Source organism: Hyaena hyaena, unplaced genomic scaffold (assembly GCF_003009895.1).
Source record: "Hyaena hyaena isolate Hyena2069 unplaced genomic scaffold, ASM300989v1 scaffold_405, whole genome shotgun sequence".
Lineage (NCBI taxonomy): Eukaryota > Metazoa > Chordata > Mammalia > Carnivora > Hyaenidae > Hyaena > Hyaena hyaena.
The window spans coordinates 1-244,034 of NW_024081039.1; the positions used below are offsets into that span (position 1 = coordinate 1).

At 45.8% G+C, this 244,034-nt stretch overlaps 1 protein-coding gene across 1 annotated transcript; it reads left to right on the forward strand.

Moving 5' to 3' along the window:
• Positions 1–10,972: 10,972 nt before the first annotated feature.
• ZDHHC14 (zinc finger DHHC-type palmitoyltransferase 14) lies at positions 10,973–233,980 on the forward strand. Its single transcript, XM_039252072.1, has 10 exons — positions 10,973–11,010; positions 12,337–12,426; positions 114,726–114,886; positions 158,434–158,592; positions 195,026–195,163; positions 198,666–198,714; positions 213,116–213,218; positions 214,332–214,441; positions 217,698–217,800; positions 232,730–233,980. The coding sequence occupies exons 1-10, from the start codon at positions 10,973–10,975 to the stop codon at positions 233,126–233,128; spliced, it is 1,350 nt and encodes a 449-aa protein (XP_039108003.1). The 3' UTR covers positions 233,129–233,980.
• Positions 233,981–244,034: the final 10,054 nt, after the last annotated feature.

Sequence of the window (244,034 nt, forward strand, 5' to 3'; positions counted from 1 at the left end):
GAAGGAAGGAAGGAAGGAAGGAAGGAAGGAAGGAAGGTCTGTCTGTCTTTGAAGGGCTGCAATAAGGCAGGTCTGGACATTATACTTCATTCCTCAACATCATCCCAGGATCCCAATAACCGTATCTCCTCCCTTTTCAAAAGAATAGTCAGTGAAGAAAGCCGTAAGATAAATAGAAGTAACCAGCTTTAAACCAAAACCCAAAGATCAGAAGGATCGAGAATCATCACGGGTAAAGGAGAATGTCTGCAAAGATGCTCTCCCTAAGGGTTTATGTCATCTCTGCTCAAGAGATCTTGATTGAATAATATGGTGCATTAGTTTCCCATTGATGCTGCACCAAATTACCACAAACTGAGTGGGTTAAAACAGTGTAAATTATTATCTTACAGTTCTAGAGGTCAGAAGTCCAAAACGTGTCTCGCTGTGCTAAAATGAAGATGTTGGCAGGCTGCATTCCTCCTGGAACTCCTAAGGGAGAATGTTTCCTTGACCTTCCCAGTGTTTAGAGGCTGTCCTTGGCTTGCGGCCCCTTCCTGTATTTTCAGTGCTAGCAGTATCGGACTGAATCCTTCTCTCTGCGGCCTTCTCTCTGGTTCTCTCTTCTGATTTTCTCTTCCACTTTTAAGGACCCTGAGTTTACATTGGGCCCACTGGGATGATCCAGGATAATCTCCCTGTGCTTTTTAAAAAATGTTTATTTATTTTTGAGAGCGAGAGCGAGCGAGAGAGAGCGAGAGCGAGAGAGAATTCCAAGCAGTCTCTGCGTTATCAGTGCAGAGCCCCACCGCAGGGCTCTATGTCATGAACCATGAGATCATGACCTGAGCCAAAATCAAGAGTTGGACGCTTAACCAACTGAACCACCCAGGCGCCCCTAATCTCCCTATTCTCAGGTCAGCTGATTAGCAACCTTAATGCTATCTGCAACCTCCATTCCCCTTTGCCTTGTAACCTAACAGATTTATTGGTTCTGGGGATTAGGACACGGACACCTTATGGGGGCCATCATCCTGTCTGCCACATATGGTTTATTCTAGGATTGCCAATCATCGGTAGCCTGTGCGAGTGCTTTGGTATTTGTATAGAATATGGTTGGGCAGGGTGTGGGTGCTGTGACTATCTCATGGATGTGCTAAATAGTTCCATTCATACAGAGCTGGGTCTCCAGTCCCAGGAGAAGGACTGATCTGACAGCTGGTTTGGCAGGGTTAATTGGACAGCCAGGTTGTGATACGCTCTTGTGTGGTACTTTTGCAGAACTGTTGTCACGTTGCTGATCTACTTGATGAAGTTGTCTGTAAATAGCAGCTGTCTTCAGCTTGCTCACCTACTCCCATCTCCCAGATGATATATGGAACACAGGGTGACGGGAATATGAGCCAGGGTAGTAGTGACTGAGTGCCTGCATCAGGCTCTGTGTAGAATTGTTTGGATTTAATCTTCAGAATGGCTGTCCAAAGTAGGTGCCATTACTATTCCTATTTAGAGAAGAAGCAAGTAAGGCTCAGGGGGGCAGGTAATTCATCCAGTTGATGGTCTAAGTGGCTGAGCCTGGATTCAGCCCTGACATCCTCTCCTTAGGAAGCACACAGAGAGGGGAGGTCAGTGCCAGCCCCCTAGCACCGGACGGAATCTCTGGTGAGTCAACTATGTACCTAGGTTTCCTGTCTCCGCGACAAGGACGATAGTGCCGGAGTCTACATTCCAATGTAAGGGAATGTGTCAGTGACTGGAGAGAGTGAAGGGGCTGCACTGTGGATGAGAATTCTGTTTTCATGACTGGGGATTAATGACCTTAGTGTATCTGATGGGATTAGGGAGCAAATTTCCACATTATTACTAGTGTGAGTTATGTTGAAATCTCTTAACTGTTGAGAGTATTCTGTGTTACTTCAACTCCTTAGGAAATGTAGTCTAAACTGCTGGTCACGATAAACCTGTTACCTGATGCATTCCCTTTAGCTTTTTAAAGAACTGTTGCTTTAATTTTTTTCCCCCTTGGACCCTTGGAAATGCTTAGCCAATAGCAATCTACTGAAGTAGAGGGGGGCTTATGAATTCATCTCATAAAAAGCCATGGGAAGGAGCAGAGTTCACTTGCACCTACTTGATTTATTATTATTTTTTTTGGTGAAATTTGTAAGATGCACTCTGAGGCCTGTTCTGCATATATTTAATTTTTTAAAAAAGTGGAACTATGTGAGGCAAACCAGAGAACCTCGTCTTGCTCACTTGGTATCTCCAGTACTTGACAGAGTAGATGCTCGACAATTGTGCTTAAAGAATAATCACATTATTAATTTCTTTAAACAATTTTTTAAATGTTTGTTTATGTTTGAGAGAGGGAGAGAGAAAGACATTGTGTGAGTGGGGGAGGGTCAGAGAGCGAGGGAGACACAGAATCTGAAGCAGGTTCCAGGCTCTGGGCTGTCAGCACAGAATCCGACATGGAGCTTGAACCCACGAACTGTGACCTGAAGTCTGGTGCTTAACCAACTGAGCCACCCAGGTGCCCCACATTATTTATTTCTTTACTAATAAAATGCCACTTGAGTAAGAGACTGTGTGGGGCCAAAGAGAATAGGATGGAGTCCTTATTCAAGGAGCTTCCTGGCTAGCAAATGTATTTGCCCAATGCTTTTTTTCCCTAAGGATGTTAGTAGTTGCATAGCAGATGTAAAGCTTATGGAAGAGCTCCTAAGTCAGCTGAGATTTGCCTGCACTGCTGCTTTCCTGAGCAATTTACTTTCTTTGTCTGAGAGCCTTCCAATAGGAGGTGGTTTCCTGGATAACTCCCATTAAAATTTAATTTAAAACTTGACTTCCTGTGAGATAGAATAAAAGGTGTTGAGACTGCATAGAAGCACACCTGTTTTGTACTAGAAATCTAATTAGAGCTCTTTCCACATGATTTTATGAACGGAAAAATGGCTTTCATGCCACTTAAGCCACTGACATGAGCCAACTGTTCCAACCCACGGTAACTACTCAAGTGATATAGAGAAATGTAGGGGGAAGAGCAGCTTTTCTGTGCCTCTGGGCATTGCCGTATATTCTCACCATGTAAGCATGTGCAATTTTGGGGAGCCGTTTTTACGTTTTGGGGTCCAGATGGTTGTTGCAAAAGGAGCATTGTCCCTGCTGATCGAGTGGGAAGTCAAGACAAAAAGTGTCCTTCTGTGTCACAATCCACTTTGGAGGGCAGCCCTGCTGTTGCCGTCATGGGGCCGTAGCATCCCCTCTCCCAAGATGCAGTGTGCCTGTTCCTAATGAAGACTGTAAATGGCCTGTGGTCACTTTTCTTTGAAAACCTCGTCATGTTCCTTGGCAGCCAGCGGGTTTGTGTGTGAGCATGAAAGCTGGCACACTGCTGGCAAGTTCACTCCATTTCCTGAGACTTATTTGGGTAATAAGAACGTGTAAGTGAATTATGTTGGCCCTCGTAACGAGTCGTTTTATGTGGACACGTGGTTGCAAGCTAAATACCAAATACCATTGCTAAATACCAAATACCATTGTGTATCTTTCCTGATACTTGAAAGGAGGTTACTTTTCTCTGAATAATTACAGCCTCTCTTGGATCATGCTTTTCATTTGTCTAAACACGGAAACTCATAGATGTTCTCTGAATAAAGGAAGAAAAGGTTAAAAAGTAGGGACTGAGGCAAAACCAGAAACCTTGGGATCTGAGAGGCTGGCCTGGCTGGGATGTTCAGGAACTGCTGTCTGACTGCAGATGCCCAGGCAGACCGCTGAACCTCCGTGGGTCTGTTGTGTTTAGGTTGGGGGGGGGGTGGGGCACGGGGGAGGGGGGTGAGGTGGACCAGGTGAGCTCCAGCTCCAAAGATTCTCTATTGCGTGACTGGGCCATGTGGAAGGCCAGGCTTGGTAATGGCAGCCGGACAGAGCAGCTGGCGTGTGCAGACACGTGTGTAAATGCACAGCTGGTGGCCCTCTGTGACCTTGACAAGTGTCCTTCTCCAGTGGAGATGCTAACAAACTGTGACATGACATGTGCCATGGAGATGGAGGGTGCTTTGATGTCTTCCAGTTGGCTGGCTTACATCTTTCCTGAGGGGGCCCTGGACTTTTGGGCAGAGGAAATAGCAGTGGCTAGGAAAAACCGGATCCGCTCCTCTGCACACACGCACTCTGTTCCTGGTAATTATATCAGTGTGTGGCTGAGCCAAGGGTACCCATGAGAAATAGCTGTAAGCCCAGGTGATGCCAGGGTCAGTGCCACAGGATGTGGGTTTTGACACTTCCAAGAGATGCGCCAAAGGAATGTAGAAAAATCCAGCTCTGAGACTTCACGGCCTCCAACAACAAAAGGAAAATAGGAAAGAAAAACAGTATTGTAACTACTAGGTAATTAATTGCTGATAATCTGAAAGTAAAAGAAGCTCGCTTATAAATTTTATGTTTGTATGCAATAGTTCTATTACATTTTGAGTTCAGGGTCAGGGGCTCTTCTCCTGTTCTGAACAGACTGAGGCCTGGGAGTGTGGAGTCTGGGCGTGGCCAGTCCCTCCTGCGGGCCCCCCACCCCCAGCTGGTGAGAACCCCCTTGGGAGCTGAAGTGTGTTTACACAGGGCTGGCGTGTATCAGATCAGCCCAAACCATGGCTGGAGTGGCTGGGCGTGCTCTATTCTTCCGCTCTGTGAGTCCCCGGCTAGGACTTCATGTGATCAGAGGATTTCAACTTGGTGGTGACCTCCCACTAGTTTCTCTTGTAATGCTTCTAGGTGCCCTCAAACATTGTATTTGGGTCACTGAGGACACAGTTCTATGAATCATTTAGGCCACAGGTGTAGCTGCAATAGCGCTTTCTTTTACTGTCCTCTGGGTGCTTTCAAAATGGATCTCTCACCCAGTTTTACCTGGCTTATCACGTTTTTGTCAGTGTGGATTGGGCCTCGTGAAGACCAGCACTCACTCACCTCTTTACATTATAAGGAGGAGCCAGGGTAGAGAAGAAGGGCAACTCTGGTCTCCCCCCCTCACTGGTAGTGCCCGTGGAGCAAGCTCTTTGCCTAATGAAACTGGACCTGCTCCACGATGGAGAGAACCCTTGTGTGACGTGTTGCGTAATAGCCTTGTCTGGGTTGGCCGTACTCTCTCGGGAGAGGGGCCCTGCTCCGGGCTTCCATTCCTGGACTGCAGGCAAAGCCCTTAGAGAATGACTTCCTGGGTTTCCCCCACGGCTGATTTGTTCTGACCTTTGCAGGGAGATGCAAGGCAGGCTCTGCAGCTGTCACAGCACGGAGTGCCTCTGCCGCCTGGCTGGTAGAAACTGGTGTTCACACAGGAAGGAACTGCCTTATCAGGTCCTGGGGGATTGCAAACGATTATCCCACTTAACCTTCATAATGACCTCAGGAACTTTACGGAGGGGGAAACTGAGGCTCTGTGAAGTCACCAGGTGGTAAGGGGTGGGCCCAGGGTTTGCCTGCCTAAGGCCTGCCCTCGGGGAGCCTGCCTCCCAGCCCAGGGAGATTAGGTAAGCATCTGCATTGGGAAGAAGGCAAGTAAAAGGGGGGACCGGGGGGGGGGGGGGGGGGGGGGGGAATCGCTAGCACCTGTGGAGGTGTGAATGCGAGAGGGGAGGGAAGGAGTGTTCCAGAAGTGTTCATGGAGTAGATGATACTGGGGTGAACACTGAAGAAAGGCTGAGGTGTAGACAAATCTGTGCTTTCTTGACCAATGTCTGTCTCTGGCATTGGATTATAAGCTGAGTAGGGCAGGGGCCTTCCCTTTCCTCTCGGTCTATTCCTTTTTCCTTTCTGCACGGCACCCCGAAGTTCTGGCAGAATGGCAGAGAGCTGGGCACACAGCAGTATGGGCTTGGCGTGTACTGTCTGAATGGGTAGTTGGGCCTGATGTAGATATGGAGGCACCCAAGGCGGCAAGAAGAGTGTGGGTGTGGAGAATCGGGCCAGGGTCTTGGGCAGGGCGACAGCAAGGAGTCATAGCCAGTGGCGCAGGACAGGCACGCTGACGGGGCGTCATGCGAGGTCTCGGGATGCCAGGCAAAGGGCCCGTAGGGGCCTGGTGTTAGCTCTGGGGCCTTGGCTAACTCACTCAAGGTTTCTGCTCCTCCAGCTCTTGCTTATTTCTGAAGTGGAGATAATGAAGGCACAACCTTCTGAAATCGTTTGGAAAAGTAAGTAACGTAAGACCTGTCAAGTGTTTAGCGCTGCGTTGACACACAGTAATGTAAGTGCTTGATGCCACTTAGCTGTTTACGTTTTTCTTAATTCACGAGGCTTCGGGACAGCGTGGCTTTCTGGTGGGGTAGGATGAGATGGGACTGAGCTTTTAGGTAAATTAATCTGGCGTCTGTGGACGGGTTGGAGTGGAGGGGGGAGCCCGCGGGAGAGGTGGGGGTGAGTTACTGGGATCTGGAGCCCCCGGTGAGCAGGGGTGAGGATCTGGGAAGAACGTAGTGTGGGCCCAGGTGCCAGGTACCTCATCCAGGTCGAGTCTGCGGGGCTCCGTGACTCACCAAAGGGGAGGGTGAAGGTTTGCAGCTGAGTCCCTAGTTCAGGGAAGAGAGGAGCCAGAAGGTTTGCTCTGGAAAGATGATGAGTTCAGTTTGAGCTATGTTCACTCCCTGGTGCCTGTGGAGTCTGCAGATGCAAAAGCTCTAGTGAGTTAGGAGACCCCATTCTAGAAGCCTGGAGGGGGGCAGGGCAGGCGAGCCCACAGGGAAGTCACTGACACAGAGCCTTCTGCAGGGAGGGAGGAGAGGAGGGCCGAGGACGGGCCTAAGTTCACCGGGAGGGGCTGGAGCGGCTGGTGGTGGGGATGGAGGCCTTCCTCTGCAGAGCGTGCTAATGAGACTCGGCCGCTGGTGAGAGAGAGCAGGGGGCCGTGGTCATGCTTGGGACACGGTGACCATGACCATCCATCGCTGCTGACGGCCCCGCCTCATAACCACAGGTCTTCCCAGTGTGCCCCAGCCTTTCCCAGAATCGCTATGGCCTAAGAGAGGGCTGGTGAGCCTGGGGCGCTGCATCAGGAATCCCACTAAGTGCCTTTTGCCAAAAGGTCGTTGTTTTCCGGTCACATGAAGCTTTACACCGGACGGCACAATTTCCTTTTCAGATGGCACCGACCGAGGCAACGCTGGAATAACAAATTAGGTTAATGGATGTGTTCTTCCTTAAGGAGGCCATGTCCCCTCCAGAGAATACCTAGCTTCTCTTTATAGTGGTGGCGTGAGAATGAACGGTGTGCACTGTGCCCTGCTAGTGAGCATCCTGGATGGGCTCCTTCTGTTCTTGCCCAGTCCTGAGTGGGTTGTCTCTGCAGAGAGATTTAGGTTCTTCATCCTTTTAAAAGGAAGGTAGTCAGCCCTCTTCCCAGAAGAGTTGCTGTGTGTGTCTGTATACGGGCCTTGGGTCAATTCAGTGGTTTCAAGTCCCCTGAAGCCCTCAGGTTAAGAATCCTTCCCTTAAAGTCTCAGCCTCAGAACTTCCCTATTATTAATAAGATGACCTTCTGTGTCAAGGTAGGATAGATTCAAATATGTATTATTGAAGAAGGCTACTGGCTCTTCTCAGTAGCTATATTGGTGATTGCTGTAGGATAATAAATTTGTGTATTTAAAACTAGGAAAAAGAGTCCTGTGGATGCTATGATTCATTCTTTCCTGTATGAAATTATGGGGTCATGTAGGTTGGAGTTTTGCAGAAGAAGAGAAGGCAAAAGTTGATTAAATTTACAGATATTCATGTTTCTGTGGGATGGTAGAGCAAAATAAAAAATACATACAGGTCTATTTTCTCTTTATTTTATAATTCATTTACTTTCCTAAATAGAGATTAAGCTAGTTAAAAGTTATATGCACTGAACTGTCATGTAAATTTTTAATTGACTTAAAATATACTACCAAAAGCTATCCTCTTAACCACTTTTAAGTGTATAGTTCTGGATCTCATGACGTTAAGGATCGCATGTAGTTTTAATTAATCTCATTGTGAAAAATTTCTAAATCTTCAAAAAGAAATTAGGAAGAAATTATTGTAAGAAAATATTTACCCAGAAAAATATAATTCTTGAACTGATCTCTAAGGTGTCACAAATTTGGCCTTTCCTAGGCAAGAAAACCGCAAGCATTTAAGAATGCTTTGTGGAAAGTTCTCATAGATTTTAGAAATAGAATTGTGTTTTAAATGGGGTGATTATTTTTATTTTGCTAGAGGCCTAAGGAAATCTCCAAGGTAGCTACATTAAGAAAATGTTAGAGATTGTACGATTAAAATCTGGACTTTGAGTTTCATCTGGAAGTACAGAAAATCGGTGAGATTCTTGAAAGCAAGTGTCAGGGGTAGACAGATCTCTGTATTTTTCATTAGCCGAAGTTAGCATATTTTCACAGGTATCCACCACACGGCTCGATGCTGAAATCTCATGTGAATTTGCAAACGTGAGGATCACCATAGTAACATCTATATTAACCTTTACATCTAACCTTGTTAGTAAAAGATGCTTGTACCTTTGTAAAAACACTCTCTCAGGGGGGGAAAAAGATATTTTTCCTTCTCGTAGACTACAGGATGTTCCTCCCTTATCCCAGGCATTGTTTTTGAAATTCAAAAGTCTGGATGTCATATTAGAAGCAGCCAAAATATTAGTGTTGGTGTCAGGAAGTTAGAATACTATTTCCAAAAGCAGTGTGAGCCAAAGCTATGGAATTTATGGATGTACTTGGCTACAGGGGATAGTAGGGAAAGCTTTGGACAAATATATCTTATAAGTAATAAATTCAGGGTATTGTCCAGACTGTGGTAAGTTCCAAGGGCTGAATTCATCTAGAATTGAGCATTTCTGCTGAGTTAGCTGCTTCACTGCCTAAAGAATCATATCACTAAACAAAGAGTCTTTGTGGCAGTGAATGCGAGGGGCATCGAGCGACTTTTCTTTAACACTGTCACTTAGGATTGGTACAGGCACTGTCATTTCCCCCATCTTGTGTAGCCATTTACATCTCTTATTTCAGTTTTTGTCTTTAAGTGTATTTATTTAGTTTGCGAGAGAGTGGGAGTGGGGGAGGCGCAGAGAGAGAGGGAGAAAGAGAGAACCCAAGCAGGCTCCGCACTGTCGGCACAGAGCCCGATGTAGGGCTTGAACTCACAACCCTGAGATCATGACCTGAGCTGAAATCAAGAAGCTGAGCCGACTGAGCCACCCAGATGCCCTGCAGCTTTTATTTCCTAACAAAATATGTCCTTTCTTCATTCTCAGAATGTCTTAGGGCCCTTAAGAAACTGACATGTACAATTTCAAAGGGCTTGACAATATTTTTGAGAACTTGTAGAAGATATGGGAGATTTCTAATGATTGCAAGAGGGCCGATTTAAATGTTTTTTTTTTTAAATGTTCTTATTTATTTTTGACAGAGAGAGAGAGAGCACGAGCAGGGGAGGGGCAGAGAGAGAGGGAGACACAGAATCCCAAGCAGGCTTCAGGCTCCGAGCTGTCAGCACAGAGCCTGACGCAGGGCTCGAACTCACAAACCACGAGATCACTCCCTGAGCCAAAGTCTGACACTTACCTGACTGAGCCACCCAGGCGCCCCCAGAGGACCCATTTTAAGATCTCTCTTCCTCAAAAGAAAAGAAGTCTTGCTGGGTATTGATTTATGGCCCCAGATTAGAGCAATAAGCCATTTATACACAGGCAGTAAGAAGTGCCCAGGATCCCGAGGCGTGACCCCTGGGGCTGCAGGAGAAGCTGAAGGTGCTGACCTAAGCAGGCATGTCCTAGGGGTGTCTCGCAGGGTTTCACCGCTCAGAAGATGCCCCTCACCAGACTAAGCCTTGTGGACGCAACAGGAAAAACGAAAGCAAGGAGCCTCTCCTCGCCCTCCCAAGGAGCCATTTTAGAAGACAGGGTACGCACGCACGAGCAGTAATGACGGCTAACCAGTATGGGACCAAACAGGGCCACGTGGGAGGGAGAAGCAGGAGTCCGCTCAGGCTCCATTAGGTCTGTTTAGTGTCCAGAGAGACAAAAGGAGGTGTGGCTAGGGGCACGAGCTCTGCAGCCGGGCTGCTTGGGTTCAAATCCCAGCTCTGCCACTTACCACCTGTGTGACCTCAGGGTGAACTACTTAGCCTCTCTGTGCCTCAGTTTCCCCATATTTAAAATGGAGATGATAATGGGACCTACCTAAGAGGGATGTTGAGGGATTAGGTAATACATGTAATGCACCTGGCTCACAGGGTGGGGTAGATAAATGTTTGTTACAATTATAATTATTCTGCAACCTTATCATGTTTATCGGGAAATCTGGACCACCTACCTAAGAGCTCCTGTTGCTAGGAGCGTGTTTAGCTCAGGGTTCAGGGGCTTCTTCCGGGGAGCGTCTGCACAGCATGGTGCCAAGTGGATTGAGGGGCCCGGAGAGACCTGTCACTGAGGGTTCACTCCCCAAGCACTGCATTTGCCAAATACGAGTTTGTTTGTTTCTTGAGCAATAGTTTCTTGCACCTGACCTTTGCCCAAAGGAAGAACTGTCTAATCAGGCAGTCTGTACGTCTCCACTGACATGTACAAAGGGGCTGATATAGATATTTACCTCATAAAATGTGACAATTAAAAAAAGACAAAGCTTTAAAAGATGTTACCATTGGGGGAAACAGGGTGAAGTGTACCCAGAAACTCTGTACTATTTTTGCAACTTCCTGGGAGTCTCTATATTTTTTTTAAAAAAGTGAAAATAAAAGCATGCAAAGAGTTTAGCATTGTTCTTGGCCCACAAATGCTGACATTTGTGAGTATGTGTGCAAATTTATTGAAGACGGATGCACTCTACTAAATATTTTATGTGCACGAATTGACTTCATCCTCAGAACACCCCTATGAGGTAGGCTGTCCCCATTTTTCAGATTGGGAATCTGAGTCACAAAGAGAGTAAACCACTTATCCAAGCTGGGGGTCTGCAGAGCCCATGCCTTGACCATGGCGCTGTGCACCTCTCCTAGTGAGAGCTCAGAACGGTGAGCTCTTGTGCTGATGGCTGATGATAGAGCCCTCCATTTTGGAGACTGCCGGTGCTTCTGTAGTGATTCATAAAGGGGAACAGAATCTTTTTACATGTCCTGGCACCTTGTACACTAAATGTCTAGCATAGTTTGCTAACCTGCCTGAATTAAAGATGAGCATCTTTGTAACATTTACATATAACAGCAAATTTGGTAGATTTGTTAATACCTTGAAAGATGGGAACAGAGTTCACAGTAGCCTTGAAAACAGTGTACTAGAAACTTCCATCAGAGCAGCAGCGGCTTAACAGGCTGCAGACACACGTCCTGCATGGGAAGACTGCCACGGGCATAGACAGATACGCTCAGGAAGATCTGGACATCTTTCTGGATGCAGAATGAAGTACTGTGGTGTTTCCTTGAAACAGGCGGGCTTGAGGGTATTAATAGCAGCATGACATGGCCAGATCGGGAAGTTATCATCTCTCTGGACATTTGTCAGACCTTTATCGGAATCCTGTGTTCACTTTTGCTGTTCAGTTTCTGAGGTAATATGAATTTTTCTGGAGAAGAGCTGTGAAAGCAACAGAGGCCGCCATTCTGGCCCTTGCAGCCGGGCGACCAGTGGGCCTGCTCTTACTCGGGCTGTGAGGGTTTCTTTACAGTTAATGGATCAAGCTTTTCTTTAAAAGAAACAAAAAAGCTATTCTTTAAAGACCATCTTAGTGTTGGAAGCGCTGTCTCTTGAGTGACAGTCATCTTTGTTTTTTAATTTTTTTAATGTTTATTTATTTTTGAGAGAGAGAGAGAGAGAGACAGAGACAGAGACAGAGACAGAGACAGAGTGTATATAGGGAAGGAACAGAGAGAAAGGGAGACACAGAATCCAAAGCAGGCTCCAGGCTCTGAGCTGTCAGCACAGTCCTGTGCGGGGCTCGAACCAGCACAAGCCGTGGGATCATGACCTGAGCCGAAGTCAGATGCTTAACCGACTGAGCCACCCTGGTGCCCCTTGAGTGACAGTCATCTGGAAGTTTAGACTCAGAAAGAGCCTCCCTGTTTCTCAGGGCTGTTCTTCAGTCTGCTCTGTCTGTGAACGTGGGCTGTGATAAGAAGTCAAATCTAGTAGCCTCCCTGGCGTTCATGGCTGCCCAGGTCCCAGCACAATTACTGTCCCTGCCCCTGAAAGGAGGAAGTGGATTCGCAGGTGCCCTGCAGGGCTCTCGCCGCAGCCCCATATGGCCTCTCCAGTGATTAAACTCTAGACACACTCTGTTCCCAGCTTCGCAGAGTGATGGCCCTTGGCGATTCCCCTGATGCACTCACTCCACTTTGCCCTAGGTTAGAGAATGTGCACCTGACTGTGATTGGACCTTCTTCACCACTGTCACCGCTGCCTCACCCCAAAGCTTGCATCATCATTACCTCCTGGTGGGTCTCTCCACTCCCCCACCCTGCCTGCCTCTTACCCTGTACTCCACACAGCAGTGAATGATCTTTTCAGACAGAAGTCGGGTCATGCCATCGATGGCTGGGAAGTCTCGCAGGAGCTTACCTGTCGGACCTGTCCCCGTCGGCCTAAGCTCCCATCCCCCTCCTCTTGCTCATTTATTCCAGCCACCCTAACTTCCTAGATGCTCCTCCAGTACCTGGCCCCTCTCCCCATGGTCTGGGCACGTGCTGTTCCCTTTGTGGGGAATTCTTTTTCCCCAGATGTACACGCAGCTGGCTTATTTCCTCTCTTCTTTCAGGTGTTCCATCAAATGCCACCTTCTGGTGATACCACCTCCCAGAGCTGCCCTGTCTAACGCGGAAATCCCCACACACTTCGTATCCCCGTTCCTTCCTTTATCTTCAGTCCTGTCTTCCGAATACCACCTAACATATGTTATGCTTTTTAGTCTTGGCTTATACCCTCTTTCTTTCCATGACAGTGTTTGCTTCTTGAGGGCAGACTTACAAAATTTGTTTTGTTTTCTACTAAATCTTCAGCGTCGAGAAGGGGGCTTAGGTATAGGAGGTGCTCAGTAAGCATTTGCTGAATGCATGCCTGATTAGTAATACAGTTCGTAATCAGTGTAAGTTCCCCAAAGGCAGGACACACAGTCTGTCCTTAATAAAATATTCAGTGCCATCTACCTGCAAATAGGATAGAGAATCTCCTATTCTGGAAGTTGGACTGTTTGCAGGGAGAGAAGTGGATGTGCAGCTTGTTGAGGTCTTCTGCCTGTAGAGTCTCCAACCCTTTCAGTGCTAACCCAGAGTGAACCTGACAGTTCCCCAGATTCCTATCTCTGCCCCTGTTTTTGTATCTGTAATAGTTTTGTGTCTGCGGGGAAGACACAAACTTCTGCTAGCAGAAGTTGAGAAGAGGGGCCTAGGACACTTTTAGGAGGTAGAGGTCAAGGCAGAGACGGAAAGTGGACGTAGCTTTTGTGTAAAAGAATCCCCTGTGGCTTTGATCATTCTAGACTTTGCAAATCCTGCATCCCGTGCCAGCAGGTTTCTGATCTTTGAGAAGAGAGCTCTTTAGCTGCAAGTTGTTTCCAAGCAGACACAAAATACTTGTTCTTATTTCCAAAGTTCTGTTAATTTGGTTATTTGTTCTCTGAGGCTGTAGCCTCCCCGTTGCTCACTGGGTCTGTGTTAGATTGGCAGATGTGTTGTGTGGGAGTAAGGAAGGAAAATTTCCTATGTTAATTTCTCTCTGACAAGCACATGTGCAAATCTAGACACAGCCTCTTGTATAAAAAAGTAGAAGAGAAAAGAAGAAAAAAGAAGCCTCCATCCTCGTGTGTGTGCGTGCGTGTGTGTGTGTGTGTGTATTTCCATATAGAAAACATCCTGTGTTTCATGGAAATATGTATTCAAAATGTGTATGGGCTTCATTTACTTCTTCCTCATATGTAGGATTTAATTAGGAAAGAAAGTCCTGTAATATCTCAATGACAGTGGTTTATTAATGGAGAACCCTGGGAGAAGTAAAATTATTAAATCAAAAATAAGATGAAATAACTCTGCCTGATGGCCTTGGATACAGAACTACTGAGACTCAGCAAAACATACTAAATTTTTGTTCAATGCCTGGGTCTATGTCTGAAGCTTTATGTGTATTTCCCATTTATTCCTCAGGACAAACCAGTAAGATAGATACTCTTACAGATGTAGAAACTGAGGCTTGGAGAAAGGTAAAATAGTCACTGAGTGGTAGAACCATATGCTTAGAGTTGGTAGTCTGATTCAGAGCCTGTGTTCTTACTTACTGCACTAAACTGCCTCTCTAGGAAATAGAGGAAAGACCCCTGCTGATATAAGAAGATACTCTGTATTTATATCTCTCACTCTGCCTCCTCAGCCTGCACTCCCACTCAGCACCCCTAAGTGCATATAGTGATAGTACCCATTTCTTTACATAAAAATGAAGGTAACTTTTTATGATAGTGAAATTTACATAGTTTACAGCGAGTGGCCTGGCATAAATAAGTACTAAGTAGTATGGAATGAATTTTTATGTGAACAACGTTTGATATTGGACAAATAGCAGAATGTCCAATTAAACTAGAGAGGAACTTAGGTAATCAGTTCAAGTTAGTCTAGGTTGGTGCAGACAAACCAGCAGTGCACCCATTTAAAGAATATTTTAGACCCAAATGTGCATCGGTTATCGACAATCCTAAGTCTTGATGACCATCCAGTTTTCTGTGCAACTGAACACAGCTCAGGCATGTTGAGTGTCCGTGTTGGTTCCCCAGGCCCTTCCAGCGAGCCCAGTAGAACCACATCTGTGCATGTGCGTGTGCAAGGCAGTTGAAGATCAAACCCATTAGTCATGCGGTTCCGATGACTAAGGGCAGGGTATTAGTCAGCTTTGCTACTGTAACACACAGGTCCAAAAGTTGAATGGCTTTCAACAGGGAATGGCTTGCTCATGTAACACAGACGTGCTCTGTAGGCGGCGGGGCCTCGCACGGGTTTTCTCGTCCTTGGAGCAACGATTATCTGGGCACGCTGTTCTCATGGTGGAAGGCAGAGGCAAGATGCCATGCTGAACCACGTGTTGAATCCGAAGCTTCTCCAATGTGGCTGGCATCACATGTGTTCACATTCCTTGGGCAAAGCAAGTTCCATGGCCAGTCTGGACAGTGGGGCCGGAGGTCTCTTTGGGCCACCAGGACATTGCAGGTCACATGACAAAGGGCAAGGGCGTGTGGTCTTTTGGGGGATGGGCACAGTGGGAGGTGTGAGTCTAGCCATTTGAGAAGCTGGAAGTCTGCACTCTCCTGGCCCGTGTCAGGAGGTCTGCGTCGACGGGGTAGGTATTTGATCTTTGTTTGCAAGTATGCTGTGTGCAGCTAAGTTTGCAGTCCCTCGCTCTCACTCTCAGTATCTGAACCATCTTTGGGAGATGTTTTAGGAACCATAGGAAACAGCAAAGTGGTGGATTCTTCACCTTCTTGTGTAAGAAGCTCTGAGAATTGTCTTGACTTGAGAAGCGTGACCATGACTTTCAGAGTACTTGGGCCTGGTTTGTTGGGACAAGTGTGCGCTCACACCAGACTGAGGTATCACAGGGCCCTGAACTAACAGAGAGGCCAGAGCCTGGGAAAAGGGTAAAGAGGCCAGCAGTGGGTTGACAGGAAACTCAGTGGGTGCTTGCCCGGAGGGAGGTGGAGGGGGGGGCTACGGAGCAGAGCCCCTGGCTGTGATGTGGAATCTCTGTGTCATGGTCGTGGTACTGGGGCTCATCAAGTCACTGGTGGCCATAGGGCTAAACAAGAAGGATGAGAGGGGCGCCTGGGGTGGCTCAGGCAGTTAAGCGTCCAACTTCAGCTCAGGTCACGATCTCATGGGTTCGAGCCCTGTGTCAGGCTCTGTGCTGACAGCTAGCTCAGAGCCTGGAGCCTGCTTCGGATTCTGTGTCTCCCTCTCTCTCTGACCCTCCCCTGCTCGCTTGGTCTCCCTCTGTCTCTCAAAAATAAATAAAAAACAGAAAAAAATTAAAACAACAACAAAAACAAGGAGGGTGACAAGTGAATGCATCCTGGAAGTCACAGCTCTGGTATTTGGATCTCGGATGTAAATTTGGGGTGGGGTGGGGGGGAATAAAGCCATGAGGCACGTTTCTATTTAACCTCATAAATTTTTTAGAGATATTTGGAGACAACTTCTTATTTTTTTTTAAAGTGTTAATAGCATCATTTGTTCAATAGGCTCTGGATTCACAATGTTCAAAATCCAAAAGGAACAAAAGAGCTTTCAGCAAAATCTCCTGTCTAACCCTGTCTCCCAACTTCCTTCAGTTCTGCTCACGAGGCCGTTACTAGTTTCCTGTGTGTCTGCCCTTCTATAGACCCTTCCTGCATGTTCATAAGACATATCCTTTGTTGAAAACTTTCTTGGGAACAAGAATTACATTAGAAATTCATTGTGCAGAAAAAAGAAAAAGAAATTCATTGTGCAGCAAACTTTATTTGGAGTCTTCCAACACGTGTTACATTTGAGCCTGTTTGTTTCTCAGTACAAAGATTTTATTACTCAGTATACTATAGGAAAAGCATTTTGTGTCAATATAAATGTCTTTTCTCTCAAATTAAATAATGTAAGAAGACAAAGTTTATAAAAACAGTACAGGTCTAAGTACTATTTTGTTGTTGTTGTTTTCTGAGATAGAGAGAGAGTGAGAGAGAGAAAGAGAGGGAGGGAGAGAATCTTAAGCAGGCCTCATGCTTAGCATAGAGCCTGATGCAGGGCTTGATTCCAAAACCCTGGTACCATGACCTGAGCTAAAATCAAAAGTTGGACACTCAACGAACTGAGCCACCCAGGCGCCCTGTATAGGGTATTTTAAAGTTTAACATTAGCATTACAGTTAACTCACGATACAAATTTTTATTTTAGTTTTTTCAGTGTTGAACTTCTTAAAATTTATTTTTTTATTTTTTTTAACATTTTAAATGCTTTTTAATTTATTTCTGAGAGAGAGAGAAACAGCATGAGCAGGGAGGGTCAGAGAGAGAGGGAGACACAGAATCCGAAGCAGGCTCCAGGCTCTGAGCTAGCTGTCAGCACAGAGCCCGACGTGGGGCTCGAACCCATGAACCGTGAGGTCATGACCTGAGCTGAAGTCAGACGCTTAACTGACAGAGCCACCCAGGCACCCCTAAAATTTATTGTTTTAATCATTTTTTTTTTTTTCATCATGGTAAATGTACTCTTTAATCCCCATCCCCTATTTTCCCCATTGCCTTCCCCGTTCCCACCCTCTGGTAACCATCAATGTATTCTCTGTAGTTAAGAGTCTGTTTCTTGGTTTGTCTCTCTCTCTTCCTTTATCCTTTGTTTTGTTTCTTAAATTCCACATGTTAATGAGATCATATGGCGTTTGTCTTTCTCTGACTTATTAGGATTATACTCTCTATCTATGTTGTTGGAAATGGCAAGATTTCATTCTATTTTGTGGCCGATTAGTATTTCACTGTGTATATATACCACATCTTCTTTATCCATTCACCAATCGATGGACACGGGGTTCTTCCATATCTTGGCTATTATAAATAATGCTATAGTAAATATAGGGGTGCATGTATCCCTTTGAATTAGTGTTTTTGTATTTTGGGGGTAAATTCCAGTAGTGTGATTACTGGAGAGTTCTGTTTTTAACTTTTTGAGGAACCTCCATACTGTTCTCCACAGTGGCTGCACCAGTTTGCATTCCTACCAACATTGGACGAGAGTTCCCCCTTCTCTGCGTCCTCACCAACACCTGTTGCTTCCTCGTGATACAAATCTTTTATCCTCATGGTGCTTCAGCTTTATTAACTGTAAGATCAATATAATGATGCTTATTATCCAGCCTCACAATATCAGAAGCCGTGCTCTGCTTAGTACATAATATTCGGAAAGTTCTCTGGAAACTTCCGCATGACGTTCACCACTGAGCTCAGAGCTGTGACTGCTATTAAAGAACGAGGTGCTCGAAGAGAGGGGGGGATCAGTCGTGGAAAACAGGAGCCCCCTTTCCCCTGGCTTTCAGAACTCCTCACAGACTTCCAGCCCTCGTTCTCGGAGTGCGCCTGTTTGTTGATGGCAGAGTAAATATTGTTTCCATTAACCAAAGAGAAGAAAAAATGTTTGCCATGCATCATTTCCCTGGCGTCTTGCCCAGGACTCTCTTTTCCTGAAGCAGAAAGTGTCCCTGTGGGCACCAAACAGTATGCCTGTGCTGTCCTGCGGGGCAGCTGGTCACCCAACCTGAAGCCCTGGCCAGATGCCTTCTGAAGACTCACCTCCTTCCTGTTTCTGCCTTCACCTGTGGGCACCCTCCTGGTGGGCTGGGTTTTTTTTTGTTTTTTGTTTTCCCATAGAAGACCAAGGGGCCTCTTTTTTGTTTTTTTAAATTTAATTTTTATTTACTTTTGACAGACACACACACACACACACACACACACACACACACACACACACACACACAGAGCATGAGCGGGGGAGGAGCAGAGAGAGAAGGAGACACGGAATCTGAAGCAGCTCCAGGCTCCGAGTCATCAGCACAGAGCCCGACGCAGGGCTCAAACTCATGAACCTCGAGATCATGACCTGAGCCCAGTGGGACGCTTCACCGACTGAGCCACCTAGGTGCTCTCCCCCATTTTTTTAAAGCAGCAATTCTAAGACTTTTTCAAGGACAGTTTATCCAGAACTTAATCAAAGAACATCGTTGGGCAAAAGCAAGGTAGTCATTTCCTCTGTTACTCTGTTGAAGCCAACTTAGGTAGATTTGTCCACAGGACACTTAGGGGAGGGGCCCCTCCCAGAGTGAAGGGGGAGCATGGTGGCAGCGCCCAGGGTATCCTGTACCTAGCCCGGCTGCCTCCACTCTGCTCCCGTCCTGGGAGTTCATGTGAGGGAGAGGAAGGACATCAGACTGTGGACTTTCAGTAAGATCAGAACAGCAGCCAGAGAACCACGGGACTGTGGCCTCACAGTGGCTGCTGCCCGTGATGGTGAAGCCCATCAACATGTAGGGGGTTAGCGCCCCCTTTAACATGAGTGTGAGAGACTTTTCCAGCACGACAAGCTAAGGTGAATTAGTTGTATGTGGATATTTATGGCCTCTATTGATCTGATAACACTCTGGCCAGACTGTTAGCATTCAAATTCCAGTCCTGTCTACAGGCTGTGTGAATTTGGGTAGTGCTCTGACCTCTCTGGGCCTCAGTTTTCCCTCCTCTATACACTGGAGATAACTGCCTTTTGGAGTTATATATGAGATTAGATGTCTTAATACAGGGAAAGCTTTTAGAACAGTGCCTGATGTGTTAGAAGTACTGGATGAATGAATGGATATTATTATTATGTAATTATTTTCCACAGTCAGCCAACATTTATAAATAAAAGGTCTTCTTTTGTGTCAAGCTTTGTGCAAAGTCTTTATATGCTATTTCATTTATTCTTCCCAATGATCTCATGAGCTTTATCTTTCAGAAGTAAGGAAACTGAGGACCAGGAGGTCAAAGCACTTGTCCAAAGTCAAATGGTTAATAAGCGGCAGAGTAAAAGTTTTAATTTTAGTCTGTCTGGCTCCAAATTCCACGCTTCTAAAATATTATTATGGGCAGTCCACACATCCACAGTGAAACCTACCACTGGTGAGCATAACACAGCTAATGGCAGAATCCCAGGGTGTGATGTTTCAGGGTCTGCCTTTTGTAAACAGCTTTCCGTATTTGCTTGTGGGCACCTGGAAACAGCTGTTGGTCAAGGTGTTCTAGGAATGGAAGAAGCCCTGAGACCAGCCTTCAGCAAGACGACCTATTTTTTTCCTTTCTAATAATCTAGGAAAGTCAGGGAGGAGTTTTCCACCTCCGTTGCAGACAGCATCTTGTAGGTGGCCTTTGGTAAAAAGTCCTTCTCAGACCATCACTTCCCCATCGAGAGGCTGGGCAGAGGGTTCTTCCAGGGTCTGGTCAGCCGATGAAGGAGAAGACCAAAGGAGGTGGCGGAGAGGCCGTGGTCAGAAAAGGGTCAGGTGGGAGGATCAATGACCAAGGCAAAGTCTGAAGTGAACACGTGGCCAGAAGTTGGGTTCACCCCAAGGAAACAAGGACCACAGTGGGAAAGTCCCGGTAGAAGCCAGAGTTGGGGGAAGCAACTCTGAGCCTGCTAACAGGGGAGGGGGCTGGGAGAGGGGCTCAAGGGGACATTCCTAGTGACTCCTAGTGAGAGGTTTTAGGATTGCCCCCCCCCCGCCTCCCCCCCCCCCCCCCGGTTTTACGCATAGTTCTTATATATGTAAAACCATTGAAAATAGTAGCTCTGAATTACTGGAGATAAATCAATATTACCCAAAGGGATAGAAGGATTCTAGGAGTTAATTTTGCCTCTGTCTTCTGCCAGCATCTTGCAGCATTTTTGATGAGACCAGGGCCATCCTAGTTTATTAAAAATAAACAAAACCAAGTTGGGCTAGGAATAGATGAAGTCTGGTTCATTTGCTCTACCCCTGGCTTCTTCCTGTTCCATCTCCATTTCATGTGGTTGTCCGGCCAAAACGGTGTCTATTTTTAAGACAACGGAGGATGCTTTCAGGCTTGGGTTAGAGAGGCCGGTGCCAGGAGGCTGGAGGCGTAGTGCCTCCCGTTGGCCCAGCGTCTCCCCAGCGTCTCCCCATCGTGAGTCACAAGCCTCCTCCGCCATCTTGGCTGGTAGGTGGGCCACCAAAGTGCAGGACCAGAGAGAAGTTCTTTTAAGCCTGATGTTCTACAGAAGTTATTTGGGAAATCTGTTGGTCTGGTCTGAAACTGAAACATCCCCCTTCTACTTTTTTCATTCCAGGCTTTCAATACTGTTGTTGTTGTTGTTTAAAAAAAAAACGACTATGTTTAAATGCAGAAAAAAAAAAAACACAAAACACCCAAGACAAAACAAAACAACTGAGGCAAGATGGTTTTAGTTTGGAAAAAGCCTGAGAGAGAGAAGGGTGGTGTGGAGGTGGGGGGTTAGGGTGTAAAACTAAATGTTTCCAAATGCCAAGAGTTGAATAGTTGTAAGACCAGGACGTCAAAGTTAATATTCTTTGCACCCCACTTGCTCCAGCACAAAGCCATCTCTGGGGCCAGCACCCTTTCACCGGCTCCAGCTCTGTACACAGTGTTGACCCAAAAGAGTGAGTCCCTTAGTGGTGTGGAGTGCATTGGGGAAATTGCAGGTTTTAGCAATTCCATGTTATTTTCTTTGCTCATACTTCTCTGTTTATAACCTTTTTTCCAAGCAGAATTTGAGGTGTGCATACTTCGCTTTTACTTCCTGCAGTCATATTTATATTTGGTGATATTTATTATGTTAGGGACACTTGGCGTCTAGCTCAGTCCTTCCCTGTATCTAGATATTCTCTCATCTAGATAGCATCTCCTGAAAGTCATCTTTTATTACCTTGTGCACATGTTATTACCCTTAGCCCCCTGCAAGCCTTCTCCATTCAGCCATATTCCCCATTCCTACAAACCCAGCTCGGTTCCTACCCCATCCCAAAAGTTTTCCTTGACCCTTCAGTTGGTCTATATCTCTTCCTTTTCTAACTATCACATAATTAGTAACTTGCTACATAAGAATTATATGCCGATGTATTTGTATATGCATGTATTTATATACACACATGGTACACATGATATGTGCATTTGCAAATATATGTTGTCTGAATGTAATACCACTTTATCTCCTGGAGGTCTTATTTGTCTGTTTAGTTTCTAGTGTGGACCAGAGAGTCCCCTGTTCTGGGTTTTATGGGGCCTTGCTCAGGCCCTTACAGACCATTCTGCTGCTGTGTCTTCCCATGGGGCCAAGTGGACACTCCTCCTCCTTCTCGTAGAGCTTGCTCTGGGTACCTGGGACCCGGAATCCCTTGTCCAAATGACCTTAAGCCCACTTGGGCTGCATAGGCTCATCCCTGTGTTTGTGGGGCTGGGCACCCCAGGACTGAGGGGTGGATAGGGAACTGAGGCAGGCTGCAGAGGAAGGCGAGGAAGGCCAGGGCTGAGGTCTGGGTGCAAAATGCTGGGGAGTCTAAGAATTCTAAACAGAACTTGGTTTTCTGGTCTTAATGGAGTAAGGAAGGGGGATGGGGCGCCTGGCTGGCTCTCAGTGGGTAGAGCAGGCAACTCTTGATCGTGGGGTTGTGAGTTCAAGCCCCACATTGGGTGTACAGGTTACTTAGAAATGAAATGAATTTTTAAAAAAATTTTTAATGCTTATTCATTTTTGAGAGCAAGAGAGCACGAGCTGGGTGGGGGAGGGGCAGAGAGAGGGAGACACAGAATCTGAAGCAGCCTCCAGGCTCCAAGCTGTCAACACAGCCCAGCATGGGGCTCTAACTCACTTACTGCAAGACCATGACCTGAGCTGAAATTGGCGCTTAGACAACTGAGCCACTCAGGCACCCCAAAAAATTATTTTATTTCTTTGTAATTGTGATGTGTAAGTCCAGCTTTGAGTAACCGATGGGATATATTTGGGGTAATTGCTGAGTGAAATTTTGCTCTACCACGAAGCTTATCCCTGTACCAAATGAGTATTTTTTCGGCCTCTACTGTGTGTGATAGTGGGTAAAAGTCACTATAGCTATTAAATGACTAAGTTTGAATATACAACTTCACAAATATTCATAAAAAATAATTTTGCTCAATAATTTTGTTCAGTTTATGTCAACAAATACTATTTTTTTCATCTATTCTTCCCTTCTGTTGTTAATTACCCCAAAATCATTATTTTTTTTTAATGTTTATTTATTTTTGAGAGACAGAGAGACAGAGTGTGAGCAGGGGAAGGGCAGAGAGAGAAGGAGACAGAGAATCTGAAGCAGGTCCAGGCTCAACGCAGGGCTTGAACTCACGAACCGTGAGATGATGATCTGAGCTGAAGTCGGATGCTCAACCAACTGAACCCCTCAGGTGTCCCTACCCAAAAATCGTTACTAAGTGCGCTGACTGTGTGGCCAGGGACAGTGAAAAATACATGTGGTCCTTACCCAAATGCTCTGCTTGGAACAAAGAGAGGACAAATAAGAAACTTCAATAAAACTTCAGATTTTGTGGCTTTTAACCCTAAGTGCTGTAGTAGACTAGATAGTCGTTTCTTGAAAATAGTAGTTTCCCTATTTTTAAAAATGAGAACTTTTGGGCACTTTTAAAAATAATTTTTAAGATTTATTTATTTTTGAGAGAGAGAGTGAGACAGAGAGGGAACAGAGGATCTGAAGGAGGCTCCATGCTGTGAGGGCAGAGCCCGATGCTGGTTTCAGACCCATGAACCATGAGATCGTGACCTGAGCTGAAATCAAGAGTTGGCCCCTTCACTGACTGAGCCACCCAGGCCCCCCCTCTTTTTGGAATTTTAAAATAATAAAAATTAAAAGTGCTTTCCTTTATAAGTAGCCCTTTTAATTCTCACAAACCGTTCAAGGCAGATACTGTTATTCCCATTTTAGGAAAGAGAAAATCAGGCTCAGAGAAGTTTACTGACTTCTCCAAGGCCACACAGCTGTGATTCAGTAGTGGCCAGGCCTTCAGTGTAGGCCTCTATTCACACCTGGCACCCCCAGCACCCCCCCCCCCCCGCACCGAGGATCTTGTCATATATCATCACACACATTTGTCAGTTAGAGTGAGATAAATTTCCTGTGGGGTGAGATTAGGTCTGTAGAGAAATGGGAAGCATAGGAGATTTTAGTTTTTCAAATGCAAATTTCCCACCAAATACAGGTTGTTCGGAAAGTTAGGTAAAAAAGGCATAGAGAGTGTACATTGTATATTATACAAGTGTTATTCAACTTCCTTCCTTTATTTATTTATTTATTTATTTATTTATTTATTTATTTATTTTTAAAGGTGATTTTTTTCAAAGTGTATTTATTTATTTTGAGAGAGGGAGCACAAATGGGGCAGGAGCAGAGAGACGGGGAGACAGAATCCCGAGCAGGCTCCGCACTGCCAGCGCAGAGCCCGGTGTGGGGCTTGAAACCACAAACCCGAGATCATGACCTGAGCCAAAGTCAGACAGACACCTAACCGACTGAACCGCCCGGGTGTCCCTATTCAATTTCCTTTAAAGTCCACTTCAAAATAATCAGATTTTTTAAAGGTATAATTTACGTAAAAGAAAATTCGCCTGTTTTAAGCACACAGTTGGATGAGTTACACAAATGTGTTCAGTTAGGAAAACAGCTCCCTGGTCCTAATAAGGAATTTCTAAGATCCTCTGCGCCCCCTTTGATGTCGGGGCCTTCTCCTGGCTCCTGGCAGCCACAGATCTGCCGTCCAGATAGTGGGGCCTTTTCTAGTATTTCATATAAATGGAATCCTACCATTTGTAGTTTTTTGTGTCTAGCTTGTTTTGCTCACTTTGGGTCCACTTTTAATAGTTTCTGCTTTTACTCTTTTAGTCCTCAGGGCACATGACTTAGGCTTTACTCTCCAAGTGGAATCAGACGATGCCACAATTCCTTCTGACTTATTATCAACGGGAAAATTCACCCAGAGACTTAGGAACCTCAGGCAAACCACCGCTTTGAAATTTCCTGCCTGTCCAGTGATGGGCTTTGATGTCAGACATGGATGGTTTGAGTTTCAGCTTTCCTACTTTCTAACTTTGAATTTCAGCTTTTCCACTTTCTAACTATGTGATCTTGAGCAGAATTACTTTCTTTGGGCCCTCATTTTCTTAACCTCTGAAATGGGGGTAATAATTGGATAACCTTGTAACATTTTTTGGGCCAAATGTGATTTTACATGGAAAACACGTAGCAATATCTGGTGTAGCATAAGAATTAATGAGGATGATGATTCCTTAGCACAGCCTTTACCTCTGCTTTCTGTCTGATCAGAGGCCGTGCTAGGGACTGGCGAGGTAGGAGTAAGGAAATTACCCATTTATGGTATTTCTCAAGCCAAACCAACCTGCACATTTTTCCATAATAGATCGTGAGCCTTATCTGATGGTGCCTCTAAGGCACATGGTAACAACTTTGGTAAATATTTACAAACGTTAGCAAATAAAGGTATTTGAAGAGGAATAGTTCCAAGCCCATGAAATACACTGAATTCAGAACTGAAGAAAATGACATCACCAGATCGTTTTATGAACTTAGGAATTCCTGAATGCCTATATTCATCTTTCACTTTGGTGTAGAATATTTTCTTTGCAAACTGAAGAACTTGGAACTAACCAGCCCTCGAATGGATCAGTTTTATTACTTTGAGAAACAAAAAGCCAGACTCATTTCTGAAAAAGTCGTATCTTTACTGCAAATCTACTTATGCTTTTGACAATTGGATTTTAACATCCCTCCTCGAATCTGTAAACTGGACCCTAGTCAGCTAACGCAGGCGTGCAAATGGTAATAAAGTAGAAGGCAGTTTGTGTGTCCCACAAATATTAACGAGTTGATTCCCAAGTCAGATTTTCTCCAGGTGTGTGTCCATGTTCAGCATTTCACCCTGATTTTAACTTCTTAACAGTATTAGGATCTCTACAAGCAGAAACACGTGAGTGTTTTAAAGTAATAATTATCGTTCACTGTGGGAGAGGTTTTGATGTCAAAACTCTAGTCTTGTGTTTGTGCACGTTTGCAGAGGCAGGTGTGTCCTTCCTGATGGGTGAGATCTGACCCCTGTCAGGGGTGGGAAGGTGGAGATGGAAGAGTGGAATGCCTCCACCATGCTGATGATTTCCAAACAAACCAATTAACCTATGCTGTGATCTTGACCTTCATCAGAGCTTACAAATGCTAATCCTTGCTGCATCTTCCTTTGATAAATTTAGCACAAATCGATATCAGAAACAATAACAAGTTTTGAGGTATTTTGGAGAAGTCGCAAACAGAAGAACAATGACCCTGTGCATTTTCTGTGTCACGCGTTGTTGTCTGGGACAGAGAAAGGTGAAATCTACACCTGCCCACTAGCAATCACAGCAGAGTCGTTCTGCGACTTGACTATGAGGACATTGTGTCCTCAGTTCGTGGCACGGTGCCTGGCACATAGTCGGTCCTCTATTCAACAAACACTTATTTAATAAATATGTATTCATTCAATCAATAAGCATTTGCTAATCAGTGAATACATGGGATAATGAAACAATAGGTTAGTCTACTGCTGGACTATAGTAAAAAGAATAATTTAAGAGAACATTTGGTTCAGATAAACCAAACTCCGATTTTTAGGGTAAAAGCACTTCATAGAAATTAAAACACAAACCTCATACTCAGATTATTTTTCAGAAGCCTTGTTTTCCTGAACATTAATTATTCAAGATGGCATATACTTTTGAGGGGAAACAAAAAAGCAAGCCAGAAAATAGAAAGTGCCTACAGGGGTTTCAAGGGATGAACGGGGCGCCCAGGACCGTGGAGGCTGACAATCCTGTGGCACCGTGAGCTCTGGGGGGCGCTCCAGAAAGGTACTGACGCTGGGCAGCCATTTCCGAGGCTGAGGTCTCAGTGCCCTGCCAGCCCCTCCTTCCGCCCCAGCCTGACCTTGGACTAGACAAATTTCCAGCCTCTGACTTATGTTTTACTGGCATTTCCAGACGGCCTATCACCTGCGCCACTAATTTCCTAATGTGCTTAGTATTTTGCTACAAATGGACTCACTCGAAAGGACTGAAGTTTGTCCATGAAGCACTTAAAACACTTGTTTTCTGAGTCACCCTTTGGAAGACCGTGGCTTGCCCATCACAGCCTGAAATACATCACCTTTGCTTATACCCCTCTCCCTCCAAGCAGTAAATCACTCAGGTAGAATTTTTTTTGGTGGGGGTTGGAGAGCAGTGTGTCTGGTGTGTGTGTGTGTGTGTGTGTGTGTGTGTGTGTGTGCTGTGTATGCTTGGTATGGAAATTGTCTAACGCAATTATGAATGTTTATTTTTTTATTTTTTATTTATTTTTGAGAGAGAGAGAGAGACAGACCATGAGCAGAGGAGGGGCAAAGAGAGGGAGACACAGAATCCAAAGCAGGCTCCAGGCTCTGAGCTGTCAGTACAGAGCCCAACACGAGACTCTGGAACTCAAGAACCACTACATGAGCCAAAGTCAGATGCTTAACCAACTGAGTCACAATTAAGGCTTTTTAAAAAATATTGAGGGCCTTATTCTGATTTTAAAATATGGTAGGCCCCATGTTCTGGTCAAATCTATAATTTTAGCCTTTGCCTTTGATAGCCCTTATGATACCTTAATTTTCTGTATTGTCCAGGAAATCTGGACTTAGATTTTATAACCTAAATTAAAAAGAAAGATGTTTGGCAAATCTAATAAAGGTCACTAAGACATGGGAAGTGTTATTTTTACTTATTTTTTGAGAGAGAGAGAGTGTGTGAGCAGGGGAGGGGCAGAGAGAAAGGCAAGACACGGAATCTGAAGCAGGTTCCAGGCTCTGAGCTGTCAGCACAGAGCCCGATGTGAACCGCGAGCTCATGACCTGAGCTGAAGTTGGACACTTAACTGACAGCTACCCAGGTGCCCCAGATATGTTCTTTTTAATAAACTGTGGTTTATCCTCTGGGGGAGGGAAATAAATATAGTACTCTTGTTTTCCCATCCCTCCCCCGCTACCTGTTGTATTTGGTTTTTTTTAACATGGTAGAAATCTCCTGTCCTACAAAACATCTCTTCTGAGCTGGACTTATGTAGGATGACACTGTGTGCTTATGGATCTTGATTCCTCCAGGTTCTTAGGGGCATTTTCTTCAGACAGGAATTCCAAAGGGAGCTCTACTTTCACCTCTGTTCTTTAGATTCAAGAGACATTCTGGGTATTGATCTTTTATTTTGAAGCTTTATGAAATCTCAATGAGAGGGTATCAATACATAGAAACCCTGACAATCTTAAACTCACCCTTCTCAGATCCCACAGACTAAAGCTTTAAATTCCCATGAACTGGGGCGCCTGGGTGGCTTAGTCGCTTAAGCGTCTGACTTCGGCTCAGGTCATGATCTCACAGTTTGTGGGTTCGAGCCCCGTGTGAGGCTCTGTGCTGACAGCTCAGAGCCTGGAGCCTGCTTCAGATTCTGTGACTCCCTCTCTCTCTGACCCTCCCCTGCTCACGCTGTCTCTCTCTCTCCCTCTCATAAATAAATAAAAACATTAAAAATATATTTTTAAAAATTCCCATGAACTGTTAGCTTTTTTCTGTTCTTCCATGCCACTCTACAGTGAAACTGGAACTGTCACAGGGACTTCGTTCTTAGGCACATTTTTACACAACTTGAGAGTTTCATATTTCGTTATTTTGTTCTGTCCTAAAAAGGATCCTCTAATAATTGGACCTTGAGCTTAGATTGACCAGCTATCCTGGATGTTAAATTAATTTATTCATAGGTGTTTATTGAACTTTCTTGCCTTCAACTTTATTCATTGAAGAGGTATTTAATGAGTGTCCACTGTGTCCAGACGCAGTGTGAGCCACTTAACGTGTAGCATCTTTCTTTCAAAGCTCAGCCGGGTGACTGACCGGTCCACCTACACTTGTATTATATTTCGTTCATTCATAGGCAATTGCTTTTTTGTGTGTTTTGTTTTGTTTTAGACCAGGGGTGACTCCACGTATATACTTACTGCTGGTGGCAAATGCATTCCTTTTGAATCTGGCTCTGAAAATAGCCCTGCTTATTAAATGGCAGCTGTTGTTCCAGACCTTACACTTATTTCAAGGATATGGGGTGTATAACTTAGCTTGAGGTTTCTTTGGGAGCAATAGGAAAAATATCCTTTGCTTATACAAAACCTGTTTATCAAAGGACTGGTGTGGCACCACCCCTCACTGTCCTCAAGGCCACAGACTTTTTGGTGCTAGCTGTAACTGGTCGACATTTCCAAGATTATCTCCTAGTCCAAGGTGGCTGCTCCAGCTCCAGCCATCATCTCTGCATCTCAGCCACCCAAAAGGTGAAAGGACAAAGAAATAAGGTTAAAAGATATGCAACAGACATTCTTTATGCTTGGTGTACCTATGTTTCCAGCTGTGTCCTCAATCTTTGCTACTTGTGAGTGCACTTTTCTTCTGATATCAAAGAGTAATTCTCTGTCATCTCTCTAAATAATTTACGGTAATGGATCGCGCTCTTTAATTCTAGAAGATCCCTGGCTGTGAAGCGTGTTTATCTGTAAAAGGAAGAGGAAAAGCGCAACACAACATTACTGACTTTGAAAATGCTTCTAATGCATCTTTAAAAATGAACTCACAAAATTAAAAGCAAATAGACATAAATGCTCCCATTTTCCTTCCAGCACGTTAAAAAGCCTCTGAAAGTGTTGATGGTCTTCTCTCTATTCACGGAGAAGTACTTAATTGCACCTTCAGGCCAAGCCAGAGCTCTCTTTGGTTAATGCTGTATTTGACATCGTGTCTAAACACCCCCTAGGACACCGTGTAAGCACCAGAGTGCTTTCAGTGGGACCAGAAGCATCCCTGTGTGAGTGCCTTTGACAGCCCTCGGCTCGATGCTGCTGGGGACCTTGGGCTGAGAACAGGCCTCAGAGCAGGTGGCATGCGTTTTAACAATCTTACTTGTTGCAGATGAAGCACTCTGGCCACGCTGCATGCCTGTGGCCTAACGTTTCCTTGGAGGTGCTGCCGGACCACTTTGCAAGGCAGCAGCGAGCCATTAGAAGTCAGCCGAGCTAGGCATTTGCTGCAGTATCATTTCCTTCCCAAGTTCTGGAAGCGTTTCCCAGTCTGCGGGGCAGGATGCAGGAGGACCGCAGGGTTTGAAAGGGCCTCTTGACAGAGACAGTCTGGATCCTCCCGAAGCTGCGCGGTCTACCGGGGCGGTGGGAGGGACGGTGGGCGGCATCCTGGGGAAGAAGAGCTCTGGGACGAAGCAAGACGGAAGCCAGGGAGGAAAGCCCGCTGCCCTCCAAGGGCCAGGGCCCTGCTGGGGAGGAAGGTTCCCGCGGAGCGTGCTTCTTGGTCCCGCGCTCATCACAAGTGCAGCAGGTAAATTGCATGTGATCCCCGCCAGGCTTTGGGGAGGCCCCGCTGATGCTGGCCCTGGTTTGGTTCGGTTTTGTCCCCCAGCTCCCGGAGGAGCCGCGGGGCTGGAAAGAGCTCCCGGCTTCCCGGGTCCGTGGGCCGCCCCTTTCTGCAGGACTTGGGCCACGCAGGGACCATTGTCATTTTCTTCGTGAGGAACAGAATGGAATCTTTCTTGCAGTCAGCTGGGGAGACAAGCGGCTCTTGTTAGGAAGAAAATGACAGTGGAACACAGCGTTTCCCCTCAGATAAAGCAGTTAGTTTTAGACGGGGAGTCAGAGAGCCGTGCTGGCCCATTGTGCGCCGGGAGCCTAGCTCCCTGGGCATTTATCTCAGAGTCAAGTGACATTCTTTGATAGCTGCCACGGACTGCCACGCCCTCTTAATCTGACTTGTGGGGGGACAGAGGAGAACTGACTGCCAGCAGGAGAGAGGGAACAGAGGAAATGGGAGTTTTGCTTTTTTGGCACTGGCTTAGTTTCATTAGACTTCTTGATGTTTGCAGAGCCCTGCCGCTGTTGTGCAAACACTTCCCCCCTGCGTGCAGGGGAGGCCAGCCGCTGTCTTCTGCTCCCTGAGGAGGCTGCACAGGCTCCTGGCCCCCAATTCCCAACAGCGGGCCCAGGTCAGGGCTCAGCAAAGACCCTTCTAAAAGCATATCTGGCCCAGGAGCCTTTTGATGTTGTAATCAGTCTCGAGGACCTCAAAATATTCTTGATGTTTTCAGCTGGGTTGCTTTAAGGCAGACGCCAATTTTGCAGTTAGTGGCCCAGGTGATCCTTTTTTTTTTTTTTGCTTGTCCCACGGCTGAAAGAGGGCCAGGTGGGGTAGCGGCCGAGTCGGGGCCCTGTAACCACACGTCGGTTCCCCCACGCCATGGAAACTTGGAGTTCACAAGGTGGGAAGGTCCGCGGCTGCCCAGTGGAGTGCCCAGCCCTTCTGGGCATGCCATGCACGATGTGATGATTTGAGAGCACTTTTAAAACTGTCAAGAGTTAAAGGCAAAGGGCTGTCATCCCTCCCATTGGCAAGTCATGCTTCCCCAGAGCACAGGTGTGGGCAGACGAAGGCATTGACCCACATCAGGCTGGCTACTCTTTCAATCACTTTTCTTTTTAAGTTGGGAGATTTGCCAAGGGAGGAAGAGGTTTCAGATGAGTTGTACAATTACTCGGAAAGTTCACCTAACCATTCTGGTTCTGTTCACCTGTACTTTAAATTACTGTGAGGCCTCTCGGGGCTCAGGCGGTTAAGCGTCTGGCTCTTGGTTTCGGCTCAGGTCATGATCTCAGTGAGTTCGAGCCCCGAATCCGGCTCTGAGTTGACACTGAGGAGCCTGCTTGGGATTTTCTCTCTCTCCCTCTCTCTGCCCCTCTCCTGCTCTGTCTCTCAAAATAAATAAACTTCAAAAAAAATTTTTTAAATAAATTACTGTGAAACAAGGTTACCGTTAGTCATTTGTTGTACATGCTGGTAAAAAGCCTGAGCTGTTACACACACTTCTCTGGCGCCTGAGTTGCCACAGGTCGAGACTCAGTGGCAAGGTGCTTATCATGACTTGGTGTCGGGCCCCAGAGGCTTCCTCTGTTTGCCCACAGCAAACAGATTCCTGGAGCTCAGGAATACTCGTTGGTATCATAAAATCTGTTTTGTGGATTGGGTTGCTTGAGGTCATTTGGGAAGGGTATTTTCTGTAGCCGGAGTATGAACTTGGCAGTTTGCTCAAAGAATTCTAGAGGGGAATTCTATCATATTTTAAAACAGGCAAGAATTCTATCATGTTTTAAAATGGACAATAATGCCTGCCCTATTCTCCTTCTTCCCTTTGCCTTGAGTAAGAATACATGGAAGTTAAGTGAAGATATCACAGTATTCTCTGGAATCTTTACCAAGCCTTTAAATGCTATATTCTTGGGGCGCCTGGGTGGCTCAGTCGGGTAAGTGTCCGACTTCCGCTCAGGTCATGATCTCATGGTTCATGGGTTCGAGCCCTGTGTCGGGCTCTGTGCTGACAGCCAGCTCAGAGCCTGGAACCTTCAGATTCTGTGTCTCCCTCTCCCTCTGACCCTCCCCTGTTCACACTGTCTCTCTCTCTCTCAGAAATAAATAAAACATTAAAAAATTTTAAATGCTATATTCTTGGGGCGCTTGGTGGCTCAGTCGGTTGAGCGTCTGACTTTGGCTCAGTCATGATCTCATGGTCCGTGTGTTTGAGCCCCGCTTTGGGCTCTGTGCTGACAGCTCACAGCCTGGAGCCTGCTTTGGATTCTGTGTCTCCCTCTCTCTCTCTCTCTGCCCCTCCCCCACTCTCTCTGTCTCTCTCTCAAAAATAAATAAGAACATTAAAGAAAATTTCTTAATAAATAAATAAATAAATGCTATATTCTTTGCTTTCTTCGGAAACCTGAAATTATAGAATCGTGAGTTTTCTGTCAACTGCTACTAGGTGATATTCATGTCAGAGGTTATGCCGGAAGTGAATTGCCCTTGACCACGGATCTCTGAAATCTGACTGCAAATTCCACATAGACTCTGTGTCTTCCGTCCTAGTTCTGAGAGGTGTCTCATCCAGTGGTCACTGCGTGGCCCCTCCTGCTCCCTCCCAACCAAATGCAACATTAAGAGAGAGCCCCCCAGCGAAGAAGTCTCGACCGCCATGCTGAGTGTCTAGTTGTGGGCCTGGGATTGTCTCTGTTCCAAACTTAAAGACCACAGAAACCAACTCATAAAACAGTCGTGAGTACATATGCTTCCACTGGCTTTGCAGAGAGGACACATAAACAGCAGTGTTTCCCCACCCCCAATTCATGCACTTGGGCTGTTTCTTTTTGTGCAGTCAGTATATATGAGACTCAGGTTATGGACGTTTAGTTGTGTTTAAGCGTAGAGGAGTGTTTCTGTGGGGGGCAGGAGGGAGGATTATTCTGGGTAGTTTTATGTGATTGCTAACAAAAGTCTTTTTTCCTCTTCATAGTTCCCATGGTGATTTTTTTTTTTCATTCGATGTAGCATCGATCTTGTGGGTTTTAATTAGACTCTAATAGTCCCTAGGAGCAGAGAGTGTTGAGATTCGTTAGTATCTTCTCTTATTTAATGTTTGTTGATGGTTAGATGGCATAAAATGGTACAAAATCTATTCTGTTGATAACTGTTACGTTGCTTGATACCATAACAGGAATATAAGCGTGTCATGAAAGGAAAAACAATTAATAGTAAATGATTTTGTCTTTTTCCCTCTTGCCAATGTCAATTCAAAATTTCCTCGGGATCACCTAGTAAAATTTTGGTTTTCAGAATTCACAAAGGTGTGTAGACCACAGAGGTTCCCAGTCTATGGGCCTTAGCCTAAGGGAGGTTGAGGGCAGCGAGGTTACAGAGAGGTGTCAAGAATCCAGTATTGTCTGTAACTAGTAAACCTTATGTATATGGTTGTGTAAATGTATATATTACATTTTTTCAAGTGCATGTAGATCCTGTTGTGAGTAATCAAACAAATTCAACTTAAAAGCATAAATGAATTTGAGCCACCTGGGTGGCTCAGTTGGTTAAGGATCCGACTCTTGATTTCAGCTCAGGTCATGATCTCAAGATTCATGAGATGGAGCCCTGCATTGGGCTGTACACTGACAGCAGGGAGCCTGCTTGGGATTCTCTCTCTCCCTCTCTCTTTGCCCCTCTCCCACTCCCACTGTCTCTCTCAAAATAAATAAAAACATTTAAAAAAGCATAACTGAATTAATGATTGCCTTCTATAGTTAGTATTTTCTCAATAATCAAAAGGTATAAAATATAACTACTACCATATGGGAATGCACATAGTTTTTTAACATTAAAAAATAGTTTCTATCTTTGAAAAGGATAGGGACCACTATTCTGAACTATTTATCAGAGTAGTGTTGATCCATATATAAACCTAGAGATACGTAGGATAAAGGGATTTTTCCAAAGGTGTCTATGAAAGAACTTTCTGGAAAAACAGATTGTGGACATTCGTTATGATGTATAAAATGTGTCCTATAGCTTCTGCTGTTTCTAAATGATGGCATTCCAGATCACTGTCTGATGGTGGCACCAGCCTTACCAACGAATCAGTTAGTCTCTCCTTGGCTTCTCCCCATGTCCCCTTCCCTGTTAGCCTTTCCCATTTCCCCAGATGTTAGGAGAGGGGGTGAGTTCCTTGCTTCTGTGCTGGGGGCTGGAAGATTGGAAACATTGCTGGAGAGGCTGTAGGAGTTGCGGAAGAACAAGACACCTTCTGTGTCTGTGATAGTGAAGTGTGATCGAGCTTCTCCTATGTCTTGGTGCCTCTCGCTAATGAACGCTGCCCATCAGCTGCCATGGGAAGGGTTGGGGTTTCCGGGGGAGCTGAACAGAGGCACCTGGAGGGATCCTCAGGACAGGAGTCTCCTGAATGAGGAAGCCTGGAGAACCTGGTGGCGGGTGGCTTGTGTTCCTTAACGGGCTGCAGGGGTGGCTAGGGAAGGGGCACAGTGAACGGATGAAGCCTCCACTTTCTTCCTATGAATTGAGGGGTCCCCATGAAACTGGGATGCTTCCTGTGTCTACTTTCCCAAAGATCACTGTTGATACCAGCATAGCAATTCTTGAGTTCCTTTGGTGAGGCATTTTGAAGAAGCTTTTTTTTTTATGTGTTTATTTTGAGAGAGAGAGACAGAGAGTGAGCGGGGGAGGGGCAGAGAGAGAGGGAGACACAGGATCTGAAGCAGGCTCCAGGCTCTGAGCTGTCAGCACAGAGCCCGACGCGGGGCTTGAACCCACGGACTGTGAGATCGTGACCTGAGCCGAAGTCGGACGCTTAACCGACTGAGCCACCCCGGCGCCCCTGAAGAAGCTTTCTGCTGAGGAAGAAAAAATTAAACTCTCCAAACTGGAAAGGAATTACTTAGACATCTCTGATCGCAGTTCCCCACTCCGTGCAGGAGTCCTTCTATAGAAAAGCTTCCTGGAAGTCTAAAATCAAAGAGTTCTGGATCGATTGGTATCAAGAATGCCAAGTTCTTCCTTGTACACTTGAGTTATATGGAGGCAGAAAATAGCGTGGCTCACCTGGGCCTGTGTGTAGACCACCCATTGGCCTGTGAGTGGAGATGGGTTAGGGGAAATGAGTGAGGGCAGGGCTGCAAAGGGGAATGGGAGATGTGCACAGAGAGGCGTGGGGTGCTTGCCAGGTGCCTGGTGACCACAGTCTCCTGGTCAGTTACGTTTCTCCCTAGCAGAGGTCGGCAACAACAGGAGGTAAGCAAATAATTCCTGTATCTATTTTTTCCTGTTTGGACAGTGCATGCAGTGTGCATGTGTTCCAGAAGGCTTCTTTTCCTGGCTGCCGGCCACAGGGATCGCTTAGGAAGCAGCAAAGTAAGAGCTGGTGCAAATGCACGTGCATTTTGTAGCGGAGAATCTGATATCGCTGTGTACTTTCATTTTTGGAGTCTGGAATAACACACACATTCCAGGAGCCCGGGAAATTCCCAGGTGGCCACCACCATAAATGTTATCTCATTGAATCTCATTAAACTGTGACAGGAGTTCCAGACTTCTGACCTTGAATGGTTCAAGGGGAAAAGGAGTGCCTATGGGGAGAGATGCCTTTGAAAGGCCGTCCCCCCGTGGACAGAGTCTCCTGTGCCCCTGTGAATACGTTTGATGTTCTCTTCCTCCTTACTGAATAATGACTAGTAATAAAAATAGCTTTCAAAGGGACATTAGGATACAGCTGTGTAGCAAGACCTGGAGATCAGGCAGATCACTGTAGATTTTGGAACTTTGATTTCCCAAACTTGTATGAGCGGGTCATTACCAGCCTAAGCCCCGTTGCCCATGCAATTCCCAAAGGCAAAGGCATTTGGATTGATAAAAGCCATGCTTCCTACTCATGCCTCCTAGTTCCTAGATATTTCTATCACAGCAGCTATATTTTGGGTTAGGGTCTTCAAATTAGAAGCCCCCATCCCCACCCTTACAGACACATCCTCCTTCTGGATATGAAAGAAAAATGTGAGTACCAATGGCAGTGCTTATCCAAGGTCTAAGGGCAGGGCAGTGAGACACTGGCCACAGCTACACACCTCCCTGCTGCTAAAGATGGATAAGAGGAGCGGATGCAGAGGAACAGAAAGGGACAGTGGTGGGTGGGGCGAGCAGATACTCTGCCAGGCACTTAGTGACACTCTCTTCCTCCCTGTAAAGAGGATACCAGGCAGTATGGTTCCGGCACTTTCTAGCCAGCTTTTGTATGTGTTGCCATTGTCGCAGCTTCCAGAATTAGAAGTTGACCACTCTTGGAAGCCACCCATTGGACACCCTGTGAGAGGTGGAACGGTGTGAGTCTTGAGGTCCTCATACATGAAGAATCTGCCACTAACTTAGGACAATTTTCATGCTTTAGAAAAAAAAAACCTTAAAAGCCCTGTTGTGTCTGATCCTGGTCCAGCACGTGGTGGGGCACCAAGGAGGCTTGTTAGGTGGGTGTTGGGCGGCCACATTGCCCTTGATACAACTCCCACATCCCCTGCAGCGCTGTTCACAATAGCCAAGATGTAGAAACAACCTAAGTGTCCATCGGTGGATAAATGAATAAAAAAGAAAACGTGGTAAATACCCACAATTAGAGCAAACTCAGAAAGAAAAAAAAAAAAAAGATACAAGTCACTACAGAGCCATGACTTTAAACCTTCTCTGAGCTTCCTTAGAGTTTCTGCCTGTTCATTCCTCTCTTTGAGGAGAGTCATAGTTTTTCTGCTACCACGTAAAGTTAGCTCTTCCTTCCACTTCTCTAAATGTACCTCCTTCAGCTTAAAGCGGTGTCCTGAGTTCTGGGATTTCAGAGGCGGGGGACGTACCTTTGGTCCTGTGTGTGCTTTAAACTAAGCTGTTTTCTAGTGGTGGTCACTGAACATATCCATACGGTGGTCTCTGAGGTTACGTGCACAGGAGTGGATCCTTTGAGAGCTTCAACAGCAAAATTACCTCAAAGCCATGAGCCAAAGCCATAAGTTATATCCTGACTTACAAAAAAGACTTTGTTTTCCTTTGTCTTTGTGGCGGTTGCGCTCTGTTCTACCACAGCCTGGGAAGAAAGCAGCGCATCCCTTTGTTCTCAGAGTTTTTACTGACAAGGTGCAGGTTCCCAGGACTTTCTATAAATGGCTGGCTCTTTTTGGTTAGGGAAAGAAGTGTCCTATTCTCTGGCTTCTGAAGATCTCTTCGAGAACCCCTCTGGAGGATCAAGCATATCTTTGTGTTGCTGTACGTCATAAATCTCAGCAACAGAAATGATTGGGTTTATAAATCACCCCTGGATGTCTGCTTTCTAGATCTGCCTGTCACAAAGTGGGGAAAGAAGATGAGGCACCAAGTGTCGAGTGCCTGGCACGGTGCCCACCAGCCCTGACCTGCTTTTGGGGTCCGGGGGCGGGTGTCCTCCTCCATGCCTTTGTGCACATTTGAGCTGGGGTCACCCACGGTGAAGTGCTAGATGTGTGTCGTACGGAACAGATTAGGTTGGTGCTGTTTTACTTGTTTAACCATGACCCTCACACAATTTTTAAGAGGAAAATGGTCTCATTTCGTTACTAATGAAATTTCCTGAAAGCCCACAAAGATGATTGATTCTGGGTGGCAGAGTCCAGATTCCATGTGAGCTGAATTGCGATGGGCAGAGGATGGAACATTTGTGATATTAGTCGTTAGATATGCAGACATGCACAAGAGCAGGTGAGATGGCTGGGAAACTAGATTCTTCAATGGGAAGCGCTTACTTTGGGAAGTAGACGCCTGAGAAAATAAGAAAACAGAAAACGTCACAGCCTGCTGCTTCTGTTGTCTCTTTGGTGCTGGGAATGTGGCAGAAGAGGGGATGTTAACTACTGAAAATTGTTTCTCGAGCTCATAGCCTTGCTCTTCCACGTCTGTGTGCCAAGAGGGATTTTTTTTTTTTAATGTTTATTTTTGAGAGAGAGCACATGAGCAGGGGAGGGGCAGAGAGAGAGAGAGACAGAGGCTCTGAAGCAGGCCCTCTGCTGTCAGCGCAGAGCCTGATACGGTTCTCGAATACAACAAATCTCAAGGTCAAGACCTGAGCCAAGGTCAGTCGCTTAACCGACTGAGCCATGCAGGTGCCCCAAGAGTGATGTTTTATTAAACACCTCCCACCCCTCCCCAACACCTTACCAAAAGAAACAGCTATTGAGCCTAGAGGGAGAATCATTCCAAAAGAAAATAATCCAGTGGGTCCATACAGCACCCCTACTCGAGAAGGCCCTTCCAGGTGAAGATGGCCATTGGCTGATATGCTCTTTGATATAAAATAATTTTCTTTTTTTAAAATGTCTATTTATTTTTGAGAAAGAGAGAGAGAGAGAGAGAGAGAGAGAGAATGCACACAACCAAGTGGGGAAAGGGCAGAGGAAGAGAGAAAGACACAGAATCTGAAGCAGGCTTCAGGCTCTGAGCTGTCAGCAGGAAACCCAATATGGGGCTGGAACCCACAAACAGTGAGATCATGACCTGAGCCAAAACCAAGAGTCAGAAGCTTAGCTGACTGAGCCACCCAGGTGCCCCATAATTTTCAAAGCAAGCAGACGTCACTGAGTTTTGTCCCATCCCCAACCCCAGAGCTTTTATTGATCAGATTTTAAAATAACACTAATGATAGCACTAAAAATCATAGTAAGCAAAGATTTATTTGAAAAAAGCAGTGATAGAAATTCAGTCCACCCATAACTATTCCACTGTAATAGCCATAGATATATGTTGAAAATCCTTCCTTAACCTGGAAGTTTGTAAGTCCTAAAAATTGATTAGCATCGTTCCCTGCTCTTGAGGAGATTGGGTCCTGGAATATTCTGTGTGTGTATATATATTTTAATACATTTACTTTTGTAACATCGTTCTTAATTATATATGCTTAATATATATCGTAATTAATTATATATAATTAATATCTTAATTATTATGTATACCTATTATATATATATATATACACGTTCTTAATTATATATATAATTCCTTTCACTGTAGGACTTTGAAATAAATCAGTTCTGTACCCTGTTCTACTCCTCCAACCCCAGATAGTTCATTCAGACCAGGAATTGTTAAATTGTACTTCTGATTAGATATTTCACTTCTGAGTTTTATCCTGTTGAGTAAATACTTGACTGATTGAATGGTGACTTCTACTCTTCAAATTACATCTATAATATATGAAGTAGATTCGGGGGTGAATGTGTGAAAGTATCATTTGTCCAAATTCACTTTTTTCCTTTTATTGTAAATTAAGTAATTATGAAGTTACTGTAAATAAATGATTATGAAAAATAATCAAATTCTCTTTCCCCGCCTATTCCAATCATCTGTTCTCATTTAAGAAACCACCCCAAAACTTAGTGAATCAAATGAAACAAATTTTGTCGTACCATCCCATGGCTCTTTGGGTTGACTTGGTTCAGCTGAGAAGTTTTGGGTTAGAATAATAGGGTAGCGTGACAGTGACTGGACAGGAAGTGTTGGCTTCTTCGCGCTTGTGTGTGGCTCCTGCGTGAGGGTGACTGGAATCGAGGAGGCTGGCTGAGTGTCTCATCTTTCCGTGTGGCTAACTCTGGCGTCCTCACAGCGTGGTGGTCCTGGGTGGTCAGGCTGCGTGGGCAGTGCTCCAGGAAGACAGGCTGAAGCTGTAAGATCTCTCTGAGCTAGGCTTGCAAACCCTGGGAGAGCCTTCTATCACGTTGTCTTGGTCAAGCTAGTCTCTAAGACCGGCCCAGGTTCAAGGGGAGGATTCTTAAATTTCATCTCTCAGTGGCAGAAGCAGCAAAGAATCCATAGCCATCTTTAACCTGTCACCTGATGTATTAGAAAGTAGCTTTTTTTTTTCCATTTTAAAGATTGTGTATTGAGGGGCGCCTGGGTGGCTTAGTCGGTTAAGCGTCCGACTTTCGCTTAGGTCATGATCTCGCGGTTTGTGGGTTCGAGCCCCGCATCGGGCTCTGTGCTGACTGCCAGCTCAGAGCCTGGAGCCTGTTTCAGTCTGTGACTCCCTCTCTCTCTGACCCTCCCCTGCTCACGCTGTCTCTCTCTCTCTCTCTCTCCTAGAAATAAATAAAAAATATTTTAAAAAAATAAATAAATAAATAAAGATTGTGTATTGAGTTAGACCAATTAATAAAGAGAGACTTACGTTTGTTTTAGAAAAGCACAAATACCGTCAGTTCTCCCACAGTGCCATTACATTTTAGGTGGTAATTTTTGATTTGTTGTCATAAGCCATGTAGAGTACTTTAAGGTGCCCGCTTTGAAACTAATATGGCCGTATCAGTTCTGAGGTCCTGACTTCTGTTTGTGAAAGTCTTTCTGAGAATTTTCTCCTTGAGAACAGAACTTCCGGGGGGCAGAAGTCACAATGACCGCAGTACAGATACTGAAGCCCATTGAAACAATAACTTCCCCTTATAACAAAACATTTCCCCCCTCGAGCCGTGAACATGGTGAAATTAGAGAACAGGCTAGTGAGAGCCCTTTCCAGGAGGAACTGCTTTGAACCACGACATCTGGATAGTTCAGTGTCATTCTGTTTAGCAAGAGAAACAGGAATTTCCCAAGGTTGGTCCTCCATGAGGTGCCACGAGGCTCCTGTCAAAATGTGATGAACTAAGATCCTTTCCCTGACGGCAGGTTGGCCTCTGTGCGTCAGTCTTTCTCCAGAAGTCTGAGCTTGGGCGTTGAGGCTTTTCCTGCCCTGCCCCACAGCCACCCTCGAGCACACTCGGGCCTCTCTCCGGAAGAACTGAGGGGCCTGGGGGTGGCCCGGTGAGGGCATCTGTGCTGCCAGCCCCACGCACCTGCGTGAATGTGTCTGCCAGCAGTGCTGGTTCCCATGGCAACTCAGGGCCTCAGTTTACCATGCTCTTGGGACTGCTCAGTGTCCTCTGTGTGGTGCCATCTGTCCGTAACAGCACCGTCCATACGGAGAGCTGTGTCCCTGGGCTGGGACTGTGCCCGGCCTACTGGAGGCTCTCAGGCCATATTTGTTGACTCAGCAGTAAACGGAAGAAGTCACATCTGTGCTTTTTCAAAATATGAATTGGTTGCAGACATTGAAATAGGGACATTTAAACTAAATTGTGGCTTCTCCTGAAAAAATGTGGAATCTAGGCAACACTGGGCAGGAGGGGCAATGGGGGGGAGCAGTGTGGCTGTCCTCTCTGGATCAGCTGGCTCGTCAGGGGTCAAAGGCCGTCTGTCCCAGCTGCCACTCTCACCAGCCTCTTCCTTTTCTGAGTCCGCAAGCCCCAGAAGGCGCATTCCATGAGGCGTCTTATCTCTGGGTTGGAAACACCCTCAGGGTGCTTCAGAAATTCCTGTACCTGAAGGTTGGTAGATTTGTTTTTTTAATAATTGTCTCAGTGAGACATAATTGACATACCAGGAGAATTACCTGTTTAAAGCATACAGTCCACAGGCGCCCGGGTGGCTTGGTTAGTTAAGCGTCCAGCTTCAGCTCAGGTCATGATCTCACACTTTGTGAGTTCGAGGCCTGAGTGGGGCTCTGTGCTCACAGTTCAGAGCCTGGAGCCTGCTTCAGATTCTGGGTCTCCCCCTCTCTCTGACCCTTCCCCACTCATGTTCTGCTTCTCAAAAAGTGATTAAATGTAAATAAATAAATAAATAAAGCACACAGTCCAGTGGCTTTCAGTCTATTCAGAGCTCTGCAGTCATTATTACTATCTAATTTTAGAACATTTGCCTCACTCCCAGAAGGACCCCAGGTCCCACCTACTCCAGTCCTAGGGAGCCACTAATCTGCTTTCTGTCCCTATAGATTTGCCTGTTCTGGACATTTTGTATAAATGGAATAATATGTAATTTGTGACCTTTTGTGTCCAGCTTCTCTCATTGAGCACAGCATTTTATTTTTTAATTTTTAAAAGTTTTTAAAATTTTTATTTAATTTTGGAGAGAACGTACAAGCAGGAGAGAGGCACAGAGGGCACTTGCAAGAGAGAGAGAGGGAGAGGGAGGGAGGGAGAGAGAATCCCAAGCAGGCTCCACACTCAGTGCAGAGCCGGATGCCAGGCTTGATCCCACGATGCTGGGATCATGACCTGAGCCCAAATCAAGAGTTGGATGCTTAACCAGCTGAGCCATCCAGGTGCCCTGAGCATAGCATTTTAAGGGTTCATCTGTGTTGTAGAATGTATTGGTATTTCTTTTTTCTATTTTTTAAGTTTGTTTATGTTTTTTGAAGGGGAAGGAGCAGAGTGTGTGTGTGTGTGTGTGTGAGAGAGAGAGAGAGAGAGAGAGAAAGAATCCCAAGTAGGCTCCACATTGCTAGCATGGAGCCCAACACAGGGCTCAAACTCATAAACCGTGAGATTATGACCTGAGCCAAAATCAAGAGTTAGACACTTACCCAACTGAGCCACCCAGGCACCTCTGGTATGTCTTCCTTTTTGTGGCTGAATAATACTCTGTCATCTGGATAGACCACATTGTGTCTGTTCATCAGCTGATGGACATTTGGGGTGTTTTCATTTTTTGGCAGTTACGAATACCACTGTCAGAAGATCAGTCTCCCTAAATAACTGTGTGCTGTGTAGCACATCAGGGATGAGAGGGAGAAACTTCACATCAGAAAAACAAGGTCAGGTTATCAACGTACCAGAAAGTTTGGAAAACCACTGCCGGAAGAAGGAAAATATAACACGGCAGCTCCTGAGTTCTAGATTGATCTCAGAGGGCATACATACATACAGTATGTTCAAATAAGTGCAGATGAAAAAGGACTGGAGATGAAAATACCAGAAATGACAGTATTAGAGTTGTAGAATTAATGAACGGAATTAAACGACAGTAGTAGAGTTGTAGAATTATGAATATTTTTCTGTTACTTATGTAGGTTAAAAAACTATCTATTTTACAGATAGAAAAAACTTAAAAAAAACATCCTAAATGCATTTGTTGATACACTGAGAAACTCTTAAGAAAATTTAAAGGTATGTACATTCAGGGGCACTTGGGTGGCTCAGTCAGTTAAGCATCTAACTTTGGCTTAGGTCATGATCTTCTGGTTTGGGAGTTCAAGCCCCATATCGGGCTCTCTGTTGTCAGCACAGAGCCTACTTCAGATCCTCTATCCCCCTCTCTCTCTTTGTGCCCTTCCCCCTCTGGTTCTCTCTCTCTCTCTCTCTCTTTCTCTCAAAATAAATAAACTTAAAAACAAAAGTCAGATACATTCATACCCTAGTGGACAGAGATGAAAATACTACATAGATTACGTCTGGTTCACAAGCCCCAGTGGAAGAAATTGGGCCCAAGGTAAAAGCAAATGGTTTTAGAAAACAAAACTAATAGAACATCACAGTGAAGTGTGTGCACACACGTATCATGATGCCTTCCAGATGTGAGTAGAGCGGGTAAAGTGCGCAACCTGCACAATTCTTTAGGAGTAGAAAACTCGTCAGACCGTGCCCGGAGAGCTGGTTTAGTAGCTGATCACTTGCCTTTGGTCGTTAGTGTTGCGTGGCCATGTCAGTCTCCCCTGGGTATGTGAAGGCCTTGTGTGTCCGAAGGGTGTCCTTTCTCTTTCTGTAATTCTTGGGTCTGGTCCAGCCCCTGACCCAGGGAAGCTCCATGGTCTTCGGAATCTCCAGACCCTGTTGAAAGCTCAGGTTCCTGTATCCCTACCCCCAGGACTCTGATCTTGAAGGTCTGGAGTGAGGTCCAGGCATCTGCTTGTAAGCCCTCCTGGGGTTTGCACGTAGGCGCGCGAGGACCGTACTCTGTGCCTGACAGTGAGGCCTCTAGGACATGTTTGCGAGATGAACAAACTAACGAGACTCGTGAAGAATTTGGCTTTTAATGCAGTCTGCTGGTCTCTAAGTCTCGCATTTTCCTGGTGACTCCTGTGTCAATGGACTCCTATCCTAGCCTCTACGCCTCTCCTGCCTGGGAATACCGCCCACCTCCACCCCACTCTCCGACACACCTGCTTCTCCCCTGGGGCTCCCTGAGGAAATGGGTTTATATTGCACAACTGGCCTCCAGAAAGGATTCCAACATATGTTCAGAAGTGGTTTGTGTTGGTTAATGCCATAGGCTATGAGAAGGAAGAGATTATCACAGGAGGGAGCTCGCTAAAATTAAGACTTTGTGGGCTTGAAATAGCTGGGAAAATGGCTGCTTTTGTGTAGAAAACTGAGCTTGTTTTGCTGAGCACAGTGGTTATTAAGCACCCGGGGAGAGAAGATGGTCTTGGAAGCCGGAAAGGAAGGAATGAAACAAAAGTTTAATTGTTTCAGCTTTGAGAATGCCCTCTCCGAGCCAGTGCTGCTGACGTTTTGTGGCCAGATGCAGAGGAACTGTGTTGAAGATACTCAAGGGAGCCTCCGTGTCTATTCCCCTCACCTGTAAAATGGGCTTTATGGTGGCGTCTCCTTCACTGGTTTGGCATAAGGGCCAAATAAAATGCTGTAGATAAAGCACTGAGGGCAGTGCTATTTTTTTCTTTCTCCTTTTCAATTTTCATTTTATTTATTTGTTTATTTTTGAGAGAGAGATAGCACAAGTGGGAGAGAGGGGCAGAGGGAAAGAGAGAGAAAATCTCAAGCAAGCTCCATGCTCAGCACAGAGCCCTATGCGGGGCTTGATCCCAGACCCTGGGATCACGACCTGAGCCAAAATCGAGAGTCGGAGGCTCAACCGGCTGAGCCACCCAGGTGCCCCTGGACTGTTTTTCTTTTCTGATTAGAGAACACACGTGGCACCCCTGGAGGCGGGGGTGGTCTCCCTCTGCGCAGAGGGACGAGCACTCTGCCACCAGCAAAGGGAGCCCCTGGGCAGGACAGCTCTTGTCTGCAGCCAGGGTGGAGAGGTGCTAGGGGGTGGAGAGTGGGTCCTGAGGAGGCTGGACAGACTGAGTGTGGGCCCCCCACCGTCAGCCTGGGAGGAGGCGTGCGGAAGTTAATGCAGGCCTTGAAATCAGCTTGTCTTCAACTGGGCACGTAGAGCATGGTTAGGGGGCTGAGCTGGGCCTTACACAGAGAGCTAAGTGTTTATTCAGTCAGTGCACATTGGGGGCGTCTGGGTGGCTCAGTCCACTTTGAGTGTCCGGCTTCAGCTCAATTTGTGATCTCACAGTTTGTGGGTTTCAGTCTCGTGTCGGGCTCTGTGCTGACAGCTCAGAGCCTAGAGCCTGCTTTGGATTCTGTGTCTCCCTCTCTCTCTGCCCCTCCCCTGTTTGTGCTCACTCTCACGCTCTCTCTCTCTCAAATATAAATAAACTGAAAAAGAAAATCAGTGCATGTGTTTCCAGGACCAACAGCTGTGATTCTGGTTTTGACCTCAGATTATATTCCCTGACCCATCAAACAGGTGGTGTGGAGGCTTGCTCCTGGGAATGGAAAACACAGCTTTAATGCCTGATTAATGCACATTTTCTGTGTGAATTAAGAAAAAATCAATCTAGATATGATTTTTCTCCTTTTGTCATTCCTGGTACTTATTCCTGGTACTTTTCTGTGAAAGACGATTGTAAGCAAATGTTCGGGCAGGAGCCCATTTCACAGACTTCTTACGGGAAAGTGATGCAGGCTGTCACCGGACATGCGCTTACCTGGCTCTTAGAGGTGTATAGAGAGGGCAGCGTGGCTCTTAGGAATTTGGCAAGTTTTCCAGCACTTATGGAACCAGGTGCAGGTAAAACGGTGCCACGTTTGTGCCTGACAACATTGATTGGGGGTTCTGTGCTGGACCATGCCACACTGTGTGCCGCTTTTCCAAATAAAATTAAAATTTGGGGGCCGCTGTGCTTTGAAAAGTAAAGATAACAAGATAATTGGTGCTTTTGAAAATCTGGGGCTCATTTTAAGTATCGGATTCACTTTTGATTTTTGAATATATTCCCCTGAATCCATCAATGCAAAAGTACCCCCAAACACATGAGTGTTTTGTTTTCCTTGGCCTCTATTGGGAAAGTTTCTTCTCTTTTTTTCAACACATATATGTCTGTTTTAAATTTGTCCTGATCAAAAGAAAAATTGATTTGGCTATGGTCCTTGTGAGGCAAAGATAGGTTACAATAAAGATAACATTCCAAATAATTATTTGACATTTTTCTCTGTTTCAGGCTTGTGTGGAACCACACCATCGCCCTGGTAATGTTTATTTACATGTAGGAAGTCATAACATTGTCTTTTATCTCTAGGATTTTTGTCATTTATTTATGTTGCAGGAACTGAAAAATAAGAAAGGCTTTTTCCACTGTTTTCATTAATATGTTAGGGATTTTATCATATCGTTGAATGAATGAGGTTACTTTTCTTTAGACACATGCAAAATGATTAGCAATTTCCTGTTATGTTTTAGTGCTGGGATTTTTATCCAGGTAGGCTTTAATTAAATGCCCTTCGCCGTTCAGTTAATATGTCCGTCTATTTAAATCAATTTGACTTTAACACAGAGCTACTAGGTAATTAAACAGTTCAATGGCACATCCTGGATTAACGAGAAGGCCCCAAGTTAGGAGCACAGTGTTGGAGAATTTTGCATTCGAGTGCGTTCAAGTGTGCCCAGGGGTTTGCAGTGTAGCAAGTTTTCAGTAACATCCACGAAGCAATCATGATTAAGAAAAGTTGGGCAATTATAGAGTCTTGTGTTATTTGATAGCGTCTGTGTAAGTTATGAAGCAGGATAATACAGTGAACCCTCATAATCCACCAGGCAAATTTAAGCACTTAGAACATGACTCACTCTTCTGTGCCTCTCTTACGGCATCTCACAAACTTATACTCCTTCCTGTCCCCAGACTAACTGCAATACTAATTTTATGGTTTTTTAAAAATTTTTATTATTTTAAAAAAATTGCGGTGTTTAACATTTTCTTCGTTTTTTAAGTTTATTTACTTTGAGAAAGGGAGAACAAGCAGGGGGAGGGGCAGAGAGAGAGGGGAAACAGAAAATTCGAAGCGGGCCCTGTGCTGACAGCAGAGCCCAATGTGGGGCTTGAACTCACGAACTGTGAGATCATGACCCGAGCCAAAGTGGGATGCTTAACGGACTGAGCCACCCAGGCGCCCCTGATGCTTTTGTTTTGGGTTTTTTTGTTTTGTTTTGTTTTGTTTCTTAAAGAAGAAAGTAATTAAAGATTCAGGTTGAGTCTTCTGTTTTCAAATTTCATTCTCCTTACTTTGGAATCATTTTGCTGACAGTGACTTTCCGTGAAGTCAGTGATATACACGTTGATCGGACTGGCTTTTCTTTGCCTCGCACACACTCAAGATGGCCAGAAGGGGCCCTTAACTGTGTCTAGAGAGGCTCCATGAAGGACACAATCAGTGTAGCAACATTCCAATTTACTGACGTCTGCTGTTAGTAACTCCTGGGTATCAGAACCACTAGAAAATGTTATCTCTTATCCTGAACCCTTAGAACTCAGTAAATGCTCAGCAACTGTCCATTATGTTTAATAATTTAGTAAATGCCTATAGGACAAAATTAGGAAGATCATTTCAATACCATTTCATTTAAGATAAGTTTTGACATGTGAAATCAAATATATATTTATTTTATACTATATGTTTATATACTATATGTTATTTATATACATCAAGACATATATGTGTGTGTGTGGAGATATATATATCTCCTTGCCCTTTCTGAGTTTCCCTCAGGCTCTTTCACAGAAGGATCTCTCAGATTTTACACTGATTTTTAGCCACTGCTTTCGCCTAAGGCTCCTTGAGCTCATAGGAGATCGGTTTTCTTTCTTGAAGGAGTAAATAGAAGTGCAACGAGATGTTTACCTTTGAACCTGAGCACCTCATTCTGAGGGCAGATATGCCAGAGAGAGACTTCCCTCAGTCCCACATGTATGTTAGGGAGGTTGCACCGGGCACCTTGGGGTTCCCCTCCCAGGCTGGAGGAGACTGGAAGGCAGCGGTGGGGTGCTGATGGAGAAATTTCTATGATTTCAACATGAATCTGATAAGCAGGGCTAAGCACGTCCGCGAGCCAGAGCAGGCAGGCCCTTATCAAGTTCAGCTGTGCTCGTGAGAGGAGAGGAAAGGAGAAGCAGCCCATCTCTTGGGGTGGGGGGGGCGGTGGAGACAAGGGACTTGGGTTTGCTGACAGCTGCGGGGGCCCACCAGAGAGGAGCAGCCAGGCTCCTGGGCGCCGGAAGTGACGAGACGTGGCAGCGGGAAGGTTTCCGTGCCCTGCCCTGCCCCACTAGGGCCGCACCCCCCAGAGTCCCAGGAGCACCCTGAACCACCTGTCAGTAGACCGGCGGCAGGTGCCGTGGGAAAAGCCAGGGGCTGCCTGTCGCTCCCAGCTCTCCCGGGTGCTGGCCCGGGCCTGCAGAGGAGGCATCTCCTAGCTTGTGCTTCAGAAAAATGGGGTTCGTTCTGAAACTGCCTCCTCTGTCTCTGACACAGTTGCTGGGAAGAGCAAATGAACTCTTAAGCGTGATGGGCTCTTGGGTTCCCTGATGTACCAAGGTTGGGTGTTGGGCGAGGTCTTAAAGAAGGGGAAATGTTGTCACTGACACTTTGTCAAATTGCCCGCACACGGTGCTGCGAGCCAGCAGATAGACTTTCAGGTGGGTTTAGGGTTGAGGTTAGATTTCTCTCAGCGGGTGAACCTGCTTGTGGCCTCATTACCCTGGGGCCTGAGAGATTTGTGAACTGGGACTCAGCACTGTTATACTCAGCTGTTCTGGAAGGGCCTTCTAAAGATTTTTTTAAGTGTCATTTTCATTTTTGAGAGAGAGCGCATGTGTGCACAAGCAGGGGAGGGGTAGACGAGAGGGAGGGAGAGAATCCTAAGCAGGCTCCACACTGTCAGTGCAGAGCCCTACGATGGGCTTGATCTCCTGAATCATGAGATTTGATTTTCTGAACTGAGATCCAGAATTGGGCCTTTACCAACTGAGCCACCCAGGCACGCCGGATGATTTTTTTTTTTTAAGTTTATTTATTTTTGACAGAGAGAACATGAGCTGGGGAGGGGCAGAGAAAGAGGGAGACACAGAATCTGAAACAGGCTCCAGGCTCCGAGCTGTCAGCACAGAGCCTGATGCAGGACTGGAACTCACGAACTGTGAGATCATGACCTGAGCTGAAGTCGGACGCCTAACTGACTGAGCCACCCAGGTGCCCCAGGACGATGGTTTTAAGGAAGGCCCTCTCTGAGGGTAGCTGTATGGTCATTGGGCACATCAGCCCCTTTCCTAATGTAAACAGCACTCAGAGTTCCTGATTCTGTGGTAGGTACTCAGATAAAGATGTTTCATGTTTGAGCAGGCTTCCCCATCACTTTCATGAGATAAAATAGACAATTTTAATATTGCAAGAAAAAAGATGCAAATACTACATATTTCTTATTCTCAATCCTTTTTTTTTTTAGTTTTTTAATGTTTTTGTCTATTTCTGAGAGAGAGAGAGACAGCATGAGCAGAGGAGGGTCAGAGAGAGAGGGAGATACAGAATCTGAAGCAGGCTCCAGGCTCTGAGCTAGCTGCCAGCACAGAGCCTGACGCGGGGCTCGAACCCACGAACCGTGAGATCATGACCTGAGCTGAAGTCAGACGCTTAACAGGCTGAGCCCCTCAGGCACCTCTCTTATTCTCAATCTTGAAAATAAAAATTTTCTAGGAGTTTTAAAAAAATTTTTGTATTGTTTATTTTTATCAGTTATGTTGTTAGGAGAGAAGATTGTGAAATTAGCTCTGTAGGTTGCAACAGGCTGGGGAAGGCAGTGTGCACCCCAAAGCATTATTTTCTGTCTCAGCCTGCAGCTCACCCCTGCCCTCTCCAAACCCGCCTCCTCTCTGAAATGGCGTGTGGACACACGTCTCCCAACTCCCACTAACTGTTCCCATGTAAATCGTGAGGAGAGGGTTGGTATTTTTATTGTGTTTTTGGAAATGTGGGGCAATACTGTCTGTAGACGAGCAGCTCGTGGCTCTTAAGGTAGTGGGTTTTTTTTCTTACTCTTTTTCTCCCTTTTATGGAAAATCTGCTTAGAAAATAGACGGTCAGCTAGAGAGAGGGTGAATGGTTACAGGCGAATTGTTTCCACGTGTGGGGTAACTGCTTGCACAGTGAAGTGCTGGTCGGGACAGGGCCCTCCCTGCCTCCCGACCTTCTCTCCTGCACCCCCGCAGTCCCCACGGGCTGTTCTGTCACTCCACTGTGAACACTCGCATCTTCCCACCTTGGCTCACGCTGTTCCTGCACTTCGAATCATTTCTTCTTTCCTTTTCACATTCCTGCCCCAACCCTAAATTACCTCCACCTGCAGAAATTTGCCTCTAGTAATTATACCTAACACAAATGTTACTTCTTCCAGAAAGTCCTCACTGCTGACTCCAATTGGGAGTGATTGAACTGGACCCAGTCTTGATACTCCTTTATTACCTATTGTTTTTAATGTTTATTTATTTTTGAGAGAGAGAGAGGGAGAAACAGAGCACAAGTGGAGCTGACACGGGGCTTGAACTCACACACTGTGAGATCATGACCTGAGCCAAAGTCAGATGATTAACCAACTGAGCCATCCAGGCTTCCCTTTTATTACCGATTTTTTTTTTTTTGCACCATTCCTAAAATGTTGGGAGTACCCAATGCCTGGAATTATTATTATCAATCCACCTATCATCGATATCTGTTTCCTCTATGTCTGTCTATCTGTCTCTCTTATTAGATCATAAGCACCTAGAGGGGAATAGCATGGTCCTGAAAAGAGGTAGTGGCAGGTGCCCAGGCAGAGGGACCCTGAGGGAGGTGCTGCTGGCTTATGCTCTAAGATACTGTGTCCTACAGAGACCCTGGCGGACAGGCAGGCAGATCCCAAATTCCACAGAGCATGGGATGAACTGGGCTGTGGTTGGTAGCCACACTCGGGTGGGGGAAAAGGAGTCGTGCCAGGGGTCTGACACGTCCCTGACAGTCCCTTGAGCAAACAGCTTTACACTCTTTTGGGGTTCGTCTCTGGGCCTCTGGTTCATCTCTTGTACCATCCTGCTGGGAGGCTCTCACTGTGAACCTCTTCTCTGAGGACAAGGCAGTCCCCGCAAGCCGGATGACAGATTGTGGGGATGTGTCTAGTGCCGCCCCCAGTTTAAAGCCACTGGGCTGGAGAACCTCTAGAGTGTTCTCTCTCCCCACTGGAGCCATCTGTGGCTCTTGATAGGCTGTGGGTGAACCCTTTCTGCTCTTTTTGTACGAAATGAAATGCATTTTGAAGGCTGATGGTGGCTTTTTGGGTAATGACAGTGGCCACCAGCACAGGTGGTGACTGTCTCTTCAGGATAGGCGGTGGGACTTTAAGACTCAGTTGGTTTCCTGACCTTGGGTTCCAGTAGAACTATCTGCTCTTCCGATGCTGACTGAGGGCACGTGTTCCTGTACTGCTGCGGTTCTCTGCCCTTGAACTTGGTGCCATGGTTCCTTTTGGTACCACACATTTCGGCACATCCTTGATGCTCTTTGTTATGTTGATGTATCTTTCCACACAGTGTTATTTTGACTGTGCGATTCACGTTGCTTTTAATTAATATCATTGTTTGGAAATAGCAGTGGCAAAAAGGATCACGTTCATAAGTTCGGCATGAGGTTTAAGTGGCTTGTATAAGTTAGGACTGACCATCTCTTGGTATTCCCCTGCCTTCTTAATTTCACCTCGCATGCGTTGGTTATTCCCAGTAATTTCCATCATTATAATTGAACTAGTCCACTAGGTCATTTATTGGAACTAGTCCTGTGAGGGCAAGGACTTACCTTATTCATTGTTTCATTGCCAGTCCTTAGAATTGTGTCTAGTGCATGGTGGGGGCTCACTGAATATTAAGTGACTACATGTATAAACGAGTTGGCCATGAAGCAGGATGCACTTTCATTCACAAGGGGATTGATGCTGTATTTTCTGTAATGCTCATGTCTGTATCACAGACTCTGGTGAAGCTTTCTTTATGCAGAGGGTGCTGGCCAGCAGCGTAAAGAGATATCATGGAAACTGCATTTAATGACTATGACTTTTCCACTGTCCACCAGCATCCCAGGATCAGGCATCAGCAAGTGTATGTGCAGAGAAGATTGGAGTTCTGAGAATGAATCACAATGAATGAAGGCAAACTTTTTCTCATAACCTGACCAGCTCCCGCCACATGACATTCCCACTGATACTGCTTCCCATAGAGAACGCTCCCCCCAAAAGTGATTTCATGATCTTCTTCAGGTTCCGGGAGTTAAGCTTTTCTGGGAAATTATGGCAACATATAAACTTGGCCTTTGATGCTGGCCATGTGGAAATGTCTGGTTCGAATACCTGAACTAGAGTGAGGACACGTAACCAATGGAAAACATTCAGCTGTCTGGATTCCATTTGCTGTTTCTCCCTTAAAATAATCTACCTTACGTTCAAGCTAATCAACACGCTCTTCACAGCTCTTCAGCACCCCGGCTTAATTGGCCTGAATTGTTGCTCGCAGTGTGAACAGTTTGCTCTATTCTCAAGGCTGGATTTGATGACATCTAATTATCCTCAAAGCGCAGCCAGGCAAGACGAGTCGGAGTGAGTGAACGGCCGCAGCCGGCTGCCATAAATGCACTGATTGCGTGTGCAATCATCCCATGCTCTCTGGGCAGCACTTCCGGTGGGTTGCGCTTGCAGAACTCACCAGACTGTCCTGAGATGCAGTGTGTTGTTGCAGAGACGCAAGGCAAACCCTGCCATCTCAGCCCTTCTTTAATCAACTCAGTTTTAGAAATACTGGCTTTCCACCTGCCGACGCTCTGTAAGCATGTCAGTGCGAGCCTCGTTCTTTGCAGGGGGGTTTGCCTAACAAAACACCAGTTCTTATACACAGCGTCTGACTGGGAGCTGTGGGGGGTGGTGTTTTATCTTCATAGGGGAATGGCCCTTAAAACCGGATGAAATGTGATCTTCAAACTTTTTTTTTTCCTTTTGAAGTGACAGCTTGCTTTTATATAAAATCGCAGTGGGAAAATGTCAGAGAACGGAGCTCACTGTAATCATAATGACGCTGGACCTTGACTGAGATGTCGTACAACCCTTTAGACCATTTCATGAGTGTTAACTGGCTAATTCCTGGAATTCCTTCTGCTGTCAGGTGCTTACTGTTGCTCCTGCCAGAGTGACCCGTAAGAAGACTGGGTACGGGGTCAGCCTCTCGTTCCACCTGCATGTTGTGTGTGTGTGACGCCCCAGCTGCACTAGGAGGCTGGGATTCTTTATGCGGGAAGATTTTAAGATGCATGACTCAGTGTTCTCTTTATTTATTTCTGTTTATAATCTTTCTGTGGAATGACAACTATGAAGGCAGCCAAGGACTTTGGTGGGGGGGCCGTACAAACACAACTGAACAAAACTGTGACCAGAAACCCTCCCTTTGAAAATTTCCCACGACATGATTAGGGACAGTGAGGCCGATAGTACGGGAGGATTTGGTTCACTTTAAAGTAATACAAAGGTTGGAATTGTAGACTCTCAGACCTTGCAATGAACCTGAGGCCCTGACGCCTGACCGATTATGAACTTGTTCTTTGGCATCTGGAGGTTTGGACTAGGACAGACCCGTGGTGCAGCATGACCTGCTTCGTGATCCACTTTCTGTGGGGGCTTCCCTTCCTGCAAGACTCCCCAGACCCACCCCCGGGAGGCAGTTTTGTTTGTACAAGGGTTTCCATGAGGAAGGATGGGAGCAAGAAAGTTTGGAATATAATTTCCCTTGTCCTGCTAGTATCTTTCCTTTTATTTAAAATTTTCCTTCCTGAGCCTTGGCCAAAAATGTTATTTCTTTATGTTTTTCTCATTTGTTTGTGTGGCCAGTTGTTTTTGTTTTTGCTCTGCTTTTCTGGCTCTCCCTGGCCTGTCCTGAACTGCAAAGCATGCTTTTCCCACATTGATTTTGTGTCTCTGGCTGTGATGTGCAGAACTCCGGTGACTGAATATTAAAAAGCGAAACCTTTTTAAAAATGATGGTTTAACATTCACACCTGTGTCTCTCCCCGATTTCTGATTATTTTCCCCGTTTGGGCAGTTAGGAAATGGGGTGGCTATATTTGTATTTCTAGCCAGTGGTATTTATTACTTGATTCTGTCAGTTACGCGAGTGCCCCGAACCTCTGTGTGACTAATTCCTTCCGTGTTCTTGGTGCTCCTGAAAGGAAACAAAGTTCTGGTGTGTAAGAGAGTCATTACATCATCATATCCATATCATTTCAACTGTTATCAAGTGTTCCATGTCCTGGTTGAACTTGCAGGGCTGGGCGTCTCCCACGTGTTACCCTGGGTAGCCGACAAACCGTGGTGACACATCTTCACATCAAATGAAGGCAAAGGACAAGATGAATATGCATATTCCTTGCCGCTCTGAAATCCTGTAATTTTGATGGTTGCTCCTGTGTTTTCAGTTCTCCAAGTGAGATCTTGAGCCCTCTCTATAAATTTCCATTCTTGCTTCAACAAGCATGTAGAGCTTGCGTACGAAGTGCCGGGGACTGGTGCCCAGGGATGGAAGGTGCCCACTGTGCTCTCAAGGAACAGTCTGGCAGAGGAGATAGGAACAAAAATCCCTCTGGAATCGGGTCATACGGTGTTCAGATAGCGGTAGGTGATGGACCTTCTGCGACTCACAGGAGTTAGAGGGAAACCCATCACAGAGAGGGTCACGCTAGAGGGGAATCTGGAGAGAGAAATACGATTTAATCCCATAGAGGGTGGTGCAGGGATGGAACGGATGGGTGAGGCTCAAGGGTCAGGATAGATAGATGGGAGAAAACAGGAAGCGTGGTGTGCTGGGGAGTTGTTCCGCAAGCCAGAGTGAGGTGACCACGGGACGATGGCAGCAGATGAGGCTGAGAGGTTGTTACACAGCGGCTGCTATTTACTGCACTCCTTGGCTGAATTAAATTGGTGTTAACATCATTTTGCAAGTGAAGACATTGAGGTTGACTAACTTCTAGAAGGGCATGTGAGTAAAACAGCAAAATTTGGACTTGAGTCATTGTGAGACCAAACCTGAAGCTCTTTCCTCCATGCACACTTCTCTGTTGCTCTCTTTGATGGGGGACACCAAAGCACCCTTTGCTCCCCAGCCCTGCTGCCTTGCTAAAGAGTGTGGGTTTCATCCTAGAGGTGATGGCTTTGAGCTCAGAATGATTTCAGGCAGGAGCACAACAAATTAGGTGGGGGGGTTGACAGGAGAATGACCGCTGGGGGCACTTGGGTGGCTCAGTCGGCTAAGTGTCTGATTTCAGCTCAGGTTATCATCTCAACGGTCAGTGAATTCGAGCCTTGCGTCGGGCTCTGTGCTGACAGCTCAGAGCCTGGAGCCTGCTTTGGATTCTGTGTCTCCCTTTCTCTCTGCTCCCCTCCCCCCACTCAAGCTTTGTCTCTGTCTTTCAAAAATGATTTAAAAAAAGTTTTTTTAGAAGATGGCAGCTGATCTGGATCAACTGTCCATTGTGCTGGTTGGACTGGTTCCAGCACCACCCTGGGATGGTGTGGGTGGCGTTTGGACTCTCACGGACCTGGTCTTCTGTCTTGCGTCTGTTATTAGCCTTTCTTGTGACTCTGGATCTAAGTTTCTTTGCAAACCTGTGAGGATTAAGGAAAATCCAAAGTGAAAACAAAAGTAATATCAACTTGTAGTTACTGGGCCTTTCATGCCTTTGCTGAGCATCACGCCATTTAATCCTTATAACACCCCTGTGAAGCAGAAATGATTAGCATCCGCGGTGCACAGACAGACATGGACTCACCTAAGGCCACACGGTTTGTAAGTGGTGGAGCTGGGGACACACCCCAATCAGAGTATTTAACCTTTACACCTCCAGCTTTTTACGAGCATAGTGCCTAGTGCATGGCTGGGAGGCAGAGCTTTTCCTTGGGAGCTGAAGGAAGATGGTGGAACCCAGGCGGGCAGCCTCGGGACTCCCAGCCACGTCGTTTTCTCTTTGCTGGGCCCTCTCGCACCCAGGCTGGTTCCCGGGAACTGCTTTCCCCACCGCATGCCAGCTCTCAGAGGCTCTCACAGGCATGTGGAGCAAATCTGGGAGGTGCCTGTGTTGTACCACCTCGCTGGAGTCATTTCCGTTGTCAGTGGGGTTCCCTGGGTCTCAGCCACACCCCATGCCTTCCCAGGGGGAACGCAGCTAGCCCCCACTGCACACCCCCTCCCACTTCTGGGGGCCCTCAGCACCCAATTCTGTCCTTCTGGCCAGACCCCGCCTGGCATTTGCAGCTGACTTGCATCATAATTTCTGGGGAGAGGAGTGTGGAAGAGGGTTTGCTTTGGGAGAAAGTGTTCCCTGATCTCCACTTTAGTGGGACTGGCCTTCAGGTCTGGGAATCTCCTACCGCAGAGCCCATGGCCCCAGGCTCCTCCTTGACTGGAACTCCAGGATTTCAGGACATTTGCTTCTGAAATCCACATCCCCTGTGGTCCAAACAAACAGACAAACAACCCCCCCCCCCCAACAATCCTGACTTGGTGTTGATTCTAGGAGAGAATATGGAACTCGCAGAATTTAATAGGTTCTGCCCTCTCGTAGACAAAGCCAGAAAGTTTTCGCTGAAACTGAAAAGGAATAGCATATCCTTTTTGGGGCTTTTTAAGAGCTTTGCTTTCAAATCCCAGGTAGTCACAGGATTCTTTCCTTGCAGTGTGTCGCTTGGCTTGGCAGAGAACCACATTTCCACTGGTCATCTTCTGTCAGGGCCCGGGGCCATTACATGTCATTTCTGTATTCACCGTGGCTGGTAATTACCTGTCTCTAGGTAGGTAGACCACAGCTGTCTACAAGGCTCACTGCATGTGGTACACGGTCTCGGGGGTTCTTTCATTATATGGGTTGTGCTTTAAAAATAGCACACAGGTGTGTCTGGACAGGCTGATCTGCCGGGCTCCAGGCTGTCCCTCCTCTGGGAGCTTGCATTCGGAGCATCCGCGTGGCTGGTGCCTCCGTGTGGCTGGTGCATCCGAGTGGAGGTGCGTCCGCGTAGCTGGTGCATCTGCAATCATGCCACATATTTAATTTCCATAAACTGAGGATGTGTGTTTTGTGAGCATGAAGAGAGTTGCTGCTTGTTTCTTACAGGTTTACAGGAGAACTGGCCGCTATGTTGTGTTTCCTGTAATAGCTCTGTGGTGGTTTGTACATGAGAATGGACTTGCCGTGTGCAGAAGTGTGTCTGAATGGTAAAGATGTTTACAAACGCAGGCTGCCTCATGCGATTACCAACTATTTCTGCAAACTCAGAGGGAATCTCGGATTGCTCGTTTTAGTTTTATTTTTGCTCTTCTCAACGAAGAATATTTAAAGTTGAAATTTTTAGAAAATGTTGCCGGAGACTTAAATCGTAACGTTAACCTGCCACATATAACAAGCTCATGTGTGAATGCTCTTTCTTCATAAAAGTTGTCATAGCGTAAAGCTGCACCAAAGAAAATCCCCTGGTAAGAAGTGCTGGTTTTTAAAATTTGCCAGGAAAAAGGGGAGAGTTTTTGTTTTGTTTTGTTTTTTTTAATGTCTTTATTTTATTTTGAGAGAGAGAGACAGAGAGTGAACGGGGGAGGGGCAGAGAGAGAGAGAGGGAGAACAGAGTCTGAAACAGGCTCCAGACTCTGAGCTATCAGCACAGAACCCGATGCGGGGCTCGAAACCATGAACTGTGAGATCATGACCTGAGCTGAAGCTGGATGCTTAACCGACTGAGCCACCCAGGCGCCCTGGGAGAGTTTTTTTAAAACACCTTTTCTCCCCTTTTTAATTGCTCTCATCGAACGGTTAAGATTGTACCACTATTCTTGTTTGTTAGATGTTTTACATTTAATTTAATTTTTATTTTTCTGAAATGTTTATTTTTGAGTGTGGGGGGGAGGGGTAGAGAGGGAGAGAGAGAGAGGAAGAGAGAGAACCTGAAGCAGGCTCCACGCTTCGGCACAGAGCCCGACGTGGGGGTCTATCCCATGAACTGTGAGATCATGACTGTAGCTGAAATCAAGAGTCAGTTTAACTGACTGAGCCACCCAGGTGCCCTAGGCTTTTTAAGTTTTAAAAGTGTTCTCACGGTCAATCCTCTTGAGGCATTTGGATTTGAAATGGGGCATAGTGATTTTTCATTTGGAGGGGGCTACGTTTGGCAAGACTGGAACCCATAGTGCTGCCTGACTGAGCCAGACCCCGCCGGGCACACGAGAATACTTTGCTGTGTTGAGGCAGTGCGTATTTCGAAGCATTGTCACAGACAGCTTTTCTTCAGTCCTTACAGCATCCTTGTGAGGCAGAGAGAGCAGATGTTTCTGATTCTGTATGTATTGAATCTCTGGCTCAAAGAGGCCACATTACTTGCTTAAACGTTCCAGCCTAGAAAGTCACAGAGCTCAGGTGCCCTGGTGCCCTTTCCACGTTCATTCAACAAACATTTATGCGGCATTTTGCGTGCCGGAAACTATGCCTGTAAACAAAGTGGGCCTGTCTTATAAAATAAGTATAAATCAGGTACCTGGGTGACTCCATCGGTTTAGCACCCAACATTATGATTCAGGAGTTCAAGCCCCACATTGGGCTCACTGCTATCAGCACACAGATCCCGCTTCTGATCGGCTTTCCCTCTCTCTGCCCTGCCCTCACTTGCACTTTCTCTCTCTCATAAGTAAACATTTAAAAAAATGTATAAATAAATAAGTCACAGGGATGAAAAGTCCAGCACAGAAAACATGGTCAGTGGTACCGTAATAATGTACGGTGCCAGATGATGACTGCACACATTGTGGCGGGCATCATGTAGCATACAGAACTGTCGAATCATTTTATTGTACACTTGAAACTGATAGAGCGTTGTAAGTCAACTATACTTCAATAATTAAAAAGGAAAAACAAAGGAAAGGGATCTGCCTAAAATCGGGCCTGGAGCTTACAGTCTGGTGAGACATGTAGACCATGTGCATGTAAGCCAACACAAAGCCAGATTTTGAGAAAGGAAGCTCCCTGGGCGTTGAGGTAGAGAAAAACGTGTGGATGAGGGGTGGAGAACCCACCTCAGGTAGTCAACGGGAAGGGCCTGAGGCCAGCAGGGGGAGGAGGGGCCGGGCGGGGTGTGGCTGAGGTGGCCAGAGGTAGGGGCCAGCAAGTGTTGCTGGTGCTCTGACGGTAGAGAGATGACGCGCACCTGACCTGACATGAACGGAGTGGACAGATCTGGGACGTGGGTCTCTACCAATGTCAGTGGGAGGGGACGTCAGCAGGAGTGAAGGAAAGGGAGGCATCGAGGATGCTCTTGGGCCTGTGGACGGGGAAACAGTGGGAGGGTATGCTGTATACTGAGATGCGGGAGTGAGTGAGGAGACAGCAGGTATCTTTTTTGGCCATTGAGTGGGGGGAGGGGGCGGGGGGGGGGGGGGAGATGAAAATTTAGGAGAGTCTCAAAAATTACTCTCAGAGTTTCTGTCGTCATTATTTATTCAGTTTTCTAATTCTGTTTTAAATACTTGAATTTGAATTAGGAAAATCACTTGGGTAATTTTATCCACTTAGAAGTAACTAAGCGAGCATGTATTCTGTCCCTGGGAGTGTGTCACCATTCAGGGGACTTCTGTGGGTAATAAAGAAGCAGCAGATAGAAACATGGAAAGAGCCTAAGTGTCCATCAACAGATGAATGGATCAAGAAGATGTGGTTTATCTATACCATGGAATACTACATGGCAATGAGAAACAATGAAATCTGGCCATGTGTAGCAACATGGATGGACCTTGAGGGTGTTATACTGAGTGAAATAAGTCAGGCAGAGAAGGACAAATATCATATGTTTGCACGTATAGGAGGATTAGGAGGAACTTGATGGAGGAATGAGGGGGAGAAGAAGGGGGGAAATGGTGGGGGAAAGGGAGAGAGGCAAACCATGAGAGACTCTTGAATGCTGACAAAAACTGAGGACTGATGGATGTGGGGGGGAGGGGGGATGGTCATAGAGGAGGACACTTATGGGGATGAGCACTGAGTGTTATGTGGAAACTAATTTGACAATAAACTATTTGTAAAAAAAAAAAAAAAAAAAAAAAAGAAGCAGCAGATAGAGTCCTTGGCCTTAAAATGCTTTCAACCCAATTAGGAAGGCAAGGTGTAGCTACATGAGACCAACAAGTAATTACTGCTTGTAATTATCTAGAAAATTCTAAAAGCAGCATATAATCAAGTGCATAATGTAATATGAGTTATTCACTGTTGCCTTGTACAGAGAATAAGAGAGATAAGACCCCTGTGTGGATGGGATCGAAAGTGCACAGATAAAGCCACAGAGGAGAGAAACAACCAGAAGGGAGGGTAGAATGATAAAAAATAATAGTAATAACTACCAGTTATTGAATGCCTAGAAATACCAAGCACTTTGGTTGGAGCTTTGTAAAAATTATCTTTTAAAAAAAATTATTAAATGTTTATTTATTTTGTGAGACAGAAAAAGCATGAGTGCGGGAGGGGCAGAGAGAGAGAGAATCCCAAGCAGGCTGCGAGCTGTCAGTGCAGAGCCTGATGAAGGGCTCTGTCTCAGGAACCGTGAGATCATGACCCGAGCCAAAATCAAGAGGCAGATGCTTCACCAACTGAGCCACCCAGGTGTCCCCCAGATTATCTTATTTAAATCTTAATACTGCAAGAGAGGTGTCCCTATTTTACATACAAGAAAAACAAGCCTTAGAGAAATAAATTATTCAGGGTCATACAGCTAATGATCTGTATAACAAAGATTGCAGCCTTACTCCGCTGTGATCTCACCCCTTCCTGATGTGATGAGTCATGGAGGAACGAGCAGGGGAGATGAACATGGGTACCCTGTACGAGGAAAGGGTAGCTCTCTTGGGAGAGCTAGTTTGAGATTTGAGTTTGGAGTTGACTCAGTGAGTAATTTGAAAACTTCTGGTTTCTTTCTTTCTTTCTTTCTTTCTTTCTTTCTTTCTTTCTTTCTTTCTTTCTTTCTTTCTCTCTCTCTCTCTCTCTCTCTCTCTCTCTCTTTCTCTCTCTTTCTCTCTTTCTCTCTTTCCCTCTCTCTTTCTCTCTTTCTCTCTTTCTATATAATTTATTCTCAAATTGGTTTCCACACAACACCCAGTGCTCATCCCAACAAGTGCCCTCCTCAGTGCCGATCACCCACTTTCCCCTCTCCCCCACTCCCATCAGCCCTCAGTTTGTGCTCAGTATTTAAGAGTCTCTTATGGTTTGTCTCCCTCCCTCTATTAGAAAACTTCTGGTTTCTTAAGCAGGACGATAAAACGAAGGGTCTGTGACCAGTGATGCCCACAGAGATCGAGTGGTAGAAATACAGGCTAGGAGACCACACAGGTAGATTCAAAAGGTGTCGAACACAACCATTCTCCTTCTGAATGTCAACACATTCTCAGTAAATTTAAGGATAAGACACAGATGTTCCCTTGAGCAGTGTCACTTGAAATTCTTCTGGAAGTGATAGCCAGTTCACTTGGATAAGGAAACAAAAAGTATGATGTAGTAGAAAGAAAGAGGCAAAATTATTATTTGCCAACCTGTGATTATCCACTTTTTTCCAGGAAGAGAATGAAAACTCAGGACAACCAGAAGTATTAGAAATGATGTAAGAGATATCTCAGATGGTGTGTTCCAGATTTTTAAAAAGTGCTTCCTCAGTTCAATGACCAATTAAAAATATAATGAAAATCATTGAAAATGTTAACCCAATACCTATGTAGTTTACACGTAGGAGTAAACTTTAAGGAAATGTGCAGCACCCACAGTGGGAAAAAAAAGTATAAGACTGAGAGATACACAAGTATATTTGAATAAATGGAGAGTTATATTAAATATCTAGAGAGAAAATTTAATACAGTAAAGATGTCTGTCCTCCCCAAAATTAGATTATAAATTTAACACAATTCCAGCTGAATGATAACGTGGTTTTGGGGGGAGAAATTTTTTTAAAAATTTTTTTAATGTTTTATTTATTTCTAGGAGAGAGAGAGAGAGAGAGAGAGAGAGAGACAGGGTGAGCAGGGGAGGGTCAGAGAGAGAGGGAGTCACAGACTCTGAAACAGGCTCCAGGCTCTGAGCTGGCAGTCAGCACAGAGCCTGACATGGGGCCTGAACCCACGAACCGCGAGATCATGACCTAAGTGAAAGTCGGACGCTTAACCGACTAAGCCACCCAGGCGCCCCTTGGGGGAGAAATTTTTGAAATAATTCTTGAGTTCATCTGAAGGAAAAAGTATGTGTATATTTGGATAAACCCAGAAAAGTAAGTAATGAGGGATCAGAGGATGGGGCATTCTTGTTTATAAATACTTAAATTATTAATTTAATAATAATTAAAGTTGTGTGTGGTTCTGATCCCAGGATAGAGAAGTTAATGACACAGAATAAGACCTAAGGCTGTGTAAGACTTTAATGTATTAAAAACTCATATGGATTTATGAGAAACTTTACATCAAACCTAGATAGATTAATATTTTAATTTCAATAAGTGAGACTGTAAAGGCAGTAGGAAAAATGTCAGTGATCATATAAAAGCAAGTGAAGAAGGCACTCATGGGCATCACATGAAAACCAGAGAAGTTTCGTAGATTCCACTACGTAAATTTAAAATTGGGGTCAAAACAAACTGTCTTCAATTTAAAGACCACAAAGGAAAAGTATTTGCATGGTACTTGTTAGACAGGAGATTAATACAGAGTAAAAGATAAAAACATTGACTCAGTAGAAAGACAAGTTTGAGAATATGTATGGATGATTCACAAAAAGAGAAATAGAAATGATAAACATAGCAGAAACTGGTTTATCTCATTAACATTCAAAAATGGAAAAAGAGGGCTCAGTTTTCACCTGTTGGATTAGCAGGTAACCATTTAATCATCACCATTGCTGAGAGTATGAGAAATGGGCCCTGCTTATCTGTATATAAGCAGTTCAGCAATGGAAATTTTAAAAAAGTCCTAAAACAAAAAAGCCAGCATATCCTTCACCATAATGCCCTATTCTAGGAATTTATCCTTAGAAAATACTGTAATTCAACAAGTGAGCAAAGGGATACAGACAAGGCTTCTCCACGTAGTATTGTTTATAAGAGTAAAAATGCCCAAATAGTTCAGATGTTTGTCTGGCATTTAAATTACAAGTTCCAGAGCAAAATAGATAGTGTGATCCCCTTTGGGTTCATCCACATTTCCAGATGTCTTTGCCTGGTGCCCACCTCTATTCCTCAGCCCCTAGCAAAGTACCTGCATGGGACAGTCCTCTGCAAATGTCATTTGAGCAAACCCTGCTTTGGCCAGGCAGGCCCTTCTGTGCTGGGCACTGAGTGTAGCCTGCTGCTTGAAATTGTATTTATGCTGGTGGCATTCTTGAAGCATCCTGCCTCCCTTCTCCGGCCTGAATTTTCCTGGAACCTTCCCTGCTTTATCATCCCACAACAATGGCCGGCTCCCCCAAAGTCTTTGAGTACTGTGTCTGAATCTGCCTTGCTCAGTGTGAGAGAGATGGATGGGTGAGGCAGAAATCAGGTGCTTGTGAGGTCAGTAGATTCAGAGTGGTCGGGACTGGAGAAAGTGGTGAGGGGGTGGGCTAGAGGAGGCAGGGGTTGGGAGAGAGACAGGGCATCCCATGACAGTGTGTCCGGAGGGTCAGAGCCATTGCTGGCCATGGTCATGGTCATACAGGATTAAGGGTGCCGCCTTCCCCACTGGGAGCACTTTGTATTACTCTTTTGGATGGTATCCCCATGGGCACCCCAGTCCTGCACTGTTCAGAGCTGTGTGCCCACCCTGCTGGGGGGGATGTGTGAATGAAAGGAGAGGCACACGGAAGGTTCTGTCACCTCTTCTTGGTGAGGTTTTATCTTGTGGTGCAGCTAGAGCCCACGTTTGCAGCTTTTTCTGTGTTCTTAGAGTCCAGGATGGGAAACACATTTATTCTCTGCTCCCCCACAGCACCTGGCCCACTGCTTTGCATATAGTAGGTTTTCAATGAATATTTATGCAGTGGCTGGTTAGACTAGGTTAATGTCCCTGGAAATGGAAAGAAAGAAGATGAATTGAGAGGCTTTGTGAATGGAAGAGATCATATAGGTTTCCTCTTTTACTTTTTCTAATCAGCTTCTGTGAAGGAGCTGAATGTGAATTTCTGCATTAAAATTTAATTTGTTAAACTGAGAAATCATAAGGCTCAAAGCAGCCATTTTGGTTGGGAGCCCCCAGGCCTCAGGCCCCGTGCTTTGGCTCAAGCCTGGTAACAGGGCGCTTTATAGACATGTGGCCTTGGCTGTCACCCCATTAACAGCCCTGGCTCCATAAACTGGCAGCTAAAAGGGAGTTGGATGGATGGGGGATAGGCTGAGAGTGATTGTAATGATAGAGTCTGTAAGTGGCCAGCATTTCAATTGTAATCCGGAGGACTAATTATTTTGATTATCGAATTATCTCTTGTGCTGATTTGCCATTTTCAGAAATGCTCAGAGCTCACTCACTGGAGCAAGTGCAGAGCTGTTTGGTTTCACCACAGGGGCTGGCTCAGGGAAACCGGGCGCTCCTCCCTGCCGGGGCGCTCCTCCTGTAGGAGTGCTCCTCCTGCAGGTGTGCTCCTCCTTGCCAGAACCATCTTTCCCTTAATCGCGACATCAGCCCCCACCAGCGACTGCTCGCCAGGCTGGATGCACCGCCCTTTGGGCTGTCCCGCTTCAGCCGTCACTGATGCCCTCGCCCACCGCCGACGTCTAAACCTCCAGCACCTCCTTCCAGGTGCAGGTGCCTGCACATCCCCTATGGGGCCAGGCAGGTCCTTTCCACTTCAAGCCCCATCCGTCTCCTCCCTGCTCAGAACTGCTCCTCTTCTAAGTTCCCTCCCCTCCTCCCTCCTCTTCCTTCCCTCCCACCTTCCCTTCTCCTTTCTCTGCCTCCTCTTCCTCGCCTGCTTTCTCCTCCCCCTCCCCCTTCATGGCCTGGCATTATCTCTAGTGCCCAGCAGTGTTAGGCACACGGTAGGAATGCAGCATGTGCATGCATGCATGAGTAAGTGAAGCCAAAAGAGGTTAAGAATGTCACTCAAGTCACATAGCTGATAAGTGGTTTTTGACCCCACTCTTCACCCAGGGAGCTCCCCACTCGGCCCCCTCCTGGCCAGGGGCAGCACAGCAGTGGGACCTTTACATTGCACACAGACTCTCCTCTCTGGCCCCTGTTCCCTCATCCCCTCCCCCTCCTCTCTCCTCCTCTGCACCTCCCCTCCTCCCTCCCCACCCCCCATGTTATTTTCTGGAACTCTGAAGACCTTCTGATGGCAGTGTTTGTTTTTGTGTGTCCCCTCGTGACGTGGGATTGCTCTCCGCTTTCAGGAAATCTGCCATATGTGTTCTGTGCCCCATCAGGGCTGTAGCCTGAATGAGAGCTTCCAGCTGTGTTTGGGTTTCAGGCGCATTTGCGGCTCCTTCTATTCCCTTTGCTCCATGAGAGAGAGAGGAATTGGCCTTCCTGAGCCCTCCGTGCAGCGGGCCTCTGCCTGTTTGCCCTCCTCCTCCGAGGGCATGGTGGCCCACGTGGGACAGCAGCTCACTGACGGGGGCGGGTTACGGAGCCCACAGCCCAGAGCTCGCAGTGGGAGGTAGTGGGAGGCGGGCGCCACAGCCTGCGGTGAGGGCCCGTGAGCAGCCAGAGCCCTCGACCACCGCTGAATGGAGAGGACAGTCTGGGTCGTCTTGCTGGGACCTGCTCAGGGTCAAGAGAGAACGGGATTGGGCCTGCGAGCCCCGGGGGGTGAGGGGCTCCGTGGCGGCCAGGAGCTCTGCTCCGCGGCCACAGTGACACCGTTCTCTGCTGGCACCTCAGTGCCTCAAAATCCCTGAAGCCAAAAGCATGCCAAGCAGGCATGTTTACCGGGGAAGACAGTCAGCAGTATGAGGCCCTCCGAAGCCTTGGTCCGCAGCTGTGAGACACGGCCCAGGAGAGCTTTGGCCGTGAACATGACTTGGAGCCAGAGGACGCCATCAGGAGTGCCTGCGCCTCCGGGAGTTCACGGCGTTCTGTTAGGGAACTTTGCTCCCAGCTCAGTGACATTGTCCTGTGGGTCTTGGGCGTTTGGGGTGGAGACCCTCTCCCCAGGGGCGGCCACCACCGTCCCAGCTGTGCACTAAAGCAGCACACGCAAGTGATAGTCCCCGTCCTTGAGCTGGTGGCTTTTTGCAAGCTGTCCTTGTCCATGGTCACTGTGTCTCTCTGTGATTTCAATGGCTTCTCTTAGCCAACTGTAGCAACCCGCTTAGGTATCAAAGCTTTAAGGCCCCAAAAGAGTAGAATTGAGGGTTTTTTTTAAGGAGGTTTTGCATGTCCTGTTGTAAAGAAGTGTGGTCCCCCCCGAGGAGCCCTGCAGGGTCCTGGCCCCGCCACTGACTCCTGGGCATTTCCTTAGTTGCTTCAGCTTCACAACGAGTGGTTTGGACATCGTCTCTAAGGTACTGTAAAGTCCCTAAAATTTTGAATGCCCGAGGCCAGAGGGAGGTCATTGTCAGGCCATTTGGCTGTGGAGTGCTGGGCCCTGCCTTCGAGCCATTGATGTGAGGTGGCGGGGGGTGCGGGGGTGCTGTCCTTGGATGCCACCTACCCCCCACCCCCACCGTGGCCTCTCCTGCACCCTCTGAGGGGACTTCAGTCCAGACACCTTGACGGCAGTGACAACAGTGACAGAGATGCACTCTCATCTGAACCTCTCAATCCGGAGGGGTGGGCAGGGCATTTGTTCCTATTTGTGTTGTTAGGATGGTGACCCGAGGTTTAGAGAGGACAGCCAGCAAGCATGTGGACCGGTCTCCAGGGCTCCTGCGGCGCCTTCCAAATCCATGCAAGAGACACAGGCCTGTAGGCAGGTTTGTATGAAGAGGAACATGACTTCCTTTCCTCGTAGACTGTGGCCCTTTTGAGGACACCCATTCTCGTAAAATCTTCCATTCCGGTGCCGTTCACTTTGTTTCATTAAAGCAGTTTAAAAGGAAATAACTCTGTAAAAATCTAATAAATTCAAAGAGAGAAAATGTTAACTTGCATTTTGTAGGCTCTAAGGTCTCAAATCCATTTCATTTCCTGAATGCATAATCTCAAATCCATTTCATATCCAGAATACATATTCTACATTTAAGCAATAGCAGGGACAGCCCAAGCCAATAGGCAAGTGATCAAATACTCATTGACAACTTGGAAGTTTCTTCTTGTCTTCTTGGTTATAAGCAGACTGTAGTTTTCTATCTCGTGTTTCCTTAGACATGATGCAACTTGGAACTGGGGTCTCAGCTCTTTGTTACAGCTGCGTCACGCTATTAAATGCGGCTAGGGCCTCTGAAAGTGCATCTTTGGGTTTGTTTTTTTGTCCTTTTAACACAGCTAGAGAAAAGCATACCCTGAGAAACCTGAGAGTTTTTGCAAACCCCTCTCCTCAAAGCTTCCATTTGTACGTTCCTTGCCAAGCACCGAAGACACGCAGACTTCCACATTTTGGAGGATTTAAATAAGCTCTAATTCTGTTGTCCTATGTAGCTATGAGATTTCTTTTTAAAGCAGTCCAAAATTGGAATGGAATACAAAGCCTTCTGCACTTCCTGTTTCATTCACTTAACCAACAGTGTATGATGTCCATGCAATCACGTGTTTGGGGAAAGAGGCAGAGTGGATGCATGTGCTGAGGGGACACCAGATTTTATCAGGAGGAGGAAGCAGAAACGAGCGTTGGTGATAAAGGTATAGAAGGAGACTGTGCAGAGCAATTTGGGAAAACGTTGGGAGGTCCGTATTAATGATTATGCATTAATTATGTGGGCCGTACTGGAAAGCAAGTGGGGCACAAGAAAAGCCAGGGAATCCGTGTCTTACGGGCAGGTGGGGAGCAGTGAGAGGTTTTTGAGCAGGGGAATAACAACCAGCGTGGACAGTAGAGAAATATGGTTCCAATCCTGAACTTTGCCCAGGCCATGAGTTTTCTGCTGCCAGTACCAGACCCAAGGGAGAGGGAGAGGGGTCCAGGGTGACCGCAGGGTGCAGGGCTCAGCTGAGCCAGCTGTAAGAGGGTTGCTGAGGTCAAAGAACCAGGAATGTGGTGAGACGAGACCAGATAATGGAGCAGAGATGGTGACAAATGCAGGATCCGAAGGACCAGGAGAGAATGGGTAGGGAGGGTGGGCGGCGAGGCTCTGGCAGGGCTGAGGAGGTAGGGTGAGGCGGTGGAAGGCACTGCAGCAGCAGGTCAGGTCAAGGTGCAGATACGAGGCTGCAGAACGCTGTGCCTCCTAGGACGGGGACCGAATGTGTGTGGCCTTTGAATGGCCAGCCCCCGCGTCCATGCTTGCCGGTGGCAGGTGCTCAGGACGTGGTGCTGCATGGAGCTCTCCTCCAATTCCATGCTTGTTGTGTCCGTGGTGGCACAGGCAGCATAAGGGCCGGACGGGGAGCACCCCCCTGGGTGCCGTCCTTTAGCAAAGTCCTCCTTAATGTTGCATCTTAGTCCTTGTGGGCCGTGATGTCAAAAGAACCATAGCCTGCGTGGCTTACAAACAACAGGTATTTATCTCTCACTGTTTAGAGGCAGGACGTTCAAGATCAAGGCCATAACAGATCAGTGTCTGGCCAGAGTCCCCCTCCTGTTTCATAGACAGCTGTCTGTCCACTGTCTCCTAATGCGGCAGAAGTGGCAGGAAAGTCATGGTCTTTTATGAGGGTGCTAATCTCATCCCTGAGGCTCTGTCCTCATAACCTAATCGCCTCCCAAAGACACCACCCTCAAATACCATCACACTGAAGGTTGAGTTTCAACACCTGAACGTTGAGGGCAGAAAGACATGCATTCTGTAGCATATTAGGGGGTGGAGGAGCTTATAGATTGTTGAATGAGGTACGCTTTTCTGAAAAATAGCACTCTGTAACTTTAACACGGTGTTTTTACTAGGGAAAAACAAAAGAGCTTTCAACATAAAATATTGACAAAAGAGAAGCCTGAATTCTTGCTATTCATGATGACCCATGCATTAAAAAATAGAACTAATTATTAAAAGCTAAAATTCTATGTTTTCTTATTCTACACATCAAAACATATCTTGAATTAAATTTAAAATGCTCAGATTCTCAACAGTCATTTTTGTAGACATGCTGTAGTGGGTCACCATTTTGTGCATAGCTGCTGGACGTAGAACTCTAGAATGGCCTTAGACAGGTATATGCTAATGTTTCAGTTGTTTTAAAGGAAGGATCAGAGAGCCTTTAAAAATGTTTTGTTTAGGGGCACCTGGATGGCTTGGTTGGTTGGGCAGCCGACTTCGGCTCAGGTCATGATCTCACGGTCCATGGGTTTTGAGCCCCACGTCGGGCTGTGCTGACAGCTTGGAGTCTGCTTCAGATTCTGTGTCTACTTCTCTCTCTGCCCCTCCCCCCACTTGCATTCTGTCTCTCTCAAAAAAAAATAAACATTAAAAAAATTAAAAGTAAATGTTTTGTTTAAAGCGAGCTCTAAGTTCACATTATCGGTACATACTTTCTGTCATGAATCCACAAAGCAGTTTTTAAATGGCTTTATCTTCCTTTAAGTATGGTGGGTGGATATGCAATAGATGTTTGTTGACTGTTTTGATATGAGATATTTTCAGAACAAATTACATTTATCGGCATTTTTTTCAAGAAGCTTGAATGAACTCAGCAAATAAAATAATGAACATTCTTCTTCTTAACATCTATAATATTCTTATGCTGGTAAAGGCTGCACTTTGAGAAGACCAAACAAGTTTGGGGCTTTCTTCTTGCCTCTTTTCTCCCTCTCTGTCAGTAAAGGATAAAAGAACGAAATGCCATTTTGACGATTCCCTGCCAGTCAGGCAGTGTGTGGGCGGAGGATGTTTTAAACATTCCTACTCACAGCAGTGTCTGCGAGGGGAAGAAATGCACAGATCGCCATGGTGCCTCGCTGTCCCCGAAGTGGTACAGTCAGGCACAGGGTAGGACAGCTTCACTAAGAAGACAGGAGCAAACAGTTGGACCAGGCCAAAGATAAGGATACAGGAAAAGCATTTGCAGTCCTTTTGTGCATAAAGCACATATCTTTACGTACACTGTCCCCATTTCATGACTGACAGTGCCTTTTCTCCTGATGAAGCCGACTCCTCCTCCTGCATACAATATAAGAATATTCTTTCTTAGCGCCAAGAATCACAGACCCTCTGGGACTTCCAGGACTCCAGCTCTATCTCCTCGGTGTACTTCAGAAGGAAGTAAGGTCGAATCAAGCACAGTGGCCATGTTGGCTCACCCAGGACTATATGTGTGAGGCCCTGTGTGGGCTGGCTTTGTATGGCTCATATGGTATGCGGGTATGAGGCTTCCATCAAGGAGGGCTGGTCCACTCCCATAATGGAAAGTAAGTCACCCCTTCTCATGCTCTTGAGGTTGCGTTGTGTCCCCTACTCCACAAACATATATTGAAGTTCTAATTCTCAGAATGTGATCTATTTGGAAATAGAGTTTTTATGGAGATAATCAAGTTAATTTTTTTAATGTTTTTTATTTATTTCTGAGAGAGAGACAGCGTGAGCAGGGGAGGGTCAGAGAGAGAGGAAGACACAGAATCCGAAGGAGGCTTCAGGCCCTGAGCTAGCTGTCAGCACAGAGCCTGACGCGGGGCTTGAACCCACGAACCCATGAGATCATGACCTGAGCCGAAGTCGGATGCTTAACCAACTGAGCCACCCAGGCGCCCCGAGATAATCAAGTTAAAATGAGGACATTAGCATGGGCCCTAATCCATTGTGATTGGTGTCATATAAAGGGGACATTTGGATGCAGACACAAACACACAGAGGGTAGACCAGGTGAAGTCATTCAAGGTACCAGTTCCTGTGTTAAAATCCTAATGTCCAATGTGATGGTAACAGAAGGGGGGGCATTTGGGAGGTATGTGGCACATGAAGGTGGAACCTTCATGGACAGGATTAGAACCCTTATAAAAGAGGCTCCAGAGAGCTCCCGAGTCCCTTCCACCATGTGAAGACACAGGAGAAGGTGCCAGCCATGAACTAGGAAGTGGGTCCTCACTAGAATGTGCCCATGCTGGCATTTTGATCTTGGACTTCCCAGCCTCCAGAGCTGTGAGAAAGAAATTTATGTTGTTTATAAGCTACTTTTTCTTATAGCATCCCAAAGGGACTGTAAGACATGGGTAGAAGATGCCATCGGACTGTAGTGACATGTATACAAGCCAAGCAAAGCCAAGCATTGCTGGTGAACACCAGAGGCTAAACGTGACAGGAGGAGATTCTGCCCCCCTAACCTTCAGAGAGAGCCTGGCCCTGCTAGCACTTTAATTTCAGACTTCTGGTCTCCAGAACTGTCAGACCAGACATTTCTGTTTTTTGTGTCACCTGGTTTGCCGTACTTTGTTGTGGCAGTCCAGGAAACGAATACACACGCCAACTTGCATAATAAGCCTTCAAAGGGGTTCTTTTTACACTGCTCACGGAAAGCATACTCATTATTTCCTTCCTCCGTCACCTCCTTTTTATCTTTTTTTCTTATCTGCCCTTCTTGGGAACACAGTGACAAAACATTTTGTGGGTATCGAGGGAGGGTGGGGTAGCAAAGCTGAGAACTCAAAGTTATTCTGTCTGCTCTGAGTAGGATGGATTAGGGAAAAGGGAGCAGGTTGCTGGAAACCAGTGCCTAAGGGAGACCAGGCATCAGGGGCCTTGGAGAGTGGAGGCCAGGTGGAGGGGGGATGAGAGGAAGCCAAGAGCCTGCCTGCAGTAGGACAAGGAAGGAGACTGAGGTGAAGTACAAAATGACTTCAAGATTTTGAACTTCACGGCTCTCAGATTTTGAGAATTATTCTATGCTTTTGGAGAGAGATGGTGGGAACAGTAATGAGACAAGTAGGAAGGAATTTCCATTTTAGGAACAATTGTGGGTCCCATCGCCAACATGATTAACTTCAGTACTTGGAAAAAGTGGAGTTTTTTGCTTTAAAAATTTTTTGATTTACTTGAAGGAGAAAGAGTGCATAGGAATTAGGGAAGAATGGAGGGAGAAAGTAAGAGAATCCCAAGAAGGCTCCATGCCCAGCACGAGCCTGATGGGAGGCTCGATCTCACTACTGTGAGGTCAAGACCTGAGCTGAAATCAACAGACACTTAACTGACAGAGCCACCCAGGTGCCCTAGAAAAGGCGGAGCTTCTCGGGAGTCTCTGGAAGTTCAGTAGTTATAGAGAGCTTGAAAAGTATGTGTTTGAATAGATGGCAGAATTTTGGCATTCATGGATTCAGACTAAGTTTGTGCCATCCTACAAGTATTCCCCAAGGGCTGGGGTCTAAATGAAGTGATAGTCTAATGACACTACCTCATGCTGAGTTTGAGCAGCGTTAGGTGTGTAATGTGTGCACCACAATGTGAATCCCATAAGGATTTGGTTCCAGTGGACACACAGCAACCAGAACCTCTATCACATTTCCGAGAGTACTTGAATTTGGGGATTTGACAACTTAGGATTTGTGAAGATAGCATGATGGTAATGCCAGAAGGAGTCAGCCAAGGAGAAGCAATGCCTGTGAGCATACGGTTCACGGATTCTAGAATCAGAGTTAGTGCCAGCTTTCAACCCAACCCCCTCACTTCAGCAGTAGAGGAATCGGGATCTCAGTGACTTGCCACCAATCAGACAACTGAAGACAGTGAGTCAGAGCCAGAATCCCGTTCTTCAGGGCTCTTTCTACCATCCCAGTCAGCAAGCATTTCAAAGTAATTACCATATGGCCAGCCTTGTGAGATCCTCTTTCTCTCTCTCGTAGCCTACAACCTAATCACAGAGGCGAAGCCAATATAACAGCATTGTTAGGTGAAACAGTAAGGGACAGTGGGAGGCAGCAGGGCCTCCCGTGGATCCTTTAATTCCGAATACTCCCCTTTTCTTCATCATGTCCTGGAATAATAATAATAACAATATTTGTCTTCTGAACTAGTTATGTGAAAATATTTTCAAAACTGCAAAATGCACTGCGAATGGAGTGTTGCTAGCAATGAGGAGTTCGGAGATGTAAGAGGCTGATGTAGACTTGCAGAGGGGAAGACTGAAGCCCCCATTGTGGGTGGAATGTTGACAGAAGGTGCTGGTGGCCGAAGAGCGTGTCCAAGAAGAAGGAGTGTGAGCAGGGGTTGGGAAGTGTGCATTGGAAGGCAGATTGATCACACTGGCTGGGATGGGGACTTACTGTGCCTCTTCCAGCCAATTTTGGGGGTCAAGTCCAAATCAGGGTGACTTAAGGGATTTGGTGCAGAAAAGTATCAATATAGATATCATCATGGTGCAGGCACTGTTATTTTTATTTTTGGAAGATCTTTGAGGCACATTGTCTCTGGAATCTTTTAGCAAATGTCCATTCCATTGAGCAGGGAGGGAAAGAATCTTAACTGAAACAGACGTTAACACGTTATTCATTCTCCTTGTCCTATTTGGTTTATGCCTTTTGCATGTATAAAAGTTAAAATAAAAAATAGCAGATTCAGATGAAGGTGGTAGTAGGACTTTAGTCTTGGGACTTTAGTAATAGATGAAAGCTACCCATCACTTCTATCTGTATTTACTTTACATTGACTTTCACGGCTGTTACGCAGGGAGAGCAGAGCAGATTTTTACCCCATATGCTTAACATTAATTCTATTCATACGGGTTCCTAATGGCTTTGGTAAAGTAGAACTGTGTTTGACACTGCTTTCGTTTGGGGTTAGAGGATATAGTCAGTTCTGAACTTGAAAAATAACCAACAACAACAGAAAATGCTGACAGCCTGCCTGGTTTTAATCCCACTCGTTTTCTGCAGCTCATAAACTCTTATAGCTAAGCTTATGCAGGGGATCAGAGAACATTTTTGGTGTGTGGGCACTGCTATGGTGTCCTTTGCCATAGAGCGGCATTTGGTCCTAATCTCTCAGTCCAGACCTATTTCACTAGGAGGAGTAAGCTACTGCCATTTCCAAGGACGTCTTTGAGGCAGACTCGTGGGATAAGAGCGACAGGAAGGTTGTGTGCCATGTCATATGATGTACTGCTTTTGCTACTTGGATAATCCTAAGCATACACATGACCACCTGCTTATAATTATGGTATAATATTTAAGAAGCAGGGATTTGTTTGGATTTTGTACCTCTCAGGTCTTCCGCTTTTAGGAGACCAGCGCATTCATTCATTTATTCATTCAACAAATATTTAGTGATGACTGGGCATTGTTCTAACAATGAACAAGAAAAAGTCCCCACCTTCAATGAACCTACATTCTAGTAGGGGTAATAGACCCCAAACAAATCCACAAATACATGGGTAATGTAATTACATGATATTACATGATATCACATGATAATCCTGACTGTTGGGGGAAAATTGTGAAGGCTATAGATTTAGGGCGATTATGCTAGTTTTGTTTTATTTTTTTAATTTGAGTATAATTAACACACAATGTTAGGTTGGTTTCAGGTGTACAGCTTAGTGATTTGACAGTCTACACTGTGTGACATTCACCACAAGTATAGTTTCCATCTGTCCCATTACATCGCTATTACCATACCACTGTATTCCTTATGCTCTGCTTTCAGTCCTGTGACTTACTCGTTCCATAACTGGAGACCTGTGTCTCCCCCTCCCCTCCACCCATATGGCTCAGCCTCTTCTCCCCTCCATCCTGGCAACCAGTAGTTTGTCCTTTGTATTTATAGTTCTGACCCTGCTATTTGTTTACTTATGCAGATTGTCTTTTTGCTGTTGAGTTGTAGAAGTTCTTTATATATTTTGGATATTAACCCCTTATTGGTTATGTCATTTGCAAATATCGCCTCTCATTCAGTAGGTTGTCTTTTGGTTTTCTTGATGGTTTCCTTTGCTGCGCAAAAGCCTTTTATTTTTGATGTGGTCTCAATAGTTTGTTTTTTCCTTTTGTTTCCCTTGAGGTCTATCTAGAAAAATGTTGCTACAGCCAATATCAGAGAAATTACTGCTTGTTCTCTCTTCTGTGATTTTAATGGTTTCAGGTCTTACGTTTAGGTCTTTAATCCATTTTGAGTTTATTTCCATGTATGGTATTAGAAAGTGGTCCAGTTTCTTTTGCATATAGCTATCTGGTTTTCCTAGAATTATTTATTGAAAGGACTGTCTTTTCCCCATTTTAAATTCTTGCCTCCTTTATCATAGATTAATAGACCATATAATATGAGTTAATTTTTGGGCTCTCTATTCTGTTGATCTGTGTGTCTCTTTTTGTGCCAGTACCATACCATTTTGATTACTACAGCTTTGTAGTAGATTTTGAAATCTGGGATTGTGGTACCTCTAGTTTTGTTCTTTCTCAGTATGGCTTTGGCTATTTAGAGCCTTCTGTGTTCCTATACAGATTTTAGTATTGATTTTTCTAGTTTGTTGGTATTTTGATAAGGATTTCATTGAATCTGTAGATTTCTTTGGGTGATATAGACATTTTGACAATGTTAATTCTTCCCATCTATGAGCATGGAATATCTTTCCATTTGTGTCCTCCTCAAATTCTTTCATCAGTGTTTCATAGTTTTCGAGTACAGGGCTTTCACTTCTTTGGTTAAGTTTTTTCCTAGGTATTGAGGTTGGGCTATTTTAGATGGAATGTTCAGGAAAGGCATCTTTGAAGAGGTGATATTTCTTTCTGCTTTGAAGAGCAGAAATATGAACAGACTGTGGAATTAAGACTTCTGAGTATCTGGTAAAGGGCATTCAAGGGAGAGGGAACATCTATCTAGTGCAAAGGCTCTGCGGTAGGGTGAAATTGGTATATTTGAGGGATGTTAAGAAGTTTGGTGTGACTGGACTGTAATGAACAAGGGGGAAAGTGGTAGCAGATGAAACCAGAGAGATGGCCAGGCACCAGATCAGGCAGGGCCTCATAGACTGTAGTGAGGATATTAGATTGTGTTCTAAGAAGAATAGGAATTCACTTTTATGTGATCACTTTTGCAGCAGTATTGAGAGAGGAGTATAGGAGCATGGGAGCAAAGGAAGAAATGCAGAAGTCATTGCCAGATACAGATGACAGACTAAGTGACGTAGGAAGCAACTGGGATGAAGAGTATCTTGACCGTTGATGTGATTTGCTAATGGGTGAATTTGGGGTGTGGTTATCAGGGGAACATCCCTGTTCTAGTTTTCCAGTTAGAGATGCCCACGGATCACAGTTGGTAACCCCAACCCCAACCCCATTGCCCCAGAAGGACTATGACCCATGGCAGCTAAGTCTATAGCCCCTTCATGAAGGTAAAGAATGACCAAAACCTTAAATGGCTTTCATAATTTAAAATACAAGTTAAATTTTAAGTGTGATGCATTTTGGGTGAAGAATAAAGATGTTGCTTGCTTTGTATCACCTTTTTTAAAACCTTTCCTTAGCAACCTTTCAAAACCACAGCAGATGTTCCTTTGAAAAATAAACCAAATTGCAATTTCCAGGAAAAAGAGACCCATTATCATGGGCTCATTATGAGCTTCATTATTTAGGGTATTGGAAGGATTGGGCTTAATTTACAGTTTCTTTTGCAGGAGAGGAATCCTAGACAGAATCAGTATGGTTCATAAGGAGGCAAATAATAAAAATTCAGATTTTCCTCTCTTCAGTGTTGGTATTTGAAAGTTTGACTAATTTTCTTATAGAAATAATATTCAGTGCTGGGTAGACTCATTTTGAATTTTGTATTTGCTTTCCTTTTGTTCTGTTATTTCTTCCTTCATTTAAGGCTGTTTATCAGATTTTTCCCCCGCAAAAAAATAGTTTGAAATACTCTATATGGCTTCTAATTTTTCCTGAGACAACTGTGTTATTGCAACTAGGATATTATTGTAAAATAAATTGTGCACAATAAAAATAATGTGTTTTTGGGGGGTGTGTCACCCATTTCTTGATCTTTTCCTGAATGAATAATTATTCAGGAATCTGTTGTACTCTAAATTAGCTGTATCACTGAATATTTACTTGTTCTTTAAGATTACACTTATAGCCTGGGATTAGATATATTTCATTTCACTGAGATTTAAACTTTGATATTAAAACTGTGTCAACTCTTGTTTTGTATCTATGAACACGTGAAGTTATTAAAAAGTGCATTCATGTTCAGAGTGTTTCTACATTTCTGAAGTCAATATTGTTTTAATTTTGGACTAGAAAAACAAGACTGATTTCCTCATATGAAGATTTAACATTTCACTGGTTCATGGAGCTGGTAGCTTTGCCAATAGCTACGTATCAGTGGTTGGATTTATGATTTGAGAATAAGATTGTCATTCTTCAGTTGACATAATTTGCTCAGATTCTTCTTATTGACAAGGATATAATAAAAGTTTTATTTCTCCCAAAGAGGAATTTCCTAGATTCTTTAGGATATACGACTCAATGTCCTGGAAGAGATTCTGAGGCTAAAATTCACCTTTTCTTTTTAAAGTTTATTTATTTATTTTGAGAGAGAGACAGAACAAGTGGGGATGGGGCAGAGAAAGAGGGAGGGAGAGAATCCCAAGCAGGCTCCACACTGTCAGTACAGACAGAGCACGACAGGGCTTGAACTTACAAAACCACAAGATCATGAAGAGCCAAAACCAGGAGTTGAGTGCTTAACTGACTGAGCCACCAGGCACCCCTGAAATTTACTTTTTGACCACACCTAACCACCCTGAACGTTGGGCATTCATACACTTCCTCAGCAGCATTCAATGGTAATGGCAGCCATCCATTAACCAAGTGGTGTGCATTATAAGCCACTCAGCAGTCTTGCAATGTTGCTCTTATAACAAAGAAATAAACTGAGATCATAGATGGCTGTCTCACGGCCCATAGGAGTTGCCAGCAGGACCGATGTTCACACTGGTGGCAGGGAGGCTACAAAGTAGAAGACAGTATAACGCTTTCCTTCAGGGTGTGTGCATGCTAGAAGGGAAGACCAAGAAGGTAATTATGTGAAAGAGTAAGAAGAAGATTCTACAGGAGGAGCACTCTGACTCTGATCTGACTGCTTCACATGAGTGTGAGACAGTGGGGCAGAGAGACCATCAGACTTTGAGGGCATGAGTCAGCTTGTTGAGGAGATACCTTGAGGGGAATTTAATTAACAGCAACTATTCTGAATGATCCTATTCATGGGTGCCAAAGCCTGTCTTGGCAATAAAGCTTGTGCTCCCAAACCCAGATTTCTGCATACTGTCCCTGCTGCGTGATTCCCTACCCCTCACCACTCACCTATCCTCCAGCACGGAAGATTCGTCTACAAGCTTCGCTTCTTGCTGTTGGCCAGCCCCTCTACAAGTGTCATGAATGCTATTCATGGCATATAGTTTTTTGTTGCTTTACTTGGTTTTTAAGCCACATACCCACGTACATAACCTAGAGCGGGACGCTTTTGGTTGAAGTAACAGAAAGCCAGGTGCAAATTGGTTTAAACAATAAGGAAATTTATTGTTAACATAAATTGGCGCCCTGAGTGGATCAGTGTTGGTTCATCTAGCAGGTGAGCGGTGTGATCAAGGACCTGGGTTGTTTCCATCTGTCTGCTCTGCCTTCAGCAGTGACAACTTCATTCCATGATTGTTCTCCTTGTAGGCTTCGGATAGCTGCCGCAGGGGGACCACCTGCTTCCTCTTTAAGATCATCTAGGGTCAGACATGTCCTGGCTTCCTGTTGCTGCCTGTAAGAATAAGGAAGGACTTTCCCAGAAGCCTCCAGTGGTCCTCTCTTGCATCTCTTTAGACAGATGTGGTTCACACTTCCATTCCTGGACCATTTACTGGCAGGAGACGATTCCCTTAGATCATGCATGCCTACCTTTTTTTTTTTTTCAATATATTTTTTAACTTATTTATTTTGAGAAAGACCCAGTGCAAGTGAGGGAGGGGCAGAGAGGGAGGGAAAGAGAGAATCCCAAGCAGGCTTTGCACTACCAACGCAGAGTCCTTATATGGGGCTTGAACTTACAAACCATGAGGTCATGACGTGAGCCAAAACCAAGAGTCAATACTTAACCCACTGAGCCACCCAGGCACCCCTGCATGCCTACCTTTTAAGCTGAGCTCAAGTCTTCAAGCCACAGGCTGTTATTTAGTATGGATGGAGTTTAGTAATTGCTGAGTCAAGGGTAGTATCCATTACACAAGTCTCAGAGCCACCAGTGTTCTGTAGGACATATGTTGTCTTATTTTCCATCCTCTTAAGCAGGATTTGGGGGTGATGAATAGTTTGATAAATGGTGCTACAAAATGAATTGCGTAAAATTATTAGAAGCCAGGTGGTAGACAATCTGAAAACATGCTCAACCTCATTAGTAATGAGGGAAATGTAAATTAGAATCACAGTGACATACTATTCTACTCCCACTAAATTGGCAAGGATCACAAACTCTGACAATACAAAGTGTCAGTGGTGATGTGCATGTGGAAACAGGACATCACAGGTACTGCAAGTGGCAGTGTAATTTGGTATCACCACTTTGGAAAAAAAAAATTATTATCTTCTAAAGCAGAACATGCATAATACACTTCGACTTAACAAAAACATGTACTTTATAATTTCTTCAAGAGACATGGTTGAGAATGTTCTGGACGATAATGTTCATAATAGCAAAAAACCGGAAACAATCTAAGGACCCCAGAACAAGAGAACAAATAAATGCACTGTGGTGCATTCACACAATGGACTGTCATACAGCAGTGGAAATTAAGAAAATACAGCCACATGCAATCACATGGCTGCATCTTAAAAATTTTAATATTCAATTTAAAAAAGTGAGTTCCCAAAGGCTATTCTATACAGACAATACCATGTTTATAAAACTCAGCAGCAACTATATGTAAGCAATATATTGTTAGGATACATCCATATGTGGTAAAACTATGTTTAAAAAGCAAGGGTGGTTATCTAGGGAGGGGTAGTTTGGAAGGCAGGATCCAGGAAAAGCACCAAGTTGACTCCAATGCTAATTGGTAATGAGAGCCAATCTTTGTTGGGTGGTGGGATTGGGGGTGTTTGTTTTCTTTGGAGCTTCATAACCTCCTATCTATCCATCCATCATTCATATCAAAGACCACATAATAATTTTTAAAGTATAGGCTCACTGAGCTCTTAGTAAATGTGACTCATTGGTGGTGGGTGATAAAGTAAGAGGATTCTTATAAGAGGAAGCCATTTCTGATGGATTAATTAATATCCCATCGAGGAACAAATTATGGTTGGGGGAGCCAGTGGCTGGAATCTATTTAGATCTTGAAAAAGTCTCTGATCGACTGTTTCTGGCTGGAGAAAATATTTACTCATGTATAGGGAGACAGCCATTGGAAATAATAGATAAGGAAGTAGGAGTTGAATGAGCCTTCATGTATGTGTAGAGGTGTAAGCTTTTCATTTCTGTAGTGATCAGTCAACGTTTGCCTCATAGTGTATTTTTTTTCTTTTTTTTTTTTTTTTAAATATTTATTTCTAGCAGAGAGAGAGAGCGAGTGAGCAGGGGAGGGTCAGAAAGATAGGGAGACACAGACTCTGAAACAGGCTCCTGGCTCTGAGCTGGCAGTTAGCACAGAGCCCGATGCGGGGCTCGAACCCATGAACTGCGAGATCATGACCTAAGCAAAAGTCGGATGCTTAACCGACTAAGCCACCCAGGCACCCCTCATAGTGTATTTTTAATGAATGATTTGGAAGAGGAACACACAACCAAGAGAACTGATAGAGGGAACTCAGTGCAGCCACGTGGTGAAACACTGAGCAAATGAGATTGAAGCTCAAGATGTGGGCTTGTTTCACTTAGAAGTAAGGCAGATAAGCTTTAGCGTAGACAGCACACCTGTTTGGTGGTTTCCACTTCTGGTTAAATTCCCCCCTGAGCCTTGACACATGGTTGGAGGACACTTGAAGCTCCTGTGGTTAAGGGCTTTTGCTAACTGAGCCTGTAATAGAATTTCTCAATGGTTAAATAACAAGTTCCATTTCTGGTGAAGGTGGAACTTCTGGTGTCATTCACTTGATTCAGCACAACCTTTTAATCTTCTCACTAGAAACTTTCCATGTCTCACTCAAAACGTAAAGACAGACTGAGCCTAGTATTAAGTCACTCCTAACCTTCCAGTGACTACATTGGACAATTGTGATTTTGTCAACCTCTTTCTGTCTCCCCTTTAGTAACAGGAAAAGGATTGAATTAAATCATGTCTGATGCCTCTTTCAGATCCAATGTTCTTTATAAAGAGCCTCATCTCCTCCCCACCTCTCCTGGAGTCAGCAGAGGCCAATGGCGGCCTGCCCTCTTGCTCACACTGTTATTTGTGCTTCAGATATTCTCTACATCATTTCTCGGTTGTATTAACTATGTTCCAGGCACCTCTCCCCAAACCGTGCAAATGATAGTAAACTTAACAATGACGACTAGAACTTTCTGGAGTCTTTCCAGAGCATATTAGATACAGAAGTTAGATGGTGTGTGAAAAAGCCCATTGACTTTAGAGAGCCTTCATAGGCTCCCTTATGCGAAACTGGTCCATAGATTAGTTTTATATGGGTCTAGGGGAAATGTGAGTATGAGCTATTGTCTACAGATGAAGGAGAACCATATCTCTGAATGTTGGGTAGTAGATACCACTGTGCTTACCCAAAGCTTCCCAAACATCTGGATCCTTAGACCCAGAGTGAATGAGGCTGTTGATAAGTGGCACCTGGGACAGTGAAGGTCTGGTTTGTCCTGGTCTTCCTACTGTTAAAGGGTCCCCTTTCCTCAGTGTCCAAAGTCCCTCAGGTACAGGCATGAATACACACACACAGGAACATATCTGTTGCATTAGTTTTCTGTTGAGCTCTGTTCACCCACCTCAGGATACCACTCAGCCACATATAATTTAATCCCTTGGCACTCGACAGTATGGACACTACGGTCCTCCAGAACTTTCTCCTCCTTGAGTTTCTGCTCCCTTGGAGTCTCTTCCTACTTTCTGACTATTGTTTTGTAGTACCGTTTCTGGTTTTTCATTCTGCACCTGCCTCCCAAAATTTGCTGTTCCCAGGCTTCTGCCATTGGCCCTCTTTGCAGTCTGCAAGAAGAGAAGCAAATGGAGTTGTTCGCGTGGGCCTCACGGGAAGCCCGGGTGAGCGAGGTGGCGGGGTTTCCAGGGATGCTGGGCCTGCGCAGACGGGACTGGCCCAAGTGCATGTTTCTCATCCGCCATTGAGGCCGCGGTTCGCCAGGAAGCCCCGCACATCCGTGGGCCAGACGTGGTCCCCAGACCCTGACACTTTACTGGCTTCAGCCATCACTCCTAGGCTGCTGCTTGCTGCCCATGTTTTGCCATTTCCTTTAAAACCTACTCTCTTTTTTGTATTTTAAAAAATGATACGAATAATATAAATTTTTTCATCAAACTTTAGCTTTGTGCTTTAGAAGGAGAATCATGGAAAGTCGTTGTCCGTGCTCCCACCTTCGCCAACCCAGCTCTCCCTCAGCACCAAGGCCTCTTAGCCTTTCAATGCAGCGTTGTCTAAATCTGCTTCTTTCTTTTTTTTTTTTTTAATTTATTTATTTTGAGAGAGAGCAAGAACCTAAGTATGAGTGGGGGAGAGGCAGAGAGAGAGAGAGAGAGAGAGAGAGAGAATCCCAAGCAGGCTACGTGCTGACAGTGAAGAGCCTGACCTGGGGCTTGAACTCACAAACCATGGGATCATGACTTGAGCTAAAGTCAAGAGTCAGATGCTTAACTGACTGATTCACCCAGGCGCCCCTGAATCTGTTTCTGAAGTTCAGATGTTTGTTGTGTGAGTTCCAGAGCACACTGTGGGGGCAAAAAACACCTGGATTACTTACCTCATGTTCCCATCCGGATGTTGGTTCCCAGCATTGCTGGATCAGAAGGAATTTCCAGGTGTGAAGCAGGAAGAAGAATCACCCTGTGTCAGATACTTGTCTCAGTATATTTGCTTCCTGGTGTCATCATCAGTGAAATACAGCTAACCGTCGTGTGCGGGGGGGAGTGGCTGTGCAGAGTGCAGCAGAGGAGGTGAGACACCCGAGAAGAGAATTTTTATGTAAGGTATGTCCACTTGCAGACATTGTCACTGCTCGGAATGTTTCATTTCCATGTTGGCTTCATGCATGTTCTGAGTGTTACCATTTCTTTCAAAAAAATTTTTTTTGTGTTTATTTTTGAGAGAGACACAGAGTGTGAGTGGGGGAGGGGCAGAGAGCTAGGAGACACAGAATCTGAAGCAGGCTCCAGGTTCTGAGCTGTCAGCACAGAGCCTATTGTGGTGCTCGAACTCACAAACCATGAGATCATAACCTGAGCTGAAGTTGGACACTTTACCAACTGAGCCACCCAGGCAGCCCTGAGTGTTAAAATTTCTTTACATACTGTGAATTTCTAGAGGACTCGTGTGTGTGTGTGTGTGTGTGTGTGTGTGTGTGTGTGTGTTTAGTGTAGTACCTAGCACAGTGGCATAAGCAAGCGATATTTACCAACACTTGTGCCATTGACTGGATCACAATAGCTCTTAGCGAAGGTGTCGGTTGTGCCTTTCAGTCTTCATTTACTAGAAACAGATGTATAGACCACATGCTCTAGATTGTGAAGTAATGAACTGGAGCATTTCAGAAGGTAATAATAACCTACCTTGAGTAAGAGAGTGACGGGCACTATCTCAAGGGCATCATATATGTGAAATAATTCACATACGCTACTACGCAGTAGGTCCAGTTATTATCTGAGTTGAGGAGACTCAAACAGAGGGAGGTTAAGTAACTTGAAGTCGCATAGCAAGTAAGCATGGAGCAAGGTTTTCATGCAGTCCTCCTGACGCAGGGCCCATGCCCCTGGCCGCCAGCTGTCTTAGGTGGGCTCCCTGCCAGCCCACCTTGCCCACCCCACAGCCCTCACCATAGCTCACAGCCGCATATGCCTCTTGAATGTCAGCATCTCTGCTCCTGATCTGGTCATGTCCTCCCTGAGGATTTTGGGGATCCGTCTTTCAAGGACAGTCCAATATGCCTGCACTCCATAGACCCCAGCCTGCTCTTCCTAACACGCCCAAGCATGTATGCACTGTAGGATTCTTTTGGGAAAGAGAGCAATACCAAATAAATTGCTTACTTAGAAGTGGGAGAGCTTTTTGGAACAGATCAAAACACATCTGTTTTTCAGTATTTGTATTTTTCTAATTTCTGCACTCATCAGAATTTAGGATTTGGCTACATTAAACATTATTAAAGTGTTTTTCTCATCCTTAGTGAGGAATGAAATATTTTGCATAGTCCAGGTAAATATTTTTCCTATAACCTCAGGAAAAGCTTGTGTTGTTGCCTTTATATGCAGTTGGTTATTTCATGATCAGTGACAGGAAATTCAAAAGACTCCAGAAAAGAAACAAGATCCTAGTATCGGGGAACCCTGAACAAGACACGTGTGTACCTGTCGTATCAATGTCCTAAAATTGTTTCTGCAGTACTTCATTAAGTAAAGCATCCACTTCTAGATAAAGTGGAGTTGGTGCTGTTATTCTTAAAGACATTCTTTAGCTGAAGATGCCAGGAGAGATGGCCCCAGCTGGCTGCTTACATCTTGCTCTTAAGCACAGATTGCCCTTAATAGCTCACTGTTCTCTGTAAGATGTAAACAAAATTGACTATTCAGCACCATTCTCCTCTCTTACTGTCATTAGCTTCCATAAATGTGCACTAAAACCTCAGGAGTTGTCATTGATGTGCCTATAGACAAGATGTTTCCCAGCTGTGAATGTGGGGGTAAGCCTCCCATATCTGAGAGTGAAGCCAGCGCTGGTCATTTCAAGAGTCAGGGTCAGCTCTGATGGTAACTCAGTCGTTTCTGAACATTTCACACCCTTACCTAGCTTGTTACTGCTGCTCATTGTGGTCTGTGTCTCATTGGGGATTCCGTCCGCGGAAACACAGACGTGTGCCTCTTTTTACCTTTTGCTGATTACTAGTCACACTGTTAGGGGCACCTGACTAAATGCCGCATATACATTTACTTCTTTTACATTACTGTTGTTATTGTTGTTGTTGTCGTTGTATATTATATACCATATTGTCATTATTTATGATTGTTGTTATTATGTGATGATTATTACTTTTGTTTTACAAATTAAGATACAGAAGTTTGGAGAGGTGGGGTAACTTACCTGAGTCACACAGCTAGTGATGGAATTTGCCATCAGAATCCAGGCCTTTTCTGATCTGAAGATGAGGCTCCTTACCCACTCATCGTGATCTTGAAGGGAACTTAGCAAACATTGATTTCCAGACCCTCATTTTATGGTTGAGCAAAAAAGGAGGAGTAACATGCCCAGGGTCTCAACTCTGTCACTGGTCTCAGACCGCCATGCTCCTCCCGGCACCCCGGTCCTCACCCTTTCTCCCAGACAGTGGCCCATCGCTCCCGCGGGTCAGCCTGAATGAGCTGACTTCCCCGCAATTGGTTCTGTTATAGAAACAAAATGAATGGGGTTTTCATTAGCACGTGTGAAAAACGTAGTTTCCGAGATTAAAATAAAAAGACATGTTGAAGGCAAACGGGTATAAATTCTGGGCTCACCAGTTCCTTCTGGAACAAGCAAACCAGCAAGATTACGGCCAAGCACTGCCTGCCACTGTCCCCCCAACCCCAGCCCCTGTTCTCGAGGTGCAATGTGGGATCACTGCCCGTGTGAAAGGGGGTGCCTCCCGCTGTGTCCTGGAGGGATTTCCATTTCCACGGCCAGGAGTCTGGGAAGACGTGAGTTTTCCTCTCCCCACACCTGTTGTCATTCTAACTCGTGCTCAGTCGGCTGTGCCCAGGCCCCGATGTTGCCCTTGTGACCTCCAGACTCTGGGCTTCCGACGAAGGAGCAGAGATGGAAGCCTCTGCTGGAGAGGACCAAATATCCTCCGATGAGGATAGCAAAATATATCCTCCAATGAGATCGTGGTTGTTTAGTATTAGGGTCTCACCAAGAAGTCAGATTGGATCCCCAGTGTATACAGTAGTCCCTCTATTATCTGTGGTTTCAGTTAACTTGCGGTCAACCGGGGTCCAGAAGCAGATGGTCCTCCTTCTAACGTGTCGTCAGCAGGTCAGCATAGCCTAACGCTACATCACGATGCCTGCATCAGTCACCCCCCTTCACCTCATCGTGCGGGCACGTGGACATCTCCCGTCATCCTCGTGAGGAGAGAACAGGACAGTAAGATATTTTGAGAGACCACATTCCCACAACCTCTATTACAGTATTTGTTATAATTGTTCTATTTTATTACTGTTGTTAGTCTCTTACAGTGCCTATTTATACGTTAAACTTTGTCATAGGTGTGTATAGGGAAGAACATAGTATATGCAGGGTTGAGGACTGTCCACAGTTTCAGGCATCCCCTGGGGGGTCCTGGAAGGTGTCCCCTTGCAGGTGAGGGAGCACTACTATACTTTAGTTTCAGTGTTTATTAGTGGGCAGTGGGACAGAGAGGAGCGAGTTATGACAACTGTCACACAACTCCAAGGAACCCCTGAGGTCAGGGACAGACCCCTGACTCCGACTGAGCCCTGAAGCCTCTTGACCACTGGAAAGTCTTGCTGGTCATGACCTCAGGGAGGCCGGCCAGCCTCTCTTCCTGCATGTGGGTGGGAAGTGGCCGCCTATGATATAGGCACTGAAAACACACCTGAGTAGCCCATTCCAAGAACACGAGAGGCTGGGGCTGTGGTTCCGGGGAGCTGTGCTTTGGGAATAACTCCACAGTTCAAGTTCTGGTTTTTGACTTGGTGGGTGCTGGGGCTCAATGTTGTCCTGGCGTTTTTAGAAGTGTCTATAGCAGAGGCCTTGCAGATGTCTGTAGTACCAAAAGGATGCAGTTGATTTAGTGCAGCTATTTTATAGTGATCAGAATATTCTTTTTGCCTCTCCAGCGTGTCCTGGTCTAGAGAAATTGAATTTGTGGTTGGAAGGTTGTTGGTGAGTGGGGAACAAGGGGATGAAGGGAGAAATGGCCTTAAATGACATGTCGTTTGAGAGTGGCAAGGCCTGATGAGTCACCCACAATTGAGTGTATTCCTGCCTTCCTGACAGAGCACCTGTCTAAGGACAGTCGGGACAGCCACTACGAACTTCTCCCTCACCAAATCTTTTTCACTATCTTTTGAGGGGAGCACAGGGTAAGACTGCATTGTGGCTTACGTGATTATAATCGCATTCAGACCTTCTTTCCTGACCTTATGCCAGATCATGTACATGAACTGGGAGCATCCCAAGTTTCTTTAGCTGCACATTTTCAGACATCTCTTGTGCTACTTCCAGAGCTGCCTACTAGCACCAACTGCACACGCACACGCGCACGCCCACACACACGCACACACACACACACACACACGTATACATGTAAATATTTTATTGATCTATACATACAGGAAAAGGGAATACATTTTCACAAAGTTGATGAATTTTCACAAAGTTATTCGAGTCACGGAGCCCGCACTCAGAGCAAGTAATAGAGCACAGCGCATACCCTGCGAGGTGTCTGTAATTCACTACCCCGTCTAGAGGAACGGCTGTCTTCTAACATCATGGGTTTAACTTTGCCTGTTTTTGAGCTTTCTATAAATGAAAGTCACCATGCACTTTTCACTCAACCTTATATTTGTAAGCAATGTCTGTGTTGTGTGCAGCAAATAGTATGTTGATATCATTGCTGTATAATATTCCATTATAACAATATATAATTTATTAGTACATTCTACTCGTGATGGACATTTGAGTTGTTTGCAGTTTGGTGCTATTATCAATAGTGTTGCTATGAACATCTCATATGCGTCATTAGAGTGAATTGGCTCTGTCTTGAATCTCCCTAGGTTTGCTCCCTTCAGATAGTTTTCTCTCAGAGTTCTGGGAGTATGCTGTTGTCACTCCTTGGACTGGTTATAGGGCCCCGCGTGCCCTTTCTGCCATACCATGGTGCCACTGGTGGAGCTGGCCGATCTTCCCCAGCCAGATTATAAACCCATATCCTAAGTAATCCATATTTATTTGTTGAGTGAATGTTTTGACGAGGGGCTGGAACCTAAAATACTGGGTTTCAGTGAAATATGAAATTGTGCAAGGAGTGACAAATCAAGGAGAAAGAAGGTCAAGTCTGAGGTGCAATCAAACAAGAGAACTGAAGGGCTAGTAAATGGGGACCCTCCATAGTCCTTTGTGGGGGTGCATTTGTCACGAGAACCAATGAGATGCATTAAGTTAGTAATATGTAACCACTCCCATCTGTCACTTTCCAGAAGATACCTGTGCCCACTGTACCCAGCCCATCTACAGCACAGGCGCTCCGCAACACGGCAGTGCCAGGTGCGCCAGGGAGGGCAGCAGCACAGTGTATGTATATTTCCTTTCAGAAAGTTCTGGCAATGTAGTGAGAGTGAGTACTGAGAGTTCCGAGGGCAGGGTCAAGGGATTGTTGGCACCCAGGAGGCAGGCATCCTGGGCCCTTCACAGTAGCACCAAAGTGAACTTCATGCCCTTAGAGATCTTTGTCGCCTTGAGCACTGCTTCACTGAAACCTTCCTCAGGAATTGTGAGCCATGGACTGTTTCCAAAGGTGGGGAGCTGGCTTTCCCAGTGGGATTGGCTGCTTTTTGTACAGTGTGTTAGGGGAGGGGTGTGTCCCAGAGATCCATCCACCCTCCTGAGCAGTCAGCCACCATCTCCTGAGCAGTCAGCCACATGGTGCATGTGAAATCGGGTGTAGATGCACCTGAATTCATGGTTTCTGATCCTGAGCTGAGACATCAGGGTTCAGACCTGAACAAGGGCCCATCAGAAGGCATCTGCCCTACCTCCTACCGAGTCCTTTGTCCACATGGCTGCTTATAGTCTTGGCACTTAATACATTTCAGAAGCAGTGCTGGAATTTGCTGCTTCTTTTTTATTTTTCAAAAAGATAATGTTGTCACTTAAACGCTTTTTAAAGTGTTGCTATAGGCAATGTCTGTCTTCTTTATCAAAGCCCCACAGTGGCCACAGCCTGAGCTGGTAACTAAGAAAGGGTCTGTTGGGAAAGTCATCACAGGATTGCCTGTGGACAACTTAAAAGGCTATGTGCACGTGTGCATATGTAGGTGTGCGAACATATGTATATAGTGTGTGTATGCACTTCCGTCCAAGTGTGTGACCACGCATGTGTGACGTGTTTGCGTGCACACGTGTCTGTGCACATTCCCAAGCACTCGTGGCTGGGGACACAGTCTGGCAGGAGGACCGAAGGGCAATGACACTGTTGGTTTCTTTACACACAGCAGGCTGCCTGCCGCTCTGTTTATTTTCCTGGAGCTGAGGCTGCCTTCCCTGCATGGAAGGCCTGCGGGGCCAGGACCGCCCACCTGCCATTGCTTTTCTTTCCTTTTGCTTTTGGTGGGTTTTTTTTTTTTTTTTTTTAAAATCTCCATCAGCCCTGAGTCTAGTCGTGCTTCAGTGTTAAGGGATTGGCACTTGTTAGCACTTGCAAGATCTTCCTCAAGCCACTGATGTTCGCCACTAGCTACATTTGGGACTCAAGACTCAAGCAAGTGGTTCCTAATGGCAGTCACTTATGGGCATCAAAGGGCCACGTATGTGGCCATTGAGCTTCTCAGGGTGGCAGGGAAATGACGGGGGGGGGGAGGTTGACAGACACCCTGAAAAGAATGGTTGCTGGACTCGGTGCCTGTGGATAAAGGCTGGCAAAGCTCTAAAGACAAATGAGTTACAACTCACAGAAGACGTAAAAGGAATTAGAACCATCTTAGTTGCTGAGAGCCTGTTTCCATATGTGACGTTGGCTGGCCCAACAGCTGCCACAGCTCTGCAGACCTGTACCCCGCCTCTCCTGATGTCCCTTCCAACCCCAGGGCCAATCCCAAAACTTTTGCCTGTTCTCACACTTCTCACATGGCTCTGTTTCAGTTTTTAGAATCTACCTCAACATTTATCTCCTGGAACCTTGGACATAAGCCAGAGAAGCCTTGCCTTTGTGGCCCCCCGACGCTATTCTGGTCATTCTGGTGGTTTCCATAGAGAATTCTAGACCCGTGCTCTGTGATCAGTGCTGTCTTTCCACCCTGATGGCCTGGGCCCTTCCCTCCACGTGGGGGACATAGAATGGGAGAAATACTACAAGCTACACCGCAGCCGGTGTAAGCAGGTCTGGACGGGTGACAGACGTGACCTTGGAGCCACGTGGAAACCGCCCTGTTGCTGGGTTGGGGCTCCAGCACCCAGCACTGCCTCCTGTGCTCACACGCCATTCTGAGGGCTGACGCACGGTGAACGTATTCTGGTAACAGTGGGCGCATCAGCCATCCCAGAATCCTAGGCAAACGTGGAGTTGTTTTTTGTTTTCCTTCCTCAAGTATGGGGAGCCACACTCAGCAAAGTAGCAAGTGAGTTTCAGTCCTGTTTTTTATATTTCATTTACCCAATCCTGATGTTAAAAATATGGTAAGGTCTTCAAGTTAGAAGCCAAGAGACCAAGTTTGATATTTAGTTTTTTAGGTCTGTATGTATGCATGCATGCATGCTTTCGAAGCACTTATAGGGAATAATACCCGATTTTAATAAGCCCGAAGGTAAGTAGGGCATTGCATGGAAAAATCAAGGTACTTGTCTTATTTGAATCCTTATCTTAAGATGCTCGGTAAGTGTGTGCTGAACAGCTGCATCTGCAAGTAGTCCAGAGAGATGAGCTCATGGGAAGAGAGGGCTTCAATGAGATCATTTTCTAAAAGGCACAGGCTTGGTTGGTCTAGGAGCATAACTGCCTTTACACAGATTTTAGAAGTAATGCAAACTGCCCGCTGATGGTTCAGAACCACCCATGTCCCAGGTGACCAGCGGGTAAAGGCCTTGGAGCCAGAAGACTTGAGTCCCAGTCTCAGCTCTGGCCCTCAGGAGCTGGTGGCCCTGGGCACGTCCCTTCCCCCTTGGCTCTTCCCCTGTGAAAGGAAAGGATTCAGCTTGTTTGCTTCACCAGACAGACAGCTACAGATTGCCTGCTGGAGACTGTCGCTTTGCTAGGTTCTGGGAATAAAAAGTTGACCAACTGGTCACTGCCCCCAAGGAACATGAAGTCCTGTTGAGAAAGAAGAATAACAAAACCAGCAATTAGAGCGCAGCGGAGAGTGAATGGTTGTCTGAGATGCTTTGGTGGCGCAGAGGTGGGCGCTGAAGAAATGGGAGTATCGTTCAGAAAAGCTTCTCTTGCAGCGGCCCAGTGGTACTTGGGCCACGTTGAGGGGAAGGACAGGGCATTTGCAGGACAAGAGATGATTTCCAAGGTCACTTCCAGGTCTAAAGTGTTGAGTCTAATTGAAGTGTGTGATCTTTGCAGAACTCTGGCTGGGTGGGTTTCCCTTTCCATCCAGCTGTGTCCTGGCCCGGAGCGGTGGCCCATGAGAGTCCCTTCCCCATCCTGACTGGATGGAGGAACCTGCGGGAAGTCTCAGCTGTCATTCCCCGTGGATTCCTGCCGTGTGCACTTTGGCTGTCCATGCTTCTAGGTCTTTCTTCCCCAGCTGTCATGGCATAAAGGTTCTTCTGGATCATATCAAGTTAGAGATTACCTGGTAGTCTTAGTTTATGCAAGGAACGAGTTCCAGAAGATTTCATATGACTTAAAACACATAGTTTGAGACTAGTTTTTCCATGGAAATAAGCATATAGAAAGGGGGATGTGATCTTCAAAGACATAAATATACAACCCTTAAAGGATATTTTTGCTGGTTTTGAGCAAAATGTTTGAAAAGCATAGTAATACACACATAATAAAAGTGTTTTACAATAGCGAACTTGCTTGCCAAAGTGATTAAATTTCTAGTGTTTTCCAACATCAACCTCTTAATGATTGCGTAAATGACATTTCTATAGGATGTTTTTCAAAGGTTTTAAATTATAATAACAGTAGATATTTAAATGACAACACAATAGTCACTAAAATCACTTCTCTGTGTTCTGAGACATGAAAGTAAAGCGTTGGTCATTAGGAAGCTGGTACAAAGGACAGCTGGTGTTTCCATTTATCTGGGGCAGTAGCTCTGAATATTAGTACTTAAGAGAATTGGGACAATAGTGTAGCATTGTTGACCATTCACTTCCTGCCAACTTTGAAAGATCTGGTTCTTTAATTTTTTTAATGTTTATTTATTTTTGAGAGAAAGAGAGAGAGAGAGACAGAGCACGAGCAGGGAAGGGGTAGAGAGAGAGGGAGACACAGGATCCAAAGCAGGCTCCAGGCTCTGAGCTGTCAGCACAGTGCCCGACGCAGAGCTCGAAACCACGACCTGTGAGATCAAGACCTGAGCCCAAGTCGGACGCCTAGCTGACTGAGCCACCCAGGCGCCCTATGAAATGATCTCGTTCTTGATTATTTTTTAAATTTAGATGTTTGCGCCTAAAATGAAGCTTTATTAATACTCCTATAACCTTACTATTTCAAATTCACATAAATTCAAGTCTATGTAAAATATACTTGCATTCTGTTTGCCAATGTGTCTGTGAATCAGTGGAGGAGAGTAAGACAAAATGGGACGCCTGGTGGCTCAGTCAGTGAAGCGTCCGACTTGGGCTCAGGTCATGATCTTGCGGATTGTGGGTTTGAGCCCTGCTTTGGGCTCTATGCTGACAGCTCAGAACCTGGAGCCTGCTTCAGATTCCGTGTCTCCCTTTCTCTCTGACTGTCCCCCACTCACACACACACACTCTCTCTCTTTCTTTCTCTCTCAACAATAAATATGCATTAAAAAAGACAAAATGTACATGCAGATATGTATTTCAAACCATGGAATGTTGAACTGAAAGTCTCATCTGGGGAGGACAGCCAGTCTAACTTCTTCTATAGATGGAGAAGTGGGGACGCAGGTATGTAGAGTCAGGAGGTCAGATAGTGAGTCAGATCTTTTTTGTTTGGGATTATGAATTGGAGTCAGGCATTTTAGCTAACTCTGAAGTTGCAGTAGTGTAGCTCAGTGCCCGTGTAGTGTGGCTCAGAAAATTCTGGAGATCAGCCTTGAGTAAGGCATTGCTGTGTCTTCCTCTCTGAACCTTAGCTTTAGAGCAAGAGACTTCTTAGGGATAAGGAGAAGCTAGTCTGTTTCCTGGAAAGATGGAAATCAGGAGCAGTAGGGGAGGGAAGGTGCAGACCCTGAAATCTTCAGCCACACCTCTCCCCTACCCCTAGCACTTGAGCAGCTTTGACTCATTGAAGGTTGACCACATCAGGATTCCCAGTCCGTAGTGAGGAATGCTTGTTTCAGAAACCCCTAGCCCCAGAATAGAGGGCAGCCTTTGAGATGGTTGTCTTAATTAACCTAATTAAGCTGTAAATTGCCAGAATATGTAACAAATTGCATTTGAAAAGCCACAAAGCTGGCTGTACAAAGATACTGAGCTTTGGCATGAATTAGTCCTAGGTTTGCCCTTTGAACTCACTGCTTAGATGACCTTTGACAAGTTGCTTATTGGCTCCATCTCCGTATCTAGTGCAAAACCCACCACAGAATTGTTGGGAAAAGTCAATGCTGCCTTTGTTTCAGGTACCTGGACCTACCCATTCAGTACATTCCTTCCAGCCTTTATAAACGCAAATATTATGTCAAAAGCCAAACAGATAAAAATGGCTTTCACAACTAAAAATGAGAAATTCCACCATCAGATAGAGTCTAGACTTAATCCCTAATCTCACGTTGAATTCAAACATTATCGAGAAACTGGTAAATGTGTGTTCACCAACAGGAATGGATCTGACAACGTGACACTGGTTTTCACACCAGATCTTTCATAAATGTGTGAGGGGAAGTGAGATCTGGCCCCTCCACCCCTCATTTTCTCTGATCTTAGGGAAATAACTGGTGTAGGAAATCCAGGAGTGTACTTCCTGGTGCTATGGATTTTAAGGAAATTATTTCTTTTCTGGTCTCAAAAAAAAGTTACCAAAACCATTTTTAATGAGCTTATTTTTATTATTTATTGTTACTTTTTAAAGTAATTTTTAAATGATTTTTAGAAGTATGCTCAATATAAATTGCATTTTTCTTTTCTTCCCTTCCATTTCCTTTCCTTTCCTCCACCCACCTACTTCCTTGTCTCCATACAGAACAGGTTAAAAAAAGAAGAGGCCTTCGCCCATTGGGCTCTGAGCACTAGTGTCCAGACTGCCTCCTGGGGGGAGGTGCTGCTGTCTGTCCCTCCAAGAGCAGGCTGGAGAATGGTTCCGCCTCTCTCTCCCAGTCTCTCTTGCTCTCTCTCACTCTCTCTCTCTTACTCTCTCTCTCTCTCTCTTTCTCTCTCTCTCTCTCTCTCTCGCCTTGGGGGCATTTGTCGATGTGACTCTACATATGGTATTTTCAAGTTGCCTTTCTTTGATTGCTAGTGGGGTTGATGCCATTTTAATTTCTGTGTTAAGGTCCTTCCCTGCCCCTTGGGGGGCCATCTGCTTTGTTTTGTTTTATGGTTTATGTAATCAGTGATGTGTGATTTAAAATGCCTTTCTCAGTTCATCTGTATCCACAGTGTATTAATGGAAGCCCTTGGTCTTCAGCCTGTGGTGTCCTTTTCGGTCTTCATTGCCACTGACATTCTTTCTTCTTTTGGTGTCATTGTGAGGGTTCTGACAGGGGTCCTAGGAGGAGGGAAATCACACGTGTCTGGTCAGCAGCTGTGCCGACCCCACCAAAAACACTTCTGACTTTTATTTTTATGCCTCTCACAGAAATATCAAACCACGGGCACATACAAGTTGGCATAGCCTGATTGCAGAGAGAATGTTCTTTAAACTCATTAAAAAACAAAGACTCACTGGTAAATGTTTATCTCTTACAATTTTATCTAAAAGGTGGAAATATTTCCTTAGGAAACAAAAAGGAGGTAAATGAGATGTTTGGTAGCGCGTAGCACACCATTAACGAAATGCAGGGGGTAAATACGCAGACTTACGAGGACCGTTAGGAAAGCCGACCGGTTTATTTGTGCTCACTTCACAAACCTCACTTCTGTTCATTTGGAATCTCTTACTAGGTACCAGTTTTCTAGCTCCTTGGCTGAATTTTTAAGGTCTCTTCTGTGACATATGGTCGTACATAAACATATGTCTTCCCTTTCCATAGTTATTCCTTATATCTTTTTCTACATATTGAAAAGTCAGATTTGGGGGGCCACTGGTTTTGTAAAATTTTCACATCCCCTTGAACACAGTCATTTAGATCATGAAGCACTAACTCAAGCTTTAGTTAGTGATAGAATCCAACTAATGAATTTGTAAGTTCTCCCTGCCCTCCAGAGCGATCCCTGTAGACCACTCGGCTAGTCAGACAACATCACAAGTAGAAAGGATGTTCAGGATTTATTCCACTAAGTGATCCTGTTCTATTCACTGTAGGAAGAAGGATATTCCATTTTATTTGGCAGATGTAATTTCTGAATGTACTGTGTGCCTGATGAAGCCATGCGTGGCTGTTGCTCTATAACAATTAACCCAGAATTTAGTAGCTTAGAGCAACAAGCATTTATTCTTTTGTAGTGTTTGGGGCAGTAATCCAGTGCAGCTTAGCCATGTCCTTTGGTTCAGGGTGTCCCATGGGGCTGCAGTCATCTCCCAGTTTAACTGGGGGAGGATCTGTATCTAAGCTCATGCACATGCCCATTGGCCAGGGGCCACCTTCGCGAGCCTTGTCCCAGGAGCCTGTCCATAGACAGTTCAGCACGGCCTCCTAGCAAGAGTGCAAGAGAAAGTGAGCGAGAACTCACTTGTAACCTAATCTTGGAAGTGATAACCCATCACTTTTGTCATTTTCTAGAAGGGTCTGAATACCTGGGGGCAGGGATCAGTGGATCCATCCACTATGGCTACCTCCCATACTGTGAAAGGACTTGTTTCCATGGTGTTTCAATTAAAAGGACTCGGGGCGTCAGAAGGCATGAACATAGTGCCTCCTCTAGTCCCAGTGCTGCTGAGTGGCTGTGGGGAGAGTGGTGTTTACTGTCAGCTAAACCCACAGGGCCGGTTACTGGTTTCATGCTGCTGCCCCTTTCTCCACCACACTCCTTTCTTTCACAGATGGCTCACTCACCCTCTCTTCCGGTGGCTTCCAATCACTTTTCTTCTTGAGTTCCTCTCTGAGCTTTGAAGCCAAACTTCTTCCCAACTCACTGGCCTCTGAAACAAACACATAACTTTCGTGGGCTTTTCCTTTAAGCTGCAGGGAAGCCACGGAACTCACCTGAAACAAGGTATAACAAGGAAGGGTGGAAAAGTACCAGAAATCCACACAAGTGCAGGACTAGCTCTTGTAAGAGGAAAGAAATAATATTTAGGGAGTACCGAATGTATACCCAGAGGCTTTGCTAAAGGTCTTCCGAATGTTAACTCGTCAGTTCTCAAACCAACACTAAGTGGGGCTGTCATTACCTATAATTGACCATTGTTCCAACTGAGAACACAGGGAAACTAAAACTCAGCAAGAATAGGTAACTTCTTCAAGTTCATAGAGTCAGTGCCAGGTTTAAGATTTGAAGCCAGTTGGTTTGAGTCCAGTGCCTATGGCCTTCCCACACACCATGGAACTTGTCAGGTGGCCCTCTGGACCCACTGCCCAGATTCTGGTGTGAAAGTGAGTCAGGTTCTTGTCTTCACTGTCAGTCTACTTGGTCTTGTCAGGGGGAAGTTCTCAGACTCCAGACAAGGCTAGGGATAAGGTGGTACCCTCCACAGTCTCTTCCAGTACTTTCTTCATACTCTTGGATTTGCCCTGGGCTATTTTTCTTCTTCACAGAGGTGGTATTTTATCATTTAGAAGTCTGGCCCACCCTCAGCCTCATGAATGAGGAAGGAGCTTCACTACCTGCTCCCACATTGGCACCAGTCTTGGTGGCCTTCTTTCCTCCCCACTTCAGAATGGGTGAACCTGGGGAGCCTGGGTGACTCGGTTGAGCATCGGACTCTTGATTTCAGAATGGGTGAACCCGTCTTCCACTGGACTTATGCATATGCAAGAAGTGTTTGTTGGGAAGGCTGTTTCCACTCTCCAGACCTAGAGGCAGAGCAGAATTATTGAGCAACTGCTGGAGCACGGACTTGGTGGCCTCGAACGTGGGCAGACATTAGCTTAACTGCCGCATCATGGAGAGGTCCAAGCGCATGGGGAGGGAATGGTGGCTGGGGAGCGCTGCGGCACTTGGACACATGTTTGACACCACGGAAATGTACTTCTGTGTAGTTACATGGCTCTGTATTTCTCTTCCTAAAAGTAGTAGTTTGTAATACTTTTGGGGCACAAACCATTTAAAGAATCTGTGCATCTTCTCCCAGCAGACTGGGAAACCCATAGGCTCCAGATTAAGATGTGGCCTAAAGTAAGGCGTGGCCTCTTCTCTCATTGCTGGGAGCCTGCTGGAGTCTCAGCCCAGTCCTCTCCTAGAAGGTGACCTGAAGGCAGGTTCCCATGGACAGGGCTGGCTGCCTCAGAGCCCCGATCCCCTCCCAGACCTGCAACTCCTCTTGTCTACTTTTTTTTTTTTTAAGTTTATTTATTTTAAGAGAGAGAGAGAGCACACTCATGCAAGTGGGGGAGGGTTCGAGAGACAGGGAGAGAGAGAATCCCAAGCAGATGCTGCCCTGTCAGCTCAGAGCCTGACTTGGGGCTCTATCTCACAACCCACAAGAGCATGACCTTAGCCAAAATCAAGAGTTGAGACATTTAGCTGAATGAGCCACCCAGGTACCCCTCATGTGTACTCATAAGGAGAGGCTGACTTCTCAGCTCATTTGTAAAACAGCAGCGATTGATACTCTTTGGTTCAGTTTACCCATTTTCCTAGGTTCTGACCCACATGCCCGATTCAATAACTCTTCCCTTTAACAAAGCATTTTTGCAAAGCTTGCCGCTATATTTAGCCAATGTCAAAATCTTGTCCTCTTGCTCAGGGCAAACACATTCCTCCGAGGGAAGAAAGGAGGGGCAAAGCCCTAACTGATGGAAACTACTGCTGGAAAAAGTCTTCAAGAACTGTCCAGAATGAGCATTATAGCCACAAAATTTTGCCCCTGAGGACTTAGGCACAGCTAGAGCATTAAGGGCCAGCTCGGTGGACCTCCGCGGCTTGACATCTCAGGGGTTCACAAGGGCTGAAGACATGAAGTGGGTTTCCTTGGGAATCACATGGCCCCTCTCTCAGGCAGTTGTCTCTGGAAATGTAAAAGATCCTGCACAGAGCTTGGCGGTTCTTTGGACTCCGCTCATTCTGCTGACTGTTTAAACCAGCTGGATGATGCCTGGCAGGAGCCCCAGTTGAATGACAACTTAGCCCTGTGGGAGGCGCCATCTGATCTTTCCCCCTGTCTGTCCGTTGTACCGTTCTCCAGCCTTCCCGCTGGATTCCCCGGCTTTGCCATCTGCTTGGCAAAATTCAGGGAATGCGCAGCAGTTATTTGATTTATTGTGCTTTTCATGACAGTAACATCTTCCAAACATTCCATGCGGATAGCCAGGCTGACTTCCTTTGCCTAACCCCCGGCTGCTGGGCTCTCATCAAACACACTTTTCCCAGATGCTGTTCCACCATTATCCCGTAAGGTGATTGTCCTGATTTTCCCTAGAACTAATAAACACTATTTGCCTTTTGACCTCCTCCTTTAGGAAATTAATAGTCACGTTTGCCACTGGGCAGTGCTCAGGAACTTGTTTATGTAAAAATGAGCTGAAAAGACCTTTATCTCAGAAGTGTGTGGCTTAGGGGCGCCTGGGTGGCTTAGTCGGTTGGGCGTCCGACTTTCGCTTGGGTCATGATCTCGTGGTTCGTGGGTTCGAGCCCCGCGTCGGGCTCTGTGCTGACTGCCGGCTCAGAGCCTGGAGCCTGTTTCAGTCTGTGACTCCCTCTCACTCTGACCCTCCCCTGCTCACGCTCTCTCTCTCTCTCTTCTAGAAATAAATAAAAATATTAAAAAAAAAAAAAAAAAAAGAAGTGTGTGGCTTAAAAGAAAACTCCAGTAGAGAGACAGTCTGAACGTTTAGACGCAGAAGAATGGACGGGGGGCTGGCCAAGGCATTGATTGCTCAGAGTGATAATTTTCAGGTTTTTTCCAATGGGTTCAAAGAGTTTCCTAAAAAGTATATCACTATACCCAGTAGTATCTAGTAAAGATACCCCCTCCAGGCTTCTAGATGTTACCTGGCACCTTCCACCTATTCTCACATGAAGTTCCTTGTCTCTCCTGCTTGGCAGGAATGTAATCAGAGCAATATTTTCTGTTACTATGGCTTCTATTGAAGTGGGGGCTTTGGACTCTCTGCATCCCACCCTCTTCTCATAAGAAGCAAGTTACTCCTTGAGCATAGCCTGGGAATTTTTGGAAGCGTCTCTTTTTTTTCATAAATGAGAGTTTTGCTTAACATTGCACTCATCAGGTCCCCAGAAGCAAGACTAACCAATGCCATGTTTGTATGACCTAACTTTAGAAATAGCAAGAGTGGTCTTCACTGTTCAGCGTCAAACTTTATTTAAGAGGGACTCTGGGGATACGAGCTCTGCTCTGTGTAGAACGGAATTGAGAAGCAGAGCCTGAGGGCAGCCTTCTTGACCTTGGAGCCCAAAGGTGTTCTTCCTCATTAGTCTTCACTGAAGCTCAGGGTGTGGCCTAAGCTGTTAAACATCTGTATGTCCCTGGAGGCACAGAAACCAAAATGTGGCCTGCACCCCTTCCCTGTGCTCCACGTGTTAGGGGCTCTGACTCTCCATCTCTCACAGCCACCCCCCGCCCTTCCTTGGATGCATCTTCCCAGGATTTCACCCCGCAGGTCGGGGCTCCAGCCCGCGCTCATAGCAGTTGGGATCCTGTGGTTGGGTGTCTTTCTGGCAGATCTCTGACTCGTTCCCTTTCCTGCCCATCTGCTGGTGATCCATCATTGAAGGTGCTGTCTCTCATGACACCTGGGCCCTGTCTTTTCCCCAGACTGGGCAAGGCACCCTCAGGCGAAATCAAGTTTCAGGTTTTCTAGGGATTCTTAATTACATAGAATGAGGGTAATTGAGATCATTATAAAAAGGTGAAAACAGGTACAACTGTTACTATATTTTACTAAGAAAATGTAGAGGGTGCAGATCAGAGCTGATGATTGCCGGGGGTTTCTGAGGGAGGGGAGATGGGCGAATTAGGTGAAGGGGATTAAGAAGTGCAGCCTTCCAGTTATACAATAAATAAGACGTGGACATGTACAGAATATGGAATATAGTCAATATTTCAACGACTTTGGTGACACATGGTAACTAGGCTTGTGGAGATCATTTTGTAATATATATAAATATCAAATCGCTATGTTTTATACCTGAAATGAATATAATATTGAATGTCAATAATGATTTAATTAAAAAAAAAGAAATGCAGACCTTATTGTGGTATAATTGAGAGAACGTGCTGTGAGCACAAGGGCTTTGAAGACAGCCACATATGATTTGAATTCTCATTCTGGATTCCATCATAGCTGGATGTCTGCAGTCAAATTAGTGACCCTTGTATGACTTAGTTTCCTAGTTTATAAAGTGGTCTCAATAATAATGCCAAGGTCATCAACTTTTTGTAGAGTTCATGAAATATACTGTGTGAAACTGCTTGAAGTGTAGATTATCGATCAACAACTGGGAATTTCTGTCCTTTTCCTAAAGTCCCCCTGTCTGCTGCCTGTTACTTTAAAAAGTTTTTTTTAATGTTTATTTTATTTTTGAGAGAGAGAGAGAGCAAGCATGAGCAGAGGAGGGGCGGAGAGAGAGGGAGACAGGATCAGAAGCAGGCTTTCAGCACAGAGCCCAGTGTGGGGCTTGAAATCACAAATCATGAGATCATGACCTGAGCTGAAGTTGGCACTTAACCGACCGAGCCACCCAGGCACCTTACTGCCTATTATTTTAAAAACTGTGTGACCACATCTACGTACCTTGGAAGGGCGGTCTTTCTCTCTGTATCTCTCTGATTTGACCTTGCCTTCTAATGGACTGGATAATTACATGGTAGGAATCCGCCTACCATCAGGGAAGAGAAATGCCTTTATTTTATTTTATTTTATTTTTTTAGTGCAAAAGCACTATGAAAATAGAACAGTCAATAGCATGGGCAGTGTTTAAGGGGGCAAAAGGAATCATTTGTTAATGAATATTATGCCCCTTTAGACATTTAATTTTGTTCATTTTTTATTTCATTTTGTTTTTATTTCTACCAAATATGTGCTTCTGAAGTTTTTACCCAAAGGCCACCAACCTGATGTCAGAGGGTTCATGTGCCTGTTAATTTGCTCACCTTATTTTGTTTTTATTCCTTTCCTTTCGGGAATATAATTTTTTTTTCCCTTAAATACATGTGTAGCTTTTTTCTTCTCTATTCAAAAACACCATGTTTCCATTTTGTGTAAGTTATCGTCTACTTTTTCAAATAATGGTGTCTCTGCCATTGCAAATGATATTGTCCTGTGAGTTTATGAGTGAAGTAGCATGGACATCCGAACTCACATGCATCTCTGTCCGAATGATCGGCTGCTATCATCCACGTCTAAGACGTTTATGATGAGTATATGAAAAATCAAATCCTCAACTCCTCTTCAATCTTAGAGAAATATTATAAAGGAAGTTTATGTGGTAATTCCTCCTCTGCAAAAGGAAGTAGGTGGGACTCCTTCTCCCCCAGGAAGAGGGGAAAAGCAGCCATGATGTCTAGGTGAGGAGAGCTTTATTTAGCAGGGCAGGAGAGAGCTGTCAGCTGAAGTCCGGAATACACTGAGATGGGGGTCTGCTCACATTCATGCCCGGTTTCTTTAACTTTTCAACTGCCTGATGGTCTTTGCTATAAATCGCCTTGCAACTCACCACCCACAGTGTGGACCCACATCTCTCACGTCTGCTCTGAGGATTCTATTTCATGCAATTCAGTAAATATTTGTGGAGTAGCAGCCCGGCAGCAGGAAGTGTCTGGGGTGCTGGGGATACAGCAGTGACTCAGCGACCTGCAAAGACCGCTTCTTGTTGTCCTTGCCCTTGCAGTGGAGTCCAGTCTAGGTAGGTCTAGGAAGGCCCCACCTTATCACTTGGCAGTCAACCAAGGAAGGCCTGGACACAGTAAGTACAGTGAAGGGTTTTGTGACCCTGTGTTCTTGCTGATGCCATTCCTCTTTGCCGATCTAACTTTGGTTTAGCCATCAATACCCTTTCCAGAAAGCCTTCTCTGATCCCATCCAGGCTAACAACGCCGGTCCCCTTCAGCGTTTGCTCAGTACACTCTTTGTACCCCTGTCACCAAACTTGCTGTTGTGTTTGTAGTCAACTGCTTTGGAGTCTGTCTCTCCTATTAGAATGTGAGCCCCCTGAGGGGTGTGTAGGTAGCTCAGTAGGTTAGGCATCTGACTTCGGCTCAGGTCATGATCTCGTGGTTCGTGAGTTCAAGTCCCGCGTCGGGCTCTGTGATGACAGTTCAGATCCTGGAGCCTGCTTGTGTGTGTCTCTCTCCCAAAAAAGGAATAAATATTTTAAAAAAATGTGAGCCCTTGAGAGCAAATATCTTGTCTTGATCTTCTTGTATCCCTGGCATTCTGCCTAGTGTGTTGGCATGTAGTATGTGCTCAGTAAAAAGTGTGAGGAGCAATTGGATGAAGGAAGGAATGATGCTTGGTGACATCAGACATCCACAGTATCCACAGTACCTTCTCTCCATCTGTAATAACTTTCCAAAACTCACATTAAGGCCAAACGTTTCTGAGGTAATCTTCTGCATAACACCCAAGACCACTTCTTCATAGCACTAGCTTTTGGACACTGAAAGGAAAGGACTTTGCTCAGTGTGATGGGTGGGGGCAGGGGGCACAGTCTGCAAGAGACACCTCAGTTATTGTGTGTGAAACTATGTTCACTGCTTGAACAAACCTAGGAGGGCAGACAGAGGCCCTGGGGGTGGGGTCGCTGAAAACCAAAGCGCTGGGAACAACAGCTAGCGGGAGGGAGGAGAGAACAGACCATGTAAACAACAATTACATGCTGAGTGGTACCAGCAGCACCATGCCCACACAGGACCACGTCCCAGCAGAGAGCATGATGTCCGCCAGTGTCTCGGGACAGAGGAGAAGGCTCATTGATATTAAGTGTGCAGTCTAAAACAGGGCAGAGAATTCTCATCCCCAAAATGTTTTCCTGAACATATATAATGATTAAACTAATTTGTACTTAGTTGAAAGTGTCTCTGCATTGAATAGTCCATTCGGCCATGATGCTCATCCCGGAGCTGTCCAGTACTCAGGGTCAACGCGATGAACATGGCCACTGTTTGAGAAGTTTAATTTGTGCAGCTTTTCATCCTGAAGTCCTCCTTCCCCATCCCGCCGTCCTTGGACCCAGCCCCAACCCAAGGAAAGGAAAAGAGACCCTACAATGAGTCCGAGACCCAGACCTCCATAAAGGTGTCCACGTCTCGGCATGTGTGGCCATGCACCTTGGGCCTCCTTCTCAGCTGTCTCCTTGGGCTTGGCGTTGCTTTTAATTGTGACATAAGAGCACCAGGGTGTAGTTGTCTGTGCTGTTAATATCTAAATGTCCAGTTTAAGATGGAAACCCACAAGGGTAGCTAAATGAAAACTTTCTCCTGTCACATGCCTGTGAGAAAATGTGCAGACCAGAGATAGAAGATAACTCGAGTTTTGTGTCTTTAAATATATGATACTCTGCACCTCGCCACATGCTAGGTGGCGAGATCTAATTACAGACACCTGCACAAATCTGGGGCTTCAGCCCTCTGAGGTGTTGAGCTAATCCGGCATATGCATTGCTGCCAAGCGTCTTCTTTATTGATACTTGATTTTTTTGAAAGCAGAGACAGATTTTAATATTTGGCAATCCGTTCCCCCTTTGTTTTTGGTTCAATGAGAATTTATACGTTTATTTTTAATCATATATTTTCCACTGCAAAAATAAGCCCTGTTTAATTAAGAAAATTTAGAAACTACCACAAAGGACATATGCTCCACAAAATCACCCTCATATCTTTCACCGTGGATAATGAGGTAATGTTTTAGGGCATAGTCTTTCCTTTGTGAATATAAATGTGCGTTTGAATCAAAAATGGAATCATCTCGCGTCTACCTTATATCCCGTGTGTTTTAGATGCCTATTCAGTTCATGCAACAAATATTTATTCCAGGCCCGCTATGTGCTAGACTCAATTGTAGGCGCTGTGGCTTGTGTCTGGGAACCAGGCAGGCAGAATTCCTCATGGCTTTGAGTCTTTCTCTAGTGGGAGAGTCAGACAGTGAAGAAGTGAGTATGTACAGTATGTGGGCCAAGCAGGGTTAAGTGACAGAAGGGAAAATAAAGCCTGGAAAGGGCCAGGAGTGCGGGCGTGTTGGTGGTAGGAGGGCTGGGAGTTTACCCAGTGCGGTCATAGAAGGATCTGCTGAGAAAGTGATGTTTGAGCAAAGACTTAGAGGAGGTGGGACAGCTCTGTGGCTCTCTGTGGGATGGCTTCTAGGTGGAGGGCACTGCACAGGCGAGAACCCAGGCAGCCAGGACTGGAGGGTCGCAGGAACCACACATGATTGTGAGGAGGGAGCAGAGTGTGAAACAGGCAGGGAGGAGATGAGGTGGAAGGTAACAAGCCAGTGCAGTAGATGCCAGAGGGGCAAAAGGACCCAACAGCTTTCACAGCATGGCTCTTACTGATGGGATAGACGGTGGGGGATGGGCCTAGAAGTGGGGGAGGGGGGAGGGAGGTACGCCTGGAAAATGTTACTTTGGTAGGTGTCAAGGTGATACTGGGCCACAAACCTCAGACCCCTCTGAGTAAAAAAGCAATTCAGAAAAGTGTGAAGATGTGTTAGGATTCCTTCACCAGTTTATTCTGTTCACATTAAAAAAAATAGATGCACAATAGTGATACATGATTTTAAAACTGCTGTCTAGGGGTGCCCAGGGGGCTCAGTCGGTTAAGCATCCGACTTTGGCTCAAGTCATGATCTCGTGGTTTGTGGGTTTGAGCCCCCAATGGGCTCTGTGCTGACAGTTCAGAGCTCAGAGCCTGCTTCAGATTCTGTGTCTCCCTCTCTCTGCCCCAACCCCACTCACACTCTATTTCTCTCTCTCTGAAAAATAAATAAACATTTTTTTAAAAACATGCTATCTAAATAAGTCTAAAATAGCTTTGTCAATCCGTGTACAATACAGGTTCCAAGTGATTAGAGAGTATTGCCTTATTTGGCACATTCTTCCCTCAATGAGTCATCTTAAAATGTTGGCACCTTAGGTTTGATGAAGTACAGAATTATGAATAGAGCCTTAGTCCTGCTGAGACTTCTGTACAGAATTGCCAAAATGGAGTTGGAGCAGACACCCCTTCATGTGTGACACATGGTCTGAGCAACCACACTTAGCATTCTATTTAGGGCTGGGGCAAACGTGGTCTTTCCTCTGCCCACTCTTTCGAAGCCCCCAGTCCCAATCTCAGCAAGTCCCAGGGCGGGAGCCTTTCTGTATGGGCATCCCTGGTCCTGCCACTTCTCATGGGTCCGGGATGCACTGAAAGCAAGGTGATGGCCTTACCATGGCCAAATAGCTCAACGGCTACACTCCATCCGAGGTGTTGGCCCTACTGTGACCAAATAGCTCAACGGCTACACTCCATCCGAGGTGTTGGCCCTACTGTGACCAAATAGCTCAACGGCTACACTCCACTACCGTGGCCAAATAGCTCAATGGTCACACTCCATCTGAAAATGGACACAGTCATCTGAGTTAGGACTCTAATGGAAAATCTGGGATGTATGGTCGCCATGCCTAAGTAATCACATTAGGTATTAAAGAGTCAGTCTTGGGGCAGAGAAATACTGGCTTTCCTCCCTGCAGTTCACACACTAGCCTGAACCCTTTGGCTTCCTGGAATTTTCAGTCAAATTCAAAAATCACTTGGCAAAAACTTTGAAATGCCGCCATCCTCCTAAACAGCTCTCGCACTTTCTCGGCAGTGGATGGGTATGTTGGGCTGTTTACGTGCTGTGAGTTGAAAGCTGTATTTTTGACTCCGGATTCCCAGGTTCCGTGGCTATCATTGGACCTACCTGGGTGGTCTGGGAGGCCCTGAGTTTAGAATAATGACACTTGATTTTGTCACACAGGAGCTATATAGGCTTCAGGCAAGACTGTGCTGTTTGGGGACATGCCTGCATTGACCACGCCCAGCTGGGAGAAACAGATTCCTAAGCAACTGTCCTCTCCTGAGTCCTTGAGCTTCGCCTGCCCCCTGAACGGTTTACAAATGTCTGTGGAGTTCTGCTCTCACCCAGCAGGACTTTCTCTCTGGGTTTGAAAGTTCCTCCCAGTTTTCTTTTGATCTGTTTCCCCTTCTTTCCCTGGATCCATTTATTTAAATTCCTTCCTTCCAGGGGCACCTGGGTGGCTCAGTGTGTTAAGCAGCCCACTCTTGATCTCGGTTCAGGTCATGACCTTAAGATTCGTGAGTTCCGGCCCCACATCAGGATGTGTGCTGACAGTGCAGAGCCTGCTTGGGATTCTCCCCAACTCTGCCCCTCCCCTACTCTTCTCTTTCTCTCTCTCTCTCTCTCTCTCTCTCAAAATAAATAAACTACAAGTTAAAAAAAATTCCTTCATTCCAGATCGTATTCATAGATTCATCATTATGGTCAATTAGTAAGAAGGGGGCACTTTTCAAACACTGGAGGTGTCTTACAGGGAAATGGTACTCTCGGGGGCTTTATGAAATCATCACTGTTTCCCCCATTCTAGAGTTGTGAGTGGACGTTATTTCTGAATCCACTTTTTCTCTCTTTGTCTCTAGATAATGTGCTTATCTTTGGCCTATAGTGGTACATTTATTTCTAAGTGTGTGATTAAAGGACACATCATACAATTAATGGTGTTTATGTCCCTGCCTATAAATGAAAAATACATTTATTTTACAATGACTCATGTGAAAAGGAGAAAGATCATTTTTATTATAACCCTCCCAACCTCTACTCCTCACAAGGCTACTCTGTTATTATTTCAGACATGTGAGTCATTGGCTTAGATTATTTCATTTTATGATCATTTGCCTTAACTATCTATTACCGAAAGGCATTGCAACCAAGATTCTGGAATTTAAAATAATAGGTTAACTTTGTGATTTCTGAAACATAGAAACATCTTTTGTTAGAGTACGGCATTACGGATGTGAGGCCACCTCCCCCTCCTGTATAAACTTCAAGTGCATGCCTCATTTCTGTGTGTAAAGCATCATGAACCTGGTGTTTATATTTCCATGTATACAGGACAGAACACGAAGATCAGATGTGGGCCATGTTGTGGTCAGGGGTCATGAGCCTCAATTAACAGGATTTTTTTCTGTATGTGTATCCATTTGCAGGCAAAAAAATTTAAAAGATGACACAAATTGTTTTGAGATGGGAAAAGATTCTCTACTTTTTGTTCCAAAGCCCACTTGGTTTTAATGTCTCTGCTACATCATGTTAATGTTTTGTTTTGTTTTTCGTTTTAAGTAAAGCTAATCTTCCCCCTAAGAATGTCCTGTGGAAAAACAGAGACCTGGCTACCCAATAATGAAATCCAGATTTCCTATCTGAAATGTTTCAGAAATTAATTTAGTCCAAGGAGTCTCATCCAAGGAATCAGTTTTATCTCAAATTCTAACCTATGAGCCAGTCTCCAAATATGAATGCAGAGTTAATGATGGTATTGATTCTGGGATGTCGGTATCTGTTTTTTGGTTAAAAAAAAGAAAAAAAAATCATAATTAATGACAAAACACACTGATTACATAGTCTCAGATAACCTAGCATCCAGACAATAGTTCCACATTTCACGGATAAACATCAAAACAGAATTAATTATTTTTTGTAAAGTTTTGGGAAGATTGCTAGTAGAAGGTAAAATATTCCTCCTAATCTTTTTGGCGATGCTACATTTTCTTACCTTTACCCGGAAGGCAGCGACACTTCCTGCTAGGTATTCGGTCATCACACCCAGAGTCTAACAGCCCCCACTGATGTGCACTGTAGGGAGGGGGGCACCTTAATGACTTTTTATCATGTTAGCATTTCCTTTGTCTGGTGCTAAATTAGCTCATTTCTTTCATGTTATGAAAATGCATGCTTTCTGATTATTTTTTCCCCCTCCTGCCACTTTCCCATTGAGCTTTATGAAGATTAAGATGCTCGTAGCCTGTTTTCCACAGGCCCTGGGTTGTATGTAGGTCACAAGTCTTCAGACGGAAAAAGGACTCCATTTGGTGTTTATATCTTTGACAGCTGCATCATCGTCTTGTATCACATCCAGGCCCTCAGGGGAAGGAGTCTTCCTCCTCACAGATGGCGTTTAGAATTGGAGATCCCAGCCGCAGTTGCTCAGAAATGTGAAGGAGCCATTTTCAAGTTGTCTGAGCTCAGGCTAAGAATCTGCTTGGCCGCTTGCAGTGCTTGGGCTATGAAGCCATGCCGGGGCATGGCTGGGGTTTCCCATTAGTCTTGCCTTCTTCCGGATGTCAAGTGATCACTGTCGTGGGCAGGGCCTTTACCTGAAGGACTACAGGTGTTCTCTGCTTTTTCTGAACAGCTGTTTGAAGGTGCCTGGGTAGCACTGATCTCATCGTTTGCTTAGGGGCGTGAATTCTGCTGCTTTGTATAAAGAGCATTGTCCAAAATTTCAAAGACAAACTAGACATTGTTCTTTGTCACACAGAGGCTGGTTGGACAGGGGGACTGTCACGAGCACCTAGTATTGTACAAAGTTGTACCAACATAAGGCGCTTTGTCTGCTAGGACTTTAGAGCATGGCCGGGGAGAGGTTAGAGGTTCTAGTTAATGCTCACAGGATGCATACATATTGCACACTCAACTCGGTGAACCAGGGAGAATCTACTCCTTCTCTTGGCCAGAGAAACCTCCTGGACAGGGCTTAGCACCTGTTTGAAGCAAGTTTCCTACAGCATTCTTAAGCTTGTACCTAGCAGGCTTAAAAGATAGAAAAATGAGTTCTAAACACAAGATGCATTGTTGATGTTGAGAGTGTTGCTGATTTGACTTTCCTCCTCTTTTATAAAATTCACTTGAATGGGGCTCACTCATTCAGCCACTTAGCAAGTATTTTCCGGTCACCTGCCCTATGGGAAGCATTGTGCTGGGTGTTGTGAAGGACACAGCAAGGAGCAGGGCCAAGTGTTGCCTTCCAGGACCTCCAGTCCAGTCAGGTGCGTGGGACACATCCACCAACACCCCAAGCACCACAGAGAGGAACAAACAAAATATTACAGAGGCTCAGGAAAAGAAGCCATCACTTCTGCTTGGGGTTGAGCCAAGAAAAATTTTCACAAAGTCTTTATAGGAACTTGAACGTTGGGTGTCAGGGCATTCAAGCCACAAGGGCTGTGTGAGCAGATGCCTGGGAAGGTTGAGAGGTCATGGATGCCTGAGAAGGAACATGAACTGAACTTGCAGGAAAAGAGGAGTCATTGCAGGCTTTGGAGCAGAGATGCGTGGTCTAGAGCTGACAGGTGGTTAGGGCAGATTCAAGTGGGGGCCTGACAGGCAGAGGGCTGAGATGGCATTCCAGCTGTCCCCCAGGCCGGAGAAGCTGAGGAATACAGTGCGTGGGAGTTACTCCCACGGTGCCTGCAAGAATGGAGAGGGGCAAAGTGAGGCAGAAGAGTGGGCCTTGGGCAGGAAGAAGGCCGCCTTTTTCCTAGGAAGAGGGAGGGATGACACAGTGCCCATGGGGCAGTACGCTGAGGTTCCCACGGGGGCTTCTGAGAAACTCACAGACTCAAGAGAGAGTCCCCCACCTCCCACATCTGAGGCGGGGGGGGCAAAAGTGCAAAGCCGCCTTGCAACGGGGCTTTTCAAACCAACACTCCCCGGTCCCTCTTCCTGCTCCGCATCCTTTCTTCTCCAGCCACCAGTGGCTAGAAATGACCCTTGGCCCAGTTAGAGGTCTCCATCATTAACTGGGATTGCCACATTTTTAATTACTTAAACAAGACATTTGCTACTTACAGTGACCAAAGGACTTCCTGTCACCTTCATCTCATGACCAGAAAAGTCAGGGGACCAGCCTGAGTTTTTACCCAGGGTTAGGAGCAGTAGCAGGTTTCAAAGGAAGACCAGAAAAGTTGTATTTCAGATTCGTGAGTGACCCCTCACAGTTAGCCTTGGCAGTAGGGGCCACTCACTTGCCAACAAGACTCTTCTTGTTCCTCCTCTCCTGGGCAGGTCATAACTAATCTACACCCAAGTGCAAATAACTCAGACCACAAGGTACTGTCTCTGGGATGAGAATGTGCCAAGGGACAGAATACTCAGGTTGAAGACCGTGATCTCTAATTGTCACACATTAGCAAACTAGGGCAGCAGATGTCCTCGGTGAGAGATGGGGAGAAGCAGGCGGAGGCTATGGGAAACTCCAGAGCTGTCAGCCTGGAGAAGTGGGCGGCCCTTAAAGTTAACAGTCCCCCATGCAGTGGACTTGGGACAACATGAAGCCGTTTAGGATGTGGGGTACTCACTGACTACATCTCGTTCTATGGAGGCAACCTCTGGAACTTAGAGCAGGCATCCTTTGAGGTCAACTAAGTAGCATTTCAGACCTAAAAGGGAAAGACAGATATGCCATAACCTAAGATCTACTAAACTACCTCCACAGGGGCTTTCTGACAGCACTGAAGTATCCTTCATCCTTGGAGAAGACAAATGGAACTAAATAAACCATAGCCCGCAATACCCATGGTGGGTCACATCCTCCTGAGCAGTCTGCCCCATCATATTGTCCTGCTGTGCCCTGGGTGCTGCTGTGTAACAACTCTTCCAACTGTTTCTTATTCAAGCTCTTTAGTAAGAAAGAGGAGAAATGGTGACCTGTTTTATTCTCTGCCATTATTCAAATAGGCATCCTTCTGTTGAATTTGGAACTTAAATTATGGAAAATCATATTCTACACAATTAATCATTTCCCTAACCATTTTGTAACAAGAATATATACGGATGCCTGAGTGGCTCAGTTGGTTAAGCATCTGATGCTTGATTTCGGCTCAGATCATGATCTCATAGTTTGTGGGTCTGAGCCCCATGTCCGGCTCTGTGCTGATAGCATGCAGCTTGCTTGAAATTCTCTCTCTCTCTCTGCCCCTCCCCTGCTTGCTCTCTCTCTCTGTCTCTCCAAAATAAATAAACATTAAACAAAGAATATGCACACGCGTGCACACACACACACAGTCCACCTAGAGTAGATTCTTTTATACTAAAGTAAGTATTTTAGAGCTACAGATTCAGAGGGGCACATGCACCCCAGTGTTTACAGAAGCATTATCAACAATAGCCAAATTATAGAAAGAGCGCAAGTGTTGTGATAAATGGACAAAGAAGAAGTGGTGTGTGTGTGTGTAATATTACTCAACCATCAAAAAGAATGAAATCTTGCCATTTGCAATGATGTGGATGGAGCTAGACTGTATTATGCTAAGTTAAATAAGTCAGCCAGAGAAAGACAAATACCATATGATTTCACTCATGTGTGGACTTTAAGAAACAAAACAGATGAATATAGGGGAAGGAGGGGAAAAGAGAGAGGGAAGCAAACAATAAGAGACTCTTAACTCTAGAGAACAAACTGAGGGTTGCTGGACGGGAGGTGGGTGGGGAGATGGACTCAGTGGAAGATGGGCATTAAGGAGGGCACTTGTTATGATGAGCATCGGTTGTTATATGTAAGTGATGAATCACTAAATTCTACTCCTGAAACCAATATGATTATATATGTTAACTAACTAGAATTGAAATAAAAATTTGAAAAGAAAAAAATAAATATTGTAGGGCAAATGTAAATAAATTGAATCTATTAGTACCAGGGCCAGTTTTATGCCTTTGATATGGACTGTGTTTGTTTCTGATTGTGCTACATCAGCACATTTTCAAGGCTTAATACAATGGTAAGGTTGTTTTTTATAAGACAATAAGTATAACCAAGATAATGTCATACTTTATGACACAGATACCTTTTAATGACCCTCTAGAGTTTGAGTTCCTTGCTTTTAACTCCAGTATAATATCACAGCCAGAGATTTAATCAATAGACTTGCAGTAATCGATCTTTATTACCAGCCTTTCATAGAAGTTCCATGTCATCATCAAACACGGACTTAGTCTAAACAATGCAATAGGCACACCCTGGGGGGCACCTATCCCCGAAGCCCACCACACCCCACCATATCGTAGAGCTGGGATTCAGCCCCATACGAACATTTGGATTCCAAATTTGATTCGGTAGTAAATGTGTTTTTGATTGAGTGGGGCCATCTTTTAAAATTGTCTAATTGTCTGATTCCGATTGCAAGAAAATGTTCCCTTTACGAATCCAGGAGTATATAGTAAGTTCTATTTACCAGATTATGGTATCCCCAGTCTCTTAAATGTTTGTTAATCAACTTGAAACTTTTCACATTTTTTTAGAAAACTGGAAGCCCATTAAAGGGTATTAATTATGTTAGTATTTGCCAGAAAACGCTCGAGGAAAGCAATGATTTTTTAAAATGTAGAGCAAAATCAGTTGAATTTAAAAAGTCCTTTCCCGGGGCGCCTGGGTGGCTCAGTCGGTTAAGTGTCCGACTTTGGCTCAGGTCATGATCTCGCGGTCGGTGGGTTCAAGCCCCGCATCGGGCTCTATGCTGACAGCTCAGAGCCTGGATGGGGCCTGCTTCAGATCCTGTGTGTCTCTCTGCCCTTTCCATGCTCATGCTCTGTCTCTCAAAAATGAGTAAACGTTTAAAAATTTTTTTTTAAAAAAAGCATTAAAAAAAAAGTCCTTTCCATAATATAACTGAATGCTTTCATGAAGTGCTTATCTTTAGGTTAGAGTCTTGTGTTCCTTTTATCCACATTCTTTGTATCTTCTGGCTCTCTTTGCTGAATTCACTGTCCTACAAGAATCTCTGAGGTTGTTCAAAAAGGCTCTTAAGCATCTGGAAGTTTGGGCAGGTCACACTGATGCAGGAATGACATTGAACAATTTTTTATGGTTTCCCGTGAGCCTATGAAGAGAAGTCACAACTGACAATCCAGCAAGTGAAATGTGATGCCAGAGACTGGTGATGGTTGTTTCGTTCTGTTTCTGCAAGGCACTTGGTATGGGAAGGATGAAAGAAATGTTAGAAATGTCATATATTGTTGTGTCTCTAAGTCAGGTGTTTCTTTTGGAGGCCACAGTCTGCCTGCCTGCAGGCCACGCCTCCCAGTCATGTTGGGGGTCACTCATCCACCTTCTTAAAGTTGTTGGAAAGCCAGCTTTACTATGACCTAGTCTTCAGGTCTCTGTCTCATTCACCATGTGTCTTCAAGACCAGACGGCCTAACATGCCTGATGCTGACCTCAGCAAAGGGGATCGTGCCCCGGGGTCCTTGAGGCCTGGACTCTTGCTGGGATGCCTTTGCCATCCCACCAGAGACCTCACTGGTCCCAAACAGTCCCAGGATAGAGCCCCCCGTCCACCTCCTTGTCTTGAACAAAGCTTTGCTCTCCAGCTCCCTCTATTTCAGCTTGAATATTTGCAAGAGTATCCCCCTGATGGGTGGACCACCTAGGAGTTGCTTTCCATCCCAGATACTATGATTCCATGATTCTCTGTTGTGTTCTTTGATGATGCCCATGATGTTACTGAACGTGGTGACAACACCCTACCATGGTCATTGCAGATCTTACCCTCACTCAGCTCCCGGCATTAAGCTAGTTCCCACTCTGCCACTCGCTGCCTCCATGGGGTCAAGGGACAGTGATAGTGGGCCAGGAGGGCAGTGCTTAAAGCTGCCCTGGTGCCTGGATCCCCAGAGCCCAGCTGGCATAGACTTGATTCTCCCTGACTCCTCACCATCCTCACTGCATTTCAGTCCTAGCATTGAAAGGCAGTGAAGAGGTTTTGTAGAATTGAGTTGGGCCATGTTCTTCAATTGGTAGCTCAAATGGCTTCTAAAAGCAGGAGTTTATTATATTCCAGCTGCGTAAGTGCCTTTAATCCTCTTCAGAAACTGGCTTGCAAGTTCATTTCCATAGCTCATTAGCGTCTTTTGGATAGATTAGCTCCAAAATATTGAAAAATGGTTTCTTGCCTCTTAAGGGTGCATTCGCGCTTCTCAGCTTTGGTGCGATGAAGGTGTTCAACTCAGGAAGGAAAGCCTGGGTCTGGGGAAGACGGTCCTAAGGCAGCGTCTTCCTTTCTTGTGCAGTTGCAGGGAAGGCTGGGAAGATCGCACAGATTCCTGAGCTGTATTGACAGCACACAGGGTACAAGCTCTGTACATTTCACATTGATTATGCAAGTGGTATGATTTTCTCTCATCTGCCAGTGTCTTTCCCGAGCAGCACTGTGGGAGCAGAGGGCCTGGGTTTCTGTGGCTCGAAGGGGAGGGTTAAGCTGTCCACAAGAGAAAATTGCAGACCTCCCCAAATGCAAATGCTTAACATAGATGAAATTTTAATGGAAATCAATTTTGCCTCTCCAAAGAAGCTTTTGGCTTCTTGGAAAATATAGACTGCTCACTGTTGATTACTGACATTATATTTCCTTTCTTTTTCCCCTCCCCTCCTGCCTTCCCAACCTGTTGGCAGCTGCCCGTATCTAGCAGTGAAAATCACCCCCGCCATCCCCGTGGTTGGTGGCATTCTGTTCTTCTTTGTGATGGGGACCCTGCTTCGCACCAGCTTCAGTGACCCGGGAGTCCTTCCGCGAGCCACGCCCGATGAAGCCGCCGACCTGGAAAGGCAAATAGGTAACCCTGAAGGTCTGCCCTTAGCCTCGGGTCCCTTCCCACCTGGGCTCGGCCACAGTGTGGGAGGACAGGCCCAGGTTCCCGTGCAGGAGGGGACGGGCAGGGTGCTGGACAGTGACGCGTGGCCGGGGAGGAGTCCCAGAAGCCTTCGTTCCGGCCGCAGCAGGATGACCTGAGTAGAGGTGGGATAAAGTGGTTGGAGGTAAGGCCCAGCGGCTGGCGTGCTGGAGGCGGGCTGGCAATGCCATCAAGTGAGGGCCGCCACCAACTTCTGTTTGCCGATGCTTCTTCGAAACCCAAGCTCCTCTGAGAAGGAGTCTCTATTATGAAAGACCCGTAGTTTTAAGTGGCTGCCCTCTGCTCCGTTTATAATCATCACACTTCATGCTAGTTTCTGTAACAGAAGCCTGGAGAGATTACATCTGACCCCATGGTCTAGGTTACCCAGCCTAGGACTCAGAACTTCCTTTATGAAGGCATGGCCAAGATATGTATTTGTGATATATATTGACATGAACAGCTTTGGTTGTCCTTAGCTATTGAAATCCTAGGATAGAAAGTTTACAGCAACGTACTTTGAAACATATATTGAAACAAACCTTAATCCCTCCCAGAACAAACTTTTAAAGCTGTATTTTTGGCTAAAAAAAGAGAGTTGCTTCTTGCTCTTAAAAGTTTGCATTCGTGCACCTGTGGCTCGGTGCTGGTGCGGTGATAATCTGAAGCAAGTAGCAGAGGGGCTGTGATCGCTCCGTGTGAACATAGGATGATCGCTTCGTGGTTTTTTAACATGAAAACCCACCTGGCTTTTCCCTCCTGCTGCTCCCCCCTGCACCGTGAGCTTCCTTCCCTTCCCAGGGTCCCTCAGCCAAAAGACCCCCTGCTTTGCAGTGTAAAGAAATACAAGTGTGGATTTTGAGAGGCAGTGCCTGCTGTGGCCAGCCATCCCCAAGTACCAAAGCATGACTGCGTCATCGGAGCATCTGCCTATGTCCCCGTTGTCCAGGAGGGGGCCAGTGCATGATTTCAGTGTTAATGGTGGGGATGTTTGGTGGTGGTCTGCTGGGCCACAGCCTTCTTGTGTCCTGACATAGGGAAGCCAGAAAGAAGGGTCAGCAGTGGTGAGACCGTCTCTCTCTTAGTCACCCCATCTTGGGATTTCAAGACATTAATTATAAATTAATTCATAATTTAAAGCCTTAAATTTATAGCATGTGAATCATTTATAAAAGCTACCCATGGCTATTGCTGAATTTGATCATATCCAAGCAAGTTTGGGAGGCAGACTTTATTATTACCTCCATCTTGCAAATAAGGAAACAGAGCCTCAAAGAGGCTAAATGGGAGAAAGTGGTGGAGCCAGAGCCTTGAACCCAAGTCTCCTGGGTCTCAGCCCTTATTCTTTCCAGGGCATCACGTCACAGGGGAGAGACAGGCCCAGTTTCCTTCAGGAGCAGAACTGGGCCTATGGAAACTGCATAGGCTGTACCCATGTCACATTAACACGCAGCTTGAAAATCCTCGACTCAAGCAGTGTGCAAAGAGCCCGGCTCTTCACGCTGGCCTTGAAGCATTTTCCTGCTGTGATCCTATTTCCTATCTCTCCTCTTGGTTAGTGCAAGGAGCATCTGCAAAATCAACAAGATTAGGAACCAGGGGTGATAAAGCGTGCCCTTGGAAGCCCCTACTACAAGTGCAGATTCTAAGAAGCACAGAGTTTCCGTTCTTCCCTGTTAATATTGAGGAGGTTGAGTGATTCACTGAAGTGCTTTTTTTTTTTTTTTATAACCTAAGAGCAGTATTTCAACAAGAGCATTTTTAAAGCCAACTCTGCCCCATGCTGTCAGAGACACAGAATCTGTGAGAGAACTAGATGAGGTAAAGGATGAAACCTTTACCCGTGAGGGAGAGCAGAGGGGCTTTAGAGACAGGCGAGCATGGCAGACATGAGTTGGCTCTGCACATCCCTTCCCCCAAGAAGCAAAAAAAAAATTGGAAAAAATAGTCACAATCATTTCATGGCTCTAGAATTCAACTGTATTGAGGAGCCATTATTCATGCAAAACTACTTGACTTTGGTAAGGAGAGTGGGTGTCTATGATATTCTAACCTAGAGCTGCTCCAATCCCCACCTGAATTCTAAAGGTGATGAAGTTCTACTTGGACAGGGCAAGCTCTGAAAACCAGCAGCATCTCTGTCTGAGGGGCCAGTGTGCTCTGGAGTAAAGTATGGAAAAAATCAGCAACTGAAACTTTCACCTTAAGAAACTAGAAAAAATGCAAACTAAACTCAAAGCAATCTATAGTAAGGCAGTATTAAAGATGACAGTGGAAATCAAAGAAATAGAATATAGAAAACAACAGGGTAAATCAATGAGACTGAAAGTTAGTTTTTTGAGAAGACTAACAAAATTGATACACTCTTAACTATACTACCCCCCACCCCTTCCAAAAAAAGACAAAGAGAAGATACAGATTACTAAAATCAGGAATGAAAGCAGAAGTCTTACCATTGACCCTACAGATATTAAAAAGATTTTAAATTTATGCCATAAAATTAAACAACTTAGATGAATGGACAAAGTCTTAGAAACCCACAATTACCAAAAGAATGACTCAAAAAGAAATAGAAAAGCTGAAGAAACCCATAACAGGTAATCCTTACTTCATACCATGCACAGTTTAATTCAAAATGGATCATAGACCTAAATTTAAGAGCTAAGTCTCTAAACTTTTGAAAGAAACAGAGAAAATTTTCACGACATTAGGTTAGGCAAACGCTTCTTACATAAACACCAAAAGCATGATCTGTAAAGAAAGTAAAAGATAACAAATTGGAGTTCATCAAATTAGAAGTTTTTGTACTTCAAAAGATACCTTCAAGGGGCACCTGAGTGGCTCATTTGGTTGAGTGCCTGGCTCTTGATTTTGGCTCAGGTCATGATCTCATGGTTTATGGGATCCAGCCCCACGTTGGGCTCTGTGCTGACTGTGAAGATCCTGCTTGGGATTCTCTCTCCCTCTCTCTCTTCCCCTCCCCTGCTTGATCTCTCTCTCTTTATCTCAAAATAAATAAATAAACATTTTAAAAAGTTACCATTAGGAGGACCTGGGTGTCTCAGTCAGTTAAGTGTCGCCTTCTGCTCAGGTTATGATCTCATGGTTCACAAGTTTGAACCCTGTGTTAGGCTCTATGCTGCCAGCTCAGAGCCTGGAGCCTGCTTCAGGTTCTGTGTCTCCCTCTCTCTCTGCCCCTCCCTTGCCCATGCTCTGTCTCTCTCTCTCAAAAAATAAATATTAAAAAAATTTTATAAGGTATCATTAAGAAAGCAGAAAGACAAGCCAGAGACTGGGAGAAAATATTTGCAAATCATATATCCTGTACTTGTATCCAGAATATATTAAGATCTCTTACAACTCAATAATAAGACAAACAACCCAAATAAAAATGAGTAAAGGATTTGAACATTTTTCCAAAGAAGATGTATGAATGGCCAAAGAATACATGACAAGATTATCAATATCACTAGTTAAAACGGAAATGCAAATCAAAACCACAGTGAGATACCACTTCACACCCACTGGAAAGGCTCTCATCCAAAAGACATGATGGTGAAGATACGGAGAAATTGGAACCCTCATGCATTACTGGTGGGGATGTAAAATGGTGCAGCCACTTTGGAAAACATTTCCTTAAGATTCCTCAAGAAGTTAGGCATAGATTATCATACAACCCATATTATCATACAACTCTATTTGTAGGTTTATATCCAAGAGGAGTGACAACATATGTCTCTGGTGTGCATTGTACCTAAAACCCTCAAACTGGAAACAGCACAAATGTCCATCAGTGGGCAAACCGATGAATAACGTGTGGTATGTCCACACAGTAGAATACTATGAAGCAATAAAAACGAGCCCAGTGTTGATGCATGCTACAACACAGATAAACCTTAAAAACACACTAAGCGAGGGGCGCCTGAATGGCTCAGTCAGTTGAGCATCTGACTCTTGATTTTGGCTCAGGTCCATGATCTCATGGTTCATGGGATCGAGCCCTGCATTGGGCTCTGCACTGACAGTGAGGAGCCTGGTTAGGATTCTCTCTGACTCTCTCTCTGCCCCTCCTCCTACTCACATGCTCTGTCTCTCTCAAAGTAAAAAAACATAAAAAAACAAAAGCCACTCTAAGTGAAAGAAGTCAGATCAGAAGGCTACCCATTGTGTAGTTCCATGTGTATGAAGTGTCCAGAAAGGGCAAATCTTTAGAGACAGAAAGCAGATGAGTGATTGCCTGGGGTTGGGGGAGGAGTGAAGGTCGCCACACTGGGACTTGAGAAATCTTGCTGGAAATGGCCTAAACTTGGGCTGTGGTGCTGGTTGTACAATCCAGCCCATTTATTAAAGGTCATGACATTACATACTTCCAAAGGCTAGCGGTTAGGTTTGTGGGGTACAGCACAATAAAGCTGTCAGAAAAAGAGGAAGAGAGGAAGGGGAGAGGAAGACGATGAGAGCAGAAGAGGAAGGAGGGCCAACTCACCTCTAGTTGTGTGACGTTAGGCTAGTTGTAAAATGGGAATAATGATGCATATCCTATAAGGTTCTTCTCAGGATCAGCTTAGAAAATGTTTTTTTGGGGTTGAGTGTTTGTTTTTGTTTTTTTTAGAAAAATCCTTCTCTTCTTCCACCCAGTTCTCTCCTTACCCTCCACATACGTAGGTTCTCATAAAAGAATTCTTGACCCAAAATGTGGTAGGAATAAATAGCATAGTTAGGCTGATTCTTTATAAGGAGTCCTCCTTCCTCTCTATTACTTGGGTGTGGAGAATAAGATTCTGTTTCCGTGAAATCTTATCGCATTTATTTTGTGCTATCTAATGAAAGAAGAAAAAATGAAAATTAGATTTGGAAGCATCTTATTATTAGTTATTAATCCTAATTATCTGTAGTTGACGTCTCCTTATAGAAGACCAGATAGCCGTTCGAAACCAGCCTGTGAGTAATTGATGGAAGCTGTGAGTGGAGGATGGGGGCAGCTCCTCTGCCTTCAGATTTCTGCAGGGGAGTAGGTAGAGATTTCTGCAGGGGTGTGGGTGGAGAGGAGGAGGAGGCTGTGTGTCTGAGTCTGTTACAAGTCTCCCGGAATGCCTTATACTTCTTTTTTTGAAACATCTTTCCTGATGAGTTACACTGCAGCTAAAAATACACCGTAGGCAACAGGGGTGCAGGGAGATCTTTCCGGGGTCCCTGGAGTCCTGCTTGGAAATGTGACTCTTTGGAGACTTGGCTTTTTCGGTTCACTTGAGGATGATAAGATACTAAGCAATTTATGTGGAGTTAGGGGGAAAAAAAATGGTGAGAGGGGCACCTGGGTGGCTCAGTCAATTGAGTATCTGACTCTCGATTTCAGCTCAGGTCCAGGGCCATGGAATCAAGCCCTGCATCCACACTTAGTGTGGAGCCTGCTTGGGATTCTCTCTCACTTTCCTGCTGCTCCTCTCTCCCGCTCGTACTCTCTCTCTTTCTTTCCCTCTCTCTAAACTAAAAAAAAAAAATCTTTAAAAAGGAAAAAAAATTATGAGATACTGCATTATAAATTACAGAATCAAAGAATTTCATTTCAAGTAGGGATAGACCTTTACAGGGATCAAAATGGGGGAAAGTGGTGGGTCTCCCTCTCTGCTTTTCATTATGCCTGGGGTCACTTCCACCCCACTGGTCCTGAGGATGCCAAGAGAGAGAGCCCAGGAGGAGCTGAAATGTGAACTCAGCTTACTGGACTCCAAAAGCCAGTCTAGTTTTTTAGGAAACTCTCTCCCTGTGTCACGGTAACCCTGACACCACAGAGTTCTAGCAGGATCCATAAAAGAAAAAGATGATAAATTGATCAATGATCAAATGGTTGCTTGGTGAGGGCGGAATTATAGCAAAGGAAGTAGGGTGGTCTTTAAAAGCCTCACCTATGCTGTGGCAATGGCAGAATCTGAAGAATTAATTGCCTCCACTCTGCAGCTTTTACTGGGTAGCTAGAACACCTCTGTGCTAGACACCGTGCGTCTCCCTTCTCTGTCTCCTTCTCTCTCCTTCCCTCTCTCTTTTCCTCTCTACCTCCTCCCTTTCTTCCTCCCTGTCCCTCTCCTCCTTCCCTCCTCCCCCTCCTCTGCCCTCCTCCTCCTCCCCCTCCTCTGCCCTCCTCCTCCTCCCCCTCCTCCCTCTCCTCATTCCCTCCTCCTCCTCTCCCTCCCCCTCCTCCCTCTTTTCTCTCGCTTTCTTCCCTTCTTCCTTCCCCTCCTCCTCCCCCTCCTTCTCACCTTCCTCCTCTTTCTCATTCTCCCCCTCCTCCCCTCTTCCTCCTCCTCCCCTTCTAACTTCCCCTTCCTCCTCTCCCTCCTCCTTTCCCCATTTCTCTTTCTCCCCCTTCTCCTCCCCCTACTTCCCCTCCTCTTCCTCTTTCTCTTCTTCTCTTTCATCCTCTACCCCCGACTCTTTTCGTCAGATTCTCTCATCAACCTCTTTTCTTGAAGTACACAAAACCAATCACCATTTCTAAGACAAAAGTTTATCTTTCCTTATTTCCTAAATTAGTCCCGTGTACTGGACATCGTCTAGAAGAGATGTTTAGGAAGCCCGGCTGCTTCCTGATCCTGGCGAAACACGGGCCAACCAGCCACGGTTCCGCAGCGTCCTACATAGCGCAGTTGCCGGGAAGAGTTCCATGAGAACAGGATGTTTTCACCCGCCAATTTGACTTGCTCGAGGTTTTTTCCCCAGAGACATCTTAGTGCTGTGTTTAAGAGTAGAAACATTTTAAATTTTGGGTGGGGGGTATTTATTTTTGAGACAGAGAGAGACAGAGCACAAGTGTGGAGGGGCAGAGAGACAGGGAGACACGGAATCTGAAACAGGCTCCAGGCTCTGAGCTGTCAGCACAGAGCCCGATGCAGGGGCTCAAATCCACAAACCATGAGATCATGACCTGAGCCGAAGTCGGACGCTCAACCGACTGAGCCACCCAGGCGCCCCTAAGAGTGGAAACATTTCTTTTTTTTTTTTAATTTTTTTATTTATTTCTAGGAGAGAGAGAGACAGCGTGAGCAGGGGAGGGTCAGAGAGAGAGGGAGTGACAGATTCTGAAACAGGCTCCAGGCTCTGAGCTGGCAGTCAGCACAGAGGCCGACGCGGGGCTCGAACCCACGAACCGCGGGATCGTGACCTAAGTGAAAGTCGGACGCTTAACTGACTAAGCCACCCAGGCGCCCCGAGTGGAAACATTTCAATTGGAATTTTAACAACACTGATGGATTCTTGTTGAAGAAAACACTTTCTGAGAATACTCTAAGCCATCTTAAGACCTTAATCAATTTTCTCTATTGTAAAGCTACACTATTTCCAGTTTTTCCCATTCTTGTTTTTATTTTACTAAAATTATTTTGATTGGGGTAATTTCTGCATAAAATTCAAAACTAAGGGTTTTTTATTAATCAGGTTTTTTTTGTGTCATGCAAGTTGTCATTATGAATTTTCTTATGGAACTATTATTTCTACTAAGACAGATTTTCCTGGCAACTTAACTTTTTAAGTCAATTCTGGTTTCTTTTTGTGTTGGCTATTTCTGCTGATAATAGTCACCATAAAATTGCTTTAAAATGTGATAGTTTCATTTATTTCTGGCCTCATGGTTAGTCTGTTGTCTGTGATTGATCTGTGATTAACCCTCCCTTACACTTTGAGTCACTCCATGAACTACACACTAGATGCCACAGTGCAGAACATACGAAAAGAAAAAGGGCAGGATCATTGGTGGCTAATTTGATTGGATTTTGCCAGTTATCTTTTCAGAAGGTGCTATTTTCCAGTCCTTTCCCCCAATTCTTGGTTGCATTTCCCTGCTCACCTCCAAAATGATCCCAGTTTATCCTTTGTGTAGTTGTTGCTTGCAGTGGATATTTTGGAATTTCATGAACAGTTGGCCAGGCCCGGGAACTCTGTTTGAACTTGACTATAACTGCCTGTGTGGCATTCCTTCCATCTCTGACCCTTTTCTTGCTTCCTGCCCCCTTCCTTACAGTGTAACAATGATGCCCCTTCATCAGTACATGCACCATCAGCACTTACCTGTGTCCATTGACATAAAATAAATATTCTGTGTACTTTTCCTGTAAAGCATTGGTATGTTGGTCCACAATGAAAGGTCTAATAACATTAATGGCTATTTTTCATTGAGTGCTTCTCTTATGCCAGGTATCATGCTCAGTTCTGTCTATGTATGACTTCCTTTATACCCACAGCATCCACTCCATGGTGTTTAGACACTATTGTCCCTATTTTAGTAATAAGAAAGCCAGTGCTCAGAAAGGAAAGTGATTGGCCAAAGGTCATTTGGCCAGAGCTGGGAACATAGGCCAATCCTCCATTGCCCTTGGTGCTCCAAGCCACTGCCCATGGTCTAGCTGCTCTGGGGAGGTCGGCTCTGAGCAAGAAGCTTCTGGTCTTACTGGAGCAAGTAGCACTTCCTATTTTCCCTAAGCTGTTTTCTCTCCCCCAGACTGTGGGCATCATCCAACTTTCCCATCCTGTTGGCTGACTCCCCCGTCGTATCCATGGCTCAGAAATAGAGAACCATTCCCAGCGCATCATGGTTACAGGGCCTGGTTCTCAAATCCTGGGCCCCATTGGGTGGAGAAAGTGGAACTGCCAGGAAAGTCCAAACAATCTGATGCCTCTCTTGAAACTGACTGCCTTTTGTCCTTTGGGACTTTCGTCCTTTGAGACTCTCACTGATGTCCAGATGCCCTGTGATACTTGTGAAAGAGTTAAGGGAAGCGGGGAGCTGGGTGTCCTGCCATGTCTAAAATACCTTCTGGAAGAAACAAGGCCTTTGAAGAAAATGGCACCATAGCAATAAAAAAAAAAAAAAGAAGAAGAAGAAGAAGATGATGAGGAAGAAGATTCCTCGTTTAAGGGAAAATGCTGGAAACATCTAGTGTGCACTAATGCCAAGGAAGGGTGGGCAGTGATTCTCCCATACCAACACAGGGTGGCAACTCAGAATGTCAGAATTCCTCATCGCCTCTTAAAAAAAAAATCCAGCCTGGGAGAGCTGAGAACCAGATGTCACAATTCGAAATTGTGGTATTTGGGGAAATACCACAAGATTTTGAAAACTCTCATTCTGAGGGAGGGAAGAAGCCAGAGATTTTGTTTTTCCAAAGGATTTAGGAAGATGGGTGTTTCTCATCCAGGATGTTCATTAAAGTCTATATTATTTCTTCCTGTAGAAATCCAAACTTGCAGGAATGCACCATGTGTTGGAACTGAGGCCAGTTTCTGATGTAAATGTAATCACTGGTTTGTGAGGTTAGGACATTTCACTGTGATGGTTGGGGTGGAGAATGATAAGGACAGAGAAGAGCACCCTGCAGCTCCCACCCCTGTATGCCCTTTACAGAGCAGTTCTCCAGAGAGCCTTGTGGGTGGCGAGTGGGACTTTCCTCCTTTTTATGAGAAGAGAAACTGAGACGAGGGAACTGTTTTACTTACTGAGATCACGCTTTCTTTCCCCTCTGCACTGAGCCTATGAATCTGAATTCCTAAATCCACTGTGGTATTTTGGTGACCACTGTACTTCCCATCCTGAATCCACTGGTTGTCTCTTTTAACACAATAAATCTTAATAAGTTGAAGGTTGGACTTACAGAAGTGTACCAATGTACACATTTGGAATCTCTTCTGGAGAATTAACGAACCCACCCTGGAAACAAAGGGATCGCTTAATTTTGGATGGCTCTCTTACCGCACCAATGTTGCATTCTTTAGAGTCTGTTAAATCAGCAAAAAGAGTAATGTTAACATGCTTTGCCAAAAGAAAGAAAGGAATAAAGGAAGGAAGTGAGGGAGAAAAGAGGGAGGGAGGAGAGAGAGAGAGAGAGAGAGAGAGAGAGAGAGAGAGAGAGAGAAGAAATGTACTGTAATTATAATCAGTTCTCATATACAAGGCCAGGGAAGGGGGAAATTGGATACACTAACCAGGGTGAGGAACGGTCAGCTGTGAGCAAGCAGAGGAAGCCAGAAGCTTCAAGGAGGGGAAGGACAGGCTCAGGTTGCATGAAAGGGATGAAAAAACTGGGACTGCATGGCTCAAGAATATAGCCAAAGGAAAGAGCAACGGTCTGGTGTCAGTTCATGGAAAATAGAGGCCCACCCTTCCCCAGTCAGGGACACTGAGATGCACAGATCCCATCGATGAATGAGCTTGGGATCTCCAGGTGGGCTGGTTGCCAGCAAATGCTCTGAGTCATAAAACATTCTAGCTTAAAGAGACCTCAGTGACTCTGGAGATCACCCTGGACAACACCTTCAGTTTGCAGACAAGTAAGCTGAGGCTCAGAGAGAGACAGGTGCAAACACCTGTCCCTTGACTTTTTTCGTGTGTCTAAAATCGAATCCCCAAATCCTTGGGGTCCATGGAGCCGCAATATCAACATCTCCTGGGGGCTTATTAGAAATGCAGAACTTCATCTTAGCCTCAGGAATCAGACAACACAAAGAAATAAAAGGCATCCAAATTGGACAGGAGGAGGTCAAACTTTCACTCTTCACAGATGACATGATATTCTATATGGAAAACCCAAAAGACTCCACCAAAAAACTGCTAGAACTGATCCATGAATTCAGAAAAGTAGCAGGATATAAAATCAATGCACAGAAATCAGTTGCATGTCTATACACCAATAATGAAGCAGCAGAAAGAGAAATCAAGGGATCTATCCTATTTATAATAGCATCAAAAGCCCTAAAATACCTAGGAATAAACCTAACCAAAGAAGTGAAAAATTTACACTGAAAACTATAGGACGTTTATGAAAGAAATTGAAGAAGACACACACACAAAGGAAAAACATCCCATGTTCATGGATAGGAAGAAGAAATATTGTTAAAATGTCAATACTACCCAAAGCAACCTACATATTCAATGCAATACCTATCAGAATAACACCAGCATTCTTCACAGAGCTAGAACAAACAATCCAAAAATTTTATGGAACCAGAAAAGACCCTGAATAGTCAAAGCAATCTTGAAAAAGAAAACCAAAGTTGGAGGCATCACAATCCCAGACTTCAAAATGTATTACAAAGCTGTAATCATCAACACAGTATGGTACTGGCACAAAAACAGATACTCAGATCAGTGGAACAGAATAGAGAACCCAAAAATGGACCCACAAAGTATGGCCAACTAATCTTGGACAAAGCAGGAAAAAATATCCAATGGAATAAAGACAGTCCTTCAGCAAATGGTGCTGGGAAAACTGGACAGGGACATGCAGAAAAATGAACCTGGACTACTTTCTTACACCACACACAAAAATAAACTCAAAATGGATGAAAGACCTAAATGTAAGACAGGAAGCCATCAAAATCCTGGAGGATAAAACAGGCAGTAACCTCTTTGACCTTGGCCGCAGTAACTTCTTACTCAACACGTCTCTGGAGGCAAGGGAAACCAAAGCAAAAAAGAATTATTGGGACCTCATCAAAACAAAACAAAACAAAACAAAAAAAACCAAAAACAAAAAACATTTCCACAGAGAAGGAAACAGCAAAACTAAAAGGCAACCAACGGAATGGTAGAAGGTATTTGCAAATGACATATCAGATAAAGGATTGGTATCCAAAATCTATAGAGAACTTCCCAAACTCAACACCCAAAAAACAAATAATCCAGTGAAGAAATGGGCAAAAGACATGAATAGACACTTCTCCAAAGAAGACATCCAGATGGCCAACCGACACATGAGAAAATGCCAAACATCACTCATCATCTTGGATATACAGATCAAAACCACATTGAAATACCACCTCACACCTGTCAGAATGGCTAACATTAACAACTCAGGCAACAACAGATGTTGGTGAGGATGCAGAGAAAGAGGATCTTTTTTGCACTGCTGGTGGGAATGCAAACTGGTGCAGCCACTCTGGAAAACAGTGTGGAGGTTCCTCAAAAAATTAAAAATAGAACTACCCTACAACCCAGCAATTGCACTACTAAGTTATATATCCAAGGGATACAGGTATGCTGTTTTGAACGGGCACTTGACCCCCAATGATTTTAGCAGCACTATTGACAATAGCCAAAGTATGGAAAGAGCCCAAATGTCCATCGATGGATGAATGGATAAAGAAGATGCGGTACATACACACACACACACACACACACACACACACACACTGGGGTATTACTTGGCAATCAAAAAGAATGAAATCTTGCCATTTGCAACTACACAGATGGAACTGGAGAGTATTATGCTAAGCGAAATTAGTCAGAGAAAAACAAATATTGTATGATTTTACTCATATGAGAACTTTAAGACACAAAACAGATGAACATAAAGGAAGGGAAGCAGAAATAATATAAAAACAGGTAGGGGGACAAAACATAAGAGACTCTTAAATGTAGAGAACAAATAGAGGGTTGCTGGAGAGGTTGTAGGAGGGGGGATGGGCTAAACAGGTGAGAGGCTTAAGGAATCTACTGAAATCATTACGCACCATGTGCTAACTAACTTGGATGTAAATTATAAAAAATAAATTATTAGATTTAAAAAAAAAAAAAAAACAGAAGAAGAACTTCAGGCCCCAGTCCTCATCTGGATTGAGAATCTGTATTTTTTTTTTTTTTTTTTTTTTTGGTGTTGAATTGATAGGTTCTTTATAGATTTTGGACACTAACCCTTTATCAGATATGTCATTTGCAAATACTATCTCCCATTCCATCAGTTGCCTTTTAGTTTTCTTGTTTCCCTTGCTGTGCAGAAGCATTTTATCTTGATAAGTTTCATTTTTGCTTTTGTTTCCCTTGCCTCCAGAGACGTGTCTAATAAGAAATTGCTGCGGCCAAGGTCAAAGAGGTTACTGCCTGTTTTCTCCTCTAGGAATTTGATGGTTTTCTGTCTCACATTTAGGTCTTTCATCCATTTTGAGTTTATTTTTGTGTATGCTGTAAGAAAGTAGTCGAGGTTCATTCTTCTGCATGTCACTGTCCGGTTCTCCTAGCACTCTTTGTTAAAGAGACTCTCTTTTTTCCGTTGGATACCCTTTCCTGCTTTGTCCAAGATTAGTTGGCCATACTTTATGGGTCCATCTCTGGGTTCTCTATTCTTTTCCATTGATCTGCGTGTCTGTGTTTGTGCCAGTACCATACTGTCTTGATGATTACAGCTTTGTAATACAGCTTGAAGGGCTAAATGGGTGATGGGCTTTAAGGAGGACACTTGTTGGGATGAGCACTGGGTGTTCTATATAAGTGATAAATCACTGGATTCTACTCCTGAAACCAGTGTTAACCTATATATTAACTAACTTGAATTTAAATAAGTAAATAAATAAGAACTATCAAGAAAATTAAAAGACCACATTAAAAAAAAGAATGGCATATTCTGTGAATAATGTTAGAATGCAAAGCTGCGCACACACCCAAATAAATCCAACAAGTAAACTGTAGGTGCTGCAAAATAACAGATATTTAAATGACTCACTGGCATATTACTGTCCTTGTTACTAAGTGCTGTACTCCGGATGATAAAGCAAGACCATGGAGCAACAGCTCTTCTGAGTGAGGGAATGGGTTAGTCAGTCAATAGCGTTTAGAGGAAAGTCAAAGATAAGGCGCTTCATCCGAGAATGGGCAGGGCGTGTTCCGCCAGACCGGCTCAGGAATAGCAGCAAGTCCACAGCGGTGAGTGTGCAGGGCATGGGGAGGAAGAGGGGCGAGAACGGCTTTTCAGAAAGAAATCCCCCTGGAGGAGGTTAATCTGAAGAGTGGGCAGGCTCTTTGTGCCTGGAATTTTCCTATTACAAGTGTAGAGTAGCATGAAAGGCCTCTCAGGAATAAAAGGAAACAAAGCACTGGGTGAGGACAGAGGAAATAGACCAGGGGAGGAGGTGGAGCGGGGCGGGCCGGGAGGAAGAGGGGAAGCCGAGCAGGTGCAGGTCAGGGGAAGGATTAGCAGGAGAGATTTAGAGAACGTGCTATGGTCAAAGAAGCAATAGGCACTCCCTGAAGATTTCTTGGGAAAAGCTGCTTTTTTTTTTTTTTTTTTTTTACTGTCTAGGGCACCATCCTTCATTCCACTTCATAAAACCTCTGCATGTTTTGAGTGTTTTGTGGCTGGAGTCTACTCTAGGGATCCAGCTTAAGAGAGCCACTTGCCAAAGAGCCTACTCTCAGGGTCTCTGCTTATCCCTTACCTGTGGTTGACACCCCTGTGTCCTTTATGTGCTTGCATACTCTCTGAGATCAGTGGGGTCTGTGATATCAATGGAATTATGCCCAGATAACAACCCTCTGAAACTTTGTTATAATCAAATCAACTCACTGCTGGCTTTCCAAGTGACCTTTCTATCTCCTCCTTTAGAATTAAATGCTATAGAGTAGGGATTTATAGCCGGTTTGGGGAGTAGGGTGTGCTCTGTCTTCCTTCCCTTCTGTGCCCTGGAAAACTCAAGACTAAGTCATGGGAGACAGATCACCTGTTCTTTTGTGTTTCTGGTGGACGAGTTCTGAGGTTAAGCATCATTGCCTAAGAGTATGCGTGAACTAATACCCGCAGTGTAGTCCAGAGCCAGAGATGGGCATCAGGACTCACCGCAGCCAGCACTCAGTGGGTAGAAGGTACATGTGAGTGAAGCCAGTGAAGGTGGCTGTACTGGAGAGAATGGTGGGGCCCTCCGGGGAGACCTCTTCCTGCCATCGTGTTGGGTAAGGAAAAACCTCCTCATATTTTTCATTTAGCCAAAGTCACCTCCAAGGCCCCTGAAAGAAAATTTTAACTTACACAGGTGGACAGAAGTGAAGACCGTTTTATGGAAATTGTAGCTTAAACACCATCTAGGAGAAAACAGAATCACAAGTGGTCAAGTGCCGTATGACATACCACCAAAATGTGGAGTATGCACTTTAAACAAATCTCTTTATTTTCTTTGAAGGATGGAAACTTGAAGTCCAAGGGTCCTTGAGTGTGTGATGGATGGGTTGCTCCTTATACTCAAGAGAAAGCAATAGAGTGGAAATGGTCAAAAATCTCTCTGTGGCTCTCACACCACTAAAAGTGACAGAGTTAGAGCATTACTGAGCAGCACACCCCCCAGAAGGATAACGCAAGCCACATGTGTTAGTGTAAATTTTCTGGTAGTGACATTTTTAAAAAAATGAAAAGGAACAGGTAAAATTAATTTTAATTATATATTCGGTTTAGCCCAGTGTGTCCAAAACATTATCATTTCAACATGCATTCAATAATAAGAAGGACTAATGAAATATTTTACATTTTTAAAATTTTTGGTATTGAATCTTGCCAGGGCTTAGTTTGCACTTAGGACACATTCAGTGTGGACTCCTTCAAATGCTCAGTAAATACATGTATCTAGTGGCTGGCGAAGTGGACAGCACAGATTTAAAGACAAAGAATCAGACCTAAGTAGTTATTAGGATCTCTCAGAGCTATTGGTATAGTTTTATCTTGCTTTGGATCACTTCAGAGAAAAGCTTGGGAAAACGGCATTTAACTTCATCATTTTTTTGAAGGACTTCAGACATTCATTCTTTTTTCACACATCCAGCAAATCCTTGAGTACTTGTTCAGTACCAGGCACTATAATAATGCAAAGTAGGGGCGCCTGGGTGGCTTAGTCGGTTAAGCATCCGACTTTCGCTTAGGTCATGATCTCGCGGTTCGTGGGTTCGAGCCCCGCGTCAGACTCTGTGCTGACTGCCAGCTCAGAGCCTGTAGCCTGTTTCAGAGTCTGTGACTCCCTCTCTCTCTGACCCTCCCCTGCTCACGCTGTCTCTCTCTCTCTGCTAGAAATAAATAAAACATTTAAAAAAATAATAATGCAAAGTATACTCTTGACAGATTTCTTTTTGTTTCTATTGATCTAATTATAAAGCTATAAAGAATGGAATCCTCTGGAATACCCAACAGGATCATTTTTGGCTTACTGTGGTCAAATTCTGTGCTATTGATTAGGCCACTGGTTCTTAAACCTGAACATACACCAAGTTCATGGGAAGGGTCTGTTCAAACCGAGGTCTGGGCCTCCTCTCCAGAGGTCCCAAGTCAGGGGTCTGGGATGGAGCCTGCTAATCTGCACTTTTGACAAGCTCCCAGGGAGTTGCTGATGATGCTGGTCTGGAAGCCACACTTTGAGAACCACTGGAGCAGAGATACAGTTTCTCCTTTAAGATCCTTCACCTTTTACGTATCCCACACACCTGAAGATAGAGCTGAGCATTTCTGGAAAGTTGAACAACCACAAGATTCTTGCGTCCTAGAGGGATTCATTGGGGGAATAGATGGATCTCTTTTCTGCAGTCTATTTTCTAAGATGCAGATTTAGTGACCCAAATGGGAGATTTGAGACCAACACCCAGGGCTGAATGGTCTGGTGTGCACTCATCTAAGCGAAGCTGCTGTGTGAATGTTTTGGGGACCAGCATCACAGATTGTGCCCCAGCTAGCCCTCTCTGCACAGGTACTCGTGGGGAGATCTCTTTGAACCCTTGCCACTGTTTCCAGAGCTCACACGTGGGCTGGGGTGGGAGTGGGGGCTGAGAAGAGTTTCCCAGGGTTACCAAAGCCTTTGAGCACCACGTACCAGCAGAAGAGCATTGCAGACTTACTTCCTGTGCCTCACAGAAGAAGTTTGTCTTTCACCTCCTGTCAAAGGATTGCTGATACCAGCTGGAGCTGCTGTCTGTCCCCACAATGTAGGACTGCTCTCGTCGTGTGTGTTTGTCCAGGGCGGCTGCAGACCCAAAAATCCTAGCTGAAGGGCACGCGGGGACACACATTTCATAAGATGTAAATCTTCCTCACTCACTCAGGTATAGTGGATCCATCTGGGAGGGTGAGAGCTGGGCCATGCCAAGCGTCAGTGAGACCAGAACTTTTGAACTGGATCCGGCAACATTCCTATGTCAGACAGTTGATGCAGATTTTGAAAGCAACCAGGGAAAAGGCCTGCTCTGAAGGGTGGCCTCGGATCCTTGATGAGTTTCTTTTTCCATTTGTGCGACTTCATCATGGTTCAGGCCCACCTTACTGAACTCAGAATGTTGTTTGAGCCTCATCTAGAAGGACAGCACATACTCTTGTCAAGTCAGAGACCTTTTATGTAAGTAGTTCCACCCAAAATGTGTGCAGTTCTCCATACTAGATTGGAATTCTAGGCTTTTTACACCAGCAAGTAAAGCACGGGCATTTGGGACGGGGCTGCCATCTGATCTCCACTGTGATGCTGGTCACCGCGCTGCACAGAGCAGTTTATTGAGAGTAACACAAGGATGCCTGTGGTTGTCACCTACCTTCCCTCCACTTCCTCACTAGGCAGGAGCAGCTCCGGGTTTGGTCACTGCTGCATATAACCCCCCAACAGTTACGGGTCCTGCCACTGGAGGCGCCAGGGGGAGGGATGGTCTTTTCTTCCTGCTGTGTACTTAGTTATCATCTTTGTAGGAAAGAAGTGTTGTAGAGAAGGGAACAGATACCAGGGGTTGTGCTCACAACACCAGTGCCCTGGCCACCTCAACACCAATTTTTGTTTTGGTTTTTTTAAATTTTTTAACATTTATTCATTTTTGAGAGACAGCGTGTGGGTAAGGGAGGGGCAGAGAGAGGGAGACACAGAATCTGAAGCAGGCTCCAGGCTCTGAGCTCTCAACACAGACCCCGATGGGGGGCTCGAACTCACGGACCACGAGATCATGATCTGAGCTGAAGTTGGACGCTTAAGTCACTGAGCCACCCAGGCGCCCCTCAACACCAATTTTAGATCACTGATGCACCTTCCTCACTGCCACTTACATTCTAGAGAAAAGACGTATTTTCTTTTAATTTGGATGACCAGATTTTGCTGTTCTTACATGATATGAATCCCACCAATACCAACCAAAAGGTCAAGTTCCTAGAAAAGAACACAGATATGAAGCCAGGCACGAACAGGTTGCCTGTGTGTGTCTGATGTTGGTGATTGGCGGGGGGGTGGGGGTGGGGGGTTGTCTGACTCCCCCAGACCCTCCTGTCATTGGACAGACTTTTGCTTTGGTGGCTACAGACTTCTGTATTTTGCTCTCAACCAGCACAGGATATTTCAAACATTTATGCGGCTATTTTTCATCTTGTGATGACATATCCCAGACATTTGATGAAAAATATGCCTGGCTGGCTGTTTAGTTAGAAAATTAATCATTATCAATTAATCAATCTATTTTTGGCATAGCACTGTTTTAAGTGCTGTGGATGAATCCGAAGAAAGCTAGCCGGAGGCTGGCATGCACAAGTGAAACCACTGAAGGCTTTCTTTTAAATGACAGAAATTTATTTTTTCACAGTTCTGTAGGCTAGCAGCCCAAGATCTAGGTGTTTCCAGGTTCGGTTTCCCCTGAGGCTTCTCTCGTTGGCTTGCAGATGCCCAAGAAAGCTTGTAGTTGTTGTTAAAAGGAACATCAGTAAGGACAGGTAACTGTAATGCAGGGTTTACAGCCTGGACTATCGACAGTTTGGGCCAGAGAATTCTTGGTGGGGTGGGGGTGGGGGCTGTGCCGTGTTTGCAGGACATTTAGCAGCATCCCTCTCCTTAACCTTCTAGATGCCACTCCCCATGTTTAGCACCCTTCTACCCCCAATAAAAATGTCTCCTGACGGTGCCAAATGTCCCTGGGGGAGTGGCAGAAGTCACCAGGGTGGAGAGCCACTGATGTAATGTAACTTGAATTTGTGAGGATGGAGGGAGCCATGAGCCTAGGAGAGAATCAAGAGAGATTTTTTCTGCGGAAAACAAGTCTGAGCTGGATTTCAAAAGACAGGAGGACCTGAATTGCCAGAGGAGATGGTAGGTGGAGGGGCAGGGGGGTGGTATTTCAGAAACCAATGACTGGAAAGGGAAATAGAGGGACACGAGCTACCTTCCTTTGACTGGCATGGGTGGTGTACGTAGAGCAAGGAGGGATAATTAATGAATTCGGTCAGCAGCAGGTAATGCCTGCTCGGGACAGGTTTCAACAGGCCAGAAAACAGAACTGAGGAAGAATGAGAATGGCTGACACATGTTGAGCACATACAGTAGCCCAGGCTCTGTTCCTGTGCACTCCACATGCTCATTCCCTTCTCTCTGCAGTAGTACCTCTCAGGTGCTACTGTTATTCAGATTTTACAACTGGAGAAACTGAGTCTTGAAACGGCCAGTAACTCTCCAAAGTCTTTCAACTAGTAACTAGCAGAGCCACGATGTAACCCCTGCCTGGTCACTGAGCCCCTGCACTCACCCATGTTGCTGGGGCATGGGCTGGTCCAGGCGGGGCCAGGATGATGGCGTTCTCCAGATTGTCAAGCAAGGTTTGAAAGGAATAAAAAAAACTTGTCCGAGTTTACAGAGACATCAGGAATTTGTATGAAAAGTCAAATAGATGCGGTGATTTCAAAGGAAAGCTACAGAGGAAGAGCCCAGGCAGAGAGGTCAGTTCTGTCGCCCCCAAGCATGGGGACAGTGGGTGCCAGGCTAGTAATGGAGCAGCGTTTCTGAGCAGGAGGTGAGTGGTCTTCGGGCAGGTCTGGGCTTGTTGGAAGGAGAAGGCTGCCCCTCAGGGCTGGGCCCAGGCAGGCTGCCAGAAGGAAAGTGAGGGGTGGGAGGCTTGAATTGGAGATGAGGCTGGTCTATGTCAGGGAATTGGATGTGGAGGGATTGCAACAAGACATGAAGTAGAGCCACACGGAAGGGCGGCCTGGACCCCGACGCTGCCGCTCACAGCCGTGATCTGGGCCGACTGCTCAGCCCTCTGGCCTTGGGGGTCCCCTTGTCTGGAACAGGGATGGTACAGTCCTGCCTGTCCTGCGGGTGAAGGGCAGAGCCGAAGGAGATGCTATACGTGTGGGGCCTAGTATTGCTCTGTGCACACGGTAGCAGCGTGCACAGAAATTCTGTGCACGAATTTGTGGCGAGCGAGTAGGTCGGTTGGAGAGAGGAAGCTGGAGCCAGATACACTCAGGGAGGCTGCAGCAGTTACAGAAGCGAGGGGTGACGGTTGGACCGGGGTTCTGGGAGAGAACCAGGGGGCTGTTAGAGTTCACAAGGACTGTTCTGATAGGAAACAAAAGAAACTTGACTTTTGCCATGTTAGGATTTGTCTCCAATGAATCATCTTATATGTAAGGGTCTTTATGTAAATAGACAGAAACAGAGCCGTCAGGGCTGACGAGTCAATTTTCACATTTGACAGAGGTGCGTGGTTAGATGTGCGGCCAGTACTGTGATAGGCTGAAGAATGAGAAAAAAGCAAAATGTTCTTCTGGGGGCAGGGCTTTGGTTGTTCTTATTTAGAATTTAGCTCTAAAAATAACTTCAGCATCAAGGCACGTAAAGGGTTTGTGGTATACACTCTTGTGAGCTGGGCCCATCTCTGCAGACTTCCTAATTTCATTCCCACACCGCTGAGGGAAGTGAGAACAATACACGGCTCTGAGAGCAAGTAGACTGAAAAAGAAATGAAGGATCTGTACCAGCCTGAGACCTCGTGCTGTGTACATCTGGGCAGAGCCCTGGAACCGGCCCTTCCCACTGCCGCCCTGATGATTAATGTATAGAGATTTTCCAGCAATGTCCAACGGATGTTTTTGACTGCCTAAACCGGCACTGAATGTACTGTGAGCTACAAATGTAAGCACATCGATTTAAGTTTTCTAGTAGCCACTTTATAGTAGTAAAAAGAAACAGGTGAAATTGACTTTTATAATTTTTATGTCACCCAGTTCTTCAACGTGTTCGCATTTGAAAATGTAATCAATATATAGAGAGTATTGAGATATTTTATATTCTACTTTTTGTGCTAAATCTTTCAAATCTGTTCTGTATTTTACACTTGAAAAAAAATCCCAATTCAAAGTAGCCACATTTTGAGCACTTAAGAGCTACAAGTGGTGGTGGCCACCATTTTGGACAGCAGGGATCTAAACTCCCCAACTGCAATGCCGCCGTTGCAGAAAAGGCTGGTAATTAATTATTCTGGGCTTGGTGACATCTATGTCATTCTCGTTCCCATAAGACTGATGCATAGTGTGCAAGAATGCAAGCTTGTGGTTCATTTTGTACCTCAACTAGTTTGCATTACCAGAGGGAAAGTGTTTAAGAGACATATATCACCCAGAGAGCCCCAGATGGGCCATTTAGTGACAAGAGCGGCCCATCCACAGGGCTCCCATCCAGCCGTTACCAATTCCAGAGGAAAACAAAACTAATACCTTTGGTGCTGAAATGGAATCCAAGTTTGTGGGAAGGAGGAATTTCTAATATAAGAAAGGCAACAGCCCATCAATAAAGAAAGATTGGATTCAGGCTAAAGCAATGAAAGACTCAGAATTGTATTTTTGGTTTTATTTCTTCTGTCTAAGGTCCTCATTTCAGGTCATTATGATTCCATTTTTTTCTGCTTGACAGTGCACAGGGTGGTTCTAGGGAGTCATTACTAAAATAAAAATTATTGGTATGGTACTTTGCAAAAGTCACCAAGTGAACTTCGGGGGTATGAAACAATACAGCAGAGTTCAAATAATGTGGAAGGGAGATTTCTTTGCTTGAGGCTCCTTTTCTTTCTTGGACAAACATATACCGGAGTGAAAACATCTGGAAATGCGACCTTCGGGGAGGGCCGCCCAGCCCCCATTCCCCAGACACTGGATTTCCTCTCCAGCTCTTTGAGAGAAATGCAAGTGGGCACTTCTGATTCTAATCATACTTCAGAATTATTACAGCTCAAAACATACAAACAGTGTGATAGATGGAGAGGTTTTTCAGGGCTCCCATTGAGCACTCCCGAGATGAAAGCAGTTAACAACCACTATTCTGTGATGATAAATTGTTGTTGGTTTTCTTTCTTCAATATTTTAAGAACTATTTGCATATTTTGGCAATGACGGACACGGAGAGTCTGATGGTGATCACAGAAGCAGATTGCAGAGGTGATTCACCGGACACAGTTGGCCATCAGAGGCAACACCATCTCTCTGTGACAGGCGGGTTCCAGCCCAGGCACCTGCTGCCTGGCAGCCTTTAGAAGCAGGTGTACTGATAGCCTTCAGTGTGGGGCAGCTGATGTGACACCAGTTGGCTACCTTCCCCTCTGATGCTCTTTTCTCCAGGACAGATCAGCTCCCCGGCAAGGGCACTGGGAAACCTCACTCCAGCACTTGCCTCTTTCTTTAGGTGTGACTGGCCAGTGGATTCAGAGCTGCTTTGGGAGTCATTCCGTGGCTTTGCTCGTGGAAGGAATCTGACAAAGTAGGATTCTACAAAACCCTTAGAATCTGACAAGCCCCTCTGCCACGTTAGAAGGAACCTTTTTGGAAGGAAAATGGTGTTCGTGTTTCATGGACACTTTCTAATTTCTCAGCAAAGTACTGCTCAAATACTTTATTTCACTCTTCTTTTTTAAAAAAATTTTAGAGGCGCCTGGGTGGCTTAGTCGGTTAAGCGTCCGACTTTCGCTTAGGTTATGATCTCGCGGTTCATGGGTTCGAGCCCTGCGTCGGGCTCTGTGCTGACTGCCAGCTCAGAGCCTGGAGCCTGTTTCAGAGTCTGTGTCTCCCTCTCTCTCTGACCCTCCTCTGCTCATGCTGTCTCTCTATATCTCTCCTAGAAATAAATAAAAAAATAAAAAAAAATTTAAATGTTTTATTTATTTTTGAGAGAGAGATAGAGACATGAGCAGGGGAGGGTCAGAGAGAGAGGGAGACACAGAATCTGAAGACAGGCTCCGGGCTCTGAGCTAGCTGTTAGCACAGAGCCCGACACGGGGTTCGAACCCACAAACCGTGAGATCATGACCTGAGCTGAAGTCGGACGCTTAACCCACTGAGCCACCCGGGCACCCCAGTTTATTTCACTCTTCTGTCTTTCCTCATCCCAAACTCCAGGTTGTTGTGAACATGATTTTGTAGTAGACCAGTTATTAATTTTTGTCCAGAAAACAGTCTGGGCAAAAAATTTCAAAAACCTTGAAAGAGCTGGCTTTCCACTTTGTATCAAGTTTTAGAAATTAATGTAAGAACCAAAATAACAAAATGATGGAAGGAATCCAAAATGAAAGGAAATTGAAATAGCTACCTGCTTCATAGAGCTTTGAGGAGCAAAGTTTAAACCTTACTTGAAAAATAAATATGAAGATGTTCATTGCAGAGTTATTTATAATAGTGTAAAAAGTTAGGGGCAATTTAAATATAGAATAGTACCAAAATGGATGAATGAACAATTGTATACTTCTGTAATTAGTGTTAGGAAGGAAGCCATTAAAATATGATTCAAAAATATGTAATGACTTATGAAAATGATCTTGATACAGCATCGAATGAAAATATGCAAAATGCAAAAACGTATGTAAATTATAATCTTAATATATGCTTCAGTTTAGAAGAATGACTGGAAAGAAACATAAAGAAGTTTTTCTTTGTGGTTAGGCTGACAAGTGTTTTTAACTTTCCTCTTTCTATGTTCTGATTCTGCATTCCTTATGATGATCAATGATCTCCCAGGTCATGATCTCCCAGTTTGTGGGTTTGAGCCCCACATCAGTCTCTGTGCTGACAGCTCACTCACTCACCCCTCCCCCACTCATACTGTCTCTCTCAAAAATAAATAAACATTAAAAAAATTTTAAAGCAGTAAACATCATTATATATCATTATATAATAGATATCCTCACAACAAACATTTATTTTAACAAGCAATACTATTTACTAGTTGCCTAGACACGGCAAATCCATTCCTTGAGGCTTCATTTCCTCCTGGATAATGGGATCCAGTGGCCTCGTCTGACACACACAAGTGTGATGAAGAACGGATGCATTAACCTGCAGAAACTGAAAGCAGCCGCTACTTATACAAGCAGGATGTGTAACACTGTGTAGGATACTGCATCTACTAGTAAATCTACTAGAAAGTAAGCTATAAGAAATTGAACAAGCTTTATTGACAAGTTTGGAATCAAAGCCCCTAAGAAACTAAAACTGAAAAAAGGCCAGCACAGGGACACCTGGCAGGAAGTTGTTTTAGGGGACCCTGGGTCCTCAGAGCTTGGGTGTGTTCGCTGGCCCAGTGCGAGGACCCTGTGTTCCAGGACACGGCTTTAGGACTGTTACTGACGGTGACTCTCGCGGCTACCCCGTGATGTTGGCATTTACTCTGCTTCACTCAGAGCAACATGGCCGTGAATGGGAGAAGCGTGCCGTGGATGGGGGCGCGGAGGCCACACAGTTCAGAAGGACTTATTTTGCTCGAGTTTTTATCAAATACCTAGAGTAGCCATCAGGTCCCAGGGGCATCCTAAACTCAGGGTTTCCATTGTCAGTGCAGATTAGAATCCCTGTGGGGGGGTTATATTTTTACATGATACTTTTATTATTATTTTTTTACCATATGTGTATTACTTTTCAATTATAAAATGCATTTATACATGTCAGAGACTTCTGGAGGTTCTGACTCAGCAGTCAGGTTCCCTGCCGGACACATGCATGTCTGAAAGTCCCCGAATGTGAGACCCATGATCCTACAGGAGCATAAATATGGGGGAAGCATATGACAAAGGGGCCACCCTCGGTTGATAATCCAATAGCTCTTGAGCTGTTGAGTTGATGTAAAAGTTAAACATGTGCTGCATGGAGGTTCTTGGAGTCTTTTCTTCTCTTAGCGTCTGAGGGTTTTGTGGGGATAAGTGAGAAACAGGGGTGTAGCTAGCAAAGAAATAATTTTGCTTCTTTAGCTCAGAGGGCTTCTGGCCGGGGGGGGGAAGGTTCAGTTTGAAGAGGTCCCAAAGGTGTGTGGCCATGAGGGGTGGGCCTGCTGCTGGGGCGCTAGAGTGTGAAGTGTGCAGTAAGCGCCACACGAGAGCATGTGAGTCCACGGCTGGTCACGAAACCTCCGTGTCTGGGCAGTGAGGGAAGGAAGCAGGGTCCAGGGCCCCCTAAGCGTGAGAACCGTGAGAAGGGCCAGCAGGGCTCCCAACTAGTAAAGACCGGAAGCCCTTTGAGGAGGTGCTTTGCCCTTGTTCACTCTGTGCAGGCCCCCAGTTTCCTGTCAGCGGCTCTGGTAGGGAGACAGCAGGAGCCCCGGCTCCCCGTAAAGCATCTCTAGGGAGATGTGAGGGGTGGGGGTCCCCAGAGAGGGTGTCTGCAGAAGCTGTGTCCCTTAAATAGTGGGCGGGAGGAGGAGCCCTTGAGTCACCGTCTGTCACCCTGAGGTCTGTAGACCCCCTGTCATTAAAATGCAGAGCCTCGGGTCCCAACCTAAACCCACAGATCAGCGATTCTAGGAAGTAGGGCCTGGCAGTCCACTTCTAGCACATTCCCCAAGGTGATCCTTTTACACAGTAATGCTTGAGACTAACTGCCTTTAAATGTCACCAAATGCATGTGGAGCATTTTAGGTGCTGCAGGTATAGACAGCACCATGCTGATTTGACAAGCTCCTCAGAGAATGGAGGTGAAGCAGGCTGGGAAGCTGTCAGAGGGCGAACCCCTATCCTTTACCCCTCCTCCCTTCCCAGTTCCATCCATGAACCCACTCTGCCATTCAGGCCAAGACTAGAAACCCCTCAGGAGCTCTTTGTTAGTGCAGGAGGCTTCCCAGGAGGTAGAAAGGAGTGAGGCAGGGCAGTCCGATGCTGGGACCTCTCAGGCTGGAGGCCCAGTGGTTTCAGGACCTGCTGGCTGCAGACGGACCCGTTGAGTGTCTCCCAGGTGCCGAGCACCGGCCTGGCCCCCAGAACTGCTGGGAGAATAGGGCAGAGTCCTTGCCCCGGCTACCAGCCTAGAGTCCAGAGGAAAGGCCAGGGAGCTGACCTAGGACCTGAATGGGGGAACACGCTCCCCAGGGAACAACATGGAGGAACCTAGAAGTGCTTCCTGGGAAAGTTCTGCCCCAGCACCCACCCTCCAAGCTAGAGGAGCAGCTGGGGCGGGTCTGGGTGGCATGAGGTCACCCAGAAGTGGCTGGTTTCTGCACTGCTCTGCTCTGTGTATGATGGTGGGGGGGGGGGGTTGCGGTTGTTTCCTCCCCAAATGCCTAGCAGAGTCTCTTCTGTCTGAAGGGGGAGCATATGCTCTTCTTGTCTTGTTTCCGGTACCTGGTTCCTAGATGTTTATAAGAGAGACACATGTCCAGGCAGAACCTCTCCGTTTATCAGCGCTGTGTGTATCCAGAACAAATTTGGTCACTTCTTTCCTGCGCATACAAAAACATGGGTAGGGGTTGCCCCGCCTCCGGCCAGCAGAGGCAGGCTGATGGACGCTGTCCGGGTCAGAGTGCTAATAAGGACGCAGAGGCTCAGGCCAAAAATTGCTGTCATGCAGACGCGCGGGAAAGGGCACGGGCAGCAGGTGCGGGGGATGTTTCCAAAGCAAACAGCTAAGGGCCTCTGAAGGCCACACTTCTAGATTAGCCCAAGCTGTGGGCTGCATTGCAGTGCTGAGACTTCCAGAAGCCGGAACAAACGTGAAACACGAGATACTTTGGTGGGCCGAACGGGGCCGTTCAGAGCAGCTCTGTTGGGTGGAACCCATTAGTCTGCCGGGCAGAGAAGGGAAAGAATGTCAGGGAATATCAGCGTCCTCGCACAGAGGAAACTGGGCTGGAAACTCAAAGAATTTCTCAGTCATATTTCTTCCAAGTTAATTGACAAAAGAACTGAGAAACTCCTACCCGGCTGACAAGATAGTATCGTTAAAAAAAATCAAACATCATATTCTTTACGGTTAAAACTGTTCTCTTTGGTGGTCTCAGTTGACATTTGCTGATTGTCACATGATGGGGATTGGCTGAGGGTTTTACTTGGGTAGTCAGAAGCAAAAGGCATAAAGACTCAGATTTTATTCACTCTTACGCCAACCAAGCTTGGGACCTGAGCAAGCCGCTTTATTTGCCAGAAGGGGGTAAAAAACCCATAATCACATTCAGCAGTATCAATATGTCTATGTGGCTAGACAGAATTGTAGGCCTTTGGGAATTGTCTTTTATATTATGCATACATGGTTTTCAAAAATACGTAGACGTTGGTGACCATTACTTGCTAATCTCAAGAATTGGAAACTCAAGTTTTCTTCTCCTGTTGACTATCACCGCAAGTCACGTTGTGAGCACTGAAAAGAACAAAAGAAAAATGGAATTGTTTTGTTTTGGTCAAAATCTCGACCATGCTGCTATTGATCACAAGGTGCTTGTTGTGAAATAATTTATCTGGATTCTGTTCCACCCTTCCTTACACATTCTTATTCACAGCACTTACAGTGCTTTATTAAAGTACCAGTGAGCACTAGTAAGGGCAGACAAAATCATTTCTGCTAACCTTACAAGCAAGTTTGGATGAAACTCATTCTTGCCTGATTTGCCACAGACTTGGCCGTTTTTCAGACCTGGCACCAGAGAACTCACAGGTCTGGGACTCTGAGGGCCACAGTGGGCCCATTAAGGCAAGTGTGGGGCCCTAGGGGTGGGTTACTGGAGATGCATTGGGGGGGGGGGGGCTCTTTCATGCTGTTTTGTTAGGAAGAAACATGTCCTCGTTGGTACAGTTGAAAGCAAGAGTATTTGAATTATTTCACTTAATCGCTGTAAGCAGAAAGGTGTCGCATTGAGATTATTGCCTTAATGGAGGATTGGTTAATGAGCATTTATTAAGTACTTACCTGCAGTGGGCCTTCAACCCATTTGCCATCCACTTGTGGGACTAAAGCAAAAATACAAGAAATGAGTTCATGGAGGACATAGACACGTTTTTCAATGTTACGCAGACTTAGTCACACATGCAATGAAGAGCACAGAGCCAAGTGAAGTCAGAAAGCTGAGGGGCATGAGCCTATATAGAATCCTATACCCAGAAAGTCAGGAGCTGCATGGTCCGTCTCTCCAGCCCCTGTTACACAGATCTGGGTAGCCTGGCAAAGTTAAATTACTTGGTGGTGCCAGTGTGAACAATATAACTTGGTCTCCTGACTCCCAGGAAAATTCTCCATTCCCCTTGCCTTTTCACGGCGCAAAATCTGGGCAATATGGTGGCAGATGAAAGAATGCAGTGCTCTGTAGCATGAAAGGCACTGTTCCTAGAGATAAGTGTTATGCTGAGATAATCTGCGTTAAGTGAGATAATTGTGTGACTTGGCCCCAGCTAGCACCATGTGCTGCCAGAGAGCCGGGAGGAGAATTACGATTCCAAGAGCTACAAGTGGACCCGATGAGTCAAGCAAACCCCTTCTCCTATCGTTTCAGGAATGGAAAAAAGAATCTAAAAAACATCTAGCGTGCAACCAGTCCTTAGGGGAGGTAGAGAGGAAATCTTTCTAAAATTATTGATGAATGTCACCTCTGCTCACAACCTTTTCTTGTCTGTTCTTCCTGCACAAAATGTAAGTTGCCTGAGAACAAAGCACTTTTGTGCATTGCTTTATCCTCAGTTCCTGGAAAGTTCCTTATGCATAGAAAATGCTCAATAGTTACTAAGTGAAAATAAAATAAAATAATTGCTGAAATCTATGAATTTAAAAATATTTTTTGAAGCGGCAGAGGTATTTCCATTGATATCTAAGCTTACGAATTATAGGGAGCCCAGACTATCACAACCCTTTTTGTAAATGCTTTATGCCTCTTCCAAGCTGTTCTAAAAGTAACATTTTTTTGTTCATTGCAAAGTAATATACAGTAAAACCTAGGTTTGTGAGCATAATTCATTCCAGAAACATGCTTATAATCTAAAGCACTTGTATATCAAAGCAAATTTCCCCATAAGAAATAATGGAAACTCAGATGATATATTTTACGACCCAAAAATATTCATATAAAAATGATTATAGTACTGTAATATAATATACCATAGTAAAGAAAATACAAAATATAAAGAAAAATGAACAAATTAACCTGCATGTACCCTTGAAAACCTTTGTGGCTGGTGTGAGGGAGACAAGAGAGGGGAGGGTTATTGTGTAGGACAACTTTCATTATCACTAACAGAATCCCTGCTATCTATTGGCTCAATGGAATTTTTCTCTGCATGGGGGCTATTGTATACTCATGCACTGAGGTTGACTATAGTACAGTGTTAATAAACTCTTGTCATATGCTGTATTTAATGTAACTGGAAATAAGGCAGCAGAGGAAAGGGTCTATATCTGCAGGCAGCCTCACCTAGAATGAAGCAAAGCATTCCTAAGCTTACTCTTGTCTGGAAAAGCAAAGGACTGTCCATAGGTGCTTGGAAGTGAACAAAAAATATACTAGTGCCAGTTGTGGACACCTTCCAGTGTTCTGAAAAAAATCACTGATTTCAGCCAAACACCATGGCCTGAGACTGAGCATCCGAGCATGGGAGACAATCACCAACAATCCCACAGCAAGAGAGAGAGACAAAGAGAAGAACCACTGGTTCAGTTGTGATCATGTGCTGTTTAGCATCATGTACTACTTATATTGCAAGACATCGCTCGTTTATTAAGTCAAAACTTAGTAGAAATGTTTGCTGGTCTTGCAGAACACTTGCAAAACAAGTTACTTGCAACCTAAGGTTTTACTTGTATATTGATTATGGAAACCCTGAGAAGCATAAAGAACTTCTTTAAGTATTTTTTAACTAATTTATTTAATTAATCCTACTAATCAGAGATATCCATGGTTAACATTTTGATGTAGTCTTTCAGTACTTTTTCTCTGTGTAATGTATTTTTACATAAATATGGGCTCACATTATACATTACTATTTTGCAAACAGATTTTTTACCCCTGCTCTATACTATGAACCATTCCACTGCATCTTTAAGAGGTATATGGTTGCCCTATTATATGATCATATAGCACAATCCATTTAACCAATTCCCTTTTATTGACATTTCAGTTTTTAATACTAAAAAACAGTGTCACAGTCAACATTCATGAATATTTCCTGAGGTCAGATGTCTAAAGATGCTCTTGCTCAGTCAAAGGAAATATAGGCTGTTAATGTTTTGAGATATATGGCCACTTGTTCCTCAAAAGGTTACAGTAATTTATATTCTCACCAACAGTTCTGGAACATGGCTCTTCTCCCTGCTCTCAGCAATACTAAATAATTAGCATTTGAAATTAACCTTTGACTTTGCTTGGAATTGGGGGCAGCAAATCACAAATTTTTTCAGTATACTTACTGACCTATTTTTCCCTTTGCATGTGAGTTGCCTGTTCATCTCTTTTACCCATTTTCTTATTGGGATACCTGTCTTTTTCTTAATCATTTATAAGAGCTCTTTAAAGATACTACTCTTTTTATGGTAACAGATGTTTCTATTTGCATTTTATGGAGTTTTTGACATATAGGTTTTTGTGTAGTCAGAATTACCCATCTTTTCTTTAGGTATGCTGCCTTGTCATATATGTATAGAAAGGGCTTCCGTACCCCCCAGACTCTTAAGTTTATGTGTACTTTTCTATTCTTCTGTGTTTTACATTTGTTTATTTTCATATGAGATATGAGAGACGGCTCTAACTTTTGGGTTTTTTCATTCTAGATGGTTACGTATTTATCCCAATTCCATTTTTTTAATAACTCTTGCTTTCCCCATCGATTTGAAAAGCTGTATTTATCAAATAGTGAATCTTACAGAATTTGCATCTATTTGGGAATGTTCTATTCTGTATCAATATTTCATTTTTTTCCTGGGACAATTACTTCCCCTGATTTTTTTCACTTTTGCAAATATGCTCACCTGTTTATTCTTCCAAATGAAGCTTAGAATCATTTTTTCCACTTTTTCAAAATTCTCCAAATCATATTGGAATTTTGATTGGCAATTGTAATAGATGTATAATGTAATCTGAGAACTGACATATTTAAAATACAGAATCTTGCACTCCAGGATGTGAAATGCTCCTCTGTGTTTTTCAAAACCTCCTTAAAGTCTTTATGTTGTTTTATAGGGTTCTCATTTGGAACCTATCAACCATTCTTTTTTTTCGGGGGGGAGGTTAGGTTTATTCCTAGAGTTTTGTGATTACTTTTTCTGAAGTAAATGGGATTTTATCCCTTTGTAGTTTCCAACTGGTTATTGCTAATACTACATATATACGTATGTGTGTGTATATATATATGTATATGTATATATGTATGTATATATATGTATAATATAAGCTTTTAAAGTTTAGATAGATAACATAGATACACATGTATAGATTTATACTAGTGATCCTACTGAAGATTCTTATTAATTTTGCCAATCAGTGTTGACTAGAGGCAAAAGAGAAAACAGTAGAGAACCAACATAGGTGGGCATGTTTTCCATTAAAGTATATAGTGCATTTCTAAATAGTATTCACTAGTGCTGCTGTGGCATCTTTAATTCCCTTTTGCTCAGTGCTAAAGATAAAATCTTAATACTGTACACAATGAGATCTAAGCTGGTCCTTCATAGTGCTCTCACATTAGTGCCACTCAAACCCTAATAAAAGCATGCCAGGTTTGCCTAGGGATAATGAAGAAATGCAGCCCTGCCTTTGCATGGGCTGCACTTTTTACCTTGTTCTCACTCCCCTTTATAACCTCCCTTTTTACCTCATTCTCACTTCATTGGGGGTAAAAGGGGGTAAAAGTGCCCCCCTTTTTACCTCATTCTCACCTTCTTGTCATATAATACTGCAAACCCTGAAAACCCAGACTGAGCTCTATTACTGTACTCTGTTTCATAGTTTCTTTTTTTCTTTCTTTTCTTTTCTTTTTTTTTTTTTTTTGCTAAGTGTAATCTTCAGGTTTATTTTTTTTCTTAAATAGTTTATTGTCAAGTTGGTTTCCATATAACACCCAGTGCTCATCCCAAGTGCCCTCCCCCATGCCCATCATCCCCCTCCTTTCCCCCACCCCCATCAGCCCTCAGTTTGTTCTCAGCATTCAAGTGTCTCATGGTTTGCCTCCCTCCCTCTCCCCAACTATTTTTCCCCTTCTTCTCCCTCATGGTCCTCTGTTAAGTTCCTCCTAATCCACCTATACGTGCAAACATATGGTATCTGTCCTTCTCTGCCTGACTTATTTCATTCAGCATAACACCGTCAAGTTTCATCCATGTTGCTACAAATGGCCAGATTCCATTCTTTCTCACTGCCATGTAGTATTCCATTGTATAAATATACTACATCTTCTTGATCCATCGTAGTTTCTGACAACACAGAAGCTGTGCCCCATGAAGTGGAAATGCACATGAGTATTTCTTCCTTTGGCTTTCAGTTAAAGAACTGATACTCACTTATGCAGCACAGCAGATTTGTGTGTGTGCACGTGCGCACACTCAGAGAACTTAGACAAAAATCTGAGAGAAATTAAAACGTGGCAAGGACAACGTGACCTTTATTGCTTTTACATTTTAGGGCAAGGCTTGGGCATCCGTGTGAGGGAAAAATATGGCAAAAAATAAGGTAGTCATTAATTTTCATTTTGCTATAAGCATGTTTTGGATTAACTCAGTTAAGCAGGTCATAGCTACTAAGCACTTTCTTTTTCTTGTGTCTTTAACTGCATTAATTAGTGATACAGATATAGACATAGATATATTGCCCTAGAGGATCTGGGCAAGCCCCCAAAAGAGAAGTTTTGAGAGCTTTGAACATCATAGCATCTGACAGTTCAAGGTCCTTCAACGAATTATGATGCCCCTGAACTATGGGCGCTCAAATTATCAGAGTTTAAATGTGGAGAAACTGAGGCCTGTTTTCTCTACCAGATAAAAAAAAATCACCAATGCCAGCCTATGTTCCTATTTTCTGGAACATGTGCTTCAGAACTATGTTTAGGAATATTTGGGCTTACTGTCATGGAATTACTTTTGCAACAGGATGAAGATTGATGTTTACTACTCCTTGGTCACAGTTACAATTCATACTCACAGCTATCTCCTTAACTCTATGAGAGTATACAGCTGTAGACAGGATCTCTTTTCTAATTTAACAGGGCCTTACTTACCTGAAATTGGCTTCCACTCCAGGCTGTAGCTGTTGTCCTTCATGATATTTTTCAAACTGTGTCCCCTGGGACCAGAGCATGAAACAATCAGGGCCCATCCATGTCAACCAGAGTCACTTCATTCTTGCCTGGTTGGATATTCCAGTTCTTTTAAGATTGTCTTTGAACAAAAAGTTACACTGTTATAAATACAAGAAAAATGGGCAGTTTGGAAACCTGGCCTGGCCATTTCATCCAGCTGACTTTCCATTTTCCATAACTAATGAGATAGCATCAGCTCTTTGAGTAACATTAGCATCTTTATAAATGGCACACATCTCTCTCCAGCATCCCTGGGCAGGCTGCTGAAATTCTCAGCCCAGTGATCCAAAAACTCATGCTGAGGGTTTAGCTCTTATCTACATCATGTTTGCCGTGGATCCCTGGCCTCAACATCAGATATGCAACAGAGAGGAGCTTTACCAGAAGAACTGATTCTTAGACCCTACCCTGTGGGCCTCAGAATCTTCAGAAGTAAGGAATTTCTGCATTTTAAAATTCTCCCAAGTAAGCGAGCAAACCTTCACAGGTGATGCTTGTCAGAGCACCTAACGAGCAAGCAGGGCCTCCACTAGGCTTTTGTCCTGCTTGCTAACGAGGGTCTGCATCGGCATTGCTTCACAAACTGTCATATGCATCCAAACCACGTGGGATTATTCCTTTCTAACGAGCTTCCCAGTGATGTTGATACTGCTGGTCCACAGAACACACTTTGAGTAGCAAGGCCCCAGGCCAATGTTTCCCATCCTTGGCGCCTACTGATTTCTTAGGCTGGATAATTCTTTGCCGTGGGGGCTCTCCTGTGCATTATGGGACATTTAACAGCATCTCTGGGCCTAACTTATTCCCTCCGGCCGTCTTTAGACATATTTGACTTAGCTAGATTTTTTTCCTGGGGCCCCAAATCACCCCTGTTTGAGAATCACTGTCCTAGCTGACCTTGATCATCAGCCCTAACTAAGATCTCTTATTAAATGTGATTCATTTGTACTCTTAAAGATCCATACTCTGGGCTTATCTGCCCTTCCTAGAGTGTAAGCCACGAAAGGACAGAGGACTTATCTTATTCACCACTGTATGCAGGGCACCGAGAACACTGCTTAGCACATGGTAGGTGCTAACATGTATCTGAAAAGACGAATGAATGAATGAATGAATGAATGAATGAAGCTAGCACTGAGTAGCACATGGAGCTGTTTCTCCAAGGCTCCCTTTTTCTACCCTCTATCAAGCAGACAGAGAAAGGTTGCCTTGCCCAGTTCTCTACAAATATTTCATTGTGTTTTTCTCAGTTCTTGGTTAAAGCCTTAAGCAGTAGGGTTCTCATGTGGCTGAAGAGTATCTGTTCAAGCTCTCATCTGACAAATGCTTTCTCCTCGACCAAGTTTTCTCCTAAAGGAGATCTATCCTATGAGCCCTTGATGACCACGTCCAGAGTAAGCCCAAAGCCTTTGTGGTCTGTATGTGAAATTACCTGCTATGACCAAACCCAGCTGCGCATGCAGGAGACGTGAGGTCAAGGCTGAGCCGCTTTGTGAGGCATGGGTTTATTGTCTGCAGCCCCATTTCCCCCTTACCCCTGCCACTACCCCCTACCCTGTAACTGTTCCCACCACTTAAGATGCTGGTGAGGGGTTCGCGGCACACCTGCGAGTAGGAACCATACACATACATCACCTCCGTCAGAGCCAGAGAGTGTCCCTGCCAGTCCCTTTCCGTTCCTCCTCCCAGGCTGCCACGGTCCCCACACCAGACCCCTCCACCCTGCTTTGTTCATGAAGGCAGCACTGTGGGGGGTGTGGGGGTGGTGGTGAGACTCGGTGGGAAAAAGTGCCCCGTCTGCACCCCCCACGCCTCCAGCAAGGGCAGGCAGCCCAATCTCTGTATGAGGGGTGTGCCTCAGGTCCTCCTCCAGGCCCCCGCCCCCAGGAGTCTGTAGCAGCTCCCCCACCGCTGCCCTCTCCATCCATCCCTGCAGGGGGGCTCCCTCTCCAGGACTCTGCATCATTCCAGGATTCTACCCACTTGAGGGCAAGCCAGCGGACACACTGAGCCTGGCCCCGTGCCTTTCCATCTCTGTGCGCACACTTCAACCATTGGAGCATGGTGGCTTCATCCCCTCGCCCGCCGCCCATCCTGGCTGAGCTTTGTTTCCAGCATTCTCTGTCCAGCCCTGAGAGAGTGCGGTTCCTTCCTGCTCCACCCCAGCATCCACTCCGACCACAGTCACAGCCACGTCCCCTGCGTCCGGAGGAAACCCCGATTGCCCCACCAGCTTCCTCCTTCTGCACCGGCATATTGCATGCTAGGGGGCCACAGGACTCTCCTTGTCCCACAGGATGGGAGTATCCTTGGAAGGTATGAAGGCCAAGTTCATTGAGGAAACCCTGGGTTTCCTTTGAACTTTTTTATTCCCAGCACCTTTGCTGTGCTGATGCGCCAGTCAGTCTCCTGGAGGGAATCCAGTGTCGGGTCTTCCAGATGCGTTCGTAGCAGGCTCTGTGACTCAGTGACACCGTGCCTCTCCAGTGCTCCTTGCTTCTAAACGTAGGACTGCCTTGGGGCTCAGCCCTTGGCCCCCCAACCTTCTGATAACTTCAGAGGCCAAGGGACATTCATCTCCATCCCAGGCCCTTCCTCTCAGGTCATGCTCTGTATGTGCACATATGCCCGCAAGCTACTTCCTCACACTCAGTACCAGCAGGCCATCTCTCCCTCCCCGCCTCCCCCCACTGCACCCTCATGAGAACAAGCCAGTGCAACCCCCTGCCTCAGGATGCTGCCACAGTGCCCCTTTGCACCGTCCAGAGCCTGAGACTCACCCTGAGCACCCACCCGTCTCTCATTTCCCACATCCACTAATAAACCATTTTCACATTTCCAGAATGTGTCCACATCTTTCCATCACCACAGCCACCACCCTGTTTTGAGCTAACGTCATCTCCAGCTTGTATTCCAAATCCCTGCAAACTGGCTGTCTTGCTTCCCTCTGTCCCCAGCCCATCTCTGAGACTGCAGTCCATGTGGTATTTCACATGTTACCTATGTTTGTATTACACACGTATACTTAACCCTTCTTGGCTCCCGTGTTAGGGTTCTCCAGAAAAAAAGAACCAACAGGAGTACATAGATTTATTTTTAAGGAATTGGTTCATGGGATTGTGGGAGCTGGCCAGTTTGAGATTTGTGGGACAGGCCAGCAAGCTGGAAAATCAGGCAAGAGTTGATGTCAAAGCCTTGAGTCCAAATTTTCACAGGCAGGAGTTCTATGTTGCAGTCTTGAAGAGAATTTCTTATACTTCAGAGAATCTCAATCTTTGCTCTTAAGGCCTTCAGCTGATTGGATGAGGCCCACCCACCTTGTGGACTATCATCTGTTTTACTCCAAGTCTGATTTAAATGTTAACTCCTAAAAACACCTCAGCATGGGGACCTGGGCAGCTCAGTCAGTTAAGTGTCTGATTTTGGCTCAGGTCGTGACCTCACAGTTTGTGGGTTTGAGCCCTGCATCGGGCTCTGTGCTGACAGCTCAGAGCCTAGGGCCTGCTTCAGATTCTGTGTCTCCCTCTCTCTGCCCCTCCCCTGCTGCTGCTCACACACTTTCTCTCTCTCTCTCTCAAAAATAAACATCAAAGCATTTAAAAATAAATAAAAACACCTCGGCAACATCCTGGTGGTGTTTGGGCACATACCTTAGCCAAGGTCACATATAAACTTAACAATCAAGCTTCCTTTTTCACTGAGGATGAAGGCTAATATCCCAAACATGACTACAAGGCTGTGTGATCTAGCCCTGCCTTCTTCCTCTCTGATCATCTCCCAGTCACTGTGTCCTGGTCACTCAAATCTGCATGCAGTTCTTGAATAAACCATCTACTTCCTGCCCTGGGACCAGGACACAAGTTATTCCCTCTGTCTGAAATGCCTTGCTCCTAACTCCCAGCGCGCATGCACACTTACACACGCACGCACAGGCATTGCCTAAGGAAGCCCTATTCCATCAGCTTCCAGATCCTGGTTCAGATGCTCTTCTGGGAAGAGTCCTCATGCCAAGCAGACAGAGTTCCCTGCTTTTCTGACTCAAAGTAACACAGTGCATAATGACACATTTAGTTTCGTGTTTACTTAATTAGTATCTGTCTCCTCCACTAGACTGTAAACTCCCTGAAGGCAGGAGCCAGGTCTGTGTTGTCTACCAGAGTACCTCCAACACTCACAGATGTTGGATTAGGGAACCGGGAGAGACTGGCTGGGCCCTGAATGCCTTAGGTCTTCCATTCCCTCATGTCTCATGTGGGGCCCACGCTTGCCTATGGCTTCCCCCCTCTGCTTTCCTCACTCTCTCGTTCCTGGCTCCTGCCCCTCTCTGGTCCTCCTTGATGTGTGCCCCTCTAAGCAGAGGGGCCTCTCCCCTGTCTGCCTGTCTGTGTGGCTCAGGCTTAAAACCGCCTGCATGAGCCTTTCCTCACGCATCAGTTTTCGTCCTTGAAGACAAATATATAAGACAAACTGACAGAGCAAAGCTTTCAGCTGGTGGTAGAGGGCTGGGGACTGTCACTCCTTCATGAGCCCTCAAATGCACATTTGTATATAAGCATTTATGGAGGCAAAGCTACTGCCATCCAATATATCGGTGAGAAAATATTCACATTTTTATCCTTGGGTGGAAACCTAACCAATGTCTGTGGACAGATCAGAATTTGCTCTACTTTTCACCCCTAACAGTTTAATAGTTGAGTTGTCTAAGATTTCATCATCTTAATATTTTCCTATGGGGTTAGAAGTTCACAGACTGTTAGCCAAGAGCCTGTGTTAATTGGCTCTTAGCCATTTTCCATCATGAGAGGTAACCATTTCAAGGTTGAGTAGTCTGTGTCCCAAATGCTGCAAAGCATCAATGACATGAGCCTTATGAAATTTTAGATGCATTAGATGTCATCCAGCCATGCAATGGACATGGTCGTGAAGACCTGAGTATAAAGCAAATCTCACTTCCCTATGACTTGTATCCTAGTGCAGAGAAGCTTTACCCTCGTTCCGGTTAAACATTTATTAGTAGAGGTTCCTCCCTCCAGAAGGACACTTTTAGTGGTAGAATCATCATGAAACTTCAACGCACCAGGGAATCCCACTGTCCCAAATCCTTTTGGTAAAGGAAAAAATCTTAATGTACATTTTTCATAAGTTTGGATATTTCCCTTTGCATCGTAAGAAGGGAAAGTTCAGTTGCTTCATATGGTGAACTTCAGCAGTATTAAAAGTTCAACAGTTTCCTCCCTGAATTGGGAGTGGGAATAAATCAGGTGGTAGACAAGTGGATCTCTCAGGGAGTGAGTGTCCTATTTATTATTCCTTCAAGCAAAGAGCAAGACTTGTTTGGAGAGTGGCTTTGAAATAGGCATGTGTTAACAAACAACTTACTAACGACCTCTGGTGAGCCTGGGACTTCTCACTGAGTGAAAAACTTAGTCACCAGGCAGTTTTGCGTCCCTGGACTCCCACCGCATAGCCCCTCCCCCGCTCCCCAGGTCCCCTCATTCTTTGCTGATTGTGAGGCTCATGCCAGTTGGAGATTCTGTTACTCTTTCTGCCTCCACACCAACAGCTACCAACAATTTGCAAGAAGGGGAAACTGTATTAAAAATAAAAAAGACCATTTCAGGCTCTGAAGTTTGCTTTCAAAAGACTTGTATATAAAAATGTCCTTAAGCAATACTGATTCCCGTAAACTTGCAGTACTGTTAGAGGCTCCCCCTCCCAAATTCTGGTGTTCTTTAACCGTTAGATATTGCAGACTTCAATTATCCTTTTTCAGCGTCTGTACTTAAACCACAAAGAGCAGCCCTTGGAAGCGGAGGGCACAATTGTTGCCAACAACAATGACCAGAACCAAAAACACAGAGTGACCAAGGATTTGCACAGGGCACCGCCTTCTGTGCCCCGTGACGTGGGCCACGGGTGTTCGCCATCTCCAGGGACGAGGACAGATTTTATGACCAGCTGTGAGCCTCAGTCTGTGTGTTGAGGAGACACTTTCTTTGTGCTCAGGTGGGTATTTGGAGCCCTGGGTTCCAGGGCCCAGTGACTCACATCTACCCTGGGCGCAGGTATGCCCGAAAGCTGCTGGCTGGAGTGGATGTTGAATTTATTATGTGAAAGAAACAGCAACTTTGGGGCACCCTGAGTTTTCAGCAGTCCGTGTTGCCCGGCCCCCTCTGGGGGCGCATACGCAGACTAACTGTGTGAGATGGGTAACTGGACCAGCAGCAGCAGTGGACACATTTAAGAGGAGCAGCAGCCTCAGGAATCTTGGGAGAGGCGTTCCCAGGGAGGGAGGAGTCACTGGCTCAGAGGACAAGGCTCAGTGGGCCCCTGGCTGATGCCTGGGTGTGGAGGACACCAGGCCCGTGCGTCCAGGCATCCTTCCTTCCCACCTGCTGGGACTACTGGCCTTCCATTGAGCATGCACCTCTTGAAGACCTACTGTGTGCTAGAACCTCTGCTAGACAGTGGCAACAGGGAGGGCAAGGCGTGGCCTCTGCACTCCAGCAGCCCCTGGGTGAAGACACGGAAGCAGATTCCTGTACTGACTGCACCAGCGAGGCCCCAGGTCTTCCCTCCAGCCTGTGAATGTCACCAGCAGAGAAAGAGTCTCCCCTGCTCCCAGCACAAGACTGGTCCCCAACAGCACAACATGATCTAGCGATTGAATATAATATACACATCAACGAATCGTATGGTAAAAAAGTCCACAGAAGGAAACAGCTCAGCTTCCAAAGTGTTTCTACAAGAGAAGCTTCAACTGGTCCTCAAAGACGGAAGGATTCAGACCACATGAAACGGAGGCTCATGGGCAGACTTCGTGCCTGGAATACAAAGCAGCAGCCTGTTCAGGGGACACACCGGGCCACTGTGCTTTGAGCACAGGCTCCGTGTAAGACCGTGTGGCAAGAGAAGGGCCAGGTGCCTGGAAGACCGTGTGTGGCCCAGGGGAGCCCCATGGCGGGTTTTTATTAGACTTCCATCTAGAAAGCTGGCCCTGAAGGAATGGGGGGGCCAGACTGGCCTGGAGACCCACTGCCCAGCAGACAGCCCAGCAGGACCCCTTACTGACTTCTCCCCTTGTCTCTGTTCATTTATGCGTCCTCCATGGTCTCTGGTCCAGTATTTTACTTAGAGTAAATACAGTTGACCCTCAAACAAGACAGGTTTGCACGGCACGGGGCCACTTATACATGCAGGCTTCTCCAAAAATATAGAACAGCACTGTACATGTATTCTCTCTTCTTTATGATTTTCTTAATAACATTTTCTTTTCTCTAGCTTACTTTATTGTAAGAAGACTGTACATAATGCATATAACATACAAAATATGTCTTAATCAACTTCATGTTACTGGTAAGGCTTCTGGTCAACAATAAGCTAATAGTACGTTTTGGGGAGAGTCGAAAGTTATACTTCGATTTGTGCAAGGGGGTCATCCCCCCAACCCCAATATCATTCAAGGGTCAGCTGTAGGTTCTAAATATCAGTTGACTTTTTTTTTTTTTTTCCAGTTATGTGGCTCTTCAGTCACTTAATAATGGCACAGTTGGGTTCTGAATCCAGGTCTTCTGATTCTTCCATTTCTTTGACATAGAAAGTTCTCCAGATGTTTAGTCCAAGAGTTTTCAGATTTAGCTTAATTCTTAAGCTTCAATTTATCTTGTCTGTTGGATTCTAACCTTCAGTTCACATTGTATCAAATCTTTAACCTTTCGAAATTGTACTTTGGAACAAGATCACTAGTGTTTGTCTTAAGGAGTGATAGCAGATACTTTTCCAAGTCACTGCCTACTCAGACTAAGCTATTTTAGAAGTTTGAGTGTGGATAAGATGGTCATCCCTGCTTTTTAAGACACTTTCTGTGACAATTCAGTTTTTAAACTTTTCTGATTAAATTAACACAAATTTTGCTGATTGGCTTAGTATTTTCATTTTTTGTTTTTTTTTTTAATTTTTGTTAAAAAAATTTTTTAATGTTTATTTTTGAGAGAGAAAGAGACAGAACATGAGCAGGGGAGGGGCAGAGAAAGAGGGAGACACAGAATCTGAAACAGGCTCCAGGCTCTGAGCTGTCAGCACAGAGCCGGACGTGGGACTTGAACCCATGAACCATGAGATCATAACCTGAGCCGAAGTTGGATGTTTAAATGACTGAGCCACCCAAGATCCCCTGGACTATTATTTTTAGACATATATCTGGCTTTCTAGTTTTTCTACCCCTGTTTGCAAGAGCTAAATGATATAGTGGGTGTCATGGCTGACATAAGGCTAGTGAGGCACCGAATCATAATTAATTTAGGCCCTAGTGGCGCCCAGTTGGCACAGTCTCTGGAGAGCTGACCTTATCTTTGATGTATTCAAAGCAAGTTATTTTTACTCTGGTGGTTAGGGAAGTACACAGCCATGCTGTCTCTTTGTTTTCTCCTTATTACAGAATCCATTGGGAGGTTTGATAGGGCAGCCGCCGGGGTGCCAGGACAGTGGGACACATGCCAAGAGAGGGTATCCTGCTTGGCAAGGCCACCCAGGGTCCTTCGGATGGCTCTGTGCCCGTTTAATTATTCTAAGTAGAAGAGTTGTCCTCAGCGAAGAGGTGAAGCGGAAGGCTGCTCCTTACTCTTCCCATTTCCCTGCCCTCCTCACTGCCTTCTCTCCCTTGAGTGTTCTTGAACTCTGTCCTTTCTTTCTATAAGCTGCTTGTAGAACTTTTAATTTTCCATGAATAGAAAATGGCTGATAACCACTGACAATGCTTCCTCTACCACGTGGGTTGGTATTTTTACAAATACCAAACTTAGGCCAAAGGGCAAGGGGCAGATTTTCAGACCTCTGTTCTCCTCTTAAAAAAGATTGGGGTGAAGGGTCCCTGAACTCATGACACATGGGTGGTGGATTCTGTAAGAGCAGGGGGGCAAGAAGAGGGTGTGGCTCTGCACATATCACCCCTCCTGGAGTGTTTTTACAACCCTGAAGCCAGACTGTACTCTCACCAATGAAATCAGACTCTCTCAGGGCAGGACCGAAATATCAGGGCTTTTGGAAGCACTTCCTGTAACTCCTGCCCAGGCTGCATGTGGGGGCCTCCGTGGGGGTTGGGACTCACCCCTGCCACCTGGGAAATTTATCAAATGTTGCAACTATTGCTGTCTGATAGTGTGTCCTTTCAGTGTGGATGAAGTAAAATGGACAGCAACCTTTAATGTTACCAGCTCTGTTTGGAGAACACCAGGAACTTTCCCAATATTTCCTTCAGCCCCTCGAGTCTGAACTAGCTGTTTACCCACGGCAGTCTCTGCCCAAGCCCTTAGATATTCTTGCTACTCTCCATCCCCCCATGGCCTCCTGTGCTTGGCTGCACAGGTAGCTGCCCCAAATTCTTCCTGACAGTCCTCACGGGGTTCTGAGGGGCCTAGAGGAGAATAAAACTGGATGTTTTATCTTCCTGTAGAGCAGGGATTCTCAACCCTGCAGCACATTAGAATCACCCCAGGGCTCGATTTTGATTTAATGGGTCTGCAGCAGGGTCCATCCATTAGGGGAATTTAGAAAGCTCCCTGGGTGATTCTAATATGAACTCAGAGACAAGAACCAGATCTGTAAGATAAAATGAAATGTAAAAAAAAATATATGTATTTGTATTTTTTTCAACATTTAGTTCTAGAAGATAATGAAAGATGCTGGTCAGACAATAAACAAAATACAGAGATTATTTTTAAAATATATATTTAAATATGTCTATTTTGAAAAAAATTACACACACACATATTTATATATATTCTATATTCCCCCGCCCCCCCCAATCCAATACCTGATATTTTTGAGGAGGCCAGTGTGCAAGGTGGATGACTCTTAAGCAGGACTTGGAATGTACTATCAGAGAAAGATCTTGATGTCAGTATCACCAACTATTAATTAGGGCAGCACTAGCTGCTGTAACAAATAAAACCCAGACCTTCAGCAATTTTACACTGGGAATTTGGTGTCCATGTAGCAGTGTGGAGGGTGAAGAGATCAGAGAGGCAGCCCTCCTTTCTGCACATTCAGGGTCGCCAGTATTTGGTCTGATGGTGGCCCTGCTAGGGGGCGAGGAGAGAGTGGGCGGGGCTCCACTGGGAGGGACCCATTGGCTGGGCCCTGCGACGTGTGCTCGAACCTCATTGGCCAGAACTCAGTCACACGACTGCTACCTGTGTGAACTATTTTGTGCAGACCCAAGCTACTTGTGTGAACTATTTTGGGTAGCCCCAGCCCCTGGCCGGGAGCTGGACGGCGGTGGAGAGCAGGCCCTCTGCAGCACCTGCCATTTGCCTGTGTGGAGTCGGGTGCCCCGCGGAAAGGCCAGGTGTGGCCGCTGCCCTTGGGAATGCAGGCTCCAGGCCTCCTAGGTGCGAGAGCCTGCAGAGGATACATGATTGTATTAAGGGCTGTGCCCTTTCTCTTCTTTTCTCCACAGATATCGCAAACGGCACCAGTTCAGGGGGGTACCGCCCACCTCCCAGAACCAAAGAAGTCATCATCAATGGCCAGACTGTGAAACTCAAATATTGTTTCACCTGCAAGATTTTCCGGCCTCCTCGCGCCTCTCACTGTAGCCTTTGCGATAACTGCGTAGGTGAGTAGAAGTGGAAATTGCCTCTGTCCCGCCCCTCGTGTGTGTGGGAAGATGTCTGTAGCTGACGGAGTAGCTGATTTCCCGTGTGTAGACTGTGCTAAAGAGAATCGGCATGGGTGTCACTTCAATCCTCCAAAACTGAGCAACAATAATAGTTAATATTTCAAGCGCTTCCAGCCATGTATGCAGTTCACCAAGCCTAGGGTTCCCAAGTCTCTTTTCCTCTTACATTCTCCAGCACCCCCCGCTGTGGGTGCAGGCCCTAGACCGGCTCCTCCAGGCGTGCACACACCGGAGTGGGGGTTCTTTGTTCCCTGGAGCTGCCAAATCAGCAGGCACTAGAAATCATTTTACCTCTGGGTCCCTCCATTGCCCGAAGGGCTGGAGGCACATGGAGCCGGATGTGCTTTGTGAAGTTCTTCCAACTCCTCAGAGGAGCACTGAGCTGGGAGATGGAGGCATTGGAAGCACAAAGAGAGAAAAAGAGGCAGAGGCCAGAAGACGTCCAGGCCTAAGTTAGGATCGTGGCTCTTCCCAGTGACCACCAAGACCTTCCCTCTCTGTCCACTGGTTTTCTCCAGGACAGACTAGAGAAATAGGCAGAAGGAATGGGTGACACGGAGGTTATCGGTTGTAAGACTTGGCTCTACGGCTCTGCCACCACTGGTCCAGGACAGGATTTTCCAACTGCCGTGGGTCCCAGTCTTTTGCAGTTATTTGGCAAGCACTTCCTGTCACTTCGGACTGAGAGCCTCTTACCACACTCACAGACCATAGTCTGCCCTGGGCTGGAGCTTCTTAGAGATGAAGTTGGCAAGGAGATGGTAGAAGACCCAAGTCACAGGAAGGGTGATTGCAGAAAGGCTCCGCCCATGGAGAAAGACCCTCTTTTCTCCAGTCCCATAGCCTGCTTCTAATAGAAATGACCAAGGGTAATTCTGGGCTTTAGGCATAGGAATCCTCGGTCAGCTCAGAACAAACCTGTTTCCCTCATATCATCAATGCCCAACACTCTTCCTGAGTCTATTAGAATTTGTAGTCTCAATTCTTGAGGAAAATAGAATGTTATAATGTGCTTCCGGTGTGCAAAGCTATTTTCCTTTTGTCTGAAATTCGCTTCATCCTAACTTTAAAAATCTACAATTTGGTAGAAAATCCATGATTTCCCCATCAGGCCTTGTCTTGGTTTTATTAACTTAGATGAATTACTTTTAGATTTTGCTCCCGCAGCAGAATAGAATAGAATTACATTCAGTCTTTTCCCATTTTGAAAGTAGCCTGAGTTAGGAGCTGGAAGTCTGGAACCACATGGCCTGGGTATAAATACGAGCTTCGTATCTACTTAAACTCTTTATGCCCCAGTTTTCTCATGTGTACAGTGGGGTTGATACAAGTAACTACTTCATGGGACGGTCGAGGGATTAAATGAATCAGTACAAGGAAAACAGAATAGTGCCCGCTGTATAGGCTCTATAATTGTTGCTGCTATTCTGTTATTACATCTGCTCCCATGATATTTTTGTTTGGCTTTCTCTGGATAATTTCTTGATCAACTGTAGCCCTCTGTGGGGGTGATGACCAACACTACACCTGGTCGTCTACGTGGGTGCACACTAGGGTTCCTTCAAAGACACACGACAGCCTTCGTTAGGTTTCTAATATGCTTCCTGGTGACGTCAGCCGTCTCATGCCCATCTTGAGGACATTTTAAACCAGAGCATCATGGTGGCATAAACATCTGCAGGGAATAATCTGTAGGGATTCTCAGGACCCTCTCTTGGGTCATAATTTTTTTTTTAATTTTTGTAATGTTTTATTTTATTTCTGAGAGAGGGAGAGAGACAGCATGAGCAGGGGAGGGTCAGAGAGAGAGGGAGATACAGAATCTGAAACAGGCTCCAGGCTCTGAGCTGGCTGTCAGCACAGAGCCTGACGCGGGGCTCGAACCCACGAACCGTGAGATCATGACCTGAGCCAAAGTCGGACGCTTAACCGACTGAGCCACCCAGGCGCCCCTTGGGTCATAATTTTGATATTGCATGAATGAATGTTATATGATGGAATAGTATATAACATGCGCTTTTCACATAAGCTTTTCTGTTACTTTGCTTGCCTTTTTCTGGAGGTCCAGTGACTTATTCCACTAGGCATTATAGGTAGGGAGTTGTTATATACAAACCCATAGCGTTTACTGGGCACCTCCTTCTCTTTATCATTTATAAAAATGTTTACCCATTTCTAGACATCTGACTGTCCCTTTGTTCATTTGTATCATTTGGTCCCAACCTTCTGTTTCCTTTCTCTAGGCTAGACTCTTAATCATGATAAAACTTCCTCCCCAGCTCATAGTGCTTTAAAATTCTCTTTGGATTATTGTAAAACACTTTCTAAAAGCTCATAGAATTGTCTTATTCATTCCCTCCAACAGCCATAGGTGTTCATACATATCCCTTAAAGAACCTTGATGAATTAGAAGTAAAATCTCCTTACCAAAATTATGTATCAACCCCAGTTAATGGTGCACTTCTCCCAGAATATAACTGTTTAAGGTAGTACAATATCTTATGGAAACTACCAGCTGAGAAAATAAGAGCCATCAGTCTATAATACCTCAGAGCCCTTCTGCAGCTTTTTTTTTTTTAAAGTTTATTTATTTATTTATTTGGAGAGAGACAGAGAGAGAGCATGCAAGCAGGGGAGGGGCAGAGAGAAAGGGAGAGAATCCAAAGTGGGCTCTGGACTGACAAGGAGCATGAACTGTGAGATCATGATCTGAGCCAAAACCAAGAGTTGGACACTTAACTGACTGAGCCACCCAAGTGCCCCATAAACCCTTCTGATAAATCCAAGTCACAGTGGCAATCCAGCATTCCACAAATAAGCATGGCGGTGTCCTGTAATTGGGAGGCACAGAACAGTGAAAAGAGAGGAAAGGGGAAAGTTTGGGAGTAGGCTCCAGAGGAGGAAACTTGGCCAGAGAGCGTATCACCAGCATCTGCCCCTCAGCATCATTTGATGGCCCTGGGGCTGGGGTTTGGCAAACCCTGATGAGGACCCCACTGTGCAAATGACAGGTGAGATAAGTAGCATACGGGTGATTTAAAATAAAGCTACTCACAGCCCTCCTGCAACAACCACACAGTGACTCACACCTACATCGCTTCGGTTTTCCAGTTCATTATGCTACATTTGGGCCTTTGGCGTGACCCATTAGCAGACCAGCAAATTGGACTTTGTTCTGCATTTGGGAAAATAGAGTGGAAAGCAAATGTCTCCAACTGAGAAGTGTAATTGCAGAGTTTGCCACGATTTTATTTTTAGATAGAACGTTTTTATTGAAAGAATTCTGCTTTTTGCAGCCAGGGAGAAAAATACAATGATATGCTGAAAGCCAGAGTTAGCACATGTGGCTTCCCTTACCTTGTAATGAGTGGGTTTGGGTCGGTTCTTCCTAGGGACACAAATAAATGTCGCTTGATGCTGGGAGAAGGGAGAGGAAAAATGGGGTTTCCCAGGCAGTTCAGAAGAGTGGTTTTCTTTGTTAAATACGTTTGAAATGAGAGCAAACTTGTAAGGGCTCTGTATTTTGAGTTAAGGACTGATGGTAAAGCTTTCGTGGAGAGCAAAGCCTGGTGCAAATATAGAATGGGTTAGCAGGGCCTTGTGGTTGGCAACTTGGCTCTAACACACTCAGACTTGGGGACTGGATCCGGGTCCTGTCATTGGATGATATTGGTACATGAGTAGGTTATCTGACTACCCCAACTGTTAGCACATCTATAAAGTGGATGACCCTAGTACTACCTCGTAAGTTTCTTTTAAGGATTAAAAGAAATGGGGCGCCTGGGTGGCTCAGTCGGTTAAGCGTCTGACTTCAGCTCAGGTCATGGTCTCACAGTTCATGAGTTCGAACCCCAAGTCGGGCTCTGTGCTGACAGCTCAGAGCCTGGAGCCTGTTTCAGATTCTGTGTCTCCCTCTCTCTCTGACCCTCCCCTGCTCATGCTATCTCTCTCTCAGAAATAAATAAAACATTAAAAAATTAAAAAAAAAAAAAAGTATTAAGTGAGGCTGTGGCCAGCAAGGACCCAGTATAGACCTGCCACATGCTGTGGGGGCTCAGAGAGTGCTTGTCATTAATGTTACTGTGGGTAACCAGGGGAATGCTGCTAACAGTGCTCCAAAAATACCTGCACAGGACAAGTTCAGGGGGTGATAGGGGTCACCTTGTTTCCCCGTAATCTGGTATGATACAGATGACCTGCAGTCTTGGAATGAATATACTCTTTCTCTATCTCATTTTGTCTCTATTTACCTCTGTTTCTGTCTGTCTCTCTTTCAAAACCTTTCTCTGTCTCTCTCTAGTTCTCTTTCTTGGTTGCTATCACATTGCTTCTGCACCTATGGAACCAGCTATTTTGTCATGTTTGTTCAGCCAGGCAGTCTTTGAAGTTATAAAATATTTTTAGATGACCAGCATCTAGGGCCATGGGGCCACTTCTGCTCTCTCTGATCCTAAGGCTCCTTCGGGTCATTCTTAAATTGAGAGTAACTGAAGGTGCTGAGGAAGCAAACTGTACACTCGGGAGGTCCTCTCAACCCCGCTGTATATCTCAGAGCCCCAAGTGAGTCCCCTCCACATTTCAGGGAAGTCTGTCCTTTGATGGACTCTGGTCTAGGGTCAGAATAGCCAGCAGCTCTCACTGGAATTGGGTATTTTTAATACACTCTAAACCTGTAATTAAAAGGGACTTATTTGAAAGTAGTTTAACCACACACTGTGGATTTGGTTGAGTCTGATAAACAAAGAGACAGAGCACACAAGCCTCTGTAAGCCCGTGCTGTGTGCAGGTGTCCAGCTTTGACCAGGCAGAAGGCAGCCTAGCCTGAGGCCCCGAGGTGGCCTCTGGAGGCAGCAGCTCCCTGGATCCCAAGCCTGCTGCCCTGTCTAGGAAGGGAGGACCCTCTCTGCATTTGCAGTGACACGTCTGGAGGTGCTGTGAGGACAGAGAAGACGGTACATGAAGCCCTCAGGCTGTGTTGGCCCCTGGTATGCTGTAAGCAAGGCCAGCCGCACTCCTCATACAGGGGGTGCCCTGGTCCCATTTAGTTCTGTCCTTGTCTGTCAGCTCTGGTGTAGGCGGCACAAAGAGCCTGCAGAGGCCCCCCACAGAGACTTGGTGTTCAGGGACTCCTGGTTTTGGCAGGCCTTTCCCACCATTTAAAAAATCCCTTATTGGGGCGCCTGGGTGGCTTAGTCGGTTAAGTGTCTGACTTTCGCTTAGGTCATGATCTCGCGGTTCATGGGTTCGAGCCCCGCGTCAGGCTCTGTGCTGACTGCCAGCTCAGAGCCTGGAGCCTGTTTCAGTCTGTGACTCCCTCTCTCTCTGACCCTCCCCTGCTCACGCTGTCTCTCTCTGTCTCCTAGAAATAAATAAAACATTAAAAATTAAAAAAAAAAAATCCCTTATTGACTCACTTTCTTGTTCCCTTGTCTCTTTTTTCCTGTGCTCTTTCTCTCCTGGGAGTACTACACACTCCCCTTCTCACTCGACAGTGTCTTCCTCCCATCAATCCAGCTGCTGCCTCTGTGACGTAGTTTTCTGAGCTCAACTGCTGATATTTTGTCTGTTGTGTACACTCTGTGCACATCAGAGCTCAGTTACTGCTGCACGGTTGTCCTCAATATTAGGAGGTTTAGAATATCTGAGATTTGGAATTGCAGCACTTCTGGTATGGAGTAGCATTCTAGAATTTATTTTTAACTATTAGGGAATGGTGATAGGGCTATTAATTTCCCATAGGAAATTTTGTATGGGAAGAGCAGGCATTTGCATTCCTCCAAAAACCGAAATGGAAAGGGCTTTGCTGTAGTCCCCCTCCCACCACCAAGTTTCCAGTATCTTTGCTTTTCAGTCACATTTAATAAGCACCTATGTGTCAGACACTACTAGCTATTTTGATGCTAGCTGCATCAAAATAAAAGACAATCCTCAAAGAGAGTTATTAAGAACAGACCAAGGAGAATTCATTATATTTATTATATATAAGGTTATATTGTTATATTTATTATATTATTTATTATATAATGATAGAAGTCAGTATATTTATTATATTATATAAACCAAAGAGAGTAATTTTACACTGGTAAAGAGCACAATAAACAATTCAGTCATCAACATATATGCACCAAATAACATTGCATTAAAATATATAAAGTAAAAGTTGTTAGAGAAGGTGAGGATAATTTGCTACAAACATAATGCTAGTGAGAAACAATTGCATATTTCTAGTTTTGATGGTTCAGGTAATATAAAATATAAGAAGAAAATAAAGGATATTAATATATAATTAATATATGCTAAACTATGCTTCTACAAAGTATACTTACCTTTTTTTTAACTGTGTATGGAATATTTATAAAAATTAATCATACTAGGCCACAAAAAATTCCTAGTTTTCCAAAAACAGATATTTGCACAGATCATACTATCTGATGACACAACAGTAAAACTCAAAATCAATCACAAAGATGTAAATACACAAACCTAATCAATTGTGATATTTTTTGAAAAGCTTTTAAACTTCAAATGCAAACCTCAAAATCACAGTTGTGAAATAGTTAGAAAATGACAATAAGAAAAATGCAAAAGGAACTCTACACTAGTTAGAATTCTAAATTTTAAACACACAAAATAGTTAAGCTAAGCAGGAAAGGAATTATTTGGAAAGCCATCAAGTAGCTCATAGGAATGAAGGAGAAGCCTGAGAGCCAGGCTTAGAAACCAGGAAAGGCTGAGTGCAGCCAGTCACAACTACAGTAGGACATCTTAGGATGTGTGAACCCTGCAAGCAAAATGTTTGTTGCATTGTCACCGAGTTCTAACTCTGCTGCTGCCATCAGCATAAAACTGTGACTCTCTCTGTCTGCAAGGACTCTGGGTTCAGAGATCTGGGTGGGAGCACCTGAGCCTGTTTTGCTTCCACACCCAAGGAACTAGCAAGGCAGGAGAGGTTAACTACCCACTTTCAACTTCTATAAGCCAGGGTGGGTATGGGGGGGTGGGACGGGTAGGGCCCTGCCCTGCACCTATTTTGGGATCCTCCCCAAACAGGAAGTTTACTTAGATCGTGGATGGCCAATGAAACAAAAAGTTTTTAAAAGTCTAGTACAAAAAACAAAACTGAACTTAGAAGCAAATAAACAAACATAATATCCATCTCAAGGAGATAGGAAAAAATAGCAAAATAAACCTAAGAAAAACAGGAAGAAAAAAATGAATGACCTACAAAACAGGAAAATAGATATGATACCACCTTTAATTCTTTGGAAAATAAACAACATAAAGATAAACTTCTGGTAAGACTGAAAGAGAAAATAACAAAATGGAAATAACAGATTCAAAGGGGGCAAATACAGGTAAGTTTTTAGTTATTGGAAGATAACTGGATTAGTTTGCATATTATATAATTCAATGCTGATTGATTTGAAAATCTCAGTGGAACCTGATTTTAAGGGAAGTTAGTCAAAGAATGAGTGGAAAACTTAGACTGCTAATAATGAAAAGCTGAGGAGTTTATTAAAGAATCATCCAAAGGAAAAATAAGATAAAAACAGAGAGGTAGGCAAACCTAAGAGACTCTTAAATACAGAGAACAAACTGAGGGTTGCTCTAGGGGTGTTTAATGGGGGAATTGGTAAATGGGTGTTGGGTATTAAGGAGGGCATTTGTTGGGATGAGCATTGGATGTTACATGTAAGTGATTAATCAGTAAATTCTGCTCCTGAAACTATTATGATGCTATATATGCTATTATTATGTTAACTAACTTGGAATTAATTTTTTAAAAATTTAGATGTATATTTGATATGAAAAATATTCACATTATATTATTAAATTTTTTGTTAGATATTTAAAAAACTAATACAAAAAAAGATGCTAGAATCAAACAGTTTTACTTCCTGCACTCTGAATAGTGTTTCAGATCTTAGAGCAGCTTGGACAGCTTTTCAGTTCATTTCACCAAGACAGCATAAACCTAACACGAAAATCTGACAAAAACAACATGAAAAAAAAGATTCTCATTTATAAATGTATATAAAAGTCAACATAACATAACAAATTTAATCTACCAGTGTAATAAAAGAGTAGGTCATTCTGACATAGAAGGTCATATTTGAAGAATGCAATTTTTTAAATGTTAATAAGTCTGTTACTATATCAGTAGGTCAAAGGCCAAAAAGTATATAATCATGACAATAAATGATAAAAAGATATTTAATAAATTTGGCACCCATTTCTAACTCTGAAACTTGGTAAACCAAGATTGGGGGAACTGGCGGGAAGAATTTGGGCTCCAGTGATCTCCATACCCTGGTGTTACTCGCATAGTTATGTTGCCTTACCTGACAAAGAGATTTTGAAGACGCCATTAAGGTTACAGATTAACTGACTTCAAATAATGGATATTATCCTAGATTATCCACGTGGGCCCAGTGTAATCACAAGAGTCCTTAAGAGCAAAAACCAGAGATTCCAAGTAGGAGAAGGCTTCATCCTACATTGCTGGCTTGAAGTTGGAGGGATCCATGTGGAGAAGGGAGAAGAAAATGAATCCTACCAACTGAACTAAGCTGGGAAGGAAGAGGAGCCAAGCCCAATGGCTCCTGCACCCCCACCTTTACCTTGATCTTAGCCTGGTGAGACCCTGAGTCAAGCTCTTGACCCAGTAAAATCCCAAGACACTAAATTTGTGCTGTTTAAAGCCAGGGCATTTCGAAGAGATAATCTGCACCCCATGTTCCTTGCAGCGTTATTCACAATAGCCAAGAAATGGAAACAATCTAAGTGCCTGTCAATGGATGGGTAAAGATGTGGTAGAGATAGACAATGGAATGTTATTCATCCATGAGAAAGTAGGAAATCCTGCCATTTGCATCAACATGGACATATCCTGAGGACATTACGCTAAGTGAAAAAAGTCAGACAAAGATAAATTGTGTAGGATATCATTTATATGTAGAATCTAGAAAAACCATACTCGTACAAACAGTTTAGGGGTTTGGGGGACCAAGAGAGTTGTTTGAGGGTACAAATATACAACTCGTAGTAACTAAGTCCTAGAGATCTAATGCACACAGTATGTGAATATAGACAATACTATTACATTATAATAGTCAAACTTGCTAAGAAACTAGATCTTACTTATTCCTACCACAAAAAAAAAAAAGCTTAATTATAGGTGGTAGTTGAGGTGCTGACTACTGCTATGGCGACAATCCAATTATATAAATGTATCAAGTCAATATGTTGTACATCTTAAATTTATACAATGTTACATCTCAAACATATTTTAGTTAACATTTTTTCCAGGCAATAAATTTGTTTAAAGCCACTACATTTGTGGTAAGTTGCTAGGCAGTAAAAAAGAATATCCTTTAACATGATTTTAAAGATGAAAAAAGCTCCCATTTCCTTTGTGGTAAAAACTGGGTTATTTTACGTTAAAATTAGGAACAGATTAAGATGTTCACTGTCACTGCTAGCATTTAACGTATTCCTAGGTTTTTCTGACTAATGCAGTAAGATGAAAAAAATAAATACGAACTATCAAAAAGAAGCAGGTAGAATTATCCCTTCATTGTAGATGACAAGAAAACCAACAAACATTAAAACTAGTTTTTTAAAATGCAGTAGGGTTATTAGTTAGCAAATCAATACATTAAAATAGGTGACGATATATCAGTTAGGAATCACAGTAGAAATCAAGATACATTCTCTCCACAAACTTCTTAATAACCTTAATTAATTTGAGGCAGGTGGCAAGATAAAATAATTGTACAGTTCAATCAAAAGAATAAGCTAGCCATAATAACTCACATTTTGGGGAACGAACAATGCAAGGAGCCATGTACTATTAAATATCATGAAGTCCGCAGCATGTCACCGACCCACAGACCAGGTGCAGAAAGTGAGTGAATGATTTCTTTGTTGTCATTTCTGAATTTTCCGAATCTCCTAAGTGATCAGCAGAATTCACAGTTCTTGTTCAGAAGGTCTCACGGACTGGCAAGGAAGGCAGAGATGACCAACACAGGGGAGTCTGGCAAGTGCCATGGGGAGGGGTCTTCGAGAGCCCAGACTTCACAGTGTGAGGGGTCCCTTTGCCAAGTCGTACAGCATAAGCAGGGGTTACTGCGTTGCAGGAGGGTAGGGAGCCCAGCGGGGCAACAGTGGGACAGAGGCTTGGAAACTTGCAGGAATGCTTGAAAGCAATCAGAGAGGCCAGTCAGCCTCTTGAGATAATCGGCAGCTGTTTGCAACTCCTATGGGGGCTGCCTCTGAATTTCAATCAAATAGATTGAGTCAGACAATCTAATTAATGCTTTTGGATCTAAGCTACCAGTCATGTTTTTACCTTCTCCCATTCACTGACCTCTGGAAAGTTCCTGCATGCCTCTGATAATCGTGTGCCCACCTCTGACTCAAAATGAATACAGTTGTGAGATCTTTTAGCTAAAACAAACTTGGAGGTTTCTGTTTTCACGGATATCTGTTGTGGCGGCCCGAGGGTTTAACAGATCTTGCAAAATAAAGATAACGTCCAGGAATGTTACCATCAGTGTGATGTAACTCACACATCGCAGGATTGCAGAGAGAGCCAGAATGCAGTTCATGGCTCTGAGAAGACTGCCATTAGTTGATAAAAAGTTGTATGCATATAAGAAGTCCAGAGCCAAATTTGGCCACCTCTGAGCAGTGTAAACAAGACGTTGGCACATGTATTTTTGGCACTAACTTCTTCCTGGTTTGCATATAAGCAACTCAAGTCCCTTTCTGGCAAGAGATGGTGGCTTTGATTAAGTCATTCATTTTCAATGATTTGGTGTTATTAGCTTAAGTGACAGATGACGGGATTCGAAGTCACCTTCCTGACTCACTTGACAGTAAGATGACATTCTTTCCTGGAAGCCTTTTCACCTCCTCTTATGTCAAATTAAAATTGTTCCTGGTTGTCTCTCCACTGTTTGCTCTTCTCTTCCTGGAAGTTCTCATTTGCTGTACATCACACCTGCCCCCCTTCTCCTGGGGTCTTGGCTGTCCCCAGCTCTTCTCTGGTCTCCACACCATCCTCTGTGGAGTCTCTGCGCTGTAGCTCAGAGCCACCCTTTTGTTCCAGCCAAGTGGCCAGCCTCTTCTCAGGCAATGTCTTTCTCAACACGTTGTCCCCACGATGAGGTCCTCCATGTGGCATTCTGCTCCAGGAGTTTCTTTAAAAAAAAAAAAAAAAAAAAAATTAAAATTAAGAGTCTAGAGGTGCTTTTTTTAAAAAAATATTTTTCTTTATTTCTAGGAGAGAGAGAGAGACAGCGTGAGCAGGGGAGGGTCAGAGAGAGAGGGAGACACAGACTCTGAGATAGGCTCCAGGCTCTGAGCTGGCAGTCAGCACAGAGCCTGATGCGGGGCTCGAACCCACAAACCGCAAGATCATGACCTAAGCGAAAGTCGGACGCTTAACCGACTAAGCCACCCAGGCGCCCCTAGAGGTGCTTTTGAGGCAATTACCAAAATAAAATAAAACTCTACAAAGCCATCTTTCAGAAGAACTTACTTCATAAAGTATTTGTTATAGGTGTAAGGACACGTAAGTACATATTAATGCCTTAACATGGATTACATGGACTCAAGTGTCTGCATTGTAGCAAGTTCCCAGGGGGTTCTGATTCACAGTCAAGGTTGAGAGCCAGAGGAACAGACTGGGCTTGAGCCTGAAGGTCAGGCCATCTGGAAGCCTTAGGAATTGCTCATCTCTCATAGGGAGCAGGCCAAGCAGTGAGATTTGCCACCTTGAAATGAAGGTGATAATATGAATAAACAGCTACCATCTTTTGAGGACTGTTGGAAGCCATGCATTATGTGTTGAAAATTCATCAATAAGCTTGCATTTCTCTAACTGCTCTTAGGGCCATCGTCTCCCTGGGTGTCTGAAGTGGGTGTTGACAGTGTTTGCCAACAGAGATGGAGGTCCAGAAAGTTGATCGCCATGCCAGGGCCCAGGATGGATGTTGAAAATCAAGACAAGTGATCAGACCATATCTGTAGAAGGCTTTGTAATGTAGGTTACAGTTAATCCCAAAGTATGTATTCATAATAATCAGGTGTTTATTTTGCCTTGCCTACAATTAGAACTGGCCTCCGGCAACAGATTGTTATGTGGGAAGAGAGTAAAAAGAAGTATAAGACAGGCTTCCTGCACTTGAGAAGTTTTCTGCCTACGTATGAGAAATTAACTAACACTGAAAAGAAATATATGACAAGTTTGTAGCACTCAGGATATCTGATCTGACCTTAGGATGGTCATTTTAGAAGAATTCTCATAAAGGGATGAGATAAGAGAAAAGTCTGGAAAAATTAGACACTGGGGCCCCAGATGCCATCCAAGAAGGAGGGACCAGACTCAGCCACTAGCACATAATTCTAGAACAGGAAATGGAGATGATAAAAATTTGGCTTTAGTAGGGCCAATCTCACATAGTATAAAGTGAATCACCCGATGAGATGTATTAGTTAGCTACTAGCCAGTGATGCTGTGACAAACACCCTCCAAAATCTCCATTGGGGTATCAGGAAATGGTGCAGGGACAACTGTCACTCCAAGTCCATGGCTTTTAACAAATAGCACTTCTCTTTCTCACGTGCCTGTGAGTCACCTGGGGCAGCTCTGGGAACTGGCTGGGCTTGGCTCCAGGCATCTTCTCCTCAAATTTGATTCTGAGGACCCAGGCTGAAGAGACTGCAGCTACGGGGTGGGGGGTGGAGGGGGCGTTCTTCTTATTGTGGGTCACCAGACCATGTGATGGGGCACCAAAGCACGCAATGTCTCTTAAGGCCTCTGCTTACAATGCTTAGCCTCTATTGGCCAAACAAGGCAGACGACCATGGCCATGACCATGATCTGTCAATGGGGCAGGGAAGGATACTCCACCTCAAGAGGGAGATAGGTGAATATTTGCTGAAATTATGCTATCTGCCACTTGCAGGTAGATTTGAAGACTGAAGACCAGTTACTCTCTAAGTTCCTTTCTAAGGTTGTATGTCTAATCATATTTTTACAATACACAGTGTCTTATAGTGTGCAATAGTTAGTTGTTTTCCTCGTTTGCCTAGAATTGAAATTGGCCCCCAGGAACAGGTTTGGGAGTTAAGGAGGCAAAGGATGAAATACACATTACCAGCCATGAAATTCCTTCTTTCAACCTATCTGGGGCCACACTGGCTGTTGGGTGTGAAACAATGTTTCACAAAATTCCATCTGCTGTGAGTAGCAGTTGGGTAGGACTGAGCTGTTGAAGGCTGAAAACTTGGGATAGTGAACAATAACCTTCGTGCTTTCATTTTGAAAACTTAGTACAAGTGTGTACATTAAAAAAAAAAATCAAAACTACGGGAATAATTTGGTTTGTTGGAATACGTTTTATTTTCAAAAGGTTGACAAGTATTTTAAATAAAAGACTAATTGAAATGGAAAGATTAAATTAGGAAAAGAGAAAGAAGAATCACTTCTTTAAAAATTAGTAATGTAAAGGGACACCTGAGTGGCTTAGTTGGTTAAGCTTCCGACTTTAGCTCAGGCCGTAATCTCATGGCTTGTGAGTTCAAGCCCCGCATCAGGTTCTGTGCTGACAGCTCAGAGCCTGGAATCTCCTTTGGATTCTTTGTCTCCGTCTCTCTCTGCCTGTCCCTTGGTCATGCTCTGTTGTCTCTCTCTCTCTTCTTCAAAAATAAACAAACATTAAAAAAATTTTTAAATTTGTAATGTAAAAAAAATGTGCCTGGGAAAAGGAGACTATTATGTGTTTTATTAAGGAAAGGTAATAAATACATAGCAACACTTAATACTAAAAGAGCTCTTTGGTTTTTATGGTACCATCATATATTTATAGGGGCTTTTTACATGAGGAGGTGGTTTGTATGTTTTCATCTGGTGCTCACAACCAGCCTGTGCATTAATTGGGATGGAAAGTATCACCCCCATTTGACAGGAAACTTTGGTTCAGAGAGGGGAGGAATTTGCATACGGTCAAACAGCTAGACTCTGGTAGCCTGAACTAGAAGGCATCCTCCCAAACTCTGTGGGAAAGCGCATAATACACAGATACAGAGCAGAGAGCAGCTCAGCTGAGCCTCAGGTGGACAATAAGACTTTCACACGGAAGAGAAGGAAGTAACCTCCACCCTAGCCTGGTAGAAACATGCCACTCATTCAACAAGTGCAGCTCTGTGTCTGGGCACAGGGCAGGTCTATGGCGTGCAGGGAGGGCAGGAAGATGAGTCACTCATGCTCACCAGCCTCTAAAAGCTCCTGAAGGCTCCAGGATGGGTAGAGAAGGTAAGTGTCTGGCATACCCTAGTTGAGCCCATTGCAAAGCCATATGTAAACTCAGCATGCTAGGTGTTGCCCTGGGATTACAGAGAGGTTAACAAGACAGGATACATGTGTAAGTCCTTCAAACCTTAAAAAAAAAAAAAATCTCTCATGTATGCATATGAAGGTTATATTACCCTCCTGAAATTGTACCACTGAGCATTCTAGATTTCAGCACAGCACAGGCTTTTTGTACTTGGATCAGGCCTTCTCCTCCTCAGGGCTCCTGTGGGTCCTTTAAGATCCAAGGGGAGACTTGACTGAGGTGAGCTGCGGCGGCGTACTTGAATCACAAGGCACCAGCAAGCTGATGGCGTGCAGCAACTTGAGAAGAGGCAGGGAGCCCCCCGCATGAGAAAGAGCTCAGTGATCTGGCCCAACAGTCTGAAAGGAGCAAGAACCCAATTCAGAGCCCGAGGATAGGCAGAGAGCAGCTTTCTCCAAGGGCCTCACTCCCTCCAAGGACAGGGTCCAACCAGGGGCCAGGCACCTTGCTCCTAGGGTTTGCTTAGAGCAGGGATTACTGGTCTGGGCACCGTGGATGGAATTTAGGGGTCCATGAACTTGGATGGGAAACACAATTACATCTTTATTCTCACTAACCTCAAATGAAATTTAATATTTCCTTCAATTATGAACACAGGCGACAAGCCAAGTCAGGAGTGTTGTCACCACTAGAAAGCACAGACATTCTCCAATGATGTCACAGTTATTGCAAATATTCAGATTCACATTTACACTTGTTACTACTTCACAGTTACGGTAGTTGATAAGCTGGAGCTCCTGTTATTTGGCATATTAATAAATAAGCATGCATTTTATTATGTCACAATTTTTAAATTATTTTGAAAGTAATACTTAGTATTTTTGTCCCCTTTGTATTTTATAAATTTAGTAACACTTGTGGGGGAGGGGGTGCATCTGGGTGGCCCAGTCAGTTAAGCATCCGACTTTGGCTCAGGTCATGAATTTATGGTTTGTGAGTTCAAGCCCCATGTCAGGCTCCTTGCTGACAGCTCAGAGCTTGGAGCCTGGTTCAGATTCTGTGTCTCCCTCTCTCTCTGCCCCTCCCCCACTTATGCCCTTTCTCTCTCTCTCTCAAGAATAAATAAACATTACACAATTTTTTTCAGTAACACTTGGGGAAGGGGGGTGCGTATGCTTCATGTGGCTACCGACAGGGTTCACAGCACCCCCAACAAAGTAGAGAACCCTGGTTAAATCTTGTTTAGACACTTCAGTTGTTAGGAAACAGGGCCCTTGAGATGACAGGTAACACCTCTACTCCACCCACCACCCACCAGCGGGTCTGTGTTGATTTCTTTTTCAAGTAATACACAATAACATTTCTTTCAAGAATGCCATTTTTAAAAGCTCTTTTTTTTTTTTTTTTTAGAAAAAAAAGTACACTGGGCTCATTCTTCTTCCTTCCTCTTTTTCTTCCCTTTTCTCTCAATCCAGATGCAGGTGTCCAACACACAGACACACAGCTTTGTGAGGTGGGCGGTGGGCAGGCGGGCTGAGCTTGGTGTACAGCTGCTCCTGACTATTGGGTGTTTTCTGGGAGCATTTGTGTAACCTTTCTTCTAAAGAAGGGAGCAGAGGGCTCAGTGGCAGGATCAGGATGAGGCACGTGAGAGTGTTCACCACACACACACCCCCACCTCCTGGGTTCTTGGCTGAATAGAATCCTTTTTTTTTTCATGTTTATTTATTTTGGGAGCGAAAGTGTATGTGTGCCTGCACACAAGTTGGGGAAGGGCAGAGAGGGGGGAAGAGAGAGAATCCCAAGCAGGCTCCATGCTGTCAACACAGAGCCCGACCCAGGGCTCAGTCTCATGTGAGATCATGACCTGAGCCCAGATCAAGAGTCGGACACTTTGACTGAGCCACAACTTAGGTGCCCTCTAAATAGAGCCATCTTTAAAGTTACTTAAAAGTTGTTGAGCTGCGCCTGGGTGGCTCAGTCAGTTCGGCATCTGACTTCAGCTCAGGTCATAATCTCACAGCTTGTGAGTTTGGGCCCCACGTCAGTCTCTGTGCTGACAGCTCAGAGCTTGGAGCCTGTTTTGGATTCTGTGTCTCCCTCTGTCTCTCTGCCCCTCCCCTGCTTTCTCTCTCTCTCTCTCTCTCTCTCTCTCTCCCTCTCAAAAATAAATAAATAAACTAAAAAGAAAAAAGCAGTTACCATACAAGAGCTTTACCTGCTAATATACCCGGAACTTAATTGGACCTAACAGGTTAAAAATATATCAGTGGAGGGGCGCCTGGGTGGCTCAGTCAGTTAAGCAACTGACTTCGGCTCAGGTCACGATCTCACGGTTCATGACTTCAAGCCCCACGTCGGGCTCTGTGCTGACAGCTCAGAGCCTGGAGCCTCCTTCCGATTCTGTGTCTCCTTCTCTCTCTGCCCCTCCCCCACTAACACTGTCTCTGTCTCTCTGACTTAAAAAAGAAAATGAATAAACATAAAAAAGAAATTTTTAAAATGTTGTTGAGAATCCCTTCCTTCCCACTGTCCTTGTCTTGATTTCTTCATACCACTGAGAAATACTGGCAAAAAAATAACCCTTGGCGTAGTTCAGGAAATCAAAACCTTCCCACAAGGATAAGATGGCATTGTCTGAAATTTGAAGCAAAGATTTTCCAAGTCCCACTTGGGTTGTACAGTGGTTTGTGTCACATACCTTTCCACTGAACGTGGGCAAATATCAGGTGGTGTTACAAAGCACATTCTCGACTCTTATGAGTTAAATTCACAAAAATATCATAACAGAATGGTATGCCATTTATCATAGGACAAAAGTAACCAGTTTTCTGCCAACCAGTTTGTGCCTGAAAAACCATTGCTTATTAGTAACTGATTTATAGGTTTGTTTTTCAGTCCAATTAGCTGAACCAAAACAAAAAGAAATGCATTTTTTCCATCTTCGATCATGCTGGGGTTTTGCCGTGGATAGGAAGTTGCCAGCGCGTGTGCCTGGGATTACTAAGATACTGCGCTCAGGGAAGCAGTGAGCTTCTAGACTTAAGACCCTTCAGGGCTGTACACGTGGTCATGTAAGCGCTTCATTGGACCGTTGAAGGAATATCTGCTAACTGTTGAGTGAGTGTCTGTCAGACCTGTGCCAGGCAGCACGGGGAGGGGGTAATGGTGATGGAGGTTGACCTGGTCCCACCTGCAAAGAGCTTTCACGGGCCTAGCGAGGAGTGCACCCATGGAACAGGGAGGAGATGGACAGTGGGAACGCGCAAGGTCATGTGGGAACACACCGGAGAGATCCTAACCCAGAGGAAGGAGTGTCCCATCTGAGAAGTACAGGAGCAGCACCTGTTGTCAGGTGAAGGGAGGCGGGAAGTAGAAAGACCGGGGGTGGGGGTGGGGGTAGCTCATGCAGAGGCCCAGGACAGGAGAAGGCATCCCGACCCAAGGGACCAGAGGAAGAGGCTGACTGGAGAGTCCAGGCAGACAGGGCTGGAATGAGAGGCATGAGGTAAGCAGGAACCTTCCAAGCCCCACTGAGGCGTCTCTATCTTACCCCAAGGACAGGAGACAACAGAGTGGCCTTATTAACTGTGTTGCAGAAAGTTCCTTCTGTCCACCTGACGGACAGTGAATGGTTGGATGGTGGCAAGACAGAGCCAAGGAGATGGATGGGAGGCTATTGTCCCAGGGTGGGGACAGGTTCCCTTGGCCCAGGCTCAGGAAAGGCCATGGAGGTGGAAAGATAATGTGGACGGATTCCAGAATATTTCAGAGGAAGAACCAACAGAAGTCTGTGCATCATTAAACTCATGGAGTTGGGGCAAAGGGGAGTGAGTGTTTGATCCCTTTGTCTCCTGAGAGTATGATTATTTCCCCCCAGGTTAAAAATTAATGCTTTTAAAGAAAAATAGAGGAGCGCCTGGGTAGCTCTGTCGGTGAAGCGTCCAACGTCAGCTCAGGTCGTGATCTCATGGTTCACGGGTTCAAGCCCCGCGTCAGGTTCTGTGCCCACAGCTCAGAGCCTGGAGCCTGTTTCAGACTCTGTGTCTCCCTCTTTCTCTGCCCCTCCCCTGCTCATGCTGTGTCTCTGTACCTCTCTCAAAAACAAATGAACATTAAAAATTAAAAAAAAAAAAAAAGGAAAAGAAAAATAGAGTCTCCATATTTTAAGTGAATCGTGGCACAGTGACCGGAGTCTGTACGCAACGTAACTCACTTTGACTGCCTGGACGCCTCTGGCTCTTGGTGCAGAATTCAGTCAGTAGCAGCTTCCGCATGGGGACCCAGAAGCCATGAAAGCAGCTGCTGAGAGCCAGAACTGCACATGTCAGCGGGTGTCTGTGAAGTCAGACACAGGGGAAAACAAGAAAAGATGGCGAGGAGTGCTAGACAATCATAGGAAGAGAAATAAAGAAGAGGGGGCGAGAAAGACAAATGTAGGGCAGGTGAGGGTAGAGCAGTGGTGGGGTCACAGTGGCGCTGGCGTCTGAAGCCTTCCGAGGGCTGAGGGCCAGGCCGTGCTGGGACACGGACACACCGCCCCACGAGCTGCCACGAACGCCGGCCACGCCGAAGGGTAGACCCCATGGCAACTCTGCTCCCTTTACCCAGAACGCCCCCCTCTCGCAGCGTGCTCACACCCCGCCTGTGCCAGCTCTTTATGGTTTACAGAGTGATGCCAGAAAGAGCTCTGAGATTCGTGTGAGCGTCATTAGTTGCCCCGAATGAGGCGTCCATTTTCAGTCCTGAAGCCACGAGGTGGAAAACAAGGAGGAAGCCAGTCTTTCTAGAGAGCCCACAGGTGACAAGGGGTTGTCCGTGAACAAAGGCCACGCTTGGGGCAGGCAGGTAAGGAGCACCGGCGGAGTGGCAGCCTTGCCCCAGGATGTCAGGGACAAGCAAGGGGCCCCCAGACGTGGATCCCAGCCAGACCAGGGTCCAGTGTGTCCTGGCTTTCTGGCTAAAAGTCACCAACAGTTCCTTGGAGAGAAAACTGGGAAATAGCGTCCCAACACGCCCTTTTGGAACTTTTGCCCGTAGGGCTCCCGGGTGGTTTAGCCGGTTAAGCGTCCAACTTCGGCTCAGGTCATGATCTCACGTGGGTTCAAGCCCCACATCAGGCTCTGTGCCGACAGTGCAGAGCCCACTTCAGACCCTGTGTCTCCCTCTCTCTGCACCTCCTGGGCTCAGGCTCTGTCTCTCTGTGTCTCTCAAAAATAAATAAACATTAAAAAAATAAAAAGAATGTTTGCCGATGACGTTGTAGGGCGAGTCCCCATGTTTCTCATCCCTGGGGGACTTTACATTCCCCAGTGGGTCCTTTGGTAGCATCATCCCTGTGCAGGGAGAGACCCCAGCCTCTCCGGATCTGAGACAGTCTTGAGTCTAGAGAGGGAACAATCAAATAACCAGCCTGTCCCACCAGGTGTCAGTGAGGTCACACATGTCATGTCCTCCTCAGTCACCAGGTGAGGCTGGGATGCTGGGAGGGCTCACACCCCAAATGAGAAACGGCGGGTGAGGTTGGCCTGCACCCTGAAAGCAGCCCCCCCCCCCCCCATAAGGCCTCTCAGAGCAGCCTTGGTCTCAGACCCTGAACTTGGCAGGAGTGAGGTCCGGTTTCTATTGTTGTGTCAGGGACTGAACCATCCCTTCGTGAGAAAATGTCACACTGAATATGCAAAGCCAGGGACGCCTGGGGGCCTCAAGTTGGTTAAGCCTCCAACTTTGGCTCAGGTCATGATCTCACTGGTTCATGGGCTTGAGCCCCACGTTGGGCTCTGTGCTGACAGCTCGGAGCCTGGAGCCTGCTTCAGATTCTGTGTCTCCCTCTCTCTCTGCCTCTCCCCCGCTCACACTCTGTCAAATAAACATGAAATAACATTTTTAATTGTTTTCAAAAAAGAAAGATTGTGTGTCTGATAAGATAGTTTGGAAAAGCGCATCCCCCACCAATAGGAATGTCTCAAGGACAGAATTCTGGGGCCTCGGAGGCATTTTCAGCCTGTCGTGGGCTGGGGCCATGGAATTCCGTGCGCACTGCACAGAGCACCTAAGATTGGACCTACGCCAGATGAGAGCAGTCCCTGGCCATGGGTTTTATATTTATCTGGCCAAGAAGTGCTCGCCTCATTTCTGCCTGTAATTGTCAAACTCCACCTCCACTTTAAAAATACTCTTTTTTGACACCCGCAGAGCTGCAAGCAATTACCTCACGAAAGTCTGTTTCTCTGGGTCTCACTCTCCCCCCACGTGTATCGTTTTGCCTTGCTGTCCCTCTTGATGTGTGTGTGCTTCCTGGATTTGTCTCTGGAGAATGCGTTTCCTTCTCAGAGTCAGCTCCCTTTGTCTTCCTGAAGTCTGTCTTTCCCTCCAGTTTATGGCTGCAGCTCAGACCTCTGCCCAGAGCTGCGGACTTAAAGATACCCCTGCTTTCTGACATCTCCACTTGGGGATCCCAGAGACACCCCCCATCAGCATTGCCCTTGACCCCCACCTCGCTCAGAGCCAGACTGTTTGCTGATCACACCTAGACTGGCAAACACCTAAGAGTCAGGTTTGACTCCTTCTATCTCCATCCTTAGTTCACCCGTCATGCGGCTCTGTGCACTTTCTCACTAGGCAGGTCTAGCTCCACCACTTCCCAGCCTTTGCACTGCCATGGCCAGCAACAAGCCGCCCACCCCTCTCACCTTGACTGGGCAGGGGTCTCCTGGCGGTCTCCACCATCCATCTCTTCTCCCCATCCGACCCACCCTCTGTGACTCCAGACAGAAGGTGATGCCATCACCCCTCTCCTTAAAGTGCTTTCCTTGGGGCACCTGGGTGGCTCAGTTGGTTAAGCATCCGACTTCAACTCAGATCATGAGTCATGGGTTCAAGCCCCGCATCGGGCTCTGTGCTGACAGCTCAGAGCCTGGAGCCTGCTTCAGATTCTATGTCTCCCTCTCTCTCTCTCTGCCCTTCCCCTGCTCACACTCTGTCTCTTTCTCTTAAAAATAAACAAACATTAAATATATATGTGTGTGTGTGTGTATCACACATACAAATTAGTGCTTTCCTGCTCGTGATTAATAGCAAGGAGGCCAAAATCCTTAACCTGGTCTGTAAGACGTGTGCCCTGCCCACCTCTCCAGCTCCGGGCTCGGCCCCCCCCGTCCTGTTGTCCATTCCTGGAACAAGCCACAGTCCCCTCTGTTTACTCCTGCCCACCTTTCAGGGAGGCCCCCCCAGGGCAGTTTCTCAGGGACACCGCCCCTCCCACAGCTGCCTGAGCTCTGCCTTCACACGCCCAGGCTGTCGGGATACACTGAGGCTTCTTCGGAATGAGAGCTGTGCTGTCTCCTTCGTCCCGCATCCCCAGCAACCAGCACCCTGCCTGGGGTGCAGATGCTCCGGTAATATTTGCTGGTGGAGGGAGGGAGGGAGGGACGGAAAGGGAAAAAAAAAAAAAAAAAAGACAAAGGAATATTCCTCTGGCTGTATCTACCTTTCTCTCTCCACTCTACCTTTCTCTCTTAAAAAAAAAAAAAAAAGTATGTTGCTTTTTTGGTTCTGTGACTAGGTTAGTGCTCTCAACTGGAACAAAACCGTTTCCTTTCCCCAGTCAAAACTAAATAAAACTCACCGCCCCACCCTCAAACCCTCAAAGTTCCAGCAGTATGAATGAAAACTTTCAGACTCCAAGAGAAATGGTTAAATAAATAAATAAATAAATTCCTGATCAGGAATCGATACCCTGACAGAGCTCTGGGAGGCTGGCAGTGACATGTCTGGGCCTGTATTTAGACCTCTTACAGATACGACGTGTACATGGATTTATTCACCGGGCGAGTGCTTGAGAGCCTGTCCTGTGCCGGCCACAGATTTGAATGAAAGCAGTCATTGCTTTCCAACGTTCTCGTCCCTGCAACTTACAGTAAGAAATGCATATACACCGGTGCCCACGTATACAAATGCCCAGATACGGTTTCATGAGATGCCTTGACATCTTCTATTCTCCTTTTTTAAAAAATTTGAATGCTCGTCACAACCAACTAATTTCATGACCCGCTATCTAATCACAGCCCTTAGTCTGGAAAACCCTGAATGAAACATGGGCCCTTGCCAGTAGGTAAAGCAGCTCCCATTCAACGTGAAAGCTCAGCAGTGGTGCAATTGTGCAGGGTGAGCGAGCGGAGAGCCAGCCTCCAGCCAGTTGGGGTTTCGGGCATGTCAGACGGCACATTTACTAGCCAGTCAGCAGGCAGGCACCGCCTTCTTAGAACAACTCAGCCTGAAAACTAGCTGTTTGATATTGTTCCTTCATTTTCAGCAAAGTAAACCACAGGTCGGCCATTCTTAGCGCCCCCAGGTCTGAGAACAGGCTTCAGGAAGCTGCGTGTCAACTGCTGTGTGTGATGCAGGGGGCGGGGGTATCACAGGTTTCTTCAGATTTTCAAAGCATTTGGGAATAAAAAAGCTTAAGAACCAGTGCCGCAGAGGTCAAAAAGCCCTTTCTGATATTTGTGGGAAACAGTGGATGAGACGGTGGAATTTTAGACTTTGCTGTGTCCCTCTCATCCTTCTTCCCTTGTTAACCTCATTCCTTTTTTTTTTTTTTAAGGATTTTAGCTTTTTCTTTTTAAATGCTTATTTATTTTTGAGAGAGAATACAGGCAAGCAGGGAGGGCACAGAGAGAGAATCCCAAGCAGGCTGTACGCTGTCAGCACAGAGCTCGACACGGGGCTCGATCTGAGGGACTGTGAGGTCATGACCTGAGCCAAAACCAAGAGTCGGATGTTTGACCTACTGAGCCACCCAGGTGCCTCACTCCCATCACCTCTCCCTCAGCAGCAGCAGGAGCCCTCCCCCGGCGGCCCAGCCACTGGATCTGAACTTGGGAGTTCCTGCAAGTGTCAGCCAGCAGGGTTTTCCTACTTGCCCAGAGGCTCTCTACACAGAGTGGGATGTTAGCCTCCTTTGAGTCTAGCAATTAGTCACCACGTCCTCGCTGCACTTGGCTCTTAGACGCCCTTTGTAAATCCTTTCAGACAATCCGCCAGAATTTCTAGCCATTAATCTGCCTCGATTAGAAAATCACTTTCCCAGACCATAAACCTATGGCAGTTAACAAGTCTGGCTTCATGGGTGTGCAGGACCCAAGGTCAATTTTATTCTCTGCTGTCGCTGTCTTAAAATTCTCACACATTTTTTTTTTTTATAAGATGCCCTATACTTTGATTTTGCAGTGGACCCCACGAGTTATGTAGCCAATCCTGACCATTAGATAGAACCTCGGGCCTGTTCTTTTGAGTGCCTTAGTTTAAAAAAGTAATTGATGATCCACTGGCTAGACCAGAGTGACTCAATGGAGTGCTGGCCTGCTTGTTCTGAGTGATTGCGACCGACAAGACAATGCACTGTATTTAGCGGCTAAGAAGTCTGTGCTGATCCAATTGGAGGGAGGGGGTGTTTATGTAGTACTCTGTAGTCTCTGAGTCCCTTAGGGCCACCAGTACATTCTGGGCCTAACCTAGGTCCATCAGAGGACCAGTTCTTATAAATTATTTACGATTTCTACTGCTGAAGGCTGCCAGCACCTCCTAACTTTGTGTAGAGCAGACACAATTGACTTCAATTCTTGAAATTTTTATTTAGCCATATGATTTTTTTAGGATTTGAGTTGGAAAGAACCTTTTGCAGCATACCCAACCCCTGGGGCCCACAAACTTGCCCAGGGGACATTGCTAAACAGGCCTTTAAGATTAGAATGCCAGGTCCTGTCACCCAAGAATCCCATGTGCCTTCAACAGGGTATCGCCAAGCTGTCCTCTTATAACAGCACAATGGCACACATACTGGGAACTTAACTTGGGACCACTTGAAATAATTGCAGTGAACATTTATTAGCTGATTGTAAATCTGTGTGTGTGTGTGTATGTGTGTGTGTGAGGGGTTGTAAGCAGTGGACCATTTTAGAAGATGGAATATAATGAGGAAACTGAATATATAAGACAGATAGAGGTCTATCTAATCTAGTTGAAAGGCAAGAGAAGGTGAGTGATTGGTGGAGGGGGCCCCCAGCACCATCACTCAAGGAGCTCAGTTTGGGAACACAGCAGTTCTGTGTCACATCGAGGCCACACCCAACAAAGGGAGGCCCCAGCAGCAGGAACTGCACAGGGAATATAAGCAAAGGGCTCATGTGATCTTACTTGCTTTGGCCGTCTTTCTAGCAACAGTCTAGAGGGGGATGCATGGATGGGGCGCCCCAGGAAGATTTTGCAGTGGTTACAAGAGCTGATAAGGGCATGTGCACTGCAATGGCCTTCAGAAACAGGGAGCAGAAGCTTAAAAAAGACAGCAGGAGGGGCACCTGGGTGGTTCAGTCAGTGAAGCGTCTGACTTCTGACTTCAGTTCAAGTCACGATCTCACAGTTCGTGGGTTCAAGCCCCGCATCAGGCTGTCTGCTGTCACCTCAGAGCCTGGAGCCTGTTGTCTCCCTCTCTCTCTGCTCCTCCCCTGCTTGCACTCACTCGCTGTCTCTCTGAAATAAAATAAATAAACTTAAAAAGAAGAAGAAGAAAAGAAAAGATAGCAGGAATACAGTTATCAATCCTATTGACCACCTGGATATGAGAGATGAGTGCAAAGGACAGAAATGAGCTCATTCTCTACCTTGGGCAACTAGATGCTTGGGGTGCCATTTGTGAAGATGATGCAGATAGTGAGAAGGAAGTACAGGGGAGCATAATGAATATAGCTTTGGACCCACTGGAGGTAAGGTGCTACTAGCAGGCAGTTGGAAACTTATCAAGTGCTCAGTCAAGGAGAATTTATCAGTGAGAAGAGTAAAGGCCCAAGGGTGGAGCCTGGAATGAGTGACCCTCGTGCTCAATGGGAATGACTTGTGTTACCTTCTCCCAACTGTACCCTCCCAAACCTGGATGTCTGCAACTGATCATCAAACTGTGAACCAGAAGGACAAAGAGATTGTGGAATGTCAGGCACATGTCCTGAAATGCCAATCACCCAAGCAGCTGGGGAAGCAGATACTTGAGGGGCTGAACATCTGTGCAGAGGGACAGCACGCTGTGGGAATTTTGGAAACCCTTAGAGAGGACCTCGGAGCATCAGACAGCCCTCCTGCCCACCTGAGTCTGGCTTTGCTTCTATTCTGTTGTCCCAAGATAACTGGATTGAGCCACCTGAGCCCCTGCCTCTGAGAGTTGCTGGGCAGAGAGGGCGCCTGAGGGTCTTCTGGCCAGGGCCCACCTTTTAGAAATGGGAAACTGAGGACAGTTATGAGTATCGTGAGTATGAATACCAGCCGCCTAGACTGAAGAAGGATCGGAGGAGGAGCATCGGCCCCTCCTGCTCTCCCGTCTCTCTCTCATCTGTCCACGTCACCTTGTAGCACACGGGCATTAGCAGTAGCTGCCAGACACAGTGTGAATACAGTTGTGTTAGCAGATGAGATGTGAAAGCACCTTAAAATGTATAGAGCACAGCCCGTATTTGCTATCGTTGCCTTGCGCTGCTCTTTGTTGTAACCCTCCTGGTAATGAAGTTGGGTCTACAGTTTCTACTTCAGAACAATGAAATGTCTCCAAAGTTTTGCAAAGAAGTTATTCTGGATAAAAAGATTTTTTTAAATTACTACTTTGGACACATCACAGTTTGCTCTTTAAGGGAACCATCGTCAAAGCAACTGAGTCATTGTATCCTGCCCAAATTGACACAGCTCTGTGCCTTATATGAGGCAGTCTTTGCTACAAGATCACAGAAGCGTGCTTACTTTGGAAAAGCGTGTCCATCGGGAACACCAGTTTCCATCGGAGTCAAATTATAAGGTTTTGAAGAGCCTTAGAATTAATTGTTAGCTTTACGTGTATAATGTACTCATGAGCTAACTCTGTTCCCAAACCTTCATTTCTGGGATAAATTGACTAAGGCTTCAAAAACGATTATAACGGAGCATGAACAAACATGTGACTCTAGAGTGTGGAAGACGTGGTGAAAACACTGGTTAGATCTCAGAAGTGGCTCTTGACCCAGACCCAGCACAGAATAGCCAGGGGCCCCTGGCTCCGACCTTCACTGTCCCCACCCATTCCTACCTGCTGCCTATCTCCCAGTGTGAATGTGAACAAGGACCAAAAGCCGGAAAGCCATTCTGATATGAGCTGATGTTGATACTGATTTCAAGGCCTAGAGTTTCTAGAGAAGAATGAAGAAGTTTATGGGGGGTGTCGGTTGATAGTGTGGGCTTGCTTTTCAGATTCAGAAGACAATTTGTTTTATTCTGTGGGGAATTCAGGGGTACCCCCAGACAGAGTTTCTGGCCCTAAAGACCCACAAGACAGTGAGGCTGGGGCCGAGAGGGGCCTGGCTGGGCGCAGGGCGTGGTGTGCCAGGAAAGGAGGTCCCCTGAGCATTCCGGCACTGGCTTCTCCTGCAGTTCATGTCAGAGCTTTCACAGTAGCAGGGACCACCAATGTCTCAAGACTGTTTTCTGAAAGACATACAAATTTGAACTTACATTATTGATTTTGTCAAAATGATCCAGAGCCCTTTGCAGGAAGCCGAAAGAGCTCAATACGGGGCTGTCATTCCGGAGTCTTCCAAGGGCAGAGATGCTCAGACAGCCGGAGCGGGGAAGGAAATGCGATTCTCCTGCATTGGAACTGACATTTCCTAGGATGCCCCTTCAGGATCCAAAACTTAGGAAATTGTAGGATTTCTTTCCCTCTTTCTCATAATGGGCTGATTCACTTTTTAGAGAAAGAGAGAGAGAGGGAGAGAGAGAGAATCTTAAGCAGGCCCCATGCCCAGCACAGAGCCCTGACATGGGACTTGATCTCACAACCTGAGCAGAGATCAAGAGTCAGACACTCAACCAACTGAGCCACCCAGGTGCCTCTGGGCTGATTTCACTTTTTAAAGTCATCATATTTCTATTAATTTTTTTATGTCTCCTTTCAAAAACTATCTTACAAACTAAGTCTCTTTCCGCCTTCTCCCCCACTTTATTTAGCAACTATTTCTGTTTGCTTCTCTGGGAAGACCTTTTTTCCCCTTCCCAAGTTTCGTTGTTCTCTGTGTCTCTAACCAGCAGGCCTCCTCAGGGCACAGCCGCTCCCAAAGATTGGCTTCTCCCCTGCGTGCCCTCCCTTCCTAGAAGCAGAAAACTCCCCCAGCACTGGAAACCAACATTAAACACAGAAGTTAAACTGAGACAATTTGAGGAAATAGAAATGTGTACAGTCTGCCATTTGAGCAGCTGAAGGGACCTTAGTTGTCTGTTGTCAAACCCCTCCCTTGATGCCCAAAGAGTCTCAGCGCCGCGGCGGGTATTGGTGAAGCCGGAGCTGCGGCGGGGGTGGGGGGGGGGGGGGGGGGTGGAGCAGATGTGACCTTGGCAGGGGACACTTTCGGTTCCCCATCACTGCCCCAGGTTATGTTAACCTGCAGTGCAAAGGTTACAGCAACTCTACATTCACTAGTTGGTTTTACATGAAAAGTTTTCGGTTTTGAACAACTGGAGCTAAAAGTTGTAGAATCTTAATTTATAGGGCATTGGCAAGAGCTCAAGACTGGGAAAAATCCATGCAGGGATATTAATAAAACACAGAGTCGTGTTGCATTTTATTTTACAGCTCAAAGGGGTCTCGGGGCTTATCGAATTCAACTGTTTATGTGGGAGGGAACTGAGTTCCCATGCAGAAGTGATGTAGTAATACTTTAAGGCCACAGAAATAGTTAATATGGTATCACAAGCAGAATTCATTTTCAGAGAAGGAGGTAGGAAGTGTTGGGAGGGGATAGGAAGCCTTCCCTGATACATCCCTTTGCCCCAGGTGACCCCCGAGCCCCACAGAGTCAATACAGTTGTCAAATCTGTATGTCTCGCAAGGAATCTCCGCTTCTCCTGACTTGCACTGTGCTGCGAATGAGGTCATCCTTGCAGACGTTGGGGTACTTTCTTCTGATTGAGGGTGGTCTCCCCAGACATGAGCTGGGTGGTCTGTGCGTGCTGCCCGGGACAGGCCCTGAGCCAGGAGAGACCCACGGGCCTCACCGACATGAGTGCCAGTTCTGGGTGGCGGCGTTCCGTTCCTGTTCCCATTCCTGTGATCTGGCGGGGGTGGGGGGGGGCCCACCTGTGCTGCTCCCTCCTGGAGGTCCTCAGGCACCCCCGGCCCAGCCGGCAGGGCAGGAGGCAGTAACAGGTGGTGGTGAAGGGTTCAGATGAACACCTGGATTCCAAGGCCAGCTTCTCCATCTGCACCTTCTCATCTGAAAAATGGGCATAAGAGCATCAACTTTACCAGGTGGTCAGAATTAAATGACACAATTCAAGTGCTTAGCACAGTGCCTGGCAAGGGCTCACCAAAGGGTGGATACAAGTGAGAGAAGGAGGAGGATGTGGAGTCAGCTTTCCAGAAAGCTAACCAGTCCTTGGGCACAGCAGCAACGCTATCTTAACTTGGATCTTACCAAAAATTTAGAACAGCATGAATTATTTAGTGTCTAGGAATCACATGGGAACCATAAAGGCCAGATGACCATATGCACCACTATACCCCAGCATTCATCATTCTAAAAAAGGAACAAAAGATATGTCATAGGGCCTGATCTGTCTAACTGGAGAAGTATAAAAAAAAAAAAAAGCACTTGGTTTAAAGAAAAAATAATTTTCCGTTTCCTTCCTTCAACAACATTTAACTTAATTTAGATGTAAGTAACATTCCATTGAGAAGTTTTTCATTTCAACTGCATAGTTACATCTATCATTTCACATGATTCTCAAGACACTGCTGGACAAGGAAGGGAGTTGGGATTCTTATTTCCCTTCTCCTTACCAGGCGGAGATGTGGTCCACCTAGACCCCAGGACCACTGTCTGGAAAATGCGGACGTCTCTGGTCCACTGCCGCCTGGCCTGAGGGTATGATCTTTATCTGTCTCTGGATCCCGCTCTTGAGGGCCTGCATTAGAGCCTGACTTCTAGGAGATTTTAAGTTCTTAATGTTTCAAGCGTTGTATTCCTTTCTCTGGCAGCCTTCAAACACAGCTTTGGCTAATATTTTTCCTGTAATATTAAAGAGGACTTTTCTGCCCTTGTGCAGTTTTAATGCTTCTCCTGTTTTCCTTGTTTTTAGGGTCTTTTTCACATTGCATTTCTCTCCCAGAATCTTCCTTCGGTCAGGGGAGAGGCACAGTCTCTGGTCAGAATCTGTATCTCCTGATGGGTAGTTCCTCACTTTTTGTGGTGATTCCCTCATCTGTAAGGTGTGGGCATAGCACCTGGGGCTACTCTGGGGCTGTTGTCCAGGACAGATGACAGATGAAATAATAAAATACATGATCATGTAACAGGCAGTCGGCCAATGGTATCTTTAATCATCATTAATAATATTACCAATGGGTGCTGGGGTGGCTCAGTCCGTTGAGCATCTGACTCTTAATTTCGGCTCAAGTCATGATTCCAGGGTCATGGGATTGAGCCCCTCATTGGGCTCCTTGCTGAGTGTGGAGCCCACTAAAGATTCTCTCTCTCTTCCTCTCCCCCTCTCACCTGCTCTCTCTCTCTCTCTCTTTGTCTGTCTAAAATTAATAATCACAGGGGTGCCTGGGTGGTTCAGTCGGTAAGCATCCAACTTCGGCTCAGGCCATGATCTCACGGTTCATGGGCTCAAGCCCCACATCGGGCTCTGTGCTGACAGCTAGCTCAGAGTCTGGAGCCTCTTTCAGATTCTGTGTCTCCCTCTCTCTCTGACCCTCCCCTGCTCATGCTGTCTCTCTCTCTCAGAAATAAATAAAAAAACATTTTTAAAAAATTTAAATTAATAATCACAATCGTAATATTGCCATTAGTATTTTGAGTTTGGGCTTAACAAAATAAGACCATAATTCCCTTTTCTAAAGTATGCCCCCACTGGTCATCTTAACGGAACCCTCGTTCCCTATTTAGATCTCAGAGCAGGTGACTCTGTGAAGCTGGCTTGCATCCCACCCATAGCATGTGGGTCCCCCAGTGGTGTCCTATGGAGCTTTTAATAAAACCACCTCTACCTCCCATTATTAGTGGGAGAGGCCAGAGGCCACTTCTCTCCACGAGCTGTTGACACTAAGAAGTATCCAATGGGTGCTTTAACCTCTGGTCAGCGGCTTCCAACCCTCAGCCTTCGCTGAACACATTGAAATCTCACGGACCCCTGCCATTTCCTTTGGTTGGCTCGCCCGCGATCTTCTCCTTGACTGGCATTTTCAATGTCTGCACCTGGCTGCCAGAAACCTACCAAAAGCTATTCAAGGTGTCTCTTCGTTGGCTTGGTGCATGTTTGTTGAGTGTCTGCCAGGCTATTTGGGTGGCTAGAAATGACCTCTCACCGCAAGACTCACCTGGGGAAGGAGGGGACAGATGCACAGATCATCACAGGGCCGCGTAGTGCTAACAGGTGGTGGGCAGGGCGCCCTCGCTGGCTGCTCCGATCTCCAGTTATTGTAGAGAACTTTCCAGGTTTATCAGCACCACCCCCCCCCCCCCGCCGTGTTCCATTCCCCATCCCTCAGGCTCTGTCCTTGTGTGCGGCAAGGCTGAGCACAGACCCCCAGCAGCATAGCATAGCCCAGGGAAGAGCTCCTGGTGCTTTTTAAAGGAACTCTCCAGAAATGTAGCAGCGTAGAGGCCACTCCTTTCTGCCCAGGTCTGAACTTCAGAATCAAGGGATGTGGCAGCAAGTCCAAAGTGTTTTTTTAAAGAGTTTCCCACAACACCCCCCACCCCCAGTTCATAGGACACCCCATTTGCTTTCTCCACGTGGAAAATATAGGAACTGACCTCTAACGATAGTTGTTCAAAATGTCTCAGATGTTGCGGATTCTTGCAAGTAGCTTTCCAGCTGCTGCCCCCCCCCTCCTCCAGATGTTCTCCCTCCCGGCCAATTACTGCTTCATCCCTGTCCCCGGGAGCACGTCGTGCGCAGCTGTGGCCACTTCCTCTTGTCCCAGCTCAGCCTGTCCCCAGCTCTTGTCTGCTCTTCTCCCCTGGAAACTGAGTAACAGAAGCCTCCCCATTCAGTACAGCCCCAGCGCCCCCATCTGACCCCGAGCTCCTTCCGCTCTGAGCCAGGGTGAGGGTACTCAGAGCCACAGAGGATGGGGTGAGTGCCCTTGTCTGGTTTTTTATCCTTGACCCATAAAGGGAGAATGTTGTGCATTTGCCAACACTTGTGAGAGAACAGATTGAGTTAGACGCTCACTTGGTTTCTCTGTTACGAGTTCATTCCTGGAGTCTGAGGAATATCTGGAGTCTGAAAATAAGGCATCCCATCAAGTAAGATAAGGATGCCTTGAAGCCTTGGGGAGCTATTGTTGTTGTTTTCCTTCCTAGCACTTGACACGGTGCTGGGCGCTGGGAAAACACTCAAAGGCAGCGTGCGTTTCGCGGCCAGGATCCTGGAGGCAGACGGAGCGGGGCTTTGTCCCAGCCTTGCTGCTCGTTAACTGTGTGGCACTGGCCAACACGCTTGCTGGCGTGGATGTCCTTTCGGTGGTACGAGGGCTTATTCAGTCATTTGACAAATATTCATCAAAGGCTTAGAGTAGCGTCGGCAAACACAAACAAGAAATAAATGATTTTGGAGAAACGTGGGAGTAGAGCTGACAGGACCCGTCAAAGGCAGCGCTCGGCCATTTTGGCGTCACTAGTGTGTGGTTGGCATTTGAACGTTGGGATAAAGAGACACTTCCCAGTGGTAGAGAATCCGCGGAGGGGAGGAGAGGCCCAAGCTGAGCCCAGGGTGCAGCCCACCTCCAGAAGTCAGGCAGAGAGGGAAACAGGAAGGGGATGGGAGGAGGGCATGGCGGAGAGAGGGAAAGAGAGACACAGTGCGAGGCGGCCATTAGACAGAGATGCCCACGGAGTCTTGGAGGCTTATTTACCATCATGTATTCAACAAACACCAAGAAGGACATGGAAAACATCCAATAAAAGAATTTTGTGGGGAGCCTACATTTCAGTGGGAGTTTTGTCAGCCTAGAAAGTTTTCAGTAAGACAAGTTTCCAAGTGGAAACTGCTTCCAGCTCAAGAGTGCCAGGCAAGCAGGCATTCACACCGTTCCTGAACACGCCTGGTTTTGCAGGAAGCCTCCCAGACCCCATGAGCAAGGGTCTCATGCACACCATCTACAGCCTTCACTTCTCCAGTTGCTCTGCCTCCCTCAGCCCCTAGTAAACTTTCTAAGCTAAAAACAAAACAGCCACCTGCCCCCGCAGCCGTGGTCTAGAGTGGGCGGCAAAGACCCTTGTACTTCGACAGAGGTGTCCACAATGTTAATGACGCCTCCCACGCCTTAGTGTCTTCTGTGCTGATGGGCAACTTTCACTTGAGCAAAGAGGCTCAATCCACCACATATGTGGGATTTGGAGATCAGCTTTCACAGCTGGGGTCAGAGATTCTGACCTGACATGTGCTCCCCCAGCCTCTAGTTCTCATTCCCATTTTCTGTGCTCATGTATAAAGAAGAGGCATCTCAAAATAGCAGACTCAAAGTCTTGGGAAAATCTCACTTGTTCAGATGTTTTTTCTCTCTTTTTGCTCTTTGTGTAGACATCTCCAAGATAGGCTGTGTAGACCCGTGACTTGGGAGAACTGAGGTTGTTTTTACACAAGAGTTCACTTTTTCAGCTGTGCGGTTTGGTGGCACGTGTTATCACATGATGTGGTCCAGCAATAGGAGTTACTTCCCTCAAGTGCCAGCCTCTGGTGACAGGCCATCGGGCTGTCACCAGACCAGTGAGGCCTGAAATTTCTCTTCGGGTTTCCTGCTCAGACTGGCTATTTCTTGTTAGCGCCACTTGCAGACAAAGATGACTCTTACAGCTCCTCTGCCACCACTGTCCCCAGGTGTCCTTGTGCCCTTCTCAAGAAGCAAGCTTGCAGGAAACATAAAATAGATGAGTGATTTGTGACAGATGACCAGAAGGGAATGGAACGCTGCCTTGCCTGACTTCAGTTGGTTGACTTACATAATCACACCTTATATAGGCCTCCCTGTGTGATTTTAACATGTTAAGCGTCCAATGTGGGCTCGGGTCATGATCTCGAGGTTTGTAGGTTTGAGCCCCACGTTGGGCTCTGTGCTGACAGCTCAGAGCCTGGAGTCTGCTTCAAATTCTGTGTCTCCCTCTCTCTGACCCCCGTCAAAAAATAAATCAATATTAAAAATCAATCAATCAACCAATCACATATAGGGATTTAAAATATGAAAATTGCATAGAAGTTAAGCTTGGGAAAGACCTTGCATAAAAAGCCAAGCCATGCCCGCGGTGTTCTTGGCCCCGCCGGCAGCGGGTGGCCCAATCAGGGTGAGTGTGTGAGGGGGACGCTCTGGATAGTCCTTAGGATGGAAGACCAGCTGAGGGGTAGAGAAAAGAGAAGCACTTGGCCATTACTCGCAAGGGGAAAGAGAGTCACAATCACGTTACAGACTTTGTGTGAAGTCCCCGAGACGAGAAGACATGGGTCTGTACAGAGGGAACCAGGGGTAGCACTGCGAAAGTGCCCAATCCCAGCACTTGGGCCCTTGGTGGGGCCCTCAGGTTCTGGCCCTCCAGCTTCTGAGCTGATGGCCCCCCGCGAGCAGTCCCGCCTCTCTCTAGAACTCTGTTTGCTCACCTGTAAATTAGGGCAGCATCATGTTCTTCCTAAACTAGCTCAAGGCCAAGGGTATCAAGGTATGTGACTTCTCTTAACAAACCACAAAACACTGTGTACTTTTTAAAAAAATTTTTTTAGTGTTTTATTTATTTCTGAGAGAGAGAGAGAGAGAATGAGCAGGGGAGGGTCAGAGAGAGAGAGAGACACAGAATCTGAAATGGGCTCCAGGCTCTGAGCTACCTGTCAGCACAGAGCCCGGCGCGGGGCTCGAACCCATGAACCACAGATCATGACCTGAGCTGAAGTCAGACGCTCAACCGACTGAGCTACCCAGGCGCCCCCACTGTGTACTTTTTAAAAAGGCTTTCCCAGACATTATTTAACACAGTTGTGATCTTCATATGTCCGCAATTCTCAGCTAAATTACCTGTAAGATGAAGATGCTTTAATAGAATCTGGGAAATAATAATAACATGGGGTTAAATAATGTCTGGGAAAGCCTAAAAAAGATTCGCATTTAAAATAGTTTTGGTTTGGGGCGCCTAGGTGGCTTAGTCGGTTGGGCGTCCGACTTTCGCTTAGGTCATGATCTCGCGGTAGTGGGTTCGAGCCCCGCGTCGGGCTCTGTGCTGACTGCCAGCTCAGAGCCTGGAGCTTATTTCGGAGTCTGTGTCTCCCTCTCTCTCTGACCCTCCCCTCTTCACGCTGTCTCTCTCTCTCTCTCTTCTAGAAATAAATAAAAATATTTAAAAATAAATAAATAAATAAATAAATAAATAAAATAGTTTTGGTTTATAGCAGCATTATCAACAGTAACCAAATTATAGAAAGAACCCAGTGTTTGTAGACTAATGAATGGATAAAGATGTTACACACACACACACACACACACACACACACACAATGGAACATTACTCAGCCATCAAAAAGAATGAAATCTTGCCATTTGTGGATGGAGCTAGAGTACATGATACAAGGAAAATAAGTCAGAGAAAGACAAATAGCGTATGAATCCACGCATATGTGGAATTTAAGAAACAAAACAGATGAACACAGGGGAGAAAAATAAAGAGAGAGGCAAACCATAAAACAGACTCAATGATAGAGAACAGATTCCGGGTTAATGAAGAGGAAAGGGTGAGGGATGGGCTAAGTGGATGATGGACATTAAGGAGGGCATTTGTGATGAGTACGGGCTGTTATATGTAAGTGTTGAATTATCAAGTTCTACTCCTGAAACCAATATTACACTGTATGGTAACTAACTGGAATTTAAATAAAAATTGGAAAAAAAAAAAAAGAAATATCACAACACATAAATAAAATAAAATAAAATAAAATAAAATAAAATAAAATAAAATAAAATAAAATAAAATAAATTTTTCTACAACTATTGAAAGAGTGGAGGCGCTCCTTGGGAAACGGTTGTTAGGGGTGACAGAACGGGGGATCATCCCTGTGTCCTGGCACAGGCCCCCGTGACCTCCCTCTGCGGTCACTGATGAGAGCGCTGTCACTCAGTACCACACACACACACACACACGTACACACACACACACATGTGCATACACACGCATGATGATAGAGGTGGTGGGTCACTCAGCACCAGGCACACACACACACGTGCACGTGCACACATGTGAGCGAGAAGCCGAGCCCAGGCCCTGCCCAGCCCAGCACTTAACAACCCCATCCTAAGGGAAGACTGTTCTGTGAAGCTAACAAGCCTGCTTTTATGAAACAGGGAAATCTTCACTTTTCTAATTGCCATGAGAACTTGAGCTCCCATTTTTTTAAGTTGCTGTTTGAGAAGGATGTATGTTCCTTGTGTTTTCAAAACAGCTAAGTTCTGTTGAAGGAATGATTCTGTGCTTCAGCTCTCTGAATGTTAAGCATTTCTCTGAGTGGGGAGTTTGGAAATGTGCAGTATGGGATGATTTCAAACAACACAGGCTTGACCTCGGTGGGGCCACTTATACATGGGTTTTCTCCATAAACACAGCACAGTACCGTGAATATATTTTCTTCTTCTTCTGACTTCCTGTATAACATTTTCTTCCCGCCAGCTCACTTTATGGTACGAACACAGCATATAATACATACATTGTACCAAATATGTATCAATCGACTATGTAGGTGATTGCTTAGGATTCCAGTTGACGTGGGCTATTAGTAGTTAAGTTTCTGGGGGAAGGTCAAAATTAGATGGGGTTTTTGACCGTGTGGAGGTCAGCACCCCTAACCCCCCACCCCAGCACAGTTTAAGGGTCGGCTGTGCTGTCAGAGTATTGGGTAGCAGGGAGAGGTTCCTCAAGTAAAAAGGCATTTTATTAACTGATTTCCGTATTTTTTTTTTCTGCCTCTCATTTCAGAACGGTTTGATCACCACTGTCCCTGGGTAGGCAACTGTGTGGGGAAAAGAAACTACAGATTTTTTTATATGTTTATTTTATCTCTGTCTTTTCTGACAGTCTTTATACTTGCATTCGTTATCACCCACGTCATTCTTCGTAAGTATGCTGGCGAAATCAGATTACGTATGTAACCATTTGCCTGACTTTGGTTTTCGGATTTGATTTAATATTTTGATCATTTCGGGCTTTCTCTTTCTTCTCTTTCCCCTCTTCCTGGCCCTCCCCTCACTTCCAGCCTGCTGCCTTATGTGTGTGTCCCCTCCCTCCCCCCTCCCTTCCCTTCCTCCTCCTGTCACCCTCCTTGACCCCCCCCCACCCTTCTCGCCGCCCTCCCTCCCATGTTCCTTCTACTCCCCATTCCTCATCCTTCCAACACAGCCGCCTGGTCACCCCAGATCGGGCTCTCCTTGACTTACCAGACTTCTTTCTTGATACACTTACCCCTGCTCCAACCTCAGTGACCTCACTTTCTCCTTTACTAAGGAACTCCCTGGAAGAATCATTCCCACATTGTCCGCAAAGGATAATCTGCCACAATGATAACCATCAAATAGTAGTTTTGTTTGTTTTTTTAACATGATATTGGCATAAGTGAGAACAGTCACCATCCCTAAAAAACAGTATCTGAGGATAAAGACTGGGTTTCCTAACATACACACACACGCACACATACACACACACACATACATGCACACATATACACACACATTAAAAGATACACAATCGAAAAGATTTTCAATTACCTGGTAATACACACACATATATATGTATATATATACACACACATGAATGCCTTCTATATATATAATTCCCTGGTATATGAAGGAAGCAACTTTATTAAAAATGATATTGGGATATTAGTGATTTTAATGTATATTTGCCTAAGCAAATGACATGTTTCATTCCCCACTCTGAAGGTCCTGATTTCGAATTTCTTTGGTCTCTTGGTTATCCGATTTCCAACAACAGGGAGTGGTGAGAAGTTAATTGGCTCTGAATGATAGACTTAAGCCTTGAAGCCTCCATCACACTGCCATTAGCCACATGAAAGGCCAGCATCGCCTCTGGCCCACGTTCCTGAAGTACAGCCGTCCATTAGCAAGGGCACGGCTGCTTTCTGCCATGTTTCCAGCACTCTCTGAACACAAGCCCCCTTTCTTCCCGGGCAGCAGCGCTAATACCACGGGTGGCGTGCGCCCAGGCTGATGTTAGAAGTGCTTACTCCCTGCCTCGCTTTGCGTGAGGTTTGGTGCGGCCCGAGATAAGGAGGGCATAGAAAATTTCACATGGAAATATTGGTCAAAACTGGACATTACATGGAATCTTCTAAATGTGCATGGCATTTTAAAATGTAGGTCCCGTTCTTTTTGACTGAAATCCCTTCATCTGAATGTGACACAAGCTTGTAATCTATGCTTGAGAGCCATAACTTGGTGGGAGCCCAAGCAGAGGAATAACATTTATTAGAGGCCTTTTCCCCCCTGCCTGGGAGGGGTGTTAACCGTGGCCCTTTTCTCTCTATTTTCAGAGTTGAAAATGGCCAAAAGGTAACCATGGTCCTACTGTGTATTAATAGGCAAAAGAATCAGAGAGAAGAAACAATGGCTTACACGACTCAAGAAGAAATGAGTGCTGATGGTGCAGCACGTTTATGACATTAAAAAATAGTATTTAAACTTGACATTTTTATATCCTCTTTACCAACTTCAGAATGCTCTCATGTCTATATTATCGAAATGTATTTATGGCCTTGAGCTTACATTCTGGATATATTTGCTTGCTCACCTGCACACATGAACCCTGGGAACACATACTCACACACACACACACACACACACACACTCACACACACACACTCACACACACTGTGAAGCCGGCCACCTGGCGGGTGGTGTACATTTGGGTACACCCACCACAGTTGAGTGAGGTACCTTTCACTTTCATCTCCCCTAAAGTGTTATTCACCCCAGAGCCAGCAAAATAGAGTTTGCTGGTCTACAGCCACACCACCCTGAACGCGCCCAATCTCTCTGATCTCAGAAGCTAAGCAGGGTCGGGCCTGGTTAGTACTTGGATGGGAAAAAAATAAAGTTTGCTGTAGTTGATGCTTTATATATTGTTAATCCCATCTTCCACAACAAAAGTGTTCAGAATTTATCTGCTTGCAAGTTATCCCACTATGTTGAACAAAATCAAATAAAGATTTCCTCTTCCCTTGTTCTGTACCCCCCCCCCACAAACCCCTCTAAACAACCCCACTTGCCCCTAACTTGGCTTGGCACTCCATGCTCTCAGGAAGGGCAGGTTTTTACGTGGCTCCCATAACCCCCAAGATTATAAAAGCATTGGCACAGGCAGGGCACTGTCACCTGAGTTCTCCCTGCCAGGTAACGGGGCTCCGAAGGGAGGCTGAGGGAGAATCCTGGGGTAGCAAAGTGTCTGGGGAATCTGACAGCTGCACTGCCTTACTGAGAAAGGAAAGTCTAGGAAAGCAAGCCAGTCTGGGGTCGCAAGGGGAAAGGGAAGCCATTTTTTTTAGTGTCCTCATTTTGCCTCAAGGCAATGTTTGCTCTGGGATCTGCCTCAGCCCCACTTGCCGGCTTCGCCCCACTGGCCTAGGGGAGGTGGGAGAGGAAGCCTGAAGCTTTCCGTCTTCATTTTCCCACTCTCTGGCACATTCTTGTGCCTCAGCGGTGGCCAGTGGGGAACACAGCACAGAGGAAGTGGGGCCTTGGGGATGAATTTGGAGCCACCCCACCCCCAGCCTTCCCACATACACAGAGGGGGCCAGGACCCTCCCTCTCACTGCCCCCCGCAGCCGCAGCAGAGATGACACTGTGTCCTTTCTCTCCGTTCCTCTCATCGCTGACCCCGGCCAGGTGATGTCCCCAAAACACACGGCTTCACGCAGCACAGCGGGGACCCAGCATCACCACCCCAAGATGGGGGCGCTGAGACCTTCCCCCACCGTGGGCATTTATTTTTAAAAACCATGATCTTGACACATACAATAAAAGCTGCTTCTTGTCAGATATGTCATTACTCAAGCCCCTAAAGAAAATTTTATTTTGCATACACAATTCATGTTAAAATGTCTTCAACCCTGAAAGAGCCAGTAATAAACTCCAACGTTATGAGTTTGTTTCCTCTGAGTGCAGAGAAGAGGTCTTTTGTACGCAGCCTAGTTTATAGGATGCCCCAGGTCAAAAGTTAACAAACTTTGGGAAAACAGTCTTTCATAAAAGAAGAGGAAAAAATAGCGTACAGTATTCTGTTTTCCTATTAAAATGAGGAAAACAAAGGAGTAATCAGAACTATAATTTATGGGAAAGTATGCAGACATCCATCTGCTTTTATTGAAAAAATACCCTGCAGATGTCGGGTCTAATTATGAATCTGCCATTTTCTGGTTGAATAACTTTAGCGGAATCTCAATGTCCCGATCAGTATGCTAGGTGCCGTCGCACAACAAAATATAATTATTTAATTGATCTTTAGACACCTATTATTTTTATGTAGATGAGGGAGCTTTCCGCACAAAGCCTGTTTTCCTGGGGGTGAATGTTTGAATACTAAATTTTGGTTTCATTTCCCACAGGTTCGCAACAAACAGGATTCCTAAATGCACTTAAGGACAGTCCTGCGAGATATCCTTTCTGGTTGCCTTGTTTCTCACAATGTTAACGTGTTCAGTATCGGACTGACCTACCCAGCCACCTCTTCGTCAGTGCCCTGGCTTTTCTTCTCGGAAGCCATACTTTCTTGCATTCCATAAATCCTCCAGAACACTCCCCATAGTCGCTTGCGTGAGTTGCAGAGTCCGAATGCTTGAACCTCAAAGTGGCTCGTTTAAGCCGTGTTTAAATCAAAGTGCTCTTTAGCTAGAAAGCCACGTGTAAATTCTTGCCCACTCAGAAACCTGCACTGATTTGTGTTAAATCAGGTTGGCTTGGGTAGAAGGAGGGCTGCGAGATCCATTCCACTTCATTTTGATCAGGGGGGTGGTCCCTGCAGTGTATTTATAGATGCCCGTGTGAGGGTTGCCTTCTAGATATGCAGTCACCAGACGGGAGTCCTCTGACCCTCTATATGGATTCCATCTGGGAATCTCATTGGGCACCCCTTCTGGCAGCCTGGATGGCCTACATTATATCCGGGAACAGAACCTTTTTGCAGTCTTGAATGGACTAAAGGTGGTCCATCTCAGGTCATTCGGATTGATCCCATCCTGCCAAAGAGTGTATATGGGCATGTACCATGGTAATTTTGAACTTCTTGAAAGAAAAATGTTCATCCATGATGTGCCCGAATGGGCTCCCCGCCTCACCTGTCCCCTTAGGTTTCACATTCATTGGTCTCGCGTTGGCCCACTGGACCCATTGACCTGACTCCATCTGGGACCCAGCTCTCTTTCTTCTTCACGTAACCAAGTAGACTGGATTTGAACCTCTCATTACTCCCCAAAGTAATCTTCATCTTGTGGTAGAGGGTTCTTAAACAATGAATGAAGAACTTAATTAAGATCTATATATCATGTACATCATTTAATTAGTAAGATAAGGCTCATGTCCCTGGGAACTGATGTGTGGGTGTGTGGGTGTGTGGGTGTGGTGGTGGTGGTGTTATTAAGATAGATCTGACAACAAATAATATAAAGTATCTCCTTTTTGGTGCCTCTGTGTTTATAGGCAACACAGAATGTTGGTTGCAAGTATAGATCCTATAGTCACCTAATCTCTTAAAAAGGGGATGGGTGACATAGGGAAGATATACAAAGGGGACTTGGGTCCCATCTTCTATTAAGGAACCGGGGAGCAAGAGTTAGCTCGAAGTTATCCAGAAAGAAAGGTGATCCTGAGCATGAAATTCTCAGTGTTTGTGGCTGCTAAGAATAGGCCTCATGAGAAATGTCTCTCCTCACCCCTCTCCCCAGTCCTGGCAGGGGGTGACAGCCTCCAGCGTGGTCTCCTCCATGCCCTTCTATTTTCAAGGCATGTTGCTTTGGCATATCTTATAGTCAAGCCTTGTCTTTTCTTCCCAGAAGAAGAGGCTTGTCTGTCTTTCAGGAAATTGGTTACATCATGAAAATATGCTGGTCATATTAAGTTTTATAAATGCACCTTAGAACCGGAACTGAGGTCTGGGCTGCCAGCTGGAATGCTTTCTGAAGCCTCAAGAGCGTGGCAGCCTGAGCCACCTCCCCTCCCCTGTCCCTGGCACCTGTGACTTTTCTGACACCGGATGCCTGTGCAGGATGCCTGTGGAGCACTTCAGACAATGAGGGGACGTCAGTGACAGGGACTCCTCTCCGTGGGGAGGGGAGGCAGAAGCCTGACCTGAGGCCTGGGGGATCTATTAGCTGCCCCATTCCCTGGGGCCTGCAGGCTACCTCCTCCTCGGTGCCACCGTTGGGCACAGCACTCCCCTCTCTAGCAGAGGGCACACACCTCTTGTGTGTGGTTGGTGCTGATGGGTCCTCATGGCATCTACTACAGACCTCCCAGCTCGTGGGTCTCTTCTTAGCCTAACCCCAGAGAGAGTCACAAGGAAGGACCAGGTGGCCGGTCTTGGATTCCTGCTGCCTCACAATGAATACTGAGGCCTGTGGTCATTTCTTTTAACCCTTTTACATCTCAAGTTTTTGACCTGAGATAGTCAAGCATTGCGTACTTGACATGCCATGGTGACAAAACCAGTTATATGGGATATAAGCGAGAACACCCAACACCAAAGCATCGTCTACGCGCATGGCAGGAATGATTTCAAACAAGCTTCTTTTTGTGGCGATACATGCAGCAGGCGGGTTCTGCTAACCGTTCTTTTAGACCACACACATCTGCTCGCTCTCATGATCTGGCTGTGCTCGGAGTGTGTATAATCAAGAGCACTGTGTTCCCCGGGAAGGGGAACAGACAAATGTTGTTGCTAGAAAGAGTGACATGCTGACTTAAAAAAAAAAAAATGGGGCACCTGGGTGGCTCAGTTGGTTGAGCGTCCAGCTCTTGGTTTTGGCTCGGGTCAGAATCTCATGGTTTGTGAGTTCGAGCCCCACGTCAGGCTCTGCACTGACAGCATGGAGCCAGCTTGAACTCTCTGTCTCTCTCTCAAAAATAAATAAACTTGAAAGGAAGGAAGGAAGGAAGGGAGGGAGGGAGGGAGGGAGGAAGGGGAAAGAAAGAAGAAAGAAAGAGTATCATGCTAACTTTGCTGGAGAAACTATTCATATAGAAAGGGGAGGAAAAAGGGAAATGCCCCTACTAGGTTCAGAGCAGATTTTAGCTTATTTTCCCCCAAAATATCATCCTCAGGTAGAGGTAAAGAGTTTTCTCTACGCCCAGGTTGCGAAAATTCCCAGGCATCTCAGCCGCTGCCTTTCCAAAGGGTGTTGCCACCTGTAGGTGCTGAGGTTTTCCCTTTGTGGCTGTCACAGGCCTGCCTTCCGTGTTCAGGAGGCTCAGTAGCCACGTGGCCCGTCAGAGCCAGCGGCGGCCACAGCTTGCTCTGAATGCAAGACGGGCCACTCACAGTGTCCAGACATGCCTGCAGGGCATCCTGCCTCCTCCTCCAGGCCGCAGCCTTTCATAACAGGCCCAGATTGCACCGGGCCATGTCTTAGAGGCTTAGAACAACACAAATTTACTGTTCTGTGGTTTTGTGGGTCAGAAGTCCAGCAGGCTCGGCTCGTGTCTGCCCCGGGTCCCACAGTGCTGAAATCAAGGTATCAGCAGCCTGGACTCTCATCCGGAGGCTCCGGGGAGAATCCTCTTTCAGGCTCAGATGGGTGGTTGACCAAGTTCTTGAGGGTACAGGACTGAGGCCCCATTTCCTTGCCCCGTTCTCTGACTCATGACTTCCTTGCTCTTCGAAGCCAGCAATTGTGGGTCAGGTCCCTCCCACGCTTTGAAGCTCTCCCGCCTCTCGTCCGCCCAACTCTCTGACCTCAGCCAGAAAAGCTCTCTGCTTTTGAAGAGTGGTTGCTCCCTGAGAATCCAGGATTATCTTCCCATCTCAGGGTCCACGACCTGCAGTCTGCCACTCCCTTTTGCCATGCTGGCAATATATTCAGAGCCGCCAAGGATGAGAACATCTCTGGGGAGGCCACTGCTCTGTCGGCCCCACGGGCCTTTGGGGAGGAGGCACCCTGAAATCAGGCTCTCAAGTCCAGGTGGATTTGAGAGGTTTCTCTCTTACACTTGTCCATCAAGCTCACTCGCGGTACAGCTCAGCTCTGAGTCTATGTCTGGCCTCCCTGCCCTTTCTGCCCTTGTATCACTTTAGGTTTGAGGTGAGAGACAGAAGTTAATGGGTTAGTGTATGTGTATACAGACCCGCACACCCACATATATCTACATATACATATGTGGTGTGGTGTGCGTGTGTGTGTGTCCTCTCCTGAGGTCAGGTTTTACGGCACCTCTTGATCCGCTGTCATTTTGGGCTCCTGCCTGTTAAAAGGTGACCTAAAGCTGAAGCCAGAATATAAAGACTGATCTGATAAGCCCCCTCCTTGCCCCCATTTCTCTCCCAGAGAAAATCAGGTACCAAGAGCAGGACTCCGGAGGAATCTGACAGCACAGAGGCCCATGGGGAAGAGATGGGCGGGGGCGGCGGTCCCAACCGGCATCTTCTTTATGATTTCTGGAAGCAGTGGAGAATTTCAGGAACATCAGACATACCCACACAAAGGAGCGAGGTGCTGGGTTTTCTAATTAGGAAGAACATCCATGGTTTCGTGTGCCCCCGAACACTCCTCCCCCAATCCGTATGACTACTTACAGGCTCTCTGCGCTGACAGCGTCTTTTCTAAGTACGTGGTTTGGAGAAGAATCCCTCCTTCTATCGAGTGAGTCTCTGAAGAAGCGTTGAGGTCTGATGATGTATCATGAATCTGTATTCCAGAAGAAAAAGGATGGTTCAGGTTCCATGAGGTGGTGATGTGTTTTTGAAAAAAATACTGAGTTCTGGTCATGATATATATTATATCATGTATATAATATATATATGATAAGTAAGGCCGGATCCCATCAGGATGCGTGTTCAGTATTTTGGGCTCCTGCCTTTCCTGAGGACACCTGTGTGGCTTTGGAAGGGGCAGGGAGTGGCCAGGCAGGTGCTTCTGAGAGACAGCTTTCAGCTGACTGAGAAACGTGTGCTCACCACCGGGGCAGCTCAGGAACAGCATGGCCTGGTGAAGCGATGAGACCGCAGGCCCTAGGGGTGGTCAGAAAGAGGATGGATTGTGCCTACCCACGCGGTAGGAGGTTCTGGCATCAGATAATGTCAATACCTCCAAACCTCCTTCCACTGCTGAGGCCCTGGGAGTTTGCGGGTCTCTTTGGGGGTGGTTGATTTCTGATGGATGAAACTGTGACATTTCAGACTCAAGAAAACTGCTCTCTGGCCGATGGCAGGGCGGCCCACAGCTTGTCCTCTCCAGACCTACAGTCTGTGTGGAGCAAGAGTTCGTATGGCACCAAGTTCTTAAAACAAGAGGAGGTTTCCTGGCCGACTGCCTGAGGGCAGGACTGGAGTCCAGTGTAGCCACTACACGTGACCACTGCGTGTTCTCGGGCAAGAAGATAACCCAAATTTATAGCTTTTCAGTAGCCTCCAATCTGATCTCCTGACCACGATATCTAAATATTTTGATGACAATTCAGGGCCCAGGCAAAGGTTTCTCACAGTAGATTTACTGCAAAATATCCAGCTAAAAGCAATGTCCTTGATGAAGTGAGAGAGATCAGAAACACAAAAGTCTGTTTAACAGCTAATCGAGGCACCTTATCCGAAACACTGCCACGATAATGCAAACAGTGACACACCAGAAGCTCTAAATTGAGCCCACGCGACACCAGGAGGCCCATAAGAGAAAGGAAATCAACCAGCTCAGTCAGTAAGTAGCCTGGACTGGATGGCGTCTAGTTTGTGGCAAAGCCAAGAGGAGGGGTAAGGGGAGGGAAAGGAGAAAGAAAAGGGGGAGGAGGAGGAGGGGGAGGAGGAGAGGAGGGGGAGGAGGAGGAGAGGACGATGGGTAGAGCCCGTAGGCTCACTGCGGCACTCCACACCGCAGCCCTGCCCACGTCAGGCCTCAGAGCCCCTGGCCAGCCTCCCCTCCCATTGCCCTCTACGTGGTCTGAGGCCACTTCCTCCCTCTCATCTCTGCCTCACAGAAGCAGTGGCCGTGGGGTGGCTGGGTGCTCTGGACTCTCAGGAGCCCCCGCCCTTCCCCAGAGAGAGGTGGGAGGCGAGTCTTCTTCACAAAGGAAGGCACCGCGTCTCCTGTCCAAACAGCCAGGCAGGTACCAATGGATGAGGTCCGCTTGGCATCTGTTTCTTTCAGGATCGTTTGACGGAACACCCATTCCATGCAAATTCGCCAGGGTTACAAAGTCAAGAAGGATCCACCCGCCCAGACCTCTGAAGCACATTCTATCACACGGGGCAGAGCCGCGAGAGTGGGCAGGGTGATTCATTCATCTCCTCGATGAGCATCTGTTGACGCCGAGACCTGGTGTATGACTCTGATCTCTAAAAAGCAGAATAAGTCTCACGTGGCATAAAAAAATCATAGAGAGCTTGAGGTTGGGGTGAGGGTGCAGAAGGGCATCTTGCAGGGAAAGCAGGAAAGGCTTTGGCAGATAGCGTTTGCATAGGGCTTGGAAAGACTGGGGAAGAAGTTCTAAAACTGGAGACATGGAGGGGAGAGGTCCCGGGCAAGGCCGATGGCCTGAGCAGGGCCTGGTGGGACGTAGCAGGTGTCGGGGAAGAGCAGCGCGTCTGTAGGGTCAGAGCTGGGCTTGTGTTCACTCGTTCCATCAGCAAGGCTTGCGGGCTGCTGGCTCTGGGGTCTCGGCCGTGCTCCCAGTCAACAACCCCTCCGCCCTAATGGTATAAGCACACACGTGCACTCCCAACTCGTCCACACAGTGGGCATAGTGGGAGGGGAGCTGTGATAGCTAAGCCCTGACACCACTGTATACCAGTGAGCGAGTGGGACAGCATCCCTGCTGAGGACGCTGGAGAACCAGCCTAGATTTCTGGCAGGTGAATGACATCACCAGAGCCTTTGTGTTGTGGTGGTTGTGTTCTTAAGAATACTCTAGAGGGGGCGCCTGCGTGGCTCAGTTGGTTAGCGACCGACTTCAGCTCAGGTCATGATCCCCTAGTTCAGGGCTCAAGCCCTGCTTCAGGCTCTGTGCTGACAGCCCAGAGCCTGGAGCCTGGCTCCCTCTCTCTCTGTCCCTCCCCTGCTCATGTGCTCTCTCGCTCTCTCTTTCTCTCTCTCCCTCTAAAAAATAAATAAACATTAAAAAAATTAAAAAAGAATACTCTGGGGCTCCTGGGTGACTCAGCCAGTTACGAGTCCAACTTCAGCTCAGGTCATTATCTCATGGTTTGTGGGTTCAAGCCCCGCATCAGGCTCTGGGCTGACAGCTCAGAGCCAGGAGCCTGCTTTGGATTCTGTGTCTCCCTCTCTCTCTGCTCCTTCCCCCCTCATGCTCTCTCACTCTCATCTCAAAAATAAAAATAACATAAAAAATTTTTTAAAAAAGAATACTCATTTGCAGCAGGGAACACAGGAAAGAGGGGAGGCCCCTGCAATTGAGATGTAAGATAAGGGGACAGCTGAGCAGGTAAGCAATCAAATCAGGCCAGCTGGGAGGGGCCGAGCAGGGAGAGTGGGGGCCAATTCAGAAGGCTAAGCCCTGGTGCCCACAGGAAGGCAGGCACAGCGGAAAGAGGAGAGAGCTAGCACCCGTTAGAAATGAGCCCTATTTGAAATATATTTATGCGCAGCACCTAAGAGATGACCCCCGGGACCCCCCACATGCGGCCAGAGTGCGTTCTGTGGGAATCACAGTCCTCTGCAGCTCCTTGCGTGAAAGTCGGAAAGTGGAACAAGTCACGAGCCTGCAGGGACAAGGTTATAGCCTCACAGGAAACGGCCCTGGTCACACACAGCCGAGGCAGCCGCGTGGCCTCGCCTGCCACTCACCGCGTCGCGGATCTGCTCCAAGGAACCCCACAGGGGTCCCCACAGGAACGGGCCCCGGGGCCTGCCGCATAAGCCAGAGAGGAGAAGCCCTGCGATCAACCGTCGTCGCAATGAAATGGCATTAACATCCAATTAAAAGGATTACAGTCATTTTTAATCATGACTTATTGTTTGGGGCTCCCAGACACAGAATTTTCAGTGGTTGCTAAATCAAACGGTAATTGATTCTACGTGTGTGGAGGCTCTCGCCAGAAAGCCTTTTTATCCCCAACTTGCATTCATTTCGAGGCATGCTGTCTGAAAGGCACCGATGGCCTAATGGACAGGGTTGTTTTAATGGAATTTGGTAGAAGGCTTGCATTTGGCTCAGTGCCTTCAGAAAGGAGGGACACAGGATGGCCCGCTGGAAAATTAATGAAGGCGGCACAGGCCTTTGCCAGACCCAGCTTTCATGGCCCCTCTGTCCCCGTGTCCTCGGATCCTCAGAGGGACCCAGGAAATAGGTAGGACAGGTGTCCTTTGGGCCGTTACAGCTGAGCCTGCACCGAAGGGTCAGATGACCCCAGTTTGCGCTTAGCAGCGTTGCCAGGACTGGAGCCCGGGTGTCCTTACCGCCAGCCTCTCTCCAGGCAGGGAATTGACATGCTTTCCCACTGCCCCTCACCTGTCTGCGGAGGGAGTCCGCAAAGAATTAGCATCAGACTACATCTCACAAGGTCACAAAGTTGGGGGTGGGGAGGTTGTTGGGGTTTTTGTAAATCACTCAAGTACTGTACAAACATACTCTCGTCACAAAAAATTTCAAACAGAAACGTAAAAGAAGCACCACTCTTGACCCTTCCTCCATCGTTCTGGGGGAGTCCTGGTCAGTTTTCGTGGGTGTCTCCAGATGGTTGCTATGAGTTTGAATACATATGTGTCCGTACACCGTTGCAGGGACTGTTTCTACCTAAAAAGGATCATTTTCTTTGCATTCTCCAGCAGTTTGACTTTTAGATGTTTCCTGGAGATATTTCCATGTCAGCATGTGGACCAACCTCACTTTTTTTTTTCAACTGCTTTATAGAATTTTAGACTATAGACGATCCATACTGTATTCTTCTGTTGATGAATACTCAGATTTCTTAATTTTTTTACTGCCTGAAAAATGAGGTGGTGGGCCATCTTTCATGTATGTCTTTGTGTACAAGTGTTAGTGCTTCTCCAGAATTGACAACTAAATGTGGAATCACTGAGAGGAAAGTTAAGCATATTTTTAAAAATTTTTTGAAGTTTATTTATTTTTTGAGAGAATGAGAGAGAGAGTGAGCATGAGTTGGGGAGGGACAAAAAGAGAAGGAGAGAGAGAATTCTAAGCAGGCTCTACACCGTCAGTGCAGAGTCCCATGTGGGACTGAGATCATTACCTGAGCCAAAATCAAGAGTCAGATGCTTAACCAACATACCCTCCAAGCATATTTTTAAAAAGTTTTTTTAATGTTTATTTATTTTTGAGAGAGAGAGAGAGAGAGCAAGAGTGAGGGAGGAGCAGAGAGAGAGGAAGACACCATCTGAAGCAGGCTTCAGGCTCTGAGCTGTCAGCACAGAGCCCAATGCTGGGGCTTGAACTCACGAACTGTAAGACCATAACTTGAGCTGAAGTCAGACGCTTAACTGACTAAGCCACCCAGGAGCCCCAAAATTTTTGAAGTTTATTTATTTTTTGAGAGAGACAGAGAGAGAGAGTGAGCGAGCATGAGTGGGGGAGGGGCAAAAGGAGAGAGAGAGAATTCCAAGCAGGCTCCGCATCATCAGTGCACAGCCCCATGCAGGGGTCCAGCCACGAGCCCTGAGATCATAACCTGAGCCGAAATCAAGAGTCAGATGCTTAACCCACTGAGGCACACAATGAGCCACCCAGGTGCCTGGAAAGTTAAGCATCTGTTAAATGTTGACTGGTATGCCACATTGTCCCTTAAAGAGATTGTACCGACACCTTCAGCCACATTGGATGTTACCAGTGCTGAGTTTTGCCAATTTGATGAAGGAAAACATTCATTGGTTTAATTTCCATTTTCTGGCCAACAATCAGCTTGTGCTTGTTTCCATGTTTGTTGACATGTTTTTTCATCACCACAATAGGGCAGCTCACAATCTCTGTCCATTCTGTAATTGGGTTGTTTGTTCTTTTCCTATTAATATGTTCTTTATCCGTTCTCAATAACAACCATTTAATATCTCTTGCCAATATTTTTTCCCAACCTGTCACTTACCTGTTAAGTTTATTTTAATACAAAAAAAATGCTTAACTTTTAACAAAATCAATCTATAAATGAGATACTACATGACTCCTAGATTTTGTGCCTTAGACCTGTACCCCCAAATTATAGGAATATGTCCTTTATTTCCCTCTAATACCCTTACATTTTATTTCTTCAGTTTGGCACAGTAATTTATCAGTAATCTACGTGTGTGTGTGTGTGTGTGTGTGTGTGTGTGTGTGTGTGTGTAGCTAAAGTTCTCACTTTGTTTTTAGGGAAGTGTCCCGGAGCTGCTCACTGCTCTGTTTTGGCAGTTCTCAAACTTTAAGTCTCAGGATTCCTTAAGACTCTTAAAAATTATTGAACCCAAAAAACTTTTGTTTAGGTAGATTATATATATATTTCTAGAGGTCACGTTTGAAACCACAACTGAGAAATTTCTGAAACACAGAATGCACAGGCACTTAACCCTATTATGATGGGAGGGAGGCCATCCATCCATCTTGCATCTGGCAGCCTCCAAATGAGGTCCCTGAATAACAGAAGCTCTAAGACTGGGAAATAATGTCTTGGCGTTGATTGGAAAATAGCTCTGACCTGGGGGTTTCCCTGAAAGGATCTCCAGGGCCCCAAGGGCCCACGGGCCACACTTTGAGAGCCGCCAGTATATTCTTTCACCACTCATTTAAAATGTCTTCTGTAGCCCACGTGCCCACAGGTCTGTTTCAGACTCTGCTGTTTTGTTTACTAAAGGTGTCCTCCCCTCCCCCCACCCAAGATATTTTTTCACGTTTTCTTACCCATTCTTGCACGTTTTCTCTTCCTGATGAATTTTAGAGTCAGTTTGTCTAATTCCTTTTTTAAAATTCCAGTTGGAATTTTGATTGGAATTAAAATGACTTCATAGATTAAGTTGGGAAAACTTCACGTCTTTATTTCCTGGTAAAAAGGAATATAGGAGAAAGGGATTTGAGAGACTGAAAGATGAAGGTGACGTGATCCACACTGAAGGGTCTCCATGACTTTCCATTGTCAAAGTGTCTATCATGTAAATTACTGGCTTGACCCCTCTGGGCCTCAGCTTCCTACCTGTAAAATTAAGGGATTAAAATAAACAGGACTTTTTAACTTGAGGTCCATGTGTATCTATGGAAAGGTGTCAGGAGAGTTTCTAAACTGCAATCAGAAGGGGAAAAAAAAGTGTGTGCATTTTTTTTTTTCTGAGAAAAGAGTGGGAACCCAGAAAGGTTAAAAATCTTTGGTTCCATGATCTCTCACCTTTTATGATTTTCCAAATACTGAAATGCCCTCACCATTCTGTCCAGCGCTCTTCCCTTGTATCTGCAAGGCCTTCTCACCTCGCTTATGTTTCCAAGGGCAAACAGGTCCCTTAGGGCAGGAAGGGAATCCCTCCCTGTTCTGTCCTAAGTAGGGGGCTGGCCGCACAGAAGGGCACAGAGCAGGCACTTCTGCGATTGCACGGAAACTCAATGGAGGGCTGTTGCCCATCAGCATTTTTTCAGTCTTTTTCATCTCCACAGTCATCTAGTGAGTACCTCAAAGTGCGACATCTTGGGGTAGAACTTAATTTAATGCCACACCCCCGGCCACAAAAGGGACTCGCTGTCTTATTGGGGGTTGGAGGGAGAAAGAGGCTGGTGGTCGTAACTGCTATAATAATTTTGAACCATCTCTGATACAATAGACATCCAACTGCTTATTAAATTGGCTCTTAGTCGAGTTGGTGTATTTCTTCCTCATTTCCTCTTTTAAAACTATCAGTAAATGGCTTAGGATGGTTTATGAAAATTTTATATTAATCCTATTATGGCATAGATGTTTGCAACATCTGGCTCTCAAGTCAGTGAGGGGATGCATTGTTCAAATATTTGTTCCCCAGCCTGAGAGTGGTCTACTTAAGCTGCCAGAGGTTCACAAATCCCTGACAAAGAGGGTCCCCATCTCCCCGCACAGGGGTTGTGGTCAGCCTAGAGTCCTGGGGATGTCAGCGGGAATAGGAAAGGAACCAGCCCAGGGCTTTCTCAAGCAAAGTATTTAACTGCTTTCTACCTCGGTTTCCCTGCTGGGTAAGTAAGAATCACACTTCTCACTGGGCCACTGAGGATTAAGTGACTTAATCCGTATGAAGCCTTCTGAGTACCACCTGATCCCCAGCCAGAGACACCAGCCATTGTTGTGAATGATGATGACAGCTTCTTAAGACATGCCGGGGGGGGGGGGGGGGGGGGGGGGGGGGGGGGGGGGGGGGGGGGGGGGCGGTTCTGCAGTGAGGGGCAAAGGAAAGAGAGCTGCATCTTGCATTTTGCCTTGAATTCATGTCATTTTGACACAGCTATGAGATAACAATGGGACAGCATTCTGCTATTTATAAAATGCCTCTGAAGCTCATGAGATATTAATAAAGAGATCTGCTAGTTTATTTTTGGACCTATAAGCCTTTAAAATCCCATGTCCACCGGTAACAACGCCTCCTTTGGGGAGTAATAATTTTAAGCGGCATTGCAAAGGGAAGAGCCACCAGAAAAAGGGCAGTCAGTGCCACTTTAAAGGCTGTGATTCTCCTTCACATGGACATGCCAGGTTTTATATGGTTCGCGCATATGAACTTATGTGTATTTTGACATCACCATCATTCTACCTGGACTGTAAACTTTTGGTGACACAGAAGTATTTCTGAGATGGAGGTTGGACTCTTTGTACGTTATTCAGCAAATAAATCTTTGGCTTTCATTCTTTATTCTCCTTCCTATCCTGATCATTTCTTGCATCCATTTCATGTGTCCCTTCCTCTTTGATTATTCTATCTCTTGTCTTTTCCTTCCAGCCTGTGCAAGTTCCCTCCCAGTGTCACCTGCTTTTCCTTGACTCAGGCTTCCCGCTGCTTACCTCCATCATTTTCCCTGGACTCCACTCCACCCACGTAGTTTGCCCCCCAGTCTGTCCCCAGGATGGGGGGGGACAGTTAGAAGAGGGGCACCTGTGAGCTTCACTTGTGAGAAGGCCCTGAAGAATGAAACCATCTTGCCACACCATCTGTGTGTCCCCACGTGCACCTGAGGCCTCCCCATCCGCCACCTGATAACCGTAGGAGAGATGAGCGGGGTTCCCAGGCTGGTGGCAGATCTGGGTGGGGATCTGCTTCTCTGCATCTCTTACCCCACAGATCCTCCCTCTACATCTGGACTTACCTGCTTCTCCAAAATACCCGCCTAGGTCTCGAGAGATGTCGCAACTCCTCCCTGTTTTCCGACTCCTGCCTCCAGGAGGAATGGGCAGGGCCCACGGGGGGCAGCGTGTGCTGGCCTCCATCTGACTCTGGGTGCTCTGGGCTGTTTTCGTCTTAGCAAGCTGGCAGAACATTCTTCTCTTCCTCGGATGTCCATTTAATTTCAGGGTAGTGCTTTTCTGAAGGCTTGCGGTTTCTTGAAGCTTAAACCTTAGAAGAGCAAAGCATTCTTCTGCTTCTCCAAGAGCAGAGCCAGTGGTCTATCCTGATGGTGAAAGTCAGTCAATCCACAGGCAAGAGCCTATTCATTTCTCCGACTTTGTATTTTGCCCCACGTGCCTGGACAGTGGTATTTGTTAATAATGACATGGCAGATTATGGCACTGTACTGAATACTGTATTCATTTCTCTGGTCTAAAGATGAATTATATCCAATCCTGAAAAAAAAATCAATGGTGATGTATTACAGCGTGATCTATGGCTTCTACCCTCGAGAGCATTAGGAAAGCCTGGGTGTTTACTTTCTCCAGCCTGTAACTTATTGATGGGGGATGCATGTGTATATTTAAACTCTCAGACCTATGAGGAATATTTTTTTCCCCGGAGAAACATCTATATCTTGTAAATAGAATTTTATAAACATTTGTGGAACAGAAAAACTCTCTAGTTCTTTCAAACTTCCACACTCTGGGTTGATTTATCTCATCTGTTGAAGGATACCACACTTTTTCTCCTCTGGTTGTAGCACATTTTGTGGAACTTGGGACTTCCCATCAGTCAACGTCTGGTGAGCAACCACATTTCCTAGTTGCCCATCAAAAAGCTGAGAACAGCCTTCGGTGTTGAGTGGGCTAAGGTGCAGGAAAGAGTCCTCTAAGTAAAAACACCCTTCACCTTGACACTGGTTCAGAAGCCCACCCATAGGTGGAGGCGGCAGCCACCAGTGGGTAAAAGGATGCAGGGAGAGAGGAAGCCATGAAGGTAAGCCCTGCCCAGGCTACAGTTGCCACTGGCCAGCCCTGCTCACAATTGTCAACTATTGTGTGACCCTTCACTCAGCCTCAACATCAAGTTGGGGAAGAAACCTGTTGATATGACAGTGCCCAGCATTCAGAAGCTGAGATTAGACTCTGAGATTGCAGTGATGTTCATGCTCAATGTTGAGTCCTTTCCTAGCAGGCCTGGGCCGCTTCCAACTCCGGCCAGCGTGCTTCCTGGCTTCGCTGTCACAGTCATTGGCTGCGCAGTGAGTCACAGGAAAAGGCCAAGGGCAGGTGGGGAAGACGGTCAGAGGAACTATCCACCATGAAGCAGTAAACAAGTACTGTTCTGGGAGCCCACTGATCATTGATTGAGCACGAACGAGGTGAATCAGAAGCCAGTGCTGGCCCTGAAGTGTCCCCCTCTGGTTAGGGACAAAGCTAGATAGACTCAGAGGCCTCGGTGAGTGTCTGGGGGCCTCCCGTCCAAATCTCACATCATCCTGACTGCGAAGGCACCCTGAGAGCCTTTCCTGCCCTTTCCCACCCCCCCACCCCCCGTTCTTCTCCTTGACTCCAGGCCACTGTGCTGGAGGCCGTGGTGTGCTTCTTCTCCGTCTGGTCTATCGTCGGCCTGTCGGGTTTCCACACATACCTGATCAGCTCCAACCAGACGACAAATGAAGATGTGAGTTCCCAGCGGTCTAGGGGGTGGATGTGTGCATCTGCGTCCAGAGGCGGAGGGGGGACCGGGAGAAGAGCTCAGGGGCCAAGGCCTTCCGCACATCTCATTCCAGATGTGAGCCTCTGGTAGCAAAAGGGGAATCTTTTTCATAGGTTGGTCTCCATGATCCCCAGTTGGGAATCTCTAACCTGTTTTACTTTCTGACCACATCAGTTAGATAGTAAGGTCCGCTGAGTGACCCCCATCTCCAAACTCTGAGGGAGGGGGTTATTGTCTATTCCTTCCTTTTCAGTAGTTTTGTGAGTAATTTGTCATACCTCCCCTGGAGAGAGACCACGTCCAACTGATACCTTAGGGTGAGCGAGTGAATCTGCCTTTCACATTTAACATTGTTTGAGGGGAAAGCCCCCCACCCAGAGATTAACTATTTTTGTCTAGGATTATCTGCCCATACTGAATGCAGATGGAGAGGAGATGCAAAAACGGAAAACATCATGTTGGAAACGTTCTTCATAAGCCTGGTCCTCTTTGCTCTGAATATTTAGATTCTGTCAGAAGCGTCCATTAGTACAGGAATTAAATGTCTCAGAATCAGTCGATTGCCTTAGAGGCTTGGGAAAATAGGTAGTTATGAGATACAGGAGTTAAGAGAATTTTCATAGAGTAATTTGTATTTAGTAACTATGAATATTAAAATCTGTGGAATTATTTTGGCAACATTGTGAGGCTGAATTCAGACAGACTATAAATGGGGAGTTACGGGAGCCACGTTAACTCTTTTGCCTACTATTTGTTTAATTACTGGTTAGCACGCCAGCTGTATGAAAAAAATCTCCACTGGCTTATGTGAGCTGGCCTTTTGGTACCGTGTTGTTGAAACAAGAGATTATTGTCCCCAAAGAATGTTACTTTCTCCCTAATATGACCTGCTGTTTTGGGATCTTTCCAAGTTTGGGGTAAATGCCAGTTTTCCTTGAGAAACGTGTCTCAGCTTCTCCCGGTGAAGAAATGAGTAAAGATGATTTGCATTCTTTATGAATTTCTTGTGACCCCAATCACCTAAACTTCGGCATTAATATGAAGGATGTTATATTATTCGCCCTCCTTTTCTTTCAGATTAAAGGATCTTGGTCAAATAAAAGAGGTAAAGAAAATTACAATCCCTACAGCTACGGAAATATCTTTACAAACTGCTGTGTTGCCCTGTGTGGGCCCATCTCTCCAAGGTAAGAGTCAGAGAGCCTCAGGCCTCCTACCCCGAACCTAAAACACATGCCTGAATCCACGAAAAGAATGCAAAAGTCTCACATGTTGAACAAATCTCTCTTCTAGTTCCCGAGCCCACAATTTGCGTTTGGTGCTGCTTTGTTTTGTTTGTAGATCAAATCTGGTCACAACCGAACTTCTTTCTTCCACAACCGGATAAAACTCCCCACCGTGGCTGGGTTGGGGCTGTATTCTTTCCAAAACCCAAGTCCCTCTGGACGGGGCATTTGTCGAGGCTGGGCCTCCCCTCGGAACTCATGCACTGCGCGCGGGTCTGCCCAGGGAAGACGGGCTCCCGCAGCCTAGGCAGATGCAGCAGGGGACAATGCCTGTTTTTGTTCCTCCCCCGTCACCTTCTTCTCTCTCTACCCCCCCCACCCCTCTCCCCAACTCATGCTCTCTCTCAAACAAAACAACAACAACAACAAAAAGAAAACAAACAAAAAGAAAAAACCCAAGAGTGTTTTCAAGTTTCTCACTGAGCGCTCTGAGCCATGAGGGCAAAGACCCACATTTGGTTCCCTGCGTGGGTCCCCAGAGGTGTGCATGGCTGCAGGGTAGGAATGGCCACCTTTGGGGGCAGATGGTCCTCATACAAGTCTTGCAGAAGGAATGGAAAGATGGAAAGACAGAAAGGCCACTCCTAAGGTATGGTCAGGGTCAGGTCCTGCAGGCTGGGGCTAAGGAAGGGTCAACCTGCCCTTGACAGGTTTAATAGGAATGGCAAGTCTACAGTCAAAAAGGGGCTGTGACAGAGGGTGGAGTGCAGCTTCCATGGGATACCCAGGAGGGCTTTTCAGAGGAGGGGTCCTAACTTGTCATATATTCTAAGGGATGAGTAAGAACAGGGGGATGGGAACTAAGGGAAGACAGGAAGGGGAGCGGCATGTGCAAAGGCCCTGGGGTAAGGAGAGAAACTGTAGGAGGAGATACTGAAGGAGCTCGTGTGTAGGAGTGAGGGGACCACAGGGCAAAGCAAAAGGTAAGGCGAGGGGAGCGCATCCAGATTAGGAGGGGCTCCTGGGCTGTTGTGAGGATTATAAGGCGACTTAGGGCAGAATGTCACAGTCTGGGAGTGTGGCTGGTCCATTAAACAGGCTGAGTGCACAGGATGAAGGCTGAGAGTTTGTTTTGTCTTCCCTGCTGCCCTTTCAGATTCTTTTGATGACCTATTCTTTTTTTTTTTTTTCTTTTTTTTCTCCTGAATGAAATTTCCTGCAAGTCCCTTAATTTCTCCTGTCACTTTAAAAAAAAAAGGACTCAGGGCACTTTCATTTCCTTGAGAACCTTATTGTCTCAGTGAATAGAAGCTCCGGAGTTCATAGAAAGGCAACACGTTCCACCCCTTCGGCCACCCAGGCTGGGGTTTCAGCGTATCTTCTGGAAAGACACAGTCCCACCCTGACCCCACGCGGGCTGCCTCCCAGGGGACCTGCTTGTGGCCTCAGCCTTGCCCCGCCTCCCTGTCCCTGACCTCAGGAGGGTGCAGGCGGCTCCTGTCCACAGCACCCTTCTCTGCTCTTTCCGCCTTCGATCTTATGCGCCCTCACAGGGGGTCACAAACTTGGTCTGAGCTGCAGGGGGCTCCAGCACCGCTTTTTGGAATATGGGGGTTCTTGCTGCCTATTGGTTTTTCTAAACCCCTGGGGATCCAACAGAAACTGAGGCAGAGCCCCATTCCAAGATCTTGGCACAAGTATTGTTTTAATGCTTTGTTATTGTGCAGTCTAAACACCTGAAGGTGGCGGGTGCCGTGACTCCTATCTTCTGGGGGCCTGACAAGTAGCAGGGCAACCTCGGCCGACCAGCCCTCCGCCCTCAGCGGGGGGGATGTATGTGAGCACATCGGATGCACCTGCAGCATTTCCGGGGAGCGTGGCCCGAGCCCCAGATGGTGGGGGCCACACCAGGAGCGCCCACTTTTTAGCTGCACCTCTTCCCGCTCTTTGCAGCTCTGCCCTTAGACTCGAGGTCAACACAGAGCCCTCACCCAGGGAGGAAGAAGGGCAGCCGTTTTGCTGGCAACGTAAAGCTCCTGCCTACCTTCTGCCTGGGCAGCAGCGCCATAGGGTACAGAAGAGATGGCTTTATTGTTCGTAAATGAGGCCGCTACTCAGCAAACTTGCCTGTGGGAGACAAGGGACCCACTTCTGTCCATTCAGCCAACAAGCTTCCTCTCAGCACCTGGTGGGTGTCACTTGTGAGATGGGTGATTAAAAGGACCTGGTTCTGGCCCTGATGGAGCTTACACTCCGGGACAGATGCAGAGGCGGACACAGGTGATGCCAACATGATGTGATGCGGGTCCCCAGGTGCTCCGAGGCACAGCGGAGGGGCCCAGTCCTCTGCGGGAGAGGGGGCAGGTGATCTGGGGGAAGAAGAGAGAAAGACTGACCTTTGGAGCTTGCAGGCTGCAGGGCAGAGGGGACTGTATCAAATCACGGCGACACCAGGCAAAAAGTGGTATGTGCCCCTCGAGGGGTCATACGCAGGGCCCAGAGAATCCAGAGAAGCAGCAAGCAAGGGCCAGGGGCTTTTGAACCTGGCCATGAGGAACGGACAGCGGGGTGGAAAGGAGAGGCACTGGGGGCAAGAAAACCAGAGCCTGAAGGAAACGCAGAGGTGGCGAAGCCCGGGTATGTGCGGCCAGGGCCGGAGCTGGGGCTGGGGCTGGGGCTTCCGCGCATGCGCATGCATCGGCGCGTGCGCTGACGCTGGCACATGCGATGGCGCATGCGCAGGCGGTGTCCTGTGCTCGTGGGAGGGACGGGCTTGGCGCGCTGCCTTTGCAGGGAGAAGGCGTGTGGGCTGAGACCTGGGACAAGTCAAGTCCTACGAGGCCTGGAGTGTTCGCAGGTGACGGAGCGGCCCCCGGAGCAGCGCCAGCGGGCGATGAGACGTTAGCAGCCCCGGGGCCGTTAGACGGAGCCCGGTGGCCATGCTGGCTGTGGTTGCGGGGGTTGGGGAGACAGGGTGGGAGCCTGCAGGCAGGTGGCAGGGAAGGAACAGATGCTAGGGAGATGCAGAGGTGAAAGGCAGACGTGACAGAATTTGGTACTGAGTGTACCGAAGATGAGTCGGGGTGTATTCCCAGGTGCGTGTGGTGGCGCCCCACACAGATAGAGGGAGTCCCGCATGGAAATGAAAACAGTGTTGAAGGCGTCTTTGGCTTTTTAGTCACTCTCTTCCTCCATATTGTTTTGTTTTCTCTTGTAGCTTGATCGACAGAAGAGGGTACATCCAGCCTGACACACCGCAGCCGGCCGCACCCTCCAATGGCATTGCCGCCTACGGGGCCACGCAGTCACAGAGCGACATGGTAGGGGTCGCCTGCAGCCGGGCCCAGGGCTCCCTGCAAAGGCTTCTCTTCTGCTTCTATGTTCACTAACCAGTAACAGACCAAGCACACCTAGAAACCTTCCCGGAACACCCATTTGCTGAAAGGCTCAGGCGAGGGAACGGAAGTATTAAATTAAGGCAAAACCCAACAAAGGATTATGGCCCCTGAGTGGTTGGCTTGTTCTGGGTTGTGGGAGGGGAAGTACGCATGCAAAAGGGCTTCCAGAAACAGCTTGTGGCACCTGGTGATGGAAAGCCCCCTTACACAGAACCAGGATGTCTCTGAGGGGTGAGATACAATTGCTCGAAGCCGGGCTGGCTGGTGGAGTGGCTGGCTGGCTGGCTAGTCCCTTTCTGTCCCTTTGCCTCAATCTGTACTCACCTCCCCACCCCCTCTTTTAAGTGTACAGTGGGGTGGCCACTTCTCCCCACTTTCAGCCAGAACCTTAGCTCAGCCACGCATATCTCAACACACTTGATCAGACAAGGTGTTCTTCATTCACAGCCAAAACTGAGCGAGTGACTCTCCAAAGAGGGCTCACAGGGGTCCTGTGAGGTATGGAATGGCAGGCTTTGTTTACAGGCTGCCGGTTGGAGACTTGGGACAGGGACGAGAGTCCCTCTGTGGGCACCCGAAAGCACGGCCAGGCCCGGCTCTGACCATCCATCCCTTAAAACTCCTTAGGCACCTGGAAGGCAGTGGCTTCGCTTTATCTGAAACAGATTTCCCTAAAGAAGTTCCGTGTTTCTGAAAGGGACCCCGTCTGTGGCCACCCAGGAATTGTTTGTTCTTTGTAGAAGGGAATCACCCAAACGAGAGTTTCCGTGACAAACAAGTCAAAGGCCCGCCCCCTGGGGTGGACTGGGAAAATGACAGCCTCCTGGGCACTTTGTTTCTGCTTGGAAAGAATGGCAAGGTGAAAGCCAACAGTCTCGACTGTCTGTAAGCATTCAGGGCTAAGGGAAAACACTTAATCCCAGAGACCCTGTGGCCTTGTTTATGGCCCTGGAAATAGGCTCCAGCCCCCCAGAAGCTTAGGGGTAACTTGTTGGTAGTGGTGGGGTCTAGTTGGTGCTGTTGTGCTTTGCTTCGCTAATAGAGCATCTCCTTTAAAGGAAAGTACATGCACGTCACCCTCCTCTGACAGTGGTCACAGGACATCTTGTTTTGTCCCCATTTACCCACACATGTGACCCTTAAGGGCCGCCCCCTTATTTTTCAGAAGATGAAAATGAGAACAGAGAGAGTAAAGAGAGAGGAAAGCAGGAAATGAGATTGCATTTATTTAGCACCGACTGTATTCAAAGCACTTAATCAGAATCTTGTTTAATCCAAGCCAACAATGGCAATTGGGCATGCCTGTCTCTCTCTCTCTCTCTCTCTCTCTATTTTTTTTAAAGCTCAGAGAAGTAGATCATCTCTGCCCAAGGGCACCCAGCCACTAATTTGTGGATCCAAACCAGTCTGATGACTCTAATGCCCACGTTCACTTCATATACTTCCTCCTTCAGGTGATCAGGTGAACAGGCACTGAAGACAATTGTGTCCATGCTCAATAGTCTTTCTCAGCTATTTACAGGTGCTCAGTAAATGTCCTGGAAGAAGGAGTTCTGAACACAGCATCCACCGATCACTTCTGTGATGTGTACTTGTGTTTTCACACACTGAGCATATGACCTCTCGTTAATTCAGTAACTCTTCCTGAGTCCCTGCTGTGTGTTAGAGACTCAGCTGGTGGTAGGCATGCAGGGTCTGTGGAGTGCCGTCCATCTGCCCTCAGGGAGGCAGTGTCCAGGGACAAGACACAGACACATACGTAAAGGAAGTAGGAACCTGCACTAGGAGACCCCACCGACGGCACTAGTCCTTCTCAAAACCAATGAACTTATGTCAGTTTTACCCTGTGACTCCTGCAGTACTGATCCCACCATGCTGTACGCTTTCACTAGATTTAAAAAGTAAGCAAGGCTACCTTCAAGATGTTGACACTATTAAGCCACTTTATGTTAAGATGAGATGAGGGCATAATTTATTAATCCCACACATTTACTGAGTACCTACTATGTGCCTCTATGAGAGTGAGAGAGGGCAGATTTAACAAAGGACGCAGGGAAGTCTGTATAGTTAATCAGAGTCATCAAACTGCTCTCATGCCCTCTGGAGTCTGGTCCAAGTTGACCGCACCGTAACCCCATTTGAAGGGCATACCCCCGAGGGCACTGGCCTGGCAGGAATGGTTCGGGTGCCACTGCCTATTCCCACGGGAAGGCCATCTCCCAAGTAAACAGTGACCCTGAAGGCACTGGTCTTGATGCCATAAGGATTGTGTATAGAGAACACTTATGAGATTAACAAGAAGCTTGTAATGGTGAAGCAGTTGCCATTGCTAAGCCCTTATCATTGAGTCCAAAGCATGAATTCTTTTTAAGGCATCAGTTCATCTCTCACTTGAACTCTTCTGTCAGGAAGCATGAGGGTATTTAAAACCTTGGGGCTCCTTGCTCTCGTGTTCTCCCCTTTATCTGGAGATGAGCCTCAAGTGTGGGTCCACACGCCTTAAGTGCCAGTCAGCTCGGGGTCTCAGGAAGAGCTCTGACCTGCAGTGAGTCCTGCTCAGTCCCGACCACAGGAACCATGGCGTCCTGAGTCAGGGGCTGCATGAGGACCTGTGAGCCTGGGGAACCTGCCAAGGCCGACTGCACCCCGACTTCATGCCCCCTCTGCCTCGCTCACCCATGTGGAGGCAGAAGACACCACATCCCACAGCACCATGTGGCCACCAGCGCGCGTGTGCACGCACACACACACACACACACGTACAAACACAAACTTCATTCGTCTCTTTGTCCAGCCATACACAGATCTTTCCTGAAGAGCTTGTAGGACAGGGTGCTGAAAGTGCCGTGGGATATAAAGGAATGACCAAGGTACATGTCGTCCCCCGGGAGCCTTCCTGTACAGTAACACTTCAGCCGCCTCAACCCCAATGCCATCTGCGCCCCTAAGTTCAGATTCATGACATTGTGCTTACACTTTTTGGACCAGTGTCTCCCCCCTCCCTCCCATGGACTCCACAGTAGAGTAGCTGTACGTCACTGAGTCCCATGGCCCACCTTCTCCCTATCAGAGACAAAAATCTAAAAATCCTGCTACTTCCGCTCCAGATTTGGTAAATAGCACAGTCTTGGAGACTGGTCCCTGGGTCAACATGGTCCAGTAGGGATAAAAAGGGTGTAGAGACCTCTCTTTCACATGGAAAGCACTTCATAGTCAAGCACCAGGCTTTACAGAGGCCTTTCTTACCTCCTTTTGAAGAGCATGTGGGGATTAATTGTGCAAAGAGCCAGACTTCTTACACTGTCTAGATGAGTGACCTTGACAAGTAGCTTAACCTCTCTCTGCCTCAGTGTTTTCATTCATAAAATGGGAACATATCAATACCCTTACCTTGTAGAGTTTCTATGGGGATTAAGGGAGCTAATGTATGTAAAACACTTAAAACCTTGCCTAGCACAAAGTAAGAATTATATGTAAGTATCAGCTATGTTGTTATTATTATCATCTCCCTGGTTTCCATGGTGACAAGATCAGCAGGTCAGTTTCATCCACACTGAGCAACTAGACAGCAATGGACGTGACTCGGGTGAGGGGAAGAGCCTGGATGGGAAGGAAGCCGGGAGCAAGAGCTCCATTCCTGGCTTCCACCAGTTACCTCCCTGGTTGTTAGCACGTCGTCCTGCCTCTGTGGCCCTCAGTTTCCGCCACTACAAATGGGAGGGGGACTAACGTGTCCCTAAAGCCCCAACCAGCTCAAAGCTCTCTGTGAGTCTCTGATCTTTGCAGCTTGACGGATAGGTCAGAAGAGCAGAGAACAACTTCTCAGTCCCCGTACACAGGAGAGGGAGCCACCTCCTCGTGGAAGGGGGTAAACACTGTGACCCCTGGTTCCTCCCACGCCTCCCACCCGCCCTGACACAGACTGAGACCCAGCACCGGGTGCAGGAGTGGGGGATGTGCTGCATCTGGGCTTCATACCAGAACTGCCCCTTCTTATTTGTCTCATGTTTCTCGAATTTGTAGGATAAATCCCACCTAGCCCTGGTGTATAATCCCTTTTATATGTTGCTGGATTTGGCTTGCTAGTGTTTTGTTGAGGATGTTTACATCTATATTCATAAAAGATTTTGGTCTGCAATTTCCTTTTCTTTCAATAATTTTGTTAGTTGTTGGTATCAGGGTTAATATTAGCTTCATAGACTGAGTTGAAAAGTGTTTCTTCCTCTTCTTTTTGGAAAAGTTGCTGAGGAACTGGGATTCTTTTTAAAAGATCTGTAGAACTCATTGGTAAAGCCATGTGGTCCCCAGCTTTTCTCTGTGGGTAGTTTTTTGATGATTGATTCACTCATTACCTATGACAGGTCCATTCAGATTTTCTATTTGTTCCTGAGTCCATTTCAATAGTATGTGTCTTTCTAGGAGTTTATTTCATGAGGTTTCCTAATTTGTTGCCATTGTCTCTTTGGTCAAAGGGCAGTATTGTCTTATGGAAATAGGCAAAAGGAAGAAAAAATAAGCCTGAAAAAGTAAAAGCAAATAGAAAATGAGAGTAATTTGCAGATGTGAAGGGAGAGGGAGGAAGGAGCCATGGGCCGTGGTGAGAGTGAAGGAACATGTGCAGTAAGCCCTGAAGGGGAGAATTGGTGTTTTGTGTTCCTCATGTGCTGTGAGATGCACATTATGCCCCAGAGGAGAGAGTTGGGGGCCTCTAGCCAAGTGGCTTCAGCCCCGGCTGCGGGCCCCACGCTGTTTGCTTTGCTTTACTCCTACTTGGAGTAAGTAACGCCAGGACCAAGGGAAATCTACATACCAAACAGTTTCCAGGAATTGTCAAAATCTGGAGCTAAAATATTTACTGATTGAGAATAAACTAATTCTTTGAGGCAAACTGTAACATTCCTTCCTTTCCTTTGACTGGCTTAGTCTGCCTGTAACAGACACGACCACCAGTATCCCTACACACTGAGCCAGCACACCAGGACCAGCGGTGTCTGGAAAGAAGGAACCTGAAGCCCTCCAGGTTTTCTAGCGTCTGATGTAGCAGTGGACACCCCAGCCCTCACGTTTTGCTCTTTTGGAAACATGCATGATCACTAAGAGCAATTTGTCCACAAGCAATCCACTGTCTTCCTTTTTATCTCTCTGTTTCATTCACTGGATATAATTAGAGCTCATGATCAATTAAAAAAAAAAAAAGGTCTTGTTTTCTAATCCCTAATCAGACAAATGTGAAAACTGGCTTTAAATCCCTTAAAGTTGAATTTGTCAGAATCACAAAGTAAATTTCAGGCAGTTCTAAAAGTGGAACGAAATTTATTTGGTAGAGAATTGTACTATGGTCAAGTGCATCTCTGCTGGGGTTTATCACTCTTTGCAATTGGCAGAGTGTGGACAGTGTTGACACTATTATTGCAAGGATTATCTCATTTAATCCCCATAACAACCTGCAGAGTATCCCCATTTTACAAAGCATGAAATGGAGGCCATGGGATAATGACCGGCCTGCTCAGAGTCACACAGCCAGTGGTTCAAGACCTGGCTGCATTCCACTAATTCAGCTTCAAAAAGCCCTCAAATTGGTGTCAGCTGAACATCGTCAGATCTGGCCCTTACTGCTGGTGGCTGAGTTTACCTCAGTCCAGTGGGCCTCAGCCTCAGATGCACATTAGAATCACAACGCTGATATCCTGAGCCCAGTGAAGTCAGACTCCTCTGGAGGTGATTCTAATCATCAGCCTGCACTGAAAACCGTCCCCGCAGCCTCATATTCTCCTGAATGGTACAAGCTTGGGTTGAAAGGAATGATTTTTGAGCCCTATTTTGCTTTAACACCAAGAAAGTTTTTTTGAGGGGCGCCTGGGTGGCTTAGTCGGTTAAGCGTCCGACTTTCGCTTAGGTCATGATCTCGCGGTTCGTGGGTTCGAGCCCCGCGTCGGGCTCTGTGCTGACTGCCAGCTCAGAGCCTGGAGCCTGTTTCAGTCTGTGACTCCCTCTCTCTCTGACCCTCCCCTGCTCATGCTGTCTCTCTCTCTCTCTCCTAGAAATAAATAAAAAACATAAAAAAAAAAAAAAGAAAGTTTTTTTGAAAAACCTTAGGCCAGTTTGGCTCAACTAAGACATGATCTGTTTAGAGAACATTCATATTCAGGTGCCGGGAGGATTTCAGCAGAACGTGCTAGCAAACGAGAGGCCAGGGAGTCGTGTAACTCCCAACAACAAGTGCTTGGATTTCAGGCAGAGCTTCCTGGAGGAGATGACGTCCGAGCCAAATATTAAAAGATTGATGACGACGACTAGCCGCCCAGCGGTGGGAGAGATGCTCCAGGCAGAGCACAGACAGAGGCCCAGGCACACGTGGGGCCGACCCATGCGCCTGTGTGGGAGTGGGAGGCCAGAGTTACCCGGTGGGGGTTGCAAAGCAGGCGGAGCCAAGGCAGGAGAGGAAGCGTGTGAAGAGCCCTGGGTGCCTTAAAACCAGCGTGAATTTTGTTCTATGCATGGCACGGAGCCACTGCAGAGACTCAGTTTAGTGAGTAGCACCATCAGATTTTCACGTAGGGTAGAATGGAGCTGGGAGGCTCTTTGGGGCAAAAGGGGGGCGCTGGGGCTGGCCAGGACCGCAGAAAAGAGGCACCAATAGTCTGGGACTTGAAGATGGAGTCATGGGGGACGTCTGGGGACAAGAAGCCAGGGATGGTCCCGCCTTTCAGCTTGGTGACAAGGTGATCATACAAGTCATCAAAGGGAGACACAGGAAGAGGGGCAGGTTAGGGGGTGCTGGCTGTGGCGTTTGGGTGCCCACAGATAGCTGGGGGGTGGGTTGGCGAGGTGCCCACAGGTAGCTGGGGGGTGGGTTGGCGAGGTGCCCACAGGTAGCTGGGGGGTGGGTTGGCTAGGTGCCCTGCAGGTAGCTGGGAAAGCCTAGAGACGGCTTGCTTCCCTGTACTTACAGAAGAGTAACATGGTTTGTAGAAATTCACTTAGAAACAGTAGAGATGTGAGTTGACTTTGTTAGTTATCCTAGAAGTATCAGTTGATCTGGCATTTTTTTAAAAAAGCTGTGAGTTGCTCATGTTTGTCACCTGAGATACTAACCTGATTTCATCTCGTGCTGGAAGATCATTTTTTGAAAATCAACATTAATTCTCTTTTTCTAACTTTCTCTCCCCTGCCTCCCGTCAGCTGTGCCCTCACCAAGTCAAATCGAGTCTCTTGGTCTAACTGGATAGTAGTGAGGATGACAGAGTAAAGCCAAAAGACAATGATAGGAAAAGCTTTGCAAATAGACAGAGTTAAGTACTCGGCACGGCAGGGAAAGGTGTAGGGAGAGAGCCCGGTGTGGCATCGCTGCGCCTGGGCTGGCCTTTGCCGGTCCTGACACTGGCGGCTGGGGCATCATGGGAAACCTGTAACCCCAAGAGCCTCCAGTTCCTAAACCATGAAGTAGCATGGGGAGGATGGTGCTCACCTTCCTGGGTGGTGGCTGGAGCTGACCAAGACCCGGTGTGCCCCACTCTCCCCGCCCCGGGGGATGACACAGCCTGACACATAGGAGGTGCTCATTAAATGTTCAGTTGAGTGTGTGTGAAAGTTTCCCTCAAGGGCCTTCTCCTGAGGATTTCTGCACAAATACTAGTTTGTTTCTCTCTTCTTCCCACACCTCATTCCTTCCTCACTCCGATTTCCTCACATCTGTAAAACGCTCCTCTGTGAATATGGAACTAGGGACCAGAGGGACAGAGTTCTCTTTGGTGCAGTGACAGCCTTCATAGGATCAAATTAGTCCCTGGGCCGGGAGACCAGAGGTCACGGCCCTCCCCACTGGACCCTGTCAGCAAAGTGCCTGTGTGCTTTTCCAGGGACTATGAAACGTTTTAAGACCTGAGAAAAACATGACAAGCTCTAAAACATGCAAACTACAAAATCAAAATTAATAAATGTTTAATGTCTACAAGACCCATGATGATGTCAACTTCATGTTAATTTAATTAATTAAATTTAGCTTTCATGGAAGTGTTACCACATTTTAGAAGTGATTTGAGGGCTGGGTTTCTCTCACTTTATGATAATTCCCAAGCACGTGTATGATTATACAGAAATCATTTACCAATTATAAAGTGGGCTGCCCATAAATAAATCTAAAAGTGGACTGACTTGGAGCCCCACACACTGTCTACCTCCCCATGCTGCCTGTGTTACGAGAAACCCGCTTGGCGTACAGCTGAGAGAACTCTTTCTGGTCTCAAGGCTCCTACCCACTACTGACAGTGCCCCCCAAATATATCAGAACATCTTCAGGGGAGGCTGGATGTGAACACCCCCATGGGGGAAAGATGAGATGTGTTTTGTATGGCCCTGTAGGTCAGAACCAGGACTAGATGCAAATCCTGCCCAGTCCACGAGGGAAATGCCCAACACTCAGAAGCCCCCACCCCAAAGATCTTTAGGGTGGGGGAGTTAGCACCCCCACCATTTGGGGATGGGGATGGTTGTTTAGTGCCTAAGTGATCCCTCTACTACAAATTCCTGAGGAAGAAAATGTTAGAAAAGTAATGAAGGGCTATCTAAAGCATTAAAAGGGTGTGTGTAACTTCAGTAGAGCCTCTGTCATCTGAAGGCCAATGACATTCTAAGCAGCCACACTGCTTAGATCACATTTTCATTGTTCCTGTTTTCCTCATTGCTGGCTTTTATTATTACCTAAAATTGAAGTTCTTTCCACATACACACAGTCAGGACATCCAGTTATGGCCCAGTTTTTAGTATGTATATTTCAATTGATTGCCAAATGATTGAAGCTCTGTATAGCATTGGGGTCAGAGTTTATGCTCACATCTGACACTTGTAACTAAAAGATCCTTTGCAACCACACGCTACCCACAAAGCTAAGAACCATAGTTCACGGCCCATTAGAACTTTTGTTTGTTAGAAAATCATTGGTTACATTTACTTAATCTAATTTTTAATTGCCCTTTAATCCAATATCAAAAAAGACTGCATCTAGCAGTTACATGATTTATTAAAATAAATTTGTGAATAAATATTGCAGAACTCTCAACGTATCATCTGAAAAATCTAACATAGTAGAAAAAGTAACTTACACACACTTAAATGGTAATGTTAAGTGACAGAATAAAAAGGAAGCTCTCCTCCTAACCTACATTTTAGGTGAATTTTAAAAGTTTATAGCATTTCTGTGGCTGTAAATGAGCACTCACAAGACCCGAGAACACAGCTTCACAGCCAAGCAGAAATAAATGGTGCCCAGTGCTAGTACTTTTGACAGAATTGGAGCAGAAGAAAAAATAATTTCATTCACTCTTAATTTGTATACAAGACCATCTAGAAAACTCTCAGATTTGCTTTTCACAGCACTTGATCTGTGTGCTAGGTTTATTTCAAACAAAGAGCCAGCCAGAGTGAAATCAAATGTCTTCCAGCACGAGCAATTTTGTTTGAAAATCTGCAGAAACAGAAAATAAGTGATCTCTATGGTGTTTTCAGATTGTAACATTAATTGATAATGTGTGCAACATCCGAACCATAAACTTCTTTGCAGGTTAGATGCAGAGATTCATGTGGGCAGTAAATCAGCCAGCCGCCAAGCGCGGCACTGCAGCCACAGCAAATGCTCCAGTGTACCTATCAGTGGTCATTTGATGCTGCAGCAGAAGGCTCTTCCCACAGACCCTCTTGCAAGCAATCAGGCTTCTGTTCCATTGGAATTCAGCATTTGGATGATTTTTGACTTTTAAATGGCAATTTCATATGATTCAACCTGATATTTGATAAATAGGAACCTTTAAAGTGTTGTTTTGGAATGATCGCATGAGTTTCTCAATTTCCTATTTGTAGTAGAGGGATTGCCACTGCCCAATATCCATGTGTTTATTGGTTTTTCTTAAGATTATATAACTGGTTAGATAAAATAGTACACTGATGGGGGTCTTGGTATTCGTGCTGGAGTATATAAGCCCTGCTACAAGTTGTCAGAGGAAAAAGCAAGCAGTGATGTCTCCCCCTACTGGTTGAAGAGAGGATTTGGCAAATGAAAAGCCAAGGAGGTGGGGGGTGGCGGAAGCATCTAAGAGAAAACAGGTAGGAGGAAGAGAGGAAAGGGAGAAGAGGCAGACGTAAAGGTGAAGAGAGAAGAAAAAGAGAAGTGGGAGGGGAAACCCATGAAAAGAAAAGATGGAGGAGAAAGCAGAGAAGAGAATTGGGAAGGCCAGAAAGAAAGAAAATTAAGTAGAAAAATCAAGAAATGGGCAAATAGGAATCAGAAGCAAAGGTAAAAAGGAGGAGGTGTACGAACACGAACATCTTTTCACGGGTCATCTCCACAGTAACCTGACAATACTAGCCAAGTTCTCAAATGGGATTGCAGCCATAAAGGTTTATCAACCCACCCTCCTGGGGATTTGTGCAAAATGAGGAAAAGTTCTGAGCTTTAAACAAATTTGGATGTCTCCTAATCATTGAGTCTTTTCTAAGAAGATGTTCCAAAATGCCAAGTCAATAGTATGAGAATTATAGTCATTGTACTATCCGTGGTTGGAATCTGATAAAAATTCATAGCCCCATAGAGCCAATAGGAAGCTTTATATGGACAAAATCCGGTAGAACAAAGCTTGGTCCCTGGGTACCCCCTAATGGATTGATCATCCAGAGGAAAATCGGTTTGAATGTGGCAAATTATCTTCAAAGTTATGGGTGCAGCAGGATTTAGACACTTAGGTTCATGGTCCCAGTAACTGTGCTCACTGATATCACCACCACAGGTTAAACCGGTGGGGAGTGGTGCAGGACAAAGAGTAAGTTAATTATTAATGTGAAACCGCATTTCCCTAGAACAAAGGAAACTCCGTAACTATACTCAGAAAGACAGTCCTCTTTTAAAATGTTTAAAGAACTCTATAGAGGAGGTGCTTGAAGTCCATTAACACAAGTCAGAGTTCAGAATAATCATTTTGAAAATATTTCTGGATGACTTATATTTAGTTTTTTTTTTAATTAAATGGTTTAGGCTAAATTTACTTCCATGTATTTAAGTCCCTAGGCTTCACCCCTGGTAAACTGGACAGCATTTTCAACAGTCAGCTGGGAGGCTGAGCATGGATTTGTTACTGTTTTAACAAGTTGCCAGTTTGGCCACAGGAAAATGCCAATAGGTGTACACAGGAGTGGCCCCAGGTTTGGAGGGGGCTTTCTCTTTATAAGAAAGAAAACAGCATGCAGGAACCAGGCCTTGGAACCAGGCCTTGGAGGGGCCCTATCCTAAGCCTCATGGTTTCAGAGTAAGCCCACCCCAGGTACGCGCAGGCTTGTTGGAGTCAGCAGTGATGTTAGTGTAAGGCCTCGGAAGACACGTTCAGCCCCACTTCACCTCCGGAAGTTCTGGAGGGGGCCCGCCCCTGGGTCCTGCTGTGGGCATGGCTGGAGGAGTGTGATCAGGGAGGAGGAAATGGACAGTGACCTGGAGAGAGGAGGAATGCGGGGGCAACCCTCTCCTCTTGCCTGCACCCCTGACCTTGAAAATCTCCAGCTCTGCCCTCTAACAGAATACCTGAGCCTATAAGAGTCTGTCTTGCACTGATCCCTAAAATAGAATTTGCCAATTAGGTTTCAATTAAAAAAAAAAAAAAAAAGGCCTCCTGCAGGTCAACAGAGACAAGCAAATCTGATTTGCAGTTTTATCTTTCCTCAGAGCTGAGGGTACTGTATAGGCAGAAGGTATGAGGAATAGCGAGGGCTCCAGGAGGGAGGACTGAGAACAAGATTCCAGAGCCCAGAAGAGGGCCTGCTGTCTGCAGCTCTGGGCTGGGCTCTGGGGTTGCCGGCCGGCCTGCGCACAGCCTGCACTGAGCCCCAGGAAATGGAGGCAGTGTGGGAGCTCAGCTGTCCGTAGGAATACCAAGTGGTGATTTTCACAAAACGTTCTTTGCAAAGCACAATATATCCAAAGCCCTGGATCAGTTTGCAGAAGATGAATATGATTCATCAGAAAGTTGCTCTTCCCCGCCTCTGCCCTGTCAAGACGAAGCTGATGTGCTGGACCAAATGGACAGTACTGGAGAGCATGGCCCAGCCTGCCCGCAGCCCCCGTGTGCACCTCTGCACTTCCCACCAGAAAGCCCCTCCACGCCAAGCTGAAACCCCCTGCGAGAGCAGCCTCGTGGGAAAACACCCTTGTGGCAAAACCACATAGTTGTGCTTGGGAAGATGAGTATAGGGAGTACAGATGTGACCGGCCTTCCAGCCCAGGCCCCAGGCTCTGGGTGTTGCTGAGCTCCCTGGACTGAGATGAAGGCCAAGAGAAAAGTGAGGGTCTCCTTACCACGGACCACTACTTGGCAATGAGAAAGAATGAAATCTTGCCATTGGCAACAATGTGGATGGAACTGGAGGACATTATGCTAAGTGAAATAAGTCCGAGAAAGATATGTTTTCAGTCCTTTGTGGAATTTGAGAAACTTAATAGAAGACCATGGGGGAAGGGAAGGGGAAAAAATAGTTTCAAACAGAGAGGGAGGCAAACCATAAGAGACTTTTAAAGACAGAGACAAACGGAAGGTGATGGGGGCGTGGGGGAGAGGGGAAAGTGGGAGACGGGCATTGAGGAGGGCACTTGTTGGGATGAGCACTGGGTGTTGTACGTAAGCGATGAATCATGGGAAACTACTCCTGAAACCAAGAGCACACTGTATATGCTGTATGTTAGCCAACTTGATAAAAAATTATATTTAGAAGAAGAAAAAAAATGAGGGTCTCCCAGGGGACTGGCTTTCCTTCCTTTTTTTAAATTTGTTTTAATGTTTTTATTTATTTATTTTTGAGAGAGAGAGATAGAGACAGCATGAGCAGGAGAGGGTCAGAGAGAGAGGGAGATACAGAATCTGAAACAGGCTCCAGGCTCTGAGCTAGCTGTCAGCACAGAGCCCAGTGCAGGGCTCAAACCCACAAACCATGAGACCATGACCTGAGCCAAAGGCGGACGCTTAACCAACTGAGCCACCCAGGCACCCCTGGCTTTCCTTCTTTAAAGAGCTCTACTCTTGCCCGGAATCAAGGTCTTTTGCCCTCTAAAGCCTGTGAGTTCATAAGAGACTACAGCTCTTCCTTTTCCTCCTCTGGGCAGGGGGGTACCACTTGTGATTGTAGAAAGACACCCATTATACACACAGGAGCAAATGAAAGAAAAGCCTAAGGAGTCAGAACTTCTGATGAATTCTCTCTCCTCCCTAAAGGCCACGTGGTGCATGGTGTGGGCTGTTCCCTTCCTGGAGGTGGGTGAGTGACAGCAGTCCTGAGTGTCCCCTTGGCAGGAAGTGAGGCACCTCCTTTGCAAACCCATTAGCACAGATTCTACAGTAACTCAGGGGTTCTGAAAAAGAGAAGAGAGGATAATAAGACAAGGAACATTTATTAAGCACCTACTATGTGTCACATGCAGTAGTAGAAAGAGATTTGTAGTCAGGCAAACTCAGCCCCGGGTTTGCCTCACACCGATTCTCCCTCCTTCCCATGGAAGAATGGTTCCTGAAACTCTCTGAGGAGTTACTACACATGCTCAAGTTCAAGGTGTCTGCATGCCATCGAAATCTCTTCTGGATGATCTGAAACCTGCCCCCATGGTCAAGGGAGGGTTTACAGAGGACCAGAGATTCACATTCGATTGGCCAAAAGTGTGCCAAAAGTGTGTTCACACCATTTCCTTTGCCCAGTGAGGGAGGCAAAGGACACGAGGTATAATACGATGTAAGAACGCTGAGGAGAGAAGGAAGTCTCTTGTAAAATGTTGGCATTTTCTTTCACAGATTAAAAATAAAAAGCCACAGAAGCTCAATTAATGGTTCTTGAAGCTGATGGAAAGTTAGCATTGGGGAATTCTAGGGCTTTGTGAACAGTCTGCCCAGACACCGAGGAGCTTCTCTTTCTTTCTTTTTGTAGTAAAATATACAGAACGTACAATTTACCACTTTAACCATTTTTAATCGTATAGTTCAGTGGCAATAAGTACCCTCACATTGTTGTGCAAAGATCACTACCCTCCATCTCCAGGACCCTTCATCTCTCAAACCTGGGACTCTGTCCCCGTGAACACCAGCTCCCTCCCCCACCCTTCCCCCCCCCCCCACAACCGCCCTTCTCTCTACTCTCTGTTTTTACAAAGGTAACTGCCGTAGGTACTACTGTAAGTGGAAACGTAGAATATTTGCCCATTTGTGACCGACTTACTTCACTTAGTGTGACGTCCCCAGGGTTCATCTGTGTCGGAGTGTGTGTTAGGATTTCCTTCCTTTTTATGTCTCAGTAGTGGTCCGTTGTTCATCCCACATTTTGTTCATTCATCCTTTGATGGACTGTTGCTTCTGCCTTTGGGCTGTGGCTCTTGTGAATCAGGCTGCGGTGAACTAGGTCTCCAGGCCACTATGTTTTTAAAACAATAGAGAAAAAGTGGTTTTCAGCGTCTGAAAGACAGCCACTTCAGACTGCTCCAGGTGGTAGAGCCTGTGACTCTATCCGCAGGCTTGTGTCTGCCAACAGGGACCGGGTGCATGGCAGCCTCTGGCTGCATGTAACTCCCTGGGCGGCTGCGGGGGTCAGTACTCTCAGTGGAGGCGTATTTAGATGCCGGGTGTTTGCACTCACCACTTCTGTGCTGGGCGGCTCCGGATGAAACCGGGCGGCTGTGCAGGCTCTCTTCCCTGTCTGACTGAGGTGTCACTAATGGGTCTCTCTCTTTCTCTCTTGATCCTGTCCTTCCCTGCCCCCCCCCCGTACCCCCTTCCCTCCCCACCCTGTGCCCTTCTCATCCCCACCTTCTCTCTGCTGGCTCCCTGCTGCTCTCCAGTGCGACCAAGACCAGTGCATTCAGAGCACCAAATTCGTTTTGCAGGCCGCGGCCACGCCCCTGCTGCAGAGCGAGCCCAGCCTCACCAGCGACGAGCTGCACCTGCCCGGGAAGCCGGGCCTGGGCACACCCTGCGCCAGCCTGACGCTCGGGCAGCCCACGCCGCCCTCCTCCATGCCCAACCTCACCGCCGAGGCCGCGCTCACAGACATCCTGCCCCTGAAAGAGGAGCACGTGGGCCACCAGTTCCTGACACCAGAGGAAGCGCCCTCGCCGCCCCGGATGCTGGCGGGCAGCCCCCTGGCCCACAGCCGCACCATGCACGTCCTGGGTCTGGCCAGCCAGGACTCTCTGCATGAGGACTCCGTGCGCGGCCTGGTGAAGCTCAGCTCCGTGTGACCACAGCCCTGGGGGCTGCAGACGGCAGGAGCTTTCCCGTGACCCAGCTCCACGGTGGCGAGGACAACTCCAGTCCTGGGGCACAGAGACCACTGGCAGAGTAAACGGACCCCCTCCCATGGCAGAGGAGGGCAGGGCTTCAGGGCCCAACTACAGCTTGGCTTTAGTTGAATTTTCTTCCCCAGCCTGACTGCCTTGGTAACAGCAAAAATACAAGAAGTAACTATTTGCAGGCATTTGGAATTTGAGGGGGGTGGGCCTGGGGAGAGAGGAGGCTCTGGGGCCGCAGAGTCTGGGGGGAAAGGGCGATGTTCTGCTGCCTGCTTGCCGCTCTCCTGATGGACGCACGGAAGGTCGAGGACACTTCCGGCCAGACTGAAATTGCACTTACGTGTTATGCTACTAATATCTGAAATAGACCTGCCATTCCATTTGTTAATGAAAAAAAAAAAAAAACCTTAAGGGGAAAAAAAAAAGACCAGCTCTGGATTTGCATGCCACGCTACATCCGTTTGCAGCGGTGTTGGTATTCAAACGGAAGTGCCGCTTGCTTGCTTGCTTTCTTCTAATTTGGTGAGTCTTCAAGTGCTGTTTTATGGGAAGACGTGCGACACACCAAGACTGATGGGACGAACGGCTTCTTCGGCTTCTTCAGCTCCATTATCCAGGGGCCGGTGGCGCCCCGGGCTGCAGAGGGTCGCTGGGGTTTTAGCCTATCCGGTATCAGTTAACCTTCTGTTTAGTAGTTAGATGAGGTATTGTGTTGTACCACGCCTGCCACAGCCTCCACCTCCTTGTGTGACCAAACCTCCTGTGGACAGCCAATAAAATGACGTCCTCTGTTCTTTCGGATCCGCGTACAGTTATCCTTAACAACTTCCGTGACGACGCAGCCATCTGGATGGCCTGTGGAGAGTTTGCTTATATTGAAGTATTCCCTAGCAAGGAATGGTCTCACAAGAGCCAAAAGTAAAATATTTGAATTGGGGTGGTTTTGGGTTTGGTTTTGTTTTGTTTTTTACAGGATGACTTCTCAGGTAAGAGGGTAGCTTTTCTACAGACTTTGCCCCACATTCACAGAATGCCACACAGTGGTTAGTCGATGGCGGGGAGAGGGTGTGCAGGGACGAGGGCCACTGTGGGGCCATCTATGTGTGTTCATGTATCCCCAGGGGTCAGAAAGGGCCACCTGCGGTCCTACTAAGATACCAAAAAAGGAGGAGGAGAAACCGGCTTAAAGTTTGGGCCCAGATCATGCAGATTGTCATTCTTAGCCAGACACTAGTCAGAATGGAATTAACAAAATTACCCCTTCATTCACTTCATTTATCATCCAGAAGGGAGCTGGCCTAGCATCTGGGGAGTAAGTCACTCTGGGAGCAGATGCAGGGGCTCAGCAGGCCCTGTCCTTCCTTCTATCCAGATGATAAATTCAAGTTCAGAATCACAATGGTGCCCCTCACAACCATAGGAAACACAAGATCGTTGATCAGTGGTACAAGATGCCCCAGTGACTTAAATTTATGGAAAAAAGCTATTTCTCCTCAGAAAGAGTTGCCATTGTGTATAAACGAAAAGGAAAGGAGAAAAGAAAAAGAAAAGCACAACCTAAAGTCTTATTTGGAATAAAGCCAATTCTTTGTCGGTGGAAAAATAATTTGTGCTGAAAATAACCACAGAATCCTTGCGTGGTGGTATCTTTGAACCATCTTTATTTCTCGTACTGTATATACGAATAGAGAACAGGAAAGGTAAATTGTATGTAGCCTTTGATAATGTTCTGGACCTCCTAACTACTTGTACTTGGAACTTATAAGGGGGAGAGAGGTCTTCCTTACACAGCCGCACACACACGCGCACGCACGCTCATGGTCATCAACACATAGGAATTCTCTGCATGCACTGCCTGCGAGCAAAAAGTGACAGCCCCACAATGTGCCTTCTGTAACGACCCAAACCCTCTGCTTTTTGCCTCCTTCCTTCCATCTGCTGCCCAGAGACCCTGGGAGACTGTTGGCCCCAGTGAAAAACAAGGATGGGTCAGTCCTCACTCCTGTACCTGTGTGGCTCAATCCATTCCCAGTTGCTTCATCTGAAGGATGAAGACAATGGACTTTAGAGTCTTTCCATTTTTTTTAACTTTGTGTCATTTTAATTTTATGCATAATTCACATTGACTTTTCTTTCGTCACATTTTATTTAAATTCTAGTTAGTTGACATGCAGGCAACATTGGTTTCAGGAGTAGAATTCAGAGGTTCATCACTTACACACAATACCCAGTGCTCATAACAACACGTGCCCTCCTTAATACCCATCACCCATTTAGTCTTTCCATTCCCAACATCGTCTAATTCAGTGGTTGCTGATTTCACATGACTACTCCTTCTTTCCACCTCCTTATGAAAAAATCCAAAAAGTAAGGATCTTTTATTTTTCTTTAATAATCAGTATTTACATAATACTTATTACCAACCTTCCACTCCACCCTCATCCCTGTCCCATGGACATCATTTATCAAAAAGAGGACTGGGAATTTCAGTGAAACAAATCAAGGCTATTCAAGGCTGGTCAGGGTTCAAGAGGGAGATTAACTTGAATCGGCCAATTTGCTAAGACCATTTACTTCTTAAAACCACAAACCAGAGAGCTACTCACAACCCTTCCCTCTGTGGCTTAGAAAAGAATGGAGAGTCTGTAGAATGAACAACTGTGCTCCCAGGAGCCCCCTTCTTCCCCTGGGGTGTACGCATGATCTCAGGAAAATGACTTCTGGTGATGGGTCTACAGTTCCCATTAACTGATAAATATATATTTTTTTAAATGTTGAGTGGTTCTATCTAGCTGTGGCTGAGTAGACCTTGATCTTTCTAAATTCTGTCAGTATGTTATGAGTTGATTGCATGCTGGCTATAAAAATAAGATAAATATTTTACCATGCTATTAAAGTTTGGAACATTATCAAACATAGACACACACATACACACTCATCTTGTTGTTTAAAAATTCATCTGCTCTCATTCTCCCAGGAGTGCTCTGGGGCCTGCTGGCCTCCCAGGCACTCGGAGGCTGAATTTAGCTGGAATGTCCTGGTCCTCAGGAAGGATGTTGGATGGAGCTGATAGCCTGTATCCGAAAGAGCAGGATGACATGTCATTCTGCCTGGGGAGAATCGGCCAGGCATTTCTGCTTATTCCATTTCATCTGTAATTATTTGAGCCTGTGAGAATAATGCCATAACCCCACCCTGTGCCAGCAAAATGCCAGATCCCTGTTCTGGTCCACAGTAGCAGAGAGAGTCTTTCAGAGCTCAGTGCCGCCCCTCCCCCCACCAGTGTATACTGTGGTCTTCCCCTGTTGTGTCTAGGATTACTGACTGGGGTTCAAAACAAGAAGCAAACCCTGTTTCATGAGCCAGGCTCCTACTGGACCTGAATGGGTTTTTGAAAGCCCCCTAAGCTTTTATGCCTTAGGCCTGGGCCTTCCTGTCTGATTCAGCCACAAGAAAAATGAATTTTCTAAAATTGGCAGTAAGTGTCCCTGGCACTGGGGCTTGCAAAGGCATCTGCAGGGCAATTCTGGAACTTGAGCTATTCGGGGACCGCCGTCAGAGGGTGCAGGGGCTTGTGGAGGGTGCCAGCTGACGGGTTCCTCTGCAGGTCTCAGAGCCTCCCTGCTTCTCCAAGCTTCTCAGAGCCATAACTTGGATACCCCCTTCCTGAGCTCAGCCCACAAATCATCCCCTTTACCAGAAACCCAGTGCCCTTCCACCTTGGCTTGTGGTTTTGAGTCAGCTAGAAGGTATCAGGAGTTTGCGTTCATTGTTTAAGGAAAGTGTCCAAGGTTGGTTGTCCTTTCATTCATCCACGTGAATACTGTTTAGCCCATTTGGTTCTTGATCGTGTAAAAGAAGAGAATAAAGGGAACAAATGTCAAATATGCTTTTCTGATTAATGCCTTAAACTGTTCTGAAGCTGAGCCTCAATGAAATCGATGTTTACATTTTTAATTAAGCACCTGTTGAGTTGTGGGAGTCTAGCATATTCGTGTCCAAATGAGAGAGCCTTTCAAATGAATTCTTCTTCCCATGGTCCCATCTGCCTGCCCTGGAGATCTGTGTGTGGCGTTGTATGCTGTTTTCCATGTTACTTGGAAAAAAATACACCTCTCAGTTCCCTTGAAATGCGCCCCCCCTCGTTTCTGTCTTCTATGAATAAGTTACCATTGAAATATTAAATAAGCTGAAGTGCCGTTTTCTTTCAAATAAATGTCAAAGATGCTGACAGTTTTTTGTAACTCAGTAAATCTTCTGTCTAGTTGCCCATTGTACAGTCCTGACAGTATAGCCAACTTGGATTTTCAGATAAGTGGTTAGTACATTGATCTAGCCATTGAAAATAATTGGGAGGCTGAAGATTAGATAGTTTCTGGAGCAAAGGAATTTGCAGCTGCCACAAAACTAGATAAATGGCCTTAACTGGAATTGTTTTTTAAATCTCACAAACCCCAGGAATTATATACAGAATGGATTGGAAAGCAGATGAGCATTTGTGCAATCTGAAGTATTTTCTTCTATCAATTTTTGACTTTCTAAAAGATACTTGGTGATGCTGATGAAGACACGAATGAACAACTCTCTATTTGCCCTAGATATCTTAAGATGGATAGTTAAACCAAGAAACCTTATGGCATATCCAAGGAGACATGTTTTCTGAGTTCTACATGAATGGAGATGGTGTTAGCCTGTAGTTAAAAAGAAAGAAAGAAGAAAAGATTGAAGCCTTGCTTACCATTTGCCCAGGGTGTTCTGTGTTGGTATTTCACAAGAGCCAAACGTTTTGGTGTGAAGGGGGAAGAAAAGGTATGTTAAACTCTTAGTGGATTCAAAACCGTCAGTCTGAACACATATAACACACAACATTGCATGTTTCTGAGATAATTAATGCTTATTTAAGTGCCTTTCATGTTTTAATCAATGTCTTCAGCATTGCTCTTGAAATGAATTAAGAGAGTATTTTCCTCCTTCAATAAAAACTGCTAATGGCGTCAAATGTAAACCTCAGTCTTTATGAGATAGATATTGTCAAGGTCAACAAGGTGTAGAGAAGAATCAGACCAATTTGCATTCAGTGAGTTTGCACTATGTAGACACTCATAAGGAGAACAATGAATTTTCTGGTCACAGTGTCTAGAGTGCTGTCTACGCTCTGATTCTCAACTTTTTTCAATTTACAGATGATGTCACAGCAGTGTAGAACTTTAAACCCCTAATGCACTTGTTCTGTGTTCCACCTTCTAACGTACATGCACACCAGCCTCCAGCCTTGCTGGATGAGATTTATGTTTGGCTACCACTAACGAAGTCCCCAAATAACAATGGCTTAGACAAAGAGATGTCTTTTCTGTCATGCAAAGTAAGTCCAGAGGTAGGCAATCCAGGGTCCTGGAGTGGCCCCATAATGTCATCAATCTCATGACCTCTTTCTCTCTTTCTGTTCCACCATCCTTAGCACTGGCTTTCATCCTCAGGGTCACTTCATGGTTACAAGATAGCTGCTGCATCTCCAGACATCAAAGCCATATTCCACGAAGGAAAGAAAGAGAAAGGGGATGAACCAAATGCATACATGATGCTTAAGTCAGCTCACTTCAAAGAGTCTTTCCAGAAATGTCATCCTGATTTCTCCATGGCTAATGTTGAGTCACATGACCCCTCCTAACTACAAAAGAGGCTGGAACATAGTGTTTTAGCTGGGCATGTTGTTACCCCAAATCATATTGGGGTTCTGTTAGTAAGAAAGGACAAAATGAGTATTTACTAGATAATCGCAATAGATAACTTCACCTCCTCCTTGTTGAAAAGGAGACCCTCCAACTTGAGCTCATCCATTCTCCTCTTCACCTGATAAGCTTTGTTTTCATCCACTTTTCTCTCCCTTTAAAGATAGTTCCTACTTACTGAATTAGACTTGACCCAGGCTCTTCCATGATTTCTCGGATCCAGCTGCTTCTCTCCTCCATCTTCTATTTCTTTCTTTCCTTGGCTGAGTTTTCTAGGTTATCAAACTTTTCTTCTATCAAAACAAAAACAAAAAGATCCTCATCCTTGCCCTTCATCCCCAGCATTCCCTCACAGCACACTCATGAGATGGACCCTCCAAGGTCCAATGGCCCAATCCAGTGGCGTTGGTCTACCTTTTCTTTAACATCTCAGAAGCATCTGGTGTCTTGGCGCTGCATTGATGGGCTGTGTTGGCAGAGAAGGCAAGCTGTTGCTGGATGGCCTCTAAGGCTCCTTCTCATGCAAGCCCTCTGTGTGTTGCCACCATGCTCCCCCCCTGTGGTTCAGTGACACCTCCAGGTGTTGTTCCAGGTGACACCTCCTTGCATTCTGCTTCCTCCTCACGCCTCTGCTTCCTCCTCACACCCTGAAGTGAGGACACATGGCAAGGCTTGGTCCTCTGCCCTTCTCTCTCCTTGCTCTCCTCCCCTCCGGAGACTTTGCCACTCCGCCCCTTCTCCTCTCACCTCCATGGAGGACTCCAGCCTCTCTGTCTCCCATGTCACCTCCCTTCCAGGTGCCAACCCACAACGAACCAGCTGACTGGGGAAAGAAAGAGCTTCAGACAGGATTCTGGCTCTGGCTTGCCTAACACTAGCTTTCTGACCCTTGGGCAGTGGATGGAGCCTCTGAGCCTAGTTTCCTTCCTGGTCTCTGAGGTGCCATGCCTCATCATCACCCCAAACTCAGAATGCCTAAAGTTGAATTCCACATCTTTTCCCCCAAGCCAGCCCTTATTTTAGTTGCTGCTTCCCTAGCTGGGTCCCAGGCTGAAAATTCCAGAGTGGTTCTTGACACTTCATTACTCTCCATATCCAGTCAGGTGTCCAGTCCTGTCTACTGTCGCTTTATAATATCCATCAAATCTGTCCTTCTTTTCTACTTGATTGCTAATTCATTATTTTCCCCATGATGTCATGATGGCTGCCAAGAGGTCTTCTCCCAAACCCTTTGCTATGCCCGTCCATCCCCTGTGACCAGGCAAATTGATCACCCCCAGCCATGCTACGTACATGTCGGTTCCCAGGCATGAGACTGTCAAAGGCTTTTTCTTGCCCATATGCTGCCTGGGCCAACATCAGAGCCTCTATATTCTGGCCCCATCTAGGATTTCCATGCTCCTGTCCCTTTCTTCCTGTGCTTCCCTCTCTGACCGCCTGGTCTCATCTTCTGCAGGACCCACACACTTCCCACCTCCCCATCTGCTCTCTGCTCTTCCTGACTCTCCCCTGAGTCCCTCCTTCCTTTCAAGCCCTTGCTTAAGGACCAACACCTCCATGAGATCCCTGACAGCCTGAGGGATTCCCTTCCTCTGAATCCTTAAATTGGTCTGTCAGGTATGTTCTTAAGTTGAGGTATAATTCACATACCGTAAACTCACCTTTTAAAATGTACAGTTCGGGGTGCCTGGGTAGCTCAGTTGGTTAAGCATCTGAGTTTGGCTCAGGTCATGATCTCATGGTTCGTGGGTTCGAGCCCCACATCAGGTTCTGTGCTGACAGCCAGCTCAGAGCCTGGAGCCTGCTTCAGATCCTGTATCTCCCTCTCTCTCTGACCCTCCCTGCTCATGCTGTCTCTCTCTCTCTCTCTCTCTCTCTCTCAGAAATAAATAAAACATTTAAAAAATAAATGTGCAGTTCAGTGGTTTTGAATATATTCACAAGACTGTACCATCACTGCCACATCCAGAACATTTCCGTCATGCACTTGATACTCTTTCTAGAGAGCCAGTTATTTTCACGTGAATGTACTCTCTCCCCACAAACCATGGGGACAGAACAGGCAGGACAGCTCACTCAGGCACAGGACACTCAAATGCTCAGGAAGGCAGGGGTTCAGGTGAGGAGGATACAGTGACAGTAGTTCAAGAAACAAAGACCCAAACTCCCTAAGGGGACCGCCATCCTGGGACCTAACAACCTCAGGAAAAGCCAATCCCCATCTCCTCTTTTACCCCCTTTTGTGTCCATTGTAAGGAAATGAAGTTATTGAGATGCACGGAGCTGGGGCAATTCAACTCTGCTCCCAAGGTCCAAGAGAAAGTCTGGGCTCCCTCCCCAAGCCCACCTGAGGGGTCTCCTTGATTTCTTACGGTGTGTTTTCTAATTTGAGATAAAATTGGGGTATAAGTCAATCAACTCCTATAATTCCAGTAGAAAAAAGTTAACTTTTTAAGTATATAATTTGTAATCCATAGTAAGACAATTTAGATGATTTGGGGATTGCATGCTTTAAAACTTTTCATTTAGGGGCACCTGGGTGGCTCAGTTGGTTAAGCATCTGACTCTTGATTTCAGCTCACGTCATGATCTCACAGTTCATGAGATTGAGCTCCACGATGGGCTCCATGCTGGGTGTGGAGCCTGCTTAAGATTCTCTTTCTCTCCCTCTGCCCCTTTCCTACTCATGCTCATATGCGCACATTCTCTCTCAAAAAAAAAAAAATTGTTTAATAAAAATCTATTAACCAGTTCCATTAACAAGCATTTTTGGCCACATGACCCAGGGTTAGTCACTGAATAATGTGTATCACTTTCCACATCATAGAAAGTATACACCATATATTCATCTGTTATAATAATTACCTCTGGGTAATAGCCCTTTATTTAGTAAAAGAAGCCTTGAAATAAAACATAAATATTTATATGCTAAGTATTTTGCTAAAATCACATTTTTGCTTAGAAACAGAAACACAGGCAAGTCAATCAAATGAGTGGGCAAACAGTACTATTTTCTCCATTTGACAGAGCAGGAAACATTAAATGACTTATACAGGGCCACACAGAAAATAAGGGTCAAGATATCACCTAGGGCTCTAACTCTCATCTACTAGAATTTGAATGCTAGAAGGGCAGACCCGCTCACCTGAGCTCACTGCTGCCAGCACCTAGCACAGCAATGTGCACATCACAGGGCTGATGCAAACATCAGTACACAGGCTCCGAATAAGCATTAGCCGAGCTGATGAATTAGACGAGATGCCAAATGATAAAGGGGCTGTAGCTACCTTTTGTATCACAAACAAGGCTAACTGTAATGAAGAACTGAGAAATAAATGAGTATATGGCATATACTTTCATATGAAGGTACACTCAAATACATTATAGACTATTATATGTTTGTACCTACTACTTTTCATATAGTAATACATTTTGTATGATTTTTACTAATAGATTATATTCCATCACTTGGCTTGGAATTTGGAATATATTTTCTCATGGAAACAAACATCTTAAATGGTATTTAGAGCCTAGGTCCATCCACAAAATAATCCATAAATTATCTGAAATAATACTAATGACAGCCCTAGGATCTAAATACCCCAAACTTCTCTTAAGTTCTGAGTCCTGAGCCTGGTTCTCTGACTCTTGGAGCCCTGGGACCCCTAGAGAGTAGACTCCCCACTTGCTGCTATTTCTACCTCACTTCCAAATAGCAAATCCATCTTAAGAGACTAATGAAACTCAGATTTCATTAAAACCTCTATGAGGAACAGACAAAACAACTAAAAGAAATCCTCACATTCTGTATTTCCAGAGATTCAGGTAAATAGGTAAATTCTCCTTTGCAATCCATTTAAGGTATCTCTTGAAAAATGACCTTTTCCTTTTTCTTTAGAGCCTTCAGGAATTTCAGCTGAGATGATTTTCTGGCAGAAATTCTAGATGATTCCACAGCTGAATCCACCTTTACCAAACATGGACAACTCACTCAGGCTTGAGAATTTCTTTTTTTGTTAATATCCTAAATCAAAACATGCATTGTACTTTGAGGCGTGTCTAGCTGACATTGACCCTCAAAAATATATATATATATTATCTCGTAAAGCCTTTTAGAAAGGTTTCCTTGACACAGTCAACACTCTGGAAAGGTACAAAGGAGATGACACTATGCAAAGATTCTTTTTTTTGAGAAATCTGGTCAGCAAACATCTGGTGGTGGGCACCTGTGTTGTCTGATTGACATCTAGCCTGAGTATTGAAGTTTAATTTGTTAGGCCAGTCTGGAAGTTGCACTAGAAACACAATCTCTTGGTATAATGAGAACAGATGGATTCAGAGGCCATCAAGGATTAGTCTAAACCCATTGTTCTCATGGACATATCAGACGGGGCTCTCCATGTCCCTAAATAGTAGCTTCAGACCAGCTGTGTTGAGGCCTTAGGAAGGCCCTATGAACTGATGCTCTGTTATCTTACTTAGGGTGCCTTGCCCTCCACAGTCATCTTCCCAAGATCTGGATAAAAATCAACTCTGCAGTAAAATCTATCCAAGAGCATGATAGAAGGTAACTGAAAATGTGAATCTGAGGACCCCTTCGGGAAGCTCCTAACCACCTCGGATACGCCTTTAACACTGGTTTGGAGCTCTCCGCATGCCCCCTCCCCCACCTGTCTTATACAGCGTGCAAACTAGGGATGTCATTGTACAAACCCAGTCACCTCTGGAGGTATCTGCTTCCCTGTGACCTGGCACTTCCTCAGGACCGATGGACTCTGTACATTTTTGAGAAATCATGTGTGAACCTCCAGCCACTATAGCTGATCTACTTTTAAATTCTATATTATCAAAAGGAAGGGGCTGGCAAACACCTCCTTATTGGTTCATTGTCAGGTGGGATCTGTCCTAAGAAGAAGCCCTAAACTCTTTTCTCAGCATCCTTCACCTGCCAGGAGGGAGGCTGAGCCCCTTAGAACAACAGAGCCAACCAGTGCTTTTTCTAAGGAAGGAGCAGATTCTTTCTTTCTTTCTTTCTTTCTTTCTTTCTTTCTTTCTTTCTTTCTTTCTTTCTTTCTTTCTTTCTTTCTTTCTCTCTCTCTCTCTCTCTCTCTCTCTCTCTCTCTCTC

What these genes read in the sequence shown, in the direction of transcription:
- ZDHHC14 (XM_039252072.1), top strand. Translation starts at nt 10,973, where the DNA reads ATGGCGCTGTGCACCTCTCCTAGTGAGAGCTCAGAACG. An exon ending in CTTAAGGACAGTCCTGCGAG is followed by an intron (nt 198,715 to 213,115) that starts ATATCCTTTCTG and finishes ACTCCAGGCCAC; the next exon opens with TGTGCTGGAGGCCGTGGTGT. An exon ending in TGTGGGCCCATCTCTCCAAG is followed by an intron (nt 214,442 to 217,697) that starts GTAAGAGTCAGA and finishes TTTCTCTTGTAG; the next exon opens with CTTGATCGACAGAAGAGGGT.